Source organism: Centropristis striata, chromosome 14 (genome assembly GCF_030273125.1).
Source record: "Centropristis striata isolate RG_2023a ecotype Rhode Island chromosome 14, C.striata_1.0, whole genome shotgun sequence".
Lineage (NCBI taxonomy): Eukaryota > Metazoa > Chordata > Actinopteri > Perciformes > Serranidae > Centropristis > Centropristis striata.
Window position 1 is genome coordinate 8,054,944 of NC_081530.1, and position 288,358 is coordinate 8,343,301.

At 37.7% G+C, this 288,358-nt stretch overlaps 5 protein-coding genes across 7 annotated transcripts in view; 1 reads left to right on the top strand and 4 right to left on the bottom strand.

Moving 5' to 3' along the window:
• Positions 1-30,784: 30,784 nt before the first annotated feature.
• On the bottom strand, positions 30,785-132,688 carry ctdp1 (CTD (carboxy-terminal domain, RNA polymerase II, polypeptide A) phosphatase, subunit 1). Of its 2 annotated transcripts, none has more exons than XM_059349632.1 (13): positions 132,221-132,688; positions 129,903-129,986; positions 126,976-127,069; positions 124,786-124,914; positions 123,034-123,184; positions 117,949-118,039; positions 115,964-116,130; positions 109,537-110,601; positions 106,110-106,251; positions 105,601-105,831; positions 101,562-101,715; positions 73,910-74,142; positions 30,785-32,065 (listed from the first exon to the last, which is right to left on the bottom strand). In XM_059349632.1, the coding sequence occupies exons 1-13, from the start codon at positions 132,520-132,522 to the stop codon at positions 31,906-31,908; spliced, it is 3,003 nt and encodes a 1,000-aa protein (XP_059205615.1). In that variant the 5' UTR covers positions 132,523-132,688; the 3' UTR covers positions 30,785-31,905. The 2 variants fall into 2 exon arrangements, with proteins under 2 accessions (XP_059205615.1, XP_059205614.1); XM_059349631.1 differs by having other exon boundaries at positions 109,537-110,604.
• Positions 132,689-134,994: 2,306 nt separating this feature from the next.
• Positions 134,995-147,608, top strand: adck5 (aarF domain containing kinase 5). Of its 2 annotated transcripts, none has more exons than XM_059350117.1 (15): positions 134,995-135,150; positions 137,718-137,809; positions 137,890-138,039; positions 139,432-139,507; positions 140,521-140,721; positions 140,805-140,945; positions 142,146-142,259; positions 142,350-142,481; positions 142,602-142,685; positions 142,825-142,906; positions 144,546-144,624; positions 144,699-144,790; positions 144,918-145,170; positions 146,546-146,662; positions 146,745-147,608. In XM_059350117.1, exons 1-15 carry the CDS (start codon positions 135,112-135,114, stop codon positions 146,845-146,847), a joined length of 1,755 nt encoding a protein of 584 aa, XP_059206100.1. In that variant the 5' UTR covers positions 134,995-135,111; the 3' UTR covers positions 146,848-147,608. The 2 variants fall into 2 exon arrangements, with proteins under 2 accessions (XP_059206100.1, XP_059206101.1); XM_059350118.1 differs by having other exon boundaries at positions 140,526-140,721.
• Positions 147,609-148,743: 1,135 nt separating this feature from the next.
• Positions 148,744-176,190, bottom strand: cpsf1 (cleavage and polyadenylation specific factor 1). The gene is made up of 38 exons (XM_059350115.1): positions 176,036-176,190; positions 174,686-174,851; positions 174,274-174,301; positions 174,044-174,177; positions 173,869-173,949; positions 173,628-173,779; positions 172,743-172,889; positions 172,421-172,560; positions 171,011-171,121; positions 170,816-170,909; positions 170,641-170,728; positions 168,557-168,712; positions 168,273-168,324; positions 168,105-168,178; positions 167,942-168,016; positions 166,559-166,639; positions 165,134-165,229; positions 164,835-165,023; positions 163,565-163,706; positions 162,143-162,321; positions 161,827-161,966; positions 161,060-161,234; positions 160,753-160,959; positions 160,576-160,665; positions 160,346-160,489; positions 159,455-159,607; positions 157,491-157,607; positions 157,101-157,191; positions 155,831-155,915; positions 153,359-153,500; positions 153,109-153,261; positions 151,966-152,142; positions 151,011-151,077; positions 150,871-150,918; positions 150,621-150,776; positions 149,287-149,416; positions 149,048-149,186; positions 148,744-148,970 (listed from the first exon to the last, which is right to left on the bottom strand). Exons 2-38 carry the CDS (start codon positions 174,827-174,829, stop codon positions 148,923-148,925), a joined length of 4,425 nt encoding a protein of 1,474 aa, XP_059206098.1. The 5' UTR covers positions 174,830-174,851; positions 176,036-176,190; the 3' UTR covers positions 148,744-148,922.
• Positions 176,191-178,099: 1,909 nt separating this feature from the next.
• Positions 178,100-191,803, bottom strand: parp10 (poly(ADP-ribose) polymerase family member 10). Its single transcript, XM_059350325.1, has 11 exons — positions 191,255-191,803; positions 189,538-189,713; positions 188,737-188,979; positions 188,424-188,654; positions 185,596-186,602; positions 183,287-183,499; positions 182,062-182,188; positions 180,965-181,972; positions 179,833-179,966; positions 179,582-179,756; positions 178,100-178,991 (listed from the first exon to the last, which is right to left on the bottom strand). The coding sequence occupies exons 2-11, from the start codon at positions 189,710-189,712 to the stop codon at positions 178,693-178,695; spliced, it is 3,612 nt and encodes a 1,203-aa protein (XP_059206308.1). The 5' UTR covers position 189,713; positions 191,255-191,803; the 3' UTR covers positions 178,100-178,692.
• An 8,171-nt stretch (positions 191,804-199,974) lies between these two features.
• Positions 199,975-288,358, bottom strand: part of LOC131985441 (CMP-N-acetylneuraminate-beta-galactosamide-alpha-2,3-sialyltransferase 1-like) — an 88,633-nt gene continuing 249 nt past the window's right edge. Inside the window, exons 2-8 of the mRNA XM_059350556.1 lie at positions 280,323-280,420; positions 231,779-232,348; positions 227,009-227,202; positions 206,151-206,330; positions 203,780-203,825; positions 202,010-202,129; positions 199,975-201,262 (exon numbers count right to left, since the gene is read on the bottom strand). Of these exons, the coding sequence (XP_059206539.1) occupies positions 201,089-201,262; positions 202,010-202,129; positions 203,780-203,825; positions 206,151-206,330; positions 227,009-227,202; positions 231,779-232,069 (1,005 nt within the window). The 5' untranslated portion in view covers positions 232,070-232,348; positions 280,323-280,420 and the 3' untranslated portion in view covers positions 199,975-201,088. The remainder of the gene's footprint in view (positions 201,263-202,009; positions 202,130-203,779; positions 203,826-206,150; positions 206,331-227,008; positions 227,203-231,778; positions 232,349-280,322; positions 280,421-288,358) is intronic.

Below are 288,358 nucleotides of genomic sequence, written 5' to 3' on the forward strand. Positions count from 1 at the left end.
GTTTTCACTTGGTGACGTCTTGAAGAAGTCGTTCTCCGGCGCTTTCGTGGACTCCAGAGGGTAATGTTAACCTAATTCATCATTCATGATTATTTGATGCATTAAATATTGCAGGATGGGTCACGAGTTAACAAATGATTAAGTCACTATTAGTTGGCACTTAAAGGGACAATTCACCCCAAAAATCAGAAATACATATTCTTCTTTTTCCCTGTAGTTCTACATAACAAGATACATTCATATGGTGTGAGTTGGCAAATGCTGGACATATAAATTGTCTTCCCTCTCGTGAATATAATGGGACTTTATGGTGAAGCGCCAAAAAAATACATCAGAGAAACTCAACAGCAACGTGTCTTTCCAGAACACATGATCCAGTTACGCAAAATAATCCACACACCTTTTTGCAGTCAGTTTTTTTGTTTCTACCGAACTACACCCACCACCTGTATAGTGCACAGAAGAGCTCATAGATTGAAAGGCCCGTAAACATTAAGATTGTGAACATTAATAGCTTCCTCCTTGGCTGAGCTGTAACACAATGTTACACATGGGCATTAACCCAGGGGACAGTTTTTTGTGTCCTGTGTGAAACCAAAATACATTTTTATTATTTAAGGTTGTATAACTTAACCTCCATGCCTAGCCCATGTGTAGCTACGTCTCATCTCCATCACCTACGTTACTACCTCACTTACGGTAGTTACATTTATCTAGTTTAGTTTCTTAAATATCTTGTTATAAACCCAACCATGTAGCCATTTTTTTCCTGTACCTAAGCAAGAAGTTCTGTTGCCTAATCTAAAGAAACTGCAACCTTTTCACAACTCAAACCATGTGTTTAAAATGTCAAACGTTACGTTTAGGTATAAGAACGTGTTGCTCTCCTATCACAAGTAGGGGGCCCTAATTCGGGTCGTATTTGGGGGTATGAATAAAACAACAAGGTTGTATGGGTTGGAGGATTTCTTTACTCTTCTGCTTTTAGGGAGGCTGAGCAAAAGCATCAAAATAAACATTAAAATTTTATGTAAATGGTATACTGCTAATTTGGCTGCATAAAGTGAATTTAACATTCCTTAATTGGTCATGTAAAAAGTGTGAAATTGTCACATACATTCATTGTGACTTATGCAACATTAATTCAGGATAGATCCTGCATTAATTCATGCATTAAATCATCATGAGTCATGCATTATTTAAGTATATATAATGTCAGCTCAGGGCTACATGGTGGTGTAGTTGTTAGCGCTCTCTCCTCACAGCAAGAGGGTCGTCGATTCTACTCCGGCCTGCGGCTCTTCTGTGTGGAGTTTGCATGTTCTCCCAGTGTCAGCGTGGGTTCTCTCCGGGTACTCCGGCTTCCTCCCACAGTCCAAAAACATGCACTTATGATTGTTCAATTAATTGGTTACTCTAAATTGCCCGTCGGTGTGATCGTCTGTCTCTATGTGTCAGCCCTGTGATAGTCTGGAGACCTGAACTGAAAAAAATTGGAGTGACATTTACTTAAAAAAAGCTAGGCAACTTTTTCCACACAGAAAGTGTTTGTCATCTTTACTCAGGCTGTTTCTAAGTAATAATTATTTAATAGAACCCCTTTCTTTAATGAAAATACACAAGTAAATTACCGATTCACTGATGTCCCTCAATTTCATTTTACTTGGAAATATCAACTAATTAAGCCAATGAACTGGTTTAGTGAATATTACTTGGAATGAATGATTTAATTTACAGACAAAACTGAGGACACATAATAATAACAAACAATCACTAAGTAATGCACTACATGAAAAACTGCTATTTAACCATTTATCAGGCAAAGAACTATATTTGGTAACTTCAGGTAATATTTCGAGAAAAAAGTTGCAAATTTACTAGATTAAAGTGGCAAATCTAGAAGAAAAAAAGTCGCAGATTTACGAGAAAAAAGTGGGGAAAAAGCAACTTTCAAATTTCAACCCTAGAGAATATTGGAGGATATTACATACTGCCAGAATGTGTTAAAAAAAAAAACATACGAAAATATTTTGAGAAAAAAGTTGACGAGATTAAAGTGGCAAATCTACGAGAAAAAAATTTGCAGATTTACAAGATTTAAAGTGGTGAATCTAGGAGAAAAAAGTTACTTTTTTCACACTTTTTTCTCGTAAACCTGCAACTTTTTTCGTGCAGATTTGCCACTTTAAACCTCTGAAATCTGCAACTTTTTTTCTTGTAGATTTGCCAGTTTAATCTAGTAAATTTGCAACTTTTTTCTTGAAATATTACCTGAAGTTACCAAATATAGTTCTTTGCCTGATAAAGGGTTAAAGTAAAAGCACTGAATTGTATTTCTTTGTAGAATTTCTATAGATGATATTTGAAATATATGAAATAATAATTACACGGCCAAAAAAATATTTTTTTTCAGTGTGTCCAGGGTGTACCCGCCTCTCGCCAATGTCAACTGGGATCGGCTCCAGCCCCCCATGACCTGAGTGCGGATAATCGGTTAAGGATAATGAATGAATGTTAGCTCAGCTAAAAGCTCATATCAAGTATTCTCGTGTATTCTGATTTAGATAAAGACTAAACATTCATTTCTGGACAACTTTACTCACCACCTTATTTGCACTTTACAATGTTTTCCCACACAGAGAAGATAACTGAAAGAACTGTATAAGGTTGGGACATGCACAGTATGTTAGTATTTACATTGTGGCTGAAGCATCCAGCACACTGGACACAAAGTCAGAGGCAGACACACCCAGCTGATGCAGTGGGTGTGGCTTTGCAGACCCACTGAAAGCCTGTCTTACAGGCTGGATTTCTCTTTAATTTCAGCCCGGTCTGTCAACACAGCGTCAGCTCGACTGAGTCTATTCAAAATGAGAGACAGCAGAGAGACAATAATTGCTGGAGTCTGATTGATGCCTAAGTAAACAGTGGTGATGGCAGCAGAAGCATCCATGTGCAGGATATCTTCTCTGCTAAATGCCCGCTAACAGCTCAGGGTGAAAGCTGTAAATGTGGTGACATAAAAAACGACTCTGGCCAGATTTTAAATAGGAAGAGTTTTTACTGACTAAAAATAGAATCGAGGACAGGTGGTTGTTTTTATTCTGGGTGCTGCTTGTAGAAACAACCCGTCAACCACATGACATGGTGTTAAATTCCCATTCATCATTCTGAGATGTCCTTGAGAAAAACACTGGATACTCGCCACTTCTAGACTGCTCTACGGTTGGGAGTTTGACCTTTAACCTCCTTGTAAAGAAGCAAGAAAAAAAGAGGATTTCCTTGTGGAGAAAAATAAATAATACTATTATTGACTGGACTTCTTTTGGACAAAAAAATAGCACATCTTCTAAAATCCAATATGAAGTAGGATTCTCAATGATGAGTCAACTGACATGTTTGTGTTCATTTAGTGGAGTTTTTCCTTTAAATCAACAAAACTCCCAGCCAGCACTCCATCCTGAGTACATCTAGTTCAATCAGTCAATTACATTAAGACTTGTGGTTAGCATGATTGCACACAATGATTCATGGGTCATTAAAAAAAAGTCAAGTAAAGCACCTGCAGCAACCTATGGAGACTGTAAATCTGGTATTGGGAATTGGCTTTTCCCATTAGTTTACATTCATCATCCTTGAGAGCCATTGACTTTAAAGTGACCCTCTGTAATCTTTGCCATGGCCATTACAGAATAATGGTAAATGCTCCATTGTAGCCGAATAGTAGCGCAAGTACAAATGAGTCATAGTTATGTGAGTTACTTAGCAATATCTATCTAAAACACTAATGTAGCAAACATTAGACAACATAAGGAGTTAATCAATGGGCCAAACAAACACAGGACTTTAACCCAGGAGACCGCTGTTCATGTCCCATGTGAAACCAAAAGTCAATGTTGACTTAGGAGCAGTATGGTAAAAACATTAGAGTAAAGTAGAGTAAAAAGATTCTAGAGTCTTATTCCAAGTTTGTCAAATTCAGATACTCTGGGTTGATGGTTTAGCCCGACTATTGTGGTATATTTTCTGTTAAGTTCTCTGCTTTACTAAAAGGCCCCAGTATGACCTCTTGATCATGTAACAGCCGGTTTAAACCAGAAATAACGTACTGTAGGATCTGGGATTTGTGAGATTAGAGGCGTTTGGGGGCAGAATATAAACAGTGTAAATTGTATTATTTTAAGGTTAAAAAGTAGACCTAGCAGTGTGCGCGTTCATGAAAAATGTGCTCCATACGTTGGAGGTGTGGGATGTTACAATTGTGGTTTACAGAATTGTTAAATGCCAGGACACAGAAAGAAAGAGCAGAGAGAACTCAGGGCTTTTATTGGAGAGGGACACCTTTTTACAGCAGCCTTTAAGATTGGAAAAAGTTCTCCTCTGCTGTACCTAGGCAGTGTATTCAGAAAACTAAAAGGAACTTCGATGTGATCTTTGATTCATTTTCTCACTCAAGAGCGGTAGTAATTCCACTACGCTATAATCCAAAGTATTGACATTTGATTATCTGAGAATGAGACTCAATAATCGACTTCTTTTTCTTCAGGATTGCATACAGTATCTTTAACTTACACACGGAACTACATGAGAATTTAACTAGGTTGGTAAGTAGCCACATCACATACACTACCACTCAAAAGTTTGGGGTCACTTAGAAATGTTTTTTTTTTTAAAAGAAAAGCACAACTTTTTAAAATTAAAATGACAAACATACTGTGTAGACATTTTTAATGTGGCAAATGATGATGTTAGTCCACATTTATAGTGTTGAAAGGCTCATTGATCATTAAAACACATGTGCATTAACTGCTAGTTGAGTATCTAGAGTTAAAGTTGGAGATTTGTACAAATTATTATTTTTACCCTTGTCAGTGTCTTAACTATATTTCCATTCATTTTGATTCATTTTGTTACTCATTTCATGAATAAAACAGTTTGTTTTTATGTAAAAACAACAAAGACGTTTTCTGAGTGACCCCAAACTTTTGAGCGCTAGTGTACGTATCATATGTCACGTAGCATAACTGTCATGTATATATTTAAATCACAATCACAATCTTTGCTAAACCTAACCAAGTAGTTTTGGGTGCATAAACCTAACCAAACTGCAACCATTTCGTAACACTAAATAGAAAGATATTATATTTAAATCTGCAACTGTGCGACCGTTTCACAACAGTAAATAGAGTATAGTAACATATTGTATGTCTACCTATTCTGTCACCCACCACTTTAAATGTTGTTGTTTAATGTTAAATGCTGCTTAGAAAGTGGCACTTTCAATAAGTTTTCTTTGACATGTCACTTCTGTCAAGGCTGTGGAGAGGAGCTGCAGAAAGTCTGGACCTTGAAGGCATCCAGGAAGAAAGACATTGAATCGGGCACTATCTGAAAAGTAATTCTAAGTGGAAAATGTCCTTACTCGGATCAAAAATAACTCAATAGGATGACCTTGGGGAGAAAGACCATACTGATTTGATAGGAGAAGATCCTTTAAATTTGGGGAAAGTTAATTAGAAGTTTTAATGGAATGGGGAAACTCATATAGTCAGCCAAAAAAATGAACCTTTTAGATGTTCCCCTCCAGGAGTTATGAAGTCTGCAAGTCCATTTCTCTCTTTGTTTGTCTCTCTGACTTTAGTTGGTGTGTTTCCACGGTTAATTCTAGCTCACATCAAGGTAAGAGATCCTCCCGGGCCCCTTTTGTCTGCCGACAGACATTATTAATCTGCCATCCGTTCCCTTGTACCCTCTCACAAGCCAGGCTTTTCCTGTACCAGTGTGAGTTATTCAAGGTGTTTCCAGTTCACGCCACTTGATGAAATGAAAACGGAAGTCTGTTGTTGTGTAAAATCATATTTAATTTAACTATTCTGAGTCAGGCAGCTATTTTAAGTTTTCATCCATTATGTCCAGAGCTTACATACTCAGAGTAGACATTGATGAATTACCATGCTCCAAACATGCTGCATCAGCCATGTGGGTACATAATAAACTTTGACTTCATCATCTCGGCCCAGCCTCCCTCTGCGGGGGGATGAAGTGACTGGGCCATCAGTAACAAGCTGCTAAACCTGTGATTATGGTCACAACATGTTTCTAGCCTTGTGCCAGCTCTCTCTCTCTCTATATATATATATATATACTAGCATATATATGTCATTAAGTGGTCAAAGTTATGAGACCAAACTGCTAAACCTTCTTTTTTTTTATATCTATATATAACATTATATATAACTTTATTGACACGTTGCCGTGGATACGCATTGCTCTGCTTCTCTCCTGATGACAGCTCGCCTTGTTAGTGACCTGTCAATCAAAGGTAGCCACGCCCCAAATCATATGATTCTTTATCTTCTATTTTATCCCTTATTTGAACTACTAACATTATTGTCCAGCCAAACTTAGCACCCCTTACTGGAATTTTCGGTTGAATACAGCTTTAAGGCACTTCCTGGTTTGCCTCCCTGCGCAGACCCGGAGGTTGCCACCTGATTTAAACCACTTATCTCTTGCTTTTATCCAACTGATGTATTTGTTTTTAGCCAATTATATCAAAGTTTCAGACTGGTCTCCCCTCAAAAACGGCAAATATAAGGTGTTTGGACAGGCAGCAAAATACAAATCATATTACACATCTTAGACTGTCCTTCAAGGCCATCTTGCTGACATAGTAACAGTAATTGATGGCGATGTGGAGTTTAAATGGCAGATGGCACACTTGGGGTGGGAGGTGGATGGGTCAAACAAATGGCGGACTTTCACCAAGTAGAACAGGGTTCATGTCCCATGTGAAACCAAAAGTAAAATACTTTTTATGTTATTTACGAAACTTCTGTGGCTCACGTCAACCTCGTAACTTGCGCCATTTACATACATGTACGTCTTTTATAACGCCTAACCAGGAAGTTTTTTGCCCCAAACCTAGGTCTGTGGTTTTGTAGCCTAAATTCACAGAAAAGAAGCCTTTTTTACAACTGCGAACTGTACGTGTATGTATAATGACATGTGTGTTATTTTTAGAATGCTCATATGGGCCATTTGACAAATGTTCATATGTGTCATTATGGGTGGTATTGACAAAAGGTCTATTCTGTCATTTAGGTCGGAGATATGATTTGATTTAGCTTGAGCTAGTTATCACAAACCCAATCACCACACAAGTTCAGATATTACAGATGACTCTGTTGTTCCATTTTAACGGGCTATATTTCAGTATTGTTTTTAGATCAGGTGAGCTACTCTTCACATATCCCCTGGCAACTGCCTCATGAGGGTGAGAATCACTGACTCAATATGCTCATCAAAACTCATGAACTTTATAGTTCATGTTCCCATATGAATTTGTTGAAAGCAGGTCATAGGTTATTGTATTTTAATATTTATGCAATCCTCGCAGGATCTTTCTTTGTAAAGGTTTTCATTTAGTCCTACTGGGGATATTGATCCATTTTCTCTACACAGTATGTTGTTTTTCAAGGGCACTGCAGCTCTACCTGAGCAAACATGTGCAGCCTCCTCGCACAATGTAAATTATGAATCAGCTAATACCAGGTTTGGCCTTGTGGTTATGACCTGCTGTCGTAATGAGATGCACACCTTGTGAAAGATCTCGTCATGATCTGAGGCTTGCAGAGAGGGCTTCAATATTAATGATCCAAGCTGCTGATGAGCTACCTGTCAGTCTGCTGGGGTTCAGCTCACAGCTTGTTGATATCAGGCAGAGCAGAGACCTCGGGTGAAAGAAAAAGAACGAGCTCAATGTCTGAAGAAGGACATGTCCTTGTATATTATCAGTAAAGTTAATGTTGTTGAAGTTCACAGGCAAAGCTTGAGGGTTCCCACCAGGCCGGTTTGGTTTAATCAAACTGGAGTAATTCAGTCCCTTAGTTTGGAGTGTTTGTGTGAAATTGAGTCAACTTCATTTAAACTGCAATGGAGAAGTTTAGAGCCACAAAAGGTGGCAATAGGAACTTTAGTCTTCTTCCAGGAGAACTACTGTGCTGTTTGCAGTGAGTGAGCGGAACGGACATATTTATGGGTGAAGACAACTAATTGTGTTCTGTCTTTAGAAGGTAGACTAGGAGTGGTACTCATCATCAGGTTCCTTCACGTATTTTGGTTGAATGACAGGTTATTGAAATTTTGTCTAGTGAAAAAGGTCCCTATTGATACATCATTGCAATAATAATGTTACACTGAACACAACTTTAAATTCCTTTGCCGTGATCTCCAAAGACATTTTTTCTTCAAATACAAATATTAAATAAATACATACACATCATAAATACAAGTCTAACTGTGAAGCAGTAGGTTCCAATCATTAGGGTTATCTTAGATATGGAATAGTTTACAACTTGTGTTGAATGCAACAAATTTTCACCAACTCATCAGATGCTGACTACTGTGGTCACCCTCAACGAAGATACGAACACACCAGGAACCCTTTAACATGAATTTTGGACATGTCAGGGACCGCATGTATGTTTCTGCTCATCACATGTTTAGAGGCTTTTCAAATTAAATCTCTGTGTTCACATGAAATAGTTAAGTTTAGGCAATACAATCACTTTATTAAGGATAGGAAAAAACAGAACAGGGTTGGGTTTAAAAACAATTTACATCCACAATTCCACAACATGGCAAATAATAACACTGACTTTTCGGGACACAAACAATAGGGCTGTTTCCACTACCACCCAATACCCAGAATGAGGCGGGTCTCACTCACTGAAACGCCCCTAATTTGAATACGAGCAGTCTGGAGCGGGCTTTTGTCTGGACTTTTTTTGTCCCTGTAGAAGAGCAGGGTCTTCTTTCTCCCCTGAAAACAGCCTGGTTACTGAGAACGTTAAGCAGGATGTGGCGTAGTACTCTACACGACAACAACACACGGCATTTGTAAAAGCCGGCAAAACAGTGTTGCCAATTTAGCGTCTTTGTTGCTAAATTTAGTGACTTTTCAGACCCCCTTAGCGACTATTTTTCAAGAAAGCGACTGGAAACAAATCCAGTGACTCCTTCTTACTCTTCTTAACGAGCCGATAATGAGCCGGAGGCCGGCTTGTTGAGAAGAAGCACCGTTAGCTGCAGTTAGCTACAGTTAGCTACAGTTAGATCTGTAGCAGTACAGTGTGTATGTGCTGCTGCTGCAGGAGGTGTTCACTTAGCGATCTCTGTTTGTCTACAACAAGCACCGGACACTCTGTGCACAGATAGTGATGCCGTTAATTCACGATCACTATGTTCATGATAAGCGGAGTGCATAATTAGCCATGCTGCTTTCAGCTGCTGACGTTGTGTACAGTTAGCGACAGCGAAAACCATACGTCACCTCCAGAGTCTCTAAATCCCTCTGGGGGCTAACTTGTAATGAAGACACACAGAGTGAGCGGATTCTACCCAACCTAAACTGACCTTTGCGCTATTTAAATTATGTTAATTTCTTTCGTTTGTCCAAAAAGTTTATGATAAACCATATTTCTGTTTATTGTTGGGCAGTGACCTCTAGTAGCCATAGTATTTATGATGGTAGCACGGATGGACCAAATGAACATGAAAAAAAGTAGCTAATGTTACTATGTTCCTCCCATCTAGATGGTTTTTAGATTACGTATGATTGTTTTCTGTTTTTAGCTGTTTTTTTCCTTTTTTATCCTTTTTATAATTAGAATGTTATGCTTTTAACCTGTAGCACTTTGAGATTCCCTGTAATGTAAAGTGCATTACAAATAAAATGTATTATTATTATTATTATTATAGATAACTTAAGGTGTCAAGCTTTATGTCACATACTTACATATAAACTCCCCTGTTGCAATGACAATAAAGGTGATTCTGATTCTGATATGGCAGTTGAGTACTTAACACCATGATATGAAACCATGATCTTTTCCCAAACTTAACAAGTAGTTTTGTTCCCATACTGGAGGGTAGCAACCAACCAATTTTCAAATCATCATCTTTTGCAGATTGCTTGTACTTGTTTTCACTGGCTCAATGAACACATTTGATCAATACAATACGACACAGCACAGACAAAGAGATCTAAACACAGATAAACATGTCATTTCTATAATCTAACATAATGAAATAGAGCAGTTTCATTACTTTTTCATTCTGAAGACCATGGCGAGAGAAGTGGTCACTGGGGCAACAGCTAATGGGGAACTGAGCCGAAATAAGGCTGGAAAAAATGAATGCTTATACAAAGGGATAAAAAAAGCCAAATGTCACCTCTGAATGGCATTTATTCCCACATCAGCCTCGAAGCCATTTACCTTTCTCACTGCATTTTCCTTTAAGTGAAAAGATATATTCCTCCCACCGCAGAAGCTTGAAAGGTCTAGTTTCCAACATCAAGCAATCATTACGAGATAATGAGTCATAATGGTCAAATCAATTTAGAAAAAAGGCACTTTAGAGTTGAATAAATTACATAAATGCATTTCAATGTGAGCACTTTCCCCCCTTTTATAGACTTTTTCTTAAATGTCATTCGACTCTGAAAAGGAGGTGGGTTCAGGAAGTGTCAATCAAGGCCTGACCTTGTAGCTAAAGGCATCACAGAGACAAAGGTGCTAAATCCTGCTGTATTGTCAAGGTTTGACATGGTGATTAATATGATCTAATTCACTCATTTGCAACATTAAAGCTGCACTAATCTATTTTCTTATATTAACAGTGGATCACATGACTATGTGTAAAGTAATCGCAGTGAATAAGCAACTGTTTGCACCAGTCTAGATTAGCAATTAGCAGTTTTGCCAACTCTCTCAAAACTTTCCTTGCCAACACATTTGTTATAAGGACATACAATGTATAGACATTGTTGTGTTTATAGCTTGTTGTCTCCAAGTGGCCAAAAAGGGATTAATCATTTAATCCCCTGCCTCGAAACAATAAAAAGATTAAAGTGTTGTCTTACTTTCAAGGCCATGAAAGACTTTTAGGAGACAGAAGCTTTCATTACCAGACCTGATGTGAAAGCAGAGGGTCTGTTTGTTCAGCCTGGCTCCGATTTGAAATTTAAGGGCTATTTGCTCAAATGAATACCTTCAAGCTGTATTTTAAAGGGATGAAAAACACAAGAGCCAAAATATTAGGTAACTTTTTCCTGAGCGCAAACAGCACCCACATGAATTAGAGCACTGCAGGTAGCTCGCTATGCTCTCAGCCTTTTTCTTTTTTTTTTTAATAGAAGGATTTCTGAGCTGCTGTTTGTGGGTTTGTTTAGCAAGAGAAATACAGATTTGAAGGGGATAGAAGTGTAGTCGATTCACAGTAATCTCAGTGTCGTAGATGGTTTCATTTGGAGCTGCAGAGATGAGGGTGTAAAGAAAGTAAATAATGTAGAATCTTCTGGTATGGTCTTCACATCCCATAAGAGACCAGGTCTTTCTCTGTCTTTATTGCCCTCATCAGGTTGACAAGTGCTCGGCTGCTGTTGTGCAATATTGAAGACAGGGGAGAGGAACAGAGGGAATGAATTCCCACACTAACATTTCTTTTATATCACTGTCACATCTAAAATCAAATCTTTACAAAGCTTTGAACTGAAGTGACAGAGGATGAAACAATCCCTCCATCCACCACGGACAGAATTGCAGCAATGTAGCTTCTTGAGGCCATCTTAATGATGCCTTCATGTGCATTGGCATACAGTACGTATTGTACACATGTGCATTAGCATGTGTGCAATTTGATTTGCAGACAAGAAGGGAGGAATTTGAATTAGATTTGAGCTTGCTTTGATTTGATTTGGAGAGACAGGCAGGAGAGGAAAATGTCAAAGTGTCCAGCAGGAAACACAACAGCTCCAGCTTCTGAAGAACCAGGAAACACAGCACTTACTGCACAGTTTACATCAGCTGTTCTACCAGCATATCCTAAGCTTGCAACACTCCCACAAGTCAGAGATGAAAAAGGAACTGCGTGCAGAATCTGACATCCCTTGTCATCAGTGTGCACAAAAAGGAGCTCTGCCAGCATCAGAGAGCAGCCTCAGCAACAGCTGAATCTCTGCAGGAACCTCTGACCACTGACAGCCTCCACTGCTTTGTTTCACTCACATGCTGGCACACACAGCAAAGAGAGAGAGAGAAAAAAATCAGCTGCAAAAACATCTGTCTGCTGCTGAACCAGGGATTTTTTATGAATGAGCACCAACACATTGAGACAAGATAAAATAATGCAGAACTGCACTTACTACACAAGCTGATTTGTTGTGTATGTTTACAGTCACTTTAGTGGTGTAGCTTTAGTGGTGGAAAGGTTGGGGGGTCCAGCACTTTCCACAGACTAAATCTCAACAAAAATAGGATGGATTGCCTCAATATCCATGGTGCCCAGAGGATGAGTCCTACTGAGTTTTGTCTTCAGTATGACCCTGAAATTTGTGTTTTTTAAATAAAATATCTTGCCAACAATTGGATGGATTACCATGATATTTGATACAAATGTTCAAGGTCCCCAGAGGATGAATTGTTATCACTTTGGTGCCCACTGAGTCGAGCACCACAATCAGGTCAAATTGCAGGTAATAGTGTTAGTTGGCAAACGTTAGCATGCATGTGGAACTAAACTTACTTTCTAATAGACAAAGATTCACAAAATGTCAATCCTGAATTGAAAAGTCTGTAAATTTATTGAAATGAGCTTTTAATGTATTCAATTAATGAAATCAGAACAATCAGGAGAGCAGGATCAGTGATTTGACCATATGGCCTTACACAGGATTTCAACCCGGGGATGTAGCAGCCGCATAATGGCTGTGCCACGGTTTTGCTCCGTCCTCTGCGCGTAACGGCAGCGTAGTGAGCCAGCCGTATACACGCGACAGCACGAGATCACGAGATCACGAGAACACGCGATAATCCTGAACGCACGGGAGACCGCATGATCCCGTGATAAACTGTGTGTATAAAGGAAACAACAACAACAAACAGCTTTCTTTGCTTCTCCGACTTGGAAGATCTGTTGATCTGACCATCTATCCTTATAAAAAGAAAGTGTGATGTCATAAATGATTGTATGATGTTCCACTTCAACAATCAGTCTCTGGTCGTCCATGTCTCCGACCCTCTGAGACCCTTTGATTGATTGATTGATTGATTGATTGATTGATTGATTGATTGATTGATTGATTGATTGATTGATTGATTGATTGATTGATTGATTGATTGATTGATTGCTTGCTGATCTGGTGCCCCGGTCATAACATAATGTTGATGTGAAGTTGTTTTAGGCTGCATGAACTGCGTATTGTGTTTTATTTTGAAAGGGGGCGGAAGTGTATTACGTTGATTCTGTGTCTTGTGCAATCTGCTCTGTTGACCTTGACGCGTTTTAGCAACGGCTTGCTTCAAAAATAGGATACGGATACAGATTGATCTCGCTGCAGGGACGTTACCCAGCGTGCCCGGTAGGGATGGTCTCAGTGATTAGAGTGGCAGCGATCAGCTCCGGTGACCGCGGTGCAGCCGTTATGCGGCCGGTGGGGCTTTAGGGTAGAACATTCCAGTATGTCAGCTTTATCACACTTAATACCATGGTGTAGCCTATCTTTTCAAAGAATAAAAAAAATGTAAATGGCAGTTGTCAGGGCATAAAACCAATCATCTCTTTAAAAAGACTTGATAGCCTAACAATGGCATTGCCTTCAAAACTCTTGGAAATTGACTGGTTGTCTAGATAGTGAAGTGAGCGCTGATGAATCAATTACATAGCAGGCACAGAAGAATGATTTGAGCGTTAATACACTCTGAGTTGACTCTCTGTACTCTGAACATCATAGTGGACAGGAGCTTGATTTATTGATTATAAGTCAAAGTTCTGGAAATCTCAAAGTCATATGGAGGGACTTGTTATTTTCCTCCCGGCCTGTCACAGCACTTGCGTACGATGCCCTTCATTGTCAGCATGGCTCCGCTGCCACACACAATCAGCACCCTGCCACAGAGAGGCGTGTGGGGCGGATTCATGGGATGGCACTGCCTGCCACATTTGTTACTCCTGTCACCAGCTGCGGAGGACATTTCATAAATGGAGTGGACTGTGGGTGTCAGAGGACGTCTGTCTTGTCACACAACAACATTCAGGTTTGCCGATGCCGACGCCCCCCCCTTCTCACCTTCACCGTGACGACCCCCAACTCCCTCCGCCATCCGTCTCCACATTGTCTCCCTCCCTGCTCATTGTTACTGTGTGACATTGAAAGATGGGCAGAGCTGCACAGAATACAACACGCTGATTTGCAAACTCGGGACAGCATTGAAATTGAGCAAACCAATTCAACTTTCCTGTACTTAGAGAATCCTTCTTACATCTCTATTATATAGAGTGCACTATAATCATCATATAATTGTTGGGCCAGAGTTAGCATATCACCAATTTCCATCTTGGCAGAATGTTAAAATGTTCCTTCCTACAAAGTTGAATATTTGCTCTAATTTCATTGGTGTCTTTACCATTTTAGCTGCAGGGTTCTGTGGCAAAGCTGTTCACTTTGGTCCATTCTAAAATATCTCAACTATTGGATGGATTGCCATTAAATCTACGACTTCTATAGTCCCCAGAAGATGAATCCAACTCAAGCAGCAACTTCTGGGTCTTAAAAATGAAGACAATGTGGAAGTGCCTTAAACCTGCATTTTTTGCAATGACCATCAGGAGTCGACTCCACTGCTTTCAAAAATAAGTCAGGTTGTTTGAAAGTCTAAACGACCCAACTTCTCTCTTAATTTATTACCTCAGTAAACGTTTTCCTAATTGTTTTTAAGGTCTCAGTTGCTAGTATTAAGTCTCTTTCAATACAGCAGGATAATTTTGTAAATTTTGGTTATTTAGAGTAGCCTACAATAGTTAAAGCAGGGTTTCCTCAGGGTGTGGCTGCCTTAGTTTGTGAGACCTGTTCCCCTCTTTGTATGAGACTGGGGAACATAGGACCCTTTTTCCCCGCTTTTCCCAAAAAGGGTCCTATGTTTCCCGGTCTGTCACTTTTTCCACCATTACTGCCAAATTCCATGGCAAATAGGCCTACAGGCTGTTTGACACACATATGCAAATAACCTTACCCTAACCCTGACCACTAAAAGGAAAAAGCTAAGCCTCGATGCGAGACTAGATTAGGGGTGGGAATATAGCCAACAAACATGAGTAATCCTAGATTTAAAAAGCAAAAAAATATATATATAATATAACCTGAAAGTAGCTGCTGTGCAAATTTAAGTTTTGGGCTGCTTGAGCTAAGGTGGGCCATGCGACGATAGGCCTGCTGGCCATGCTGAGAGTCTACATAGTAAAGATTGATAGATTGCGGGGAACATAATGTGTTCCCCGGTATGTGCTGCTACAGGGGAAACATAGAACCCTTTTTGGGAAAAACAAGGAACATAGGGCCTTTTTTAAAAAAAAAAAAAAAAAAAGGGTCCTACCTTCCCCGGGCAGGGACCATAGGGATGACCCCCATCAGGGGCTAGCTCATTTGTCCTGGCTAGCTTGACTTTTAGCTCATCTTTCTTCTCCACAAAGTTTGTTGTAAAACATTTAGTCATAGTAGCTCTCTATGGCATAATGTGTTCAGGCTGAAGGTTACTAAACTAGCATTAGCTATTTGAATCCCTCATCATTTACCTCTGGCACTGACGTTTTAGCATGCTAATTATTTAGCATGCTAAAACTCCAGTGCTGCCAATCAGTGAGAATAGAATGACCTTCAGCCTCCAGCGCTTTCAAGAATATACTGAGCACTAATTGAAAAGGAAAATATGAAGGTATTCTCTTGTGTACAGAAAGCAGATATTCCTGTTCTCATTGTATGTCCATGTCCTTTTAAAATTTCACTTGTATACTGTTGAAAGGCTGGAACTCATAATGAAAGGACGGCCAGTAAAGCTATTAAAAGTAAACCTATTTTCATCAAGGTAATTGATCGAGAACTATGTAAGCCTAATGAACATGAACTCAACCAAACAGTTTGCTGCTGTTGCATTTAAGAGTCATAAAATGTTCTTTTACAGCAAACCAATAACCCCTGCAGACATTAAGACGATCAGGCTGAGCACTGAGCATGACTCAAATTGCTGGAGTAATAATAACCTGGTAAAGTCCTGCTTCTGCTGCAGTAAAGCCGCTTCCTGATTAATTAGTCGTGGTCCGCACGCCTTTCTATCTATGGCTGAGACATGAGAGGGCACACCGTGGCTCCCACTGAAGCCTGGGGCCACTGGCTTTATGAGGACTGTAAATCAAAGTGGCACAGATGTGTAATTTGTTACAAAGTCACAAAGTTTAGTTTTTTATTGGAGATTCGCAGGGATGAATTGTTCTAGTGGTGTACCTGCTGTTCCTTTTGGTGAGAATACAATGAATAAAATATAAACTTCTCTGTTTATCAGTAATGGTGCCGGTGATATAATTCTCCTCGTTCTGAAGGTTGGCATCCCAGCTGCTGTGTGAAATCATAATTAGCTATATCTATTACCCTCAATATGATTATCTCATTAAATATCAACCATCTAATCAAATCATAACGGTGTTCATATGATCAAGGGTGTGGGGTTAACCCATAAACTAGAAAAATTAACTCTCCCCTGGTACCAAGAGGAGCAGGAAACACAGATCTGATGAAAATAAAATTTAAAAAAGAAAATGTTCTGCTCTCTTTATATTCAAACTGCTTTTTAGCAGGATCATAAACAGTATGTTTTTAAGATGAGGGATGGGAATAGGAAAGAACAATGGTATGATACAACCTTGATTACAAAAAAGCTGCTGCTGTATAAAATGTGAACAGAATAGAATATGAAAATGTGCTATTTCTTTTTGGGCATCATTGGAAAACAGTACAAATACAATATATTTAAAAGTTTAACTGCCAGCAACACATTTAAAACAAATTGGGGCAGCTACAAATGCAAGTTAAGACTACCATGCAAAGTTAAACCTATATATCAACAACATCCCAAAACGCTGCCAACTTCTCAGGGCTAGAGCTCAGGCACCACTGGCACAAAGTGGAAAAGTGTGCTGTGGTCTGTCGAGTCCACTTTGCAAACTGTTTTCCAGGCTAAAGAGGAAAAGGACCATCCATACTGTTATCAGTACAAAGTTGAAAAGCAAGCATGAGTGATGGTATGGGGGTGTGTTAGTGCTAATGGCATCATGGGTAACTGCACTGCAAAAAAGGTGTGTCTAAAAACAAGATAAAAACACTAAATCTTTAAGATTCTTCTTTAAGAAATCTTCAAGATTTCTCGAATTAAGATGATTAAATCTAGAAATAAGCATGTTGTATGCTTAAAATAAGAAATTAACTCTTAAAATTAGATAAATTAAAGCTGCTAGCAGCGATGAACTGGCCCGAGCAGATTTGTTTCTTACCAAGATAAAAAAGCCTTTAGATTTAGAAGTGCTAGATTATTTATCATGTTACAAGAGTTAATTTCTCATTTTAAACGTTCAACATGCTTATTTCTAGATTTAATTATCTTAATTTAAGAAATCTTGTCAAGTGAAATTATCTGTCCATGCAGCAAGATCATTTCCCTCAGATTTAGTGTTTTTATCTTGTTTTTAGACGCACCTTTTTTGCAGTGTGTCACATCTGTGAAGGCACCAATAACGCTGAAAGGTACGCTTTAGAGCAACACATGCTGCCATCCAGACAACTTCTTTTCCAGGGACGTCCCTGCTTATTTCAGCAAGACACATTCTGCACATGTTACAGCAGCATGGCTTCAAAGGGAAAGAGTGCAGGAACTAAACTGACTTTCTGCAGTCCAGACCTGTCTCCCACTGAAAATGTGTGGTGCACATTGAAGTGCAAAATATGACAACAGATACCCCGGACTGTTGAGCAAGTCATTTATCAAACATGAATGCACTGCAAAAAAGGTGTGTTTAAAAACAAGATGAAAACACTAAATCTGAGGGAAATGATCTTGCTGCATGGACAGATAATTTCACATGACAAGATTTCTTGAATTAAGATTATTAAATCTAGAAATAAGCATGTTGAACACTTAAAATAAGAAATTAACTCTTAAAACAAGATAAATGATCTAACACTTCTAAATCTCAGTGTTTTAAAAAAAATCTTGGTAAGAAAAAAAATAATCTGTAGTGTGGGAAGTAATTTATTTCAGAACACAGTGGTAAACATGTCCCTTTCCCAACTTTTTTGAACGTGTTGGCATCAAATTCAGAATTAGTATATATTTACAATAAGCAAAAAACTTAATCAGTTTGAATATTAAATATATTTATAGTAGGGCCGGGACTTTAACACGTTAATTAAAATGTATCAATTACACAAAAATTAACACGTTAAAAAAATGACGCACTTAGTTTTGCACCGCGGAATGTTTCTCACTGGATGAGTTTCAGGCGGACCGATTATACTGGAGCACCAACTAGCGTTCATGAGTTCAGACAACAACAAACCACAGTGAACATGAAGGAAGAAGCTGATGAGACGCTTTGGTTGGCCCCGTGGATGATGGGACATTTAGTTACAAAAAACCAACGGATGGAAGCGTCGATAAGAGCATGGTTGTGTTGCTATGCAACAAGGAATTCACATATCACCGCAGCACATCCAGCCTCAAGTATCACCTCAATGCAAAACATATAGCAGCTAGCGGCTAGTGTGGTAGCTAGCGTGGATTGTGTTTTACTTAAAAAACCAAAATATTATAGTTTACAGAAGGTCTACCTACCTATAGGCTACCTGAATTTATGAAATGTACTATATTTCTAAATATGCTATTGCTACACTTAATGGAAAAAATTGCACTGGTCTGTTGGACTTGAACAAAAATAAACAATATTTTTGTCGCTTAAGCTAATGTATTCAGTCATTATTCAATGGTATACTAAAACTCCATGTGAAAAAAATGACTTCTTACTATTCTCAGGTCAAATATTTATATGCGATTAAAATGTGATTAATTTCGATTAATTAATTACAAAGCCTCTAATAAAATTAGATACATTTTTTTAATCGAGTCCCGGCCCTAATTTATAGATTACTTTTCAACTGAATATATGTCAAAAAGGATTAGCAAATTAGTGTGGACATATTATGAATGTGTATGAACCATGATATTACTACAGATCCTGGATCTGTAGGTTCTCTGCAAGTGGCTCGTAAAAACCCACTAAGAAGCCATGAGTCAGTGATTGGGGCTGAGCCTCGTATCCCACCGTCAGAGAGGGACAGAACATACAATTGGCTCATCATAAAGCTGTCAACCCACTCATCCACATCGGTGAGCACAGTCACATTTCACTGCCACAAATAACACACTTGCCATTAATAAATCCAACAGGCTCTAAAGGAAATACAGTAACCAGGGCCCGGCTTCTTTTTGCCTTGAGACGGTAGCAAAAATGTTTCTTTGGAAACAAGTCTGATTGTGTTTTTCAACAGAAGGCTTTCTTTGAATAGTTGATAAGCAGCGTGTACTTGCTGTTGGCATTGTTTTTTGTCTTGCCGCCTACATGCCGTTCCTTCAAATCTGTTTATTTTGTTATTAAACATCATGTTCGGCTCCATCTGTTGCAGAAAATGTCATCTTTTGAGAAATCTTGGAATTTAGTCGAGTCATGAAAAGGAGCTTTGTCAGTTGGATTAAACGATCTCAGCAGTTTTAAAATGCAAATACTGACTTCCTCTTCAGGTGCATGGGAATAAAGGAGAAATTTGCATTGTAAACATTTTAAATAATCCACATAATTATGATTGTTTTTATGTTTTGAGTTTAAGACTCATTACCAGATGAATTAACATGCTAATATGGATATTTCTGCTCTATAGGAAGATCAGTCCAGCTTTGTTCTTTCAAAGCTGTAATGTTATTTTGAAAATCCCTGTTACATAAACAGAGCCATGGCAAAATCTGCCAGTTTGATATATAATATATAAAGGTCTTTGATGTTTTCATAAAAGAAGATGGAAAAATCAACTACAGTACATGGCAATGGACAAAAATACCCAGGGTATTAGGTGAGTGCTGTATTTCTGGAGGAACGGAAATTATCTGAGGTGTGGGATTGTGATTAATATTCTCAGTCACTAATGATTCAGGACCAGAGAGCAACTGGCTGATAAAGCTAGATAACCTTGTGAGAAACAGATGATCAGGATATATTCAGAAACATTCAGTCATTATGATTTGTTGCAATCTAACAGCGTCTTCCCTTTTTATGACACTAATTTATCTAAGAAGGGAAATAATTAATGTATCAGTTGGACATTTTGGGAAAACCCTGATTCGCTTTATTGCACAGAGTTGGGCAAGGAGACTGTAGTGGTTAGCACCTTCTCCTTACAGCAAGAGGGGCGCAGCCTCGAACCCCGGTTCAAGAATAAAGAATACTGTTAAAAATGGCGTCCAGAAAGTGTCTGTTGATACTTGTACTGTTTTTTCATTTTTGTGCTAATAAAAATCTATTGAAGCATTCAAATGTTCGTCGCTTTGGATAAAAGCATCTGCTACATGACATTGTAAAAGTATAGAATTTTACATAAAAATGTATATTATTTACATTTTCCTGTGCATAGTTGCATCTCCAAAGTCAATTTATTTAATTAAATGTTTTTTTATTGTTGTGGCTTCATCTGTGTGTACCTTGTTCATAAGTTATTATTAACTAAAACAATAAGGTATTTATGTAGTTACGTGTAACTGTAATGTTCGAAAGAAGATGCAGAAAATATTTTGTTTTTGTGATTAAAACGCTACAAATATAAAAATAAAAATAAAAATATTTATACCATCACCTCACTAATAAACACTTATTTCTTTGGTTTAAAGCATAGTTGGTAAAAAAAAAAAAAAAAAAAAAATGCGGTCCAGTGGCCAATGGCGACCCTCAGAAACATCATATTTTAATCTCTGCCCATTTCAATACTTTCATGTTAAACAGCTTATATTTAATAAGTCACTTGGCTCCTGCAACAAACTGAGACCACAAATCCATTAAGAAAATGTTTACTGAAATAATAAATCAAGTGAGATTGTCTTCAATACAATCTTTTTGCAACCAGTGGAGTCGCCCCCTGCTGGCCATTAGAAAGAATGCAATTTCAAGGCTCTTCCATATTGGCTTTAGTTTGCAGGCCAGTCTTTCTAATAATCTAAGATAATATTCTACTGGCTTCATATTTAACATACAGACATAATAGCTGTATCTTTCTCCTCATCTATCTGTCACCAAGAAAGAAAGAAAAACGTGTATTTCCCATAATATCACACTACATGTTTAAACTGTCGGTCCATAAAAGGGGTTTAATTTGTGCTCACCACTGAAAGAGTATATCAGACTGTTTCCAGTAGGACAAAGTTAGCAACACAATCAACGGCAGCACACAATGTTAACCTGGCCCAGTTATCAGCTCCACACTTCTCATATATACACAGTTTATTAAAATAGTATCACTCATTTATTTCTGGAACCTATTAAATTCCATTAGTAACTTTATTGACCTGTTTTAAAAGTGGGCTGCCTCTGCCTTGACTGAAAGTTATATGGAAAAGGAACGTATCTGTTATTCTGAACACACCCTCAAGCGGTCAAATCGCATGTCTGACTTGATTTATCATGTTTCATTATGCAGCTTTGAGCTCATGCTGTTATCTATCTTGCTAACTTACACTGGGGATGATTGATTATCACGCTTGTGGACCTTATGCAAGGACTTTCCAGTAAAAGCATATCAAAGATTTTGAAGGATTACGTGGCTGAAAACATACGTACCATGCAGGGTATGTGCAGTGTCAAAGTGCTACTGCTCACAGGCTTCAGTGTGCTTCCTGCAACCAGGAAAAAAAACAGTTTAATGTAGCTTCCGTAATTTACAAGAAAACAAATGATTCTCTAATCCCAAGTGTACAACAAAGTTTCCATCAGTTATGTTCATGATGCATCATGCATGTTTAATCGATTGCACCAATAACTGTGGATGCTGGGTCCTGTAATGGCTTGCTGAAGTCACAGTAATCAGTCCTTTTCATTGACTTATTAATGGAAGCTCTCAGCGATTCACAGCCATCTCCACCTCCCTCTGCTGCCCTACATACTGTACTCCAACAGCTGCTGCATGTCTGCACTCTGGTAATCAAAGTTGTGTAAGGATTGGACAACCTTTGATCAGAGCCCCGTTATTATTCTTCACCTTGTTTCAACTTTGAGATGCACTCATATGACACAAGATGTAGAAATGGTTGCATCCAAATAGTTACACCTAGTGGAAATAGAGAGGAAACAAAATTATGTATTTTTGTAGGCCAACCCAGAAGTTAGTATCTCCATGGAATCTGTTGAGAATTAGCTGATGGGATTTTTGCATTGGATTTTGGAGCATTGCAGAAAATCATCTCTATGGCAAACACAGGTTTCTGATGCTGAACCGTTTTGTTCAGCAGGATAATCTTCATAAATGAACACCACTTTTATCATGTTTGAAGTGTTAATGCAGCCGACAGAAGTGAAAAGCTAACGTTGTGCTAACTACACCATGTCGCATGACTTGAATGTCACTACTGTTAGCTTCAGAAAGTCTCCAACAAGCTAGCCAGCCGTTTTGATAAGCTAGCGAATCCATAGCCTAATAAATTGTTCATTACCATAATCTACAATCTACAAGAGTTGGGAAGAGCTCTGAAAAACACGACTAGAGGCCAAGGTTATTTTAGTTTTTCGTTTTTTTTCATTAGTTTTACTTTTAATTTCGTTGTCAATTTTTGTTTTCAAATTCAGTTTGTTTAAATTAGTTTTAGAGTGTGTTTGCTAGTTTTAATTAGTTTTTATTTTTTTGGAAAATGCTTAGTTTTAGTGTTAGTTTTCGTTTTTTTTGTAATGGAGAATTTGTTGAGTGTGAGATTCAATAAGGTCACAATAAATGTTGCCTTTATTTCTTTTGTCTGATCCATCTCAGCCCCAATACATTTTTTAAGTCATAAAACCAGATAGATGAAATTTCAAATCAACCAAAATGGTTTACGTATGAAAAAACTTGACAAAGATGAAAACTAAGGACATTTTCACTATCATTTTAGTTAGAGTTAGTTAGTTTTGTAACCACAAAATAAAGTTTCAGTTAGTTATCGTTTTTAAAAAAAAGTTTTATTGTTTTTATTTTAGTTAACAAAAATGTTTTTTCAATTCTAGTTTTCGTTATTTTGTTAGTTTTCGTTAACTATAATAACCATGCTAGAGGCTGTAAGGCAGATGAGTGAGAGAGTTCCTGTCCATGTCTGGTGTGATGCCACTTAATGTACATTACAACCACTGTAGTCTCAATTAGCCACTTGTTAGCAACCGTCTTTTGAAGGAGACGTAAAAACTTCAAAATTCACAAGTGGGGTTGGACAGCAAAATGCGAACATCTCTTCAGCTTGTGTTGACCACAAACCTTTTGAGTTTGAGAGGCTAGACACCAGTGCGCTAACATGCTAACATGACAGCAGGCAATGCTTCAAATACAGATGTTACGGCAAAGAAGCTACAAATTGGCCATCTTGGCACAAGGGGCAAAGAGGCGGAGCGTGGGTTAGATTGGGCGAGCCACCTGTTAGGTCACCTACCTGTCACCCGAAGGGGCCATGACCCCCCACAGTTATTGTTTTTGAACCAGGCTGCCTCCAGTGTCCATTTGAAGAACTTTAGCTTTGACCAGTTCTGCATTGGCTTCACTTTATAGCCCCAAAGATTCCACTTCAATCCCACCAATCATCTTTCCTTCTGTTCCCGAGTTATGATATTGAATAAAGGCAAGAGAAGTGTTTTTGTCTTCTGGCTACAGCTGGCACTGGCACGGAGGCCTAAAACAGCACAAAATGTACACAGGAAAGAAAATCAGCTGTCTCCTAACTAAAACAAAGAAAGAGCTTCTTTTATAATGTTCAAGGCTCTGACGGATAACCTGATAACACAATGCTTCTGGCCATGGATGTTCCCAGTGCAGAGGCATGAAAACATTTTTTTTTTTTTTTAAATCTAACAAAAACATTTTATTTTGGGCTGAGGTGCAAAAGTTGGTGTTTTGATAAAAACGTAATATGACAAAGTGCAATGGAAACAGACTCGGCAAATAAATCAATTTGAATACAAAGAATGTGACTTAAAAGACCAAAAGTAGCAGAAGATAAAAAATAAAAATATTATCAAGTTTTGTTAATTTAAGATTGGATAGGCACTCTTTTAATGATGTCATCTTTGCCCTCTTCTTCTGCAGATTGATGCTGTGGAACCACATCGTAGCTCTGTTCAGGTGGGAAGCAGTAGAAGGTCAGGTAAATGGCTAACAGACCCTGAGGGTTCCTTTCTATTTCTTATGTCAAAGAAAGACCATCATTCATCAGAGCTGCTGCTTACCTTTAAATTCCTCTCTTCACTATCAACCCTGAGCAGAAGGACAGACAGAGACACCACAGCTGGGACAGAAACCTGACCTCAAGTGCCAATCAGACCACAGCTCGTCGTTGGTTTCACGGCTAATCAATCGCATCCATGACTCGCCATCTTCTGCTTGAAAGGAAAAGAAGAACTCAGCAGAACATCAAAGATATGAAGGACTAACCTTGGTAGTGGAAGCAGCTTTCACTCACCCCTGATTTATTTTTATTTTTATATTGGTGAAGCTTTGTGATGGGATCTCATCTGCATTCCAAGGCTTTCAGCTAAAATTCCAATTCCCAAAAAAAGGTTCTCTTTTTTGGTGAATTTGCTAATTTAATCTAGTTTTTGGCTGACAGCCGAGGTCAGCCCTACCCATGGATGTGTATGTGACTGAGTGACTCAGGTGATCACACTTGTTCAGAGGGCGGGGCTGCTCAAGGCTGTTCGTCCTCTCCTACATTTACATTGAACCTGTTTTCAAACCTGCTGTCATTGGCCTCATAAGGAGGTATTCCACTGTTATGGCAATTTTGTGGATTGCGCTAAGGTAAAGAGTGAGCTGGCCAAACAAGAAGAACACAATACTCAGTTCTCCAGGTTTTATTAATACATCCATACTGCAATACACTGCTCAGTCCTGGATAGATAGTTAACAAAGCAACGAAGTCCTGTACACCGCTCGACAAGTGGTTGTTGCATTGTACATCACATCAGGACAGCCCTCACTTATCTACACGTTCCCCTCTCACATGGTGTTTCCAGAGTTAAGTTCACAGTTTGAGTTCCCACAAGGCCTTGCGACTTGATTATCAAGGAGGTCGCCGCCTACTTCATGCCCCACCATGACAGGAAACACCAAACTGTGCAGGGTAAGGAAACTTCACACCACTTACCCTGCACAGTTTTCGCAATCAACAACTCTGTAGCTGTAGGCAGCAAAAAAAACCTTGGTCTTGAGTTATATCATCCCCAAACAGCTAGATATCGGTGTGAAATATCTTTGAAATTAGTGAAATAAAAAGCACTGTCCCAAAAGCACAAACATCACTGCTAGCAGCTTTCATTATAATTATGAGAAACACAGTCAAGCCCTTTTGTAACTAATGAAATAATTAGTGCCAAAGCACAAAGTGGTGCAAAAGTGCTATTTTTCCTGAAACATTTATTATAACATTAAGATTAATATTACTTGTTTGTATTACTGGGACAAAAGCATACTAACTGACATGGTTGTGTGTGTGAGACTCATACTACACAATCATAAGACTTTTGATAACAACAAAGTTGAAAAATGAAAAAAATGATTTAGAGATTAGTACCTGACATAAACATACATTTAAATAACACAACATGAATAAGATGTTCACAGTATTGTTGTGATTTGTGAAATTTAGTCTTTAGTCACTGTTTATATATACCAGGGGTAGGCAACCTGAGGCTCTGGAGCCATATGTGGCTCTTCAGGCCATCTGCATTGGCTCCCTGTGGCTGTGAGAAGAAAAAAAATTAAACTGTTTTTGTTTGTTTAATATGATGTTTTTACTTTTTATTTATTCATTATTTATTTGGTGTAGGCCCAAAGCTATTTGTATTCTTCAGTTGTAAAAAGGCATAGCTTAAATATAGCATACATTTTGTCAACTTCGAAGCGAGTTTTGAGTTTTTCATAACTAGGCTAGCTTTCAATTCCAAATTTGCACTTGCGTTCTCACTACATTCTGACAAAATCATATTAATCATGTTCATTATGACCTATTGGTAATGCTGGTGGGCTAATTAAGACTTAGTAGGCTGTTTCATCCTCATTGGAAGGCTCTAAATAAGGTTGCAGCTCCATTACAACATTTTTTGTCTCTTTCTGGCCAATGGTGGTTCTTTTGATAGTAAAGGTTGCTGATCCCTGATATATAAAGTATATCTAGTTCACCTCCTCTCACACCAGGCCAGAAATGTAACATTGTGTTTTGATGAACACATAACACATTGAACACATAAATCTGCTATTAATTCTTTAAAAAATGCTGTAAATGTTGTAAATCAGTTTTGTAAATGGCTTCACATCCTGTTGTTTGCAGCTTTTAGCACTCCTGGTCTACTTTGAATCACCTTTGTGGATAATAAAAAAACAAAACACAGCTGCAAAATCGACATTAATTTACATTCAAATGCGTACTCAAACCACTGCTGACCACTCTGTATATGTGAAACTCGCCCTGGAGAAAAATACCTGCCTTCATCACAGGATAAACAGCTCTCTGTTTATTGCTGTTTGCTTTGGCTTTTAAGGCAGCAGATCGTTCCGGGAAAGAAGCGCACCGAGCTGCACAACAGAGCTGGCAGAGTCACGCTTTTAATAGACTTTATGGCTGTGATTTATCCTGTCGTTTCCTGTGTCATCAGCATCACACCCGAAGACCCATTACTTTGACTGAATGACAAGATGATGGAGTAATATTACAGATGTCTTTCTTAACCAACAATTTAAACCAATCAAACAGGTATATTTGGTTATACCTCATTTTAAATACAGAATTCCATTTTATTTATTTGTGATCTAAAAGACAGCTGAGAATGAAATGCTGTGCTTTTACCCTGCAGATATTATTCTCTGTCGTTTCCCTCCTGCATCTAAAATTACAAAGTGATTGCTTGTGCTGTCTGTACTGTACAGTACAATCCAATAATGAGGCTGCTGTTCTCTGTGTAATAACGAGGAAAAAAACAAAGGTTCTTTGCAGGTTGCTACACATGTATCAAACTGAGCAGCAAGATGGAACAAGGCCTAATGGTTCGGATGTGGTTTTCATGACACAGAGCCCATTAACAGAGTAGTACGTCCTGGTGGGAGTCTCATAGTGCCATACACATTATGATCGGAATGTTTAAAAACCAGCACAGAAGAGGCGGCAAAAGGCTAATGGATTGTATCTGGTGTATGATCTCATGATTATGTTCAGGCAGGGATGGATTACTGAATGGGCTTAAACATGCCCAGGCGTCAAAGTGTTAGGGGACCCTCTAACCTTCACCCAAAAATATCTGTAAATGACACAAAGAGACATGTTCCAACCAGACTGAGTCAAAATGACCCACAAGGACACATAAAACAACAACAAAAAGATAGTAAAGAGAACAAAACAGCTACAAAGCGATTCAAATCAGGTGCAAAGACACACAAAGGAGCTCATAACAAGACACACACAAGACCACAAAGACTTGAAAGACTACAGAGACGCAATATGAGCAGAGACACAAAATGATGACACTCAAAATGACTGTCTCTATCAATAAAGCCCAAAAATGGCCAAAAAAATCTTTAAAAAAGACTACAAAGAGACAAATAAAGGCTACAGAGACTACAAAGAGATACACAATTTCACAAAATTACTATGAAGACACGTGACTACAAAGAGACACGAGGACCACAGAGACACAAAACATGACTAAAAGAGAAACAAAATGACTTCAGACATACAAAATGACTAGAGAAACAAAATTATTTCAAAGGCTACAAAGACACAAACCAAATGAAACAAATTGACTACACAGACTACAAAGAGACAAAAAATGACTACAAAGAGGGAAAAAAGCCACAGAGACTACGAAGAGATACAAAATGACACAAACGGACTATGAAGTCACATGACTACAAAGAGACACAAGAGGACTACAAAGAGATACAAAATGACTAAAGAGAAACAAAATGACTTCAAAGAGACAATTTGACTACAGAGACTACAAAAAGACTACGAAGAGATACAAAATGACAATGAAGACACATAACTACAAAGAGACACAAAATGACAACAAAGAAAAACAAAATGAATACAAAGAGACACAAAACAACAACTTAACTAAACTGGTTAAACAAATATAACGTCTGCAGGGTTGGTGTTAGTAAGAACCCAGAATCCCATTTAGTCCACCCATGTGTTTATGAAATACTGGGCATATTTCATGCATGACATCCCAAAAAGAACAACACTAAATTCAGATGTTTTACTTAGAAACATTTTTATTTGATGAAAGTATCTTTTCTCTCAGGATCAAGTAGGAAATAGACTTTACAAATACTTTACATGTCAGTTGTTTGATTGAAACTCATGATAAAAGCACCACGAACACAAACAAAACAAACCGGGATGACTGTCACTGTAAAGGAAACATCTTGACGTGCGGTTGGGCGCAGTAGGTGAAGGTGAGGGTAAATCATTTATTGGGTGGAGATTCAAACAGACAGCTGTTCTCCTGCCTCAGGACAGTAATTACCTTTAGAGGAGGGAAGAGCTTTCACTGTTAAATGAGACACAAATAAAGTCAGTGCTGTGAGTTTGACTCTACATAGATGCCAAACATTAAGGGTTACCTTGGTACACGGAGGTTCAAATGACAGTGAGATGGAAGCGTTTAATCTTCAACACATAGAAATCCTGTAATGTGTGGTGTTAGTAAAGTGCATGTGGCATGGTTCTATTTACCAACCAGGCTGGTTTAGACCAAAGGACACCAAAGAGATTAGATGCTGGTGAGTCCTGCCACTGATAGTAACTTTGAGGTCAGTTTCATCTGGAGAGAAAAAAAAACATTTGCGTTCCAAAAGTGTTCTTTTGGGATAACCCCATTCATTTTTATACTGTACAAGATCCTTGCCTCATGCAGGTTTCTAGGGGCCATCCACCCAAATGGCCAAAAACACATTTTCTCACTTAGCTCTAGCGAGATCTACTGTAGCATGCAAAAATTGTTGTCTCATTCTTTCCTGCTACCACCCCAGTACAACGGAGATGAATGGAATTTTGTTTCTGGTGTTCCCATCATTAAACGAAGATATTTTAAAAATTCAAGACTCACATCTCTCTCCAGAATCAATGTCCTCGTTACTCTAGTCTGTCCTTGTAACTCGCTGTCAAAGGTTTTCACTGGAACTACTTTGTTATCAAGGACAATATCTTTAAAGAGAGAAGTTTTACTTGAATCTTTTAAATGGGACTTTTCAATGTTGTGAACACCACAAATGGAATTGTACAGAGATCGCAGGAGGTCACATCATAGACTGTATGTAAAGATGGATGACATGACAGCTCTCCACAAGTGAAGCCAAAACATCTTGATCGCCCCCTGGTGGCTGGCTGCAGTACAGGTCATACAACCCACTGTGGAGGGACAAGAGCCAAACTAAAAATTTAGAGTAGAGGTCAAATAATTTTTCCCTAAAGTTTAATTCGTTTTTTGATTTGAGAAAAAAGGGGTGTAACAGCTGTAATTGACTTGCAATTGGTCAGACGGGTGTTTGGGCAGGAACTCGATACCGCAGGCTCCACTTTATGTCACTACTGCACTGACTCTGGCTCCAGTGATGTCACCAGCAACAGATAGCAGCGACCACATCCGGGATATTTTAGCTTCACTGCTGTATAGTGGGAGGTAGTGGAGATGGGTCGTCCATTCTTTATACAGTCTATGGGTCATATGGTTGAAGTAATATCAGCCTGGAAATTAATAGGCCCTAGCTAAAGAGTTAAACCTTGCTGAAGCTTTACAACAACACAACGTGGCATCATCCGCGTAAACAATGACTTGACTGATAAAGTACGTACAGGCGCACAGTACTTAATTTTTGATTTTTTTCCCTACTTTTTTAAACATTTTTGTGTAATCTTGGCACGCTGAACCGCCAACTCTGTTAGATACACAGCAAATCAAAAAACAATTTTTGTGACTGGCTGCAAGCAAAGCTATACAATATTCTTTTTTCCTCCTAGATCTGGGTACAAACAGGATCGAATGCAGGTATTGTTTGACTGGAGAAGTTTTGATACTAATTAGTACTGGGCTATTAACCCTCTGGGATCTATGATCGTGGCGTCCTGATCAGATCATGTGACATTTAACAAAAAAACTAGGTCACATGGAGCGCTGCTATCAACTTCACTCCAAAGTACAGACTTGGAACTTTATCCCAATTTTTCTTTGACATTCCTAGGTCATGTAAAACCAACAATATGATAGTAATATTTGAGCGATGGTGTAGCTCTCTGTGTAATTTTGCACAGTTTGTTTTGAAGAGTTGCAGCTAACAAGGGAAAAAAAGCCCATAAATATATATATATATTATGTTTTTAATGGGACTTTTTTGTAGATAGTTTTATTATATTTACTTTTTTACCTTTTTATATGTTCATATTTGTCTCCTATGTTTACATTATCAAGTTCCAAAACAGTTCATTAAGCATGTTTGTGGTTTTTATTGCAGTAAATAGTATAATTTTTAAAATCGGATTACATGATTTTTGGGCTCAATATGTTGATAAAGTAGGTTAAAATGAGAAAATAATTGTCAGATCATATAGGTGAAGAAAAAATGGATACTAAATATGGGTATAGTAAACATTCTTTATGTGGTAAATGAAGGGCAAAATCAAAAGTATTCAAAAACGGCCAAAATAGGCTCAGACCCCAGAGGGTTAAGGGTATTTAATATGGATAAACAGCCCTACACACAATAGCTGCCAGAAGAAAAAAAAACAGTCATTGTGAAACCTTTTTAAAGCAGTAAAACTCAACACAACCCCAGGGAACGAAGGCAGAAGCCTCAGAGATGTAGACCTCAAAATCCAAACTAGTACACATAGTTATACAACACTAAACTTAAGTGAGAAAATAAGTTTTGTAATTTGGGTGAACTCTGAGGCGACAGGGCTTCATAAGCTACTGCTGCTTCGTAGGCAGGGGCTTAGTGAGAGTCTGTCCCTCTGAACTGGACAACATCAACGGGAGAGGTGGGTTGACTAAAGGAAAGCCAAACACTTACGAAACACGTGAAAATGGACATAAACTGGAAGTCAAACTGGATTCGGTTCATGGTGATAGTGCACCAAGGGGCTGGTTATCACAAAGACTGAGAAGATTACTCTACCATTATGTTATCAAATGTACAAACACCATGAGAAGGAACAAATGACTCAGGAAACACATTCAAACGTCTAGATCCGCTGGTTGCATTTATGACCCAAACAAACTGTTGAGGAGGCCAAAAGAAAAGTAAAAACTGGAAGTCTAGAGTAAAATATTTAGCTGCACGCCGTGGCAAACCTATTCCAAACTCTTTGGCATGTACGACCAGCAAAATTTGCGCTTTATAATTTCATTTATCTTTTTCTCGTCAATATAAAAATTGAAATAGAAAAAAGTAAAACAAAAAAAGTATCAAATTTTATGTCTCCTCTGGTTTGTTATCTTACAATAAAATGTTAACATCAAAGTGTTTTATGCCAAAAAGGCCATATATCAATGCTACAAAAAAATCTAAGCCTTTATTTACACAGCAACACATCATTTCTGTACAGGACATTCATTTTCATTACAGCACACATTCATGGCTCATACATCCTAAGTACACACTGATTACAAAGCAGAAAAATAGGATTTTTAGGGTACCGCTTGAAGGGGTGACCGGGGTTGATATTTTCCTCCTGTGACTAAGTCCGTCCAACTTCCAACTTACATAAAGTCATTGAGCTCCGCATCCAAGGCTGCAGCCATCTCATCTGCCTCCGAGCTGCTGCCTCCTTCTTCCTCGTTGGAGTCTTTTGAAGACTCGTCTGCCGATTCCTCCTTGTTCTCCTCCTCCTTGGCTTCATCGTGCTTACGTTTGTGGCCCCTAGAGAAATAAAGAAAGATAATTAAAAAAAGAGAAGTATAAAGCATTAACCTGTGGGACTCCTCTGCACCACTGCTGCTGCTGCTGGGATTTAAATGGAATTTAAAGCAAAAGCACTTAAAACTGGCTCCGAAAGTGAGTACATCCCCATAGACTGCCATGTTGAAATTTCCAACTTTACAGCAGAAATAAACATTTTTACAGCCTGGTACAAAAAAAAAAAAAAAAAAAGCGGTTTTGGTCTTGATAGCTATTTTCCACTTTCATGACAACTGTATAGGGAGTTTTTTTTTCTTTCATTTTTATAACTCACCTGCTTAAAGTACATTAAGGCTTAAAGTTATGCACATATAATGAAGGGCTGCATTGAGTGACAGATGGGCTGAGCTCTTGGGATGTATAAATCAATAAACTGGAGTTTGGTCATAAATGAAAAATAAATAAAAGACCAATTGCTTCAGTGAAATATAAAGAGAAAGTAACACAGTATATTCTGCATTAATTTTTTTTTTCTAGAAAAATGGGAATAACTTGCTGTACTGCGTGTTCAGCAAAGCATGTCCCCTTGAGAATTGCACAATGCAATTAACAAGGGCTTGTTCTCCATACAAACTGTATCCACTGTGCAGCTGAACTCCCCCCTAGCTCAGGGTATGCTTCTAAAAGATGTAAAGGCCCTCCAATGTTAAAAAACTAAACCGAACTGTGGAGGAGGGATTCAGAACAAATGGGAAACCAGGGATACAGAGAGGAGAAGGGTTGGGATGGTTAGGAAGAGCACTGACGAAAGAGATAAGACGCAAACAAAGAAATTTAATTTTGAAAAAATAAAAAATGTAAGCGTAAAAAAGCCTTGGATGCTTTAAAGATCCAAACCATTCTGGAAATAGTCACATTATAATCAAAGTGAAATGGTGGTGTGTCCAATTAACTGATAGCCAGCATTGTTAATGATCTGTATTGCCCTTTTTTGCATTATGGTTAGTGGCTGTAGAGAGAGTTGTTGCCCCAAACTTCAGCACAGTATTGAAAGTATTGAGTGATTTCTGATCCAAGACCTTTTTTGCTTTGTTTATTATTGCAATGGTTCTTGCGACTTTACTTTGTACATGTTTGATGTGTGATTTCCAATTGATTCTGTCATCTACGGTTACACCAAAAAATATTAATTTCAATAAACTTTCTATTTCAACTCCATCTATTTTTATTATTACCTGAGCATTTAATGTACAATTACCAAACGGCATTATTTTTGTCTTGCTCAAATTTAGTGATATTCTATTTCTGTCAAACCATTTTTTTCAGTTTGTTCATTTCTAATAATCTAGTAATGTCCTTCTGTTGCTTTTGTAAGTTATCCCCGGAACAGAAAATATTTGTGTCATCTGCAAACAACACAAAATGCAATACCTTAGAGATCTTACATATGTCATTAATGTACAAAATGAAAAACTTAGGGCCCAACACTGACCCCTGGGGTACCCCACAAGCAATGTCCAAACGCGGAGAAACACAGTCACCCAATTTCACAAACTGAGGCTGCAGAATGCCGAAACTGAATAATTACAGAGATAAATAAAACATTCCAATAAAGAAACCATTGGAAAACAAGCAAGTTTTCCACATGTGGGGCTGGATAATGTTCCAAACTGGTGGCAGGATGATACACCTATATACACACCAGGACAATACCTTACTTTGACATACATAAACACAAAAAACTATTGGGCAATCTACTTTTCCTACTATCTACTTTTCCTATCTACATGTTTATAAAGTTTTGACAATGTAAATCATCATGAAATGTATATCAATTTTTGTTGTGTATAATGGAGACACACTTAAATACAAGGAGTAAATGGAATGGATCTTATCCTTTGTACTCAATTAGATTCATGATGAAACGCAAGGAAATGAAAAAGAAAGCACACATTCCTAAGTGGCCCAAGAATTCTTTGATATGGCTGTAAACATGCCGTCCCTCTTTCCACTCCACCTCAGCTTCTCCATGACATCCACTGCTGAGTGGCTTATTAGCATGATGCTAATGAGGTGTGTAGGGGCTTTCTATGGTTATTGTGGAGGACAGACAGCGACTCTGCTGAGAGGGCACCTCTCGTTAGACCACACTGCTGTCAGACATCCTCGCTAACCTCCCACAACAACAGTGGGGCTCTGGTTGTGTTTTCATTAAAGGTCAGATGTCGGCTAATATCAGCGGAGAGGCTCGGTGACATGTCGGTTAGAGTGGACCCCTGCAGACTGTGTGGTTTGTGTGGGTGGGAAAGGCTTGTGTTTGTGTTACATCAGCACAGCTATGATCCTCCAAACTGCCAACAAGTTTAATTTTCAAAGCCGCAAGATCGAGGCTCTGGTCAGAGGGTAATGTGAGGCTGGGAGAGGGCTAGATCAATGATTATTTATTAGGTAACAATGTGAGGAGAAAGAGCCAATCCACAACGTACCACCATCACTGATACCGTCCCTGTTACCTGGGCTTGTTGGTGACACTGTATGAGTCACTGCAGATGTGAATATAAATACACATGGATGAGTAAAAAGCCAACCCTCCCTCTCCCATTTCCAAATATTAACAGTGGAGACAGCGGGGGACGGAGGGGATGAGTTCCTCCATTGCTTTCTGCCTCGCATCATTACATCCAATCTAAATCCTTGTCTATTAATCCAACCACCCACAGACCCACATGCTGCAGAATCTCTCAAATCTCTCACCACTTTCAGTCATGTCAGCTCCAAAATGGGCTTCAGTAGTAATCCAACTTTATTAGATCTTTGCTGGTTTCATATGCTGTTAAACTGCACTGCTACGAAGGGAACCTCCTGCAGGCAACAGCTTTATTTACTTTATTATTATTATTATAATAGGGATTTTAACAAAACAGACTGCAGATAGAGTCAACTCGGAGTGGTCTTATCGTTACTTCACTTGGAATGTTCAATTTTAAATAGTAAATGTTCAGGTTTCTTGTAAAGTTATAAATTCTGTGTTTCTGCCATGAGTTAAATTACCTTCACAGTGGGACTCCGAAAAGCAATCTCTGACCTTACCTTATATAAAAATGATCTCAATGTGCAAAAATGCAAATGTTCCACACCTTTTGAAGAAAAGTAGTTCTTTTTTCATATTTAGTTGAACAAGCCTGTGTGGCTTTATATTTCTGAGCAGTGGACGTTTGCAGCTACATGGACTTAAAAGTAGTTTTTTGGCTTCAATAACAATGCAGTTGTCTTTTGGCTTGAATGTCTTTTTGCTAGACTGTAATTCCAATTTTAAAGAAAACCAAAGACTATGAATGTCTACACCAGAGGTCTCAAACTGATCCAGGAAAGGGTCAAGTGGCTGTAGGTTTTCATTCCAACCAAGCAGGAGTACACCTGTGTGAATTCATTCACACACAGATGAAAGCAGCATTGGGAGCAATTTGGGGTTCAGTATCTTGCTCAAGGATACTTCGACATGTAGGCTGCCATGGTCAGGGATCGAACCACCAACCCTCCGATCACTGGACGAACGTGCTACCAACGAGCCACAGTCGCACAATAGCATATTCTCTATATATTAATCTTATTGGCAGGTAAAGTTGAAGATGTGGCTGTCAAGGACCATCTACCACAAATTGAGTGGAAAGTTGCTAACAGTGTACTTTTATAAGTGTTAGGGAGGGACTTTGGACTCAGTTATATTTTTCAGTGAGAGAAGTCATGCAGTATAGAAACACTCACTTGTCCAGCAGTTATAAAATGTTGACAGTTAAATGACTTGAGCCAAGAGCGAGTCTGGCCCTGAGCCCTAAAAGAGCACTTTAAATCAAGCTGCTGTCGATGACACCAGATGCAAGGAGGGCCCGACCTGTCAGGTGCAGTTCTGGTTATTTATGCAACTATTAGGACCTTGATTTGAGTGAAAACAGGAAGCAAATCTACTGGTTTATTGGTGAAATTTCACATTTCTGCAACTCTCTACGGATGTTTTTCTAAATTAAACTAAATGTTGTTTCTCAGAAAATGCCACAAATGTCACTTGTGATGGTGCAAAAAGTAATAATGTGTCCGTTATTATAGACGCAGATGTTAAGCTCATTACTCTGAAATGTTATTATGCCTATGTACTATGGGAGTGTGATTGCATTAGGGGTGTCAGGAGGACGTACTACAGAGTGACTGCTGGTGAGCAAACAGCCTGCAGCTACAGCTGCAGCAACACATCATTAGAGATGCATAAGTGATACAAAATGACTAATATAAGTCAGGAAAACGGCATCTGCCCCAAGTCAAGATGCATTTTTATAAGACTGTGTGTTTAAGTCCAGGCAGCACTAATGCCGCCCAGGGGAGCATTTATAAGGGCTGAGTTGGGGAAAGACTTTACAGATCGGGCAAGACTACAGTTAAATTTTGTGGTGCAGAGTAACGAGCACTGCTGATAAAGTGCTAAGCTCTTATTTAAGTCCAAGGCTGGGAACTCCAGCCATCTTAATCTTGGGCTAGTGAGGAAAGAGGCAGGGAAAAATGAAGTGAGGAGGAAGTCCTGTAAAAAGTGGAGACTTCAAATGCTTCTGACAACTCTGCTCATGGCAAACAGGAAGGAGGGGTGGAGGGAAAGAGGGAGTAATAAGGCAAATGGAGGAAATAAAGTGTGAAAGAGGAGGAAACAGAGCATGGGCGAGGAATGAGGTAATGGACTATATAATGAACTCTACTTTAAGGATTCAAATCCTCGTGATTTCCTGCAAAGTTTTCTCCAGTGTAGGAGGGTCAGCATCCACAGGCCTCATCCCAAGAGAGCTTAGTTAAACATGAAAAGCTGACCATGACTAAAGTCAATGCAGTATCTTTCCCACTCCTCAATCGTTTCAATCCATATGAGTCAGTTAGTCACAATAGAACAGGGGTGGGCAATTCATTTTCCCAAGGGGCCACATGACCAATACCACAAAGGTTGCGGGGGCCGGACCAAAACTCTGAACTAAATTCTGCTCAATATTAATTTAATCGCTTTATAAAATACAGTAAATTATCTGGTTTTGATCTGCTACTGATAAGAATACATATTATGATAAGACTGTTAATGTGGAGTAAATCAAATATAGCTGTAAAAAGAAGTAAATACTCCATGTTGTGATGCTTTTATTTTGAAAAGGTGCCGTCCAGTGTGAAACGGGGGCTTTCATTTTGAAAGGTAGTGACAGGAAATAACAGGTGGAACGGTAAGATGAAAAACGAGTGCGTTGTAATTCATATAAAGTTGATATAAAGTATGAAAAAGGCTTCTATAGTGGCTGGCTGACAGGGACAAGGTTTGTTAAAGTTTATTTTCTTCTTTCATATATATTAGTGGCTATATTTGTTGTCTTAACTATAGCAAAAGTGTTTGTTTGCTCAAGTGCTAATGCTAATGTTTGTTATTGTTTTCCACCTCGTAGCTCTTACGGTGGATTCACAAGGTGACCAAAGAATGTCTTATTTTTATTTTCATGGAGAAACGATTTTAAATAAATCTTGTGAACTATCAGTTAAAGAGTCGACCGTCATTCAGCCAGGAATGCTACTAAACATACATTCAAACCACAGAAACAATATAGAGCATGTATGTTATGCAGTAAACCAGACATTTTTTAACTCTATGCAAAAAACAATTTGTGTTTTTAGATACCTAGGTAACTCAGATATACGTAAATCGCCTTCAAAATAAAAGCACTGTGGTTGTATTGATTTCTAATTTCTGGGTAACCTCACGGCTAATGCCCAGGTCTGCAATAGAAGCTGCTGTCCTGGTCAACTCAAAGTCACTGGTCCGATCTTAACTGGTAGTTATTGCTTTAAAAGAGTAGCCTAACAAGGGCAGAAAGGATCCTAATTAGCAATGCAGGTCACCATTGCCCCATATCATCTCTCTCAATCCCCTATAATCCCATATCATTTACAGCAGATGTGTCAAATACAGATGGGTAGATATATACACTCCCGTCCCTCATGCTTTAGACAGCTCCATATGCAGCGAGCTGATAAGCAGAGCAGTTAAACGATTGTTTTTATACCGACATTATCTTCCCCTGCCCCTTATTATATTATCTTACGATGAAAACTGACAAGCAGGAGGATAAAAGGACAAGCGCTGTTGTGGGGGTTTTGTGAGGGACGTGTCAGTTTTGCTTCGCGATGCTTCAAAAACAAGCCGACTTTCAACAGCGTTGCAAGGAAATAAACAGAAAGGCATGACAGTGCAAGAACAAGCACTCACACAATAAAAACGTCATTTTTTAAGGACACATGCTTTTAGGGCCAACTTGTGAAAAATACATGTTGACAAAGACTTTAGGTAGGCTGCTCACAGAGGAGAGATTCAATGTGCTTGGGAGCAGCTTTCTGCATCTTGGCAGGAAAAGCATAAACAAAGGGATAACAGATTATGACATTTAGTTAACCAATCTTTAGCAGCTCTGGCTATGTGGGAGAGCTGCTTAATTGTTGCTTTGTTTCATCTGGAACCAACACCTGCTCTCAGAGGACAAGTACAGTATAGACCCATTTATGGTTTGTAAACAACGTTTGAGTCCAATAGATCGTCTAGCTATGCAAGGGTACATGCTAGATCCGTAGATCAGTAGTAAATTAACCAATCTTACTCCTCATGCTTCCTTTGGTGGTAAGCATCTGCCATATGCAAGGACATTAATACTCTGGGGTCTGATATACCACATAATAATTAATATACCCATGTTTGTTATTTGGTATTTTCTCAGCACAACTTCAACATGATCTGACAATTATTTTTTTACTTTATTAACATATTTATCCCCAAAATACACAAAAATCACGAAATCTGAAATAAAATTACACTATTAATGACAATAAAAACCCACAAATATGCTCAATGAACTATTTCGGACCTGAAAAATGTAAACATAGGTTACAAATATTAACATATGAAGGTAAAATGGGGTGGTCGGTAGCGTAGTGGGTTACGCAGGCGCCCCATGTGTAGAGGCTACAGTCCTCGCTGCAGCTGGCCCCGGTTCGAGTCCCGCACCGGACGGCCCTTTACTGCATGTCATTCCCCTCTCTCTGCCCCCTGTTTCCTGTCTCTCTTCAACTATCCTGTCCATTAAAGGCATGAAAAAGCCCAAAAAAAAACATTAAAAAAAAAACATATGAAGGTAAAATTCAAATATAATGAAATTTTACACAAAAAATTACCATGAAAACAGTTTAAAAAAAAAAGATAACTGAAACTGTATTGTGTGGTCACAAAACTAACTAAAACTAACTAAAATTATAGTGAAAATGTCCTTAGTTTTCATCTTTCTCAACTTTTTTTATACGTAAACCTTTTTGGTTGATATGAAATCTATTTCGTCTATCTGGTTTTATGACTTAATAAACTTGTTGTAGCTGAGATGGATCAGAAAAAGGAGATAAAGGAAACATTTCTTGTGACTTTTTTGAATCTCGCACACAACAAATACCCCATTACCAAAAAACTAAAATTAACACTAAAACTAATAAAATCTTAACTTAAACTAAGCATTTTCCAAAAAATAAAAACGAATTAAAACTAGCAAACTCACTCTTAAAACGAATTAAAACTAACTGAGTTTGAAAAAAAAAAAATCACAATGAAATTAAAACTAAAACTAATGAAAAATCCCAAACTATTATAACCCTGGTTCACACTGCAGGTGTTGAATGCTGGATTCTGATTTTTTACTCAGTTATGAGCAGATGATATCGAGAGGAAGTATGAGGAGAAAGAGAGCAATGGCTTTTTGTGGAGCAGTGACTGCTCAGTCTGTACGGAAGTGTGTGTGGAGGAGTCGGAGCCAGGAGTGTTGGGATTGTAATAATTGATTGTGTGTAATCACAGCATCAAAGTGACTTCTGCCCCCGCCAGAGCAGAATTATGATGATTGTTGCAGTGGAAAACATCAGGCCTGTATAAGATATAGGACCACATATGAAAGAGACCCAAGTCTGATTTGAAAAAATAAAAATAAAAATCAGATTCCATGTGATTTGTGCTGTTCACACAAAATCAGACATGTGAGTGAAATAATTTAATTTGGGCCAATTTACCTGCAGTCTGAATGAAGTCTATGTAAAAATTCAGCTAAAGGACATATTTATTTTAGCTAAAGTAATAAGCTTAAAAACACTCAGAAGTATGTTTAAGGCATGCTACAGGACACATGAAAATACTTTTGGGCCTCCTACAACACAGCATTATTTTTTTTTTATCCCATTGGCCACAAACTTCTATTTAATGTTGGCTGCATCATGTATCTCATAAAGGAACAATAAGAAAGTCTGTCCCATACAACTTTAATGGCCATGGCTATTTTTCAAACAAGAGACTTTAACCCTTGGCCTTGTATTGAATTTAATGATGGAGACGTTATGGGCTACAAATAGCTTTCTGCTTTTTTGCCCAATATCTGGGTTGTAAAATGGTTGTCATGCACACTAGGTCTACTGTCCTCTGGACTGAAACAAGTCACTGTGTCTATATTAGGGATATATTCGGCCAATATTTGCGTTTTTTACTTGTATCAGCATCGGCCGATATGTGCGTGCGTTCACTGATCAATTAGCCCATTTCACTGAGCCAACAGCAGGCAAGGCTCGGTGCAACATCTGCCATTCTCTGGTGAGCTGCTGCTGATACCGGAAAAAAGAAAAACACATCAAATATGTGGATCATCTGAGGCGCCACCTCCTCCAGGCCTAGAACAACATACACATTGTTTGCTATCCAACTCTTAATATGTTTTATTTGTTTTGTTAATAAATGGTTCTTTTTTTGTTTAAATTGAGACTTGTGTAACATTTGTTATCACTGGGTCATTTTTATCATTTAAATGGAGGGAGAAAAGTCAATATCGGCTTCAAGAATCGGCCCCAAAAAATTGGCAGCACATATCGTTAAGACTGATGTCAAAATAATCGGTATCGGCCTTAAAAAAACCTGTATCGGTCGACAACTAGTCTAGATTACCTAGAGACTTGGTAGTTGCAGACACACAATTGCTGAAAATACTGGAATGTATTTATATATTACACTTGAGGTGGACATTTGCGGTATCACTTGACTTAAAGTAAAGGTAAATTAGGGTTTCTCCACAAAGGTTCACTAGACTGTAGACTACACTTAAAAACAACAGATAAAAAACCCTTGCTAACAGTAACGTCATGGAGCAAAGACTGCCACAAAGGTGTGATGCAGTGTGTCAACTGTGTGATTCACTGTCAGTGTCATTTATATCTCCCCAGCCACCCATGTCTGCATCAAACCGCCCGCATCTCTGGCTCAGCCACAGGCAGCAGAATCAGATTAAAGCCCCCAGGCCTCACACAAAACACTGCTTTTCTCTGACTGCATACCGGCAGTAGCACAAGGCTGTAGGTGTGTTCCCACAGGAGCTTGAAACAAATTTGGACACTACGGCTGGTTCAAAGAGTACAAAGTCTGTGTCCTTACTTTTTATAGGACACAAGTAAAGGACAGTATCCAATAAAGGATGAGATACTTGTGACAATGGGGTCATTGCGCCAATAAACAACCATAAAATGTAAAAACTGTCCTTGAGAAAACTCGTAAAAGACGAAGGTGTTTGGACTCGAATGCAAAGCTGTAACTTCTTTTTAAAGCGAGTTTTGTTTGGGCCAGTTCCAAACAATTTAATTTAAATTATAAACTAAGAGAGTCCCCAGTCATAAAATATTCAGACGGGTTTTTTCTTTGGGGTTTTTCTGTCTCTGCACTTCACCAAAGATATGCATACAACCCTGTTGCCCCTTCTGTCTGCTTTATCTCTCACATCTCACAAACATTAAAGCGTACTCAAGCGAGCTGACAATGACAGGCGACGCAGGCAAGCTCGGCTGAGGAATGATATTCATAATCGTCGCAAAAAATAAAATGCCTCTATCCCAAGCTCGCACAGCGCTGAGAATTTCCTGCATGAGCGCCTTTGATGGCGATACAAACTCTGACCCTGGCAGTGTGAATGTCACACAAAATAATCAATGCGTATCAGCACGCTTCACTTGGTTCATATGTTTGTTCTTTGATTGGGGAATGACTTGGTGTTCCTGTGGTCAGTCCAGTCACTTGGAAAAGTGCAAAGTTAATAGTTAATCTATGTACAGGGGATGTGTCAAGATTTCCAGTCACTAAAACAATGGCGTGTGTGTGGGAGAAGACACATAGATATATTGGAAGGGGTTGGGGAATATATTGGGAAGTTTAAAGGGACACACCCTCAGTTCAGTAGTGCAATGAAAAAATACGGGGACTTAAAAATTATATGCAGGGCTAAAAACAAATGAAAGACACCGACCTCAAATGAAAACATGGTGTATTACATTTGTGAATTTTGAGCGAGTAAATGTATCCACTATATAGCGCCCTCAAAAATGACACAGTGGAAAGAAAAAAAGTGTCCTTGCATGTACAGTATATTCTACTAAAACACCCACAATGCAATGCATTACAGCAATAGGGTGCCACAAGGATGAGTCCTTAAACCAGGAAGTAAGTTAGCATTTTAACGCCATGGGGTCCAACCACTTAAACTCAATGAGGATTTTGAATGGGTTTTTGGTTAGAATCCTGAAATAAGGTTTGGGGTTAAAAAAATACTCCCACTTTTTGTGAGTAGGGTTAGATTTAGGGTTTGACAATTTTGGAGTTTTTACATGTCCTTAAAAAGGCGGTTGCTAACAAGTGGCTAAATGAGACTACAGTGGTTGCCGGGGACATTAACCGTCATCACGCCGGACATGGACGGCAAACCTCTCACTAGTCTGTCTTATAGCCTCTAGTCGTGTTTTTCAGTGCTATTCCAAAAGCTTGTAGATTGTAAATTATGTAAATAAAGTATTTGTTAGGCTATGGATTCGCTAGCTTGTCAAAACCGCTGGTTGTAGTTCACTATAGCACAACGTTAGCTTTTTACTTCTGTCGGCTGCATTAACGCTTCAAACATCATAAAAGTGGTGTACATTTATGAAGATTATCCTGCTGAACAAAAGGTCTATGCATCAGAAACCTGTGTTTGCCACAGAGTTGATTTTCTGCAATGATCCAAAATCCAATGAAAAATCCCATAGGCTAATTCTCAACAGACCCCATGGAAAATACATCAGTTCGTTTTTCTCTCTATTACTTGCGAGGGCTCCATCCAAATGCATCACAAATTGTCGCTACATTGAGCAAAATCGTCGAAAGAAAATGTGAATCATGCTTGTTTCCATTCACAAATGATGCTATTATAAGGTGTTGGTTTGTTCAGATAAGTTGTAGACGGCACCAATTCTTCCAGTTAGAAAACAATTATACCATTGTAGAAGAAAATGACATTGAAAGTGGCAGTAGAAGCTCAACAGTGGAAAAAAAAAGGTAGAAAACTTGATGGAAATACAACATTTCAGCTCGTTTTATCCTCCTTGCCCAGCTCTCTCTCTCTCTGTTTATCAGACCACAAATGGAAAAAAGGATTAGCCAGCTAGCACACCCCATGGTCCCTCCACCTCACTCCACATTGCTAAGAGACTTCCTGCAAGGACAGCACTCCCCTAAATCTTCAGTCAGGGGCACCAGCAACTTGAATTCAGCTAACACAAACTCCAGAGCTGGAGGGTCACAGCAGGTTGCTGGATCCAACAAGCTTCTGATCAGGTGTGGAATTGGGGTAAATCAGACCCCGGGGACTAGGTATAGGTCTGTGCCCTCCCTCCAGTGGTCTAATTCTATGGAAACACTGCACATTCTACATGTACTTTATCAATTTTCACCTAATTAGAGTCAGACATCACAGTCAACATCTGAAATGTTTTTCAATCTTTGTGTTTATTCTGTATAAAACATAATGAGTAGTTTTTGTGGTGTTAGGGAAAGATATGTGCATGAGTAGCACCAAGCTTGTCAAGCAAGCTAATTAGTGTATTTCCCAAATTAATTAAGAACACTATGTTAGCAAACATACTAAAACAGATCATTTTATTCCAGCGCATGAGCCAAAAGTTTAGCTTTGATCCTGAACCATCAAGTCTAAACAGAAAGCTGTTTTCCTTGAGTTCATACAGAGTGTCTGAGGTAATTTTGATGTTGATTTACAGCCTGAATACTAAGATCTGCTCCACTCTGTCTGAAGCAGAATACCTGCTGAGACATAAAGCTTGATGGATGTTCTTTGATTGGACATGAAACAGACTTGTTAACCTAGCGTCTAAGAGCTGAAGTGAGAAAAGCAGAGGTGTTGAGATGCCAAAGGGAAGGACCTTGAAAAAGGTTTACATTATTTGGGCTCATCAAAATGACTTTATACTTCATTATGAACGCTGGCGACTGAGATATCAGTGTTTAAATAAAACCCACAGATGCAATTATGGTTTACATCAAATGGTTTATAAACTTCAATATGAGGATTGTACAACAAAGCTGCAAAACAGCCTTAAAACCATGACTACTTTGATACTCCCACATTCCCAGCACCAATGTTCTCCTCATCAGTCTATGCAGTGGGTGGAGAGCACTGAGCACTGTCTGACGGAGAAATTCCGTGCAATTGCTAATTGCCCCACTATGATGAGGTGCCTCCTAATGAGGTACTCTTCTTTTTACACCTCCGTTGCTGGCAGTCATCTACTGACGAATGTACAGTAACAGTCATTTATTTCATAGTACTGAGCCCTGTGCAGGGAACACACAGTGGTGATCAAAGCATGGGTGCATGTGTTTGGTTGTGATGTATTGGATAAAAAAAGAAAACAGGAATAGGTTTTGGTTTTAACTTCCCTGATGTCCATTCTACATTTTGTTGTTTCATGGTATGAAACAACAAAATGCAGAATGTATATAGGCTGAAACATGTCCCGTAACAGAGGCCATGGTCTTCACATTACTTTTTTTCTAGTTTCACAGGCAGATGACCACCACATTGGGGGGGTGTGTTCCCAAAAATCAGAAAGTGGCACCGGTTGCTCAATTTGTGCGTCTTTGTAGCCTCTTTCATAGTGCGGTCCCGAAAATGCTTTGCCAGAAAGATCTGTGCAGGCTTTTCGCCTTAGGGCGTTCATAGTGACCCGCAAAGGCGTGATATTCATGCCCTTAAATAGTGCACTCCGGCGTTGCGTAACAAGGTGGGAGGAGACGATAGTGATGTTCGACAGAGCAGCAGAGAAGCACAGTGCTAACAGGCTACACAGTTAGCTCTGTAGCAGTAGAGTGTGTATGTGCTCTCAACCTCTGTTTGTTTACAGCAAGCACCAGACGCTCTGTGCATAGTTAGCGATGCCGGTTTGTTTACGATCAGCGGCGGACACCAAGTGTACAGTTAGCAGGCCGGTTTGTTTACAAGTGACGGGCGCAGCAGTGAACAGTGATTCGATGACTGTCGGACCAGGTGGGATGTCACGCCACTGTGACTACCTCCCGGCATCCCGCTTTGGGCGCGTTGATAGTGGAGGCAACACGTTACAGAGACGTAAATGCCTCGGCATGAAACAGCACTATGAAAGGGGCTAGTGACAATAGCTCCAGGAGCTTCTCTCTGGTCCCTCTCTACTGTTTTGTTTACTCCCACTGACATTTTGTTCACCATTGCACACGTGTAGTTCAAAAATAACTGAAATGGAAAAATAAAGCTCTAGTAACTAACAAGCTTGCTAACAGCGAATTAGCAGACTTGTTAGCTTGTTAACTTAGCCAATTATAATGGGAATTTAGTAGACAACAATAAGTTTACAGTTTGTTCAATTCATTGGTCAATGGCGCAAAACCATGGGTTAAAAAATAAAGTTTCCCAAAAAAACAATCAAGAACATGCCATTTCTCTGTCCACATAGCCATACAATGAACCACTGAACAGCTAACAGACTTTCTATGAACCCCAGTCTTTATTCAGGTATAGTGTCAATAATGACGAAAAATGAAAAGTGAAAGTATGTCAGGCAGGTTAATTCAACATTTTTCATGACATAACCTCTCATATGGAAAAAGTGCAAGAGTGGAGTAGTGACTATATCATTTCTGTCAAATCTCCTCATGGCAAAATCTACTTTTCCTTCATCCAAAATAAAATACTGTATAGACTTTTGTGTGAGGAACAATAGTTTATGCCTGTGTGTATTGGTGGTGATAAACAATAGCTATTAACAGGCCAGCCTTCCCCTGAGATACATCTCTTTGCTTCAGAGTGAGATCAATCCGAACCAAGGGCATAAATAGAAAGGTGCCTGCATCATCAGCTTGGAGCCACAAGAAAAAAACAAAAAACTGGGTCAGATTACTTGCCGTTTTAGTTTTTCCTGCTTATGTATTCCTCCTTCCTGGTCTTTTTCATATATGTGAAAAGCCTGAGTAAGCATTCCTATTTCACACAGTGTGCCGCCTCGCTCGCACTGCTGAGCTGTCTTTCCCAGGGACAGAGAGCACAGGGCTCACTGTGCTGTTCCTCCATGCTGCTCCGCTGAGAAACACATACTGTTGGGCTCAGTGTGCTCACAGAGGGGAAGCAGAGCAAGACAGACTGCTGTCAATGTATTTTAAATGCGTGTTACATCCATAATCCTCCTTCCTTTCCTGCATGTGGCATCTTTCAAAGCACCTTTGGGATTCAGGTGTCAGGCTTCATTTTCACACTAACAGGACAGTTGGGTGTCTCCAGACAGCATGTCCCGTGGGCCAGATTGACGGACTGATCGACTCCATGAGGCGAGACGAGGCTTTCCCTCCCAACGCGTCCACAGCTGTGTATACGTATGAATACTTTGATGGCTTTTAGCTTTGGTGCTCCACACCAATGACGAAAACAAGCAAAGATGACAACCATTGTCAAATACTGACAAACTATGAAATGGAGCAGTAATATGGTCCACTGTGTTATGGACTGTCACTAACTGTTGTGTTTTATGTTACTGCCGTCTCCGGGAACTGTCAAAAAAACATAAAGGCAGAGCAGGAAACGACAGCTGAGAAGCAGAAAGAACGGTGTGACAGTTTGAATGGAGATTATTAACGTTGAAGCACAGAACAAATTAACAGAAAGCGATCCCAGAGCTAGTGTCTGGAGTTAAACAAGGACCAGAGGAACCTGTAGTCAATTGTAACTTAATGTAGCATGTTGTTACAATGACATTTTATAGCCGATATGACCAGGCTGCAGTGTGTTGCTATGAGGGTTTACACTGTTGCTGAAAAGCAGTTTGTGGCCATGCTCAGCTTTAATTGAAGCATTAAGGGAAAAGGGTGGGGTTTAGGATCGCTCAGCAATAGCCACCATTAAAATAAGCTATGTATTCTGGGATGTTTTGCTGAAGTCAACTGGTCTTTATTTGCAAGAATTCCATGAACACGCTAACTATATTGCATGCATTTACAGCCTCAAGAAACTTTACAACAACAAACTAAAGACCTAGGGAATTCAGAGGATGTATAGCCTCCAGAGGTATATTGTCAGAACAGAAGTGCTCCACATCCAATAGCTGAAAAATGCAAATCTTATAGAAATATCCAAAATGTCAAAGGTTTTTGACACCAAATCACAGCATGGATTATTTCTATGATGTCCCTAAATGCCTTGGTGTCTTAATGTGATATTTTGGAGGGATTTTTGATGTTTTTTTAATCTATTCTCAAGTGAAAAAAAGATGTGAAATTATATGAAATGTCTCTATTGAACTGTGACGTGGCTGCAAAAACAACATTACATTTGCTTTCTTTTTAAACCACTCACTCTTTTCCAGTCTTGCAAACAGAATTCCATGACTCCACTTTTGCGAGTTAACATATCTTCCATTATCTTATCAAACTCTATATTTTTAAATTAAAGTATCAGTTTACTATTTAGAAAAACTATTGTACCAAATCTGTGTTACAAATGGTATCAACCCCAAAATTGCATATGCAACAACTTCACAAAAGCTGCATCTGAAATGAATCTTCAGGTTCCAGCTTTCAGATGATGTACATAGCTTCTACTACTACCGATCTACTATTGATCTGCTATCTCCCCTGCCCCGCTAAAAAGATAAAAGTGGATCTAAGTGGGTCTCTAAACATGTTTAAATAAAAATAATGATCAGTATTGTTGTTGTCCTATGGCTCTTTTCCAAAGCCATGATATTGACACTATAAAAAAACATTGCTCGGGCTTATACTGATAAAAGCATTTCAAAGTTTAAAAACAATCCAATAACTTTTTCTTTTAAATTAACACATATCAACAGGATACCTTAAATGTATCCATGTAAGAGCACTGAGCCAGACATTATACAGTTTAGAATAGTTGTTAAATAATTTAGAACAAGCAGATGTATTGTCAGGGCATTAATGGGAAAAAGCTGTAGTTACAGTTTCAACCAGTCAGCACCCAGCATTCCTATACAGTCCTTTGACTATAAATGTCTAGGGAAACCACCATGCACAGTCACAAGCCGAAACACTTTACCTCCTCAACTAATCTGACAGCTGACCTTATAGTGACTCCAACAAACTCTAATTCACCTTTCCAGGAGCAGATTGTCTGAATACAAACTCTGGACAGCATGACAGAAGGAAACGCGGGCTTTGTTCACAAAACAAACTGAAACAAAGTGGAGGCTGCGGCTGCTGTAGAGCGTTTGTACCTGGCATATCACATAACCGTAGAAACCGGTCTACCAGAAGCACCTCTGACTGCATGTCACAACAACAGAAACTGTCTATTTTGGTTTAGATACGGATCAGATGATGAGGAAAAACAGTTTTGAGGAAAAACAGTTTTAAAGGCAAATCCGGCGTTGAACTGACCCATGTTAGTGAAGCAGTCAAGAGCAAAATGGTTAGCACAGACTAACGCGTTAGCATTAGCTACTGCAGGAACCTGGCTGTCATAAATAAAAACGAGCCACTGATTCCTTCTATCCTCCTGTGGTGGGGAGAGAAAATAGACTTCTGTGCTCGATTTTGCAGCCAACAACAAAACATTTGCCGTGTCTCAGTCTAAGCTTTGACATCTCTAGCTGAGTTGCAATGGCGGATGCTACTGAAGACGCAATGGCGTCTGAGACGGACTGACAGCAGAGCGGTCAAAGCCTTGATTGACGGCTCTGGGAATAATTATTCACCCATTTATGCTAATGCACACAAATCTACGCACCAATTAGTGGCAAATGCAGGGGTTTCAGCTTTCCACATGCACATGCATGGCTGAAGGATGACTGAAAAACATATGTATAGGCCAGAAAAAAGATTTTTCACAATAGGGGACCTTTAAGCGACGAGCTACATTCAATTAGGCAGTTTGCTTCATTTTCACCCCGGATGCCAGACACCTGCATAAATTCCAGCTGTAATAGTAGACATTTAATTAATCTGCAGCATGCATCCACATGCCCTGTAGCAGAGGACCGATATGGAAACTGTGACTTCACAGAGGAAAAAAGAAAAAAAAGAGCAGCTCCGGTACAACAACAAAGACACGTCTATCCATGAGCTGGAAACAACAGCTTTCATGAATGCAAATAGAATAATTTGAGCACATGCTGGAGAGATACAGTGCTGTTACAGCAGTCTTCAGGGTATTAGCCGATTCTTAAAAACAATTACCCACAACAGGGCCCTCGGGCACACACGTTCTAATTGGAAAGAGTCTAACTTACAATACAGTCATGGAGTCTTATTTTCTCCTTAACTCCCCCATCATCTATTCTATTAGAAAATGAGGAGTGAACTGTTTCCACCACCAGCTACTTAAATGTAATCAACATCATGATGAATCTCTGTGCATAATAGCAATTCCTTTACATTTGATTTAACCACGTTAACAAGGTTTACGTACTGCATGCCATAACAGTAATCAGACAGAATTGACAGTGTTTAATATTACTATATTACACATAAAGAGGTGTGCACTGCAGCGTCCAACATCTAATTTCTGACTTACCTCACATATGACAAATAAATATAAAATATATCTAGACTTTTTATGCAGTATGACAGTCCAAGAGATAAATCCCAAGAAGTGTTTATGCCACAGCAATGTTACCATGGAGAACAATTTGACAAAAACCCCCCACAAAAACTTGATTTATATTTTGGGAAAACCTCAATTCAGTCAAAAACTTGTCACAACATGTTGTAACTGAAATGTGTTAAAACACAGACAATGCCCCATTGTCTTTTTGACATGAATCTCAGCTGCAGTCTGGAATTGAGTCTGAAGATGTGTAGAGAACAACCAAAACCAGGGGCGGAGATTGGGTTTTAGAAGTGGAGACGCAGAGTCAGCAAAAGCACTTCAGAGCTTGTTTTGAAAAGTACTACATAAGAAAAAAAAAAACCTTTGTCCAAAAAGCACTTTCTCCTTGGATCATCAGAAAAGAGACTTCTGTAAAACTGTTAACCTTGAACTGCAATAAAGTTCAATTATTCCTCTTTCTATTATGAATTTTTGTTTCATGGAGGTTTTACATTTGCTAAATTTTCTTCAAGTTGAAAAGAAGTGATTTACAAATCTGTGATATCACAATGTTAAGCCTATGGGCCGAGCAGGAACTCTCGAAGCCAGAAGCTAGAAAACTTTTTCAGCGTGTGCCAGGTATGAAATAGTCATTGGACTGAAGAGGCGTCATCCTTTGGTCCGGTATCCAGTTCTCGTAATACAATGGGTATAATATTTAATATTTCTGCATTAAAATGTCTAAAAACAACTAGACCTATTTTACCTACATTATCCAAAATGTTTCAGCTGGGGTTAATATTACCACACGGTCGTATTCTCTATACATAACATTAGCTACAGTAGTTATCAGGGTTATAATAGTTTGGGATTTTTCATTAATTTTAGTTTTAATGTCGTTGTGATTTTTTTGTTTTCAAATTCAGTTAGTTTGATTTAGTTTTTAGAGAGAGTTTTCTAGTTTTAATTAGTTTTAATTTTTTTGGAAAATGCTTATTTTTTGTTTAGTTTTTATTAGTTTTAGTGTTAGTTTTAGTTTTATGTAATGGGGTATTTGTTGGGTGTGAGATTCAAAAAAGTCACAATAAATATTGCCTTTATTTCCTTTGTCTTGTCCATCTCAGCCCCAATAAGTTTATTAAGTCATAAAACCAGACAGATGAAATAGGTTTCATATCAACCAAAAAGGTTGGACATTTTCACTATAATTTTAGTTAGTTCTAGTTAGTTTTGTAACCACAAAATACAGTTTCAGTTAGATATTGTTTTTTAAAAAGCTCTCGATTTTATTTTTATTTCAGTTAACAAAAATGTTTTTTCAATTCTAGTTTTCGTTATTTCGTTAGTTTTCGTTAACTATAACAACCTTGGTAGTTATATGAGTGGTCCTCATCTAACGGAAAGTTAGCATGTTATGCTAGCTAATGGTTAGTTAACAAGTTGATGTTATGGAAAAAATATTAGCTAACATTAGCTGCACTAGCAGTATGGGTAGTTGACTCATCTAATGGTAAGCTAGCATGCTAATGTTATGTTACCTAAAGTTTGCTACACCATCTTCATGGTAAGCCGACTCATCTAATGGTAATTTAGCAAATTAACGTTCTGTTAGCTAACATTAGATACACTAGCAGTATGGGTAGTTGACTCATCTGACAATGTTACATTGGCGAATGTTATTTGTGGCTATTTTTCTTAGAGTGAAATAATTTAACCTAAATGTTCTAAAAGTCATCAAAAGACATCTCCCATGATCCCACACTCCTTTAAGACATCACCAAAGTCCGTCTTTTGATTGAGAGAATTACATAATGTGCTTTTAAAGATACCTGAGGAGGAATGTTTTCACCCCAAAATATGCAGAGGGTTGTAGTGCTTTTTTAGCCCTAAGTAGTGACAAAATTGTGATACATTAATACATTTTGTCCCTTCGGGCTGACTTATTAACTAATGATTAGTGTATGTTGTGTTAAGGCCAAAACCCATTCAGGCACAGAGGATAGCAGTCACAGAAAGCTGCCAGCTGTGTAGCTCAGCCAACGTCCTTTCAGCTCCCATGTTAACTGGCAGGAGCCATCGCTGTTTATCTGCTGCATGGTTAATTTAAATTGAGCAGTCACTGTTCAGAGAAGGCTTAACTGGCCTTTTGAATTGCATCTATTACTCATATGATTACATGTGTAGGTTGTTGCACATTTTATTTAATTGCTTTGTTAAATAAACTCAGTAGGAAAGAAATAACACCTTACAGAGAAAGCCAACAATTGAAATATTTTGGAATTAGTCTTTTTAGCCGTCTTACTGTTGATAAATAATTGCTCTTACACTGGTTAATTTATAATACCCACAAATAACCTGGGAAGGACAGGAATAATTAAGACTAGCAATAATTACATAACAGGCTCTGTGAAGGAATTGAGCTTTCACACTGAATGATAAAAAGCAGTAGAATAAGGACACATTTCATGAGACCATGTAGTCCATATACAAGGCTTTTTGTTAATCCACAGTATAAGGGCAGGGTGCCAGGCTAGATAGCCAGCTCCACAAAGAACTATAGCCTGGAGTAGAAGAATAAAAAAGGTACTGGGGTGGGAGAAAAGAGCAACACAAGACAGAGAGTGAGAGGAAGAAAGCGAGAGAGCCCAATTCACATAGCGCCAAGATGGGCTATATTTTTATTCTTCGCTTTCATCTCGGTCAAAGCACACACTGAACAAAAGGCGGCAAATGCTGATGAGACAAACCAACCCGACCATGTTGATTCTGCTCTGCTGTTTGGAGAGGAGGAAGATAAGCAGTGGGATTTAAATAATAAGATTTTCAGTGGTTTACAGTATTCTGTGCAAGCACAACTGCAGAACATTTCAAGATCAAGATATTTATTTTCCCTTTACTAGACTTGATTAGATTATCAGAAATGTGCACTCCCTCTGATGCAATTATGAATGTTTACTGACACATGTGGAGGGGAAAAATCTAAATAGTGCACATCATGTTATGTAACCATGCCATTACCAAGCCAGGCTGAGGTGTTTCCACAAGGCAGAGCAGCTGTAAACACCATGAATGCATTACCAGCAATCACTGTGTGTGTTTATGTGTGTGTCATTTGTCTAGCAAACATTCCTTTTTCATAAAAAATCACAAACAATAAATCTTGCACTGAACGTGGGTGGCTCATTTAGACTTATTTTAAGTGCCACTTATGCACAGGCCACAACAAAATCAGCTGAAGTGATATTGGCTGAGCTGCGAGGGGGCAGCTGCATTGCAATTTGATGAGGTGATGAATGTCAAGTATGGTAATTTACTGTAGGCGCACATACTATTTATTGAGAAAAGTTGACACTGGAGAACTTCTATGGTGTGAAAGCAGCTATTATTTAATTAGAGATATTTGAGTTGTGGTGGGTGGTCAGGGTTCACTGCAAACAAACAAGCCATCACTGACAGACAGATATAGTCGGCAAGATGGCAGTGAGATAGAGGTGGTGATTTAGGTTTCCATTGTTTACTCATTTTTAGGTCATCAAAAAGGGATTAAGATAATAATAATAATAATTTTGAAACACCACCTGTCTAAATACAGTTTTGTCAGCTGCAGAGAAACAGGGCTCCACTGATTTAAAGTAAAACATAATCTCAGATGTCCCAAATTGACTTCTAATTAACATCTGGCCCCATTGTTCATAATTCCATGGAACTGAAATAAAAGAACTGCGAAACTGCCCTGAGGAACTGATGGCACTACGGTAATAGCCCTGTGTCATTATTATAGTTTAAAAAGGCTTTGGCACACAGTAGTTGCCATTCTAACACAGCCCATTATACCACTCATTATGCCTAATGAATATATATATATGCCCTGCCTCACTGACAAAAATCTGAAAAGATTCAACTGCCTTTGCAAAGTTGTGTTGTCTGTTCTGTCGGAAAATCACATAAAACAATTTATTATTGCTGTGTAAAATATCTAGAAAACGTTACTTTGGTTATCGTTCACACATGTACTATGGCAGACACTCTCCCAGTGTTTTTCAAAAGCCAACTCAGCCAGCACTAGTTATGTCATGTAGAAGCACAGCCATACCACAAAAGAGTTTAAGGGTTCTTCTCACTTTACTTTAAAAGTATCCTAACCTATCCTTCCTCTCCTAACTGCTAACACAAGTGCATAGTTTAGCAGTCTGAAAGAGCTAGCTATCATCTTCGACACCAAACTCTAGCATAAACAGTTTATCACTCACTTAGCCTAATTCCTAATTCCTGGAAGTGTTCTGGTTCCTGGTCTATTAGTCGTTCAAGTAGTATTGACTAATCATGTCTGAGCAGGCTGTGGAAAAGGAAGAATCTGGTTATAAAGGTCTTCTCACAACCCCAACTTCATTCTCACGTCTCAAGTTGCTAAACAGACTGTAGGCAATGACCAAAACATGGAGGAGGAAGTATATCTGTTATCCGGATATCTACTGGATACACCAGAACCCCAGAAATATTAGCCATTGCCCCAGGAGGCTATACTGTCGTCAACCCGAGAGCTGTTATGTTCAGAGTTTGCCACGAAACTAACACAAAGCTATTAGCTACCAAGGCCATGTAGCTTACCCTTATAACGTTTAGTCAAACTTTCCTGTCCCACCTAGTTATGCTTAATATGCCAAGCTAACATAACTATTGGTTATGTCTCTCTATATGTCTCTTACATATCTCAGGCTGCCACATAACGGCATTATCTACACTGCTTTACCACAGCGGCAGGCTAGCCTGTCAGGTTAGCTTAGCATTCACAGTAACCTCAAGTTGTGTGTAGTATAACTGATGAGGAAGACAGATAAAACAGCCAAACTTTGATGAAAATACAAAAAGTAAAAGTATGAAAGTATTAGCATCAAAATATACAAAAAAAAGTAAAAGTATGCATTGTGCACAATGACCCATTTCAAAAATAATAATGCATATTATCTAATTATAATTACTGATGCATTAATGTGTACATCACTTCAAAGTTAGAAGGTGGACCTAATTTACAATCAGTTTTTAATACTGATGGGTGGCTTAACACATTATAATACATCAGTGTTTTAGTTAATTTGTATTTCTTTATTATTTATCTAAATCTATAAAGTAACTTGTAAATATAGCTCTCAAATAAATGTATAGTATTATGTAAAGTATAGTGGAGTAGAAGCACAAAGTAAAATGGAAATACTTGAATAATGTACAAGTACTTCAAAATTGTGATTCAGTACAGCACTCCAATACATGTACTTATATGGGAATGGCTTGGCCTAAATTATAATTCTAACATGTCTATCCCACCCACCTGAGATCCTGTGGACTTGCCTTATTTGTCCATAAATCACATGAGAATAAAAATCCCAGGAGTGAAATACAAACAGTCTCCTGAACAGAAACAAGAAAGTTCCCTGTCCAGTTAGACTGTTAGATGTTTTGCCTCTCTTCTCCCTGTGGTTCTTTTGCATAAAGCATCACAGACTGGCCTGGTTGGCAGACACGAGCATGCTGCATCCAGCTTACTGACGTCACACTGGATGATTTCAGGAAACGAAGTTAAACTTTTTTCAAAGAGTTCTTGGGTGCCGCTTGGAGTTGTCAGTTTCAAAACTCTGCAAATCGATTTTTTTTGGGTCCTGTACTGAAATGACCAGATAAGACAATGGTGCAATCGACCAGAATAGTTTCATCAGGTCCAAAGCTTCACCAGGGTGGAGGTGGGGAGTCTGAATATCCTGAGCTGTCAAGAGAATATAAAGGTGGAACATTTTCCCCTGGAAAAGCTGCACTTTAGTGAAGAGAGAACAACAGTAGTGCCAAGTGATGTCTGCAGAATGAATTGGCCTTCTTCTGGGAGATGGGACACATGAAAACAGAGCTGAAGTGGGGGGATAGAGTGGATTTGGTTCTAAATTAGTTTCAGTGTGTGGAAGGGGAGGCAATAGGTTTTCTGTTTGTCTAGGAGGCTTTGATTGAACTGCTTTGCTTTTAGCTCATAATCACAGTTGAATTTTTTTTTTAAATGCTGCCCTTACTAGGGTTTGTCATATTTAGTTACTTTGTAATGTTCATTATTCTTTTCTCATATAAATATATTTATTTCAGAAAAAGATTGGCCTATTTTATTTCATAGGTTATTTTTTAGATATTTAAGGTACTTTTTTATTTAAATGTGCACTTTATGGAGCTTTGATTTTGACTGAGCATTTGCTCTCACTTTGCAATAAAAATATTGGGATATACATCGTATATCGATATTCAGCCTAAATATATCGGGATTTGACTTTTGGTCTATATCGCCCAGCCCTAATAACATGCAAGCAAGAATATTGTCTCCGTTTTGAATAACGAAATTCAGGGAGAAGTAGATAGAAGGGTCTAATATGTGTTTGAAACATACAGATTGAAGCTAATATGTCCTACCAATCACAATGTCAAAAAAGTTTAATTGTAAGACAAAACCAGGAATCGATTTGTGAACCAATTAGGTTTGGTACCCACATGATGGTTAATACTTTTAAACATCATACAACTAATACTGCTCTAATACTCTGTAGTCCACCAATACAGGTTTAATTTATATAAATCTTGTCACGTAGTGCTGTATTTCTTTTCTTACATCTTTTAGCTCACAAGAAAGAGAGAGGCCCCAACATCACAAGTCATCCCCCAGAAAAACAAACTATGAACAGTAGTTAGTGCCTCCTTTTTGACAACCGGTATTTCACATAATCCAGCAAACTTTTAGTGGCTGGTGAGAAGGGAGCCGCGCTACGCTGGCAACACGGAGGGAGGCAAGATACCGTTCGCTTGCATGTACTGCCTGCGATGCAGCGACAGAGAGCCAGTTCAAAATTGGCGAAGTTTCCCTTCAAGACAGCAAAAGTAGCTTACATGTAGTAGAAGGGATGAAATTATTTCTGCAGTAATCAGTGAGAGTTTCTTGATGCTCCTGACAAACTGCCCGATATTAGAAGCAATTTTACTCTAATGAATCCCGAGTGCCAAGTACAACAGGCTCTACAGGCTGCTGGAAATGCACCCTTGCTAAGAAATTTAGTAATGATGCCAACATGAGAGAGATGACAAATGAATCCTGGGAAATAGAACTGGTGGGGGGAATAGTTATTCTAGTTCACAGATACAGAATAGAAAAATGACTTTCACACTATGGGCCCTATCTATCAGGGTGCTACATTACATAGAACATCTTATAATAGAACCTCGCCACCCCATGCAGGCACCATAGTACACCAGCTGCAACTACTTGTCCAACTTAGAGAGTTATATTAAGAGAGTTTAAACTTCTTTAGTGGGGGAGAGGGTGGATAGCAAGTCAACAATAAATCACAACTCTCTAATAAACATTGTGTTTATGCATTGGATTATCATAAAGTGGACATGTCTGTAAAGGGGAGACCTGGGGGTACCCATTTTCGATAGATATAGATTAGATATATTAAAATCATGTGACCCCTTGTGAAAATGAGCACAGCTGTTTTCCTTCAATAAAGATTTGCCTGGTCTTCAGTTTAAGCAATGTGTGCACACATTAATGTATAGCCTACTAGAAGTCGACAGATATATCGTGCCAATATTTGCGTTTTTTACTTCCATCAGCATCGGCCGATACGTGCGTGCATTAGCCGATCAGTTAGCCCATCTCACTGAGCCAACACCAGGCAAGGCTCGGTGCAACATTTGCCATTCTCTGGTGAGCTGCTGCTGATACCAGAAAAAAGAAAAACACATCAAATATGTGGATCATCTGAAGCGCCACCAACTCGAGGCCTAGAACAACATACACATTGTTATCCAACTGTTATGTTTTGTTTGTTTTGTTAATAAATGTTTCTTTTTTTTGTTTAAATTGAGACTTGTGTAACTTATAATAACTTTGTTATCATTGTGTCATTTTTATCATGTAAATGGAGGGAGAAAAGGCAATATCGGCTTCAAGAATCGGCCCCAAACAATCGGCAGCATATATCAGGGATCGGTCTGATGATGTCAAAAATAATCGGTACCAGCATCGGCCCTAAAAGACCTGTATCGGTCGACCACTATAGCCTATTGTACTTTTTTCTGTGTTTTTCACTTGTTGGCTGTGTCATAAAAAACTGTACTCTAATTGTGGAATTTTGGGACTTGTAGTTTTTAGACAATTACATTTGTTCTTGATTCTATTTTTAAGGGCTAATGCAAATGAAATACTCTGCATAGTACAACCCTGCACATGAAATCAAAATGCAGAGAATTGCTCTGACTTCCAAGCAGGTCAGTGTACCTTCTCTTGAATGAAAGAACAGCACAGTGCCTTAGAGAGCGTGACAGACCATAAGAAGTCTCGTGACTACTTATAAATGCATAAGGTGCCCCCCATGTAGAAATATTGATGTGAAAGCTTTGATAACTCATCTAATCTAAACCTACTGTATGAGAAATACTGCAAAATCAGCACAAACACTACATAAAGTAGCATGGCTCAAAATCTGCTAATGTGCCTGAGGCAGAATACATCCCATACTGTGCTGTTTACCCTGTGGTTTAACAACAGTGGGCAATTTGGTAGAACCCATTTCTAAAATGTGCCTCAGGTTTATTGCTGTGGCACCAAGAGCATCCAGTGAGAGAGGGGGGACATGCACCATTATGTGAAACATTTCCCAGGGCGCCTTTAACTGGCAGACAACATGTTACTTAATAACAGCCTCCAAGTCTACGTGCAGAGCACAAGCTGACAAAGCCTCTACTGCACAAAGACTTCTACAAGAGTGGCTGGTGCCTACCGGAAGGTCACTCAGAACCGGGGTCTCAGCAGAAAGCTTTACCTTATGAAGCAGAAATCTTGCTTTGAGTCAGATTCATGAGAATTAAATATTAAACAATCAAAGAACAGCCATTCAATTACAACCCAGCAAGGGTAGGAAAAGGGGGGTTGGGTAACATTTAGGGCTGGGCCGTATATTGATATAAAAGATATATTGATATATATTAAACGTGATATGGAATTAGACCATATCGCAGATATCGATGTAGTTCAATTTTTTTTCTTTCTTCATATATAAATGTTGCCCATACTAGGGTTTGTCATATTTAGTTCTTTTGTAATGTTCGTTATTCTTTTCTGATATCAATATATTAATTTGAGAAAAAGATTGGCCTATTTTATTTCATTAGCTATTGTTATTTAAGGTTATTTTTAATTTAAATATGCACTTTATGGAGCTTTGATTTTTTTTTAAAAAGGTACTCCTGTTGTTATACAGTATTTACGTTCACTTGAATAAACGGTTTCAATAAAACTACTTGTGACATGTCATATTTGGCTTTGACTTTGACTGAACATTTGCTCTCACTTTGTGATAAAAATATCAGGATATATATCGTATATCGATATTCAGCCTAAATATATATCGCCCAGCCCTACCCACATATGATGGTTAATAATTTTAAACACCATACAACTAAAACGGCTCTAATACTCTGTAGACCACCAATACAGGTCACAAGTTTAATTTACATAAAAGAATCAAAATTTCACTAAAAACCAAGGACAGCAAAATTGCTCCGAGTCAGCCCTATTTTATGTTGTAACCGTAATTGGACATCTGGGGTGAAATCTTTTGGAGAGCTTATGAGCCTTCTTACATCACCTTTCTCACAACTACTGCAAACAAACAACACATAAGGATTTCTCTTTGTTCAGCAAAAAACAAAGAAAAAAAAAGAAGATTGGGCCAGGTCTAAAAAGACACGATACACTTCTAAATTGTGAGAATATCCGATACCAAATTACTACTAATACTTTATAAATCACTACGGGGCGTCCAGGGCGTTGGAGGAGTAAAAGATGGAGAGATAAGAGATGTCGCATCAGGCAGCAAATTACTCAGTGTCATCTTTCTTCATCATCATACATTTTCTTCAAAAAGGCTTGTCCACCAGCCTGCAGGTCTGTGACTGTGCTGTTAATCCATCCTTCGCCTCAGTCCCACCGGATCTACTGACAGACAGGCCCCCCGAGACTTACCAAAAACTTTAAAAGTTTAGTGCATGAGGAGGGTGGGTAGAAGCCACGGAGATGGAGAGTGCCAATCAGGACTATTCATCTTTAAAATGTAAGAAAAGTAGCTCATCAGCCTTCATCCTGTACTTGAGTCAGAAATCTGTTCAACTGTTTCAAGTACAGTCCAGCTGGCTGCAGGAAAAAATGCACGATAAGTGACTAACGGGCAGTGAAGGAACAGTCTGAAAGAAAAAAAAAAAAGGTAGAGCAGCAAAATGCCCCAGGTCTACCAAGAAGCCCACTGTTTCATTCATGTTGAATCGGCTCTCAGAGTGTAGCACCTCTTTGATATCGCACAGTGGGTGCAGTCAAAAAGAAGACGTGGCTTCATGCTCTGCTGCCCCACCATTCAGCCCTCCTGTCATTAATGAGAGGACACCATTTAAAGTACTGGCTCCTTTTCAGGAACTTTCAAAAGCTCACTTGCCACAGTTAGTTAGGACTCCTGCCTGTGGAATATCTCTGTCCTGTATTAGCTACCTGAATTGTGGAGTTTGGATATTTTCGACCAGAGTAGAAGTTTCAGGAACATGTGCTGTGTGAGGCTTCTTTTTCAAACCTGAATGCATGTATTAGGGCTCCTACTGTTACACTACCTGCACAGTGCAGAAAAGAACAGCAGACAGACTCCGTTAAAGAGGAGCTGCTGGATTTAGCAGCTAAAGAGTTGGTGGAAACTAGAGGTCGACCGATATATTGGCCGGCTGATATATCGGGCGCGTGTTGTTGTGGCGTCAGGTACTACGTCACAGCCCGCTTAGTGTTGTATCCAATCAGCAACCAGGCTTTTCTTAGGGGTGCTCTTCCACATTCAAATTAGGGGCGTTTGGTGAGGGAATTTCTCCTCATTCCGGGTATTCGACTATAGTGGAAACTAGAGGTCGACTGATATATCGGTCGGCTGATATATCAGGCCAATATTTGCACTTTTTACTTCTATATGGGATAAATTAGCCTATTTCCCTGAGCCAACACCAGTCAAGGCTCGGTGCAACATCTGCCATTCTCTGGTGAGCTGCTGCTGATACCGGAAAAAAGAAAAACACATCAAATATGTGGATCATCTGAGGCGCCACCACCTCGAGGCCTAGAACAACATACACACTGTTTGCTATCCAACTGTTAGTATGTTTTGTTAATAAATGTCTCTTTTTTTGTTTAAATTGAGACTTGTAAATTGTAACATTTGTTATCATTGTGTCATATTTATCATTTAAATGGAGGGAGAAAGGGCAATATCGGCTTCAAGAATCGGCCCGAAAAAATCGGCAGCACACATCAGGGATCGGTTAAGACTGATGTCAAAATAATCGGCATCGGCCTTAAAAAACCTGTATCGGTCGACCACTAGTGGGAACCAAAAAAAACTAAGCTAAAAGAGAGAAAAATTGGACTTAGATCTATCAAGTGGGAAAAAACACAATTCTGTATCAGGGATGGGCGCTATGGCCACAAGTCTCTATCATGTAATGAATAATTTTATATCAAGATAACAGTATATAACACAATTCAATGAAGTAACTGTTTAAAATAAGCCTACTGTATTTACTAGTTTGCATTTTCAAAACACAGGATTCAAAACAATACAAGTAAAATTCTTACAATATGGGGGCGAGAATAGCTATCCTAGTAGAAACTGTATTAAAGATGATAATTTCCAGGAGTTTTTCCAACAAATTAAATTATTAAATCTAGAAGCTCTTAAATTGTATAATATGAAAATTTGATTTATGTGCAAAAATCATTCTTTTGGCTAAAAAATTCAGTTTTATACTGTGAATAATTAAAGAAGCATTTATCTGAAGACAATGTGCTCGTGTAAACATATACAAAGAAAGGCTCCACTGTAAAGTCATTCTTCTCAGACTAAAGCTTGGAACACATATATGTGTGTCTTTGATGTTGTAGTAGCAGTGTAACAGCCTTTCATCTTGTATGTTGTAGCAGCTGAACATATAAGAAATACATGTGAGACGAGGCATGAAGTGCAGAAAACCAGAAAACAGGCAACCCCGGGTTCCAAACACATCAAACAAAAAAAGAGGGTCGAAGAAGATTAAACACATTTTGAATTTCACACTTTGCTGTCTGACGACCTGAATGGAAAACTTTACAACCCATTTGCCTCCTTCATCACCTCCGCTGTGGCGATGTTATAATAACGTGCTCGCTCAAGCTGACAAGTTTCACACTTTCATTTTCACTTGGAAATAAATACACTTCAGAGGTACACAGCGCGGGAAAGAGGAGCGATGGAGCATCTGAATGAATGCCTGTCTCCTCGAGAGACAGGAAATTAAAAGTGAAGAGAGCTGATAACGGTTGGTGTGTTTGAACAGCGAGTGGCTCAAATTGGTGTAAAAGTCACAAGAGAAAACGTGTGGCAGTGAAAGTATTGGATGGATAAAGTTAATGGTCAGTGATGGAAAAACAATCACTAATAAAAGCTTTACAAAAAGAAACTTTCCAGCTCCGAGCATATTGTCATGGACTAAATGATCCATATAACTATCTCTGGCTACCAAGTTCAGTAACATTTATTTTACTGACCATGGCAGCAAATTGTTTCCAACTGAAACTGGAAAAAAAAATCTGTATTTCATGTTCTTGTTAAAGCCGAATCTCAAACAGTGACAAAAGAAAAAGCTAAATCACTCACTCATCAGCTGAATCAGTCGACGATGACACTGGCAGCAGCTACAAACAGAACAAGGGTGCATCCGCAGAAATGATTCATGGACACATTGTGATAGTCTCGGTAGTAGAAGTGAAGCAGTATTTAGGAGTAAATCCCTGAACCATGCATCACTTGGCACTCAAAGTTCCACTCACTAATCCTCAAACTGGAAGCCTCCTTTTGTTGTTTGGCTTCAGTTCCAAAATCAGTCTGCAGTGTGGACTCTCAAAACTTCCTTTATTGAACTGAATAGGATCCTATACAAGCCTGCATACTAAAGCTTTTTTTTTGAGAATCACTGGCCTACCCTGAATGTGGAGGTGAAAAAAAAAAATCCTTTCCTTTTTATTTTAACTTTTTAACTTTAACTGTCTGCATCGCCTTGCCTGTTTATGTGCTTGAGTATACATCCTGGGTATGAGACTTAATGGGTTTGACCAGCATCACGTTCATCTTCACATATAATCATGTTAAAACTTGTTACTAACTAGTTTGCAAATTACCTCATTAGGGATGTCACCATTTCCTGTTTTCACGATTAATCGACGTATTAAATATTACTTTTAGTTACTTTTTTATTTGTTAATCGTCACATACACACCCATGAAATCATATAAAATGTCATTATGATTCTAATTGTTTTTAATTACACAACAGAAATGATAATTTTGAGGAAATTAGAAAAAATGGATAGAAAAAAAGGGTGATCAATATCTTCAAAACCAAAGGTTACAGGCAAAAATTGGATCCAGCCTTTATTACAAACCCTACATATGCCTTGTTAGAAGTACCATTCAGTGTTGCAGTTCGTACCAGAGTGTAATATAACATGTTCATACTGTTCATATTACTTTAAGAATAACTTAATTTAAAGGCTAAAATTGTATGGCCCAGGACTTCCGCTGACTGAGATCTGATGTATAACTGACACATGATGAAACACAGGCAAAGAAATGGGAAAAACTTTTAGGAAAGGCACTTTTCTCAGTCTGAATAAAAAAATTGAACCAATTTAGCCTGACAAGTGCACTACAGCAGTAGCCTGGAACTGTGACTGCACTGCCCAAACCATGATGTGACAAGAGTGTCTGTGAGCTGGTGGGAGATGAAGGTTCATCCACCTTTTATATCCATCCTGTTAAATCTTAAATCTATTGGAGCCCTGAGTGCCACTGCTCATCATAAATCATTCACATCAATCCAGACTAATAGCTAATCACCTCCACAAGTTGGCTGGGATACTAGCATGCTGGAAACTTTCCTCATTTCTGAATTATAGAGATGCATCTAACTTGCATTAAAGCAATTAAATGTCAATGAGCACAGACTGGAGCACAATAAAGGGAAGTTAAGACGGCTGGGGTTAAATCAGTTCAAGAGTACTTGTTTCTCCAACATCCTGGTTGTCTTTGTTTGCCAGTCATGAAGGGAGCTTTGTGGGGTATGACAAACTACCCTAATGTATCTACTTTGCTCTCTTTTGTGTTTATTCAATTATCAGTCACACCAAATACGGTGCGGAAGAAGGCTTCCAGATAGGCTCGGGGAGAAACAAGCTTTTGATACATGTTAATTAGCACAAATGCTTGCAGACTACAAGATGAAAAGAGTGTTTTATTTATTTATTTATTTATTTATTTTTCCAAAACAAGCAGATAAGTAGGGACGTTGATTAAGATTTTACCAGATTTTTGGTTAAAAACATTTAAAAAACAAAACAAATGAGTGTGAAGAAGTGTCGATTTTATGTCAAAGACGATTATGTATTGTGTTGCAGAGATATCTACTGAAATGAGCACGCTAACCAGCTAGCCCTGGCACTGTCCAGTAATACCACTTGTGCATCAAGAGGTGATGTGAGTCACTAGTGTCCAGTCTGCCCTTAGACAGCATGAAGAAGTAGACACAGCTACACTGTTAGCTGTGCAGCAGTTAGCATCTTTAGTTTACACTTGATTCTGCACTGAGATTCTGCATTTAGGAGACTGTTGCAATGGTCCCCGAAGTATTTAACTCTATCCCAGCACAGGCTACTTGCTCAACAAAGCATACTGCGAATAACAGCCGGCAGAGACGAGTCAGGTAGTGACGCAAGAAGAAGAAGAAGCGGAAGTGAGGCAGATGATCCAGGATCCAGCCTACGCCAAGAGCAGCTCAACATATGGGCTGTTTCCACTACCGGGCAAAACCCGGAATGAGGCGGGTCTCACTCTCCGAAACGCCCCTTATTTGAATACGAGCTGCCTGGAGCGGACTTTTGTCAGGACTTTTTTTCGTCCCTGATTGGATAGATCGCTAAGCAGGATGTGACGTAGTACTCGACGCCACAACAACACGCGCCATTTGTAAAAGCCAGCGAAGCAATGTTGCCAACTTAGCGACTTAGTTGCTATAATTAGCAACTTTTCGGCTCTTCCTAATGAGCTGCGGGGGCCGGCAGCTCCTTAAGAGGAGTAAGAACGAGTCGAAGGAGCACATTCCTCCTGCAGCAGTCTCTCCCAGCTGAGGTCACAGAGCCGGCTAACAGTTAGCTCTGTAGCAGTACAGTGTGTATGTGTGATCTCTGTTTGTTTACAACAAGCACCAGGCACACAGTTAGCGATGCCGGTTAATTCACGATCACTATGTTTATGATCAGTGGATATGCTGTGCATAATTAGCCATGCTGCTTTGTTTATGATCAGCTGCTGACTTTGTGCACAGTTAGCGACGGCGGCCACAGTTGCGTCTCCCGTGTTTCATTTGTCGCGGAGATCTAAAACCTCCAGAGTCTTTAAATCCCTCTGGGGGCCTTTTTGTAGTGGAGACACGCAGAGTGAGCAGACTTTTGTGAGGGCGTGGGCTGAGACTTTCACGGTGGCCACTCTTCCCCCTAAAGGAAACACGGCTATAAACATGCTTTAGAGTGCCTTTCTAGCCAACCTCTGCTCTCTCATCAAAACGCTGGACAACATGAGACTGCGGATTACTAAGCACCACACAGACGATTATGACTTTACTTAGTCATGGAGGCAACAGCCCACATCGCCCTACACCCAACTCCACATGGCATCCCCCTGTGACTCCTCTCTGCTGGGCTGTTGCTTTCTGTGCACTCCGCTGTGTGAGAAGTCTCTCCTGGGATGGAGATATGACTCTCAAGGGACCCATCCATTGCAATAGTCTCTTGACACAAAATCTCAGTTTGGGTGAAGGTCTTAATTTTCGTTTGGATATACATTTTTCAGAACATTGCCAGCTTTTTTTCCCAGTGTGATAAGCTGCACTCAGTAAGTCATGCATGTATGTGCACAAGGTGAAATAATGCCCCCTATTTTTGGAGCATGTGACCGTGATAACAAATTGCACCTATAAAGCAGCATGCTTTAATCATCGTAGAATATTATCTGTGAGATTGGGAATATGGACTGAATGAAAAACATTCTTTGATCATGAAGTTACTGTGCAATTCTGCATTGGCAGTTCAGAGGTACATATGTCATATGATATGTCTGTGACTGTGTAATTACAAGATAATGGAAACCCTGGACTGAGCATGCAATTATCCAACTGAAAGGATCTGTAGAACATATAGTACGGTGCAATGGCATTAAAGGAACTGTATGTGAATGTGACTGATCCTTTTTTATAATGTTTAGGGACACAAATCATGTTTAGACCACCTTTTAGAAATTAATTACTTTGATTTGTCTCAAACAGTGATTGCAAATAGTGGACCCATGGTACCGTTTAATTGTCACTTTGGGTGTAAATCCCTCTGTGCTTAGCGGGATGGATCTCAACTGGGAGGAAATTAAGATAATGAAAAATAAACAAGACATTATTATTTGCAAGTAATTTTTTTGCCTTACAGAACAGGAAAAGAATCAAGAGCAACGTTGTTCAGACAAGAAAGAAAGGCAGGAGCAGATTCTGAATGATGGTGAGAACAAAACAGACATTCACATCACTACGGTATCTTAGCAACAGATGTATGTCTATTTTGTGCCAAATATAAGAAAGTGGTGAAGCCAGGGATGAAGACTGACAGAGTGGCAACTATTAAGCCAGCTCCTGAAGGAGTGGAGGTCCCACAGAGTTGTGTCTAAATCAGGAAACCTTCTTCTATAAAATCGTAAATTGCCTTTAATGGCCTACTGGGCAACAATAGAGTCACATTCTTTTGTCTGTCAGACAGGAGAATAACACTAATGCAGTTTGGCCGACATTAGACGGAGATGTCAGCCTCTTTTAAAAAAAAAATTATTATTATACCTCTACAGAAAGGGGGCCTATATAACCTTTGTTAATCCTAGAATATACCGTAGATAAGAACTCATGGTATTTTCTCACTACAGTTATATATACAGTACTAAACTTATCATTTATATACAGTATGAAAACTTATCATCTATGACATTTAATTTATGTTTAAATGTGTTTTATCTGATATTGTTGTAGTAAAAATAGATTCATTTGGATATCTACTCAATATTCAAATGATATCCAACATATTTCGACTTCTTCTTTTTACTGACATTTTAATATTATTTTGCTGTTGTTAAAGGGAAACCATAAATTTTATTAAATAAATTTGCCATTGGCAACACTACTTTAAGGAGGGGTGCATGATATCAGGCCAATACCTTATTGGTAATTGGTAACATTATTATGTATAATACCAATAGAGAGGTGCAGGGTTTCAAAAAGAAGTTGGCATTTGGGAGACAAGTGGAGGGATGTAAAGAAAGACACTATACATTTTTTTTTTTTTTTTTTAAATGGCAGAAATAAGTTTAATTACTTTAAATGTAAGCTAAATTATCTACGTATTCAAATCAAAGTGTTATGTTTATACGCAGAGGAGGAGATTGTGATTTTGCTACATAATTACAGACAGGTATGTATATGAAAGACTGAATTGGTACTGGGATCTCTGGGGCCCGACATAAATCTTGATGGAGAAGGCAGTTTAAACTTTTCGGGGGCGCTGTTGCATAATTCTACCATTAAAGCCAGGAATGCGGATACGTCGTTTTGTAGTATTTTCCACCTATTTTCGGTCTCTTGGCCAATGAAATGCAACAGAATACACATGGGAGTGTCGCAATGCAACATGGGACTTTTCCAGCTTTGAAATTTGAAATCACCAAAAAAAGACACAAAATGACAAAAAAAAGACACAAAAAGACACAAAATGACTAAAAAAAAGACACAAAAAAAAGACACAAAAGACACAAAATGACTAAAAAAAACAAAACAAAATGACTAAAAAAAGGACACAAAATGACTTAAAAAAGACATAAAAAGACAAAATAACCAAAAAAAGAAACAAAATTACTAAAAAAAAAAGACACAACATGACCAAAGAAGACACAAAATGACAAAAAAAGACACAAAATGAGAATACATGTGGGAGTGGAACTTTAAAATCATGGTAGAAGACGACTATAGCGGAGGGAGCTCAGATATAACAGCTTTAAGCTCTCAAATACTTTTTTAATTTCATTTCTATCTGCTACAGAGGCTGAAAAATCCATTATTTAGTAGGAAGCGTTGACACTTCTGTTGAATTTCCAGAAAAACTTCAAGTTTTAGGGGGTTATTTTAAAATCGCCCAGAGGTTTTACAGGCAATTTTTCCAGCTGTTTTAGGCCTAAATGGGTTAAGAAAACAGTCCTGTGCAGGGCTCTTCTACAGGAAATGTGTAATTGATGAGGACATGCCACGACATATGCGCCTCAGCAAACCACGGCTCAAAATAGATTTTATAATTGTACAACATACCTTACAAGCATGTCTTTCCTGCTTGTAAATTCTTAATTTTTATGTTGCTCCTGTAGCATGTAAATACTTCAGTTCTTTGGGGGTTTATAAAGAGGTCCTACAGTAACATGTGAGTACCAGCGGAGCCAAGGTAGAGAATAGAACGGGCCAGTTGTGAATTAAACAATGTATTACCAAATGAATGCATGTTACTAATGTTTCAGCATTGATTTCTGGCTTTACAATATCAAAAGCAATTTCTTGGTTTCATAAGACCTATCAGAAAGAAAAGAAAGTCAATCCCATACGGTGGAAGCAGAAGAGTGCTTTCAAAATTTTTAAATATACGATTATAAAGCATTTTCCTGTGGGTTACTCCTCTAGAACATACAACCAGAAAGAGTTGTCAGTACTTCATAGTGGTTACAAATATAGAAAAGAAAAACAGAGTTCATAGAGGAGAACTGTGATATTATTGGACTGTCACTGGTATCTTTCTGTTGAAGGACTCCAAGACCTATCTGCCAATTTCCACAGTGCCTTAAGAATCAAACTTACCCTCTTCCACTTGTGTGTCATAGTGTCTAATCATGTCTAGCTCCTCTGCACCACTGCACTGACTGCCGCTGGACTTCCAGTGGTTTTCAACAGCAATTAAGCAACACAGCGAACAGTGTATCTCAGACTTGACTCATTAGCAGCAACCAAAGGTGTCAGGCCACGACTGACATGTCCAAAGGGGGTGAAAAAAGAAAAGTTCACCCTGCAGCTGCCTGCTGAGACCTGGGCAGCCATGGATACTGAGCCAAATCAACAGCAAGCAGGAAAAAGGAGAGGTTCCTGAGAAGGAAGAAATACACTTCCTACTTCAGAGCAGTGTGGCTCAACGTGGGCTTACAGAAAGTGTAGCAGTCAAATATGAGGGCTATTATCTGAGGAGAATAGGAAGTGAAATTTTATTTGCTCAACCAAAATGCGGTGGCTTCTATTCCCCAGCCACCCAGTGAAAGGCTAAGTTGGACAGAACGTTTTCACAGCAGAGACTTGGACTTGTCAAATAAAGGTGTAACATATACACTGCAAGGCAACAAACTTCGATAACATTTTAAGTTGGACAATTAAAATAAATATTTCAAGTTTTGTTTTTGAGTTTGCTCAAAATTCAGATTTTTGTCAACTTAACTGTAAATTGTACTAACTTATAATTTTACATTGTAATAACTTTTAATCCTTACTTCTGCTAACTTCTGCAATGTGCTGAATTGGCATGATTGTAACGTTGCTATGAAATGTCAGCTAATGTTGCGACCACAATGTTGAGTTATCATTGATACGCTAATGGCTACTCTTGTAGCTGTAACAAGCAGCGCCGCTAGCATCAGTTAGCCGCTAGCTTTCGCTAATGACCGAATTTCACCGCTTAACTCTTAAAACAAGATAAATTAAAGCTGCAAGCAGCGATGAACTGGCAGAGTGCACGGCAAATTATATTATATATATATATATATATATTAACATACTTATTTCCAGATTTAATCATCTTAATTCAAGAAATCTATCTGTCCATGCAGCAAGATCATTTCCCTCAGATTTAGTGTTTTTATCTTGTTTTTAGACACACCTTTTTTGCAGTGTGTGCATTTTTTCATATCGCCCTACAATATTATAGATAATTTCACCAGGATATACGCTATATGACTGCATATGCTGTACATCACACTACAAAAGAGCAGCATGACTACCAGTTTAAATAGACTGAAAAAGCCTTGTATTTCCTTTTGATGTTATCAAAAATCATACTGTTAGGATTTATAAATACCCAGATATACCATAATACAGATCAAGCGTATTAGGCGCTGTGAAAAAAACGCTTAGTATTATAATAGTTTGGGAAAAATCTGTTTTAATGGCATCATGTTGGAGACATTTTTATTAACACAATAAGGCATTTAACTGCAACAACATTGTACGATGTAAGTATTGTGACAGAGCTAACTGTAATAGTTGCTGGAATGGAGCCATTATTAATGCTTAATAATGAGAGTTTTACTCTCCCTGCTATGACAAGTTCATGACATGTCAAGTGTGAAATATGATATTTGCACTAGAGTAGTCAAATTAAAAAATGTGGTGGCCCTGCATGTACTCTATTTTTGTTAACAAGCCAACACTTGACATGATTCCCTGACAGTGATGGTCCAAAATTATGATGATTCATACGTCTGGAATCTCAATGGAATGCTCACTTTAGAGTAAAATACTGAGAGCCTGTTGCATTGGGACATGTGAATGAGTGTATGAGTCATTTTGAACACATGATTCATTCAGGAACACTAAAGAAACAAAATTACTCTGACGCAAGCAAGCCTTCACCATTCAGGTAAGATACTTTTAGCACAAGGGCGACAGAGTACTGAAGAACAGGTAATGCTCATTAAGCACATGTAGGTCACAGAGGTTGCATTAGGCTTTTCTGTTGTCAGTCATAATCTATTATGTCATTTTCTATTTTAACTATAAGACATTTAGTAGAAATGTATTTGTTTTTGAATAACAAATATAAAGAAAAATCTCAAAGGCCTAGATCATGCAGTTTTAAGGTCATGGAGAAAAGTTGAACAGATAGCAGACTTCTTTTAATCTCAACATAATGCCTAGAAATAATAAACAGAAAAGAGGTGAAACAAACTCGTCCTCCATTGTCCACCAATCCCTCTTTTTCACCTCGTTTTGATAAACAAGGTGGAAAAAATGGCTCTTTAAAGACACTTCTGACACTTAGCTGCCATGACATTTTGCTATCGTATGCTACTAGCTAATGGTAGTAAGCTGCAATTTCAGCTAACTCGGCTTCGGGTGCTTGTTGTAAACAAACAGAGATCGCTAAGTGAACATTTCCTGCTGCAGCAGCACATACACACTGTACTGATACAGAGCTAACTGTTAGCCTATTAGCAATTTGCAGACTGGACGCTAAGGGGTTAACATCCCCTCCGGCTCTGCAGCTGGGAGAGACTGCTGCAGGAGGACTGTGCCGCTTCAACTCGTTCTTACTCTTCTCAACGAGCCAAGAACGAGTCTTCAATAACACCAGAAAAAGTCGCTGGATTTGTCTCCAGTCGTTTTTTTTTTTTGTTTTTTTTTAAATAGTCGCTAAGGGGGTCTGAAAAGCTACCAGGCCTTTTTCAGGGGAGAAAAACAGCCCCGCCCCCTGGTGGTTGGTGGACTACTGGTGTAGAAAGTGCTTGATTAGATATGCAGGAGTTGTATTTTAAAATGGAAATATCGGCGACGATCAGGTTAATTTAATCGTGGCGGCCAAAATCGTGATCACGATTAAAATGTTATTTATTGTGCATCCCTAGATACCACTATCTTCTGTGTAGCTTAACTGGAAATCTACATACCTGAGCATAAAGCAAACATAATTATCCACTCCCATGTTGATAAGAGTATTCAATACTCCCTTTAAGGTAGATGCTGGACAGATTAAAATGTGTGATTATTGGCGATTAACAATAGAAACTCATTTTTAATTGAATGACAGCCCTATGTAAAATGCTTGGTAGTTTCAGTAAAGTTAATATAGGCTACTTACTTACATTAGTCATTTACACAATATTCCTGACAATGACCAACCCTCTCTGTATTCAGCTTCTCTTCAGAATGCAACACAACGCCTTTAACTTGTCTTCCCAGATAAAACTACACACAGAGCACTGACAAAGATCGACCACAGGTATCAGGTGAGTCAAATGTTGTAAACATGAAATCCTGACCAAGGAGGATTACAAACATGGCAAAGATGCAAGTATGAAACTTCAAGATCATACAGTATTATGCAATGTTGTACACCAAAGCTATAACTGTAGAAATGCATGTGTATCAGAGGATGAGTTGATGTCGGCACAATTCTGCTGTAGTGCTGCAACATTTGTCAATTAACTTTGAAGTAGACTGCACAAGGTTATATGTCTGGAAAATTTGAAATAAATGCACAGACAATATGATGCTAACAAAAGACAGCAAAATAAGCCATCAGGAGCGGCTGAATCCTGGCAGTCTAACAGCTCGGCAATAGGAGACTCTGATGTGTTCAGAACTCTCCGACTGCCTGCTGTCTGTTTGGAATTTGTCTCCATAGCAACCGACCAGACCGTCTGGCTTCGGCATAGCCGTGCTGATGAAGTGCTGCGTTATGATAATAGTCATCGGAGAAATAGGGCCTGAGAATATAGGGGACATTTGCAAGAAATCTCAATGGGTTTCCGTTGTTGCCAATTTAAACAGAGTGTCCTCCTCATTTAGACCCGTTTATGCAAGATGTAGAGGATCAGCTGTGAGAGGGGAGAGTGACACTGAGGAACCGATATGAGAAACATGTGACAGTGAATATTTGGGCTGAAGCGAGACAGAGACTTATGTAATAAACAGAGCTGCTGAAGGAGTAACAGTCAGGAAATAAAAAAGGAGTGAGTGTAGATCAGGGGTGGGCAATTCATTTTCGCAAGGGGCCACATGACCAATACCACGAAGGTTACGGGGGCCGGACTGTTAATGTGGAATAAATCAAATATAGTAGTAAAAAGTAGCAAGGTTCCTATTGGTGTTTTTGTATTGTATAGCTTGTTTTTTATGTTCGTAAATTTTCTAGGTGTTTTACAATGTTGTGATGCTTTTTATTTTGAAAAGGTGCCGTCCAGTGTGAAACGGGTGCTTTAATTTTGGAAGGTAGTGACAGGAAATTACAGGTGGAACGGTAAAATGAAAAACATACGGTAAATAATGAGTGCGTCGTAATTCATATAAAGTTGATATAAAGTATGAAAAAGGCTTCTATAGTGGCTGACAGGGGCACAAGGTTTGTTAAAGTTTATTTTCTTCTTTCATATACATTAGTGGCTATATTTGGTGTCTTAACTATAGTAAAAGTGCTTGTTTGCTCAGGTGCTTATGTTTGTTATTGTTTTCCACCTCGTAGCTCTTACGGTGGATTCACAAGGTGACCAAAGAATGTCTTATTTTATTTTCATGGAGCTACGATTTTAAATAAATCTTGTGAACTATCAGTTAAAGAGTCGACCGTCATTCAGCCAGGAATGCTACTAAACATACATTCAAACCACAAAAACAATATAGAGCATGTATGTTATGCAGTAAACCAGTAATTAATTTATTTTATGCAAAAAGCAATACGAGGTACCTCGGTAGCTCAGTGTGTTTTGTGAAACACGTTTCTTTGCAGGTTGGTATGCATGCAGGCAGATATACGTAAACCGCCTTCAAAATAAAAGCACCGCGGTTGTATTGATTTCTAATTTCTGGGTAATTTGCCCAGGTGTGGTGTAGATGGAAAGGTGGATTTTGTGTCTCACCTTGGCACACTGCCCGGCACGCTGGCCTCGCTGGACGCCGTCTGGATCCTCTCCTCTAAGCTCATGGCCTGAGGACCGAGCCCTCTTCCTGCTGCTGTCCGTTCAGCTCCTGGCTGCTGCTGCTCCTGCTGCTGCTGCTGCTCCTCTTCATCTTCCACCTCCTCGTTTCCTGGCTTCTCCTTCCCTCGGCCTTCACTTTCGTTGTCGCTCTCCTCACCTAGCATGTCGTCCACCTGTTTTTTCAAAAAAGGAGTTTTTGTGAAATATTGAAAATAGCTCTGGACAGGGACTGGTTATGATGATTTATAAAGGATTTATGTGTCACCCCTAGGGTTGTCAAAAGTATCGATACTCAAAAAAGTATCCATACTAAAACGTTGTATCCGGATACGATACTCATTTTCAAAAGTAATGATACCCACAGTATACTAGGGTTGTCACGATACTAAAATTTTCGACTCGATACCGATACTTAGGAAAATATTCGATACTCGACACCATTTTCAATACCACAAGGATAAAAACAAAGACCCCAAAATTTAACAGAAATATTTTCATTAACAAGAAAAATGCAACATTTAAATATTAACAGAACCACAGGTTTAATATTTATAATAAAAGAGGTAATGCAAATACCGATACTCGATACTTTTGAAAATGAGTATTGTGTCCGGATACAACGTTTTAGTTTCGATACTTTTTTGAGTATTGATACTTTTGACAACCCTACAGTATACACAGTGTCAGTATACATAAGCATAGAGTTAATAAGTTTACATAAATGTTGGTGACTGAAAAGTGTTATTTTTCCCAGAATGAAGCAGAGAAAAGTCGAACAGCAACACACACAGCCGAAAATATTGTTCTAATTGTATTTATTTATTTTTTGCACTACCTCAGCTTGTTATCATAGTTGCACTTTTTTGCACAACTGTTTTTTATGATAAGTATATAAGTTGCATTTTTCTTGTTAATAAAAATATTTCTGTAAAATTTTGGGGTGGTCTTTGTTTTTATCCTGGTGGTATCGAAAATGTATTGAATATTTTCCTGAGTATCGGTATCAAGTTGAAAATTTTAGTATCGTGACAACCCTACAGCATAGTACGCACCAAAACAGACAGTTTACCTGTCTACTTTTAGTTTTGTTAGTAGTTAGATAGACATTTTCAATGTGCATTCATTTTTGTGTTGTTATCATAAAAAATGAGGACTTCATTACAACAACCTGCCTTAATATCTTTATAGATAGATCTAGATACTAGATACTGATACTACAACACATCAGGAAAGCAATGAAATAACAGGTGACAGAGCATGAAACTTGAATGTACATGTGTTCAGTATTATGCCCCCTATACTTGACTTAATGTGATTTGATTGTTAATTTTATCTTTAAAACTACATGTCACTTTTTAAACAGTGTTTAGTTTTTTCGGTGGGAAAACCACACCCCAACCACAGCATTAGTGACACTTCAGACATAGAGTGGAACTGCAGCATAGAAAAACCCCCCCCAAAAAACCCCAAATGATAATTAATTCAGATGCTGTTATGTGAGAAGTTTATTCGGGAAAAGCTGTTAAAATCCAGGAAGACACCACAGTAGCTGTAGAAAGAGCTGTGTTGTGTTGAAGTGGTGTTTGTGAAAAGAGTCACACTCGCTGGACTGCTTTTCCTCTCCGTCTATTTCATATTAATAGAAAACACAGACGAACAACACTTCAACACGTATCTTTGGCGGATTACGTGTTTGCTGTGTTACAGGAGATGTTTGGACAGATTCAGAAGGTCTAATTATATTGGTACATCTGGTGGGTAATTAGAGCCACATTGTGTTTTCTTTTGGATGGAGTTCAGCTAAAAAAGAAGCTCGCTCAGAGTGGGACTGTGTCACAGCATTGGAAGCCTCTGCTCTTAGCTTAAATTACTGGTATTAAAAAATGTGATAATGTTTCATTTTTAAAAGCATAGTATAGCTCAGGGGTAGGCAACCTGCAGCTCCAGAGCCACATGTGGCTCTCCAGGCCATCTGCAGTGGCTCCCTGTTACTGTGGAAAAAAGTTATATATATTTACATTTTAATTTTCATTTACCATTGGTGTAGGCCCAAAGCAGTTAGTATTGTTCAATTGTAAAAATGTGAAGCTTACATACGGCAATAAAGCATTATTCTTAAACATACTAGTCAACTAAAATGTGCATCATAGCTTACGAAAATCTTAAGAAGCCTTAACCTTTACATTTTGCCAACTTCAGCGAGTTTTGCCGCGTCCGGGCTTATTATATTGACTGACGTATCCAACAGTGTATCTATCAAAGTTCCAGACTCGAGACAATAGACAATAGTCAGACTCCACTTAGATAGCTAACGCTGACATTTTTAGCAGTGGTTCAGAAAAAAACCCTATGTTGACACTAGGGATGTCATAATTAACTTACAAGTTACAATTAACCGCGAGTTAAAAAATCATGAGAGGCTTACATTTATCATTTTTTTACGGTATCTCCGGACTGCCTGAGATGTGTTGTGTGAGGCGTTTGCTCACAATCCTGTGGGAAACACTTGCATGAACAGGGGTTGATTTATTTTGTTAATCACCAGCAAATGAAATAATATTTGAAGTGGGATAATAAACTCATCACATGAAAGTTCTACCATGAGGAAACAATCCAGAGCCAAATACTACAAAGTTAATGTGTCCTGTGGGATACTCTGGCAGCTCCTGAAGACAAACTCCACCAGCTCATCAAACTGGTATCGTCTTGAGCAGCTCATAATGATAGCCGTGTTTCCTTTAGGGGGAAGAGTGGCCACCGGGAAAGTCTCAGGCCACGCCCTCTCAACAGTCCACTCACTCTGCGTGTCTCCACTACAAAAAGGCCCCAGAGGGATTTAGAGACTCCGGAGGTGACGTATGGTTTTCCATCGTCGCAACGGATTAAACACGGGAGACGCAACTGTGGCCGCCATCGCTAATTGTGCACAAAGTCAGCAGCTGATCATAAACAAAGCAGCATGGCTAATTATGCAGAGCTTCTCTGCTGATCATAAACATAGTGATTGTGAATTAACCGGCATCGCTAACTGTGCACAGAGTGTCTGGTGCTTGTTGTAAACAAACAGAGATCACTAAGTGAACACCTCCTGCAGCAGCAGCACATACACACTGTACTGCTACAGAGCTAACTGTTAGCCGACTCTGTGACTGCAGCTGGGAGAGACTGCTGCAGGAGGAATGTGCCACTTTGACTCGTTCTTACTCCTCTTAACGAGCCGCCGGCCCCAAAGCTCATTATGAAGAGCCGAAAAGTTGCTAATTATAGCAACAAAGTCCCTAAGTTGGCAACACTGCTTCGCGTGTTGTTGTGGCGTTGAGTAATATGTCACATCCTGCTTAGTGATCTATCCAATCAGTAACCAGGCTTTTTTTTTTTTAGGGGAAAAAAAAGACCCTGCTCTTCAACAACAATGAAAAAAGTCCAGACAAAAGCCCGCTCCGGGCTAGTCATATTCAAATTAGGGGCGTTTCGGCGAGTGAGACCCGCCTTATTCCGGGTATTGCCCAGTAGTGGAAACAGCCCTGATAATGCTATTGCCCCAAGGTTACTGAGCATTTAGAGCAGGTTAGCCAATCGACAACCATCAGATCAATGGAAATCTGAGGTGAACATTGCCACAGATATTGTGCAGCCTCTCGGCCAATGACTCATTAGTTGCATGTAGCCAAGGGAAAGCTGGGATTAATACAGGGGGACATTCTCTCGGGGCTAGAACCAGGATCATTACGGGCATTAAGCCAGGCTCATTACAACCTTGTTGTTTGGTTATTTGGACAGCCAAGGAGTGTCCTGATAATGGTAGAAGGTAACAGTGCCTGAGGCAAGGCTGGTCTGTAAATAAAAAAAGGAAAAGCTCTGTAGATGTTGGGTCAATGTTGGCTGTCCTCCAATTCCATTTGCTGAATCAAATTTAAATGAGAATGACCCAGCAGGGCACCAACAAATTACAGGGTAGGATAAAAATAAGACAGTGGTTTTGCTTGTTTTCTAAGTGTCAGCAACACACAATGGAAGATTTAATCTCAAAACAAATTGCTTTTGCTTTCCACTTAAATATTTCTCTTCTCATGGCAGTTTCCTCATCACTATCTCCCATGAGCACCAACAGTGACCATTTACTGGGCCTCGCCTTTGTGACAGGCGCTAAGGATTTAAAAGAGGGGCTATTTTTCATGCCAGTACAAGGAAAATATAGAGTGCTAAACATAGTCAAAGCAAAGACGCACGTAGGTTGGCTTTCACACCGCAGATTGGCCTTCAGAAAAAGTGCACATTATAAAGCCCATTTGAGAGTGCTCAACAGATATTTGTAAAGAAAAAAAGGAAAAGAAATGTTGCTTCAAAAGTGCATTTTGGGTACAACCTCAAACAAGGGATATTCCACAAAACTACAGAAAATAAAATAAAATAAAGCATAAATACAACATGATGCTAAAAAATGCTTTTCTTTATTCGCTCCTTATTAAAAAAAACAGATATTTAATTGAAATCTGTACAAAGACAGTATATTCTAATTGATAAGCTTTTAGTAAAGATACACTTTGGATTCTGCATTTGATACAGATGCATTAATTAAAAAATAATTAAATTAGCAACAGTTTTGAAATAAAGGTTGCAAGTCAAATCAATATTAGAATATTTACATCAACGACAATTGGACATATGAGCAGTTAGGCAGTACGATTCAAACATGTAGCCATGAAAATGTCCTTTTGGTTCTGAATGACACGGACAATATTAGTGGTCGACCGATACAAGTTTTTTAATGCCGATGCAGACTATTTTGACAACAGTCTTAACCGATCCCAGATATCTGCTGATATCTGCCGATTCTTGAAGCCGATATTGCCTTTTCTCCCTCCATTTACATGATAAAAATGACACAATGATAAATGTTACACAAGTCTCAATTTAAAAAAAGAGAAAACATTTATTAACAAAACAGACAAAACATTTTAACAGTTGGATAGCAAACAATGTGTATGTTGTTCTAGGCCTCGAGGTGGTGGCGCCTCAGATGAGTCCACATATTTGATGTGTTTTTCTTTTTTCCGGTATCAGCAGCAGCTCACCAGAGAATGGCAGATGTTGTACCGAGCCTTGCCTGGGGCTAAGACAGGTCTTTGTCATGTGTTTTTCCCAGGCAGTGGGAATTTATGAGCATAAAAAATGCAAATATAACAGCAAAACCCTTCCATGTTCTGTGTATGCATCAGAGAATTTCTTGTCTTGTACTGACAACAACCACTGAGGCTCTGTAGCATTTGGCCAGCAGAGCCATGTCTGCTTCTGATCACGACCCTTTAAAAAACAATCTATAGTTCATTATGTCAGGAGGGGCCTTTCAACCTTAGTAGAAATGGAAGCATTAAAAACTCCCCACAGCAACCTTTTCCTGGGTGTAATCAAAGGCCAAGCAAAGAGGCCACCATTAAACTTAGAAAGGCACAGCATGACACCACCTCAAAGCTAGCTCACAGGTTATTGGTCACACAGTACGAGTGTGATTCCTGGGCAAAAACCATAATTTTGGCAGTATTGTGTGAGGCACCGTTTATGTGTTCTACTGTGATCATTTATCTGTTTTGAGAAGGATGCACCACATTCAGAGGACAGAAGAGCAAATGTGAAAAAGAGGAAAAAAAAAAATCTGCACTCCAAAAGATACTAAATATCATTTGATACTGAATACAAATAGGGTGACATGAACACATCAAACTGTACGTATCAATCTCAGTAAAAGCAGAAAAGATGTTTCCTGTCAGGCAAAGCTATTAAGATTTCACAGCTAAACTCTGGACAGAAATTCTTTAACTTCAGACCAAAACCTGGCCTGAGGTGTTTCTCTTGCTGAAAGATTCATGTGCAGCAGAAAGCAGCCAACAGTCATTCATTTTAAATGAAAGCCACCAATTAGGAGTAGCTGTTACTGTGGGAGCAGTGAACTACTGCCCAGAGCAACGAGTTTCAACTTGAGCTGAAGCCAACTTAGCGATCATTTGCAGCCATTACACAGGGTTTTAAATCAGTGACTGCTGTATCATACTAAATATCTGTTACACCTCGACAGGCTGGAGCCTATTGATGTCTGTAATTTCCTGGTTTATTGCCATTGAAAAAAACTGTCTTAGTTTACATACAAGAGTACAGGTTAGGCTTGTATCTGAAGATTATTTACTATATTGGTTAAATATTCTGGTATTTTCTCAATTCATTGATGAGTATATTTGAACATTGAATAAAAGAATGGGGAAATGCCCGACTAGGGTTGCACAATTGATCGAATTTTAATCGTGATCACGATTTTGGCGGCCACGATTAAATTAACCTGATCGTCGGCGATATTTCCATTTTAAAATGCAGCTCTCCTGCAGATCTAATCAAGCACTTTCTACACCAGTAGTCCACCAACCACCAGGGGGCGGGGCCGTTTTTCTCAAAGGAAAAAAGCCTGGTTGCTGATTGGATAAAACGCTAAGCAGGATGTGACGTAGTACTCGACAACACGTTCCATTTGTAAAAGCCGGCGAAGCAGTGTTGCCTTAGCTTAGCGACTTTGTTGCTATATTTAGAGACTTTTCAGATCCCCTTAGCGACTATTTTTCAAAAAAGCGACCGGCAACAATTCCAGCAACTTTTTCTGGTGTTATTGGAGACTCCTTCTTACACTTCTTAATGAGCCACGGGGGCAGACGGCTAGTTAAGAAACTGGTGATTTCCACTGGGTGCGGAATGGCCGTGGAACTGCTACGTCGCGGTTTTGCTCCGTCCTCTACCCAACGTAGAGGAACATTGGAAATCCCCAGTAAGAACAAGTCAAAGCGACCAGTCCTCCTGCAGCAGTCTTTCCCAGCTGCAGAGCTGGAGGGGAAGTTAACCCCTTAGCGTCCAGTCTGCAAATTGCTAACAGGCTAACAGCTAGCTCTGTAGCAGTACAGTGTGTATGTGCTGCTGCTGCAGGAAGTGTTCACTTAGCGATGTCTGTTTGTTTACAACAAGCACCGGACACTCTGTGCACACACTAAAAACTGTTCCTATTGTTGTTTAAATGTAGTGCAATAAAAATAAAGATGCTTTTCCTAACATGATGAATAATTGTGATTGAAAATCATGATTACAATACTGATGAAAATAATTGTGATTATCGCTTTGGCCATAATCGTGCAGCCCTATGCCTGACACATATTTTGGGCAAAAGAATGCCACTTTTATGCTGCATGGTACCACATGGTTCCAAGCGAGCTGAGCTGATACAGTACAGAATGTGGAGTTAAAACACTGCAGAGCACTGTTCAGTCAGAGTGAGCCATCACATGCGCAACATGAAGCATCCTGCACAAACCAATTTTTTTTAATGTACTGGCCCCAGATTTTTTAAAAATTGGCAGCCATTGCAATAATGATCGGCAGGGAATATGCAATATTCACATCTTTGGATATACAAAGCTGAAAATGTTCAACTCAAGCTGGGATTGATGCTGTGTTGCCAAAGCTCATCAGCATTGAAAATTGCCTGCACAGCATAGTTCTGATTGATCTAAGGTCCATTCAGAAAGCAAGCAAGTTGTTGTCGTGTAAACAGACCTGGCAAAGCCTGAATTCAGACGATATACAAATCAACATCATGTTGTAGTTATTTCTGCATACTTGTTATGTTACTGTTCACCTCCCCACAATATAACCGTATAACAGTTATGGCAATGGGTACCTGGGTGTGGTTTCACACAAGTCACAGAAACAAAAAAGAAAGTTTGCAGCCTCACTATATAATAAACAACACAGGCTAAATTAGGGCTGGGTGATATGGACCAAAAGTCATATCCAGATATATTTAGGCTGAATATAGATATATATCCCGATATTTTTTATCACAAAGTGAGAGCAAATGTTCAGTCAAAGTCAAATATGACATGTCACGTGTCAAGTAGTTTCATTGAAATTTATTGAAGTAGACATACATACTGTATAACAATAGGAGCTCCTTTTAAAAAAACCCAAAGCTTCATAAAGTGCACATTTAAATAAAAACAATCTTGGATAAAAAAACCTATGAAATAAAATAGGCCAATCTTTTTCTGAAATAAATATATTTATATGAGAAAATAATAAACATTACAAAATAACTAAATATGACAAACCCTCGTAAGGGCAGCACTTATATAAAAAGAAAAAAAAATGGAACTATATCGATATATGCGATATGGCCTAATTCCATATCACATTTAAAAACATATCAATATATTTTTTCTATCGATCTATCACCCAGCCCTAGGCTAAATACACATTTTGGCTCCTACACGGTATATTTTGGGGACATCTTGCCCCAGAATCAACTGTCTTATGGATGAAAACACCGTGGCAACACGTGGACATATTGTAATTGATGAAAATTACAACTAATTAATGGAAAACAAACAGGACTAAAGGGCTAGTAAAGCTTTTACTAGTTTTAACGCATCATTCAGGGGGCGTTCCAATTCCACTGACTTCCCAGTTCTAACTGAACGCACCATAAATAAAAAAAACAGTACCTTAATGAATACTGTTGTGTACAGCACGAATCAAGCATACATTATTGCCAGCTGGCATAGCAATCAGCCGCATACAGTAAACACTGCAGAGCTTCACCTGAAATGAAGTTAGCCAAGTAAAAAACTTTTAGACAAGCAAAGGATGAAGTTATTCAAGACCAGAGGCTCACCTCAGTTCTGACTCAAAAGAAAATAATATCAACGTGTCAGAACATTAACGTAACTGGGAAAAGACACAGTAGTATACCTACGGGTAAAAATCAGCAGCAGAGAAGGTGAGACAGAAACCCACAGTGAGAGCTGGACACATTTCCACGCAGCGAGTCAATCAGAGCTCATTGTCCCGACCAATTTCCCTTTTCGCTGTGTTATTGTACATGGAGCTCATGTCTTCATCAGAATGACGACTTCACAGGGAGAAATTTACATAGCAAATTCCCACTGAAGGGGTTTTGTACAAGCTTTATTCCCTGTCAAAATTACTTACATCTATGAAAGGCAGTCAGATGTGGTAACAGGGCAGTTGAATGCTGAATGAAGTACGCACGTTGACGGGTCATTTAATGTGGGCTCAGAGGAAGATAAAGAGTTGGCATTGATAGAGGACAGCTCACCTGAGGCCCAGGGGAAATGGAAATGAATGCAAACGCAAGGAGAGGTAGACATGGTGGATTATAAGTTAATCAGCCCACAAAGGAAAAGTTAAGTAAAAAGTGGTGAGGCAGGTGAAACAGCAGCACAAAGACCTCCAATGCCACTCCGCTCATACCTGAATTCACCTGAGTTTTTCACCTCAGGGTTGAATCAAAATGCCTTACAGCCATTGAGTCAAGGCCCATTCTACGGTGGCCCTGAGAGCTCATAGCGCTGCAACTTAAGAAAACACATGCAAATACACAAAACACAAGCAAATTGAGAAAACATCTTCATCAATTTGACAACACAAGCTGTGCTGCAAAGAACACAACACAACAGAAGTGTTTCCAGACGACACTTAAAGTGATGCACACGTCTGAACATGCATGTGATATTATCATGTTATTTCGAGATAATGATAATTTCACGTTATAACGATATAATGTGAAATTATCATGTTATTTCATGAAAATGATATTTTCATATTATAACGTGATATATAGCGTTAGCCTGCTAGCCTGTATCAAACACAATGCAGTTAAACAAATCAATTAAATGAATGATACACAGTGTAGTTGGTCTCTCTCAACGGCACTAAATTTGTCTTGGTGTAGCTAGCCCGCGAATGCTAGCACATTATTGATCAGCTGCTACCGTTAGCATGCTTTGATCAGCGGCTACCATTAGCATGCTATGATCAGCCGCTACCGTTAGCACTTTATGATCGGCTGCTAACGTTAGCACTCTATGATCAGCGGCTAATGTTAGCACACTGTGATCTTTATAGCGTTATAACGTGAAATTATCATTATCTTGAAATAATGTGAAAATATCACAAGCGTGTCGAGACGTGTGCATCACTTTTAAGTGTCCTCTGGAAACACTTCTGTTGTGTTGGTCTTTGCAGCGCATTTTCTAAATGCTACGCTTGTGTTGTCAAATTGGTGAAGACGTATCTCAATTTGCTTGTGTTTTGTGTATTTGCATGCGTTTTCTGAAGTTGCAGCGCTGTGAGCCCTTAGGGCCACCGTACTATTCTGACAGGAAACAATCGCAACAAGAATTAACATCTTCACTCCACCTCTGCTTACTCCTTACATGAGGGAAGTACTTAAATGAAGAGAAGGCAATGCAATCTTTAGAGAACAAGAATTCTTAAGCTGCCCTGCAAACAGGAAGATATTGGTTTCTTTTCACTATCATGAGGTTAGTCGAGGGTAGTTACATAAGGCTCAAGTGAAAACATTTCTTTGGAAAGAGTTCATTCAGTGACTTCAGAGAGTTTTTATATCAAATATGTACCTTTATGAATCTGGCTTAAAAAAAATCCCAACCAAATTACTCCTGACAGGATGCTCATTTTTGAATGAGGACCAAAAGTGGACATCTTGCCACAGTGAGATGACTGTAGATATTTCTGTCAGGCTGCCAAGGACTGTGTGCAAATGGAAACCAGAGCGGAGGGAATATTCATAACGCTCCAGCTTTCGGGACAGAAGATGGGGTCTGGTTTGGATGATTAAGTGGCTTGTCTCGGTGAAGTAATTTTCTGGTTGTGCCGGCGTGATGGTTGACTGCACCTGACCCTGTGGTGCTGGTCTGATGTCAAGTAAGTCACTGCGTTATAAACTGTGGCTGTGAAATTGAGTGAATTGCCTAAACATTTTTAGGACCACGGACAGCTCCAAACACTTACAGTGACAGACTGATGTTGAGCTGTTGCATTCTGGACTATTCATTGTTATCATCATACTCTTAAGCAAAAATACAAAAAAGTATTGAATTCAGAGTCTCTCGTGTAAACATTTGCAGGCAGCTTTTGCCAAATGTAATTTTAAATGTAAAATTACTAAAATGTTAGTGAGCAATCTGAGCATATCACCATGAACTATGGGAAATTGTGATGGAAATTTTGTACTGTATGCTGACATTTTTTGACCATATGATTAATGAAGAAAATAATCCTCTTTTAATAATAAAAAATTATTATTGGTTGTAGCCCTACTCCAGTAGTTGCCAAACTATCAGGCCAGAGAAACAGTGATCAAAATTGCTTTCAGTCCAGTCGAAATCCACTGTTGCAAGTGTTCTGGATTGAAACATACAGATGGAAGATATTGATTTAACACCATTCTGTCAAGCAAAGAGCAGTGCATACTCACATCATAACCTTTACAGTCTATCTGATCTGAAAGGCCTAAATGAAAACATGTTCCTCTCCATAGACGTCATTTTTCAATAGTTGTCAGATCTGATCGGAGTTTGGGCCTTTTTGCTGACACTGCCTAAGGAAAAATGACAAGCAGTCGCACTGCCTGCTATTGCAAAGACACTAATTAAATGTATCTTTTAAAAAGGAGTAGTGTACGTCTCATGGCGAGGCTGCAGACTGTAACCAACTGAATACCCCACCACTCACCCCTCCCTTTCCAAGTATGTTAAAGAACTACAGTGACCTTCAGGTAATGCAACATGAAAGAAACTCTATAGAGCTGGTTCCATCCATCCATTTTACATCGCTTATCTGGGGCCGGGTCGCGGGGGTAGCAGGCTAAACAGTGCATTCCAGGCGTCCCTCTCTCCAGCAACAACGTCCAGCTCCTCCTGGGGGACCCCGAGGTGTTCCCAGGCCAGGAGAGAGCTATAATCCCTCCACCGTGTTCTGGGTCTTCCCCGGGGCCTCCTATCAGTTGGACGTGCGCGGAACACCTCTAACGGGAGGCGCCCGGGAGGATCCTTACCAGATGCCCAAACCACCTCAACTGGCTCCTTTCGACGCGTAGGAGCAGCGGCTCTACTCCGAGCTCCCTCCCGATGTCTGAGCTCCTCACCCTATCTCTAAGGCTGAGCCCAGCCACCCTACGGAGGAAACTCATTTCAGCCGCTTGTATCTGCAATCTCGTTCTTTCGGTCACTACCCAAAGCTCATGACCATAGGTGAGGGTTGGAACATAGATGGACCGGTAAATCGAGAGCTTTGCCTTCTGGCTAAGCTCCTTCTTCTCCACAATGGTCCGGTACAACGGCCGCATCACTGCCGACTCCGTTCTACCCTCACTCGTGAACAAGACCCCGAGATACTTAAACTCCTTCGATTGAGGCAGAACCGCTCCTCTCTCAAATAAATGTCAACATCCTTTATTTTCTACACATTCAGAGCATTTTTTTTTCACTGTATGTGCATTTATGGCCATAAATACCCCTCTGTCCTTAACAACTGAAACTGCCCTGTAGTTGCAATTCATTTAACGACTGAATTGGTTAATCAGTCAGAGGCAGACTTACTTACTCACTCAATTTGTGTCTGAGCACCTGTTTGAGTGTTGCTTGCTGGGACTGGACGCTTATGGTAGCATTAGGAGGGCTGTGCTAGGTCTGAGCTAGCTGCTAAGTGCTTTGCATTGAGTATTCTGAATTGGTTATTACCAAAATTGCACAGAACAATGCTTTTACTATCGGTTCCATCTGGGGTTTTTTAAATGTGGGCCCAACATTTTGTCATCTGCTTTGATCTTGTGTGATGTATGGGGTTTAATATTAATCAAAATCAACATGTTGTTTTGCCAGCCTTAGTGATTATATCTCTGTTCCACCGGTTTTCTGTGGAAGCCCATTTGGTACTGCTGTGATTTTTTACACTAATGCTATAATAACACTTCTGTTGCCACAGAGCAATAAAGGCTTTTATATACCAAATGGTTCCAGTGGCAGGGAATGAGGCTAAAACACTGTCCTGGGACAGCATCCGGTTGGACAAAAAACAAGAACATTAATATTTCTGTTTGTAGAGGCACAGTTTTGTTTTTCAAAAAAAAAAAAATCTAGTCTGTAATCCTATAGGCCAGGGGTCGGCAACCTTTACCATTGTTGGCCAAATAAGAGAAAAATCGTCGGAATTGAGCCGCAAACCTTATTATGAATGAAAATAAAATAGCCTACTAAGTCTAAATTAGGCTACAAACATGATGTATTGGTCAAAAGGAGCATTTATTAATTGATTTTGGACTCAAAAGTTAGCCTAGCTAGGGAAACTCAAAACTAGACTTGAAGTTGGCAAAATGTAAAGGTTAAGGCTTTTTAAGATTTTTTGTTACCTATGATGCACATTTTAGTTGACTAGTATGTTTAAAAATAATGCTCTATTGCTGTATATAAGCTTCACATTTTTACAATTGAAGAATGATAACTGCTTTGGACCTACACCAATGGTAAATGAAAATTAAAATGTAAATATATATAATTTTTTCACAGGGAGAAACAGGGAGCCACTGCAGATGGCCTAGAGAGCCACATGTGGCTCTGGTGCCGCAGGTGTCCTACTCCTGCCTTAGGCCTATCTATCCTAATAATATGGAAAATATTCCATAATAACCCTCCATTCTGCAGATCCATGCAGAAGCTTGCCCATCCCTGTAACTCCCAAGGATTATATCTCACTAAGGATGTGGGAGATCAATACCTGCAGGCGGAGGGAGAGCTGAGATCACCGTGACTGATGACTGGGCTAGATCTCCTATGATCCCAGGCTTAATGAGCCATGTCTCTGAGGGGACCTATGGCGTCACACATGTCACAGCAACACTGACCTGTGTCTAAATCTTCACCTTAGTCTGTATAATAATCATTCACAACTAATTCACCCATGAGCCATCCACATTTAATTTTCATTCTGTGAGCCAGAGGATTTGTGAAGTGTTGATGAACCCACTGTCGTACAGAAATGAAGGCAGCTGAAATGTTAATCCAAATCAAGCAGATTATACAACCACATTCGGCTCCATAGTCAGAGTGAAACGCATGATTAACTTCATTATTTTAAAACTGAAATGGTGCAAAAAGTCAAGATTGGATTACTGTGTGCAAAACTACTTTTTTTAATTGTAGTTGTTCACAGGCAGGGAACACAGATTTAACGAATGGAGAGCCAATAAAAGTCAGATCCCTGGTTTAGGTCACTGAGACACTGATATGACACGTGGAATAGGTCCATTAAGAAGGTTTCTTGGGTGTGATATGTGCTATTTTAACTTTTTATTAACAGTAGATACTTCATAGATGGAGTTATGACAACCCTAGAGAGAGAGAGGGAGCAGACAGTCCTGTCTGACCTCCTCAGGCTACACACAGTTCAGCCATACAGTGAGCTCTACACAATACACCTGACCATAGAGCAACTGAATTCTTTATCTTGCTTTTGTATAGTTGGAAGCCCCTAATGTAAAAATGCTGCCCTTAAACAACTTTTTTGTCTGAACTAGGGAGCAGTGGGCAGTACGGCCAAAATTTTCTATCGCAACATTTATAAAGTTATATCCCTATTATAGTATACATCATGATTAGGGCTGCAACTAACGATTATTTTCATCATCGATTAATCTGTCGATTATTTAAACGATTAATCGATTAGTTGTTTGGTCAATAAAATGTTGAAAAATATCAGTGTTTCCAAAACCACAAGATGGTTGTTTCTCTTGTTTTGTCCACAAACCAAAGAGATATTCAGTTTATTGTCATAAAGGAACAAAGAAACCAGAAATATTCACATTGAAGAAGCTGAAATCAGAGAATTTGGACTTATTGTCTTTAAAACCCACTCAAACCAATTATTCAATTATCAAATAGTTGACGATTAATTTAATAATCGATTATTGTTTGATTAATCGAATAATACAGTAAAATATTAATAATATAATATAAAATATATAATATAACAATATAAATTATAATACAGTAATTATTTTAATTCAGATTTCCACAGACTAAGAGCAAACAATTGCCTCACAATAATGCTTGAGCTAAAAAATAAAGACACATTTACAATGATATCAGACTGGGTATAGACAAACTCAGAATTTCACTTTTATTGACTTCTAAATTTCTGGTAACGTAACATCCCTAGTATGTACAATGGGTACATAGTTATAACGTGAAATGGGTTGCATGAGTGAATATTGGGCTTTTTTAAAATGTATTGTTGGAAAAGCAGATTCTCTAAAATATAAACATCACATTAAAGATTTGAAATGAACACACTAACTCTACCCTCCAGACTATGACTGACATTGCAGCCTTTTGCAGGAATCTGCAGAATTACCGGTGAATCTACTTATATACTGGATTTACCACAAATCTTGTTTGATGCTTTAGTTTTCTTATCTTTTATGATTTCCATTTTAGAGTTTGCTAGGTTTATCATCCATCTTGAAGACTATTAAAAGTTTTAGTTTCTTCTACACGTCCCTTGGTGCTCGAGTTAAAAGCAAGTACAAAGAGAGAGAAATCCATCATTGACGAAGCCCATAATGCAATACACCCACAAGGCAATGCCATCTCCAAGTAAAGGATGAGACTCATCATAGATCATCTGAGGTCAAACTGTACTTGGACTTGTTGAACTGGAAATAGAGCTACAGCCGTTGATCTTACATGGTTCACTTCTAAAAGAAGCAAAGATTTCATATAAAGCTTCATTTGGCAGTTCTTGTGTGAAAATCAGTACAATGCTAATACCACTAGCTATAATGGTCACACTCTGCGACATCAGGTATTTTTTTGTAGTTCACTGTATGAGTTTAACAGAACAATACTCAGTGGGTTCCGAGATGGTCTCATACCCCTTTCCAACCAATGCAAACCTAGTTGTTTCGCTGGGCTGGTGCTCGCAGCTGGTTCAACTTACACCTGCCACCATTGGGAATTCATTCTCACACTGATGAACGCAGCATCAGGATCAATTTGGGGTTCAGTATCTTGCTCAAGGATACTTCGACATGTAGCTGCCATGGTCGGGGATTGAACCACCAACCTTCCGGTTACTGGGCGAACGATCTACCAAGTGACCCACAGCCGCCCTCTTAGAAACTGTTTGCTTTTCCAAAGGCTCGAGAGCCACGTCATTACGTCACTGTATAAGTCTCCTCTCTTCGTGACTATAATAACAACTGCAGACTCCATCGTCTCTTTACAAATGTTGCTCCTGGCGTTGCGAGCCTATATTGGCATCAATCACGACATGTACAACACATTTGTGCTGCTCATCTTGACCAATATGGACGGCAATTATGTTCTTATTAACACTGAAAACACTGTAAGTTGTTGGTGTTAGCCTTTGTTGTAAACCAATGATAGACTGCTAACGCTAGCCTGTATCAATCACATTGCAGTAAAGCTAATAAAATGAAATAAATGATAAACGTTTCAGTTGGTTTTGTTGGTCACGATAATCCCTCCCCCAGCCACTGACGTAAGTGGTTCATGTTTCTGCCAGTAAAGAGTGGGTGGTGCTCTGGAACCAGTTTTCCTGGCTGAGAGCCGGTTCTCTGATTGTTGAAAAGCGAAAAAACTGGTTCAAGATTAGGCACTGGCTCTGATCCAGCCCTGGAACTGCCTTAGTCGAAAATAGAGGTAGACCAAGACATGGGCCGGCCGATATATCGGGCCGATATTTGAGTTTTTTTACTTGTATCGGCATCGGCCGATACGTGCATGCGTTCGCCGATCAATCAGCCCATTTCACTGAGCCAACACCAGGCAAGGCTCGGTGAGCTGGGTGCTGATAACGGGAAAAAAGAAAAACATCAAATATGTGGACTCATCTGAGGCGCCACCACCTCGAGGCCTAGAACAACATACAAAAAGGAAAGGAAGATTGAGCAGAAGAATGTTTGTTTTATTAATAAATGTTTCTTTTTTTGTTTAAATTGAGACTTTTCATAAATTGAGACAATTTGTTATCATTGTGTCATTTGTATCATGTAAATGGAGGGAGAAAAGGCAATATCGGCTTCAAGAATCGGCCCAAAAAAAATAATCAGCAGCACATGTCGGGGATCGGTTAAGACTGATGTCAAAATAATCGGTATCGGCCTTAAAAAAAACCTGAATCGGTCGACCACTTTAAAATAATGGATGGGAAAATTGTTGATGAAGTTAAGTCTCTTTGCCGAATTTGCAATCGACAGCAGACTATTACATAGAGCAAGCTCCGAACTAATAACATCTAACAGAGAACTGAGAGTCCATGTGTTGTGTCATGGTGCAACTGAAAGCAGTAGATGAAAGAGAATGCAGCCAGTCCCAGCCATCACACAGCAAACAAGGCAACAGTAATTTTAAAGAAAGGTCACTCAGTTGCTACATAGGCGTGACTCTTTGCTGAGCATCTCTGTGCATGTTGCTCCAGGTAAACTGACACATAGCAGCATGTAACCACTGGTGACATTTAAATGCAAGGCTGTCTACCTGACTCAGATGTGTACTTTGCTCCAGCCAATTAAGACTGGATGTTACCCTTTGACCTTAAGATCAAGGAATGTTTAAGAACGTCACAGAATGCCCTTTAGCTATGGCAGTCAGTGGAGGGTGACATTTGAAATACTATGTATCTACAAAGGACCCTTTTTTTGAGTCAGTTTCTTTAATATACGAAAAGGTTTTGGCCAAGGGTTTATTTATGCTTCCAGGAAGTAAATCGCCCTAGTATCAATTTACGACAGAAATTCCTGAGCCTTGGTGGTGTTCACAAATGTATGAACCAAGTTCAATAACATAGACCTTGCCCTATAATAGGCCCCTAAAGGTTTAGCCAATTATTTTTGAAGTAGTTTCACATTGTTCTGTCAGGTAAACTGTGATGTCGAGTTCTGTAAAGCACTTTTAAAAAAGTGTTTCATCACTGCTCGGTCCTTTGAGTGCCTTTAAAATTGGATTTCTTGTTTGATAGAAATGTGTGTTCTGCACTTCCTACCACTGTTAATGAGTAGGTTTTAATGTATCACCTGTCCTTTGATTAGTATCTGGTCCCTTATTTGTCAGTACCAGTTGGTTTAATTCGGATCTGATCTTGAAGATGCAGTTATGGGTCTTTGTTTGGATTTGTCATCACCCAAAGTTGTTTTTTTACATTAAGTTGTGCCCTGTACTGTGATTTGCTGGTTGTACTTTTGATTGGGACTGGGCGGATCAGATCACTGATCTCTCAGTGCTTTGTTACTAGTGGTTGACCGATACGGGTTTTTTAAGGCCGAAACAAAAAATGAACTTTGATGTTTTGAATTAGGGTGGAATCATGGGAGTTGTTGTCTTCATTGTTAAACAACCGCCATTGCCAATGAAAAAATCTTATACGACTCAATGTTCACAAACGAGGTAATGCATTACAGTTTTATTCACATTACTGTTGATTACATCATGTCATTTTTATTGTAATGAAATAGCTGCAAGTTATGTTGGCTAACGTAACAATTATTTTATTTAAGTTTTATTCACATTACTATTGGACTGGATGTTTATTTACATTAGATCATTACATGCTAATTCAACAGCAGCAAGTAATGTTAGCAAACATAACGCTAACTTGCTAACTTAACAGTAGATTAGTCAACTACCCATAGAGCTTCTGTAGCTATCATGAGGTAGTCCAGCGCTGTTATCTTTGGTCAAAACAGACATACTAAAGACTAATAAATAGTGGTCAACCGATACAGATTTTTTAAGACCGACACCGATTATTTTGACATCAGTCTTAACCGATCCCCGATATTTGCTGCCGATTTTTTTGGGGCCGATTTTTTTTTTGGGCCAATTCTTGAAGCCGATATTGCCTTTTCTCCCTCCACTTACATGATAAAAATGACACAATGACAACAAATGTTACACAAATCATATCAAAAGTTGGATAGCAAACAATGTGTATGTTGTTCTAGGCCTTGAGGTGGTGGCGCCTCATATGATGATCCACATATTTGATGTGTTTTTCTTTTTTCTGGTATCAGCAGCAGCTCACCAGAGAATGGCAGATTATGCACCGAGCCTTGCCTGCTGTTGGCTCAGTGAAATGGGCTAATTTACCCCCGAACGCACCCACGCATTGGCCGATGCCGATACAAGTAAAAAACGCAAATATCAGCCGGCCAATCTATCTCTATTTGTTACATATTGATAATGCCCCTAAATGAACTGAGAGGTTCAAGATAAAAATAAATGATACATTTAAAATTAATTCCTGCATTTTCTTACCTTGCTCGGCAGCTGAAGTTTAGCAATAACACAAGACCATGTGAGATTAGCGGGATCACATATCACAGAAAAAACATCTACTCATGCTTCAAGTAAGTGTCCAAACAACCAATCAACCTCGTGTGAAGAGCTACTGGCAGCTACATGTGTCTGTGAAGAAACGGAGAATAGGCTCCTTAAGATTTAACATAGATACAGCAATAGCATTGGTTATTTGACAACTACAAAGTATTTCTTCTTTGAAGAAGAGCAAAGAACAGCAGGCTTTTGCTCCTTTCCCAACTGCCTTTGGCACAAGTGTCACAGTGTGTGACAGTGATAGATAGATGATTCATCCAATCACTTGCCAGGTATTATTTGAAAGGTGTCTGCCCTTTTCCTAAAGGTTTCCAATGACTGCTTATCAGATGATTCTGTATAACTAACCATCTGCAGTGTCACCTTGCAATATATTCAAACTGAAAATGTCTGAGCTTTGAACATGAAAGAAATAAGCTCTGTCTGAACAAATAGAAGGGGTCAATGCCTTTTTGTACAACAAAAACAACCAGATGGGACAAAACATGGTCAAATCTTCTCCACTCACCGGTGAACTTCACTCAGCTTTAGGCTCAAGCATTCTAAATGTCACATTTGCACAATAAGTGCTGTTGGTGTTTGGGAAACAATGGCCGGTGTGAGCACTGAACACCTCATTAACCAACTCCATCTTCAGCTATCATACTGCTACATTAGCAAGAGGTTGGCCTTTAATTAAGACTGAAAATAATGTCAAGTCCATGCTACCATGGTAATGTTTAAATGGAGAACAGCACGGATTAACAAAAACATAAAAGCACAGGGCTTTGGTAGGAAGGTAGACCTTTGTGGTTTCTGAGAAGAGATGAATTAAAATGCAGTAGTTCTGACAACTTCTATACTGAGGGAAGACCGATGGCGAATAAATGTCTTCTTTGTAGTGTCAAAAGTATCGATATTAAAACGTTGTATCCAGATACGATACTCATTTTCAAAAATATCTATACCCTTTGTTACCTTTACCTATACCTTTGTTTTTATCCTTGTGGTACCGAAATTGGTATCGAGTATCGAATATTTTCCTGAGTATCGGTATAGAGTTGAAAATTTTAGTATCAACCCTAGTCTGTAAGAGTTCTCATACAGTTAAGAGACTTACAGAATTTCAACATAAAAACACTAGGGTTGCAACAAATGAATAATCTGTCGATTATTTAAACGATTAATCTATTAGTTGTTTGGTCAATAAAATGTTGAAAAATACCAATCAGTGTTTCCAAAATCACAAGATGACGTCCTCAAATCTCTTGTTTTGTCCACAAACCAAAGAGATATTCAGTTTATTGTTATAAAGGAACAAAGAAACCAGAAATATTCACATTGAAGAAGCTGAAATCAGAGAGTTTGGACTTACTGTATTTAAAACCAACTCAAAACCAATTATTTGATTATCAAAATAGTTGACGAGTATTGTGATTATTGTTCGATTAATCGAATAATTGTTGCAGCTCTAAAAAACACATATTATGTGAAGGGATGGATCCATTTTAGACGCATTAATAACCCCAACGCCTCCCATGTCTCTCTGTTTGGTCCTAGAACCACATGGATTTCTTTCAGCTAATCAGCAAAGATCAGGCTACGTCACAGACGGTGACACCATGACATCTGACCAATCAGTATGATAATAATACAATAACATTTAGAGAAAAAAGTTGCAAATTTACTAGATTAAAGTGGCAAATCTACAAGAAAAAAAAGTAGCAGATTTAAGAGATTTAAAGTGGCAAATCTGTGTGAAAAAAAGTCGCAGATTTATGAGAAAAAAGTGGGGAAAAAGCCTTTTTTTTCTCGCAGATTCACCACTTTAAATCTCATAAATCTGCATATTTTTTTCCTCGTAGATTTGCCACTTTAATCTTGTAAACTTTTTTCTCAAAATATTACCCCCCTGCCCCGGGTCTGTATGTTTTTTTTTTTTTTTAACACATTCTGGCAGTTTATAATATCCTCCAATATTCTCAAGGGTTAAAATTTGGAATTTGCAAGTATTTCAATGAGTGCCCTATTAAGGGTTAAGTCAACACTAGTTGCCACCTAGAAGTGGTGCACACCATCTGAAAGCTGGGAATCCGCAGATTAATTTGAGATGGAGCTCAGCACTGTATACAGATTTGGCGCAAGATTTAACTTTTTTTCCCACTTGAGACTTGATAAAAATGGTCAAGAATCCCTCAAAAAGTATCTGACATTTTGGAGATTGCTGCAACTGGAGAAATTGATTGGCGATTGGTGGGTTAGCACTTCCGCCCCGGAAACTGCTGAGTAACCCCCTTATTGTCAATATATATCGGAAAGCTATACATCTTCTGAATGCTCTAGGACTCTGTGGTTGTAATGTTTCATTAGAATGTGATTATCCCAGAGGACACAGTAGGTCATTTTATAGTGAGGTCAAGTTTGAAAAGAATACTCTCACTACAATGAAGTGGCTACTATGGGGTCTTGGAACAAGGAAAAAAAAAAAAGGTTGTAGGAATGAGGTCAACTTCTGTTCAAAACTTATTGAAAATATTTGCAGTGATTCAAATAATCATAAAAACATGCTTTTCAAATAACAGATTCTCTCATTTTCAAATGCCCAATATCAAAGAAAGGGGACAGGGAGAACCTCTTTCACTCTAACCATCCCAGCTCAGGCACAGCCATACAAAAGGCCTACCCCAACCACTGACTTAATGTACCATTCCAGATTAATAATAGAAACACAATTTCCTGTTTCCTTCCTGCTGCAGTGGCAGTGATGTCTAATGGGCACGAACACAGACGTGATCTTTGACAATATGTTCTGCTTATAGTATGGCTGCTGTGAATGAAAGGCAAATTGACATGTATTGGGAACAATTGCCTTTAAGATGGCTTTTTCATCTCCCATGGAGAAAGGGAGGATCAATGGGTTCCAATAGCATGGCACTCTTTCTTGTCATTTCTAAGAAAGAACTACTTACTACTAAAAAAGATCAAATTCTGGTTTTTGAAAGTTACTTTTTTAAAGACATTTTCCTTAAGGCAGCTATTGACTGCTAACTAAACTTCTCTCCATATGAGGATTTAAAAGCAACTCATGCCATTCAAAGAGTTTGGAGGGTGGTGTCTTTTTTGAGCTTTTCGTTAACCAAAAACAAAACTGTCAGAAAGGGATTAAAAAGTGTTTTTTCTCTTACATAAGATGTTCAAGCCTGGATGAATTTCATTCTCTAATTTATAAGGCAACATGTATGCCAAGTAAATAGAATATGTCTAAGCTTCACCAAAAAAGAGATTTATCAGCAGCATCTTCAAAGCTTGGAGATATGGATATATAAAAATAAGAAAAGAGAAAAGTTAAATAGCTGTTGGCTTTCGGAATATTCCAGGTCAGTAATTTTTAGAGGATATGGGATGCAGCCATGCATCTCCTTCAAACATACAAGTGTGGGAGAAAAAAAAAGAGAAGAAAGTCTATTTACAGAAAGGCATGGCACAGCAGTTCTCAGACTGAGCCGCTGCCTGCAGCTACAAAGTTACTTAACTTCAGAGTTAAAAACCGGGTCGGCTGTTTTGTATCCCAGTAACGAGAGTCGCTTCGTCATTTAAAGCTTGACCAATCACACTGACATCCAGATCATTCAATTACATTTTACTCAACAAAGTACTGGTTCATTCCAGGGTCTTTAACCTGTGTTCCATCTTAAGTTTAAGAAGACACACACAAACTTCATAAAGAATCCTTAATATGAATCCCACCTACCTCAAAAAACTACTACAAAGACCCTTTTAGCGAAACCTTTTCTCCTTCTGCTTCACTGGCACATTGATAGACTTAACAGTATGCAGCTCCATTAGCAGTCAATAGGAATTATTCCTCTCTGCAGGAAATGTTTTTATCCTGAACCACTGGGTACAGAAAAAATATAAGCAAATTAAATGGAGAGCTGTGAGAGTGAACCGAAAGAAAAAAAGTTATGAGCTGTGAAACCAAAATAACATGAAAAAAGATGCTAGAAATTTCTTAAGGGCTAAGCTAAACCATTGAGCAGGATGATTATTCTCTGTTTGGTATGACAAGCGATGGTATAGCATATAGTTAGCCTTATAGCATAATTGCCTTAGTCATATTTGGCCAAGTTGAGATATCTGCCTAGCTCTACTGTCTACACTGCTGATTCACCATGAATTACTGACTATTAGACTAATGGCAGAATTGCCAAAGTCATATTTAGGCTAATAATGGTAAAGTTATACCATTACAACAAGGTTTAACACATTTATGGGTAGTTGACTAATCTACTGTTTAGGGCTGGGCAATATATCAATATATAAGATATATAGACATATTTTTAAATGTGATATGGAATTAGACCATATCACATAAATCGATATAGTTCAACTTTTTTCTTTCTTTCTATATAAATGCTGCCCTTACTAGGGTTTGTCATATTTAGTTCTCTTGTAATGTTCGTTATTCTTTTCTTATATAAATATATTTACTCCAGAAAAAGATTTGCCTATTTCATTTTATAGGCTATTTATATTTAAGATATGTATTATTTAAATGTGCACTTTTGGGAGCTTTGATTTAAAAAAAAAGGTACTCCTGTTTCTACACAGTATTTATGTTTACTTAAATAAAGTGTTTCAATAAAACTAATTGTGACATGTCATATTTGGCTTTGACGGAACATTTGCTCTCACTTTGCGATAAAAATATTGGGATATATATTGTATATCAATATTGAGCCTAAATATATCGGAATATGACTTTTGGTCCATATCGCCCAGCCCTACTACTGTTAAGTTAGCAAGTTAGCGTTACGTTTACTTGCTGCTATTGAATTAGCATGTAATGATATAATGTAAATAAACGTGACCAATAGTAATGTGAATAAAACTTAAATAAAATAATTGTTACGTTAGCCAACATTACTTGCAGCTATTTCATTACAGTAAAAATTACATTATGTAATCAACAGTAATGTGAATAAAATTGGAATACATTAACTCGTTTGTGAACATTATTGACTCATATCAGATTTGATCAGATCAGTTGTTTAACTATGAAGACAACAACTCCCATGATTCCGCCCTACTTCACAACATCAAAGTTCATCTTTAGATTTTGTTTTAATTGATGCCCCCTATCAGCAAATACAGTGGCAAGAAAAAGTATGTGGACCCTTTGAACTCCTGACTCCAATTAGCTCTTGATGAAGTCATTAGCCTAAGGAGTCACTTATCTTTTCCACCAGCTCTCTGAATATTTCATGGATGTGTTCAATAAAGACATGAAATATTACAATTGTTTGTGTGGTATTAGGTTAAGCACGTTGCGTGACATGCGGATCAGATCACATTTTAGGACAAATTAATGCAGAAAATTAGGTCATTTCAAGGGGTTCACATACTTTTTCTTGCCATTGTGTTTCATACCATGCTTTTAACTTTTTGGGTAATTTTTATGGAAATAGAAATCCAGCTCTCCAAAGACATACTCCTGTTTCATAAAAAAAAGGGAAAAAATAATTACCACTAGCCAACACGTGAAATCACTTGAAACATGGCCTGTCACACGTCATGTCCCATGTGAACAAGCCATAAAGCTCTTTCTCAGAATAATCACCCGCTGAGAGGCCCTTGACAGATCTCAAGGACCCGCTTTGCACATTTTCCCCTGGTGAAGCATTAGCAGAATCCAGACTCCATTAAAGAGCATTATCCAAGCAGGAGGTGCAGAACTCAGACATTAGTAATCACTTCACCTGATTTGCAAGGATGGCAAAAAATATAAAATGCAGAGTAGACGGATGTAAGGAATACCAGAATAGATGGCAAGCCAGTAAAGAAAGAAAACTATAAAAGAGAAGGTGTAGAAACACATGACAAGACTATCTCATGTAACAAAAGGCACACAGGCACAGGACGGTAGTAAACCCAAAACAGCAGGGCCAAAAAGACCTGAAGAGAAAGTCCTTGCAGCAAGTATTCAAGCCAATAATCCTATCAAGAAGATTAACCACAAACCTTAGTCACGACAACATGCAACTGCTTACCAATAATAGCCAGCAATAATAGTGCTGAATTGCTAAATAAATACTTAATTACAGCTCCATCAGCACTGCAGAAGTGAACTAATCAGAAGGATCTTATCAGGTTAACTTAACAGGAAGGAAAGCTGTTTTCTCATTTAAACTCTACAGAATTTAGGTCTGAACATTGTCTGGAGTGCAGCTTGGTATAATTAATCAATACCAGTTACAGTTCCCTTAAAGTGATATCACCACCAATGAAGTACACGGTTTGATGCCTTTTGTATCAGGTATTGTTGATCAAAGTTTTAATACTACTTGGTACTGGCTTATTTTCTTCAATACAGGAAGTTAAAGGTATTAAATGCCAATACCCAGCATTAGTCTGGAGTAGGGCTGAACGATATATCGTTATCGTATCTTTATCGAGATATGAACATTCAAGATATTAATATCGGAAAAGCAGCGATATAAACGATATATTTCCCCCGCGCTCGCCCTGCATGTAAAGCTCTGGCAGTCACCATAAACATTACTTTTAAGATTGCCCTTGAACGCACCACTACGGCCAGCCAACCACAAAGCTTATTTCATGCTTGCTGTGGATCGACAGCTGAAGCCAACCAATGACAAACATAGGAGGGTGGGAGTGAGGGAGACGTAGACTGAGACGCACACAGCCACACACACAGGACATTCACAGCGGGGAAATCAAAACGAAAGAAACGAAAGAAAAGTGATATGAGTGCGGAAGATAATGCGGCCGGTGGCAGTGCAGAATCTAATTTTGTGCCAAAACATAAATCATCCTCCATTATTTGGAGGTATTTTGGATTTAGAAAGGATGATGTCGACCAGAGCAAGGTGTTGTGCAGGTCGTGCTTGGCGAAAATTGCGACGAAGCAAGGGAACACAACCAACTTGTTTCACCACTTGAAACAACACCACCGTGTGCTGCACTATGCACCGTATGTTGCACTTCAATGCACTTTCAATGTTTCACCTTCCACCAGCTGCTGCATTGGTTATTTATTGTCAAAGCGGAGCTGCAGTAAAATGTTAATTTTTTTAGATTTATTTATTATTGAGTGACTTTATGTTAATGTTGATGACTGGCAGTGAGTTCTAATCAATAAAACTGCACTCTTTTGTATTATGATGTTTTTATTTTTCTGAAAAATGCTTGGTTTTCACCGAAAGCCGTAGTCATATTGTATCGTATCTATATCGAGATATCTGGCATGAATATTGAGATATGAAATTTTGTCCATATCGTTCAGCCCTAGTCTGGAGTTGCACTTTCAAACATGTAGCACATCCATGTCTCATAGTGGATATGAGCTGATGTAGCTTGTTTGTAATTTGGTCATTAACAACAGAATTTCTTGCCATTCCTTGAATTTGTCTGACAACATTGGCATCGGCCCTTAGTGGCAGAAGTTCTCAAATCCTGTTGTCTGCAGTAAGACGTTTTCGTTGAGGTCTTTGTGCGAATGGTCCCTCTGATGTTTGTAATGTTCCCGTTTTGTGCTTACCACATGATAGAAATGTCATCAAATCTCCTATTTGTAATGAGCGGCTCTACTCACAGATGGGCGCAACTGGACACCACACAGACTTGCTGTCCGACTCCATTTAATATGTGGTGTAACTGATTGGGATATTCATACTATCCCATAAAGCTTCTCCAGCTGTTGTCTAGATAAATTCAGAGTTACAGTGCATGTGTGTGTCCACACACTAAAAGAAGAGGATTTCTTTATGCGGGAGCTTTTCTCAAAGTGAAACACAGCAATTCATCTTAAAGGTTTATGGTGACATAGACAAAGCTTGTTTGATTGTGGGGATTGGCACAGTTTGGCCCTCGAATGCAGAGCGATAACGGTGCAAGTGTGGACAGTATTTGAATGCTTTGGTAACTGTATATACAGTTTTTGCCTGTCTTTTGCAGTATTTCTTACAGAACACCATATACAACCCCAATTCCCAAAAAGTTGTGATGCCATCTGAAACTATATCAACAAATTGAACAGAAAGCAAACATTTGCTAGTCCTTTTTGATATAATTTTAATTGAAAATGTACAAAGACACTATATTTAAATTATAAAATTTTGTTTCCTGTAAATATACGCTCTGAATTTTGAATTTGATGGATTCTGTTTAAATTTACATTTCACACAGTGTCTGAATTTTCTTTGAAATCAGGGTTGTAGTCACCGTCACTGTGATTAATGGCATCATAGAATACCTAGTCTTTCTGGACATTCCTACTTCTACTTATTTTCTTTTTGTGAGGGTTAAACAACAGCAGCTTGACCTACCTCTTTGTCCATGCTCTCTAGATCCTCCTTGCAGAGTGTGTATAGAGGCATAGTTTCTGACATGCTCGGCTGTCGTTTCCGGCGAGACGGTCCGGGCTGCTCATCGTCTTGGCTGGAGCCCGCCGCGTCATCTTGTGGACTCTTTGAAGTTCCCCTGTGGGAAAATTAACATATCACCCTATGAATGTAAACTGCCTCTGAGGACATAAACATGCAAGTTAGCTACGTAGTAGGGCTGGGCGATATATCCATATAAAAGATATATTGACCATATATAGACCATATTGCATATATCGATATATTTTAAAAATATATACATTTCTTTATATATAAATGCTGCCCTTACTAGGATTTGTCATATTTAGTTATTTTGTAATGTTCGTTATTGTTTTCTCATATAAATATATTTATTTCAGAAAAAATATCATTTCATAGCTATTTTTATTTAAGATTTTTTTTATGTCTGAGGACATTAACATGCAAGTTAGCTACATCGTAGGGCTGGGCAATATATTGATATAAAAGATATATCGATATATTTTTAAATGTGATATGGAATTAGACCATATTGCATATATTGATATATTTAAAAAATATATACATTTCTTTATATATAAATGCTGCCCTTACTAGGATTTGTCATATTTAGTTATTTTGTAATGTTCGTTATTCTTTTCTCATATAAATATATTTATTTCAGAAAAAATATCATTTCATAGCTATTTTTATTTAAGATTTTTTTTTATGTCTGAGGACATTAACATGCAAGTTAGCTACATCGTAGGGCTGGGCAATATATTGATATAAAAGATATATCAATATATTTTTAAATGTGATATGGAATTAGACCATATCGCATATATTGATATATTTAAAAAAACAACTTTTATATATAAATGCTGCCCTTACTATGGTTTGTCATATTTAGTTCTTTTGTGATGTTTGTTATTCTTTTCTCATATAAAAATATTCAATTCAGAAAAATGGCCTATTTTATTTCATAGCTATTTTTATTTAAGATTTTTTATTTAATTAAAATGTGCACTTTATGGACCTTTGATTATACAAAAATACTGTTGTTATACAGTAATTATGTTCACTTAAATAAACAATAAAACTACTTGTGACATATTTGACTTTGACTGAACATTTGCTCTCACTTTGGGATAAAAATATCAGGATATATATCATATATCGATATTCAGCCTAAATATATCGGGATATGACTTTTGGTCCATATCGCCCAGCCCTACTACATAGAGATGAAAATGAAGACATCATTTTTTATGTGACCTTCTTTGGTCTCTATCTGCATTTTTTAAATCATGTCAAAATGTTGAACCCCTCATGGTTCCATTTCCGGTGTTGAGAATTCATTCATCCAACTTTGGTGTGTTCATGAGATTTAAGTTGCAATGTAGAAACATGGACACTACAATGAAGATGAGTGGTATTTTATTGCTTGAGTGTTGACAGCAGTTTCCAGTATTTGTGTGACAAGGACAGTGTTTTTCCATTTCAAACTTCCAAACTTTTCTATAAGTTGGTACTTCCGAGTAATGATTCACTTCAAATCAATCTGCACCTAATTTAGGCACCTGAAAGAGCGTCTGGTAGAGAGTAATTGGGAAAGAGAAAGGGCTTTATACAGCATGTTTGCTGGATGATTGGGAAAAAAATCTATGCTTAAAGTTATCTACCACATTTGCTGACTTTCCAATTTGTTGTTCTGAGGTCGAGTTCCCGTTTATTTTCCCAGTCAGTAATTCATTTTTCCCTTAATTTCCACAACTCCTGTTACTGAGCGGTTACTGAAAAGATACCTGAATTGAAAATTAATTAATGCCTCATCCGCGTCAAACGTTAATGTGTTCTTCCTTGGCCGACCCTTGACCCTTTCACCGAATTCCATGAAAAAGGGGCCAGTAGTTTTTGAGCAATCCTGCTGACAAACAAACCAAAAACATGACCTCCTTGGAAGAGCTTATTAACAAATTCAATTGAATGATCTGACAAAACTGCCAAATAAGTAAAACCAGAAATTTGCTTTTATCTCTAAAAATGAATATATATTTACATTATCCGAAGAGGAGGGAAGAGAATTTCTATTTTTAATCTTGTTTGCATGTTCTACTTTTAAATGCTTTCTTACATTACAGTAAACTTCACAGGAATCAAAAAGGAACAGCATTCATTTGCAAGTGCTGTACAAAATCAGCATACACAGACAATTTGCACATGTAGCGTGCAGGGTGAATGAGTGAAAGTTGATGCTGGGAAACTAACAATGGAAGTGCGAAGGCTTTCTCTCTATAATGAGGGCCCATTAGATGTAAATCGTATGCAAGTCGGAAGGGGAAGCTTCCTCTTGGCAGTGCTTAATTGAACACGTCTTCTTTGATGCTGAAATCCGAGTTTATGCAACTCCCCCTAAAAACTTCACACTGCCTCTAATCCATGAATTATGTGGGCCAATTTTATGCTAGTGATTATTAATTACAGACACATTCAATTCAAATCATTTAAGACATCGTGCCTGATTAGTAAGAGATGGCTGAAGTTAGCTTTTATTGCTCCACAGCCTCCTCTCTGTGGCGACAAACAAAGACACATACAGACACTCTTCATTAGCATCTGTGAATGACAAATGAGTGAAAGATCACAGAGGTGATATTGAGCCTTCGTGCACATGCCACATCATTCTTGTCAAACCGTTGGCGGATATTAAATGAAGACATGACTGGAGATTGAATATTTTTGCAACTGCATGACTATAAAAGATTTTTAACGATTAGTATTTTTCACTGTTCAAGAGTTTTTTTCCCCCCTCGTAGTATAAAGCAGCCTGGATGTTGTTATGGCCTTATTTACAACCCAAATTGCAGATACAAATAAAAACACAAGTTTGGAGGCTCACTTGGGAGCTACACTACACACTCCGTGCCACCCAGTGCTATAAACCATCCATACAATAAAAGCTTTGTGGTTGGATGGGGAGTTATTGTATCTCAGTGAAGATGCTGCATGTCTCCGGTGGGGTAATTCACAAAGTAGAATAGCACTACATCAACAGCTGTTTTAGCTCGCAGAGAAGGGAGGGATAGAAATGAGGCCCAGAGGACAAATCAATACATTTAAGATCTATTAGAAGCCATTCTGCATAACTCCTGGGAGCTTTTTTTAGTATGCTATAGTTCTGCACTCCAAGGGTTGTTCTGGATGCAGTGTAAGAGGACGTCTACCGTTTCTGTTAACATGTCAATTCAGTCATGGGCTGGATAATAGAGAGGTCCCTCCCCTTCTGGTGGACCACCAGAGACAAATCATTATTGGATCCGTTTGAACTGTGCCATGACTTTTGACTTATGATGTTGATTAATTTAAAAGATCATTTTGCCAGTCAAGAAAGTTACACTCTAAGAAGTGGGATGTAGAAAAACAATATGGCGATGGCCAAGAACCAAGATGGTGACTGCCAAAATACCAATGGGTGTCGTCATGGTGACTAGGGATGGGCATCGATTTTCGAATAAATCATTAAATCATCATCATCAATCATTGTATTACTGGTGCCTTCCACACGGGGCGTGTTTTCCACGGCGAGACCTATGGGCGGGACATATGGGCGGGACAAGTTAGCCCCAAGTTAGATTTACGAGATTCCGGAGGTGACATATGGTTTTCGCCATTGTTACCTGTGCACAACATCAGCAGCTGAAAGCAGCATGGCTAATTATGCACAGAGTCTCCGCTGATCATAAACATAGTGATTGTGAATAAACCAGCATTGCTAACTGTGCACAGAGTGTCCGGTGCTTGTTGTAAACAAACAGAGATCGCTAAGTGAACACCTCCTGCAGCAGCAGCACATACACACTGTACTGCTACAGAGCTAACTGTAGCTAACTGCCGCTAGCGGCTCCTCTTAACAAGCCAGCCTCCGGCTCGTTGTAACACTCAAAGGACATGATCATTTTTTTGTGTATAAATGGACTAACCAAAATCAGCTCTTACAGGTATTAAGGAATTCTGTTCTTACCTGAGACAAGACTGCTCTCTGTGATCAGAGAGCAACATAGACCCTGACGCCTGGAGGTAGGATGGTGTCCGTTGCAACTGAGGGCCCCTTCGGATCAGCTTCCCTGTGACGGGGTCGTAGGTCCGAACCTCAGGGGCTGGAGGTGAAGGTCTCTGGTGGATGGGAGCTGGGTGGAAAATATGCTTCTGCAGAGAACTCTGAAAGTCAGGGAACGCTGCGGGACTGTTGCTCCTTCAACACAGAAGAAGAAGTCTCAGATTTAGATGTATTGCATTTTACATGATAGCAATATCTGCAGTCTAGCCTGACCGATAGATCGGTTGGCCATATTGTCTTATCAACGGAATATTGGTATCCTTGGGTACCAACGTATATTTTGTCTGAAATGTGCATATATGAAAACTTGCTGAGGCTCTTATCAGCTTAATTTAGTATTCCCTAAATGATCAGATTACATCTACTAGGACTGGGATGGCCTATAAAACCACAGCAGTCAACAGCTCCTTTACCTTGGCGTCTTGGAATAGTCTTCCTTTAGTGGGTACAGCTGTTCCTCCACCCTCTCCCAGCGCTCCAGACAGCTCCACAGCCAGTCGGGGTTGACAACATGGAGGTGCTTGCAGCCTTGACCCTGACGAACCTTCTCTGTGCCTGGATGTCAGGAATGAAAGAGGAACATGGGAACAGGTTTTGACTTTACAATCAAAAGCTATTAACAAAACACTCTGGGTCTGCTGAATAATTCAGATCAATGATCAGACTTTGTTTCCTGGGAGAGAAAATAAGTGCCTGAACATTATTATTAGAAAGGGAACAAGAAGCATTTCTGTCTTTTACTTTCCTGCTAACTCAATGGTTTTCTTAGAAATTCAGAGAGCCTTGTTTTGTCTGGGTAAATCCACAGAGAGTAGTGCTTCTGCTTCAATGGGTCTCATTGAAGATCGACACAAAGACACCAAATTGAATCTTTGAGCGTACAAACTCACTAACCCGAGGTTGTTTTAAACATTCATGGCTAACAATCCCACATTGTTACATATTGACGACCACTGTTCTGGCACACTTCCTTGTGTACGGTATCCAGTATATTTGTCATCTTGTTCTGCTTATGACTTTATCATGTTCTCCATCAACTTGGATGACAAAGTAAATACCTGCACTGCTATAAATTCATCTCAATTTTCCATTAGGATTTAAATGTGCTAAAGGAAAACAAACATTATCAACATTATGCTAAATGGCAGCATGGCAACACTTTCATAATGAATGCATCCGATGATTAGAAGGTCATATTTGCTATGTTCACCTTAGTATAAAACCTCGATTCCACAGAAGTTGGGCAAAAATGTAAATTAAAAAACAGAATGTATCAATTTCAGTGCAGTTTTGGTGGTCAGGTGGGTTTTGAGAGGTGAAATGTATTGTTTTTGGAAAAGATTTCAATTAAAAATATGTCACATTCTGTTTTAATTAATAATTTAATTTTAATCTTATGCCAACTGGCTGAATTGGCATTTTTCATCATGACAAGTAGGGCTGGGCGATATATCGATATAAAAGATATATCGATATATTTATAAATGTGATATGGAATTAGACCATATCGCATATATCAATATAGTTTTTGAAAAATCCTTCTTTATATATAAATGCTGCCCTTACAAGGGTTTGTCATATTTAGTTATTTTTTAATATTTGTTATTCTTTTCTTATATAAATATATTTATTTCAGAAAAAGATTGGCCTATTTTAAAGGTTTTTTTTATTTAAGCCTTATTTTTTTTATTTAAATGTGCACTTAATGGAGCTTTGATTTTTCTAAGAAAAAAAAAAAAAGGCATTCCTGTTGTTATACAGTATTTATGTTCACTTAAATAAATGGTTTCATAAAACTACTTGTGACATGTCATATTTGACTTTGACTGAAAATTTGCTCTCACTTTGTGATAAAAATATTGGGATATATATGGTATATCGATATTCATCCTAAATATATTGGGATATGACTTTTGGTCCATATCGCCCAGCCCTAATGACAAGTTCTGTATGGTGAATACTGCCACCAATTGGACTGGAGTTGTGGCTCTAATTCAAACGGCTGCTGAAAAAAGTGCAACACCTTGTGGTAAAATCCAGTATACCAGAACAACCCAGTGTTTGGCTTCATACAACTGGTTTGAAAATGTTTACACCTGCCCAACCCTAGTAAACTCAACTGTAACTGATTGGCTGTCCTCTAATAATATTACTACTCTGCACTTGTTAAAATTTGTGCTTGAAGTTAAAATGTATCCACAAGAAAAGGAACAGATGAAAAGTGTGGTTCTCTTTAAAAACCCACATTATATCTGTAACCAATCATTGAAGGAACACCGTATGAAAAATAACAGGAAAGAAAACATAATATGAAGCTTCGTGAAATGGACATAGTGAACAAAGATTAAATGTGATGTTCCATTAACACAATAGGGATTTTCACCAGCTCTTTCCAGATTAAGTGACCTACTGCTCATATTGCCCTCGTTCAATCTTTGGTTGATTTTTCTGTCCTTCTGATGTACAAACATGAGTGATTGCCAAGTGTTGCTCACAGCGGGGCTGGCTCCCAAGGCAACGGAGCCACTTGGTGTGCTTGTTTTTAGAAGGCAAACTGGATTGGACGCAATGGAGGCGTGATTTCAGATAGAATAGCATTTTCTCAGCAGGGTAGAAGCTGCTTTGATATTTTCCGTGTCACGGAGAAGAGTCCTTGTCCTATATTGTTCATATCTTGGGAACTACCAGAACATGTCTGAATGCAGCCAGCATTAACAATTGATGATAAGGGTTTAGTGCTTAAGAACAACTGGTGTGATCAATGTTCAGAGCAAACATTGCAAGTCTTGCCTCCATCGAATACATTTGATTTGAAGTCCTAACCCATTTGTAGAAAAAAAATGTCAGAATGCAGTGAACTGTGTTTCTGTAAATCAAGTGGGCCGAATTACAGAGAAGTAGCAGTCTCAAGGAACCTTTCAACCTCCATATTACATTTTTGGCCACCAGTGTGCAGGAGAGCCTTGAAACAAAATGTCAGGAAAGAAATTGAGAGATCCAGATCCACAACTGGTTGCTCTAGCAATATCTGACAACAAGACTATGATCCTGGTTTTACACATCTGCTTAATCTACTGTTTAATTATAAACAAAAAAAGAGTTATAATATTCTTAGATTTTCATGATAGTTACTACTGATGCAAACTATTGGTTCTTTCACAAAATATTTACACAATAAGATTTTTGATGGATAATCAGCAGTATTGTGGATATAATGGCTACACAGGCTGGCAAGTTCAGAAATTTACATAATGTAACTGTAATGCAGCCTTTCAAAAAACGTTCAAAATATAAGACATTTCCTAGTCACATAACACAATATCGAAATATTATTAATATTCTGCCCTGCCTCTCACACACCCTTGTTGAGCTCTGCTCGGGGCTCAGACACAAATCTGCCAATGTGTCAGTTAGCTTGACATTTAAATAAGCCTTGCATGACCTTCTTGAATTCTGGCCTCATTGGGAAACCATTACTTGCATCAATTACAAAACCTTCTGGCACAATGCTACTCAAACATACCTCAACTATATTCAGCATTAGGAACAAAATGCAGTAAAAGCACCAAGGTACTGCTAAATATCACTTTTAAAACCCCAAGTAAATGTTCTAAAAATGATTCGTCTTTAACCTTCTGAGACCCCTTACAGAGGCTGTAAAACCAGAAGACCTAAGGAATACATTGTTACCAACCATCAGGAAGTGGGCTAAAAAAAGCTAAATTTTAGCAAGGGAACCAAGTGTCCTTAAGACATCTGAAAATATGGGTTCTATGAAGGCTGTTTCCACTACAGCCCAATACCTGGAATGTTCAACAGCATACATAGTTTTTTATATACCTGCTCTTGCTGCGATGAGATGCGTTGTCCGACTAGGATCTTGGGAGCTCAGAATCAGATTCTTGCCAATCTTGGCCCCCAGTGCTTTGGCATGGTAGAACTCACGGGTTCTCTCCATGGGGTAGTTGGTTGGATATAGGCCACTGAACACTATCATCGTCCCTTCCAGTGTTTTGCTTTTCAGCTCCGGGGCAATCTTGCGGATGTCCGGCATTTCAGAGGCCTCCTTCCTCAGGTAGGCCTCGTAACGTGCGTAGTACTCTGCGTGGATCCTTTCTAGCACTTCCTCCAGGTAGATCAAGTGATCGTCCTGATCAATATCGACCTCTTCTTCCTCCTCCTCCTCATCTTCCATACTCTGATCCAGCATCTCCTCCCCCATGGTGACCCCAGATTGTTCACTATTCTGGGATTCTGTTTCTGGTTCTCTCCTATCTGAGCAACCATTTCCTAACTCAGGGTCTGGAAGAAGGACTCCTGAAGGTTCTACTGTGTCAGAGGTGGTTTCTCCTTCACTTCGGCCTTTACTATCCCCTTGGATCGGCCCTTCCCCATCCCGAGGCTCTTGCATGACTACTTCCTGTCCAGATTTATTTATCTGGCAGGATTTGCCTTCACCATCACCACCATCACTCTCTGATGAAGGAGGCTTTTCTGTTATGGAGTCATTGTCACTGTCGCTGGAAAGTTCAAAGTCCAAGTTATTGGATTCATGGCTCGGTACTGATGAGTTTGCGCCATCCTGTGCCTCTCGTGTCAACAGTGTCCTGTTGCTATCATCTTCCTCAGCATTTGTTCTGTCACCAACCTGAGTTTCCCTTGACCCTGCTCCAGACTCCACCACAGTCTCTGGTGCTTTACCCTCTCCCGATTCATCCTCCACAACCCCTGTGGGATTAGTCCGTTCATTTGTTGGTTCTCCCTGAGAAGACTGAGATGCTGTTGACTCTTCTTTTCCAGAAATGTTGTGGTCTTTCGCCCGTTTCCTAGGGCCGTTATTTTGCTCATCGGCAACAACTGTCCCTCCTGCTTCTGTGCTCTCTGTCGGTCGACTTGACGAGCCTCCTGCTGGAACAAGACAAAGCAATCACACAGTATTCAAGGACACATGCATCAGAATCAATAGGTGAAGGAATAGTGACAACCTTTACAGATTAGGGATTGTGGTGTCAAGCAAGCCAATTTACATCAGATTTCTGCATCCTGACAACTGTCTAGTTCCTAAGTGTCTAATATTAGATAAACTAATGTAGTACTCGTTCAAATCATGCCTGTTCATTGTTAGGCCTCCAGTAGTGCTGCTTGCAGCCTTCGAGAAACGCGCTTCCAGACAACTTCACAATTGACATTGTGTTTCCTTGGGGCCTGTCATGATATGGTTGTATCCCCTAGCAATGCTTAAGAATAACACTTAATTTACTAACAACTAGCTATTTGAAACCAGAGTAATTCTGGAAAAACAAAAATGTTACATCGCAGATGCTTGAAAAGTTTGCGTTTGCTACAATGTAACATCTCTGATCTCTCTTTATGCATCTTTTCTTTACATCCAACACCAATGCTATGAAATGGCAAACACTTCCTGACTCCTAAGCGGGCGTGTCGGAAATCGTCACGAGCGTGTCGGACGATGTCATCTTCAAATTATGACAGACTTTGGCTAATGCTAACACCATTGCTGTTGCTATATCTCGCAAGAGTTTGGCTATACAAACGCCTTTGTTTTGCCAGATCTTGGTGGAGGTCGTTGCTGAGACCGAGGCAGGTAAAAGTTAATTTTCTCGTGATTTGGTCCGTCCGAAAAATGCCATTTCAGTGTCAGAATTATCAGAAGACATGTTGCTTGTGAAAAACTGGGTCCAATATTTACTTTTGGACAAAAGAATAATCTGTGCTCACTTTCATGTCCATGTCCAATTTAAATAGGAAGTGACTTGACAGTGAACTTGCTTCTAAATCTTCTCTGTCGGAGTTCAAGTGGTACCCAGCATGCTGTTCAGCAGTGTACTAGTGAATAGGGGTCCCCTCTCAATACATTACATGGTGTGTACATAACACGTCCTGTGGATCTCAAGAGCTAGCACTCGACACTACAAGGTATTATCAAATGATGTTAAAAATCAAGCATTTTTCAAAGAGCGTAATCAAATTCAACCTTTGTAACCTTGAAAACACAACAGTTAAAATCAAACATTTTTAGCATTTTGTACAAACGTTTGTACATTGTGGAAAATAAATGCATACAAACAATATATTGTTAAATAATTAAAAATATTAGAACACAACACTTTAATATTAATTATAATTTCATCCTTCTGAGAGTTCCAAAGGACTTCATTTGTATGTAACCTTGGATGAACTATCCATTTTCTGCTGTGGATAAACAGTACACAGACACAGAAATAGATATATTTTTTACTTTGATAAAAACCTTTAACTACATTTTGTCAATTTCAGGGCTTGAACTCACACACTTAATCGCCACCACATCTGACTCATAGTGATAATAGAAAATTATATATTCAAGAAAGTTTCAGGACCTGAAATTTCCACTGAGAAAACCTAAGAAAAAAAATAGGTTATTTTAAAGGATCCATCGCGATGTGTTTAATGCAGTTTAGATCATATTTCATGCACTGTTTGACACCATATAACCATTAAGCTGCATTAATGCATCATGGAAGCCTGTGATTATGAACCTCTTAATAATAACCTTCGTAACACTTCAATCTAGTGCATTCCAGCCGGGGATAACTCCGATTTAAGTTTAGTAAGAGCTGCCCTGTCTGCCAGCGTTGGCGTACAACTCTTGATGTAGAATCTTCCTCTAAGGCGAATCCGAGTCCTCTGGGTACACTGAGTCACTCCAGTCCAAGTGACTCTATTTGAGCATGAAATACAATTCTCTAGTGGTAACCTGTCAACAACAAAGTATCAGTACCACTGTCTTGTGGATTGCTCTGAGACAGTCAAACTTGACAGATAAAAATGTTGTTTTTTGGTATTGTATAATTTCTGAATGTCATAGAAAGATGTACTGTAAACTCTACATAACATAAACTCCCATCAGTGATAATAAGTGAAATGTACCGTATCACTTGGAGCCACAGAGCAGGATGTACAGGAAAGGACAGTTAAATAATCTGAGGAGGCATAGCATGCAAGAGCAGGCGCGGGCCAGTGCGCAGCAAATTAACTGTGGGCAAAGCTTTTCAATAGTGTTTATTACATCCTCTACTCTATTTAACCCATTTAAGCCGGGAAAGCATTATCGCATTTCTACCATTAAAACTGGGGGCGCTGTTGCGTAATTCTACCATTAAAGCCGGGAAAGCGGATACGTCATTTTGTAGTATTTGGAGTTTTTGTACCTATTTTCGGTCTCTTGGCCAATGAAATGCATCAGAATACATGTGGGAGTGTCGCAATGCAACATGGGACTTTTCCAGAACTTTGAAATCATCACCAAAAAAAGATACGAAATGACCAAAAAAAAGACACAAAAAGAGAAAAAAAAAGACACAAAATGACCAAAAAAAAAAGACACAAAATGACAAAAAAAAGACTAAATGACTAAAAAAAAGACACAAAAAGACATAAAATGACTTAAAAAAAAGACAAGAATTCACAAAATGAGAATACATGTGGGAGTGTCGCAATGCAACATGGGACTTTTCCAGAACTTTGGAATCATGGCGGAAGACGATTATAGCGGAGGGAGCTCAGATATAACAGCTATAAGCTCTCAAATACTTTTTGAATTTAATTTCTATCTGCTACAGAGGCTGAAAAATCTATTATTTAGTAGGCGTTGACACTTCTGTTGAATTTCCAGAAAAACTTCAGGTTTTAGGGGGTTATTTTAAAATCGGCCAGAGGTTTTACAGGCATTTTTTATAGCCGTTTTAGGCCTGAGGTTAAAAGTATACCAACACATCAATCAATCAAAAATCAAAATTACTTTAATCATCCCTGAGGGGAAATTCAGTTAGTCTGGTAGAATCTCTTGAAGACTGAGACAGGCTGAAGGCTGTAGGAGCGAAGGATCTTTTGGTTTGTAAGTGTACTTTAAAAGGGGCACTAATCAATAGGTATATATTTACAATGGGTCAAATGACAGTTTGTTATGTGACAGGGGTCATGCCCACAGAACTACACCTGACTCAGTAGTTCCTCAGCTCTACAACCCATTTTAGTGCCTTTTAGCTTATTGCTTTGGTTTTTACAGCCGCCAACTCAATAGTTTTGAGCTCACAATATTGTGTTTACAGTCTCTTGTGCTGCCCCAATGTGGCCACAAAATAAATAATAAATAAATAGAAACAAAACTTTTTTTATTTATTTAAAAGGTACTATGCGGAATCCCCCCACAATAACATTTTAATTGTGGATAAAATTCCAAGTGTAAATAGTAATCATAGTATTAGTAATATAAAAATTGAAAATACAGTAGCTGTCAACACAACAATTGCTGATTTGGATCCTGTATCAAAACCTACATCATGCATCAGGCATGTGATTAAAATGACTACTAATACTAATATCCACTTAAACTATTTGACTGGCAAAGCTTAAAGAGAGTGCTTGAGGGGTAAAAAGGAATTTTCAAAGAGCTTGTTTTGGCATTGGACCAAAACTGCTTTGGGCAAATTAAAAACCACACAACAAACCCTCATCCTTTTTCCCAATGCATCACCAATATAAGGGCCGTCTCCGAGCCTGGCAGCTGTTGTAACATGGGATCAGTACACCCACCAGTTATCACTAATTGATGTGACAGCCTGAGAGTGGGTGTAAATGAGGGGGAGTCCTATACAAGTCTCAGGAGACACACTGGCTGGCTCCAAGCAGCTTGTTTCCCGTTGCAATAATACAGAGAAGAACGCTGTGGGTCCAATGCAGAGAGACATATAGAGGTGAAAGTGTTGGAGCCCTTTCAGACGATCTGTCCCCGTTTAGTGACGGGTACCTTTGAATCATGACGAGGTTGGTGGATAGAGGAGTGTAGGCTCGTCATGGAAACTCAGGCTGCTGGCTGCACATGAAGGCAGTGCTAATGACTATTTATTTTCTGGGCCCAGCCTGAATGACTTTCTATATCAAATGATGTGACCAAGCAACTCATAGAGTTATCATATAATATATTATTATTAGGGCCGGGACGCGTTAATTAAGATTAATTAATTACACAAAAATTAACGCATTAAAAAAATGTACGCATTTTAATCGCACTTATTTTTTGTAGCGCGGAACGTTTTTCACTGGATGAGTTTCAGGCGGACCGATTATACTGGAGCACCAACTAGCATTGATGAGTTCAGACAACAACAAACCACAGTGAACATGAAGGAAGAAGCTGATGAGACGCTTTGGTTGGCCCCGTGGATGATGGGACATTTTGTTACAAAAAACCAACGGATGGAAGCGTCGATAAGAGCATGGTTGTGTTGCTATGCAACAAGGAATTCACATATCACCGCAACACATCCAGCCTCAAGTATCACCTCAATGCTAAACATATAGCAGCTAGTGGCTAGTGTGGTGGCTAGCGTGGATTATGTTTTACTTAAAAAACCAAAGTATTATAGTTTACAGAAGGTCTACGTACCTTTAGGCTACCTGAATTTATGAAATGTACTATATTTCTAAATATGCTATTGCTACACTTAATGGCAAAACTTGCACTGGTCTGTTGGACTTGAACAAAAATAAACAATATTTTTGTTGCTTAAGCTTATGTATTCAGTCATTAGTTATTCAATGGTATACTAAATCATATCAATCATCAATAAATAAAAAATCCATGAGAAAAAATTACTTCTCACTGTTCTCAGGTCAAATATTTATATGCGATTAATTTCGATTAATTAATTACACAAACCAGGTATTATTACGTCCATGTGCCACTAAGCGACTTTCATAGGAATGAAAAGAGCCCTGCCTCCAACGCTGTATCTTTTTTTACATCCATGACGAAAGCACAACGATCCTTGCCAATAGAAAAATATATATCATTTTTAACAGTGCCTTTAGAAATAAATTGTCAAAACAGCACTGAGACAAAAAGACCGACCTACTGTATCACCAATTGGTCATCCTGTTGCAATTAATTGGTGTCCGGTCTAAGTGTCTTGAGTGTGAGATACAGTACAGTAATCTCTGTGCCTCTATTTCAAACTATGTACTGGACTGTGTAACAGTCAGCATTAGCACTATGAACTTAAAAGATCAGTGATTCCTCTGGACTGACTTGCTTGTTAACTTCAGCTAAAAGAGCCTCTCCCAGGGCAATGTGCACAGTTCTGGAAATGACTTTACTCACTGGACAGAGCATTCTGGGTTGTCTATTTGACCCTCACTGTTGCATAAACTGTCAGCAACGTTTCGCAAACGCATCATGATATTCACTGTTTTTTGAGCACCGTACCTTTTTTTGCCATCTGAGCTTCCCGTGATCCGGGGGGAGCGTTGATGTCCCCCGTGCCCTGGAAGTAGATGTATTTCTTCACAGTGATGAGGTTAGGTGCAAACTTCCACACGTCCTCTCTGTCGTCAATTATGGAGACCATGGAGTCCCCGCAAGGGAAAAGATTCCTGTCAGGAAAATAACAGGGCACTAGTGAAACTGCTGACCTGTTTGACACGTGTCAAATTCCCACATGAACACTTTGAGGTTGGTATTATCTCTCTTTGGCAGGAGTAATGTTGCACTGACAGATTTCACAATTTCTTACACCATCAGCCACATTTTTTTTGTTTGCAAGGATATGTCACAAACAACCATTCGTAAGTGACACTGAGAGAATAATGGATCTCTCCTGTTGGTGCCCATCCACAGTCACTGACAGTATAGGCAGATACAATACAAACAGTTACAGATGAGAAATGATTTGGATGAATTTTGGATGAATTCTCTGCTGCCAACATAACCAGAGTGGATCATGCATTCACAGCTACCAACTGTACAATCATTACTTTTTAAAAAAGGCCCAATTTTTATCAACACCCCCGATTCCAAAAAAGTTGGGACAACTGTGTAAAACATAAATAAAACTAATATTTTTTACAACAAAAAACAAGTTATCAGTTTGATAATCAAATATTATTTTCATTGCACAGTTTTGAATGAAATATATATCACAAAGGAAATGAGCATTAATTCTGTTTTACTTAGACATTGCACAACGTTTTTGGAATCAGGGTTCTATAGCAAAAACAAATGATCTACTTTTACCCTCTAAACACCCGAACAGCAAGTTTGAAAAGCAAATTGTCCTTATTTAAAAAAAAAAAAAAAAGCAAACTAACAGTCATTCTTGTCAGAGTCCTTGAACAGATCATGTGTGGCAAATGCTTCAATGTGGAAAATAATGACCAAATAGAAGCTTAAAATAGTGTAAAGTATTTCATCACTTTCCAGGTCCTTTAAAAACATTAAATTGCACTCCTCAGTGCACCAGCAGTTCCATGACAAATATTCAGTGAAATCAGACAGAACTTCAGGCTGTTTACAACGAGCAGTAAAGGAACATTGAAAGTCAACGTTATTAACCCTTTATCAGGCAAAGAACTATATTTGGTAACTTCAGGTAATATTTCGAGAAAAAAGTTGCAAATTTACTAGATTAAAGTGGAAAATCTACAAGAAAAAAAGTCTTGTAGATTCTTGTAGATTTGCCACTTTAATCTCGTAAACTTTTTTCTCAAAATATTATTTTTGTATGTTTTTTTTTACACATTCTGGCAGTATGTAATATCATCCAATATTCTCTAGGGTTAAAATTTGGAATTTGCAAGTATTTCAATGAGTGTCCTATTAAGGGTTAAAGTGGTGAATCTGGAGAAAAAAGTAGCTTTTTTCCACTTTTTTCTCGTAAATCTGCAACTTTTTTGGCGCAGATTTGCCACTTTAAATCTCTTAAATCTGCAACTTTTTTTCTTGTAGATTTGCCACTTTAATCTAGTAAATTTGCAACTTTTTTCTCGAAATATTACCTGAAGTTACCAAATATAGTTCTTTGCCTGATAAAGGGTTAAATTGTAAATAGTCAATATATATGGCATGTAGAGCCCTCATGCGGTCTAATGAGTACATGCATTCATAGGTTGCGTTTTTCTCCCAATTTTTGTCAAAGAAATTACTGAAAAATATTCCTCTTACAGGTTTTTTTTTAAATGATTTATGGCATTATATATACTACAAAAAGACATTTGAGTTCTACTGATTGTGCTGTTTCCATAGAGGTGCCAGACAGTGAAAAATAAGAGCCACAGTGATTAAAGTGTGACTAGAGCACACTGTGTGGGGTTCAGAGGGTTTAAACCAAAGGAGTGTTCAGTAACAGGTGCAGGGTCACCACCTGTTAAACTAAAGATTCATATTTGTTGTGTGTAGCAGAAGGCAGCTCCTACCTAAGATTCCCCGTCTTGGAGAAAGGGTCGATGCATTCGTCTCTGGAAAGGATCCGATGAGAGAAAAGCTTCTTTTCAGGATCCAGAAAGCCTAAAAAAAAGAGAAGATTAAAGTGTTATATGAAGGAAAATTGATGCATATTTGAATGCCAAGTCAACAATATCTGAAATCATAAACATCTTCTCCAAGGTCACAGTAGGGCTTTACTTGTATTGAAAAGATACACTACTAAATTCATTATTTAATATCCCAGAACTGGGACTGAATGGAAATGACAAAAAGAGACTCTCTACTGTTTTTTTATTTTTTTACTTGAATAGTATCCATAATAAATCTGAACGGGGGAAGTAACAGATCATGAAAGGAAAAAAAAGCTTCTAGAACGATTTTTCTTTACATAATTATAAATGTAGAAAGATGTTTGTGGTCTTTTTGATGTTCAGACCAACAATAAAACAGATTTTTAACTCCATGGCGAATCAGAAGATAAATAAAATATTAACCCTCTGGAGTCCATGAAGGCAGCTGCACATGACTTCTTCATGATGTGAAGACATAAAAATGAAGCAACGTCGAGTCTTACCATCAGCTTCCTTCTAAAGTTCTGGCTTGAAACTCAATGCCAGATTTTTTTTTTTTAATGATATAAGGCCAAGTAAAAAGTAAGATAATGTCAAATATATTTAGTATAAAAATATAGAACTAGATATTATCCACATTGTACCGGTTATATGTTATATTTGCAACCTGTGTTCATATTTGCAACATGTACATTTCTGTGTGTGAAACATCATTTTCAAGGTCAGATTTTATGTTTTCATTTGTTTCTTTTGGGTTAAAAATTTTGATCAAGTAAGTCAAAGTTAAAAAATTAATTGTCATGACATATAGGTGAGGTTGAGGTGAAAAAACTAATACCAACATGGCATTGTGAAGATTTTTTTAACCGATTTTTTACGGACATAATAGTTCATAATAGATTTCAGAGGGTTAACCATAGAATCAAATAAAATTCTTACACTGTATCGATTCAATAATAAAAGTATATTGTTTTTTAATGGAATCGTAACCTGTGTATCTAGATGCGAATCAAATCGTTTATCACGGAGAGATGTGCGACCCTAGAATCTATTTATAGTAATGGAGTCCACCCTTTTCCCCCTCTTATTCTAACTTTCTCTTTCTTCATTTTGTCTCTTTGTATTTAGTCTCATTTTTCTCCCACAGGAGTCACTGCCTGGGGCCGATCCCAGACCTTTAGCAGGGATGTGGCTGCCTGGCTGCAGGTCAGCCCTCCTCATCCTGGGCTGCCCCCAGACAGCCTCTGAGAGGGAGCCAGCCCATCCCGACCACGTCATTATGTTGTTATTATACCCACGTCACCCCCATGACATTCTGGTGGAAAAAATTTTCAACTCCTTTTATTCCATCTTGAAGAGGTTCATTAGGCCTACTGATACACTTTTTTACACTCTTTCTCTATACAAGGCCAATATAGCAAAATAGTTTCTTGTACCTGACTAGTTTCAGCTACCTTGCCTCTGTAGCTTTCATCAGAGGTGTCACGTGATGTTGGTGTGACGACATCTGTGATGTGTTATATGGAGTTTTCCATCCCACCTGATGTGGTTTATTCCACTTTATTATTATTTATTTATTTTTCTATTTTTTATTTTATTTATTATTTTCTCATATATGGTTATCTCCATTCATTTATTTGTTGTTTTTTTCTCTTTTTTTTTTGTATATTTTGACTATATAATTTTGGTGTTTACATTTATTTTGTACTTGCCTAGTCTATGGATGTATTGGATAAACTGATGTGTGCTCTGACAGCTGATATAATTATGCATCCAAGGAAAATCCAATAAAAATAATTTTGAAAGAAAAAATACAATACTCTCAAATACTTTTTGAATGTCATTTCTATCTGCTACAGAGGCTGAAAAATCTTCTGTTGAATTTCCAGAAAAACTTCAGGTTTTTTTCAGGGTTCTTTCAAAATCGCCCAGAGGTTTTCCAGGCATTTTTTCCAGGCGTTTTTTCCAGGCGTTTTAGGCCTTAATGGGTTAAACAATATTTTTGTCTGAACTAGGTAGGGGTAGGCAGTACGGCCAAAATCTTCTATCACAACATTTATACAGTTATATCCCTATTACAGTATATATCATGATTAGGGCTGCAACTAACATTTATTTTCATTATCAATTAATCTGTCGATTATTTAAACAATTAATCGATTAGTTGTTTGATGGATATTTTTCAACATTTTATTGACCAGTGTTTCCCAAACCACACGATGACGTCCTCAAATCTCTTGTTTTGTCTACAAACCAAAAGAGATATTCCGTTTATTGTCTTAATAAAAATTGTTCAAAGCAATTATTCGATGATCAAAATAGTTGACGATTAATTTAATAATCGATTATTGTTCGAATAATTGAATAATTGTTGCAGCTCTAATAAAAAAAACTAGATATATTACATTGTATTAGTTCCATGGGGATGAAATGAGTGGAGGTGGAAGGCTGGATGGATTCCTCCGATCTTAACACCTTTTCACCACTTTTTACCATTAAATCAACTGTTGGAAACTTTCTTAGGCTTTACTGTCTAAGAAGAAATACATAGATTGATTAAACCTTGGCTGGGGATGGAGAACCACCCTGGCTGAACAACACAGACAGAGGCTGCCAATAGCTGGAGCAACAAGCCGAGCCCCCTGCATCAGGACCAGCAGTAAAATCCAATCGAAAATGCATTAAACATTCATCATATGAAGGTAGAACAGTACGGGACAGAGGCCGCTTCTATTAAATACAGTAAGATGAAAGATTGCGGCCTGAATACCAAAAGGACAGCATATAAGCACACTTCAATATAATTCAGCCTTACATCATAAACTGAATTCATGTCTAAGGAAGCCAACAGCAGCTCAGCTACCAGCCAAACACTGCTAAAACTACACTGGGTTGTCTAATGCTACCTATACATCAGAAGATTTTCAAAAGATTTGGAAAAGATTCCCGGAAATTTTAGACAGACTGTGACTCTTGCAGGGTCACTATTTACAAGACTACAAGTAGATTCTTTTAGCAGTTTTTTCCTACCATGCAATATTTTCCCATCATGCTTTTAGTAAAAACTCACTAATGGAAGAGAAGCAGCTTTTGGCTCCAGCTGCTCTCGTGTGTTCAGTGGTTTGTGTTGAAAAAAACAACAAATAAAGAAGAGAAGACGCCACAAAATGCCCCTCACAAAGCTGAAAAAGGGTTTCTGTTTTTGAAAAGTTGATTATTTTACAGTAAAAATAGATCTAAGGAAGAATAAAAGAAAGGATTATTTAGAAATGAATTCATGATATACATTTATGTCCTATTTAATTATGTGTTTAACTGAATAATTATATGTATCAGCTCTATCAAATTTGATTTAGTTAATCATACATTAATCTTCGATTATTACTTATTTATGTATACATTTATTTATACATTTTAACTAGGTCTCCTTACTCAGGGTTCGTACACTTTAGCAGTGGTCAAATTCAAGCATTTTCAACAACTTTCAAGGTAAATTTTCAAGCTTTTCCAGTATCTTACACCTGTTGTAAATTGCATGTTTTAGATGAGTACTTACATACTAAAAGGGGGAGATTTCACTGAACCATACCAACAGCGATGGTATTACACTTTTAGGAGGAACGGTCTTCATTTCAGATAGGCTACTCATTATTTTTCACATTGAACATGTGATTATCTATAGTCTATAGATGGATATAGTCAGATTGCAAGAGAAATACAGTAAGAATTTCAAGCAATTACAAGCACTTTATCCAAAATCCAAGCACTTTTTAAACCTTGAAAATACAACATTTAAATTCAAGAATTTTCAAGGATTTCAAGCATCCGTATGAACCCATACTGTTCTCTTTATTAAGAAACAGCGCCTCCAAAAATCAAAATATATGACATCACTATATTTTTTATTTATGACTGAGCTTACTAGCATTATTGTGATGTTCCTTTTTCCTGTGGAAGTGGTTTTACTGGCCGGTCTGGAACCGGGGACCTTTCCACCGCTCATCTATTGGTTGGTGATTGTGTTACGTCACTGAGACTTGAGATAATATCAAACACGTTTGATTTGATCCAAACCCAAGACTAGGAAAAGACTGATATGAAACAGAGCAGATTACTACCTTAACCCATAAGAACCCAGACCTATTTATCCTTGAAGGAAAATTATGGGGGATATACCACAGACCAGGTGGACCACATAGAACACATTTATGATGTGTTTTTTTTTTTTTAAATACTACACCTAAATGTCAAAGATCTGTGATGTGAGACATACGTTACATTGTCCGTTTATGGAATTTATGTTTATGAGATTTCTTATTTTAAAATAAATAAACTAGACACCTTTTTTTGTCTTTTTCTTTGCATCTCCACAACATTTATCAAATTTGTGACAGGATAGGAAAGGATTATTTTTTGTTTATACTTGGTCAAATGTACTTTAAATTGAACAGCAGAGCATATATTAAATTAAAACTATTTAAACGGAGAAAATAATTGAGTGGCCTATTACCATTTTTGCTATTGTGACAAATACGTCACATCAATATTCTTGTTTAATATTCATTTGTTCAGGAAATATGGTCAAAACAGGTTAAAGTCAAGCATAAAGCTGAATATGGGAGAATTTAGAACATTTAAAGTGTTTGTTACACTCGTGTCACCATGGGTTCTTATGGGTTAAACTCAACGATGGAGATGAGATCACTAAAGTCTTTCAGTTTTTAGTCTGGGCCTGTGAAAATCTTTTGGTGTAAGCCCAGCATTAGTGTACCTGCTAATTTAAAGTGATAAAGCAAAGCATGAAATAGCTCAACATGCATTTTAAAATGTAACACCCCTGCTGTTTGCATATAACACATGGAGACTGTGGATGGCCTAACATCAGCTGGAAGACTGAACATGAGCAGACGCCTCCCTCTTATGGACGCAGACAGGCAGTACAAGAAGGAGCAGACTGTTTTCATATCATTAAAACTGGGAGGATTCATGTCAAAGGTGCATTACCAGCGATGGTGTGTGCATAAAGACGGCTCCCGAATGTGAAGACATGTAACTCATAGAGTTTGGCGATCTTCTCCAGGAAAGCCTTGCAGTGTGGGCGCAGCCGTGTGTGCAGCATGGGCTCTCCTCGGCCCAGCTGGAAGTGGAAGATGCCCTGGAGGAGAAATAGACGGTGTTAAGCAAGATTGATTGATTGATTGATTGTCTTTATTTCGAACATGCAAGCAATAAAAAAAAAACAAGTTTAAATATTAATAGATGAATAAATAAAAAAACAAAACAAAAAAGCAAAAAAAAATGAAAAAAACAGACACTTTCTGCAAGCTCGAAAGGGGTAGGAAGAAGAAAAAAAACGTATCTACCAGTAGTCCTACCCCTTAACGGGTCAGTATATACATACATATGTGAATAATCAATATAGTAACATACAAATATTATAAATAATTATATATATACATATACTATAAACAATTTATATTACATATAAGACACAACCAGTTAAATGCAAACACCTAGGTTTAACAATCTGTGACCCAAAAGTCAGGAGGCTGTCTTTCAATGGTTGTAAATGGCATGTTTTAGATGAGTACTTCGATACTAAATGCAGAATTTCAAACGTGTTTTTTAAAAGCAGGGTTTAGAAATGTTTAAAGAGTAGGAAATGCCTTCAACATGTCTGTAAGGCCTTGGTGAGAGGAACTGAACCCAACTCTCACTTAAAAGGCCAAACTGGATCCATCCAGTTGTTTCTTTTAACCCATTTAATGTTTATATGTGTATGAAATATATATGAAACTACAGAGAATTTAAAGTTCTCCTAACATTTTTTATTTATCTTTAGGTTTGCTACTTTATTTTGAAGCTAACTGTTGCACGTTGATCCTATTTATTTTGATCTAATTTATTTGTATTTATTTTTCCATTATTCATCTAAATGTATTTATTTCTAATCTAAATTATTATTATTTTTTTTTAACTTGTTTTTCAGTTGAATTATATTTGCAGAAAATCAAGAAAATCCAGTAAGACACATCTATTTTTATGTTCACTAAAAGCATGACGTTTGCCGAGTCAGTGAATAATCGTGTAAAACAACTGCAATATCATATTAACCCTTGTGTACTCCTAAAAAAAGTATAACACCCATGGTCCTCATGGGTCAAAAAGGACCCCATGACATTAGACTGGTTATAAGACATGTGGGAAAAAAATATTACCAACTTTTTTTTTAACCTTTTAAGGCAACTCATGACCAAACACGACCATAAGTTTCACTAAAAGTTGACATGACCTACCCATTCTCATCAAGAAATTATTATTTCACCATAACTATTATTTTTTTTAAAAATCAGGTTTTATTACTTTTTTTCCCTCTTTAAGTGGGGCATAATTTTGTATATTTGACTAAAATTTACCAATAATAATGAAAAAAATACGAAAATGATATATCAATGTGTTGGTCATCATGAGTTGCCTTAAAAGCTGAAAAAAAAAAGTTGGTATTAATTTTTTCTACATGTCCTAAAACCAGTCTAATGTCATGGGGTCCTTTTTAACCCCTGAGGAGCACAGGTACTACAAAAATGAATAAAACGTGTAAAAATGTATGAAGAAAGTTGAAATTTATATTATCTATAAAGAAGCGAAAGCAGAGGGGCACATATGCTGAAAATTTCAAGCAAACAAAATAATGTTGACTATGTTTTTTCCCATAACCAAGCAGCCCTGGTCCAGAGTAGTGACAGGGAGTAATACCTTATTGGACATACGCTGGCAGTGCTGTTCAGTGGTGTGGATCAGCGTCTGGTCCAGATCAACCATCAGGACCAGCTTTCTGTTCCGGTGGAGTCTCTGCTGGTCTTCTCTGCCCAGCTGCTCCGCTTGCTGTTGGAGTGAATGCAGATAATGAATACAACAGCCTCAGCAACCAACATGTGTTGTTGAATGATCTCAGTTTTAATAGAATATGTATCAATAAAGTGTACATTGGCAGAAATTCAGCTTATATCTTCTGATTTTTTTTAAAAGTTTGTTGATAACAGTTCGCCCCTTTTGTGTGTGTGTGTGTGTGTCCTGGCTAGTGAGCTGCTTGTAACTGCCCAACAAAAATATATAGAAATTTGATTCTAATTATTAGATTGATTTATCATAACAAAAGTTTCCTTCTGAAAAAAAATCTCTCCTGTTTTGATAAGAATGTTGCTTTTTGTGTGTGTGTGTGTGTGTGTGTGTGTGTGTGTGTGTGTCCTGGCCAGTGAGCTGCTTGTAGTTGCCCTAACAGGGTAATACAAGTGTGTTTAATTGGATTGAATTAAACTAATCCTGGGGGGGTTGGGATGATGCACTGGTCTTGATTTTGGAGGGAAAGAAAGATACTGACTATTCTGCCCTACAAAGTCTAACTGCAGTAACTATGCAAAAGGTAAAAACTGAGAAAAACTGCTTTGGTAACGCTTTATATTAAGGTCCTTGTAATAACCATTAATTAACAAGTAATAAGGCCCTTGTAAGTCTTACAAGATGCTTATTAACATTACTGTGTGTTTATAAGCCTATATAAGTGTTAATAATGGCATTATAATACAGCTAATAGCAGGCTATAAGAGATTTATAATAAGAACCTTAATAAAAACCTCATGAGTATCTTATAATTCTTCATAATAGCATTACAAACACCCATAACCCACCCATTATGTCTTTGCCATGCCTTTATTAAGCTTTTGTTTGCTTATTGATATTAAAATATACTTTATTGCTCAGTTAACTATGCTTTTTGCAGCAAAAGGGATCTAAAGCGAGAACAATGCCTTATTACTTGTTAATTAATGGTTATTACAAGGACCTTAATATAAAGCGTTACCACTGCTTTAAAGTTTTTTAACGTGTTTTAACTGGCCAGCCAAATTTGTTATATGTAGATAAGTGATATGACACTTATTTCTACATGCATTGATGATGTCATTTTTATGCTCAAAAATCATGATGATTTATTTGACCTTTGATTCCAAAACATAGTTACTGCACTCTGGTTTGACTGTAAAAGGTTCTAATAGTAATGCATAAACAGAGTGCAGTAACTACAGTGTTGTCGTCTTCTTTCAGCTTTTATATTTTGCTTTCAGTGAATAAACATTTTCAAATTGATTTTGTTATCAGTGTGTTTAAAAGTGTTAAACAACTCTATTCAAATATGTGCAAATTTTAGACTTAATATTATAAAGAAATGTTATATTTTAATCTTAATATAATTTTATCTTACTTTTTTACTTCATAACTATCTAGACAATAATTTCCATTTCAAATAAACTTAAAATTTCTATTATTTTTATGTTTAAATTAGTATATATATCCATAGCAGACCGTGGTAACTGCAATTACTGTTTGGTTTTGAGTTGGATTTTGTGGTTTTTATATAATTATTTCTCTGTCATAAAGGGGTTCATTTTTAGTTATAACTCAATTTTGACCAAAAATATAGTTACTGCAGTCAGGCTTTGTAGGGCAGTATACTTCCACATCAAACTTTGATACTGTAAAAATATTTAAGCGTTTCATTAGGTATTAAATGTGCAATTTAAACATCTATGGATAACTAAACAGTTATTATTTTCATATGTTTCACCAGAGAGTGTTCTAAATCCCTTGAGATTAAAAATACTTATAACATATATATATAAACATATTCCATCTTGAAATTCTTGATAATCCACATGAAATTTGGACCATTCATTTTTTTTCCTACATAGAGATTTATTACGTCTGAATGTATGAAATATAAACACAATTCAAACACCTATAATATCTTGGAGAAATATTCCAAGGCTTCCTGGAGGAACCACGCTTCCACTAACAACACACACACACTGAGATCATATAATGGCATGAATATGAAGTACATGTGGCCTACTAGCCCACTTTCCCATGCTTCTCCATCATATGACTCACCTCTGAGCTGACCATCAGCTCAGGGACACTGTGCACCATGGAGACGGTTGCTGTGGAGATGGGAGTTTGCTGGTTCCCGTTCGTGCTCTGCAGCCTGAGAAGGAAAAAAAAGGAGAAGTGTGGGAGTCGTGCATTTTGTGGTTTGTACATCTTTTAGGTCCTTCAGCATAGTGTGACTGAGAAGAATAGCAGCTTTGACAAACAACTCAGCAGCACAGACAATACAACAGGTAGCAAGTCACTGAGCTGATTATTTGCAGTCTATTAATACTGCCCCTATAAAAGCCTAACAGCAGTAACTACATTTTAGGTTGAAACTGAGTTATAACTAAAAATTAACTCCTTGATTTATGTTCTGACAAAGTTTTAGATTTCAATTTAGCTTTATCTTAGAGAAAAAATGACATAAAAATTGCAGTAACTACAAAATCCAACTCAAAATCAAAGCAGTAAGTTCACTTACCGCGCTCTGCTTTGGATATATTTACGCATTTAAACATAAAACAAAAGCAGTGTAGCCTTGTATTTCTTCATTGTGTTGAACGCGAATATTAGAAATTATAATTTTATTTGATAGGGAAATTATTATCTACATAGTGATTGATTAAGTAAAAAGGTGAGATAAAATTATATTAAGACTAAAATATAACATTTCTTTATAATATAACACTTAATTATATTGAGTATGAAATAGACAATTATTTGAATAGAGTTGATAAACACTTTTAAATACACTTATAACAAAATCAATTTGGAAATGTTTATTCACCGAGAGCAAAATATAATAGCTGAAAGAAGACAACAACATTGTAGTTAGTGCACTCTGCTTTTGCATTGCTGTAAAAGGTTCTAACAGTAATGCAAAACCGGGAGTGCAGTAACTACATTTTTTGGGTCAAAGGTCAAATAAATCGTCATGATTTTTAAGCATAAAAATTACATCATTGATACATGTAGAAATAAGTGTTATATCACTTAGCTACCTATAACCCATTTGGCTGGCCAGTTAAAACACTTTAAAGAAGTTTTTCTCAGTTTTACCCCTTGCGTAGTTACGGCAGTTAGGCTTTGTAGGGCAGAATACATAAATCATCTTTTCTGCTGTTTAATAATTCAGTGCCATTCTCAACATGTATATTCGTCAAATACAACTTTTATATTTACATTTCAAGCAACTTTTATCTCGCAGTAATGACACACCGGCACTCTTTTTTTTTATTACCAATACAATCTGCAGTAGCTTGTGTTGAATTCTAACTGAGAGCTGAACGTTTGACATCTTTATCTAACTGACATCAGGGAGAGTGAAGAGTGAGAAAACTTGATTCATGACCTGAGTTGCACTCAGCTCTCTCTCATTCTGATCTCTGGTGCCACCTGATGGTCTCAAATAAAACCAAATCCACCACAAATGCATTCGACTCTCAATTGTCTTTTTCACTTAATGCGAGCAGTAACTTTAGATTCATTCTGTAGGGATGTTTTGAGATCAGTGAAGCCCAGTGTGTGGGTCACACAAACATATATATCCATAATAACATGCAACCCTAATTCCAAAGAAGTTAGGCTGCTGTGTAAAACCTAAATAATAACGGAGTACATCAAATTCAAAAAAATATTTTCAAAAAGTTTATCTGTTTGAAAATTAACCTCATAAAACCAACCTGCCTGGGAAGGTTTAGGGTCGACATGTACTGATGTCATTTTTATTCTCAAAAATCATGATTTATTTGACCTTTGACCCCAAAAATGTAGTTACTGCACTGTGGTTTTGCTGTAAAAGGTTCTAATAGTAATGCACAAACAGTATAAACAATAATAAAATGCAGTAACTACAATGTTGTCGTCTTCTTTCAGCTTTTATATTTTGTTTTCAGTGAATAAACATTTTCGAATTGGTTTTGTTATCAGTGTGTTTAAAAGTGTTTAACACTTAATATCATAAAGTAATGTTATGTTTTAGTCTTTACAACATTTTATCTCACTTTTTTACTTAATCACTATCTAGATAATAATTTCCTAATCAAATAAACTTATAATTTATATTATTTTTATGTTTAAATTAGTATAAATATATCGAAAGCAGAGCAGTGGTAAGTGCAATTACTGCTTTGTTTTTTTCCTAAATTGAAATCTAAAACTTTGTCACAAGATAAAACAGACACCAAGGAGTTCATTTTTAGTTATAACTTATAGCTTTGACCAAAAATGTAGTTACTGCAATTAGACTTTGTAGGGCAGAATAGATAACAGAACATTTTTTTGTGTGCGTTTTAAAAAGCGAATTATTATGCACTCCTGAGGGCAAGTTCACACTCTTCAAATGTTCATTTAATGTTCTAGTAAAGTGCATCAAATTTCACAAATAGTACTTTGGCTTTTTTAGTGATTTGCAAAATAATTCAAATATAGTGCTTTGACATAATCTGTCAAATCCGACATGTCATTTATTGGCTGATCACAAACCAAGTTTACAGGTGCATACCGCCATGCACTTGTTAAGTCAATGAGTGAGTTAATTTGGCTTTGCATTATCAATTAATAATTTACATGCTAATTTATAATCAGAATAATACAGTATATATCAATATCCCTTTATCTGCCTCCCCTTTATATATATATATATATATATATATATATATATATATAAATATGTCATATGGGCAGTCTGGGGCCTAGAGTTTAGGAATCTGGCTTGTAACCAGGGGGTTGTCGGTTTGAATCCCAGGACTAACAGGTCAGGACTGAAGTGCCATTGAGCCAGGCACCTAACTGCCCCACTGCTCCTAAGCATGGTGTGTTCACTGGTGTGTAAAGGATGAGTTGAATGCAGAGGACACATTCACTGCTTGCTGTTTCAGTGTATGTGTGCAAACTAAATATTAATATTAATATACTGTGCATCCATAAAAAAGTGTTTTCCTTACTGAGTCAGGTCCTGGCCACATTCAGCACATAAACCCTTCATCACTATTGGATGGCTGCATTCTTCTATTCTGACGATGACACCGCTGTAGAAAAAGAAAACAAAGGAAACACATATTAGTGTCAATAATATGTACTTTCCGGTGAACCAGTAATAGTGCAACAGTTGCATAAATTGGCAGGATCTCTTTAAACGAACAATTACTTTTTTTTGCATGCAAGGCCTCGGTATAAATAAAGTTTATCAGACATGTTTTATTACTTGCACCTCACTGATTAGCGGTGAGCCTCAAACTATATGTTAGCAATTTGCTTTGAGTGACTGACAAGGGTTTGGTTTTTACCTTGAATTAGGGCTGGGCGATATGGACCAAAAGTCATATCTTGATATATTTAGGCTGAATATCGATATATGATATATATCCCGATATTTTTATCACAGAGTGAGAGCAAATGTTCAGTCAAAGTCAAAGCCAAATATGACATGTCACAAGTAGTTTTATTAAAACCGTTTATTTAAGTGAACATAAACACTGTTTAACAGGAGAACCTTTTTACTAAAATCAAGGCTTCATAAAGTGTACATTTAAAATAAAAATAGCCTATGAAATAAAATAAAAAATTCTGAAATAAATACATTTGTAAGAGAAAGGAAGAACAAGCATTACAAAAGAACTAAATATGACAAACCCTAGTAAGGGCAGCATTTATATATAAAGAAAGAAAAAAATATTGATATATGCGATATGGTCTAAATCAATATCACTTTTAAAAATATATCGATATTTTTTATATTGATAATATATTGCACAGCCCTACCTTGATTCAAACTAAGTCCAGTCATTTAAAGGTGTCAGTCACAATAATTAATAGCTTGGCATACAGTTGTTTTGCTTTGTATTAGGACTAATGATTTTATGTTCTGAATCATAAATGTTTATTTATATCAGAGGGATGTTTTTAAACATGTGCAGCTGCTTCATAAAAGTGCATCTGTTATTTGAAGATAATGGGCGAAAAAGCAGAAGCAAGCACTAAAACAGGCGGTGAAAACTGAGTGGAACATGAGCAGCCTGGGGCCAGTCCTCTACCTGTCAACCTACACAGCTTGTACACACTGCACGCACACGAGGAGCGGCTGCGTCAAGCTACAAAAAACGACACAACACTTCAAGTGGTTACGCCTTCAAAATAAAAGCGTCAAAATGTTTTGCCTGTAAGCATGCTTGCAAGTATACTAAAAAAGCCATTATGAATTCAGGTAACGTTCGTTAAAATTATGCTTATAATAGGGGTTTTATCTCCACTATGACTGAAAAGGCTGCAATGTTCAAGAGCAAACTATCTTAACCCTCTGGAGTCCATCTGCTTATTGAAAATACACGTTTTATTTACAGTAATACATTAATTATATATGTTATGTAGACAAGATGAGAAAGCCAGTTGAAAGTGCAATCATAGGAGCTTTCAGTGTGTCATTTATGTTTCTAGACCATTTTTACAATGTGAATTTTCTTTCTACAATGAAAACTGTTACTATTTTTAATTTACATGCAAAGAGACTGTTTTGTAGTTTTTATTATTTATTCTGCTGTTTTTGTGTGTATAAATGGTTAAAAAATGGTACATTTCCATAGACACCTTTGTCTTTTGTTTGTATTTTCGGTTCCTGGCAGCTTTAAACTTTGTGAATTAAAATAAAATGAAAAATCTGACTGATAGCCAAGTTTGTGTGGAGAAAAAGGAGCCATGCATGTGATGTAAGGACAGACTGAAAGATGCTAAAGTTTGTGTGGAGAAAAAGGAGCCATGCATGTGATGTAAGGACAGACTGAAAGAAGCTAAACAGAGACTGAAATGAATGCATAGGGAGTTGACAAATTTGAACCAAAATCTCCTGGACTTCAGAGGTTTAAAAAAGACAGATAAACAAGATAAATTCAAGTAACATTCGTTAAAATTCTGCTTATAATTGGGTTTTATCCCTACTATGAATGAAAAGGCTGCAATGTTCAAAAACAAACTCTCCTAAACAATGCATTTTATTTTGAAAGTCATGGCAAGGGTCTGCTTGTTTATTTTGACGGACTTGACGCCAGAACGAGCAAACGCTGCCTGTGAGTGGTGGTTCGAGTACAGCTAGCAAACAAGCTAACGTTACCTAGCACTTGTGTATAGCAATGTTAGCTCGTTAGCTAGCTAACGTTACACTGCGGGTAAAGTCAGCAGCTGTAAAAGCGGTACCAGAACTACTGCTGACATGTTGCCCGTGTCCTGTCAGGACAGGGGGCAGGTCGGTGAACATCAGCTAGTGACTCACCCGGGAGGTATGACTTGTCCAAGTTGACAGCAAAGCTCCTTCACTACTCCAGCACGGTCCGATTTCACCTTTCTCTCCGGTAGCCTGGCAGCCTCTGTGTTCTCCTGGGCTATGGGAGCACACAGTGCTAACACGGAGTCCACATTGACAAGACACCCAGGTTTGACTTTCCACTCTAAAAGCCGTAGAGGGAGAGCCCCGGCCGGCCAGCAGATATCTGCCACCTGCACCACGGGGCCCTCCGCTGCTGCACCGCCGCCGCCACCACCACCACCGCCTGAATCTGCAGGAGGATCCTCCATCTGCCTTGTATACTCTCCAAAAATCCCTTTAACTGTCAGCAACGGTCCACTTAAAACGTATCCGCTAGACTTCGCAACGTCCCGTGGATCATTAAAACTTGCAACCCATGAGCATTGGGAGATTTAAAACAAATGTGCTGCCGATTTGAACACAGTAGCTTCCAGTTCGCTCTTCCCGCCCGTAAACAGGAAAGCGCAACACTGCAGCGACACGGGGAGCTACAGCTTCCGGTCCACCATGCAGCCAGATACATGAAAAACACATCTGCCACAAGTTTCAAAATAAAATACCCCATTAAATGCTAGCCACATGGTTCTTTGGAACACAGAACCACAGTTTCACCATATATCTTATGATGTTATCTAATTTATTATTACGAGTGAGTTTTATGATGGATATGACCCGCATATCGCTCTTTTTGAATTTAGTAACCATTTTTACGACCTTTCTTTTGAAGCCCAGTCCTCGTTTCCGGTTTTGTTGTGGCTAAATGTAACTTGCTGAATGTGTCTTCTTCTGTGCACTGACAGCAACGCACATAGGCGCAAAATATACTGGGTTTAATATGTGACATATTCAAAACATAAATCCCAACAAATCTAGTTATAATGACAAGATCCATTCAAGCCACGCAACCCTTTACTTGTTTTCTGTTTTTGTTTACTTTCCATATAGCTTGAGATGAGGACCCTGGGGGCCGCAGAGACCTACCTGATGTAAGATGATGTAATAAATAACACTTCACTAATGTCTCATGTGGCACTGTCTGCGGTGGTGCCTCTTTTCTTTCTCTTGTTTTAACCGTAGCTGCAGCATTCACTGCTGTACATAACTGTTATTAAAGTGCATTTAGGAAGTGCAGACTCAGGTGTAGTGAGGAGCGTAAATATTTTACTGTTGCATTAACAATTCTCAAGGTATAATAATAATAATAATAATAATAATAATAATAATAATAAATTCCCTAAATAATAGGCTGCCTCCAATAATTAACTTCTAAAGTTAGCGTTGCAAGGTAAAGTAGACGGAGAATAAATGACTAATAAGTCAATAAAACAATAGGACAAGGGCATGCCGCCTCGAACCACTTGGTATAATAAATGACGTATCATTGGGTACCTCCTATCAGAGAGTGCACTGTCAAGATAAATCTCTGCAGTCTGCATGTCCACTCACTTAATCAGACTTCAACTGGTGTTCAACTGGTGTGGAACAAAGAAACCATAAATATTCACTTTGAAGAAGCTGAAATCAGAGAATTTGGACTTATTGTCTTTAAAAAAAACTGCTCAAACCAATTATTCGATTATCAAAATAGTTGACCATTAATTTAATAATCGATTATTGTTCGATTAATCGAATAATTGTTGCAGCTCTAGTGCAAGGCTAAGGAAAATTATATTAAACCTATACAATTGTGTTGCCAGTGCAAATACACTGAAAATTGACAACAGTATCAACAGTATCAAAAAACAGTAATTGACAAACAGTATCAAAGGTTGATGTGGAAGTATTGTCAGTATCTTTCTTTCCCTCTAAAATCAATGCCAGTGCATCATCCCAACCCCTCCAGCATTAGTTTAATTCAATCCAAATAAATACAATTGTATTAGGGCATTTACAAGCAGCTCACTAGCCAGGACACACACACAAACACACACACACACACATACACACGTGTGGTGTGTGGTGCCCCCCACCTCAAAAAAAAAAAAAGAGAAAGAAAGAAACATTCCTATCAAAGCAGGAGAGATTTTTTAAGAAGGAAACTTTTGTTATGATAAATAAATCTAACAATTAGAATCAAATATCGATATATTTTTGTCGTTGCTAAATTGCAATGGCAACACCTTGCTTAACCCTATAAAGCCTGAACCGTCAAATAATTGCCAGAAAATTATATTTTTTTAAAACTTGAGTATTTATTGAACCTGCTGACAAAAATAAATAAATAAATTTGCATATATGAATTCTAATTTGTATCATATTTGATACATCAGGTCCTTTTTATACAATTTGTTGCTCACAGTTTGTTTTTCTTGAACTAACAAAAACATAAAACCTAACATTTTTATCCTATTAAGACTTTCCTTTTAACATTTAATTCAAATATGCAAGAAAAAAATTATTTATCTGCTGATATGAAGTTTTCACCCAGCAATGAACCTGTATCATTTTTGCTACATCTGGTATTTTTGTGCAATTTGTTGCTCAGTTTGTTTTTAATCTCCAACACATGTATACATCAGGTTTTTCAGGAAAAAAAAAAATCAGACTGATGATGTAGAGGTCTCAACATGTGTATCAAATGTGATACACTTGGCTTTATAGGGTTAAAAACCTTCAAATGTACTGATAGAGAAAATAGATCTATGTCAATAGACTTATGAATGAACAGTGCAAAGTAACCGGAAGTGGGTTGCTGGGAGACGGGCATGCTCTTGCTCTCGTCTTCACTCTTCGGCTGAACCAATAGCTAGTAGACATGCTAGTAACGTCAGATAGCTGGAGATTGATTAAGGAGGCGCTCCCAGTGGTCGGCTACATTTCACAGGACATTAATTCATCATTGTGAGCAGAGCGTTTTTATGAACCCAGCAAAGATGACAGGGGAGACAACTCGAGGGGTAAATAAACAATATCTTTAACTCGTTTTATGCCTGGTTAGCTTTAGCTAAAGTTAGCTACTTGACCTACAGCCACGTTAACTGTAACTAGCTGGTCGTGTGGGCAACATATACCAGCAGACTGTTGCAGGGTGTTGAGGAGCTGAAGCTGTATTTTGTGAATATAGAATATAAACTGGACATATGCGTAGTGCTATTCAACATTCAGTGGATAGAGTTGTCATGTTTGCTTAGATTCATTTGCAGCTGTAATGTAGTTTAACAGGTAACAGCAAGTATGGCTGGGTGATATGGACCAAAAGTCATATCCCGATATATTTTGGCTGAATATCGATATATGATATATATCCCCATATTTTTATCGCAAAGTGAGAGTAAATGTTCAGTCAAAGTCTAAGCCAAATGTGACATGTCACAAGTAGTTTTATTGAAACCGTTTATTTAAGTGAACATAAAAACTGTATGAGAGGAGTACCTTTTATAAAAAAAAATCAAAGCTCCATAAAGTGCACAATTAGATTAAAAAATATCTTAAATAAAAGCTGCAGCTTGCCTGGAGCAAGGATCACAGTGCAAATGTGAACTATATCAATATATGCGATATGGTCTAATTCTATATCACATTTAAAAATATATCGATATATCGCCCAGCCATAGGTAACAGCAAGGCATGCCTCCTTATAAAACTTCACAATAATTAATGACGCACTGTTACAGTATTAGCCCAGACAACAGCTAACTAGTCATCATCACTCACTGTTGTGTCATTCATTGTGTTGTGGGTGATGGGAAACATCACTCAGGGTGTGACAGAGTTTGTTTGATATTTCAGTGCTCAGGTCCCTGACATCACTGCTATCTGTACATCAATTTGTCAACTCTGGAAACATTTTGTCCCTCAGATGCAGACAGCAAACAAAAACAACTAAGTACCCCGGCTGGTCACATTGGCCTTGATGTAGACCCCCTCCCTCTTCTTCCTTCCCGGCATACACACACTATTGCTGTTACTCAACACACTATTTTGTGTCTTGTGTATAGAGCTTGATATAAGTCAGGTCTTTAGTGGCATTTGCTTGGCTTGTAGGCCACCTAGGTAGTCACCAAATCTAGCAAGACAAGCATTAACTGAACTAGCATGATCTGGGGCTGGGCGATATATCAATATAAAAGATATATCAATATATTTTTAAATGTGATATGGAATTAGACCATATCGCTTATCGATATAGTTTAAAAAAGTCTTTCTTTATCTATAAATGCTGCTCTTACTAGGAATTGTCATATTTAGTTCTTTTGTAATGTTCGTTATTATTTTCTCATGTAAATATTTTTATTTCAGAACAAGATTGATTGACATTTTCTTATTTAAATGTGTACTTTATGGAGCTTTGATTTTAAAAAAAAAGTCACTCCTGTTGTTATACAGTATTTATGTTCACTTAAATTAACGGTTTCAAAAAAAATACTTGTGACATGTCATATTTGACTTTGACTTAACTTTTGCTCTCACTTTGCATAAAACTATCTGGATATATATCGTATATAGATATTCATCCTAAATATATCAGGATATGACTTTTGGTCCATATCGCCCAGCCCTACCATGATCCAACATCCCACTGAAGGGGCAGGGTTTAAAAAAGGGGTGCTCCAAGTTTTAACAACAGAGGGCCAAACTAGAGAACCAGCATATAATTGAGGGCCACAAAGAAAAAATGCAGTTGTGAATTTTTCAAATGAAAAGGCTGCAATGTTCAAGCCCGATGAAGTGTCTACTATGAGGTAGAGAGTGACCGATATGGGATATCTGAGACTAATGCTGGTACTGATTTAACTGGGGAGAATTCTTCGAAAAACCGATAAGGTGGCCAATACAGTATTTCTTTTTAGCTGGAATGAAACATTTTTTTATGTGGATTGTGCACTGATTTTTCACCACTCTGCACATGTACCCAGAGAGCTACTTCCTCAAACATTATTAAACATTGCTATACACTACACAAACAATGTATTACAATGTCAGCCAATATTATAAATGATAACTGAGAAAATAAAGATAAATAGGAATAAAATAAATACCCAAATAAACATCATTACCGTTCAGTCAATTGCTGACTATAAAATAAAAAAAAATGGCTAATACAATTTCTTAATCACACCAGGCAACATTTTCTGCATTATATATTGTGCAAAAAAAGTTCTCATTACGGCACATTTAGTACAGTATATATACTTATACAGATATGCCTTTGATATGCCAATATTGGCCGATAATATCTGTCAACCGATATCTGTCTGGCTCTTTTATCGGGTATTTTTGACAACTGAGAGGCGAGAACTGTCCATGCCAATGTTTTTGTGTTTTTCTTTCATTTAATTTTTCACACTACATTGGCAAAGTATCCTCATACAGTCAGAGCAACCTGTCCCATGGTATGTTAATAGCGTCTAACACAGTCATCACAGGTTTGATGAAACATTAAATGTAATCTGGTAAATAATGATTTGGTTTCAGATGTGTTGTTGGGAGGGTTTCTCATGCAGTGGCCTTTTCCTCTGTTTAGTTAAGGTTGTGTCTGCATCACATGGCTCTGCTCCGGAGATGCACACATCCCAGCTCATCACTCCAAACAACCAGATCCTTCAGTTCGCTCAGGTAGTGGCTATCATGACACATTAACCTCTATCCATGATGACGTGGCTGTCTTAATGAATTGGATTGTTTCCTGCTTTAAGGGAAGGTAAGCGTGGAGGGCTTATATGGAAGACCGTTGTTGGCATCTTTGTTGCTGTACCTGTGGCAGTGGGTGTCAAGTATGCTGTGGCCGAACCCAGAGACAGGAGGAGGATGAAGATTGTGATAGAAGGATTTGGTCGCTTCTTCAGGTTTGCCTTTATTTTTGTCAACTAATAAAAATAAAGTCTTAATAGGCGACATGCCAGCATACCTCAGCACTCTATAAAACTGGTCACATAGTAATTATCCAACACGCTCTAGTGATCGCGTAATGCTCAGTGTTGCCCGAACATGGTTGTTCTACCTGGAACATCTTACAACATTCACTCAAACTCAACACAATTATAACTCTGGGCCAGTTAAAAACAGTTACAGTATAAGGCAGAGTTATTGGTTATCATAGTTTTAAATGTTTTTTCATGTGTTTCCTCTTTGCTGTTTTGTGTTTTCTCTGTTTTGTGTTTTCTCTGTACTCTGTTTTGTGTTTTCTCTGTTCTTTGTTTTGTGTTTTCTCTGTACTCTTATTTTGTGTTTCCTCTGTGCAGTTTTGTGTTTTCTCTGTACTCTGTTTTGTGCTTTCTCTGTACTCTGTTTTGTGTTTTCTCTGTACTCTATTTTGTGTTTTCTCTTTACTCTGTTTTGTTTTCTCTATACTCTGTTTTGTGTTTTCTCTGTTCTTTGTTTTGTGTTTTCTCTATACTCTGTTTTGTGTTTTCTCTGTTCTTTGTTTTGTGTTTTCTCTGTACTCTGTTTTGTGTTTTCTCTATACTCTGTTTTGTGTTTTCTCTGAACTCTGTTTTGTGTTTTCTCTGTACTCTGTTTTGTGTTTTCTCTGAACTCTGTTTTGTGTTTTCTCTGTACTCTGTTTTGTGTTTTCTCTGTACTCTGTTTTGTGTTTTCTCTGTTCTTTGTTTTGTGTTTTCTCTGTTCTTTGTTTTGTGTTTTCTCTGTACTCTGTTTTGTGTTTTCTCTGTACTCTCGACATCATTGTAAATGAGGGGTTGCCCTCAATGATTCCTCGAAAAAATAAATAAAGGATAAATGAAAAATGTACCATATCAGTTCCAATGCTGATGTCAGCTTAATAGTTTCAGTATCAGAATCTGATCGTTATATTTGTCCAAACAAATGTACCTTTAGTTGTACCAGCCATTAAAATGACCAATGCATTAAAGAAAACAATGATCTAATAATTTTTTCCATGACTGAACATAGCAGTTAAGTGTTCACTGCAAGAAAATACATCCATATATGACACTGTCAAGTATACTTAAAAATACAAGGAATTTGTCTCTTACCAAAAAATCATCTACTAAATAAATAATTCATGAGGGGGACAGGAATAAAAGAGGAGAAAGAATAAGCTGTTAAACAACAGGCAGTCTGTATATAGGTGCATAGCTTTCCAGATAAGGTTGGAACAGTAGCGTTGCACAATAAGAGCTGACTATTAGAGCCAACCTATTTTTTTTAGGTTGATACCGGCCAGTACCATGCAGATGTTTAAAGTTCCAGCATGCCTCTTATCTGTGTGTCCTCAGATCTCTCTCTGTGGGATTCTTCATCTCGGTAGATTACTGGTGGACCACCAATGTGGCTCTTCGTGGCCAAGATGAGGTAAGTTCTCAATGGAGTTTAAAGGTTAATAAATAAAAAGTTACGGATGGAATTTTTTTTAACTCCAACTCCTAAAACCAATGATTGTTGATCCACATATTGTATTAATTATGTATAGTGAAAAAGTCCAGACATGTCCTTCATTGCTTTTTACATTAGCTACTAAAATGCATGAGTATTATGATGCCATTTTTAGGCTGAATGTCATCATATGTAACACATTACACAAATAAAAGCTTAGAGAAAAAGTAGTAAACAACAACACCCTTCAATGATTAACACAAATACTGACCGCATGCCTCTGGGTCTAAGGTACTTAACACATTCCTAGTCAACAGTTAATAGCCGTCCAGGGGCCTTTGTTCCCTTTGCCCCACATTTACTTTTGCACACCAAGAAATTAAGTAATATATGCCACAAAAAGCACAATACATTTTTTTAAATGGTTGCAGCATGAGTTGGTCATTATACTTTTGGATTAGGGCTGGGCGATATGGACCAAAAGTCATATCCCGATATATTTAGGCTGAATATCGATATTCGATATAGATCCCAATATGTTCAGTCAAAGCCAAATATGACATGTCACAAGTATTTTATTGAAAGTGTTTATTTAAGTGAACATAAATACTGTATAGCAACAGGAGAACCTTTTTTAAAAAAAATCAAAGCTCCATAAAGTGCACATTTAAATAAAAAAATATCTTAAATACAAATAGCCAATGAAACAAAATAGGCCAATCTTTTCCTGAAATAAATATATTTATATTAGAAAAGAATAACGAACATTACAAAATAACTAAATATGACAAACTCTAGTAAGGGCAGCATTTATATATAAAGAAAGAAAACAACTTGAACTAAATAGTTACATGCGATTTGGTCTTATTCCATATCACATTTAAAAACATATCAATATATCTTTTATATCGATATGTCGCCCAGCCGTACTTTGGATTTCTGATTCAATATCGTATGGACAGTCATGTCTTACTGCCGTTGTCCCCTGCTAGAGCAGCCCATACTACGTGGCTGAGATGTCAGCCTGCCACCAGAGGGCAGCAGAGAGCATGGTGGAAGGAGCCGTAAGCAACGGTGGAATATACATCAAACTCGGCCAAGGTCTGTGTTCCTTCAACCACCTGCTGCCCCCTGAGTACATCCACACACTGCAAATCCTGGAAGATAAGGCCTTGAACAGGAGGTGCAAAGAGGTGAGAACTGCAACACAAACATGGCTCATGGCTCAGTAAAAAAAAAGTGAAATTTCTCAGGATGGTGTTTGTGTGTGCAACAGGTCGATGCTCTCTTTGAGGAAGACTTCAACAAAACCCCAGAGCAGCTTTTTAAAAAGTTTGACTATGAACCCATAGCTGCCGCCAGCTTGGCCCAGGTTCATAAGGCAGAACTGTTTGATGGGACTCCTGTTGCTGTGAAGGTGAGCACTGATTCTGAGAACAAAGTCAATGTTTTTTTTCCAGGCACGGTTACTTTCAAGCACAGAACTGCCGGAGAGTAAATATTGAATCAGTCGTACAAAGTACACTGTAGAATCAGACCGTTAATCCAGGTTTAAAGTTAGAAAGTTCACTACCATCATAAATACAGACGATGGTACAAATTTTACCATAATTTACTAAATGAACAACACACTGTAGAGCAGACGACTTGGAATTCAAAGCATAAACTCTGAAAATGAGGAAACTATTTACTGAGGTAATAAATCAAGTGAGAAATAGGGTCATTTTCTCATAGACTTTTATCCAAACACACTTCTTTTTGTAACCAGTGGAGTTTCCCCCTGCTGGTCATTAGAGAGAATGCAGGTTTAAGGCACTTCCGCATTGGCTTCATTTTTCAGACCAGGAGGTTGTCCCTTGAATGAAACAGACTATTGCGTTGAGAAGTATCAGATTTCTCTGGTTGTGAGGATTGTTTGAACCACCTACACCTAAAACTTCTATTTTTCATTTTTTTTAACATTTATTTTTATTGAGCGCTGATAGTACAGGACATGTACATAAATACAACATTCACAAAAGAAAACTTTGGACCAATGCTCACATCATTTTTTGTTTTTTGTATGAATTACCCCCCCCCCCCCCCCAAAAAAAACAACAACAACAAACAAAAAAACAAAACAAAACAAAAACATGTAGGACACTTATCCAGAAGATATGAAGGAAAATGAATTGCAATAACAATACTTATACTTGTAGTAAGGAAAAACAATACAAAAAAACGATTTACTATATACTTTACTAAACACTACAGTTCACATGGATGAATATCACAAGTGTAAATGCAAATGCTAAAGGGCTGCTAAGTGGTCTTAAGTCGGCACAACCTTAAGTTTACCCAAGTATGTCAGCACTGGATCCCAAACCGAAAAGAATTTATCCCTAGATCCCCTGAGAGTGTATTTTATTTTCTCTAACTGTATGAACTGCATTAGGTCGTTAAAACCAAAGAGACACACTAGGTGGATTTTTAGATTTCCAATGTAATAAAATTCTTCTGCGTGCAAGCAGTGTTGTGAAAGCAAACAACTTCTAATTTTTATCTTTTTTGGGGGATGGACTGTCCAAACTGTTGAGCAGAAGCCCTCAAACACCTGTTGTGGTTGCTGTGCCCACAGGTTCAGTACATCGACCTCAGGGATCGCTTCGATGGTGATATCAGAACATTGGAGTTGCTGCTGGATGTCGTTAAATTTATGCACCCCAGCTTTGGATTCCGATGGGTTCTTAAGGTATAAAACCATTTGTATTCCTTGGTTAACCTACAGTATATGTCTGATAAGACGTTTGGCCTTTTATTGATTTTATTCTACTCTCATTAGGACTTGAAGGGGACATTGGCTCAGGAGCTGGATTTTGAGAACGAGGGCAGGAATTCAGAGAGGTGTGCCGAAGAGCTGAAACATTTGGGTTTTGTGGTTGTACCCAAAGTGTTCTGGGAGCAAACAAGTAAGGTGAGGTTATTATTATTATTATTATTATTATTATTATTATTATCAATGGTACAAAATAACTGGGCTTCCATCCCTTCTTTGACTAAAGCTTTTTCACTGTTTTCTCTCTCCAATTCAAAGAGAGTGTTGACGGCAGAGTTTTGCAATGGCTGCAAAGTCAACAATGTGGAAGAAATTAAAAGACAAGGATTGAGTTTGAAAGATGTGAGTTGATGCAATCTACACAACAAACGGTACACAGAATAGAGTAAATAATATATATATATATAAATAATATATATAATATAATAGAGTATTATCATGAGAACACTGTCTAAAATACCTCATCAAATATTGTTTTTAGACTGCAGATAAACTGATCCGAACATTTGCTGAGCAAATATTCTACACTGGTTTCATCCACGCTGACCCTCATCCTGGAAATGGTGAGTACATCAATGTACATAGACAATACAATAGTGCATTCAAAAAAACACTCCCTGTCCTTCAATACCTCTTTGTCTTTGAACTACAGAGCTATAGAGACACAGCTGTAACGTGCGCAAATGTAATAATGCCTACAAACGTAATAAACCACAAACGTAAAAAAATCTGCAGCTTTTAATGCAATAATCCCACAAACGTAATACATTTTCCACAAACGTAATAGCCGCTGCCTACTACAAACGTAACACGCAATTTCCCACAAATGTAATAACTATTACGTTTGCAGGGACTTATTACGTTTGTGGGGAAGTGGAAATCTTCAACTTTCGATACTGTAATAACTTCCCACAAATGTAATAACACAATTAATAACAACAGTCGCTAACCGCCGATTCCTAACTTTCACATCTTCACATTTAACAAGTAGAAACATCAATGAACGGAACCACGAGGAAACAGAAAATATCTCTACATATTGATGCTTGTGTAGACATAATAAACTCACCTGGGGGTTTGTTGTGTGATAGCGACGTGCAGAGCCAGCAGCTGGATTTTGCACCCACGGTCAGTAGCCTATTTGGAGTGTGTGTATAGGCAAACAAACAACAACAACAACAACCACAATGACCATTATTTATTGCGTTATTACATTTGTGGGAAGTTATTACAATATTGAAAGTTGAAGTTTTCCACTCCCCACAAACGTAATAACTCCCTGCAAACGTAATAGTTATTACATTTGCGGGAAATCACATGTTACATTCTCATTATGACATTTGTGGGCGTTACACACAGCCATGCTTTTATTTTAGAAGTGAGTAAGCTAGAGGAGCCCAACCAATATTACCAGTTTATTGTACATCAGTACCGGAATATGACGGTCCATTACTAATAACAAATCGCAGTACAGAAATACTTTTCAAAAATTTGGAACTGCAGCACTGTTCTAAATTATCGTTAAACAAAGTTTTTTTTAAGCATGCTGGACGATGCGTGGCACACCCAGCTGAGTACATATTACGAAGGAAGGAAAAATCATCCTTAAAGCCATCTGAAAGTAGCGAAAGGAAATCAGTGGAACTTAAAGGGATAGTCCGGAATTTTGGACATACTTGGTAAGAAATACTCGACAGTAGTGTAGTGGATCCAAAGCTATTAGTTTACGTTCCGAGCTCCGGTGTCGGAGTTCTGGCTGGTTCTGATCGTAGAATAGACAGTTCCTGCAAGCTTGCAGGGTGACCAAACTACAAAACAATGTGTACACTAAAAGGTCAGACGTTCATTCATCCTCGTGCATTTCAGAAACCAACTTCACTTGGCACTATTTTTTTAAGTTTTCCGGAACTATCTATTCTATGCTTTGCATCCACTACATTACTGGCAAGTATTTGATACAACTTAATGTCCAAAATCCTGAACTATCCCTTTAAGGTTGGATGGTGGAAAGCTGACTTTTGGCTACACAGTATATTATATATCATGGGAAAATAAAATGTACAGCACATACACAACCAAAATGTCACCAAAGAGTTAAAAACAAGTTTTGAAAAGCGATTTAACTGTTGTTGCAAGTCTGAGTTCATCAGGCAGGTCATTCTATATTATTGATATATTTATATATATTGTTTGTGTTTGCAGTTCTAGTGCGACGAGGTCCTGATAACAAGGCAGAGTTGGTACTATTGGACCACGGCTTGTATGAATTCCTAAGTCAACGGTAAGATTTGTCTGCTTAATCACAACCTCAGAGAATGTTTATCTATCTGTTCTAACTATGACCTTTGACCTCAGTGACAGAGTGTCCCTTTGTAAACTGTGGAGGTCCATAGTCCTGAGGGACCAAGCAGCAATGGAGAAGTACTCCAAAAAACTTGGTGTCACACGTAAGCACACTTAGCCTTGTTTTTAACTTTGGTATGACATTAAACTCTTGACCATATATTTGTTCAGGAATTAAATCCAACATCAGAGAATGCTGCTGCACAATCAATCATTTCTTCTCCTGTGCAGAGTACTTCCTGTTCTGCGAGATGCTGCTGCAGCGACCGATCAACATGCAGGAGTTCGGTCTGTCCAACATCCTGAGTCGAGAGGAGACCACATACATGCGCCAGATGGCCACCAATCGCTTCGACAGCATCATGCAGGTGCTGAAGGCCATGCCTCGGCCCATGCTGCTCGTGTTCAGGAACATCAACACGGTCCGAAGCATCAACATCACCCTGGGAGCGCCGGTGGACCGCTACTTTGTCATGGCCAAGAGGTCAGTGCAGCCGCTGGTTACACTGCAGAGGAAGTGTGTTTTAGGTGGCAACACACCTGAGCTGTTTGGTTTGCTTGAAACAAACTCTGGTGTGTTTTGTTGGATAGTTAGTTTGGTTTTTGCTGCTGTGAATGCTCAGATAAACTCTGGTGCTTCCAAGTGGGCAGGAGTTTGGTTTGCTGCTGTTGAGAATGCAACCTGAACCAATGGAAGTGCATTCTGGGTTGGATTTGGGTGGAAATTTGAGAATCAACATCAGACATGAAAACTCACATATTCTGTCCAATACATGAAGGACAGCGTCAACAGTGTGGCATTTGTTTACAATGCTTGGTCCTCTGATAAAGCACAGTGTGAAAGCATAGCACATTGAAAATGCAGCAATCCATGCGTTTACATGCACAGTTTAATCGAGTTACGCTTAAAAATCGATTATAGCGTCTAATCAGTTGTCCTAGCTAATGTGCCACCGGCTAATGCAACCGGTGGAGCGACCACCCAAATCGCTTTACACTACAGACTGCGCTCATTCACCCTTTCACACACACATTCATACTGGTGGCAGAGGCTACCCTAAACGGTGCCACCTGCCACCATTGGGAATTCATTCACACACCGATGAACGCAGCATCAGGAGCAATCTGGGGTTCAGTATCTTGCTCAAGGATACTTCGACATGTAGGCTGCGAAGGTCAGGGATCGAACCACCAACCCTCCGGTCGGGGGACTGAGCCACAGCCACCGCCGTTTATTCCATGTCGATATGCGTTCTCCCAGACATAAAAGTGAAAGGAACTTTATCCCCGATCCTAACCGGGGATAGGGCGCTACGGAGAAACACCCTTTTAGAAGAGGGAACACGATTCTATAAGGCACCACACTGGCATACCAGGGTTAAAGTTCATTAGTTACAAATTGATGCATACAGTTCACCGTTCGCCTTAAACATGACTACTTTATGGACAACACTGCTGATTGGTCAGCAACCTGCATGTAACCTACCATGTGCAGAAAACAATCCCACAGCACAAAATGATTGAATGAAGATTTTATATATATTCTAATATGTAACTCCAGACTCCAGTATGCTTAATAGCAGTGACTATAACTCTGTGGCAATGTTCTGACATTTTAAAGTTCAAGTTTGTAAAGTGTGGTCAAATGCTCTGAAAAAATTAGAGGGAAGCTTTCCAACCTCACTTAACTTACTAAATACGGCGATAGCTGTGTTCAAGATAATTTTACAGTTAGACACACGATGAACCTGTCATGTCCTCCAAAATGTACAGCAAATGGTCCACACTAAAATGAGCTACAGAGCAGTCAATGTAAGCACCCTGTTGGTAAAAGTGTTGCATCTTAAAATGTTTTCCAGCGCGGTTCGAGGCTGGGGGAAGATCCAGGCAGAGAAGACGGGGATACTGCCCCGGCTCTGGCTCTTCCGCTGGGTGAGGACAACTTGGGAGGGCCTTAAATTTGAACTGGCTTTAAGGTAAAGACTAATTTAGTGTATGCAACAATGCAAATATTTCACCATCGAGCCACCAAATCTGAATGTTGTGACTGGTTTACAGATGGGAGATAGCAGCGATGAGCCTGACGCGCTCCTTCCTGAGTGTCCTGTCCTACTTTGGTCTCGTATCTCTGGACGCAGACATGTACGAGTACCTGAGGTAGTGAACGGATGTCACACTACGAAGGAACAGAGGATGAGGACCTATTCCACGCACAAGCTAATCCAATGCAATGCAACAAGGAGCCTGTTTAACCTCTGCAGCAGCTCTCTCAGCTGCGAGTCGTATAATGTAGTTTTCACACCAAATCATCCTGGCCTCTGGTGTCACTTCCTCAAAGTGTCTGAAAACGTACTGAACCACAGGACTGTTACGCACCAAAACCACTTGAATATACGCTACCAGAGTTTGAGTTTAGCAGCCTGTTGTAAGGTTTTTAATTAAATTATTATGTATATTTCAATTATTTTTAGTGCAATTTTAGTTCAGCAAATTGTTGATTGTTGTATCCATTTTAAGCTACAGGTTTTTTTTGTGTTTTTTTTTAAGAAACGTGTAACACTTATTCTATCTTTTTGAAGGATCTGCAGCACTGTCAGGAAGCAATGCATCAAAATAAATCAGTGTATTCCTTGAGTAATGTTTAATACTATGAAAAATAATCGAAAAAACAAGCTACACATGACTATGTTAAGCTGCATCCTCACTGGAGCGAGAAGAAATGTAAAATGTTTTTAGTCTCTTCATAGGTTGCAAAGAAATTTTTAAATATTTTTAATAAGAGCAATACAGTGCACTGATGTTTTTTTCCAATTTCTCTTGAGTTTAGCAGCAACTCCATATCATCAGTCCAGTGCCATCTAGCTAACATAATTTTAACTTTGTTAATAAAATGTTCTACCTCTTTAAGGTATCCCCGTATTCATCATTTACAGCTGGACAACACGATGGAACTTTCATTTTGTTGACTTTGGCGACCCCTGTGGACAAAAGTGGTAGTGCTCTACTGCGGTCAGTGCTAATCTGTGGTATGTTGTTATATTTAGCAGAACAGACATGCATTTATTTAAAAGGGCAGTACACGACAGTCAGAATAACACTGAACTGTGCAGGCAATCGGTACGTGCAGCATATGCATTAGCTTGAAAGCGACTTAAAGAAAGAAGCAACTTATTTTTAATACTATTTTTCCTTCTGTAGACAAAGCTGTTTGCAGGATGCATAGCGATGATGGAGTGTTTCTATTTGTGGCTATGTAAGATTCATAACTGTAATAGGGCACCACAGGAAGTAAATTAGCATGTTAGCACCATGGGATCTAACCTCTCAAACTCAATGAGGATTTTAAATGGGTTTTTGATTAGATGCCTGAAATAAGATCTGTGGTCTGTGAATTTGGGAGTTTTTACAAGTCCTTAAAAAGACGGTTGTTAACAAGTGGCTGAATGAGACTTCAGTGGTTGTCGAGGACATAAAGCGTCATCACGCCGGACAAAGATGGCAACCCTCTCACTAGTCTGTCATACAGCCTCTAGTTGTGTGTTTTAGTGCTCTTGCAAACTATTGCAGATTGTGAATTATGTTAAAGAATTTATAAGGCTACAGATTCGCTAGTTTATAAGAATGGCTGGTTAGCTTGTAGGAGAGCGTCTGAAGCTAACGGTAATGACGTTCAAGTCATGTGACCGTGGTGTAGTTCACTATAGCACAACGTTAGCTATTTACTTCTGTCGGCTGCATTAACGCTTAAAACATCATAAAAGTGGTGTTCATTTATGAAGATTATCCTGTTGAACAAATCGTGTAAGCATCAGAAACCTGTGTTTGCTACAGAAGATTTTCTGCAGTTATGCAAAAATCTTATAGGCTAATTCTCAACAGACCCCATGGTGATGCTACTACTGGGTTGGTCTACAAAAATACATAATTTTATTTTCTCTCTATATGATGATGGTGAAATAAAGTAAACTTTGTTTTAGCCTCCAACATAAATTCAAAAAAAGCTGCAAATCCACATCCACAATGTATTTTATAAATGAAATAGACATACAAATCTGTGTAAATTACTTTTACTGATTTTTTTTTTTTATACAAAAAATCCTAAGAAAACATGTCTGCCTTCTTTTTTTTGTCTAAGTAAGAAAAACAAATGAGTTTACACAAAGATGGTCATAACAAAACATTTTCTCAATTCAGTAAAAAACAGTGTTGAGCGGATGAGACGTGGGAATGTGGCTCTCAGAAATGAGCTGTTACTCTGTCGATCTCCAGGAGGTCATCGAGGATCTGGTGGTGGGATGAGAGGATAGGTTAGAAGAAGAAAAGGGACTTGACTGCATCGTCTCTTCTGTTGGAGGACTTACTATGTCTTGAGTGGTACCGATCTTCTTGGCCAGCTCGCTGCGCTCCATCGTACTGAGGTATAAGTATTTGTTGAGGAGTTCTCCGTCCAGGATGTTTCGCACGGCGTTCTGCAGGCTTCGTCTGTCGCAGTGCAGCATTCTGGACACGAGATACAAAAGGTTTGTACATGTTAAATCTCAGATTGCAAGAAAGTATCTCATCTTTGACTTAATGTGACGAACTGCAGGCAGATGCGAACCTGAAAGCTTTTGGGTTTAGACCAGCGTGATGAGGCAGCATGGTGTTCAGAGCGTTCTGCAACATCAGCAGACGGCGGTAAGTCTTCTCCTGCATGGGGAGCAGCAGCCCCACGCCTCCGTCCAGGGTTGCTGTGGGCACACATTTAAAAAAACAAAAAAAAAAACAGGTTTAGTCCACATTTGACTGTCAATAGTGTTGTTGCTTTGAAGAGAGGATAGATGTATAAAATGCCTTCAGTTCTCTGCTGGAAAGGGATCTCTGATTAGCAAGTTACAACCAATATTTAAAAAAAGTTAAGTTAAAAATTAAACATAAATAAAACAAAATGTGACACCTTTCTAATCCCTTGTGACATACAAGAAACACAACTAATTATTGTTGAATTAAAACTGCAAATACAGTACTTTTTCTGTTCAAACTTTTGTATTTGTAAAAATAAACACTGGATGTATTTGATGTATTCTGTTTTTTATTTAGGATGTATATAGTGTCCCAACATTTTTTAATCAAGGTTTTAAATCCTTGAAAATATTATAAATATGCTGCGTTCACACCAAACGCAAACACATTTTCTCCTGGCTTAGGTCTATTTAACTTCTTGTCTGTAAATGTCATTCACATAGACTGCAACAGGAAACGAACTGGAACATATTTAGAATTGTGAAATGATGCTGACATGACAGAATATTTACTTTCCCAATCAATTGTAGACAAGTCTCTAGTTTTCTCTGCATCCCATTCAGGTCTGCTTATTGTCTGCAGCCCAGCCAATGTTATAATAGTTTTTTCATTAGTTTTAGTTTTAATTTCGTTGTGATTTTTTGTTTTCAAATTCAGTTAGTTTTAATTTGTTTTAAGAGTGAGTTTAATAGTTTTAATTTGTTTTTATTCTTTGGAAAATGCTTAGTTTTGGTTTAGTTTCAGTGTCAGTTTAAGTTTTTGTAATGGGGTATTTGTTTGGTGCCAGATTCAAAAAAGTCACAATAAATGTTGCCTTTATTTCCTTTGTCTGATCCATCTCAGCTCCAATAAGTTTATTAAGTCATAAAACCAGATAGATGTAATAGATTTAATATTGACCAAAAAGGTTTACGTATGAAAAAAGTTCAAAAAGACGAAAATGAAGGAAATTCTCACTTTAATTTGAGTTAGTTTTAGTTAGTTTTGTAACCACAAAATACTCTCGTTTTTATTTTTATTTCAGTTAACGAAAATGTTTTTTCAATTCTAGTTTTTGTTTTTTCCTTAGTTTTCATTAACTATAATAACCCTGAGCCCAGCTGGCTCACCAGGTGACAGAAAAGAGTGCAAACAGGAGTCTTGGTCACCTACCGAACCATGTGATGTGCTTGTTGTCGTAGGTCAGAGACTTCTTGCTGCCGCTGTCCAAGGCTCCTCTGCACGGCATGCGCCAGAAAGTGTTGATGTTCGCTCCGGCGTTGAAGTCCGCTCGCCTCAGCAGACGCATTCCCCCAAAGCTCTCTTTAGCTGCAACCACAGAAACCACAATAAATGACCGGATTTGCATTTTATACTCACATGCATTCAGTTTGCATTCAGTTTTCAGAAAAATATCACATACCTTCAGGTAAATACATATACACGTAGAGGTTCTTGTCTCGATCGGACACTAAAAGAAAAGAAAGGTTAATAAGAACAGAAGGTCTTTTTTTTTTTGATAATTTAATTGAATGTGCTTCCTCTGGGTATTACAATCATTACCCAGTAATCCCAGCTGGTTGTTATCCACCATGAATTCGATGCTGTAAACCTCCAGGGGCTTTGCATCCTGTTGCCAAAACAATAACAAGACAGTTAAATCCCTACAAAGACAGCTACAGTCCCTGAATTATCTCCAGCTGCCAGAGCTGTGCTCTCTCTACAAGATTAACTTGACAGAATCCAAAAACCCACAGGAGACACAGCATCAATACTGCCTTGTACCTCTTAATCAATAAACACTGCACTACTTTTAAACAAACGATAGGAACAGTTTTTAGTGTGTAAACAGAGTGTCCGGTGCTTGTTGTAAACAAACAGAGATCGCTAAGTGAACACCTCCTGCAGCAACAGCACATACACACTGTACTGCTACAGAGCTAACTGTTAGCCTATTAGCAATTTGCAGACTGGACCCTAAGGGGTTAACATCCCCTCCGGCTCTGCAGCTGGGAAAAGACTGCTGCAGGAGGACTGTGCCGCTTCAACTCGTTCTTACTCTTCTAACACCAGAAAAAGTCGCTGGATTTTTCGCTTAAAATTTTTTTAAAAAAAGCAACAAATTTTGGTAAGTCTCTAAATATAGCAACAAAGTCGATACGTTGGCAACAGTGCTTCGCCGGCTTTTACAAATGGGCGTCGAGTACTATGTCACATCCTGCTAAGCGCTCTATCCAATCAGCAACCAGGTTTTTTCAGGGGACAAAAACGGCCCCGCCCCCTGGTGGTTGGTGGACTACTGGTGTAGAAAGTGCTTGATTAGATATGCAGGAGAGTCGCATTTTAAAATGGAAATATCACAGACGATCAGGTTAATTTAATCGTGGCGGCCAAAATCGTGATCACGATTAAAATTCAATTAATTGTGCAGCCCGTCTTTGGTACCAAGACCTAACAACAACAACTTTTATTATTATTTTAAGGTCATAAAAAATAGGATCCTAATCACCCTGCTCACCCTGCTGACTAGTGACAGCGTCTTGCTCTCCTCCTGGTAGCGCAGCAGTGAGATGCTCTTCATCAGATCAGCAGCCAGGATGAAGTTCTTGATGCTGAACATCTGGTGGATGTAGAGCTGGGTGTCTATGAAGGCCATGCCCGTCAGGTCGTTGTCCTTCAGGACCCACAGGAAGATCTGCAGAGACATGGAGGAGCTTACAACCTGCAGTTTGGCATATTTACAGCCATATTAAGACTGTCAAAATTGTTACATTTTGACTGACTTTAATTTGTTTACATAATGCCACTGTTGTTTTTTTATACAAACCCCTCCGTAAAAATGTAATACATTTATGTAAACTAAATGCTAGTTTTTATTCCACAGTCTGGGATATGTCAATGATCATAGAGAAACAACATTATTGTTTTGATGCATGATGATTTTTTGTGCAGTGACAGATTAAAAATAAACCAAAATTATACGTTATATGTTAAAATTACTTTTTACTTTAAACATTTTTAGCAACATCAGCCAAATATTAATAAATTAACCAAATATTAAATCCTTAAATGACACTTTCTTTACATAAAGCTACTTTTGTTGTAAAACACTGATATACTTTGGTTGACTGAAAAGAAAATAATAATAATAATAATATATATTTATTAGACATTAAGTGGCTATATATAGAGAGAAAATCCCTTATTTGAAGTGTGGAGTATCAGGGGAGAGGCCTAGAGAAGTGTTTTGTACTTCAGCCTACTCCCTTTTTTTTCGGACCAAAATGATATAAGGAAATGCGTAGTGAATACTAAGTTAACCATACCAACAGCGATGGTATTATTACACAGGAACGGTCTTCATTTCAGATAGGCTACTCATTATTTTTTACATTGAACATGTGATTATCTATAGTCTATAGATGGATATAGTCAAAATGCAAGATAAATACAGTTAGAATTTCAAGCATTTACAAGCACTTTATCCAAAATCCAAGCACTTTTTAAACCTTGAAAATACAACATTTAAATTCAAGCATTTTCAAGGATTTCAAGCATCCGTATGAACCCTGAAACTAGCAGTGTGCAGTAACTAGGCATCATTAATATCCAATGTGAGACAGCAGCTATGTGAGTTGTGATGTGAGAGTGTGGCTGAGACCTTCTGTCCGATGGCCGACACCAGGTAACCATGGCAATGACACAGAGCCGTCACCGGTCCCTTCTGTTCCTTCTCATACAGCACTTTGAACTTGTTCTTGGTAAGGGGCTGGCCCGGCTCCGGCACCACTTCGATCACGTCCATGATCACGATCTGCACGAACCAGTCACACGAACAAACTATCAGCACATGTTTTTCATCCTTGTGTGGAGAGCGAGGAGACACACAGAAACATAGTGTTGGTGCTCACCCGGCCCCTGCAGGTCACCTCCTCCCCCTGCATCAGGCACGTCCCTGCTGCGATGTAGCCCTTCAGTCCCGACACCGTCTCCTGACTCCTCAGGGACACCGTCTTCATACAGGTCACATGCTCCCACTCCTCCAGGTCGATCCTTAGGGAGACACGTTCACACACCTTATAATACTATACTGCTTCTGTCTTATGATTAAGATTAGTGTGGATGCTCCCACAGGTTGTTTTTTTCCTCATCTGGATCCTCGGTGCCTTGCCATGTCTCTACACTGTCAATCAATATGTGCTGTGTGTGAGTCTGAGTGTGTGCTTGTGTGTGTGTGTACATACAGATGTGTATGTGGGGATGGGAGGGGTGGGTTTTGTCATTTTTATTGTCTGTTTTTACTCTTATTTTTTGTAAAACACTTTGTGTTAGATTTCTATGTATGAAAAGCGCTATATAAATAAAAAAATAAAGTTCGATTATACAGTCATGGAAAAAATATTAGACCACCCTTTTTTTCTTCAATTTTTTGTTCATTTTAACGCCTGGTACAACTAAAGGTACATTTGTTTGGATAAATATATTGATAACAACAAAAATAGCTAATAGGAGTTTAATTTAAGAGTTTATACTTGTCCATTTTCCATGGTTTTCTTGATTATGATTTTGGTAATTATCAAGAAATCCATGGAAAATTACTAATGTCAGCTCAACTGAAATAAAAAATTTTAAAAAAGAGTTTTTAAAAAAACGATAACTAACTGAAACTGTATTTTGTTGTTACAAGACTAACTAAAATTATAGTGAAAATGTCCTTCGTTTTTGTCTTTGTCAACTTTTTTGGTTGATCTGAAATCTATTTAATCTATCTGGTTTTATGATTTAATAAACTTATTGGGGCTGAGATGGATAAGACAAAGGAAATAGAGGCAACATTTATTATGACCTTAATAACAAATACCCCATTACAAAAAAACTAAAACTAAGCATTTAAAGAAAGAAAAAAAACTAATTAAAACTAGCAAACTCACTCTAAAAACTCATGAGAACTAACTGAATTTGGAGAAAAAAAAATCCAAAACTATTATAATCTTGGTTGGTACCAATGGATTCGATCTTCGAGTATCATATGATATCAGTAAATTCTCTTCAGCCTCAAAATTGAACCTGCTACAACCTCTAAAAGAAAATAAACTGCAAGAAAGAGCCAAGAGGTTAGCCTTGTACTAAACGCTCCACATTATAGTTACCAATCTAGATGTGCTTTGACAGAAAAGACAGTGATACATATCCTCACACAATGAGCCAGACTTACTGATGTGCAGAGCCACTAAATGACCAGGGACTTTAATAAATGACCTGACATTTCCAACTGACCCTCACTGAAATGAGGGAAAGCAGCCATGTGAGACCACATTAATTATCTACAGCTTGGATAAATGACCCAAGATTTTCAATTAAACCCCATAATTCTGTAAAAGCAGATCAAAGCCTGCAATGGAAAGAGCTGCTGCAGAGAGAAAGGGAAGACTAAATTGCCACAGGCTTGTGCAGACCCCTTAATTTATAGGTGCCTGATGTAGATTAAAACAAGGCTTTCTTATTGATTTTTTTAAGACTGCAATCCTGTTTTCCAAAAGGGGTTGGATGTATTCTGCCCTACAGAGTCTAACTATTGTAACTATGCAAGGGGTAAAACTGAGAAAAACTGCTTTAAAGTTATTTAACCTTTTTTAACTGGCCAGCCAAATGGGTTATAGGTAGGCAAGTGATACGATTATTTCTATGTATTGATGATGTAATTTTTATGCTCAAAAATCATGACGATTTATTTGACCGTTAAGCCCAAAAATGTAGTTACTGCACTCTGGTTTTGCATTACTGTTAGAACCTTTTACAACTGTGCAGAGTGCAGTAATTACAATGTTGTTGTCTTCTTTCAGCTTTTATATTTTGTTTTCAGTGAATAAACATTTTCAAATTGATTTTGTTATATGTGTATTTAAAAGTGTTTAACAAAACTATTCAAAGATTTGTGTATTTTAGACTTAATATTATAAAGTAATGTGATATTTTAGTCTTAATATCATTTTATCTCACTTTTTTACTTAATCACTATCTAGATAATAATTTCCCTATCAAATAAAATTATAATTCTAATATTCTTGTCTTCACTATTCAACATAATGAAGAAATACAAGGCTACACTTCTTTTGTTTCATGTTTAAATTTGTATATATGTCCAAATCAGACCGTGGTAAATTAACTTCCTGCGGTCTGCTTTGGTTTTGAGTCGGATTTTGTAGTCACCGCAATTTTTACATCAATATTTCTCTGAAATAAAGCAAAATTGAAATCTAAAACTTTGTCACAACATAAAACAGACATCAAGGAGTTCATTTTTAGTTATAACTCAATTTTGACCAAAAATGTAGTTACTGCAGTTAGACTTTGTAGGGCAGTATAATGAGAGGAGTTTTTACCGTGTGTTGGGAATGGTCTCCCAGCTGACTGGAGAGATGAGCTGGATGGAGAACTTCTCTTGCTGAGGATTAATGTAACGTTCATCTGCAGAGTGACACAGGGGAAACAACAGGGACGATCTACATTAGTTAAACAAAAACTGAGGAATTGCTATCATAAAAATCTCATCAATTTTCAGCGAGTAAGTAAGTCAGTCAGTCTATGTACTTTTCTTGTTGCTTGATACAAAAGATTACTGCAGTGTTCCCATTAATTACCTACAGTTTAGGTAGACCCACCACAGGTCCATAAAGAATAGAAAAATATGTTTACAGGTCTCAATGGGTGGAATCTGCACAATCTGCTTAGTGTCTTGTGGGACCTCTTCGTGGCCCTGGCTGGCCCTTGATGGTTCCTTTTTATCAGTGGTGGTTGGGTTTTAGCCGTCGGCTTGGAAAGGCCCCGAGTAAAGGTGGCTTGAGGCTCTGGCCATGAACTTTAAGTAGACTTAGTGTTCGCTGAGTCCTCTCTTGGACTTTTTGGCTGTGTCATCACCCTTTATATCTTTACAACCAGTGTGTTTATAATTAACTTCTTCACTAAAGCACAAAATTGTACAATGGTCTTTAAAGCTTTAGCCTCTTAATTTGCCCTCAAAATGCACCAGAAACATTTAACTTTAAAAAGTTTTCTGGCAGGGAAGCGTTGCCCTGAACCCCCACAGAGGGCGAAAGTTCCTATAGGCTATTTTTCATATTGCACTATATATTGCAGAATAAAAATTGCAACATGAGTTTTCTCCAATGCAGTGCAGCCCCTAAATGAAATGCCCTTCATCTGCTAATCAAGTAGAAACTAGACATGGAGGATCCGGTTGTGTAAATAAAGTAATCTTAATAAATTAATAAAGATTAATAAAGTAATCTTAATCTGGTCCCATCAACTAAAGAAAGGCTTAGTCAACTAACTTGTGATTTTGTCGACTCGTTGAGTAGTTGATTGATTGACAAATCTATAAAACTGAGATCCTCCAAAAGAATCATGCCTTTTGCATAACTTTTGTACAACTTTAGGTCTTGTAAAGTTTCTAGGAAATAAATCATTCAGCAGGAGAAACATGTTAACTGAAACCAAAACCAGTTAGTCAGCTAATAAAACAAGGACAATACACTCCTACATCTGTAAGATGGGAGGTGGCGTTGATGAGGAGGAATTCATGAAATAGGCCTCTGTGGCGCCAGCAATGTAAACAACAGGTAGGTGTGTGTGTGTGTGTGTGTGTTGTCTGACCTCGATCTATGGTTTCAAACTCCTTCTCCTCTCCAGTCATCCTGGGGATGCGTGTGCAGGGCTCTTTCACACTGGTGCAAATGGCATACACCTAAAAGGGGAAGAAAAAGCTAAAATCAGAACAGAACAGAAAAAGTTCACATCAAAGACTAATCCCTTCAAAGTCACCCTCATTGATTTTTTTCCTCTTGCACAAAGAAAACTTTAAGGCCAGAGGGCTTTCATCTCAAACTTTTCAAAGCGGCTCGATCGATACGCTTTTTTTTATTTTGCATCGCGTTATGCAAGTGGAGGTGTGTGAGTCCGGGGAATGTGATTCAGCCTGAGTTTGTGTCACGTCGCTGCTCTGGTGCCTGTGGTGCTGTGTGGGCAGAGCGAGAGGAGCCTTGCCTTGGATTCCACGTGGTAGGAGACGTAGTGGACGGTGCATCTCAGTGGGATTTTTCGTACTGGCCAGGGGGCGTCGTAGGACAGATAGGTGGGCAGGACGCTGATCCTCAGCTCGCCCTGTGGGAGAACACACACACAGACACACACACTGAAGATTCAAGAAACTAGATAAAAGAAAAAGTGGATAAAAAGCAGAAGACTTAAGACATAATTAAAGGAACATTTTGACATGCGAGCCCAACCAACGAATCCTCCTACAACTTGATTTGATATTTTCTTACCAGCTAGAGTTCAATTTACACTAGACGGGTTTTCTTTTGAACTAACGCTGATGCTGGTATGTAATTTCATGCTTATAATTATCACCTGCAAAACTGAACTTTGTTCTGCTGAGTTAAAGTGTTCAAAGCTTCCCGATTCTGAAAGCTGCCAAGGATCAGGACCTTTGAAAGTTTCCGACACCTGCATTAAAGAGAGCTCACAGCTTTTAGATGATCAAACAGAAGCTGCTGCTTTGGCGCAGCAACAGGGACATTTTCAACAGCTTAATTAAAAATACACATACTAAAATACCCAGTAATTATCAGTTTGTCAGTGATTTATAGCCAAATATTGTGCCATGCCCATGCACCTCATTGGAAACAATCTATGAAGGGATTTCAAAATAATTTTGCACGTGTGGCTCAACTTTGTTATGAAATCTATCCGGTGAGTTTTGCAATGATTGGTAGGGTTGGGTCTGATATGAAGACAAACACTGGACCGGACCCGACCAGTATACAAACTTTTACCACTAGGTGTCGACATCCATAGCCGTGTTTCCTTTAGGGGGAAGAGTGGCCACCGGGTTACCATCGTTGCAACGGATTAAACAAGGGAGAAGCAACTGTGGCCGCCGTCACTAACTTTGCACAAAGTCAGCAGCTGATCATAAACAAAGCAGCATGGCTAATTATGCACAGCTTCTCCGCTGATCATAAACATAGTGATTGTGAATTAACCGGCATCGCCAACTGTGCACAGAGTGTCCGGTGCTTGTTGTAAACAAACAGAGATCGCTAAGTGAACACCTCCTGCAGCAGCAGCACATACACACTGTACTGCTACCGAGCTAACTGTTAGCCGGCTCTGTGACTGCAGCTGGGAGAGACTGCTGCAGGAGGAATGTGCCACTTCGACTCGTTCTTACTCCTCTTAGCGAGACGCCAGCCCCCGCAGCTCATTAAGAAGAGCCAAAAAGTTGCTAATTATGGCAACAAGTCGCTAAATTGGCAACACTGCAAATGGCGCAGTGGCATGTCATAAGTCATAAGTCTGTTCATGTTGTGAAGTGTATTGTGCTTTTGTATAGTTTTTTTCATTCGTTTGTGCTGTATTTTCTTCCAACGCTGTCTCCCAGTCCTGTCCACCTCTGTCATATTGTATGTGTGTCTAAGTATAGGTTTTGGACAGGTTGATGGCTAATTTCGTTGTCCCAGAACTTGTTACTCTGTGCAACACAATAAAGGAAATCTGAATCTGAATATCTGTGTGTCTTTTCTGTACTGGCTGTGAAAACAAATCTCCTTCCTGGACAATAAAGTCTAAAGTCTAAAAGTCTAAAGTCTAACTTCCGGGTCTGTCATGTGAAGCCAATAGGCCCAAAGACACTATTCACCATATATTTACATTGTGAAATAGATATGTATACAGTGAATACTTTTTTTTCATACGCATCAAGCAATTAAAGTTGAAACAATCACTATAGCAGAGTCTAGAGTTATTTTACTTCCACCCTTATAATAAACCGGCACAGAAACAATAAGGAACAATAAGGTTTCAGCCCTTATAATATCACTACTACTTAAAACATTACTAATAACATTGTGTTTTTGCTTTCCCTTTCATAGCGGAGTTAACAGAAAAGAGAATAACACTAATAAGTCCACTATCACTACCAAAGTGAGCGTGTGTCCTCTGTGTACCTGTTTGTTGAAGTAGAGGAAACCTTTGGGGCAGTTGATGTTATGGAAGGGTGAGAAAGACTCGATGGAGCCATCGATGGTCATGGGATGAAGCCTCAAGGCTCCACGAGAGGTGACCAGCATCCAGTGAGGAGACGGCCCGCAGATAAACACCTGGGACATAAAGGAAATGTGGAGGGTAATTTGGTTAATTAAAAGACTATGTGACGGAATGTAGCTGCTTGTCACAAACACTGGTTAACCCTTTGATGCACAACATGGGTCCACATGGTGACCCGACAGAGTTTTTATGTTCTATATCTTTGTAATAAATTATTTTCATCATTCAGTATTCCAGGTTTTCCTCAATTAGTTTGTTTTTGATCATCATACATCCTAATTTTATGTTTTCCTTTATTCATTTTTTAATAAAATCCCTTTTTGTGTCACTGCTCTTCTAATGCGCCAACATGGGTCAGAAATGACCCATATCCATTTTTTAGCTAAGTAGCTTGCTAAGCTAACTACTTAGGTAACTTCTTGGCTAAGTATTTAGCTAAGTAGCTTGCTAAACTAACTACTTTGCTAACTTCTTGGCTAAGTAGTTAGCTTAGCGAGCTACTTAGCCAAGTATTTAACTATGTAATAATACAAAACCTTTTATCTGCATAAAGCATGAGAGGCAAAATGGAAATAATGATCTGTTGTTATCAAAAAACAAGATATTTAAAGCATACTTGGAATACTCAATCATAAAATAAGTTGATATCAAAAGATTGAGCACAGAAACACACAGCTGACACATTAAATAACATGGGAAATGAATGAGGGAAGGTTTTTTTTGGACCATGTTGTGCATTAGAAGGGGGGTCAATATGTTGTGCATCAAAGGGTTAAATATGACTTCCTTACCCCTGCATATCCAGAGATGTCCTCAAAGTATCTAAATCTTGCAATCCGACTTTTGGCAGCCAAACTGTCCTCAGCGCTGCTCTCTGCCTTCTTATCTTTCTTCAGCTTTGATTTCTTTTCTCGGAAGTTAATGTTGTGGGGCACCTGTGTAGAGCAAAGCAGCTGAGTAAAGATCCACTTCATTCATATTTCATCTGATTTAGTCCGTATTTATCAGTCTTAGCTCTTACTTTTTTGAAGCGCACTTTCAGGTTGTTTTGTGGCTGCTGTTGATCATACGGGAACGCCTCATAGATCAGAAGCTCCTGTTCCACATGAACCTGGACAACATGGAAACATTATACTCTCTTTTTTTTCATATACAGTTTTTATTATATTTCCATGAAGCTCTTTGATGAAGCACTCACCAGTAAATATGGTCTACTGTGATTATAACCAAGTGAAACCAAAGAGACTTCTTTGACTAGTGGGATCTCTCCTTGACGTGTCACTTCTTCTTTTTTACCCTCCCCCTGCGCTGCTGATTGGCCAGACGAACTGTCCACCAGCACTCTCTGACCAACGGGGAAGTTCTTCACCAGGAACACCAAACGCCAGTCTGGAAGCTGGTAAATCTGTCAAAACAAAAACAAACACAGTGAAGCAAAGAAGTATACAAACATTATATATTTATTTCACATACAGATACATATATTTTCTTATGATGTTACATACCTCCATGACGCCATTCTCCCTGGTGATGATGCACCAGTGGCTGGGTTCTGCTTTGCTCCAGCTTCCCTCGATCCCAAAAGTCGTCCCGGTGCCGCGGCTCATTTCATCCTTTCCGTGTGATGTGCTGGCGTTTGAGTCGCCGTACAGCATTTCCTCCTCATCGTCCACCGCGTTACTGCACACATAAATCAGCCGTCAATAGATAAATAGGAAATGTGGTCACTGGTTGTATGTATTAGTGTGGAGCAAGGTTATTATAGTTAATGAAAACTAACGAAAAAACGAAAACTAGAATTGAAAAAACATTTTCGTTAACTGAAATAAAAATAAAAACGAGAGTTTTTAACTGAAACTGTATTGTTTGGTTACAAAACTAACTAAAACTAACTAAAATTATAGTGAAAATGTCCTTCGTTTTCGCCTTTGTCAACTTTTTTCATACGTCAACCTTTTTGGTTGATATGAAACCTATTTAATCTATCTGGTTTTATGACTTAATAAACTAATTGGGGCTGAGATGGATCAGACAAAGGAAATAAAGGAAACATTTATTGTGACTTTTTAAAATTTCGCACCCAACAAATACCCCATCCAAAAAAATAAAACTAATAAAAACTAAACTAAAACTAAGCATTTGCAAATTTAAAAAAAACTAATTAAAACTAGCAAACACACTCTAAAAACTCATTAAATCTAACTGAATTTGAAAACAAAAAATCACAACGAAAATTAAAACGAAAACCTTGGTGTGGAGGTGAAGCTGTTACCTGAGGTCCTGGATGATGGTCTCTTCTTCAGCCTGACTCCTGATGATAGTGTCCTCTTTGACGGAGCAGCTCACTTTGTTTTCTGTGGTGAACATTCCACTGACGTCTCGGTAAGCACACAGAGTGATCACACGTGATTGCTGTTGAATGAGAGGAGCTTTTAAACAAGTTTCTTGCCGTTACATTAATCTACTTTCTCTGCATAAAGAAGCTGCTGACACGGCAACACAAGACAGACTGTAGCTGGAGAGATGGAGTTTGGTCAGCAGGGGGCGTATTTGTCACATAAAAGAACTGATGAGGATGTTTAACTCACAGTGGGCATCTGAGGTTTCTGCAGGGCCAGCCGGTGAGTCTTCCCCATGTACGAGTCGGTCTTCAGCACAAACATGGTGACCACTCCCTCTGCAGTCATGATGACCACGTAGGGGTCCGCCACGGAGCAATGCACTATGGGAGAGCCCAAGTCCACGGGGATGAAGTGGAGCTGAGTCACTGAAAAAAGCATTGAAGGAGAAAATGTCAGTAAACAGGTTGAAATTATTAATACTTTCAGTCTACTTTAATATTGTACATGTGTCCTTTTCTACTCCTATTATGGTTTGTTACTACAACAGATTTAGATAAATATTCTATTTATCTTTGCACTACATGTTGCGCTGTGTATTTTTATTTTGCCTGGATTATGCAAAAGGTAATTTTGCTTCTTTGTAGGGCTGGGCGATATATCAATATAAAAGATATATCAATATAAAAGATATATCAATATATTTTTAAATGTGATATGGAATTAGACCATATCACATTTATCCATATAGTTTAAAAAAAAATCTTGTATATATAAATGCTGCCGTTATTAGCATTTGTTTAGTTCTTTTTTAATGTTCATTATTCTTTTCTCATATAAATATGTTTATTTCAGAAAAAAAGATTGGCCTATTTTATATGCTGATGTTACTTTGACTGAACATTTGCTCTTGATGTGCGATAAATATATCAGGATATATATTGTATATTGATATTCTGCCTAAATATATCGGGATATGACTTTTAGTCCATATCGCCCAGCCCTTCTTCAATGCTGCGCGCAAAAATGACAGAAGATCTCAATGTTTAATCTGAAAAAGATGAATGTACAATGTAAAACTTTGTTTAACCCTTTAAACCCAACAATCCTCTGCTAGGGTTTATAAGGTTTGTTTAAGCTAAAATGACAAACACAAATAATAGAAGCTTAAAATAGTGATATTTCATTTAAATCACTTTCTTCTATTTATTTAATATGTCTGAATTAATATGATCTCATTGATTTCTTTTCTTTTCTAATTTTTTACCAATATTGGTAACAATAGAGGGCATCCAAATGTTGGGTATATACATTCCATTATATTCCAAAATCAAATTATCAGAGAAAATTCAACCTGTGTTTTTTTTTCTGATTTTTTTTCAGATTTTTATCATAATAACTGCACAAAAGGTATTTCTGACTTTACCCTGCTTCTAGTCATGACTGTGCTGTTTCCATAGAGATGCAGGATTTAGATTTTGCAGTGAAAGTGAGTAAAATCAAGTGTGTTACAGGAGCAAAAAACACCCTGAAACTGCTTGGGGTTCAATGGCATATACATGTATTCTAGGTAACTCCTACACAGTTTCTTATAAAAACAACTGAATGTAAAAAAAAATGTAATCATCACTCATGTTTCACTTTATAAAAATACAATTGTTCATATTTTACCTCCTTCCAGCAGCCGAATACCCATGGGGGAGACTTGGATGATGTACTTGTTGTCGCCGATGTTTCCAGCAAACACGGTGGGACCCTGAGTAGCGAAACCACTGGTGTCCAGCTCCATGATCTCCTGACCTGTCTGAAGGATCTGCACAAAAACACACGTTTAGTTTATACAAAAAAAACAGACAAGTTCAACTAGATAACATCCACATTATTCTGCCATACAAAGCCTAACTGCAGTAACTATGCAAAAGGTAAAACTGAGAAAAACCGCTTTAAAGTTTTTTAACGTTTTTTAACTGGCCAGCCAAATGTGTTATATGTAGCTAAGTGATATGACACTTATTTCTACAAGTACTGATGTCATTTTTATGCTAAAAAATCATGATGATTTATTTGACCTTTGACCTCAAAAACGCAGTTACTGCATTGTTGTAAAAGGTTCTAATAGTAATGCAAAACCAGAGTGCAGTAACTACAATGTTGTTGTCTTCTTTCAGCTTTTATATTTTGTTTTCAGTGAATAAACATTTTCAAATTGATTTTTATATAAGTGTATTTAAGTGTTTAACAGCTCTATTCAAAGATGTGTGTATTTAAGACTTAATAGTATAAAGAAATGTTATATTTTAGTCTTAATATAATTTCATCTGACTTTTTTACTTAATCACTATCTATATTTTGTTTTCTATTTGTTTTGTGATGTCAACCATGTTTTATGTGAAATGTAATTACGAATTGTCTGTGTGTTATTTTTGTTTCATGTTATATATTCATATAATTATGTCATGTTTGTTATCATTCTGTGTATTTCTACATTGTATTTGTCACAGTGAAATATGATAGACTCCAGGAAGAATAGCTGCTGCTTTGCAAAAGCTAATGGGGATCTAAATAAAAACAAACAAACAAACAAACAATAATAATTTCCCTTTCAAATAAACTTATAATTTTTTATTATTTTTATGTTTAAATTAAATGTCCAAAACAGACCGTGGTAAGTGCAATTCCTGCTTGGTTTTTGGTTGGATTTTGTGTTTTTTTATATAATTATTTATCTGAAATAAAGCAAAATTGAAATCTTAAACTTCGTCTTAAGATAAAACAGACATCAAGGAGTTCATTTTTAGTTATAACTCAATTTTCACCAAAAATGTAGTTACTGCAGTTAGACTTGGTAGGGCAGTATACAATAGACAGGTATAGTTTTCCCTTGGATTAACAGAGTTCTATCCAAAGCTTTAAAGCTCATAAAATGTGTATTGATCTCTACCATAGTTGAATCCTCTCTGCTCAGAATGAGAAAGCCGTGCGTCTTTTTATCATCCTCTACGGAAGGCTCTGTCTTCTTCTCCTCCTCCTCCTCCTCTTTCTCCTTCTCTTCCTTGTCCTTTTCTCCTTCCTCACCATCCTCAGTGGTCTCTGTGTCTGCCCCGTCCTCTGAATCATCACTTTTTGCAGCCTGAGAAAGGAGCGAGAAACATCTTACTGTAAACAAATAAAGCGGTGCCACTATTGATGTGTGATCATTCGAGTGGAAAACTGAAGCTATACAGCAGAAATACACAGTACTTTTTTGTCTTCCTTGACTTCATTAGAGATGACGGTCCACATGTCGTGGCAACCTGGCAACTCAAATGTGGTGACTACTTGAGGTCGGATACTTCTCTGAGAACACAAAGGAAACAAATTAGCAATAAGCAAGCAAAAGTCAGAGGCAGTACACTGTATAATTCTAGGCTTTATATGGTGCAACATAGGGCTGGGCGATATATCAATATAAAAAATATATCAATATATTTTTAAATGTGATATGGAATTAGACCATATTGAATATATCGGTATAGTTCAATTTTTTTTCTCTCTTTATATATAAATGCTGTCCTTACTAGGATTTGTCATATTTAGTTCTATAATATAATATAAGTTGTTCTATAATGTTCCTTATTCTTTTCTCATAGAAATATATGGTAACACTTTACAATAACCATCATTTATAAATGGTAAGCAGATAGTTTATTAATGTTTAATCATCATTTATAAACCTATTATAAAATTATTTTTATAAATGGTAAATACATAATTTGTTAATGTTTCACTATCTAAAATGTATAAATGGCTGATAGATGGTATATTAATGTAAGTTTATAGTTACTTTATCATTAACAAACAATTACAACAATTACATGCACAATAATGAGTGCAACTAAAACCATTAATAAACTATTAATTATAAATTAATAGTTTATTAATGGTTTTAGTTGCACTCGTTATAACATTTGTTTCACCATATTAAGTATGTTAATGATTTTGAAATGATTCATATACCTTTAAGAAATTGGTTTAAAACATTTAAAGATTAAATATGTATATAGCACTTTGTAAATGGTTAATAATTCGTTTATAAACCATCTATAAACATAACTTAGAGGTTATTGTAAAGTGTTAGCAAATATATTTATTTCAGAAAAAGATTGGCCTATTTTATTTCATAGGCTATTTTTATTTAAGATATTTTTTATTTAATTGTGCACTTTATGGAGCTTTGATTTAAAAAAAAAAAAGATACTCCTGTTGTTATACAGTATTTATGTTCACATAAATAAACAGTTTCAATAAAACTACTTGTGACGTCATATTTGGCTTTAACTTGACTGAACATTTGCTCTCACTTTGCGATAAAAATATCGGTATATATATCGTATATCGATATTCAGCCTAAATATTTTGGGATATGACTTTTGGTCCATATCGCCCAGCCCTAATGCAACATGCTGTTAAAAACTATGCATGTGTCTGGGGTGTTTACAGGCTACTCCGTCGATCTCTGAGGCAGCCCTGGTAGACCCAGACTTCACTCTAGCACCATCACTGGACCTGTGGCAGACGGCCCTCACGACCACAGGTTTTAGGATGGTGCGGTAACATTTATCATGCATATATCCAACCAGGTAGACATGCTTTAAAACAACAGATCGCATCAGTGGACGGACTTACCTGGAGTACAGACAGTGCACCGTTCTTTCCAAAGCCGGAGCACAGCACAACCTCCAAGTCAGGCTCAGGGTTGCTCTGGAACTGTTGGTAACATGAACATCTGAGTCAGAAACCTCGAAATACAAGTCTTACAAATGAAGTGATGGGCAACTTTTACAGCAGGGGGTCCTTCTACAGCTGCTCGTACAAAGAAGTGGAAAGATTGTAGTCTAGCTCAACTAATTTGAGAAAAAAAGAGAAGAAATTAGAATGTGATTACCCACATATTACCATCAAGTCAACTGTAACATCTGAACACTACATGTGTAGTTATACAAGTGTGTAAGAACAAGCACAGGCGTTTATCACGTTTATTGTTAAAAGTAATGAATAATGGGTTTAAATTATAGGTAAAAGTACTGATGTAACAGTTTAAACTATTGGCTAAAAGAAACAGATAAACAGCTAGTCAAAAATAATGGATAACTTTATAGTAGTATAAGTAATATTAAAAGCTATAAATAAATGGCAGAAATGGTCAGCTTAAAGTAACTCATAACACCTGAAATAGTTAGCTGAAAAGTAATGAATAAACAGTTAGCTGAAATGGAAAACAGTTAAAATAGTTAGAGGTAATTAATGAATAATTAAAATCATTAACCAAAATTCAAAAATGGTTAAAAAAGTTTCCAAAAATGAATAAAAAAACAGTTCAGAGTAATCTATAAATGGTTGGAATACTTAACTAAAAGTAACGGATAACACTTACAGTATTTAGGTAAAAGGGTAATAGTTAAACCAGTGCGCTTGATGTAATGGATAGCATGAATTTGTGTGGTTTACTGTTTAATTTTAATTTTTTTGATGCTGCCTATTTGTTTATCTTTATCTGCTTTTAATATCTGGCCAGGGACTACGGATGGAAATTAGACTATAGCTAACTCTGATACATTTACAGCAATGTTTATCAATGCACATTGTCCCTGGACATATTTACATATTGAATATATGTTTTGTTCAAACTTATAACGTTTTGTTATTCTGAATATACATCCTGAATTCTGAATTCCATGCATTTTGATTTTATTTACGTTTAACACAACATCGAAACTTATTTGGGATTGTAGCTAAAAAAAAATAATTAATCTATCTATTAATAAACTGTTGAAATATTTTTGCTAAAAGTTATGGATCAAGGTTAAAATAGTGAGCTTGCTTACCAAACCAACCTAAATATTAACAAATTAATTGTAAGAAAAAAAAAAAAAAAAAAACAATATCCGTTTTTATATCATGAATAGTGTTTACACTTGGAACATAAATTTTAGAATTGATAAGGTGTTACGTGAGTTGGATCTCAGACCAAAAAAGTTTGGGAACCATAAAGTGTATTAATGTGTTTACCTCCTCAGATAAGAAGGCAGGTTCCCCCATGGAGGCATTAGCACAAGGTCCGATGTTGAGTATGCTGTCACACACCTGTATGAGAACACAGACAGTCACCTTCCCCAAAGATCTGCATTTACGGTACATACAAAGAAATTAAACTTTTTGTTTGTTTTCTTACCTCAAAGGAGTAGGTGGCCAGCTGAGTGCCTGACTGAGCCTCGCTTCCATACACTTCTATCTCATCCACCTCATCTAACAGAATAAAAAAAAGCACAGAGTGAAGCACAGATTGACAGATCACACACACACATTTCTGGCACGCGTCAAGAAGGAAATCTGAACGTACCCGTCCAGTTGGTGGAAGATTCGACTCGCTTCTTTTTGCTTGGTGGTTCTTCCTGGAATTCATAAGTGATGATTTAGTTTGTTGGCTATGTTGAAGAAAAGCTGTCAAATAAAACAAGAACCCTTCCAAGTTTTTCTGGTCCTGTGCACATTTCATTTGGTCGACTGAAATGCACCTTATCTAATTACTGAAACTGCACAGGCAGCAATCCAGGGAAAATAAAGACGGTCTTCACAACAAACACGGATATTAAAATTCGCATTTTACACAATCCCAAAAGGTACCTGTTTATCCTTATCCTTCTCTTTCTCTTTTTCTTTGTCCTGCTTTTCTTTGCCCTCCTCTGGTGGCGTCTCCTGAAGTTTCTCGGTGTACTTCAGGAGCAGGGAGTTTCCGAGGCGAGAACCAAGGAAAAGGTAGCCAGGCTCCATGGTCACCATCTGAAGGAGGGAAGCCCAGAGTGTGAGGCAACAGTTTCTGGTAACGCTTTATAATGAGGTCCTTAATAACCATTAATTAACAAGTAATAAGGCATTGTTCTCGCTTTAGTTGCAAAAAGCATAGTTAACTTATAGTTAACTTATAATAGATGAGCAATAAAGTATATTTTAATATCAATAAGCAAGCAAAATAAGATTAATAAAGGCATGGCAAAGACATAATGGGTGGGTCATGGGTGTTTGTAATGCCATTATTAACACTTATATAAGCTTATAAACACACAATAATGTTAATAAGCATCTTGTAAGGACTTACAAGGGCCTTATTACTTGTTAATTAATGGTTATTACAAGGACACTAATATAAAGCGTTACCCAGTTTCGACTGAAAATCCCCAAAAGCTGACAGACTAAGTGGATATTCAGTATTTACTTGACAGCCAAAAAGGTCAGCCAGATATAAAATACTACCTGTGGGGTTTGGGGTGCTTTTTTCCAGAGATTTTATCTTTCTGCCAATATATTTTTTTAAGAAATCTGTAGCATTCAGCAGCTTTTATATGAAACAACTGGCATTAGTTTATTAAACCCCGTGAGTCAAACCCCCAATCCCTCCAGTATTTTGTGTTCTACTGTGTTGTATTTGTTTACAGAACCATGACAGAAAGGCTGTTTGAAAAATAAATAACTATAAACTGTTCATTTGTTAATTTGTGCATGGTGCTTTGTACTTAATGTGTCTGAGTTTACTACTTATAAGATGACGAAGTATTTTGTTTGCAGCATTAAGTTTTTGAATTTAAGTTGTTCAACCCATTTTATTTGTATTTTTGTATTTGTGTTATAATTGTTATTACTGTCATTAACATTTGTATTAGAGCTGCAACAATTATTCGATTAATTGAACAATAATCGATTATTAAATGAATGGCCAACTATTTTGATAATTGCATAATTGGTTTGAAAGTTCACTTTTTTTAAAGACAATAAGTCCAAATTCTCTGATTTCAGCTTCTTCAATGTGAATATTTCTGGTTTCTTTGTTCCTATATGACAATAAACTGAATATCTCTTTGGTTTGTGGACAAAACAAGAGATTTGAGGACGTCATCTTGTGGTTTGGGAAAGACTGATTGATATTTTTCAACATTTTATTGACCAAACAACTAATCGATTAATCATTGAAATAATCAACAGATTAATCGATAATGTAAATAATCATTAGTTGCAGCCCTAATTTGTATTTATTATTGGTTTGTTTTTAATATATTTATTTTATATATATTTTAAATTCTCTTTAAAATTGACTTCAAGAGACATAAGGAAGAGAACTACTTTAACAAAATTGACCCCACATGAACAAGAACACCTTTCAAGCATTAAAAACATAATAATATTCCAAAAACAAAGTTAATTAATTATAAATCATTATAAAAAATGTATTTGTATCATTATATACAGGCATGCATAGACAGTTGGGGAGTAGTAGTTACACTGCAGTGTGTTTCTGGTGCTTCGTTTGAGATGTATGCTCCACTTTGTCCAGCTCTCAATAAATATTTCTTTCTGGGTTCTCAATGGGAAATCATTTTCTCCTTTGCATAAATTTGATATACCAAGTCAATTAATTCATTGAGAGTAGGTAATTCTTTTTTTTTCTGCCATTTCTTGGCTATATGTCTTACAGGCTACCAATATTATTCTATTTATTTACATTTAATTCAATTAATTAATTTGATTTCTTTAAGCATTGGCGATGGTTCAGGGTTTGCTGGGACAAAGTATACCAAAATATGGAGGGGAAATTATTTATATTTGCATTCTATTTTTGTTGTGTGTTTCTGTACACTTACTGTTCCTTCAAATAAAATATTACAGAGAAAAAAAAGAAATAAAGAGTATTTGTTTGAACTTTAGGCAGGACTTACGCAGGTTGTGAGGACGCTGGCAGCAGCTTTGTCAAAGTGGAAAGCCCGAACACTTCTCATGCCGTCAGTAATGAGGGTCAACACGTAGCTGCAATACAACAACAGGCAGTGAAGAATCATAAACTGCAAACATTGTTTATGTTTGTATATTCTGGTGGTGACAACAATGACTCACATTTCTCCTCCTTTCAGAGAGATCACCATCTTGTCATAGGCGATGAAGTCAGACTGGGAGCAGTCTAGTGTGATTCTCACTTCCTCCTGTATACCTACGGTGAACATTACAGAATATCAAGTGACGTCTATAGAAATAAGGCAAAATATCAAAGGTACAGTGATAGGTGTGAGTTTTTTCAATGATGATGCTTACGGAGAGGGAACGCTGTGGTCCCGACCGTCTGAGAGTTGAGAGAAACTCCGTATGGTGGAACACTCTGGTTCAGATATAGCAGAGAATTCACAGCAAACACCACCACGCCACCTAAAAAGATTTCATATGTGAGCAAAGAAGCTACAACACATAAAACTTTGAGGAAGGGTTTGGATTTTTTGAAGTGGGGCTGTATGAGGTACTAGTCAGTGTATGACCTATAGTGGATGGCAGTCTGTAGGCTCCAATTTGCCAGATGGCCCTCTCTGATGGGGAAGGGAATGTGTTATAGCCATCTATAAGGGTGTTTCCACTACAGCCCAATACCCGGAATGAGGTGGGTCTCACTCGCCGAAACGCCCCTAATTTGAATATGAGCTGTCCGAAGCGTTCTTTTGAAGGGACTTTATTTTGTCCCTGTTGAAAAGCAGGACCTTTTTTCTCCCATGAAAAAAGCCTGGTTACTGATTGGATAGATCGCTATCTGATGTGACGTAGCACTCGACGCCACAACAACACACGCCATTTGTAAAAGCCTGCGAAGCAGTGTTGCCAACTTAGCGACTTTGTTGCTATAATTAGCGACTTTTTAGACCCCCTCAGTGCCTATTTTTCAAAAAAGCGACTGGCGACAAATCCAGCGACTTTTTCTGGTGTTATTGGAGACTTCTGGAGACTTGTTCTCGACCGGGGGCGGCGGAAAAAGAAAAGTTAGAACAAGTCGGATCGGCACAGTCCTCCTGCAGCAGTCTCTCCCAGCTGCAGAGCTGGAAGGGATGTTAACCCCTTAGCGTCCAGTCTGCAAATTGCTAACAGGCTAACAGTTAGCTCTGTAGCAGTACAGTGTGTATGTGCTGCTGCTGCAGGAGGTGTTCACTTAGCGATCTCTGTTTGTTTACAACAAGCACCGGACACTCTGTGCACAGTTAGCGAAGCCGGTTAATTCACGATCACTATGTTTATGATCAGTGGAGATACTGTGTATAAATAGCCATGCTGCTTTCTTTATAATCAGCTGCTGACGTTGTGCACAGTCAGCGATATAGTTCAAATGTGCTCCTGTTGTTATACAGTATTGTTGTATGTTCACTTCAATAAACGGTTTCAATAAAACTACTTGTGACATGTCATATTTGGCTTTGACTGAACATTTGCTCTCACTTTGCGTTAAAAAAAACGGGATTTATACCGTATATCGATATTCAGCCTAAATATATCGGAACTTTTTGTCCATATTGCCCAGCCGTAGGTTATACACCGACTATGGATAAGTACCTCATACAAACCCACCTAACTCCATACTTTCCCTTTAGCAACTCTGTATATTGTGTAAATGTATAGCTGTTATTCCATTTATTTTAATGGTGGTCTGGGAACTTTGTGACCAAAGACAGAAATGACTGCGCTCACCGATTGGCTTGGGAACAGCCATGACCTGCGTACAGTCAAAAGGCAGATTACTGAGAGACCAGATGACAGGATGAACCTTCTGCATTATGTTGAGGGAGATGGCCACGATGCTACAGGTGTCCTGACGCACAGCTACTCGCCTGGCAGGATGATCAGAAAACAGAAGGTAAACATGCTAAGAAACAATAAGTGTGAAAAGTCTATTGTCATATTTGTAGTAAACAGAAGCACTAGTTGCAAACATTTAATTTGGCCTTCAATTTATCTACTGGCTGAATGAAAAAACAACAAGTTGTTCGAGGTAACAGTGTGTTGGACTGACCCAGGCCATGTCTGGTTGGGCTCAAACAGGATGAGCAACGTGGGCTCATAGTAGCCATGGAGGAACTTCATGTCGATGATGTTTAGCAGCTTCTCGTCCAGCTCACGGACATCAATGATGTAACTGGGTAGGAAGCTGGATTTAGGTCTGTAGAGGAAATAAAAGTGCACACAGTTAAACAATAAACGTTTTTAGAAAAATATCGTATGTCAGCGTAAACTCAAACAGCAGCAGGATAAAAGTGGACATTTTTAACTCCCGTGTCTCACTTTTTAATAACTTTTGGCAATGACTTCCTCCTCGAATCCTAAAATAAGTCAATAATAAACCATGTATCCAAAATACAGACACCCAGACCCTTAAAGACAAAATTGTTCCAATAAAGCTACAATTGTGGATTTCATTTTTTAAATATAAAACACTTGTGGCATTATGTAAACAAACTGACATTTTTAAAGGGTTCAAATTCTGCAAATAATGTTTTATGGTAGTTATGATCAGGACTGAAGACTTTTAAAGATTTAACTCAGTGAAAGTGGAAAATTATATTAAAAAATAATTTAATGGATTTTGTTTGTCCCCTAAAGACATCAGACCAACGACATTACAGTGATGCCAGAGGGTTAACCAAATGATTTGCTCATGGTTTTCCATCTTTTTCCTTGTTCTTCTAACTGCGTATGCTCATTTAACTTTTACATATATACAGTTACATTGAAAAAAGTTAGAGGGGTGTCAAATTCCTGCATTCGGTACAAAGAAAACACTCACTGGGAATCAGCTTGTAAACATTTATGGTGCTGTGAGGGATTTGGGACACAAAGGCCCATCAGACTTTAGACAGCATTTAAAAACAGAATAATGTATAGTGGACTACAGACGTACCCTTCTCCAACTCCACCCTCCTGTTCGTCCGTTAGAGTGTCCTTCCTGAATGGAAGCACCACGAGCTGGGTACCGTATACGAGCATTACAGCACATCGATTCTCTGGATCTACACGGACAATGGGAATATGTACATTCTGTACAAAACCATCCTGAAAGTGTAAAAACAGTACAAATAAGTTCAATGTCAACATTTACTTGAATTGAGACAAATCATGCTACTAAACGTGTTTCTACATACTCTGAGCTCTGGCTCCTCGAAGTAATGGAGAGACAGAGTCTTGAGGTCATGTGTCCCGGGGTCATACTCCACTACAGACAACTGGTGAAACAACAAACACACTAGGGTGTCAGTCAAAAAACATTTTAGTTAGCTTGAAATTCAGCTAAGCAGTGCACAATTTAGAAGAAGATACCTTGGCATCTTTGAAACTGAGAAGGAGTGCATCTCTGTTGGCTCCCACAAGCTGCACACTGGCCATGGACATCACATTGCCAAAGAGAGAAAAGGACGCCACCTGCTCCAGCTTCTCTTTACGAGATTTGGAATCTGTAGGAGGAGGAAAGAGTGAAGTCGGACCACAAATGCATCATTTAACTTTGTATCATTCATTAGTGGTAAAGTATGTATGACATCTAGACATACCTGAAGATTTTTCGGTCTTTGATGTACTCTGAAATGATGACATATAAATATTAGACGTATCAGAAAAGCTGTTAATGCTTGTAATAATAATAATAATAATAATAATAAATGTTATTTGTAAAGCACTTTTCATAAAGAAATCTCAAAGTGCTACAGAAACCAGAAACAAAATAAACAAAAGACTAGGAGAAAACTCAGACACATCAGCAGTAGATTAAAAAAAGACACAGGTAATAAAATACATTATTAAGAGATTAAGGTGCAGAGACAATAATAAAAACATCTAGGGACAACCTAAAAAGGCCTCCCTGAACAAAAAAGTTTTAAGCCCTTTTTTAAAAGTGTCCACAGTATTGTATTGTATTTCAAAATCTAACACAATGAAACAACACAAGGAGGGACTTAAAGTTACCTCGACATCATGGATAATCCTGTAGACAAACAGTTGAGATGTTCCAGCAACGACCAAATTCTTCTCCTTGCTGGATATGAAGTTGCAGTAGACCGAAAACTCCACCGCAGTGGGAGTGTGTGCTTGTCTGTACACAGCATACATCCTGGAAGGGTCCACACAGCATCTACAAGTAACAACATGCATGTCAGGATCCGGAAATAAAACAAACATTAAATATAAAAGTAGGGGTGAATGATACATTGATACAAAATCAATGTGTAAAAAACTGACAAAGAAAACACAAATATTAACTATCCTATTTTGTTAAATTGGTGTTTTTCCAAAGGAAATTATTATTTGGTGGCTCTAATAAGTCTCAAATGTTAAAATATGTGATTTTCCAATGTAATCTGGTGGTTCTAACAACTCTATTAAAGTTAAACCTTAAAAATAAGACAAACATAGTTATACATTTACTCAAATTGTTAATTTAGTGTATCACTTTTTGTATCACTACGCTTTTAATGCACAAGGTCATTTTTGACCCATGTGTGTAAAGTTGATGTAATAATACAAAATTATTTTTCTTCATAAAGTATGAAAGGAAAAATGGATATAATGATGTGTTGTAAAAAAGAAAGATATTCAAACACACAGCAGCACGAAATAACATGAGAAATTAATGCAGGTAATTTTTTGACCCATGTTGTGCATTAGAAGGTGTTTATATGTTGTACATCAAAGGGTTAAGGGAGTACTGTAATCATACTGCTATAAGGGTTCAATTGAACATTTATGAAGTTCTCTAAAGGAGATTTCAAAAGATAGATAGATAGATAGACTAATACGTATGTTCCCAAGCAGAACAATGTGAACAACCTCCATTGAAAATCATATGTATCACTCTACTCTAAAAGAAATTGGGTTAATCTGTTCTTTAGCCGTTGCAAATATATAGTTTTGCTTGCCTGTTGTCATTCTAGTAAATATCTCAATGTCTGCATATACTACATTGCCCTGCTTTAGCTGTGATCAATGAATGCAGCCAGTTAAATCAGTGCTTTATGAATCTATTACCTCCACGTTAGCTATAATTTACCAAAGCTGATGCTTACTGCGGCTACTGGGTTACCATTAGCTATATAATTAGCTTTCCCCTGGATAGTAAAGTTGACTTAATGAGAGATGGAAGCAGCACTAGCAGTCGGTCATGTTGTTATGTGCAGTGCTCGCCTCTTCCCCTCACACACAGAATGTATGAAAAGCTAATGTTAGCTGCTAATGTTCCTATTTGTAGCTAGCGCGGCACAGCGTGTGCACCTGACTATAGTTTGTTGTCATGGTTTTGAATTAAGCTTGTCAACGTACCTATATCAAACACGTTATCAGGGTCTGAAGCTTTATTGTTCCTTCTTCTTTTAACATTTAGGGAGTCATTTTACCGCTTACTAACTTAAAATCCAATAAGTCAGGTAAGCTAGCAGTTAGCTGTGTTGTCGCTGCACCCGTCTTCTTCGTCTTTTAATTTCCGGCAGACCAGCTGCTCTGAGGTGTGCTGCTGCCCCCTGCAGTTAAAATACATAAACTGACAGGGAAATATAGGCTACGGACAGTCAGAGTCTTGGGCTATTTTGTCCATTTTTGAATCCTTTTCATCCTGCCTGTAGACACTTTAAAACATGTTTAAATGCCATGTTGGGTTTTTGTTTTCCAGCACAACCTCACCTATATGACCTAATAATAATTGATTTTTTATTCTGACTTACTGGATCAACAGTTTGAACCAAAAAGAAACAAAGAAAAACCAACATAAATGTGATCTTGTAATTGTGTGTGATCCTGTCATCCAACTCTGGTTTTTATTCTAGTGGGACTGTATTTTATTTATGTCTTGTGTGTTTAGAGTAACAGCTTTGGTCATTTTGTGTATTTTTTAGTTATTTTGTGTCTTTTGTTGGTAATTTAGTGTCTTTTTTAGTCATTTTGTGTCTTCCGTGTTTGTTTGTTTTTGTCATTTAGTGTCTTTTTTTGTCCTTTTGTGTCTTCTTCTGGGGTTTTTTTTGGTCATTTTGTGTGTTTTGTTGTATCTCTTTTAGTTATTTTTCATCTTTTTTTTGAAATTTTCAAGAAATTTTGTGAAAGTTAACCTATATTAATTGTATGTTGAAAATGATTTGGGGTCAAAAAAGACCCCAGGAGCACAGGAAGGTTAAACCTGACTGAGCTTTATTCTATTATAGTGTTCTTAGTAATAAAACAGAAAATGTACCAAAATACAGATTTGGATTTTGGCACTCAAATGTTAGGATTTGGAAAAGCTGTTTTTTGTTTTTTTTTTCATATTTTGGATTGTCTTAGAACACAGGAGGAATAACATAATGAATTGTGAAAATGTCCGTAGATCCTTTTGAAAGGCTAATTGCAATTCTACATAATACAAAAATGACTTCTTGTGATGTAATTTATTAAAAGTTACCTGTTGTAGCAACATTTTTAAACACCTTAACAATGTTCATGTGCTTGTTTTAGTTTGGAAAAATGTCACGGAAGTTAAGTCATAACAGTAGTGAAGCAACAGGCCCAATACAACTTTATAGTTACAATTATACTTCTACAAAGCGGGTTGGCAGTGGACTACTACATGTTACATGTCTTACAGTCTTCTGTACAGTAGTCTATTTATAGAAACTATAACTGAAAGCATAATAGCCATGAGCCCTGAATTTTCAGAATCCAAGCCCACCAATGGTTGGACCCAAAGAAAATTCCCAAGAAGCTTCTAATTTGAATAAGCTTTATTTTTTCTTTAAAATAATAATGATCTTAAGACTGCAATGCCTTCATGTTTTCTAAACAATAAAACATTATTTGTGATAAAATGAAAATAACAATTAAAAAACATCTTTGGTAAGGCTAAACACATTCCAGGGCAGAAGACATAAGAAACCCAAAGATTTGTGATCAAAGCACTTTATAAAATAAAACTTGTCTCCTGAAAAGGCACCATCATCATTCAATCATGATGTCTAGAAATGCAGCCTCTGTCCACAATTACTAAGAATTAGGGAATCAAGACCTGTCACGTTTTGCACACAGCAAGGCTTAACTCACACACATTCCTTTTAAATGCACAGTCAATTCAACAGATGTGCATGGTTTTAACATTTGCAATATCTTATAAGTGGATTTAAACTTTAATCATAATTAAAGGAAAATTCTAGTTATTTTTCTTCTTTTTGAAATCATGGTGATTATTTGTCCAAGGGCATTTTCTTTAATTTTCTAGCATACCAGGGTATTATAGTTAAAGTTACCATAACTACATTCAGCAACTATTCTCAGTTATCTTAACTAATCTCATATTGCCAAGAAGAACATTGATACAACACAGTAATTTCAGGGAAACTTAAACAACTGAACCCAAAAGGAAACATATCTATACAGATTATATTCAAGGGAAAAGTAGTGTGAGTTAAACTCTTCAGTTTAAAATTAGACTGTGTGTCTAGAAGTGTCCGCAGGATAAAGAACTACAAATCATAACACTATAACATTAATACTATTATCTGTATTATGGAAAATCAAGAAGAATGTGCAGCAGATTATATATGGTTATTTTCAAAACCATAAATACACGCTGGCGAGTTAAAGGAGGAGAATAATGACAGGGGCGTGTGGTACCGAATTCACTATTACAAGTGAAATGTCATGCAATAAGTGCTGAGTCACACCTATTTAAAGAGTACAATGAGTCTTATTGTTCTAAAAGGGCATGCTACTCCATGAAAAATGAGCTTTCTGGGTTCAGCTGTTTGAGTTTCTCTTGATCAGACTTGATTAAAGAACGAAAACTGAGCAAACACGAAAGTAATCATGGAAAGAACTGTACACTTTAACTAAAATAAAAATTAGCCCTTTATAAAAAAAATCAAATGCAGTTTTTAAACCAAAGTAGAAACACGAAAACAAAAAGGAGTCTTTTTCTCCACATTTATGATTGTTGTGTGACGACTAATGCATTTTCTTCAGCGTGTGATTCTCTGGCATGTAATGAGATACTCGGGAAAAGCCTGCGTATCGTTGAAGATGACAAACATCGTCGGCTTGGTGATGTCATCAGTCACGCTGTCGTATCTGAGGGGAATATCGCCCGTCTCTTTCAGCGGGGCCGTCTTCATCCCGTGGTCGCCTTTTGTGTAGTCTCCTGTTAGAACCTTTGACACAAAAATATATTTGTATCCGTCTGGGTTTGGGGGTGAATACTGATCCTGGACAGACAGCGCAGAGTTGACGGCGAAATACACCCCCTGACCGTAGACGGTGGCTGTGTGGGGAAAAAAACAACATGTCAACGTTTAATACCCCAAATGAGACAAACTGAGTTGAAAAGAGAACAGCGTCATCACACCAAGGTTATTGTAGTTAAGGAAAACTAACAAAATAACGAAAACTAGAATTGAAAAAATATTTTCGTTAACTGAAATGAAAATAAAAACGAGTTTTAAAAAAAACGATAACTGTATTTTGTGGTTACAAAACTAACTAAAACTAACTATAATTATAGTGAAAATGTCCTTCGTTTTTTATCTTTGTCAACTTTTTTCATACATAAACCTTTTTGGTTGATTTGAAATCATCTATCTGATTTTATGACTTATTGAGGCTGAGATGGATAAGACAAAGGAAATAAAGGCAACATTTATTGTGACTTTTTTGAATCTGGCACCCAACAAATACCCCATTACTAAAACTAAACTAAAAACAACCATTTTTCAAAAAATAAAAACTAATTAAAACTAGCAAACACACTCTAAAAACTCATAAAAACTATCTGAATTTAAAAACAAAAAATCACAACGAAATTAAAACTAATGAAAAATCCAAAACTATTATAACCTTGCATCACACACTTACCATTCTTTCCACAGAAGCTTCTGTTGAATCCATGAACGCAGATCTCCTTCACGCTTGTCTCACTTGTGCCGTGATAGAGAGTGCGTTCAATCTCAGGATATGTGGCGCGCTGCAGCACGCTCCCCTTCTTCAACTTGTACTGATTGTACAGCAGTCGGTTCATGAGCTTCTCCACCTGTTGGAATATGTTAGTGTTACTATACAGATACGCCAAAAAATTTGTTGCAAGATTCAGGCTCGTTTTATTTCACCTGTATGATTCGGATTTTGCTGTGGTATTCCTGTATGGTCTCGTAGAAACTCTTGACCACTTTCTGAAATTCATCAGATTCCTCGTCCACTTTGCTTGCTTCGGGCAGGTTTGACAGCAAAGAATATTCCTCCTCTGTTGACAAAGGATTCCGTTTTTTTTATTACATTTTGTTACATTTATGATTCCTATCACTTATCCACATAAATAAGGAACCCCTAAGTCTTAAAGCCTTATCTCACAATGTTGATGAAAGTGAAAAATAATGTGTAGCCACCACTTGATTCATATCACTCTAACATTTAATGGGTTCATCCTTGGCTAATTTTATACTCTTCTACATTATATGTAATATAAAGATTCATAATTTTCCATCAATCCTAAATATACTGTGCCACATACTGCTGAAAAATAATTGTAGAAACCCGAGTAAAAGTAGCTAAAACCTTTTAGCCAACAAGCTAACACTAATTTAGCTAGCTAATGGAACTCAGACGTTTAGTTGGACATTATGACAAACAAAACATTTAATAACACAAAGGTTCAAAATTGAATTGGCAAACCAGAGATTTGAACTTGAAGATATTGGTATGAAGTTACTGCATGGTGTCTGCGTTAGCTAGCCAACTTTTGTACTGTTAGCTTGCAGGCTAAAATGGTGCATAGAATTATATTTTCGACTTTTTTGTGTGTTCGTTTTTATATTGTTCTTAACTAGTGGAGTGTCTGTTCAAAAGGTGCTGTCCGGAATGGTCCAATCGACACGCCTACATACACACTCAACACGGAGCTTCCTTGAATCGTGAGCAATACATTGCTGATGCTCAAAATGTTTGACTTTGCTACAAACATCTCACATTTTCCACACTAAAACAAGCACATTCTTTTTTCTTCTTTCCTCGATTGCGCTGTAGCAAGCAAAGGACTGCTAGCTGTACCTAGTATGCCATTTGGCAGTGTGACAATTAATAGGCCCCTCCTCAATACACTACAGTGTACATAACGTGGGAAGTGGATCTGATGGATGGTTGTCGGGAAATGAATATCAGTCAAATGACATACAAACATAAACAAAAAAGCATACTTTTGCAGAAGACATAATAATCAATAAAACACTTTAAAGTTCATGTTACCTGGTACATCCTGATCTGAATCCCCTAAATCAGGCAACTTCCTGGAGATTTTCACAGATTTCCCTGAAGCTTTGTTGACCTCTTGCATCTTCTCAAAGTCGATGACGTGGGGCTGATTGTCCAACATGATATCAACCTTCTCCAGCTTCAACCTCATAGCGTTCTCAATGTACACGCTAGCTTCGGGTGAATAAGGAGTTGTGGCTGAAGACGCAGGGTCATGATACACCCACCGGACAGTTCTCAGGATTTCCTGGTCGGATGCTGACTCTGAGATTTTCTCCAGCAGCAGCTTTGTATCATGCAATCCTCCGTACACATATTTCTTGAAACCAGAAACAGTGATTATGGTGCCCTGGACTGTAATCTCCACCCCGTGCTTCCTCTTGATCACCTCCAGACACTTCCTGTGGATGTCTGAAAAGTTCCTTACACATCTGCTCTCCACTTTTTCCTCCACCTGTCTTTGGGCGACCTTCTTGCCGAAGGCTATGTCAACCCGGATCAGGTCACAGCTATAACCTGCAAACACAACTAACTGTAGGGTGCTGGCTGCCTTGATGGCGTCCTCCAAAACCTCCACCTTCTTCAGCTGGGCTACCTGGGGGCTCTTCTCGGGAACACTCGAAGAGGCTTCATGTTGGATCATATTCTTAGACAGCTCCAAGGCTTTCTGCAGCTGTTCCTCTTCATCTTCCAGGGACCAATGGCTTGATTCCATAGAGTACTGGATGGCTAGTGATAGCTGGGCTTCTTCTTCAAGGTTGCTAGAAAGGCCAGAGGCTCCATCACTCAGCCCAAGTAAGTCACTTGTGGCATTCCCTTTAGCTGCTGGCTGTGAAGCCTCTACAACTGTTCCAGAGGAGTCCTGGTCTGTCAGGCTGGTCGGTTCCTGTGCTGTATATAGGTCCAAATCATCCATGTCATCAAGTTGGTCTGAATTGGACCCACCTGACTCTTGTCCTCCATCGACAACTGAGACGATTCTCTTTGCTTCCTCTAAAAGACCTACACAAAGGTGAACAGATCACAAACTGCACAGAAATCTGAGAATGAAATGATTGACGAGGTATACAGGTTATACAGGGATATATTACCATTGCCTGGTTGAGCTCCATTATGATTAGTTTGCCCTGAATCACATTTTAGCTCCTGTGGTGACTCTTCCAACGTTCTCCTCAAGTTTCTGCTGGACATCATCGAGAATCCAATCTTAAAAATGTCCTGAAATAAAAACACAATGTTTATTTTAATGTTTCTACCACTTTTATCTCACTATAGCTGTAATATATATATATTTTTTAAATTTAAAAAAGAAAACTTAAAAACAACTTAGCCCATGAGCTACTAATCTCTATGATAAGATAAGATCTGCTGGCAGTGGCACAAGAGTTTGGTGTCAGAAGCATTTTGGTTTCCATTTCAAAAAAGGAGGAACTCATTGAGCGAAAAACCATCTTGGAACCCATAAGCTGTCGTCTTACAAGTATTTTATCGTTTCATTCACTTTTTAAAAATGTATCAGAATTCATATGCAGATATCAGTTTGGTGTTATCTCTGTGTTATCTCAATTTGTCAATTTTTGGCCAGCAAAATGTTGTATTATGTGTGGCCACTGAGCTGAGCCCGACAACAAAGCTGCAGTGAGATAAGAAAGTGCAATAAAACATTCAGAAGGCCAGACTGTGTTCAGAAACACAATAAACATCAGCCTTTCACTTCTGCCTTGTGTATGCTCGTAAACTCAGCCTCAGGCTATTCAGTATAAGGCCTCAATACTGCTCATCAACATGGATGACAACTGATATATACAGGGTTCGTACACTTTAGCAGTGGTCAAATTCAAGCATTTTTTAAGGACTTACAAGGTAAATTTTCAAGCTTTTCCAGTATCTTACACCTGTTGTAAATTGCATGTTTTAGATGAGTACTTACATACTTAAAGGGGGAGATTTCACTTAACCATACCAACAGCGATGGTTTTACACTTTTAGGAGGAACGGTCTTCATTTCAGATAGGCTACTCATTATTTTTACATTGAACATGTGATTATCTATAGTCTATAGATGGATATAGTCAGATTGCAAGAGAAATACAGTAAGAATTTCAAGCATTTACAAGCACTTTATCCAAAATCCAAGCACTTTTTAAACCCTGAAAATACAACATTGAAATTCAAGCATTTTCAAGGATTTCAAGCACCCGTACGAACCCTGCATACAGGCCAAATGAGAGAAAGTGGGGACAAATTAAGCTGTATATAAGAGCCTCAAAAACAAAGAACAACATAAAAAGTTTGTGTCTTTGATCATTCAGTTACCGCGTAATCCACGTAGACCCAGGGCTCGTGCTTTGTGCTGATGTAGACCTGAAACTTTTTCTCCATCTCCTTCAGGATGCCCGGACACTCGTCGTCTGCTAAAAAGCGGGTCACTCCCGGAGCGTTTACTGTGATGGTTCTGGTGCAGATAGATGACACCACACCCTGCAACACCTCCTCAGCCATTTGACAGGCAGTAGCGTGGCCATGGATCTGTCGGGTTCATTCACAAAAATGACAAACGATGAAACAATCTGCTGACTACAGGAATTTCAAAAACAATGTTCAAGGGATAGTGTTTTAAAGTGGGGCTGTATGAGTGTCTTATCCATAGTCACAGTAGATTTTAGTTTGGAAAAGCAAGCAGGTGTACCAACAGCTGTGGGTTTGGGGTTTGTATAAAGTCTTGACTGTTTGAAAATGCTTAATCTTAACCTTTATATTTTTCCAGATAAGGAATTTGCTTTAATTTGAATCATCAGTGCAAGTGGACACCATGTTTTGAATATTTCCACCACTTTACCTTGCCGTGTGACAGCCCTGTTTAAGTTTATGTGGGGGGAACTAAAGCCAATATTTATGTTCTCTTCAATGCCTCCAGGGTCCTTCGACAAAAACAGTAATTTTACCTCGCAGAATGGGAGTTGCTAGTCACTCTAAAATAACTGTTTTTGTCAAAGTAATGTGAAGAGAGCATAGATAAATAGAACAGCTTTAGTTCCCAGTTGGAAAGGGAAAGGTCAAGCGTTGAAAATCTTCTAAATATAGCATACACTTTTGATTTTCAAACAGCCTTTTGAAAATAAAATTCCAGCATATTTCCAGCATTTTGAAGGAACCTCAACCAAAAACATTTCCACGCTAAAAGCATTAATCACCATAACTAAATTGTTGCAAATGTCATTGCAAAATAAAGTTTACAGAATTCCCTCATACTCACAGCAATCTATACACAATTTATTGCCATATATTGTTATATTGTCTTTGTTTTCCCCGCTGTTCATATGAACTTTGTAAGTTTATCTACTTCCTACATCAGTCAATCTAGTTCCAGTCCACTCCATATCTGGGATTGTTTCATTTCAAATATTAAGATTCTGATTTGATAAACACCAAATTATGCTATAAAAAAATCAAGCATTTTTTTTACGGAGTATATCCAAATCTGGCAGTTTTCATAACCTTTAATACATGAGGTTTAAATTAAGCATTTTCCAATCCTTGAAGACATTTTACAGACCCTGTTTTAGGCGTCTATAATAGCTGTGGCCCCCGTCAGCAGCATACATTGCTTAGCTGTAACCCTAACCCTGCTCCTTCCCCATACTGAGGGTGTGCCAACCGCCATCTACTGTAATACACCGACCAAGTACCTCATATAACCCTGCTTCAAAAACTCTGAACCATCCCTTTAACCCTATTTAAGCCGGGAAAGCTTTACCGCATTTCTACCATTAAAACTGGGGGCGCTGTTGCGTTATTCTACCATTAAAGCCGGGAAAGCGGATACGTCGTTTTGTAGTATTTGTAGTTTTTTCCACCTATTTTCGTTCTCTTGGCCAATGAAATGCATCAGAATACATGAGGGAGTGTCGCAATGCACCATGGGACTTTTCCAGAACTTTGAAATCATGGCGGAAGACGACTACAGTGGAGGGAGCTCAGATATAACAGCTATAAGCTCTCAAAAATTGAATTTCTATCTGCTACAGAGGCTGAAAAACCGATTATTTAGTAGGCATTGACACTTCTGTAGAATTTCCAGAAAAACTTCAGGTTTTAGGGGGTTATTGTCGATGTTTTATTTTCTAAATGCATTATTACTATTTTTCTTATTTTTGTGTGTTGTTGTTTTGTTTGTTTGTTCAATGTTGTCTCATTGTGAGTACATGGGTGTATGTGTACTTATGTATGTGTAAGTTAATAACATATGTATGTTAATAATGGTAATAATAAGTTTATATACTACATTACTATGTTTTATACATACATATATATAAATATTATTGTTGTTATATAACTGAATATAGTAAATTAACATAGGGAGAAGGGGTGGGATTTAATAAGCTTTGACTTCTTCCCACTCCTTTTAAAAAAATAATTTCCAGAAAAACTTCAGGTTTTAGGGGGTTATTTTAAAATCGCCTAGATGTTTTACAGGCATTTTTTACAGGCGTTTTAGGCCTAAATGGGTTAAAACAGCACCAGGAATAGGAATAGGACAATAGCTTAAGAACCCAACATTCAATCACTAGTGACATTTACAACACTGCAGCCTTTTCTTCATGTGGTACTGATGCAACACATACCTTTAGCCCACAAACGTCCCCTGCTTCTAGTGGGAAAATAGACACTTGGTCCATGTCAGCCAACAGCTGATGACTATAGATCTGGATGTATTTCAGCATGCCTGGCTCCATCTTGATCACCGTCTCCCTTTCAATGGGTGTTGTAAGAAACTCCATGATTGCAGTCTGCTTCTCCTCCTCCATCCCATTCAGAGTGAACACATCGATATTCCCTCCTCGTTCTGACACCTTTACAGAAGAGAAACCCAGGGCCTGCAGGAACTCTGACCACTCTCTGCAATATAACATGCTCTCATACTCCGTGTCCACCGGCATGCTGAATTGACATATCTGGGATTTCAAAAAGCTAGAAGCCTGGTTAGCACAGTTATGGGATAGGGAGGTAACCACAACTTTACAGTCTGACACAGTGTACACTGCAGGTGACCCAGTTTGACTCATGGTTTGCACCAGCTGCGCATTCACTTCTCTTCTAGCAAGGAGCTGAGCCTTTTCTGGCTCCAGGTAGAAATGAATCTCAGCCATTTTGCCGAAATAGTCCAAGGTGGCGTGTTTTATCTGCTCAACTCTTCGTGCGTCGGTCCCTGCAATGTGAACGCCATCGTCTTTGATTTGGATGGTCAAATTTGGATGAGCCTTTTCATTGTCTTTTTTAAAGGTGCTAAGCTGGAACAAAGAAAGTTTTACTGGGTCATCGATAGCAACGTGACTCGATAGCGTCACTTCCTCCTCCGTATGATCCATGGCTTCCTCTGCCGCGGGCTCTGCCGCTAGAGGGGCAGCAGGAGGTTTTGAGGCTGTCGGAGAGGACAACTGGTTGTTTGCATTGACCACCGTGGGAGAACTGGTCTGCATCACAACATCCTCAGAATTTCTCTCCGTTATAGCTTGGCTTCCAGCTCCAGAGTCTTGTGGTGTTACTGCGGGTTGAAGGAAGTCGAAGTACGGCGTCACAACAAGATCAGTCCCGTCCAGTTTGTGCGGCTGAGCCAGGACGATGTCCACAGCTGTTAGAAGAAAACAGAGGCTTTGTTTATTCAAAATGTGACACCTTTTTTATGTGGATGTCCACAGATGACCTCAGTGTGCACTATAATGATCAAGAAAGTTCAAGAGAGTTTGCAGCTGCAAAATCTTTTGTTCTTCCTGCATCCAGCACAGTCATTTGACCTGACACAAAATATGAGTGAAGATGTTGTAGAAGAGGATATATTTTACAGTGTTTTGGTTGACTCAGATATTTTTTCGAGCCAGAGAAAACGGCTGAAAGAATACAGTGGAGGATATGGCAGTCAGGGATCTGCCAGAACCTGAGCTTCTTATTGCCCTCTGATGCCAACAGAAACCAGTTATTCTGCTCAATCAATGTCAGTTTGAGCACAGGCTCTACACTACTTATTATTATTATTATTATTGACCATCCCATGTTTGATTTAGTTATTTCATTGTTAATGGAGGACTGCAGCTGCTGCTCTTCTGTGTGTGGTACTCCAGCTTCCTCCAACAGCCCAAAAACATGCTCTTAGGTTTAATTGGTGACTCTAAATTGCCCGTAGGAGTGAATGAGAGTGTGATTGTCTTTCTCTATATGTCAGCCCTGTAATAGTCTGGAGACCTGTCCAGGGATTTCATATTAAAATGTTAATGTTTTCTATTTTCTATCTTTGACTTTTTGAATATTCCTCTGTGTTTTGCTGCTCTGTTTCTTTGTGCAGTGTTTCTGTGTATGTTCTTTATAAGCCATCTCTTAGAGAATCTGCACTTCACTTTGAAGCAGAGCTTTGAAGTCAGTGGATTAATCATATTTTTTTTAAAAGTGAAAGGCCACACGCTGTGCACATATAGGTACCAAAACTCGGTAGTTAATAGGCCCCAGGGCTAAATTAATAAAGTGCTAAGGTCTGGTGTTACTGGTTCTTTTATCAGTGCTTTTTTGCATTATGGTTTACTTTAGTTCTTCTTTCATGTCAGGGCTGAGCTCCTCCATACACACATAACACAGAGCCACACGGAGTAAAGTCAGTGAGCAGCAGAGCAAAGAGGCGGTGAAGACAGTGAGTCAAATCCCAGCGAAATTAGCAAAATGCTAAGTGGGCTTTTTTTGTGCGGATGGAAAAAGCTAAGCTGTAATGCGCTGCTATTGACGTTGTGGAAAATAATAAAGACTTGCTGTATTGGTTTTTTGTTTTTATTCTATCAGCTACTACACTTTTGGCTTTGTGTCAGTAACTCTTGTGCAATGCATCCTGGTACATGTAGGCACTGCCACCACAGCTCCAAGGGCAGAACTCAACTTTCTTGATTAATATAGCACACACTGAGCAAAATTATTTCATTAAGTGACTATATTTAATAGATTTTAGAAATAATAATAATAGAAATGGAATTTCAAGGTCCATTTTCAAGCTTTTCCAGTATCTTACACCTGTAGTAAATTGCATGTTTTAGATGAGTACTTACATACTAAAAGGGGAGATTTCACTTAACCATACCAACAGTGATGGTATTACACTTTGAGGAGGAACGGTCTTCATTTCAGATACATTCACATACATTCACATTATTTTTACATTGATTATCTACAGTCTATATATGGATATAATCAGATTGCAAGAGAAATACTGTAAGAATTTCAAGCATTTACAAGCACTTTATCCAAAATCCAAGCACTTTTTAAACCTTGAAAATTAACATTTAACAAACATTTGAATTCAAGCATTTTCAAGGATTTCAAGCACCCGTACGAACCCTAGATTGGACACATACAAAATGTTCCCTTGAAAACTGTAGTACAACCGTTTTTAAAAGTTGTAGAATAAGAAACTTACATTCAAAATTGACAAAGGACACCTTGGCGGTACCCTCTGAAAGCACCGTGACCTCCTTCACCTTCTGATTCCCACCTCGCTTGCACTCAAAGTGCAAAGTGAGCTGGTCTGGAGTGGTGCCAGGGTGCAGGTTCTCCACTAAGATGGACTCAGTTTGCTCAGCCTGTTCAAGAGTTACCTGGGCCCTGTCAAGTTTCCTCTTGGAGACTTTAGCGCTGAGGTTTTGGAAATCTACAAAACGAAAAATAGATATTTAACAACGTGAAAGAAAATGACAATCTGAACATTATGCTTATAAGAAAAAAGCAGGGACCTTTGGAGAGGGGTTGGCCGAGCTGAATGAGGATGAGATCTTTACTCGGTGAGGGATAAAGAGTGTAGTCAGGATCGTTGAGCCCCATCATGTTCTCCACGTAGAGCTCTATCATCTCTGAGCTGGTGTTGGGGTTGATCCCCCGCAGCAGCAGCCTACATGGGTCCTTTGAGGCAGGCTTTCTCACACTCAGCTCCACATTATGCAGAACGTGGTGCCCCTTAGACAGCACTTGGGCTGCAGCTGTCAAATGATAGCAACAGAAATTAGCATACAGTACTTCCAAGACAAATTAAGTCTTTTTTTTTCAGGCAAGCCATTAGGGAAATATAGACAGAGGGACACAATTTTACAAATTGGGCCCCTAAGCAAGCTCTTATAGGACCACCACCTCAGTCTGCAGAAAGAATAAAATACATCATTTTGAAAAAAGGCATACTGCTTTTTCCCCTTACTTTTTTTTTATAGTTTAATTTTTTTTTTCTTTTCACAACACAAACATGAGGTCATATACAAACTTTCTGTCACATTGAATAATACACATAAGCTTTCACCACAGGGTTATAAACTTTTGTTCACAATCTAAAACAATTTCAACCGCCACACACTGCATCAGCTAGGCATGTAATCCATTTAGCCCAGTAATCTTTCCCCTTTTCCTTCTGTAATCTCAAAGTGAAAGTTATATGTTCCATACTGTATATGTCATTTATTATATTTTTCCATAGGTTCAGGGTGGGAGGTTCTCTAAGAAGCCAGCATCTGGTTATTGCTTTTTTACTTGCTGCCATGAGGACTTGCCTTCTGCCTCTTCAAAGACCAGTATGGCGCGGTCCCCCTTCTTCTCCACAGAGACGAGTGGACCTCCACCAGAGCGCCGCCTATTCTCAAAGTACAGAAAGAGCAGCTCTTCATCCACTTCTGCAGGCAGCGCCAGCACCTCCAACGTCCTCTCCTCTGGGCTTTCGACAGGCATCCTGAAACAGGTCATAGAAGCATAAATCATGTGCTTCCTGACTCTATGTGAAAGCACAAGTTTTGGAAAAAAAAAATCACCTTCCCATCTTCTGGGGTCAGTGCCTGTGCCTAATCTCTTCATGTAGAAGCAGAAAAAATGCTCAGTACAGTTTTAAAATGCATAGGGTTGTCCTCTGCTAAAGAAATTCTTAGTGGAATTACACTTACAAGATTTTGTTGACCAATCGATTAGTTGATTTAATCAACAAATCTGTAAAACTGTTTCTCCATGACTGCCATGAAAAGAATCATGCAAAGCACCACTTTAAATCTTGTGTCTTACCAGATAAATGCAAAAGTTTTCTTGGAAATAAGTCATTGAGCATGAAAAAGGTGTGAAAAGAATGACTTACTGACTAAGACCAAAACGACTTATTTACTAAGAGGGAGAAACCTACAACAGTGATGATTTGCTTCTCATTTTCTGTTTCACATCACTGTAAATTGAACGTCTCGGTTTTGGAATGTTGATCAGACAAAATCAGATGTAGCAGGCAATGGAAATTAAAACTTCTGAAAAATGTAGACGGGCATTGTTGGTTTTCTTCAATCAACTTGTTTTTGATCATCATACATCCTCATTTTTTGTTTTCATTTCTGAATTTTTGAATAAAAACCCTTTTTGTAACACTACGCTTCTAACACACAACATGTGTCAAAAATGACCCATATTAATTTTCAATGTTATTTCATGTATGGCTGAGCGTTTCTATTATACATCTTTGAAATAAATGTATTTTATCATTTATTAAACCAAGTATTCAGAATAAGTACAGTACAAATTATTATTATTATAATTTTTATTATTATTATTATAGTATTGGGTCATTTAATTTTAAATCAAACCTGGATGAATGAGTCATTTTTGACCCATGTGTGTAAACTTGATGTAGTAATAAAAAATAAAAAAAAATCATAAAAAAGAAGCAAACAAAGCCAGCATGAAATAACAAGATGTATAACACAATGTGGGTCATATTTGACCCATGTTGTGGATTAGAAGGGGGATCCATATGTTGTGCATCAAAGGGTTAAGCTACATTTGTACAGAAGCCATATTTCTACTCAAGAAAATTTTATATTAAATATCTATTTGAAAATGAGTTCCAATAGCTAATTTAAGGAAGTGGGCAGCGATGAAAATGAGCCTGTCATGATAGTTATTATGGCCTACACAACACTGTATGCCAAGCTTCCTGTCAGGTAGACATTTCAGCGCTGAGTAGGCCGTATTTACTATAATAGCAGTAATGGTGCTGTATTTGCGACAAGAAACATTATTTGCAACAGTTTACCGCGAGTGTTGTTTTTCTACTGCGTAGTTTACCTGAAGTTATGGACGTGTCTCTGTCACTGTTCCAGCTAGAAAGTGAAACCAGCGGCTAACTTACAGCTGCTATATTTAGACATTGGAAACTGGGCTACTTGCAAATGCTTTTTATTCTGGCGATAGATCAAGAAAAAATAAATGTTTACGTAGGATTTTTGGCGCATTTCTTACCTGTGCTACAAGGAAAACATTTGCTCAGAAAGTCGTTCCGTCCAAACGGGTTCAACGAGAGACTAGCGACTTCCTGCTTGTTGAACAGGGAGTGGCGTCATCGTCTGCACGTGTTAAAGGGGAACACACACTTTATCAAGTCAACATGGAGGACAGATCTGTGCTCTGTAACTTGATAACACACCAATAACCGAAAAATACGTTCACTGTTTCAGAAAGAAGTTGTATCAACCCCCTACATCATTGCTTATTGGAATAATTTTATTGATAACCTTAATTGGGAGAAGATTTGGAATTTGCCAGCAAAATATATAGTCAACAATAAGATCAAAGAAATTTCTTTTAAAATAATTCACAGAATCTACCCCACTAAAATTTTTCTTCAACGTTTTAAAAAAGATTTAGATTTGAATTGCTTTTTTTGTGAAGGGCACCCTGAAAGTATTTTTCATTTATTTTGGTCTTGCCCTTTTTCGTCTAAGTTCTGGAAAGATATTTGTAACTTCCTTTTTTTTTCAATTGAACCTAATTTGTCCCTTTGTTTTTGAAAATATACTGTTTGGTTTCACTGACTTCCCATACACAAAAAAAAATCAATATTACATTATAAATCTAATTATACTATTGGCAAAATATCACATACATAAATCTCGATACACAAAAAAAATCCCCTCTTTTCTATATTTATAAGTGAAACCAAGCAGTATATTAATTCTATTAAAGACTCTACTAATTTGAAAGCTGCTAAAACTCTGAATATTTGTAATTTTTATAATATTTTTGTATGACAACTTTATGATTTATTGAAACCCCCTGGCGACGTTCTGATGTATTTTTTTGTATTACACCCCACCCAACTGCCTTAATAAAGTTTATTTTAAAAAATAAAAAATAAAAAAATAAAAAACACACTGCTTAACCCTTTATCAGGCAAAGAACTATATTTGGTAACTTCAGGTAATATTTAGAGAAAAAAAGTTGCAAATTTACTAGATTAAAGTGGCAAATCTACAAGAAAAAAAGTCACAGATTTAAGAGATTTAAAGTGGCGAATCTGCGGAAAAAAAGTCGCCGATTTACGTGAAAAAAGTGGGGAAAAAACAACTTTTTTCTCCCAGATTCACCACTTTAACCCTTAGGGCACTCATTGAAATACTTGCAAATTCCAAACTTCAACCCTAGAGAATATTGGAGGGTATTATATACAGCCAGAATGTGTAAAAAAACATATTAAAATAATATTTTGAGAAAAAAGCTTACGAGATTAAAGTGACAAATCTATGAGAAAAAAAATTAGATTTATGAGATTTTAAAAAAAGATTTATGAGATTTATAGTGGTGAATCTGGGGGGGGAAAAGCAGCTTTTTTCTTGTAAATCCGCAACTTTTTTTGCACAAATTTGCCACTTTAATCTAGTAAATTTGCAACTTTTTTCTCTAAATGTTACCTGGAGTTACCAAATATAGTTATTTGCCTGATAAAGTGTTAAAGAGAGACAGAGACAGACAGACAGACAGTTTTCATGAATTCTTAAGAAAATCATTGACTTAGTCTTTTAGATTTCCATACTTGAAATAAAGCCTACATTTAAAAAAAAATGTATTTCATTCTTCTTCTTACTTTTAGAATAAAACCCCTTTTTGTAATAAAAGTATATTAAAAAAAAAGTCTCCCCCCATGTCGCCATATTCGGGCTCCCAGAAGACCGACCACATCCGGTTTACCTCTAATCAATTAGATATTTTAGCTTTTACTTCCTTACTGGCAAGACACCATCTTCTTCTTCACTGGAAGTCAACTAAAGCTCCTTCTAGCACTCAGTGGCTCAATGATACCATGTCTTTTCTAAAGCTGGAGAAGATCAGATATCAGTGAAAAGTAACTCTGATAGATTTTATAACAAGTGGCTTCCCTTTTTAACATTCTTTCATTATTATTATTATTATTATTATTATTATTTATTCATTTATTCATTTATTTGTTTATTTTCTGTCTTCTCCTGTCTTTTGGGTTCCCTTGTATTATTGTTTGCACCCTGTAGCTAAAACACTTATTCATTTATTACATACAACAATCCTCAGTTACTTATTTATTTATTGTTTTTTTCTATTTTAACCCTCTGGAGTCCACGAAAGCGCCGGAGCACGACTTCTTCATGACGTCACCACGTAATTTCTGTGTTTTTATCTGTGTTCTTTGTAAAAAAAAATGTTTGGGTGTTTTTTGTGTAAACAATGTTTGATGATTTAGTGTGTTTATGTGTGTGTTTTATGTGTGTTTTTGTATTTTTCATTGTGTGTTTTTTGTGTTCAAAATGTTGATCCAGTAAGTCAAAATGAAAATAATAAATAGGTGAGGTTGTGCTTAAAACAATGATACTAACACGTCATCATAAATATTTTTAAGTGGTTTATACAGGCAGAATGGAAAGGAGTCCAAAACCAACAAAATAGCCCCAAACTCTAAAGGGTTAAGTAGGATTAACTTAATAAATAAATAAATGGCCCACCAAGTCTCCATATCCAACTGCCCAGCTCTGTTTACTCCAGCCAAAAACGTATGTCTTTTGGAGGAATTCAACAGTCCTGTAAAACTTTTCATCACCAGGCTTTCTTGTCATGGCCTCTCATCATTTTATACCTATTAACATCTTTATAGGGATGGTCTTCTCTTTTCTGAAAAATAGTTTCTGTCAGAAAACAATATCCCTGTGAACTTGGGGATTATGCTTTGGTGTAATACTGTCTGGAGTCTGTTTACTGTCTCAGCCGAGGGTTAATGTCCAACAACTGCCCTTGTTATCTCCAACATACACTCCCAAAGGCAAAATTTGTTTTCCCATCTATAAAATCTATGAGAGATCCATTTCAAAGAGATATTACTAAATTTCCATATCTGATTTCATAATGGAATCAATTTGTACTTATTAAAGAAAGTTTCTCGATACAATAATGTTCTGTTTTGTTTTGTGTAAAACAAAAACAAAAACAAAAAAAAAACACATAAAAACTCTCATGTACATGATTCCCTATTAAACCCTATTATTATAATGGGCAAATATGAATAAACATATTTATATTTGTATCTGAATTTAAATCCACAGTTAAGACACTATAATTTATGCCTATGGCAATGTATTAAACAATACAATCATAGCCTCAGAAATAAATTCTTCATTATAAGAAAACATAAATAAAAGGAATAAGGAAGGAAGATATTATGTTGTACTGCTGTTTCCAGGGGTCAAAATAATTAGTTATAATAAAATATAGATCAGAAGATAAGACACAGATGTCATGCCTTGCCTTTAACTACTTAACAATCCCAACCTGTTACACCATCAAAATTACGTTAATGTATTAATAATAATGCAACAATGTCATATATAATGATGTATCACTCTTAAAGGGGATTATTTTACACACTCAGCACTTTTACTTTTTATTATATTAAAGTTTGATATACCTTTGTACTTTTCCTCAAATAAAATTCAGAATGCAAGCAGGACCTTTACTTGTAATGGATTAAATAGTCCGGTATGATTATGGGGCTTGTGAAATCTTTGAACAGTCAGTGCTGTCTAATGTACTAAGTTATAGGCAGAATATAATTAGGCTCTTAAGCACTTGCATGCATTTTATGACTCACATTAAAGTCATTATTATATCAGAGGGCCACACTGAGTATTTTAAAAGGTATAATGTTTAATCAGTGATTTATAGTGTGAATATAATGATAGCAGAATGGACTGTGTGAACCAACTTATGTAGATCAGTATGCAGTACTGAGCTTTCAGTGATTCGGATGGAGTTTGTAGGCTATATAATATATGCATATGGCTACATGTCCAATAGACTACATGCACGATATCATCCAGCCTTTAATTATGAGCTTATATGTGCTTGATGAGTTTTCCATAATGAATGCTTACTTCAGTAGAGTTTGCATTGTGAATATAATGAGTGAGGTTTCAGACTGAATGAGAGCCTGCAGGCTGTAATGCAATGCATAACTTAATATTACTCAAATGGCATTACATTATTGGTGTGAAATGGAATATAATGAAACTCTTGATTTATTTTATATCTCATGAACTTCAAATATTTTCATTTTAATTAACGTTTATATGATTGCCATGCTGTGTGTGACTTTTAAGAATTATTTCACACCATGAAAAAAATCACAAATATAAATGAATAAATAATAAATAAATACATAAATAGATAGAAATTGGAGTACTGACATGGATGGATTACTTACCGTACGGGGCACACTGTACTGCACTGTAAAAAAGAAACTGTTTTTTTATGGTAAAAAAAAATGGCAGCTGTGGTTGCCAGAACTTTACCGTAATAAATACGGTGCAACTTTTTGTAATATTACGGTAAAATTATATTAGCACTGTTGATTTCCTGTTTAAGAATGCCATTTTAGTCCATATTTTACCGTAACAAATAAAACATTTTTCCATCAAAAGAATCGCTGTTCTGCCATATAATTGACAAGAAAATACTTTATAAATGCCACATAAATTAAAGATTTTACCATTAAATATTATAGTATATTTCTGTTGGAGATATGTTGTTTAGTACATTTAACAGTGAGAAAAAGTATTTTTTACAAAAAAATAAATGCAAAAATGATGGCTTGTATATATATTACAGTATATGTCCAACAGTTATTGTAAAGTGTTACCAATAACTGTAAAGTCTGTATGTCCTGCTCTGTAATAGAGGTGGTTTATGTGTCTTTGCCCAGTGGCCCATTGTCTCATAATGGTACACAGTATTTTAAATTTTCATCAGTGTGTTCTTATACACTGGCTGCAATATAAATAAAGTAGTGGCTGAGCAGATTGCATAATTCAGTGCTTTATGTACCTCATTACCTTTCCATGACATTATGTAGGTGCTTCGAATCAGTAGGCCAAGCCGAACATATTTAAATTTTAATGCAACATATACAGTGCATAAGGGCTGAGCTAAAATACAGTATGAGTTAATAGAACGACATAGCCTTTATTGCATTCTATATTACTGCCATAAGTTGTGAGCTGTCAGTGTCATCATATGAGTTTTGATGTTTGAATTAAGTTTGAAGTGGTTAAAAAAAACAACCCCCCCAAAAAAACACCCCCTAAAGAATTAATAAGAAGTGTGATTGCTGATTCAGCAGCCTCACTAATTATACTAATTTGTGAAAATGAACACCACAGCAGCCACAAAACAGCTGTACTGTGAAGTCAAGCTGTGAGACTCTGAGCTGCTTCATAATGAACAAAAGGAGAACAGAAATGTGTTGCAGCACTCCGGGCCAAGTCTTCAGGGATAACAACTGTAGCTTAGCTTTTTTAATCTCATTTAAGCATACCATTTAAAAACCAAACATCCTGCAGAAGCGCAGTTTACCCTTCATTATTTATACTACGCGTTATTCTGATGGTATCGCGTCATGTGCTTTATATACATAGACTAATTTAGCAAAATGGTTTTCTTGAATATTAAATGGAAAGAAGAGATAATAATCACAGGAACCTGCTGGCATTCACACATTTTTATTATAAGTCTATTAGCTGTAGTAATGGTGGATTAAACATCACCCGCTTACTAATTAAAGCTGACAAATGAGCATGTTTCTGATTTTATCCTTTAAATGAAAAATATTTCAACGATAGAGATGAATATCTATGAGGGAAAACACAATTTTACCAACAGCAAAGAGAAATACGTTTAAAGTTGTTGCCCGAAGGCAAAAGATCTTAAGATCTTTTTAGAAACAATTATTATGCTGTCTAGAGCCAAGAAATATATTTCTATTCAAATTACGGGCATATTTAATTTAATCATCTAATTGAATTATTTGTATGGAATGCCATTTAAATAAATAAATACATAGATAAATAAATGACAAATAAATTAATTATTAAATAAACAAAGCCATTAATATATACAGAAATAAATCAATGTACATACAAATATAATAAGAGTCAATATAGTTAAAGAAATTAATAAATATGTTTTTTTTTTCAAAGACTACATATATATTTAATTTTTCTATTTCAGGGGACATTTATTGTATAATTCCATGTTCATTCATTTCAGGGGACTTTTATTTAATAATTATAGATTTATTTATTTTAGTAGTCCATATCTATTATAACTATGCTTACATTTATTTATATATGTGCCACCTTATTTATTAATTTCAGGATTATTTCAAATGATTTATATATTTGTTTGTTTATTAATGTATTTTTTTAATATTGACTTAAATGGCATTCCATTACATACACTATCCTCATCCTGCAAAAAGTAAAATGTATTGTACAAGCTACAAGCCATCTATGTTACAGCTCTCCACAAAACATCTGCATACAGCTGTGAAATGTATTGTTTATAATAAGTCACTCTCATTGTCCTTCTGAAACTTTTCAGTTAAAAAAAAGTTCCAATTGTGAGTTCCTGTGCCGTGGGAGTCCACTCCTAACTGAATAACTGAATAATAACAAGTTTTTTCCTGTATCCGTCTCTCCCACACAAGTCAGTAGTAATGACCTAAAACTGAAAAAAATACACATGAATATGAATATGATTTTTCTGAAGTTTCTGCTTTAATGGGTTTTATTTAACTATTCAACAATTAATACCTCAACTGAATGGAAAAAAGATCAGATACAGGCGAGTGACAGATTTGGTAATTATGTTTGAACACAGTTTTAAAAGTGTCAGATAATAAAGACATCACTTCGGTCTGAAAATAGAGAACTCAAGTGACGTTAATGCTGATGTCCACTAGGGGACAGTGTCCCCTGCAGAACAGAATACAACACCATTGTCTTCCAAGGTGGGTGACACATTTGAATTGAACAAATTTTGTGGTTTCTCTTCCTATCAACATGCTCTCACACGGAGAAGAAAAACATCCTGAAGACATTGACCGGGCAAATGTCCCTTTATGTCTCAAGGCACATGGCAGCAAATCAAAGCCTATTACATTAGCATTTCCTGACCAATCTGAAACAACACGTACAGCATTTCAGACCACAGATTTGTTGATGAAAATGATAACATAAGGTCAAAAAGCATTCACACATCTACAACAAGTTCAGCAAATGCAGCTAATTATTTCAAGCCTGCACAAAATATAGCAATGTTTCATCAGAACTGCATGGTTATACTGTATGTATCATGCATATGATTCTTTGACACTGTACACACAACAATAACATAAAGGTTAGTGTTGAATTTATAATACGGATGATAATTACAATACAGTACAATTCAATGGTTAAAATTAAGTCTTGAAAACTCCCATTAAAGGCACTTAACACATACTTAAGAAAAGTTACAATGTACATCAGAAATGTACTGTATATAATTGATTTTAATGATAAGGCACCCCTGTATAGGCTGTAATGTATGTCATATTTCCATGATTAATGATGAACAACTTCAACAACACCTTAATGAACCTGGTGCTCGTGTAACACCTCACACATTCCTATCATTTTTTAATGACATGATCATCGATGGCTTCACTATAGCACAACCCTTTAGTCACATTACTGCATGTCTCTAACAGCACCCTTTAGGGCTAGTGGATATTTTAACTACCAAACTAAATCAATATATTTTTTTATATTTTGTGTGAGCCATGTAGTGAAAAGATATGATTAAAAAAATAAGTAGTGATCCTTGATTTACTGAACACTGCTTCAACACTGTGCTGATAGCTACAGCTTCAGTTTACATATTTGGCTTTAATACCAACACGTTCTCACTTCCAACTCAAATATGACAGCTTGGTCAGTGGCCCTACACTTTAAACTATGATGCTCTGTGTACCCCTCTCAATTTTACACATCAGTTTCTGTTCGTTACATGCATACTAATTCGCTAATTTGTATTTGCCTGGAACCTCTCAGTTGATTTTTTAATTCCAAGGGGGGTATCAACGGGTGCAGACAGAAAAGCCTCTGAACAGACCTACAACCAATCAGAGCAATGAGGCCCCTGGTCCATTTTCAAGGACAAACATTTCAGACAAACTTTCTTAAATAGCAATTGTCAGATCCTCTTGTTGAAACATGTTTAAAACAGTGATCATTGGGTTTCATAATTTGCACAATATCAATTTCACTGATTTTGTGGCGGCGTGTAAGGGGGGGGCTTCTACTCAAACTGACGCGAGTACTTCTAAAAGCCTAGCTACGGCCCTGTGTGTCACCTATAATTGTCATATGATAGCGAAAGATGATTTTTTTTTTTACTTGATTGGTTATGATGATTAACAGCTTCAATCAGACAAGCAAGATGCAAGTAGCTCAGTTGTGCAGGTAATTTCTGAAAATTTGGTCAAAATTGGTTTGTGTGATGGAAAAAGAGCTGATTCTCATACCTGCCATGGTAGAAAGTTATAAAGTGATATTTACAGCACAGTCAAAAAGATCACTGAAGTGCTTTTACATTAGTTTTTTTTAGCCCATTTGACAGACACCAGCTTCCAATATATGTCCTTGCTATGTCTATACATCAACAGAATAATTATGGCACTTTGTCTGCTGCTGTCAACAGAGCTTATTTAGTGTCAGTGACCATAGAGACAGCACATTTAAGCCCCCACCGGAGGGGAAAACAATCTATCGTTCTCCACTGACTTTGTATTGAATGAAGGAGCCTCTTTGTTAATTCCCTCTGCTAGCAAACAACAGAAAAAAGCCTTTAAGCTGCCGTGTGGTGAAAAACAGCAGGGTAAAGAACTCATAACTAAGGTTTCATAAGCTGATGAATCGATTAAAAAAAACAAGTTTTTAAAAGGACAAAAGTGTCCTGGATAGAGATGTACACAGACGTGAGACATTAGCATTGACAATGGGAAGTCAGATATCCAAACAACGTTTTAGGCTAACTTCATTTGACAAGCTATTACTTCCGTTATTGTGGAATATGGATAGCCTACATTGGAAAGCTATGCAGTATTATGTTTGCAAGATCTAGCTTGCTAGCTTGTTAACACATAGCTAACATTAGCGTGCTAAGACTAAAACTAACATTAGCTTGCTATCATATAGCTAACAACAGCTAGCATGTCCTCTCTGGCAGATAGCCTACAGAGTGCTAAAATTTGACATGTTTATATGTCTATAAACATACAAAGCTTCATATTGTCTTCCTGTCGACCTTGCAACTTTTGTTGACCTGGTGCGTTGGATTGTTTGAATGTTTAATAAGGATAAAGTATAAATATTTATTCTGCGTTACACCGTCTTAGCTAACTTCATTCAAACTCATTATTTTACACTCCTTTTGTGGCAATTAAAACAAAGCATTATTTATGACATAAATATATTTGAAAACTGGTCAAATTTGACTCGAGAACAGGAAGCGTAAGGTGGCAACAATGCTAGTAATTTATATCTTTAAAAAAAGGACATAAAGAGCATACATGTACTATACAATAGAACTAACGCTGTTTCTGTATAGCATGCTTGTTGACAAGACGTCTTCTCTTGTCTGTTGACTGTTCCCGGACACATTTCAGTGGGGATTACACGAACAAATGGCAGTGTTGCTTTTGTGTTGTTGATGGTCTGTCGTTGCCTGTATCTAGGCACACAGAGACAGAAGCTCTGTTGGTTTGTCAATGGGATTGGCATGTCTTCAACATTGTCTTAAGCAAAGAAAAGAGAAACTGGACGGACCAGAAGGGTTCATGTGTCTTTGGAAATCATGACAAAAGCGGTCTTCCAGCGTAAAGAGACGAAGGAAAAACAAACATTGAAAGGCTGCTGAGGTTCGTTTGGTGGTTATCCCGCTGCACATATGGGCTCGGTATCATCTGCCTCGAAACATTCGGATTTTGTGTTTGTCTGCCAGCAGTAGGGTGACATTATATTCATAATCTCCATCATGGACTCCTGTGTGTCGGAAAGCTCCAGCCAAATGGTTCTCCTCCCAGTAGTGGTGCCAGTTTCCGTACTGGTCTGCACCGAATCCAAATACACTGACCTGGAACAGACGAAGAACAAGACCACTGTGTCACAGGCATAGTAAAACATAATCCACACACACTACACTACATGTTGCTCTTAGGCAAAATGTTCACATCAGTTAACATCTCTTATTTTTTAATAAATCAATATTTAATACTGAAATTACAATGTGGAAAGTTAAACCACTTTGCTGCGGAGTGTCAGCTCTTGATTGTAAGGCCATGTCAATAATACAGTGGTTTAACCCTCTGGAGTCCATCTGTTTATTGAAAATACACTGAAAATGTTTTATTTACAGTAATAACTTTATTTATATATGATATGTAGACAAGCTGAGAAAGCCAGTTGAAAGTGCAATCATAGGAGCTTTCACAGTGTGCCATTTATGTTTCTAGACCATTTTTAAAATGTGAATTTTCTTTCTACAATGAAATCTATTACTATTTTTTAATTTACATGCAAATAGACTGTCTTGTAGTTTATTATTTATTATTTTTTCTGCTGTGTATAAATAGTAAAAAAAAGGGTAAATTTCCAAAGACACCTGTGTCTTCCGTTGGTATTTTCGGTTCCTGGCAACTTTATAATTTGTTAATTAAAATAGAATGAAAAATATGACTGATAGCCAAGTTTGTGTGGAGAAAAAGGAGCCATGCATGTGATGTAAGGACAGACTGAAAGATGCTGAACAGAGACAGAAATGAATGCATAGGAAGTTGACAAATTTGAACCAAAATCTCCTGGACTTGAGAGGTTTACTTACTTCATCACATATGTGGATAGCGAGCAGTAGGCTGAGGAAGCCAGTGGAAGGATATCTTCCATGACCTTCAAGCCAAGACTCATAGACGTATTTGAAAAATGTTGGATTGTAAATCAACACCTGTAAAAAAAAAAAAAGTCAGAGGAATATTTTACTCCTTTGTAATTTACTGAAACAGGAAAAAAAGAACATGAATAAATACATGAATAAATAACTATACGGGAAATAGACACATCAGGTTTGGAGACCTTGGTCTCGGGCTGTTTCTTTAATGGTTTGGATGACTCGTTAGGGACATAAGATTTAAGATTGAGATTTATCCTTCATTAATCCCACAATGGGGTAATCCAACCCTAACCTTTTTTTTTTACACACAGGTGAACACACCATACAAGGAGCAGCTGCATATTACTGAGCCTGGGGAGCTGCATTGGGGGTTAGGTGCCTTGCTCAAGGGTATGTCAGTCCTTGAACTGTCAGTCCTGGGATTCGAACCGGCAACCCTCCAGTTACAGTCTGATTCCTAACCTCTATTTTCTAATATCTAATACAATTTTGACATAAATGTATACTGCCCTACAGAGCCTAACTGCAGTAACTACGCAAGGGGTAAAACTGAGAAAAACTGCTTTAAAGTTTTATAACCGGCCAGCCAAATGGGTTATAGGTAGGTAGTTGATTTGACACTTATTTCAACAAGTACTGATGATGTAATTTTTATGCTAAAAAATCCTGACGATTTATTGGACAGTTAACCCCAAAAATGTCGTTACTGCACTCACATTACAATTAGAACCTTTTACAGCAATGCAAAACCAGAGTGCAGTAACTACAATGTTGTTGTCTTCTTTCAGCTTTTATATTTTGTTTTCAGTGAATAAACATTCTCAAATTGATTTTGTTAGAAGTGTAGTTAAAAGTGTTTAACAACTCTATTCAAAGATTTGTGTATTTTAGACTTAATATTGTAAAGTAATGTTATATTTTAGTCTTAATATAATTTTATCTCACTTTTTTACTTAATCACTATCTAGATAATAATTCCCCTATCAAATAAACCGATTAATTTATATAATTCTTGTCTTCACTATTCAACACAATGAAGAAATACGAGGCTACACTGCTTTTTTTAAATGTTTAAATTAGTGTATATATGCAAAGCAATTACTGAAGTCTGCTTTGGTTTTGAGTTGGATTTTGTAGCTACTGCAATTTTATATCATTATTTCTCTGAAATAAAGCAAAATTGAAATCTAAAACTTTGTCACAAGATACAAGAGACATAAAGGAGTTCATTTTTAATTAAAACTCAATTTCGACCAAAAATGTAGTTATTGCAGTTAGGCTTTGTAGGACAGTATACTGTATAAATTTTGTTTTTATTTTTTTCAGATTTTGAAAGTTCAACCTCAGTTCCTATAATAAGTCTATAATAAACTGTGTAGCCAAAATACATACATTTAGACGCTTAAGGACAAAGATGTGCCCACTGAAACCCTTTCAACTGAAAATCATGCATTCTATTTCATCTTTCAATCTAGGGATGAAAACTGGCCCACTGGCATCAGTTTACATTGACTAATTCTTTTAAATGAGATATTCAGTCACATGTGTACAAGTCTAAGGTTACGAGTATCTGTGCACGTTTGGCCATATAGAGTGTCTATAGGATATATTAGGGTTTTTTTCTACAAGATGGAATAGAATATAGCATACCCAAAGAAAAGGATAACCATTTTAATTAAAAACAAAGACTTCTGTGTGACTCACCTTGTCTCTGTTTGCCTTTATCCTGGAAGTTACAGGTGTGTATGTGCTGTAACACAAGAAAATACCAGGAGCTTAAGATCTGGGCTTTGATTGCCTTGAAAATCTCTATAATTGTCTATAATCACTGCTATCACACCCACAATCACAGTGTGAAAATCCATGAATTTAATCTCATTTAACTGAGGACATGTCTAAAAATAAATGCTCAGTGTTTTTCCTTATTAAAACTGAGGAAAGCTGATTAAATATCGTGAGCATATTGCAGAGTACAGTAGGCTCACTGTCAAATTTTTGCATTTTGGATCATTTATCACATGAGAGCATGGGGAGTTGTTAGTCATTCCGGTTCTCTATAAAAACAAACTGCAAAGTTACAGGGTAAAAATGGGAGAGGCTCTTTGAATAAAGGTGTCCGGAGGTGTTTGCATATGAAAATGTTGCAGTTTGCATAGGAAAAACTTGCCTTAAAGGAGATAAAAAAACGATCATATTAGGGTGATAAAGTGCTAAATTTAAATTAAATGTAAATAAAAAAAAAACACATGCATGGGCAGGCTGTTTAAAATGTAAAGGGAAGGCATACTAATTACTGAAATGAAAAGTAATGATTTCACTGTAAGATACAATCCAGACAAATGCTTCCAATTAAAGTAAGGTTTATCAAGGCTACTGCCTCCACAGCAATGTGTCTCATTAAAATTCAAACATTATACCGACTGGTTTAATGCCATTTGGAAATGTGTGCTGTACAATACAATGATCCAACCAGTTCTTCTAGGTTTTGTGGTGAATACATATGAAAATTGCCTGGCATCTAATAGACTACATTATACACCCCGCATTTAAAAGTACATCCTTCAACACACACAGGCTTTACACGTTTGCATAGAGACGTGCTTACATTTTTTAGGTGTCAATTCCTGTGTTACCTTCACGTAGCTCTGTCCTTTCATAGAGTCTGTTCTATTTAACAAGACTAGAAAATGTAACAAAATAATTCACAACACTAAGTTAAGATCTAATGGCTGTCGGGCTAATGCTGACATTACTGCCAGTGAAGTGAAATTTAATGATGCAGAATGATTGCTTTGGCAGAATTGGAAGACAACTGCACATTTATAGGAAACATTTGTTTGGATTTACTCGTCCTTCCACCGTCTAACATGTTGGCATGTTCGAGTTTTGGCAGTGGCTTCATTTTTTTGGACGTCCAGTAATGAAGCTAATGATTACGGGTCAGTGAGAATAAAGCAGCTGAAGGTGAAATTTGCTGGAAGATTAACACTGAGTGATTGTCCTAGTTATGGCAATCTGACAACTATGAATACTGAGTGAGTGTTGTTATGACAATCTGGTATTTGGAAAGTGTAAATGGATTTTGGAGTGAAACACATGCATGATGCATCATAATGCTGTCAAGGCTTTTATATTTCTCAAGTTTTTGAACTTTTTCATCGAAAAAGATGTCTAAATGTGGAGAATAAAGTTGAAATGGCAATTACAAAGTGGAAAAGTTAATAAAAAAGTGGAAATGTCAATAATAAAGTAATAAAGTAAATGTAATGAATAAGGTGCAAATGTTGACATTGAAATGTAAATACTGGGGATTTAATAGAACTCTAGAATAAAGCAGAAATGATGAGAATAAACTTGAAATGTTGAGAATAAAGTCAACTCTCAAAAATTTGACATCTCAAAATGTCAGCATTATTCTCAAAATTTTCTTTTGTTTTTATTGCACTTATAGTGATTCAGATATTGCATTAGTAGACTGAGATTTTGATAAAATTCTGATTAATTTTTTCAGCCCTACACTGTATTTCCTGTCCGTGTGTTTGTTAACTTGTATCACACACTGCTTTTTAAAAAAATTTTTTTTTACCTTTAACTTCACAATTTCGTTTTTTTTCAGGTGACAATTCAAAAATATATATTATTAAATCAATTAAAGGCCTTTATTATACACCAACATTTCATTTTTTGTGGTCACCTGGCTAATGCAAGTCCAATTTTAATATTATTAAAATTTAAAAATAAAGTTTTGTTTTAAATCCTTACAGCTGGTAAATTTTCTACAACAGTATGTTCAGCAGTAAGTTGCCAACTTTATTTGTCAGTATTGTGGTGCTGGGAAGCTAGTGTACAGGGAGTTTTTCATTTCTGCTGTGGCTGGAAATGAGGTTGATGAATTGCAAGCTGTAAAACCAAAATAATGAGCTGAAATATGCTTAAAAGTTCTGTAGGGCTGAGAGAAAGTGTCGGGTCGGGTGATAATTCTTAGCGAGCGAGCAGAACCTTTAACATCAAACAGTCCATTCTTTACATAAAAATATTGATTAGTGCAGGTTTAATATTCAATAAGAACACTTACTGTTTAATGGTGCCCGTGGTCAGAGCACTAATGATCCACTGCAGGTCCAGAGTCTTGAAAGGGATCAGCACTAGGCTGGTGGTATTGTCCAGGTCTATGGCACTTTCTGGATACATGACGTGATGTGTTGTTCTGCCGCCCACATCCTCCTCAAACCCGGTGGTGGGCGCCTGGTTCATTCTGCAGGGACAAAGAAGGAAATTTTTTTGTTTCTGGGGTATTCTTTTGTCATCTTTATCCTTTCCAGGACAGCCCAAATTGAGGTTTATTTCACCCACATGTTAGAAAGATTGGAAACATTTGGCTTTCTGTTGCACAAATCCCCACAATGTACAAAGGGGCAAGTTGTCACGAATCCCCCAAGTCAGCCAAGCCGTATCGCACAGAGACATGCAAAATTAGCCACTATTTTAAGAAGAAATATGTAAATATGAAGACTAAAAAAGACAAAAAGCACAATTTGTCACCATGTTTTGGTCATCCGAACAGCAATTCTGAACAATCCAGTGTCCATTTAGAGCTCGACAATTACTGTTTGGCAAGCAAGGCAAGGCAAGGCGTCCCTATTATTATGTCCAACAATACACACTCAAGCTGGAGCAGTAATTGGTGGGAAGATAGTTTGACAGTGGCAGTCAGTGTCGGTCAGTGGAGGGAAGTGACACAGAAAGCAGAAATCATAAAGCTGACCCCCCATGTGCCTAGCATCACCTGTTTAGGCGCTCCAGTCTGTGCAATATCACCTTCCTCATTACTGACTGTGAGATGACAGCTTTATAACAACTTGACATTTTCAGCCTCAGCCTGTCAGGACTCAAAACACCCTCCTGCAAGAAGCACTTTGAGTCCAGTCTATCTTACAGTTGATGAGAGATTTATTTTTATTTCATGTTGCAACATGTAAGATATAAAAAGACACAAGGTGGAGCCTCTTGGGTTAACAAATCACCATGACCTAACTCTGTATCTAAAAGGAAGTCCTTGGCAAATAAAATGAAATGAAATATAAATGGATACAGGTTTGAGAAAATGGGACAAATAATTAATCACCACAAAAGCATTGACAGGACCATGATCTTTGCTCATAGATAGCTGCCTTTTGTGCTCCATGCTAATGCTATAATAAGACAGACCACTTAGTAACATCAGCAAGAAGAATGGAGTGGTTGTATTTTATCAACTGGGTCAAGTCAAATCAATTTTATTTAAACCAATAGCATATTTTCAATTCATTCAGATTTCCTTCATGTATCCTCTGTCCTTGACTGGGGTTGGATAAGAAAACACTCCACATATCACTCATATTTCGTCCCTAAAGTGGTTATTAAACCTGTGTTTGCTTCTATTCTCATTTTTCGGTGTGTGTTTGATCTCCACCAACTCCTGAGGGACATACTTTTAGGTCTCGAACATTGTTGAGAGCAGTGAGATCAAATCAGAACAGTAAAGTTGTGTGCCACAAAAACAAAAACAATGTGGGGAATTCTTGTTGCCCATTGGTGGTGTACAAGTATTGATTATAGCAGCTTTAAACTGTATATTATGCATATTTACACTATGGAGTCTTGGGCTATTTTGTCCATTTTTGAATCCTTTTCATCCTTCCTGTATACACCACTTAAAAAATGTTTAAATGCTATGTTGGTATTTTTTTCAGCACAACCTCACCTATATGACCTGATCTTTTTTTTTTTCATCCTGACTTACTGGATCAACATTTTGAACCCAAATGAAACAAAGAAAAACCAACATAAATGGGATTTTGTGCGGGGGGATTTAACTTCCAAAACACGATCACGCTCAATGAAGAATTTTAAATGTTGCAAATCTGAAGAAAGGTTGCAAATATAACATACAAGAGGGTTAGATCCAGTTCTATATTTTTTATACAAAATACATGTGACCTTATCTCCACTTAGTATATCATCATCAAACTAAAACTGGTATGGAGTTTCAAGCCAGTTCTTTAGAGGTAAATTTACTTTTTTTTAGTTAATGAAGAAGTAATGCGCTGGTGCTTTTGGTGACTACAGAGGGTTAAAATGCTTAATTCATTGTCAGTTGTTCATTTGGAATGTATAGTCAAGTCAAAAATATGTAATCCAGTACCAGCTAATTAATATTATACCTTACAGAAACTTGTGCACAACAGCTCATATGATAACTTACAAAATGTGACCATTTTTCGTTGTGAAATTATCACACAGTTCCTGTTAAACATTGGTAATGCTTGGACACAAGACTACTTGGTTAAGCTTAGGCAGCAAAATTACTTTGTTAAGGTTAGAAAAAACAATCTGGTTTTGGTCAAAATAAGTACTTTGTAACGTAAATTCTGGATGCAGTAGGTCACTTATGTGATGTATTGAAGTTTATTTGCAACAAAAAACAGATTTAATTTTAAAGAGAACACAAACATTTATTGGTATTTATATCTAATGTATTGCCTCAATTCCTGTTGTGCTCTCAGAACCACTAGCGGTCATTGCCAAACAACAAATGACCAGCATTTCTTGGCTCATAATTACGTGGATTTCCTTCAAGTTTCAGTGCATTATTTTAAGTATACAAACAGTAGATGAGAACAGACTGTGCCTCTAACACTAGCCGTGTTTCCATTACAGTCTAATTGAAATTTTGATGCAAAATTTTTAAATGTTGCATTAAAGAAAATTCGAATAAGTGACGTTTCCATGAACTTGTTAGTCGAATTAACAAACCTGAAAAATGTTCTTTGGTCAGAAGATAGCAGTGTAATGTGTTGCTGTAGGCTAATTTGTCAGCAAACAATAGAAGAAGAGATTTTGCGAGAAAGAAAACAGCAGAAGAAGAAGAGATCGAGCAAGAGAGAAAAAAAATATAAAAAATAGGTTGCTAATTGGACAACTTCAGGAATTAGATTTATTTGTCCAACTTATACTTGTTCTTTCATGTCAGCTCGTCTTAAGTTAAATGTTCGCTACGTCAGAACTTATTCACAAAAAGCAATTCCATCTCCTGTTTAGCACATTAAATATTTTTTGAAAAAGACAAAAACCACCTATATCTAGTGTAAAAACTTTGATGCGCATTTTTGAATGTTTTTCACAAATTTTGGTGTTTCGATCAAGTTTTTCTCATGCAAATCTTCAAAGTATGCATCAAAATTCATTGAAACACGACTATTTGGAGAGCAAAGACCTCAACCAAGGCCAATAGTGCGTTCTCATGCTCTTCAGTCCCATTTGCTGAGTTGGAAAATCGTTCTTTGGTTTGTTTGAGAGCTTTAAGTTCATTTGCATGAATTTTCCAGTTGAACATTTTTTTTTCAGATTATGCCAACACCACATGAATGCCCCCCCCGACACTCACACACAATAAAAATCAGCCCAGTAGTCTTTTGTAATCCCGCTGACAGACAAACAGGCAAACAAAGCTACCGAAAGCATGTGGAGGTAATAAAAAAGAAGTCCAAACTTGATATTTTAACTAACTTAATAAACCAAATAAAAAACATATCATCAGCTCAGCTCATAAAAACAGGAGGAACATCAAGACAGCTAACTAAAGCAATGCTACAGCTGTGAAATGGTAGGAAGGCCAGTCAGTCCCAGGGGAGAGCAGCGTGTCACCAGTAATAAAGCTGCCGCACCAGATGTGTCTGAGGTTATTATCGACACAGCACTGATTATTATGATACTGCATCATCACTTGCATCATTCTGGGGCGAAAGGAGCTGTATTTTACAGAATAATGATGTGTCATTTTGCATGAACACATCTACAAAACTCTCAGCACAGACTGTTCAGTCCATTTTACATCAGAAATGAAGAGATGGCGGAAAAAGAGCTTTTTTTTTTACTCTCCATTAACAAGTAATGTGTAATGTTTCCTCTGTCAGCTGTTGGAGGAGTAAAGCCAGGGTTTTCTGCACGTTGCTTGTTGCTTTATATAGACTTAAACTGCAATGTATGGAAGAAGAGAGGTATTGGCAAGAGGTTTTATGGTGCAATATCTCAGTAGAAGAGAACCGCTTTTGACAGGACTACATTGGTGGATTTCTCTCTTAATGGTAACTACAGCTTCTGGGAATTTAAGAATTGCTCACCAAATGGATCCCTGCTGTCTAGAGCAGATGAAAAAGGACGACAGTGAGGGCAGAGGAACACCATGCCACATATCAAATAGTATATAGTGAAGCTTTCATCATTTCTGCAGCACATTCAGAGATATTCTACTGTACCTTACTGTATGCTAGGCATTGCAGGTAACATTAGTTTGCCTTGGACCGGGCTTTAATGGAAATTTACATAATGTTATTGTCTCACACAACAGGAAAACAACAAGAGAGCTATTTTCTTCTTCTGCTGTCTTTGTCCAAAAATGACCAAACAAATTGTATTTTAAATTTTACACTAAGGCTTAAAAAGGCAAGGTAGTTTTTGTTGTTGAAAAGCACAAAACTATCATTAGTGGCAGTTTTAGACCATTTAAAGTGAGGGTTGGGGTGGATGTAAAACACAAGGGACAGCCCCAACCAACCCAGGACCTTAAACCTGGAGACCGGTATTTGTTCTCTGTTCAAAGTTATGTGCAGGATTATTGTTTTAAAGCCTAACCTTGTTCTTTTTACCTAACCTTAACCAAGTGGTTTTGGTGCCTAACCCTAACTCTGGGTGAAACTTCTCTATCTCTTAGGTGCAACCCTGGATCAAATAAAAAAAACTGTGAAGCTGTGAAAAGAGTAGGAAAAACCCAACATTTTTCTCCCTTAATTAATTTCAATGGAAGTAAAAAGACACGCTATTTAATATGTGGTAAATTGACTGCATTTGTATTGCCCTTTTCTAGTCATAGTGACTAATCAAAGCAGGTCAGCTTCACCAAATCACACACATATTCATACACTGGTGGCTACAATGCAATGTGCCACCTGCTCATTATCATCATGGTCTCTCACACACAAACAGTGACACACTCACACACTGATGGGACAGCCATCAGGAACACTTTGGGGTTCAGTATCTTGCCTGAGAATACTTTGACACGTTGACTGCCATGGCTAGGGATCTAACCACCTACGTTCCTCTACCATCTGAGCCACAGCTGCCTGAAGCTTACAGCACCTGGCAGTCTCCCATCCAAGTACTGACCAAGTACTTGACCCTGCTTTGCTTCCGAGATCAGACAAGATTGGGGGTGCTCAGGGTGGTATTAAACCATTAATTCAATCGGCCTCATTGAATCCACAAGTTACAGTTTTCCAGTCCAGTTATGCAATCACAAGACTATTTAGGGACCCAAGTAAAAATATTAAAATACACCATTTTAAATAAGGCGTATAACACACTTTACACTGCACAAAATATAATGCATGAATTCTGCCCCATACTAAATCGGATGAGCATAAAGTGGGCATGTCTGAAAAGGGGGTAGAACCAATTATAATGTACATATCTTGACATGAGAGGTCAAGGGAACCCATTGAAAATGGCTAACTTTGGATTGCATTTAGCCCCCTTACTGACCAGTTAGCAAAACATTGGTTGGTAACAATGGTTTCTGTAGGTATTTTAGCTTTATATGAGACCAGAATCGTCACTAAACTTCAAAACAGAGCAAGCTACAGTCAGACAGTTGCGCCAGCTGTGATCTAGTTAGGGGGCTAGAGGGGGGTCCAGTTTTAATATTACAGGAACACTGCCCCCCGTAGAACCGCCATTGGTTGTCATGCATTCACATGTCTCCCCCCCCTCCCCCCTATTTTTTTTGTTATACAAAAGCTCCTATTGAGATCTGTACACTGCATGGCTCTTTCAATTATTCACTGCAGGGGTCAATGCTACAATTATGCAAGTCTGAAAAGGGCACTCAAGAAGTTAACTCAAGTTGTTAAATGGATTCAGTGGGCTGCTCCTTCACTTAATCTTGTGGGGGCGTGCGGTGTCAACTGTTCTATGGAGGCGAATATTTCAGATTGGTCTAATCAATATTCAACTTCTGCTCTAACTCCCCCCTGGCACTGGGAATTTGTACCAGATGGTATCAGAACAAACTGGGGCAGATGTATTGAGCATTTGAAAAGCCCATCTCGCCAACAAGATGGTTTGCTCACACACAGGATACCAAGGCTTTTTACCTGGAATACATAAATAGCCAGGAATCACACTGAAGAATGGTTTAAAACATTTACATGTAATGACTAGGCTCAATATGTATCAATTTGTATATCAAACACTAGCTAATGAATAGGTTTTGATGTGGCTCTCTGTAATAGTAGATCTGGAGAATCATAAAGCTGTAGTCAGTAACACCCTTTCAGGGAAAGCATGAAACCAGAGCAGATGGCTCATTCTCACTGGAGGAGTGAAATTCAGAGTGGAGGTCTTTTTACTGATGACAGATATCTTGACAAGTGATTTGTAGCAAGGCTAGATGAAGGCTACAAGTATAAAATGCCAGTACTTTGAGCATCAATCAACTTCAATCAACGTAAGTGACTGTAAAAATCTCAAATATACAAGTCAGGTTGAAATGTGCAAAAGTCTACAGCATTGATGGATTGATGATTTTTCCCTCCAGTTGAAGCTTTTCAAACAGGAGCTCTGTTGTGTCTGGATTTTATTAGACGCGGCTTGAACAGACAGAAATATACTTTCTTCATCAGTGGGTGAACAACACTTTACACCAGATCAGATAGGCCGCGCTAAAAAACGTCGATGGCTTTACTTCAGATAAAAAAAGGACATGCATTATTGAGGCAAGTATTTTAATAGTTTATTAGATTCCGTATCGATGTATCATTGCTCAGTTGAACATCATTCTTTTGTAACTGGCAGGTGTGCTGCAATATTACGCCAGCCTGAGTGGATTATGGGCTTCTGTTGTATTGTTTGTGCAAGCCTTGGTCGATTGCTCTGACATCAAGCCTCACTGCTTGGTTATTGACGTATAATGTAAAACAGAGCCCCTAAGAAACTCCTGGGCTACCTGTGACAACAAAAAGATTGTGTTCGGGGGTGTCTTGAAAAAGTTACCACATTATCTCAGTATTTCTTTTCATTAGACAGGATGGATGGGTGGATACGTCTAAAGCTGTCGTGAGTGTTTAAGAACATTTTTAAATCAAATTAAACTCCAATGACCCGTTATATGTAGTTTTAAATGCATGCTGCCACTGCGAGCACTAACTCATAGCCTTACTGCTCCCGACCATACAGCTCTGGTCAGCCGCAAAAAACATATTTATGAAGAGAAATACCCTCCAGTAACATTTATTAAACACTATAAGAGATTAGTTAAATGATTAATGGCATCTTTAATGTCAAGGATTTTTGCCTGCCAGCAGGCAACACTATGACAGATTAGCTGATAAGAAACAGGTTCAAATTTCTCATAAAGTATAAAGTTTTTAAATTAATATTTCAGACTGGTCTTCCCTCAAAAACTTCAATATGAGGGGTTGGTACATGGAGCAAAATACAACTCACATTAATGTTTTTGACTGTCCTCCGCAACCATCTTGTGGACCAATTACTTTTTATGTAACTTGCATTGTTTGCGTAACTTACATTACTTTTGTGACTCACACTTTGTGAATTGTGTTTAAAAGGTGGTTTTCAAGCAGGGACCGGTGCCCGGGCAGGTTCGGACCTGTTTTCTTTTTCCAGTCTGTATGTCTCCGCCCTCTCGGCAAGTATAATAACAATGGCAGACAAAGATGTGTCGCTACAACATCTGTGCTGCTAATCTTGATCTTTATGGATGCCGAATACATTCTAATTAACACTGAATGTAAGATGTTAATGTTGGACTTTGATGTAAGCTAATGCTAGCGGGCTAGTGCTGGCCTGAAAACCCACCAGCATTAGCCCGCTAGCCCGTATCAATCACAATACAGTTAAACAAATCAAATAAATGAATGATGCACGTTTGAGTTGGTCTCTTTCAACGGCATTGAGTTGGTCTTGGTCTAGCTAGCCCGCTAAGGCTAGCACGATATCGATTGCCGGCTAACATTAGCACGCTACCTATCAAACCGTATGCATATGTATAATGACGTGTGTGCTATTTTTACAACACTCTGCAATACAATGAACCGTGAAACGCTCATTTTGACAAAAGCTCATATGTGTCGTTACGGATGGTATTGACAAACGGTTCATTCCGAGATCTTGTTGAGTTATCCATGTTTTTATTACTGATGCAAGAAAAAAAAAGGTAAATGGAGTGCACTTATATAACGCTTTTATCCAAAGCGATTTACACTACACACTATACTCATTCACCTGTTCACACACACACATTCATACTGGTCAGTGAGGCTACCAGGGCACACTGGTGCCACCTGCCACCATTGGGAATTCATTCACACACTGATAAACGCAGCAACGGGAGCAATTTGGGCTTCAGTATCTTGCTCAAGGATACTTCGCCATGTTGGCTGCCATGGTGTGGGATCGAACCACCAACCATCCGATCAGTAGGTGACCGATCTACCAACGGAGCCCGAGCCGCCCCCAAAACCTTAAAAAAAACCAAAGGCTCTGCAAAAAACTGTTTTTGTTCTGGCTATAAACAAGTTAATTTACTTAAACAACAACTGTTAAACACATACTTTCGAAAAGAATATTTGAAATTGTAGACCTGTGCAGTTTTCTCTCAGGGGAGTCTTTTTTCTTCCTCTTAAAAAGTGAGAGAAGTGAGAGTGTGCTAAATGATTAATGATTAATGGCGTCTTTAATGTCAAGGCTGTTTGCCTCCCAGCAGGCTGTTGAACATTATTTGTCTAATTATTATTCATTTGTCCTCAAAATGCTCAAAGCCAAGCAGCGCGGCATTCCATAACACGGCCCTGTGCTTCAAGGTGCAGCCCGATCACGCAGCATGTAATAGCCACCTAACACTTTAAAGGTCAGTGGTATTTCAGTACCGTCTCATTTCTTCACATTCTCACTATAGTTCGCTGCTCTCCTTTCCAAGAGTGTGTGTAAATTTTCAAAATGCCAGTTCCAGCTGACTAATAATCTTGATGAGGAATGAACACTGTAGATAGATTTTTATCAGGAAGGTGAAGCAGCGAGGCCAGAATGAAGCAACAGCAGTTTCAGGTGTGGTTTCAAAGCCTCAACAGGGTGAATGCTTAACTTCCAATGTGGCTCAAGGTTGTTGTGAGAGCAGTGTGGTTCTCTGCCTGTTGGTTATATGTATTAGTCCTTGAACCACAGCTGACATTATCTACCCTGTTTCTAAGTGTGGACTGATGAAATACCAGCAGCACAGCTCTGTAGACCAAGAGACCTATGCCTTGTAGCCAAACAGCAGGATGTTGCAATCAATTCTTGATCTAATAGTGAAGAGTTGGGAGTGCAAACCCCAAGCTGTTTCATCAAAAGTTGAATGTATGGCTCCTACCAGACTGCCGAGTAAAATAGCCAACAACAATGAGTGTCCTTTACTGACTGACTGATGTAATACCCTCACCACGGCTTATATCGCACAGCTTGTTAAAGGAGCCCTCAACGCGCACAATGTGGGAACACATAACGAGTGCTACAGGCTTATTATCTTTTGTATCACACTCGTTAAGCATTCACCTAATGAGGAGGTCAGTAATTGGGTGCTTACACCGTTTTTGCTGGGTGTGGGTGCTTTGGTTTAGTGGGGGGGTGGGGATAGTATCACAAGCTAATGATGAGGCGTAGATTTCAACATCAAGTTTTTTGGAGCCAGAAGTGTCCGTATTTGTTCTGTTTGGTTAGCAATGTGGAACACTTAACAGCCGAATCCTTCAAGCAGTGGTTTCCAAACTTTTACTGCAGGCCCCCGTTGTTGCAGAATACTGAAAATTGAAGTATTTTTAATAGCCAGGACACACCTTAAACTCCTGTCCCAAATTTCACCCATTCTCATCTGGTCATCCTAGCCTTTCCCTAAAGCACACACTGCTTTGCCTGATGTTACTCTAAATAGGGCCATCATTTAGAAAAATAAACTTTGTGCTGTATTGAAGCAGACTTGAACTAACAATTGAGACCATAAACGCATTAGGAAAAAGTTTACTGGGGTAAAAAATCAAGTGAGAAGGACGTTTATCCCTTAATAGGGCACTTTTTGAAATACTTGCAAATTCCAAATTTCAACCCTAGAGAATATTGGAGGATATTACATACAGCCAGAATGCGTAAAAAAACATAGAAAATAATATTTTAAGAAAAAAGTTTACGAGATTAAAGTGGCAAATCTACGAGAAAAAAATGCGTAGATTTATGAGATTTAAAGTGGTGAATCTGGCTTTCTTCCCACTTTTTCTCATAAATCTGTGACTTTTTTCGCGCAGATTTGCCACTTTAAATCTCTTAAATCTGCAACTTTTTTCTTGTAGATTTGCCACTTTAATCTAGCAAATTTGCTTTTTTTCCTCAAAATATTGGCTGAAGTGACCAAATATAGTTCTTTGCCTGATAAAGGGTAATTTTCTCCTAGACTTCCATACGATAGGATTCTTTTTGCCACTAATAGAGCCTGCCGGACAGAAAGGATGAAGATTTAAGCCACTTCTGCATTGGTTTCACTATTCATGAATAGTGAAACCAATGCAGAAGTGCCTTACAGACGAACTATACTTAAACCCAAGGTATAAGATTGTTTAACTTCATACACAAGCTCAGTGATACAATCAGATAACCTACTTTAAGATAATTGTTAATGTACTTTTGTGTGCTCATGAATTGTTCTGTATCCTGTCAACCTTTGACCATTGATTAAATGGCTAGCAATTTTACATCTGTCTGTCCCTTTAATATTTAAAAATGCAAATGCCTCATGGTTAACACATTAAGTTGCAATATTAACACTACTACAAGTAGTAGTTTTTGGTAATTTTCAGTCACACAATAAACATGTAATGTGTTGAAATGACACATTTTGTGTGTTAAATCACCTGACACAATTTGTGTGTGATAATGGCTCACACATTTACTGTGTTGAATTTGACATGTGTTAAAATCCTGCACAACATGTGTCATTTTCAACACCTCTCTTGTTGCAGTGCAGGCTGAAGAGACACCATTATGGAGAGGAGATTATGAAGGGCTACTTGGGTTTTCTCCAACAACTTTCAAATGCTGTTGCAGATTTATTGCTGATAGTAAAAACAACATTAAGCAGGTTGAATAAAGCCTCAGTTATCTTCTCGTCTTCAGTAACACACATCTAACAAAACCATTTCCACTGCAAACCTTCTGCTCGCAGTGACTGTCACTCTCTATCACTGCGAATTAATCAATGTAAACATGGCAATTGCACGACAGCAGTCTCCCAGTTAGTAATGAGACAAGGCGAACATTCCCATCATCGCTCTATATTTCAAAGTAAACAAAAGAATGACCCCACAGTTACTGCGGGGGAATAAATATTACAGCACAGTGTGGCCTGATCACGTACTATACATGCGTCTGGTGAACTATAAATCGAAACTTACGGCATAGGTATATGACTAGACCCCTATTAACCCATGGCACCAAGTATAAATCCAGCGTGTCTGTCTGCAGGCTCTTCTTTTTCACAATACAGGAGCCACCACCACACATTCTAAACACCTAAAAGTTACTTACATTCCCTGCAGAAAGAATCATTCACTGAAATTCATATTCAGATATATTCTTGTTTAACATTAACCTATAAACCAGGAATAATGCTTATTCATGCCTCCATACAGGTAGCAAAGTTAGGTTTGACCAGATTAACTATATAAATAATATACAGTTAAAAATTATATGTATGAAGAGTTGGAGCTTAACCCTCTGGAGTCCATCTATTTATTGAAAATACACGTTTTATTTACAGTAATAACCTTATATATGATTTGTAGACAAGCTGAGAAAGCCAGTTAAAGTGCAATCATCTTTCACAGTGTGCCATTTATGTTTCTAGACCATTTTTAAAATGTGAATTTTCTTTCTACAATGAAAACTACTACTATTTTTAATTTACATGCAAATAGACTATTTTGTAGTTTTATTATTTATTATTGTTTCCTGCTGTTTTTGTGTGTATAAATAGTAGAAAACAATGGTACATTTCCATAGACACCTGTGTCTTTTGTTTGTATTTTCTGTATTTTCGGCAGCTTTATACTTTTATTAAAATAAAATGAAAAATCTGACTGATAGCCAAGCTTGTCTGGAGAAAAAGGAGCCATGCATGTGATGTAAGGACAGACTGAAAGATGCTAAACAGAGACAGAAATGAATGCATAGGAAGTTGACAAATTTGAACCAAAATCTCCTGGACTTCAGAGGTTTAAATTCAAATTGGCTGAACTGCCATTTGTCATTATGAAACGTTCTGGCAATTTAAAAGCAGTCAACATCAGCAATATAATGGCTTCACAGTGCTAAATCCAACTTTAATTGCATTTGTCATAAACAATATGATGCGATTAACATATTATGTTTGTTTATGAACAGACTAACGAACAGGTCCTACACAATTTACTACTGAGCTGACACCGGCAACATCAAGGAGGTCAATTTCCAGAGGTGGGAGGAGGGAGGATGTGCGTGAGGAACATTGTTTGTTTACTATAAAGTTTTATTGGGATTATTTTGGGGGGTTACGAGACAAGACATGGTGAAGTTAGTCTCAAAGAAAACTGTACCGATGTGGCAACATTTCTGATTGAAACATGGATTTATAAAGGGAACTGGACACAGCGCTGGAGCCCCATTCATTCCTATGAAAGTTTCTCAGTGGCACACAAAGCCAAAAAGTTTGACTCCTGTGTATAAAATGAACTAGAATTCTATTCCTCTTGGGCATCTATGGGTCCAAAGAGCAAGCACACAGTAGACTGTAAACGTCTGCCAAATAAGTCGTCGACTCACAGTTCATTGCTCTGCTAACTTCAATGGAGATAAAATTGTTAAATTGTATACCTCTTTCCAAACGTAACTGGACCAAATAGATCAAACTCTGATAATGAAATTAATCATTTCAAATAAAATCGTATCCGCTGATTTACAGACATCACTTTCCCAATGTTAGTCTATAGGAAAACGTATTTTTGTGACCCATGGCATCACATGACGGACCCAGAAATTGTAATTCTACTATTTGGCCACTATGAATATTGGCTTGAAAGAATTGAGTCAAAAAACATAGACAAGGCACAAAAAGTGCTAGCAAAAGTCACGGCGACAGGTGCATTACCGCTACTAGGGCTGGGCGATATGGACCAAAAGTCATATCCCGATATATTTAGGCTGAATATATGATAAATATCCCGATATTTTTATCGCAAAGTGAGAGCAAATGTTCAGTCAAACTCAAAATCAAATATGACTTGTCACAAGTAGTTTTATCAAAACTGTTTATTTAAGTCAACATAAATACTGTATAACAACAGGAGTACCTTCTTTTAAAATCAAAGCTCCATAAAATGCACATTTAAATAAACAAATATCTTAAATAAAAATAGCCTATGAAATAAAATAGGCCAATCTTTTCCCCAAATAAATATATTTATATGAGAAAAGAATAACGAACATTACAAAAGAACTAAAAATGACAAACCCTAGTAAGAGCAGCACTTATATAAAAAAAGAAAAAAATTGAACTATATCTATATATATATATGCGATATGGTCTAATTCCATATCACATTTAAAAATACATCGATATATCTTTTATATATCGATATATCGCCCAGCCCTAACTGCTACCATGTGGACTGGAGTTGCAACACTTCATTCATGGACTCTCTCAGTCCTATAATGTTGGAGCAGCTGCTGAGTGCTATACTTAGTAGTAAAGTTTAGTATAGTGGTCCAGGCTGTATATAATTAACATAAAACGAACTGCAGTGTAAATTGCCAGTCATTTAAATTCATGTCACAAGATGGACATTTGATGGATGCTCTTGAGTTTATACGGTGCCCTGGCAACACTCATTTGTAGCGTGGGTAGCCCAAGTGGCAATCAAGTCCCTGAACTCCATTATTCTTTGTGTCACAATAACAAATAGGTTCACTGAGCAAAAGGACAGGATTGCAGAGTGGACTGAACACACATGAAAAAATAATGTTAAATGGAAATTTTAGTAATGATGGATTTTTAAAAGCAGTATTCTCAATGTGGTATAATGATATTATAATAATAAGAAAGAATGAGGCAAAAACAAGCTTTCAATACACAAGGGCTTGTTAAGCTTCAGGGTGCTAAACACAGTGCAGCTCATCTGTCCTTAGTCAGAGGTGGTTGATGGGTAAGAGGCACTTGTAAGGAGCGTTCTGGTCGTTGGTGGGCCCTGAGGAGCATATCATTATGCTAATAACACTCTCACAAAGAGAGGAAAAAGTTCATTCTCAGGATCTTGTCAACAGGTTTAAAGAACATCATTAGCAGCTATGAGGCAGACAGCTAAAGCTAGAAATCTCCTGCATTAGTTGTGTGAAAATCCGGGTTTTGAAGCTCATTTCAGACTGGGATTTTAGAGTCACAAATGTGACGTGCCTACCTATTACATCTGCTGGCTTTAAGATCCATCTTAATGAAGTTATTTGCAAGGGCTTACATCATAGTATAGAATATAAGCTTGACTGATCCTCAATTCAGCAGAGTAAATATGAATGATGAGACAATCACACATCGGAGACAGCCTACTTCGTTTCAAATAAAATATGCTGGTGTGCCACAGAGAACACACAAGTCCTGAGAGAATGTGATTGGATATGATCAGATACTTGGGGTTCAAGAGGGATTTTACAATATGAATCCGTATTTGTCTGGATTTGCAGGGACCAACATTTCATAAAAATGTATTCTGGGCAGATTGTTGCCCTCAAGCAATGTTATACACAAGTTTTGTGAAATATATATTCTACACCTTAGTGTGTTCCACTGCTCGTTTCGGCGTAGCTACCGTGACCTTTTGCCTCAGCACTATAACTTGCGACCAAGCATGACTCCAAATGTGATACTCAGACTAGAATAAATAAAAAGAAAAAGGCATATTTCCATAGCATGCTCCTGCAGGAAACCATTCTGCTAATGGCAAAGAATAACTCTTGTCTCCTGCCATCTGATAATTGAATTTGGAGACAATGCCATGCTGCTGTCGCAGCGGGGGCTGGCAAAGAAGATAAGTGCAGTAATGTGGTTTTATACACAGCAGGTTGACAAAGCCATGCTGTGATAAATTAAGAGCCATGCATGAATACTGCGTGAAATTTGCTTTTGGATATTTAAGTAGCGCTCGGGTTACTCTCTTGATAAGATCTTGGTGTCAGCCACATCATCATGAAGCCCATTTGCCATCAATCTTAACAGAGTCCTCTTTCACCCAGAAAATAATTTACGCTAGTGACAGTCTCAGTATCCACACCTTTATTCCACAGACCCAAACTACTGTCTATTTCGAGGTTAACTTGGCACCTGATTTTAATGTAGTTTGATGTAATGCACTTCATTTTCCCTCCAACATGGTATTCAAGTGTGAAATGAATGCAATATGCTCTTGAACTTATGCCCCTTCTTTTCTTAAAATTCCCACAGCGGAACAAAAAAGGTAGTATTCATGGCACAAACAAAACTTTCTGCTAACAGTCCCATTAACAATTACGGCTATGTGGAAAACACACAGTTTGCAAGTTTATGAAAACCTAAACGACAGCATAGATTATTAGTCAGTCACCTTCAAAATGACAAATATGACTATACACTCACCGGTCACTTTCTTAACTAGCGAGGTGTACCTAATAAAGTGGCGGGCTGGTCTTCATCTTCTGCAGACCATGGTTGTAACAAGTGGTTATTTGAGTTACTGTTGGCATCAAGCAAGGTTATTATAGTTAACGAAAACTAACGAAATAACGAAAACTAGAATTGAAAAAACATTTTTGTTAACTGAAATTAAAATAAAAACGAGAGTTTTCAAAAAAATTATAACTAACTCAAACTGTATTTTGTGGTTACAAAACTAACTAAAACTAACTTTTAAAAATCAAAGTGAAAATGTCCGTGGTTTTCGTCTTTGTCAACTTTTTTCATACGTCAACCCATTTGGTTGATATGAAACCTTTTTCATCTATTTGGTTTTATGAGTTAGTAGACTTATTGGAGCTGACATGCATGGCGAAGGAAATAAAGGTAACATTCATTTTCTTGCACCCAACAAATAGCCTATTACAAAAAAATTAAAAGTAACGCTAAAACTAATAAAAACTAAACTAAAACTAAGCATTTTCCAGAAAATAAAAACTAATTAAAACTTGCAAACCCACTCTATAAACTAATTAAAACTAACTGAATTTGAAAACAAAAATTGACAACGAAATTAAAACTAAAACTAATGAAAAATCCAAAACTATTATAACCTTGGCATCAAGAAGGCATCAAGGCTCACTGGATATTTGCTCCTTCTTGGACCATTCTCTGTAAACCCTAGAGATAGTTATGTTTAAAAATCCCAGTAGATCAGCAGTTTGTGAAATTATCAGACCAACAACATGCCACGTTCAAAGTCCCCATTCTGATGCTCCCTTTGAACTTCAGCAGCTCAGGTATACACAATAGTTGCAAAGGTGTACACAATAAAGTGGTCGGTGAGTGTATATGACGTTTAGAAAACGGCTGTCCTTCCGCTTAGCAGGCTAGCTAGCTAGCGCGGGTGTTAGCTGATGACATAGCATCATTCCAGCTCCCGATCTGTTCTTTGAACCAAAACGCTGAATTTAAGTACCTGAACAAACATCAGCATGATAGGAACTACATAAAATTACATTAGGAAATTTTTATTTGATGTGCACTTTGAGTTTTTAATTTGGCCCATACACTACAGGGGTTTATGATCTATACTGCAGCCAGCCACCAGGGGGCGATGGAGATGTTTTGGCCTTACTTTTGGGGAGCTGTCAATCAAAGCTTAGCTAAGCTGCTTGCACAGAGGAACTGTATGGCTGTTTTTGTTTTGGGTGAAGACATTCAGAGGGAAATAATGAGCGTCTGTTATATAGGCAATAATATGAGTAGTTTTTGCCAGTTTTAGTCTCAACAACTCAAACTAAAGGTATTTTATTCTGGTTTCCATCAGTGAAATATCAGTTACCATGGTTACATGTGTTGTTATATATCGCAAGGTTATCGGAAAAGCCTCTGGGTACCTGTTCACACTAGACTGGGATGCTTTGGTCGATGTGGACAAGATGTTTACTAGTGCAACAGGTCAATAAATAAACTTCAGAAGAAGAGAGTGTTTTCACTAATCAGGAGGATACAATGTGTGATTTATCAAGCAGCTCTTTGAGTAAGACTGTGAAAAATGTAAGTAAATAAATATGTTTCATTAGTTTTTATCCAACACAACAACCAACACTGACTACTTACATCATCAAAATATGGTTGAATAGAGATACAGGCAGGGATGGAAATATTGCAACACAAGTAAAATCATGTCTTATTCTCCTTTTGTCTTTTCTATTAAGTTGCATTAAGTAACTGAGGCCTATTTGTTTCTGCTGTATATTTAATGGCACATTAACACACACTTACAGTCTTGTTATGCCCTTCGCCTTTAAGTTGCACTTTCTATTACACTTAATAGATCAGGATGCTAGACAAGCACCCAGCAGGCCAGTTCTGTTTGTTGTTTGGTCCAAATTGTTCTTCCTTATCTCCAGCATGTGTCCGAGCTACAGGAGAGATGAAGTGCGATTCCACTATCTCTGTGTCTTCAACTCCATAAAGTTAGCTGTATTTCCACATTTACCAGATAAAAGAATTGACTTTGTGTCCAAAATGCACTTTTTATCTGCAATCAAATACAAACTGGAAACAGGTTATGGTGTGTACTTTAAAGTTTCCCAAATGATAAGATGCCTAAAAAAAAAAAAAAAAAAGACCACGGTATGCATCGGTCTATCAATTAGTTTCTCTTAGAAGAACAAAAACCCAATTTAAATGTAATTTTCTATAACTACGATGACTTATTAGTGCTTCAAACAACATAAAAATCATTATTCATGAGCATATTTTTTCGTCTGTCAGATGCAAAGGCTCTTTTTATGACTCAAATCTATTTTACTGCAGCAATCTGCTGAGCAAACAAGAGGCTTTAGCTGATAGTCTGACGCGTTTAATATTCATAATGGTCTAAAAAGGAGGCTTTAGAGGATCTGGGCGAATTGCATTGTGGATATCTGAAAGGCGTTGCTTTTCAGCCTCTGTTCACACTTATTCCTCATCCCATTCCCTATCAGTGTCATTGTTGATTCCATTTAGTTTAAAAATAAGTGTAATCTGCTGATGCTGATGATGATGAGTATCTTCTGCAGCCAATTGCGTCATCTTTTCTCTGCAGAAACAATCTTCAGAGTTTTATTTCTTACAGTATATAATAGGAGATTATTCAAAATTGTTATATAATATTCTAATTCTGACAATTCAAAGCAATTTCACTCTTTAGAAATTTGCATATGCCGCCCCTGCAGATCGGTTTTTATTCAGACAAAATCTATTAAAATACAGCCAAGACTCCAATCTATGACTTGTCCATTGAACTGAAATCTAAGACAGAATTTTTTGTTTACCCTTTGACGTCCAAATTAGCTTAATTTTATCACAAAGCCAGCAGTCCTGCAGCACAGAGTGCGCCCCTCCAGAAAACCTCCTTGTCGTATTTTCCATCTTTTCCAATTCATTCTGCACAGCTGCAATTGGTGTGACAGATTACAGGCAGCGACAAACTCCTCTCTTGTTCCCCGCCGCCCCCGAGGCACCGGATGAACATTTGAATACTCAAACTTGATTGTTTTTCATCCGCTGCTTTGTTAAGATAATTTTTTTTTTGCGGGCCCAGAACAAGGACGTGTGAAGTGAAAATTTGAGTGCGGGCCGGGAGGTGGCAGGAATAAATAAGAGAGAGAGACGCCTACCTTACACGCTGATTTAAATAAAACTGTTTGTCTGCCACTCCATTAACTGAGGAAACAAACTGAACCCATAATATGATGGAAACGCTGCAGCTGATTGGATCACATATTGTTTTAAAACTGATCAGGGCAGCAGTAAATTAACAAAGTCTAAAACTTTTCAAGCTAAAACTTTTATATGGCCTTGAGGCTAAGATCAGTGGTGGAATGTAACTAAGTACATTTACTCAAGTACTGTACTTTGAGGTACTTTCTATTTATGTAACTTTATACTTCTACTTCATTACATTTTAGAGGCAAATATTTTACTTTTTACTACTAGCTGACATCTTGAGTTACTTTTTACGTCAAGTTCTAACATAAAAAATATGATTAATTTAAAATGACTAAGCATTTTTATAAATTAAACCACATAACAGTTTACAGTTGCATCTCAATAAATTAGAATATCATGTAAAAGTCCATTTCCAGTATAATTCAAGTCAAATAGCCCCAACCAAGTATTGAGTCATATAAATGCACTTTTCAGAGGCCAACATTTCCATATTACATTATAATTATTATTATATATTACATTAACATACTTTTTAAAATTGGTCTTTTGTAATATTCAAAATTTTTGAGACACTGAATTTTAGTTCTTCATTAAATATAAGCCAATATCATTATAATTATAAGAAATTAAATAAATGAAGACATTCTGTGTTTTCATTCTGTGTGTAATGTGTTATTTCCACTTTTTGAATTGAATTATTGACATAAATAAACTTTTCTATGATCTATCTTCTGATTTTTGAGATGCGCCTGTATTAGTAGATAAAATGAGCCCTACTGAACAGTAAAATGTTGCTTCCATGAATGCATTAACAATAAGAATTCAACAATATATTTGAAACATACACAGTTGCTCATAAAGTTGGAATACATATTTTTCACCTCTCTCCATGAAAAGATTGTGACAATGTGATTTATTCTTGACAGATAAAATGTATATCTTCTCAAAACTTTATTAATCAATCTCTTGATTATGATTGCATCTGAAAACCAAACTATCCAACTTTATGGGTGACAGTGTATTTGTATAACAGTCAGCTTGGGGACATTCTGAATATAAGGACTTTTACTTTTGATACTTTATGCATATTTTGATGCTGATACGTTTGTGCCCATACCTAAATTGGTTTTGAATGCAGTTACGGAGGAGGATTAGATTAGCCAGGCAGGAGAAAAAAACAATGAGAGGAGGATATTTTTTTTCATTTTACACTTGACGAGAAATATGTTGAGAATAAAGTCAACTTTTTGAGTTCTGCAATGTTGGAAAGATATTCACAGATTAGCTATTCCTGCATCAGTGAGTCATCAGAGAAACATTGCTTTTAAATCTGCTTTTATATAATTTATGTGAATATTTTTATTCATAAAATGAGCAATAGCTACACCATCTAAGGCTGTAGTCGTACTAAAATCCCCCTACACATAAATTAGTTATTCCTTGTAGTAGTACAGCTATTGTTTTGGGAAAACCTGCTTTTATGTAATTTATGTGAATTGTTTTATTCATAAAAACTGATAAAACAATTCACATTATGCACTTTTTCTCCTCTCCTCTCCTCTCCTCTCCTCTCCTCTCCTCTCCTCCTAATTCTCTCCTCCTGCCTGCACCCAATCCTTTTTCTTCTGTATGCAGGACTTTTCATGTAGTGAAGTCATTTCACAGTGTGATATTAGTACTTTTACATAAATAAGGGATCTGAATACGTATTCCACCACTGGTTGAGATGCATATACTGTGATCTCAGGGACATTGTTGCACGTCTCTGTCCCCTCATTTCCTTTCACATCTATGCTGTCCACCTTTGAATAAAAGCAAAAATGTCTGCCTGCCAGGTCGGCTTTTCATTTACAAATGAAAGAACCCTGCCACCGCAGACTGAAGTGCTCACTGACCTTATGATGAAATCACAGGAGTCGATCAGGGCTCCGTACTGGGCCCCCTTCAGGTTCCCAGAGTTCCCCACCACGGCACAGGTCCTGCAGCGCTCGGGGCTGGTGTCCATGTAGAGTACCTCATCGGGGATGACTTGGAACAGCTCCTCCACCACTTCACTGAAGTTGGCCGGCTGCCTCTCTGACTGCAACCACTGGTGACACAGCAGAGACAGACCTCAGAGAGAGCCACGGCTCCGGGGCCACTTTAAGTTGAAGTGATTGAACAAGGGCAGCGGAGCTCGAGACACCGAGCACATTTCTGAAATAACCTCGGGGGCGGCTTAGCTCCGTCTGCGGGGGCTCTTTTGGCCTGGCCTTCTTCTGGTGGCTTTGAACTCGGAGAGACAGCAAATAAATGCAGCAATGTGTGCTGGTATATACTGTAGTGCTGCAGCTGAAAACACTATGTTCTGCAATCTCTCATCAGTTTCAATGTTTCAGTGACTCAGGCTTCAAATATTACTGTGGAGACTGTACCCTGCCAAAGGATTCTGGGAAAACAGTTTAACATTTTGTCATTTCATTTGGCATTGAATATGGGCAACAAGATATTATTTATTCAAATTTAGACTTTAATCATGAGCGAACCCTTGTGTACCTATTCCTCTTTGCCAGACAAAAATGTCTGCACCAAAAACTGTCAAATATTATTTTCCACTTTCACTGAGTTAAATCTTTTAACCAAGTTCAATCAAGATCATTACTACCAAACATACTAATTCACTTCCAGAATTGTAATCCTTAAAATGCCAGTTAGTTTACATAATGCCCCTGTTGGTGCACAAAAGTTGAATTATTTTCTGTATAGTTGATGTTGAGGCAAATTTCTTTTTTAAATTTTTTCTCAGAATGGGATATGTCAATGATAAGCAACATTTGTTATTTGTGCTATTAAAAAATACTGTATATTAATATTATTTTCCACTTTCAATGTGAATTTGAACCCTTTGTTTGCATAATATCACTGTAACCTTAAACAAGTTGCATTAAACACTGCAGTGCTCCATAATACAGCAGGAACAACCCTGTAAAAAAAACAAACAGAACAAGTCACAGGAAAGTGGGTCAATCTACACTGTAAAAAAACCCTGTGTTTTTACGGTAAAAAAACGCCAGCTGCGGTTGCCAGAAATTTACTGTAATAAATACGGTCAAACTTTTTTTAATATTACGGTAAAAAGATATTAGCACTGTTGATTTCACGTTTAAGACTGCCATTTTTTCCCATTTTTTACTGTATAAATAAAAGTTTTTTTCATCAAAAGAAACACTGTTTTTGACTAGAAAGTACTTTATAAATGCCGCATAAATTAAAGATTTTACCATTAAATATTAAAGTATATTTTTGTTAGAGATAAGACATTTAACAGTGAGAAAAAGTATTTTTTTTTAACAAAAGATAAATGCAAATAATCCTGTTTTGGCTGTTATATACATTGACAGTGTTTTATCGTCACTGAAACTGAATTAACTCATTTATCATTTTACAGTCTTTTACTGTCGTGGTTTAGCAGTTTTTCACCGTAAAATCTACAGACATTTTTTATACAGTGTAGTGGAAAATAATAAGAACTACAGTCTTGAATCCAGAGCTCTGATTGAAAGCCAGATACAATAGGATGCTTGATTTTATGCTGGAATGGCTGTGGGATAAAAATTGCCATTTTAATGGGTTTCAATGGGAGCAGGTTACACAAGATATCCTGGTCATATCTTCCCACCTAATTCCAACTTGTCCTTTATGGATATTGCATTTGGCTGTGTAACATGTAAGCTCTGACCTCCCATGGGAGGACGGCACCCGGGTACACCTGGAGGTCACGCCTTTGCCTTGCAGCGGCGCAGCCCGGACCATCTGGCCCTGGCTACCGTTGATATGTGACACTTGCCTCATCAAGCTCCCTGTGAGAAGCACTTCCTGAAATGAGTAGTGACAGGAGGCAACCTTGCAGTAATTTTTCTATTCTTGCCTCTAATTGGACATGGTGTGAGGTGAATGTGGGAATGCCTAAGGCCCTGGATGCCTTCCAGACAAAGGTAGGATAATTATGTGACATAAATTTTGTGAATAGACTTTTTTTAATTTAGAGAGCTGTACTCTAATAATGGGATGTACAGAAGGTACAGTATATATTGGTTGGGTAAAATTAAATTAAGGCTGATATGTTATTAGTTATATAGCTGGCATGAATTAGAAGAGAGTGGATTTAAAGAAGAAATCCTCCATAAAACACTTTAACAGCCATTGTATCTCATCATTCTGGCTTCATTTTTATGTTTGCTGTGTTTTATGATCCCTGTGGATGACTGGCCAAATGTAAGAGGCATTATATCCATTAAAATATTTCCAGTGGAGCGAGTTTGATATGAAGGAATGTTTAAGCTACACAAACAGTAAATACCAGGTTTTGGTGTCAGTCACTTCGAATCTGATGGCTTTTCTCTTGAGCAGCCATTTAACAGTGACACTCAGCAATCATACAGGTGACAAAATCCATCATGAAAAAGGCAGAGATAACAGTTCCTCCACTGACTGCAGTTTGAGGTGGCAGTGCAGAAGTAAAAACTAGATTAGAGTTTATAGATAGAATGGAAATCAGTCTAGAACTTGATCTTTTCTAGATATACATTCTTATTTAATAACTTAAAAAGCAATGCTTTATCGCCTCACCAGACTGTGATAGTCTGGAGACATCCTGGACAGGTCAGCTGGGATTGGTCCAGACCTCCATCACCCGAGTTTAGATAAGCGGTTAAGGATAATAGAGGAATGAATGAATGTTTAAGCGTCTCTTAGAGGCTTTATGTTTAAGAGTCTTTTTGTCACCATGAGGTTACAAGGCAGCCAGCAGAGACTCCAGGAAGTCACTGCGCCTGGCCCAGCTGTTCTCACTCCCAACTCGTCAAATACCAACGCTTAGTCAGCGCCCCTTGGCATCACATCTGAATGCACAAGGTTATTTTTAACGTCTATATGAGACAAACTGGGCCTCAACAACAAGTTCACAGCTATTTGAATGTTGCTGTTCCAGGTTTCAGCATTGCTACGTGTTTGTATCTGAGGTAATAAATCATGAGAGAAGTAGGGTATTTTCTCATAGACTTCTATGCAATTGGGCACCTTTTTTCTTTTATTGGAGTCTCCCCCTGCTGGCAATTGGAAAGACCCTTTCATAGTGCAGTCCGCAAATGTCCCGCTATATTGCCGGAAAGATCTGTGCCGGCTTTTCGCCTATGGGTGTTCATAGTGATCATATGAAGGCGTGATATTTGTGCCCTTTCATAGTGCAGTCCGGCGTCGTGGAACGAGGTGGGAGGATAGTAGGAGGAGACGATAGTCAGAGCAGCAGCAGTGCTGTGCATTAGCACAGTGCTAATAGGCTACACAGTTAGCTCTGTAGTAGTACAGTGTATATGTGCTGCAACACGATGTGTTCAGTTAGCAACCTCTGTTTGTTTACAACAAGCACCAGACACTCTGTGCACAGTTAGTGATGCCGGTTTGTTTACGATCAGCAGCGGACACCACGTGTACAGTAAGCATGCCGGTTTGTTTACAATAAGCGACGGACGCTGTGTACAGTTAGCAATGGCAGCCGCAGTGGACAGTGATTCGATGACTGTCGGACCAAGTGGGAGGTGTATGTTAGCGCAACATCAAATATTTCGCCTTGCCGGGATGTCCCGTTTACAGTGGTCCCGCTTCCAACAGTCCCACCAATTTTCTGCTTCTGTAACCTCCTCTGCAGGCGGAAAATTGGTGGGATCAATTGATCCCGGCATGCCGCTTTGGGCGCATTGATAGTGAAGTCGAGACGTTACAGAGACGTAAATGTCCCGGCATGAAACGCCACTATGAAAGGGGCTTATGTCCACCTCTTGTATACAATTATAGTTTGTGCTTATTCATTATTATTGAAGATTATGCAGGCTTTTTGTGTCTGGGTATCAGCTTTGGGCTCAAAGCGGCGAAAATAGCCAAAACTGCGGTGAGAAAACGCAAATTTAGCATTTAAACGGCAAGTGGACAAAGCTCTTCCAAATCTGGGCTTTGCTTTCTGTTTTGTTAAACCAAGGAGGAGGGGCCAAGTTTGAATGCAGTGTTTACAAACAGAAAGAGACCTTAGGAATTCCTGCAAAGCATGTCTTTAATAATTAGATAACTTTTTGAAAGGCATTGAAGGATTTTTTTGTCTTAATAGTCATACAGTTGGGAATAACTGTCACCAAGGCACAAATTCACGAACAGAAGTGGCATATTTGAATAATTTTTGCAGCATCATTTTAAGAGGAACATTGCAGATTAAAGAGTAAATGGCTGTAAATGGTTATGGTATCACTTAAAGATCACTTTCTTGTAGACACCTATACTTAGTTGTGATGGAAAATATCTGTCTCTGAGATGTGGGAAAGATGTTGAGAGTAAACAACAATTTCCATACCCACTATCTCACTTGTTAAATGTGAACAAATTGTGCGTGGGAGTTTGCTTCACAACTTGATCCTGGTGAAGATCCCTTGGATTTGAAACAATCAATGTGGCAAAAACAAACATTCCTTGGGAGCATTACAGCAGCGTCTGATCTCTGTTCTTTATTCATGATCTTTCTTTTCAGCACCTTGTCTGCTCTCAGGAGCTGAATGTGCATGTTTTTTTCATTTTTTCCCCTTCAATCCTCTCTCGGATAGAAACACAAATCCCCTGAACACATCCCCTCGAAATCTTACCTGCCACCATTTAAAGGTTTCGTCGGAGAGGACGCTGTTCTCCCTGGTCATCAGAGGGTGGACGGACTGATTGAAGCGCTCAGCAAACCAGGGGTCATCCTCCAGCTCTGTCATGCACTGTTGGCAGGCACATAGCCCTTTGGAGAAAAAGTTATCCGACAGGCGAAAAGCGTACTTGAAGAAGTACAGCGAGGGGTCCCGGAAAGTGTAACTGAACAGGAATGTTGTAAATGTAATGATGCAAAACAGCAGAGCAAAAGTCCTGATTTTCCTCCGCTTGGGTAGAGACATGTCGTCACAGTCAGTTGGCTCAGCTCTAATATATTACTGCTGTCCAATGAGCATACCCTGTTATTCTTATTCTTCAGACAACGCAGGGTTGTGTTCATGAATGTCCTTAATAAAATTCATTGACGTAGTATCTTTGTTGATTCGTCCAGACCAAAGCTAGATAAATCCACTGATCCCAGCAGCTCCTGGTTAATCAGATTCAGCCGGTTTTACCGACTGCTCAGATGTTGACTCTGTGAGGTGAATGACTGACGTGTCATCCATTCTTTAATGATCCACCTAGGAGACAAAAACAAGACATTCTGTGACATGCATCCAGGGAAACTGGTGGAAAAAATACAGCCTGTGGGGCTCAAATACTGTTAAATACAAAAGGGTGTGCTCTCTATTGTAATTTAAAGTATAGCCGTTAAAGTTTATGTAACATCACACTACTATTTTTTATACATGGCTGTGGGAAGTGTTTCATTTACAGTGTTTGTTTAGTGCTCAGACTGTGCCAATTTACACAGGATGTGTCTCCAACTCTCAGCTCTTAACCCTTTAATGGGCAATGAAGCATATTTAGTAACTGGCCACCAAAAATGGGCTCCCATGTCTCTCTATGTCTCTCTCACCACATGGATTTCTCCCAGCTAATCCGCGAAGATCAGGCTACGTCACAGATAGTGACACCATGACATCTGACCAATCAGTATAATAATAACAATTACAATAAAAAAAAAAAAAAAAAATATATATAATATAATAAAATAATAATAATATAAAATAATTTTAAAAATAGATATAATACAAGAAACATAATGATAACAAAACAAAAACAACAATAATAATAATAACAAAATAAATAAATAAATAACATTTATAATAACTCAATTGACCTTGATTTGCAACTTAAAAATTAAAAAATTTCAAAAAAGTCACAAAAGTTAAAGTCCCTGGTAAAGTTCCCGGTGGCACACCTGATAAAGCGTAAACCACAGAGGCCCAGTCCTCGTAAGCAGCTCGGAGCCCTTTCTCGCATGTCTTCCCCTCTATCTAACCCTTTCACTCCAAATATCTCTACTGTCAATAAAGCTACTAAATGCCTAAAAAAACAACAACAAAAAAAACAAAAAAGTTAAAGTCTTGGTTGGGTTGACATCTTTAATTTCCAAGTATTTCAATGAGTGCCCTATGAGGACCTAAAAAGACCATCAAAAATTTCTTGACTGATTGAAAAATTACAATTCTCCTGGAAGAATCAGGAAGCTACTTTAATCTCCCATTCCAGTGTTTCCAATAATTGGAAAAAGCTTTCTTAAGGGCGAAAAAATGCAAAACTGAGATAACACTAGAATGAGCCACTGATCCAGTGTCACGATCACACATTCAAATTCATTCAAAGTATACATTAGGGAAACTGTTTGCTCTGTATCTGTTACTCAGTCCACCACTTTGAATGCTTCTAATCTCCAAAGTGGGAGCCCTTTTTAAAATGTATTTAATGTTTTCAACACCCGTGAGTTATATATGAAATTTAAACCTGTGATGCTCTTGGGTGTGGAGCAGCTCCACTAACTCAACTAATGTGAATAAATAGATACAATTTCACACACGCATAATACATTAATGCTAGTTAGAAGTCAGCAGGGAAAAGGTGAAATGGCTGAAGTAGCTGGCTAAAACAGGCAAAGACTCCAAAAAGCAGGAAAATCAATCCGTATCCCTGATCATATTCCACCCTCATAAATGATATTGCTTTTTGTTTGTTTAACTGGTGGAACTCGCAAGAAGCAATAATTCTACCTCTCTCCCACTGCACATAGGGCTTAATATTAAGCTTTTCATGTTTGTGGAGGGTACTCTACTCTGACCTCTCGATGGAGGTATGCTCAGCAGGGTGATTTTTTGACTATTTTAATGATTAGATGCAGCAATCAGGTGTACTCCAAAATGAAAATTGGAGGAAAAAATGATTTTAATCAAATATTCATTGTTTACCCATTCACTTTAACAGGCTGAGTAAAATGACCTTGCAAAGTAATATGAAATATGAGTGTTTGTTTTCTTAGAAGTCCTTTCTACAATGAAAAGGGTGATGTGTAATAACTAAAAACACATAATTCAAAAGATTTGTCGACCCTATTAGTCAAAGGAAACATTGATGTCATTTGCCAACAATGGCAACTTTGCAAAGGTTTTTTGGAGCATTGATCAGTGATGGGTTTCACTATGAGAAAAAAATGTTGTGATTAAAGTCACTATGACCTTATACATGTTTGTAATGGATAAATAATGGAAGTAATGGCTGAATTAAGAGATAAAAGGAGTCCTAATGGATAAATGGTTGAACAAGTTTCTAATAGTAATGGATAAACGGCTGAAGTAGTTAGCTAACACGAAAATGAAATTAAAACAGGCAAGTCATTTGAGTCATCGTGTCTCAGGTCAAGTCAAGTCAAGTCTCAAATCTTTAACTTTCACATCCAAGCCGACTAAAGTCCAAGTCACAATGGCTCATGGTTGTAATAGTAAGCAAAACTGTATGTGGTGGATACGCATTGCTCTGCTTCTTCTTCTTCTAAGCCCTTTGAGGCAAATCTGTGATTTGTGATTTTGGGCTATATAAATAAAATTGATTTGATCTCCTGATGATGGCTCGCCCTGTTAGCAACCTGTCAATCAAAGGTAGCCACGCCCCAAATCATACGATTCTTTATCTTCTAAATGGGGCCATTATTAGAACTATTGACATCAAATTGTCTTGAAGAAGATTTTTTACTAGCGATTGAGGCCATAGTGTTGTCCTGAAAATTTTCTCTGAGGTAATAAATCAAGTTTTCAAATTTTGCACTGAAATGAATGGGCAGATTTTTTTTGCAGCCAAACTTAGCGCCCCCTTCTGGAATTTTCAGTAGAATGCAGCTTTAGGCACTTCCTGGTTTGCCTCCATGCTCAGACTTGATATGAATATGAATTAATACAGCAACACCCACTTTGAAATCAGTTGACATGAACACATTTGGAAGACAGAGAGAACTATGTAGTCTACTTGAGTTTATCTGACCGAACCGTGGGAGTACACCAGCCAGACAGGGTTGGTTTCACTGGTTTAAACCATTCAAGCTCCTGCAGAGCAAATAGTTAGTCAGAAACCTGCTGTTAATACGATTCACAGAATAAAATAGGGGTAAGTAGGGGAATGACTTTTCAGACAGAGGCTTTTCATGACTGACAAAGCAGGTAGCCCTCCTGGGGTTCCATTTCCAACATGAAAAGGCCACCTCTGCCTTTAAACAGGGCCTGATGTGCAGCTGTGTTTAGGAATCCACAAATACTTCTATATTTAGCTAAGAGCAGATCCACACTGGAGATAAAGTGCTATCATCACCGCACATGTGGAGAAATATATCTGAAAAATGAACACGCTACCTGCCCTTTGCTCTTAACAATTTCTGAGTGAGCTCTCCATATAAAAGATTTGTGGAAAAGTCTATTACGACGAGAGAAAGGCTGTGGGTCTTTCCTGATTAGAAATTGATCAGGTCATTCAAATTCCACCCTGGAGGGAAGCAAAGCGGATTGGGTTTAAGACTGAGAAAAGGCTACGCGGCGACACAGCTTGCCTGTTGATTTCATTCTCCCTATCGGAGCAGAAAAACAAACTGTACAGCCGTTTATCAGCAGCACTGACACAGGCCAATGCACAGGAAGGCTTAGAAGTGATCCCGTCTGCTGTTTGGAGCTCCGTAACTCACGGCGGACTGCGGATTTGCATACAGCCCAAGGTTGGTTATTGTCTAAGGCAGCGAGTTTGACAAGGATACCTTGGGACACTTATAATGGACACTTCAATGAATAGGCCTACTTCTATAAAGCAGGCTGTTGACTCCACTCAGTTTGAAGCCTCTTGGCATTAAGGGTTCAGGTAGATGTGAGAGCCAGAGGAATATATTCTCAAACAGGTGGCAACTCCACACTTTTGACAACACACCGGCCATCATTTCGCTCCCCTGACCTTGTTCGACTGAAGGCTGGCAACCCTGCGCTGATCAAAGTTCGCTAAGCTGAGACAGCAAAGCGTCTGTTCACACTTCAGAGGGAGGGAGAGAGCGAGGGGGTGGCAGGCAGGCAGGCAGGCAGGCAGGCAGGCAGCAGTGTGTGAGCTGTGATTTTCACCCTAATCTTCAGTTTTGAGACGTCATCAACTTTGCAGGGTGTAGTTACAGTAAAGTGTTTTCATTTTGTGTTGTGTGGAAATTGTTTTTCTCCCCGGCTTACCTCGGGTTACTTGTGAGCAATTTCAGAAATCAAAATTCTGCAGTTTTGAAGCCTCCTATGTATTATATACTTGAGAAAGGTATCTGTGCTGAGCTGGGAGAGAATGCTTGCCAAGTTAAAGCAAGCCTCCCAGTGGGAGTTAATCATAACAAGTAGAGGTATCGGCCTATCACAGATCAGTATACTACATTTTGTCAAATAAGTGCAGACATAATGTAGAGGTTAGGGTTGGCTAATATAGACAAAATCAATCTTCTATCATGATGTGTATCATTTTATATCACAATAATGGTATATATCTAGATACAGTACTCGATCTATAAATTAAATTATTATTATTATTATTTTTCTTCCGATGGCGTATAAGGGCCAAGTATACAAAAAAAAATGGGGGAGGGGGGTAATATTTTGTGACAAAGACAAAACACTATTTTTCCGACTTTTTTTCCTCATAAATCTGCAACTATTGTCTTGTAGATTCGTCACCTGTTCTCATAAATCTGCAACTTTTTTTCTCGCAAATTTGCCACTTTTAATCTCATAAATTTGCGACTTTTTTCTTGAAATATTACCCCCATTCCCTGGGTCTGTATTTTATTTTATTTTTTTAATACTTGGCCCTAATTGGCCGTCGTATCTTCTACTTCACATTTAATGATATTTTCTTCTTTTAGGCTACAGACCAAAAAAATGAAAACCCCACAAGACAATTCAGTTAAAATAAAAGTCTCAAAATAGTAAAATTATAATTATTTCACAATGGAAGCTTATGGGTTCGATCAAAATGTGGTGCCTATTTGTAATGGTTTTCAATGAGAAAGCGTTTTGCTTGGTGCTTTTAAATTGTTGAGCACATCAACAACAAACATTTTACTGCTCTTAGCGCCTCATGTTTATGCACAGGAGAGCCCTGAATGCCTCAGGTTGAAAAAACTTAAACTCTGAGCTTTTCACATGGTCCAATATAAATTTTGAGGCAAACTGTTCCCAACTCATCCTAAAGTAAACCATGAACCAACTATCTAGTGCCCTCCACCTGTAAACATATTAAAAAGTACAGATCTGTTTGCTTTGCTGTGTTAAAATAACAGACAGGTGATTCGGTTTTGCGCCTGCTCTGTCTGATCGAGGCCGAGAGGTTCCTGAGAACAATAATTTTAATATTCTACAACTCTGGATTTACAACTTAACTCTCTTCCTCCGTGTCTGCACAAATTACCATGAGGCAGCTGGATTTGTGAGATCACAGGGCAGCGTAACTATAGCTACCATGGACTGACTGGTATTGCCAAATCTATACCGGTTGACACATTTATACACTGTAACAGATTGCTGTAAGAAAACAGCCAAACTGGACAGTAACATACTGTTTTTCATTAAAATTGTATTATACTGTAGAAAACAATGCATTCTGGGCAATATTTGTAGGTAGCTTGCCGTTTCCCATAAAATATATGATATGTATATATATATATATATATATATATGATATTTTCTAAGTCTCTTTTTGTCCACATTTTAATGGCTGTATTTTACTTCACTAACTCTTTCAGTAAATGGAATATTAAAATTACTGAGGTTACAGTGTAGACAGCGCTTAATTCATAGTAATTGTCTTTCAGACAGTAATATGCTCTATTTACAAAAAGATGACTGCATTGTATACTGCAACACTATTGCAACTAGCTTCAGCACTATACTGTGTTTTAGTCTACTGTAAAAATCAATGAAATGCAGGATTTTACTGTAATTCAGTATGTGGTTTTATCACAGTAACATACTGTAAAGTAGATAACAGTAGATGAACTGTAAGATTAACAGTTTAATGCATACCATTGCACAGTATATACTGCCACATCCCCAACCCTACTCATTATTTATTGTTGCAAAATTGGTGCACAATCCACAGTGAAAGGTCTGTTTTCATTCCAGCTCCAAAATGTACTCTATTTTACTGCATCAGTCTCAAAAATCCCAAAGAAGAAACCTTGACACCTTGTTATATAAATGCGACGGTAATTCAACTTCAGCGTCATGTCTGAATAAGTCAGCACAAGGTAAAACATGCACAAAAAGACAATAAATGCATAATCAGGAACACTATTAACTTGTATCCCAATTATCATCTATGAACTAAAATCATGAATAATCTCCACAGATGCAATCTTCTCATCAGTCTGTAAAAGAAGAGTTTGTTTTTGAGCAAAAGGGATGAAAAAAACAATGAAAAGAAAACTTGCACGAATTATAATCAGACCAGCTGTCTCCAACCTGTTATTTAAATGGTCATTCATGGGTGAATTTATGAATATCAAGCACAATACTTTACATACAGCATGTCGGCAAATGAGAGTCACAGTTTAAAGTCTTGTCAGTCAAAGCTTGTGCACTTTGTACATTATAAAATAGGCTGTTAGATAATAAAAAGGCATTCCTTTAACAGACAGATGGAACCAGCAATGCTTCATATTCCATGTCAGAAAAGAAACTATTAATGTAAAAATTAAGCACGCAAACAGCCCAGTTACTTAATATGAACAATATTATTCCATATCTCTCTGCTATCATCAACATTCAATATCTGAAACTGCACCAGACGGGATGAATAAGGAGAGATGTTAAAGGCAACTCAGACGAAATCCAGAGGGATTTTCTGTGAAATTTCCGCTCCATAACTAATAATATCATTCAGGGAATAAAAAATGAAAAAGCTCCAGATTTTACATTTGATGGCATCACATCTATGAGTCTTTATGCGCTCGTCTCCGAGTATTTCATTTTCACAGATATTGACTTTGAGTCAGTGGTATATTTTGATATTAAAAGAAAAGAGAAGCATGGTTGTGTTTCCTGCTCAAGCACATAAAGAGAATTCTAGGAGCATTGAGAGATTGAACGGTGGGGGCAAGGTCTTTTCACAAGATTTAAATAATAAAAATACCACAGTGTTGAGCAGAATACTGGGTCAGATGTCAGATGTAGTTAATTAAATTGAAGCTGGACCGTGTATGAAAAACATATGCTGTAACCATCAGTACTTTCTTTACTCAGAAAACCACTTAGAACCGTGGTAAAACATGTATAATGTGTAAATACATTCAAAAGCTTTAGGTTTATGCTTCTTTATATAGTTCTCAGAGGGCAAGAAACAGCATGTGAACTCTGTTTTTTTATGAAACCCTTTTTCAAATCCAGAGGACAAAACTGGAGATGCAGAGTGGTCAGATTTAAAATGCTGCTGTTTATCCGTGTCCTGACATTTTGAAGGTGAGAGGGTTTATTTTTGCCCAGCAGCAATGTGTTATTTATACATTTTAAACTGGCATAGTGTGCTTTTCTAGCTATTGATGTTTACACATCCTGATTTGTGTATGTGACCAGAATCTTCACACAAGTCATCAGAGAGAACAAACTGCACTTTATCCTCATTAAAAACAATGATGCTCCAAAGTGAACATTTGCTCTTGTTGGTATCTTGAGTTTTTTTGGTAAATAATAAGGCTGATTATTATTTAAAAGAATATAGCCCCCCCGTCCCCCATAAAAAAGTAAAAATATTTCTTATTTATTTAATTGATTTGAATTTTATATTTATCATTATTTAGTGTTTATTGGCCAAATACCAATAAATTGAGCCTACTAACAAGTATAGTTTCAGTAATTTTACAGTGGGGATTTGAGCTAAATGCTAAATGAACGACAGCGCTAACATGCTGCAGTAAAACTGGTTGCACTGACACGTTCTTTCATAATGATGAACATGGACATTGCAGTTTATTTTCTTTCACATTTACTACAAACTCAAAAACAGCTCTTTTTTCACCTGTTTGAGTCACTCACGATAAAAACTGTTGTGCCTAGCTGTTTTAAAAATAAAATATATATATAATTATATAAATATATAATATAATATAGTTTCTGAGCCATCTTAATGATGATAATGAAAAAGTAGAAGGAGAAGCAACTCTGAGATCCACTTGAGTGTGTTTAGTAGGTAATTGCAGCTGTAATTTATACTCTGGTGGGGGTGAAAAACACACATGTGCGGGATAAGATTAAAAATCACAAATTAGGGGTAATGAACACAGGGGTGGGTTGCAAAGATTTTGATGAAATGATGCATCTCACTGATGCACGGCTGCATATTTTGCAAAGGAAACGCTCTCGGTGTCTTTTTGGCTGACCTCTGGAGGGCAGCCCTACACATGGGTCTGTGTGTGACTGACTGAGTGGACCTATTTGTTTTCAAACACGTTGTCAGGGAGATATGAGCGTTCCGTGGTGCAATTCACACTGACTCCATCTACCGTCACCTTAGTGAAGCGTAACCTGCATAGACAGCTGTTTAAATCACACAAATATCCAGCTGTATATGTGTTTTGAACTTCTTAATACATGTTAATTGATAAATCAACTGCAGTGGCAGCAAACAATGATGAGGAGCTGACAGTTCTCAAAATGTACATGACACCTACTCTAAGGATATGGCTACTTATTATGCAGAATGACATCATTCTGCATTATAAGTAGCCATGTGCTTTCTTGTTACCACAGTAATAGTGAGGAGAAGCTCACAGACAAACAGACCGGGAGCCTTGATTAATCAACTAACATGCGTTTAATAAGATCAAACCCATAGAGTATCCAAAGTATTCACATCATAGACACTACACTGTAAATAATCGCTGTCAAATCCACAGTTATTTACTGTATTATTCACAGTTCATCACTGTGTTTGATTTTTACAGTATAGCGCTGCATAATTTACAATAAAAATTGTGATAAAATAATAGTAGTTAAAACATTACTGTAGAAAAAACCCAGTAGAAAGAGTAGTACTATGAAAAGTAAAGTAGAATACTGTATTTTTCCATTGTTATGAAAATTTAATTCAGAATCAGTCCTATACAAATGCTGTTTTTCCGCACAAAACATAGTATGGAAATCAATTGTAAAACAGTAAATGTATTAATATTATTTTCTATAGAGTAATTACTTGCAATTACTAGTTATTTCTATAAAAAGTAATGATGAAATTATTATCAAATTAACATCATTGTTTACTGTACCATATTGCCATATACAGTACCATTAAAAATCACAATGTTTACCAGTTTTTGTATTCTTACAGTAAACAAATCAGTACTGTTAACACAACTAAAAAAAATCACTGTTTATTTTTTTTTAATTGTACAGTAAAGAAACCAGTATTGTAAATAAACTAAAATCACAGTGTTTTTTTATTATTTTGTTTTATAGTATAAAAACAGTACTGTAAATAAAAATACAATAGTTCTACTGTAAATATGAATTACAGTAAGTTACTTGCTAATTGCTGCCAATAAGTTACTGTAGAAATCACAGTAAATTATTTACAGTGTACCATTAACTATCCCTGTAATACATTACCTAGAAAAATGCAAATCAGCTACACAGGTTTTCACCTCGAGCTGTTATCCTTTGATTTGTGTAAATTATTACAATGATCACAACCCTCCCATAAGCAGCAGATATTCAACCCTGATCTTTCCATTTACATTATCCTCTGCTTCGTTTATGTACTTGTTGCTTTACTGTTATTAACATAGCTCTAATTGACCTTTACTTACTGGCTCAGCAGCTGATTACAGCACTAATATTATCATTGCAAAATTGTATTATCCACCCGCTTAGACATCCTCTCATTTTATTCCCAGTGATTACTGCAGACACTTATTCATCACGTCCTTCACAGCCATCCATGTACCTGTAGTTGCTGGGAGCAATAAAGTTTCCCTGGTGAGTTAACTCCCTGTGAGGCTGCTTATTCACTTCAGGCTGGTGTCACTGAATACGAGCACAGAGCACTGCAGTATGAGATGAACCTTCACACTATGCTTCTGAACAATTCCCACAGCTCTCACTTACTATTTTAAACCCCCCAACATACAGTTTCCCACTGAAGTAGCTTTGATTTCGCAAAAAAAAAATCACCTCATCCTTGCTGTAAGACAATTTCTTATATATTTTCTATCGCCTTGTTCCATCTTTTCACTGGAGCTATATGATGTTTACACCGATAAATATATTCAAACCCAAGACTCAAGGTTTTTTTATTTTTTTATTTTATGGCTGCACCTTTCGATCAAGTAGAAATATTAAAAATCAAAAAATTCAGTCTGACATGTTTGGTATCTTTGGATATTTTGACATCTCCACTGGAATTCAAAATGAAATTCTGTCAGTTAAAAAACAATGTTTTCATGCACAGCATAAATTTGTGATGACCCACTGGTGGGCCAGTGAGGTTTACAATTATTTATAAAGACGACAATTCCAGTCCTTGATTATGATTGGCTGAGCTGTGTTCGGAGCTAAAATACTGACTGCAGCACATCAGTATCAATGCACCAAACAAAAAGAGGAGGAGAATGGTCAGGAGGACACAACTCCATTATTCAAGGAATGCACAAAACCCCAGATGAGATGCTGTTTGTTGCCCAATCCACCAGCCTTGGACCAAGGTTATAATATTTTGGATTTTTTAAAATTAGTTTTAGTTTTAATTTCATTGTGAATTTTTGTTTTCAAATTCAGTAAGTTTTAATTAGTTTTTAGAGTGAGTTTGCTACTTTTTATTTTTTTGAAAATGCTTAGTTTTAATTTAGTTTTTATTAGTTTGAGTGTTAGTTTTAGTTTTTTTGTAATGTAAGACTAAAACTAACACTCAAACTTTAATACTTTAATACTATCCAAAAGTAAAGTATTAAAGTATTAAAGTTTGAGTGTTAGTTTTTTTTTTTTTTTTTTGGGGGGGATCACAATATATATTATATATTATATATATATATAATATATTTTGGTTGGAGTGAAGTGCTGAACTTTTTGAGATCAATCAACTCATATAGTCGTGTAACATCCCAGTCTCAATAAACATGTTTACCAATGCTTCCTCCCGCTTACGTGTTCATTAACCAGCAGCTGTTTGCTAGGAGCTAAATAAATAGATGTCATATCAAACAAACCAAATCAATCAACCAAAAAGGCTTACATATGAAAAAAGTTGACAAAGACAAAAACGAAAGACATTTTTACTTTAATTTTAGTTTGTTTTAGTTAGTTTTGTAACCACACCATCAAGTTTCAGTAATTATCTTGGTTTTAAAAACTTGTTTTAATTTTTATTTCAGTAAGCAAAGTCAACAAACTTCACCAACGATCCACAGTAAGCTACCTATGTAACTTTAGCTAGCTTGTTATGTAGCATGTTTGGTGAGTTGTCACTCGTCAGCAATATCATATTTGTCGCTGTGTAGCTTCGTTACTTAATTAATCCTGTTCAACTTTCCTTTAACACAAATATCTAATCAGCCAATCACATGGCAGCAACTCAATGCACTTAGGCATGTAGACATGGCGAAGACAAGCTGCAGAAGTTCAAAGGGAGCATCAGAATGGAGAAAAAAGGTGATTTAAGTGACTTTGAACATGGAATGGTTGTTTGTCTGAGTATTTCACAAACTGCTACTGCTACTGGTATTTTCTCTAGGGTTTACAGAGAATAGTCTGAAAAAGAGAAAATATCCAGTGAGCCAAAATGCCTTGTTGATGCCAGAGGTCAGAGGAGAACGGCCAGACTGGTCGTTATAACCAATTTCACCATTTCTGAACACACAACAAGTCCAACCTTGGACCAGATGAAGACGACACTGGCTTTATTGGGTACACAATTCACCTAATAACATGGCCAGTGCTACAATGAAACCAGCTGAAATAAACCTGAAAAGTAATAAGAACTTTTTTCCTTTCTCCTAACTTAAGGTAGAGAGAGCCCATGGGAGAAAAACCCACGGATTTGTAAATCATCCAGCACCAAGACAATCCATAACAATTTGTATCTTCAACATAAGCTTAATGGGTAAGTAAAAAATGAAAGGCAGATCTGCCTGTTGTCTCTCTGACAACACATTTCATCTGATTCTGTAGAAATGACGAGTCAGTGATAATCATATCTTTCTAAATACAACACCCAGACTTCCATCTTCAATCATAAATATGGTAATGAAACCAACAAATGTATTTAACACACATGATTCCAGATACAGAACCACAGTTTGTACAATCGAATTGCTTACCCCGGCCCGGTATCAGATTGTGCGATAGGAGAATGATGTAATAAAACCACAGTCAGGTACAGGTAGCTGCAGCTCCAGCCTCCCCAGGAAATTGGATTTGATGTTTACTTTCGAATGGAAAATCTCCAACCATTTTGCATGCAGTCAAATGTTTTTTTTTTCCTGCACTTCCACTGATAACAAGGTGGACAGAATGTAAAGCAGCTCTGATTATTGATGTGTGTTGTCAAGCACGTTCCCTGTCCAAAATGAGACGTCTGTCCCATTAATCATTAACAAAGCGGAATACGTGGGAAGCCTCCGATGGAATGAAATGGCTAGTCCATTTGCACATTTGTCAACACAGAATATGTGTTCCCATGATGATGGTGTCCCCCCACCCCCCCACACTTTTCTATGTTTTTATCTCTATTTTTTGATGAGACCATTTTGCATGCAGACAAATGTTCTTCCTGCACTTCCACTGATAGCTAGACGTAGCCAGGAAGAGAATGTAAAACAGGCCTCAGTATTAATGTGTTTTGTCAGGGAAGTTCTCCATCCAACAGACAGTGTCTGTCCCATTAATCATGAGCGGTGGGGAAGGTGTAGGGAGCCTCAAATGAAATAAACTAGTCCATTTGCATTTTGTCGACATAAATATGTCTACCATGCTGCTGCTGATTCTTTATGTTCAGTGTTTTTGATCGCACAAGGTTCTTTATTGCAGTTTTACACCAGAGAGATACATTTTCTTCTTTATGTTGAAAATATGAGCCACGAAAGGAGATCAGAGGGCAAGATGATGTATTTACTGAAGGCTAACTACTTATGGCAACAAAATAGCTTGCAGTGTGGAAGAATCCACTGAGGAATTCAGAGATTTGGCACATGACTGAGAGACAGAACAGTCTTAGTACAGGGGGTTCTATTAAACCTTTCAAGTCCAAGAGATTTTGGTTCAAATTTGTCAATTTCCTATGCATTAATTTCTGTCTCTGTTTAGCATCTTACATCACATGCATGGTTCCTTTTTATCCGCACAAACTTGGCAGATTTTTCATTTTATTTTAATTAACAAAGTATAAAGCTGCCAGGAACCGAAAATACAAACAAAAGACACAGATATCTATTGAAATGTTCCATTTTTTAAAACCATTTATACACACAAAAACAGCAGAAAAAATAATAAAAAATGAAACTACAAAACAGTCTATTTGCATGTAAATTAAAATTAGCAATAGTTTTCATTGTATAAAGAAAATTCACAATTTAGAAATGGTCTACAAACAAAAATGGCATACTGTGAAAGCTCCTATTATTGCACTTTCACCTGGCTTTCTCAGCTTGTCTACATATATGTAAATAAAGTTATTACTGTAAATAAAACGTGTATTTTCAATAAATAGATGGACTCCAGAGGGTTAAACTGCATTGCATAAGGACTATAATTTCTGTCCATCTTTATTACAACATCAGCAGTCATGGATCTGGGATCAGTCACCACAGTACATCAACAGTGCTGATTTTTCTTTTTTGCCGTACTGAATGATTTCTCTACCAGTGTCAGTCGGATCCACCGAGGAGTTCAGTCCCTCTCTGATCTTGTTCCAGATCCACTTCTGCATTTGGAAAAACTCCACTTCTGTCAAGAAGAACATGAAAAGCGCACTGTCCTCTCAAGAGATCAACAGCTTCGGCTGTTTGTTCCAACTTAAAATAACCTATGTTTATGTTCTGTACTATGCAGCAGGAAGCGGTGTGATGTCCTTATAGACAGATGGAAATGCAGCGTGTCTGGGCTGGTGGTACAAAGTGTCTGGCTCCGGCTCAGAACTCTGGATATACATCATGTATTCTCCCAACACCCATTTACATTCTGCCCCCTTTTAGAGAGAATTGTGGTGTACACCATCTGAAAGCTGGGAACCTGAAGATTAATTTGAGATCCAGCCTAAGTTATATCAAGTTGTTTTAGTCATTAATCTGTAATATTAATTAATTGTATTTAATTAATTATATATAATGTGTATAAGAGTTTAGAACACTATTATATTAGTATATGAAGGCAATTTCCATGCTCAATTATGTCTCATAAGTTAAGGTAGCAATTTTTTGGTTGATACCATTTGTTACACAGATGTAATATTGCTAAATTTAACCATTTGTGAACTCCACAACCAATGAAAATAATCAAAATATTAACCCATTTAGGCCTAAAATGCCTGGATAAAATGCCTGGAAAACATCTGGGCGATTTTAAAATAACCCCCTAAAACCTGAAGTTTTTCTGTAAATTCAACAGAATTGTCAATGCCTACTAAATAATAGATTTTTCAGCCTCTGTAGCAGATAGAAATGAAATTCAAGAAGTATTTGAGAGCTTATAGCTGTGGCTTTCAAGGGCCTCAATGAGTGACTAGGGCTGGGCGATATGGACCAAAAGTCATATCCTGATATATTTAGGCTGAATATCGATATACGATATATATCCCGATATTTTTATATATTTGTCACAAGTAGTTCTATTTAAACCATTTATTTAAGTGAACATAAATACTGTATCAACAGGAGTACCATTTTTTAAAATCAAAGCTCCATAAAGTGCACATCTAAAAAAAAAATATCTTAAATAAATATAGCCTATGAAATAAAATAGGCCAATCTTTTTTCTGAAATAAATACATGAGAAAAGAATAACGAACATTACTAAAGAAATAAATATGACAAATAAATAAATATGACAAACCCTAGTAAGGGCAGCATTTATATATAAAGCAGCTTGTCTGGAGCAAGGATCACAATGCATTTTTGAACTATATCGATATATGCGATATGGTCTAATTCCATATTACATTTAAAATTAATTACAATTACAATTACAATTAATCGATATATCACCCAGCCCTATGACTGACTAGAGTCCAGAAAGCCTGGTACTGATCAGTGACAAATATTTTATACTGATATAAATGTACCTGTTTATACATTTATACATGTATCAACTTGAAGAGAACTGATTTTGTGACAAGACTCGCTCCGACCAGCACTAGGGAGAAGCTCATAGTCTGTTTTATTGTTCAGGTCTACATACTTCAGAAAGCTGACTCTAACCCTTAACCTGACCGTGACAGAGTCAATCACCTCGGTGAACACAATACTGTATATCTGCAGGGTATTGATATCGTTGTTGATCAATACCAGTGGCTCAGCAATGATGATATTTCTGGCTTTCACAGCTCTCTTTGTAGCTTGTGCTCTGTTCTGGAACAAAGACTCCTGACCCCAGTGATCCCAATCTTCTCTCCCAACTATACGCAGCTCCACAGAGGACTGCTGTGCCATTAGTGAGCAACACATCAAAGCTCTAATGGTTAAAGCTAAAAGATACACCTTTTATATTAATATTGAATCCCGTAATGTGACAGGGTAGCTAATAGTACTGAACCCACGGACCCGGCCACGTTTGATCCTGACTGAGATATTGACTATTATGTGTTGGAACAAATACAGACTGGGCAGATTTTAAGGAGACAAAGAAACTTCCGGGGCTTAAAAGTGAAGCCAGTGCCAAATAAACTGCAGTTTGTCAATAACCACTTAAGGCTGCTCCAAAGTGAGTCAATCTCCATAGACCCCTATGTAAAAAAAGCCCAACTTTACAGCAGAAATAAACATGTTTTCAGACTGGTACAAAAAACTGTTTCGGCCTCTATAGCAAGTTTACCTTCATTACAACTGTGCAGGGGGTATAAATATATAGATTATCATATATTATATAAACAATGCATTTAAATAAAATTTAAAGATTTGCATAACCAAGGGCATGCCCCCCTTGAGTGAAAGGCAGGAGCCATCGTAAGATGTTAAGCTATGGTTTTACACTACACTGTAAAAAAAACCCTGTTGTTTTTACGGTAAAAAACGGCAGCTGTGGTTGCCAGAACTTAGATAACTACAAGATAAATTAAAGATGCAAGCAACAATGAACTGGCCCGAGCAGAGTGCACTGCAAATTATTTGTTTCTTACCAAGATAAAAAAAACGTTAGATTTAGAAGTGTTAGGTAATTTATCTTGTTTTAAGAGTTAATTTCTTATGTTTATAAGAAAGAAGAGCATATGTTTGTTTCTAGATCTTAATAATCTTAATTTAAGAAATCTTGTCAAGTGAAATTATCTGTCCATGCAGCAAGATAATTTCCCTCAGATTTAGTGTTTTTATCTAGTTTTTAGACACACCTTTTTGCAGTGCAGCTATTTGACACAGCAAATTGGAGCACAGAAAAAAACAACAACAAAAAAATACAGTTAGTAATACAAATACTTTAGTAGAAGCCTGTCTCAATAAAAGGCCATTTCTTCAATTTGAGAATTTATGATTTTGGAAGAACTTACTAACGCTCAGTGGACTTCACATGTAGCGAGCTGCTACTGAAAATGATTTGTAGCCCTAGGTGTGCACACCCAAGAAAGTTTTTTTTGCCAAAAATGCAAATGGCACAATGGAAGCCAGACTTTGCATGCTGTTCGCTGGAACCTTCGGTCAGGTCTCTGCTGTTAACTAGCTTCCTCATCTCTGTTATGAAAATGTGACATGAGAGTGTTCCAGTAGCAGCGGAGGGAGGGGTGGGAGAGGCAGTGTAGAGGCTTGTGTAGGAGGATATTTTTTCCATCAGTGCTGCTACAAATTCTACTGGTTCCCAAGAGAATTGATGACAAAACATACAATGGCTAATAAGCCTATTAATATATACCACATCTTAAGAAATCAACTTCAAATGATTGTAACTTCACTGCGTTAATCTCAAAAGAAGCTCAGAAAATCATTTAAAAAGCTTCTTCATGCTCTCTTTTCTCCCCTTCAAAATCAACGACATCAAAGGACCTCAGAAACTTTTTCAAACAAAGTTTCAAAATTTTATACATTAAAGAAGCCAATGTGGCATCTCAGTCTGACACTATGGAAGCCCTTAGGGGACATAATTAAAATGAAACAAGATCTCCAATGTAAACGACAGAATAGACCGTTTGTTAATACCATCCATAACGACACATTGTCAAAAGCAGCTTGTGGTAAAAAAAAGCTGCTGTTTCAGTGAATTTAAGGTACAAAACCACTGACCTAGGTTTAGGACAAAAAATTTCCTGGTTAGGCGTTATAAAAGACAAGTGAAAAAGTAAATGAATGTATGTAAATGCCTGAAGTGAAGTTGTTAAGAGGGTGATATGAGCCACGTAAGTTATGTAAGTTACATTAAACGCAACGTATGTGAAAAAAAAAAAAACACGCAAAAAAAATCCCACGCAAAAAAACCCACAAGATACGTAAAAAACTTAAGTTACTTCAAAATGCAAGTTATGTCAAAAACGTAAATTCTACTGGTCCCCAAGAGAATTGATGACAAAACATACAATGCCTAATAAGCCGATTAATATAAACCACATCTTAAGAAATCAACTTCAAATGATTGTAACTTCACTGTGTTAATCTCAAAAGAAGCTCAGAAAATCATTTAAAAAGCTCTTTTCTCCCCTTCAAAATCAACGACATCAAAGGACCTCAGAAACTTTTTTTTAAAAAAGTTTCAAAACTTTATACATTGAAGAAGCCAATGTGCAGCGAACAGATGGACTTTTTGGCAGACTTTTCACTTACAGTCTGTGGGATTAAGACAGGCTGCATTAAATAACCTGAACCTCCTCAGTAAGAACAGCCAGCTCTTGCCCTGTCTAATCTATTGCCACAGTGTTATCGGACCACTGCAGGTTGTTAATAATGTGAACCCCCCCAAGTGGTCGGGACCGGGCCTCCATGTGGACTGTTGGATGGACTCGGAGCCTTCTGGCTGTGTCAGAAATGCACCAGCAGCTAGTTTGTTTCAGTCCCAGCATGGTGGCAGTGCTGGGGTCAGTAAGTGGTGAGATCTGTCTGTGTCAGAACATAATTCAATCAGTTAGTTTGGGTCTAATAAACTGTGCATTAACATCCAATGTGACTTTTTTATCAACCAGTTCAAATCACATCAAACAATATCACATATTATTCCCCTCTATAGAATAGAATAGCCTTTATTGTCATTGCACATAGCACAACGAAATTACAGTGCAGCTCCCATAGTGCATAAAACAAATTAAGAACAACAACACAAAAACACTTAAAGACAATATGGTATGGAGGTAAAAAAGGTACAAAATATCACAAAATGAATAAATAATTGAATGGCAAAAAATATTCAATATAGAATAAATAGCTATGTATGTAAAGGAGGCGAATGAGGATGAGTGGTAGCATGTAGAGGTAGTTATTAGATCATATGAATATTAATATATTGCACTATAATATTATTGCACTTATACGGTAAAGAACAGGATACAGATACAGAAAATGGATAAAGGTTGTGTGTGGATCTAATTTTTTGAGTATTTATGGTGGTGATAGCTCGAGGAATAGACCAGTCTAGTGTGGATTGAGGAGGAAGTAAACAAGCTGGTATAATTACTGTGGTATCTCACTCTGACACTATGGAAGCCCTTAGGGGACATAATTAAAATGCAACAAGATCTTCAACCTAAACGACAGAATAGACCGTTTGTTACCATCCATAACGACACATTGTCAAAAGCAGCTTGCGGTAAAAATGCAGCTGTTTCAGTGACTTTAAGGTACAAAACCACTGACCTGGGAAAAACTTCCTGGTTAGGCGTTATAAAAGACAAGGGAAAAAGTAAATGAATGTATGTAAATGCCTGTATGTAATGTAAAAGTGAAGTAGTTAAGAGGGTGACGTGAGCCATGTAAGTTATATAAGTTATGTAAAAAACGCAAACCCCCCCCCAAAAGACATGTAAAAAACTTAAGTTACATAATAATGCAAGTTATGTAAAAAAACGTGGTTGGGATAAAATAAGTGCATTTGTAACTTATCTTATAATAAAGTTATAATAAGTTAACTTTTGTTCGTTTCATGAATCAAATTGTGTCATTTCATGTATGGAAAAAAAGGAAATAGTTTTCATAATTACACTGCTGAAATTGTTGGAGCAAAAAGCAGAATATCACTAGAAGATCTACAAAAAGTCTTTTTAGTTCAGTGGATGAAGATCATAGAATGAAACTGTATTTTAAGCATCAGTATGCACAGACTACTTTAAAGCAATATCTACTTCAGTGGTTGGCTTCATACTGTGGAATTCTCTACAGCATGATCTAAAGGGTTCTACGAATATCATTGAGTTCAAGAAATGTATAATTAGACATCAAGCTGCCAGGTAATCTGTCTCCTGAATGGATAATTATTACACATGGCTCTTGATTCTTTCTCCCTCTTGTTAATGTATTTGTCAAGTGTCGGTTTATATAACTTTATATAATAAATAAAGTAATACCTGCTTATTATTTCCTGTAATAACTCCACAACACTTTCACATCCATACAGTTATTTTTGTTAGTTCCCTCCAAAGGCCTGTGTGATAACTAATTTCACACCGATGTGAGTCTGAATAACTTTCACATTCACACATCTGTAGGAGGGTGCGACCCAAACATCTCTCACACAGCGGAAAATTGTGGCATCAGTGAGCACAACACATGCATCATCCAGCAGATTAGTCTATACACGTCTGGAAAATACCCTGTTGGTATGAACAAATATATTTAACAATGCACCACAATTGTACAAAGAAGTACGAGTTTCCTAGAAAAATACTTCCTGTGATTTACTTCTTAAAGTCAGTAGTTTAGCTATAAACTGGATGATGAATGAGAAGAAGGATTTATCAACAGAGGCTTATGCTGTGAGCAATTTAATGTAAATGCCAATACAATTTTCTTTGCACAGTTTCATTTCCTGCACAAGCATTGATATAGACAGAAACAAATCACTCCACTGCTACATGCAGATGTACTGGAATAGTCTCCACTGATGCAAAAAAATGCAAAACTCAAGATGTTTCTCCAACCTACACAAACCCACACCTCTTCGCTACAGCCTCAAACCATTTTGTGCTTACACATATGAAATTCCTAAAGCCTCCCAAGGTATTTGGTAATCAAACTCAAACCCCTGACACATCAAAAATGACCCTAAAATAGACACAATAACAGAGATTCTGCCTGGAGTGCTCCGGCCTCTCTGAAAATCCACAAAGTTACAGTGTAAGTAGAAAATTCATTGTTAGGGCAAGACCTATTGAAACATGTGTAATTAGTGCTTTGATCATTACCCAGCTGCAAGTGCACAACCAAAAGATTACGGCTGATAATGAGCATGATTAGGAGCCTCTGTGGGTTTACATGGCTTTGGTACGTGCTGAAGAAAAATCCTCTAACTACTGGCTCTCAGCTCAGACCATAGCCGCTGGTTTGTAGTTGTGTTCTGTCTCTTTGTGGTTGTGTTGAGTATCTTTGTAGTCGTTTTGCACATATGTGCATAACTTGGGGGTCATTTTGTGTCTTATTTTGTCTTTAAAAATGCAGCATGACTGATATATATATAACTGACTGTTATTATCGGACAAGGCAAATCGGGATCTATTGGCATTGGTGTACCTTTTCATAATCTATCCATCCATTCACGTCGCTTATGAAGAAGAAGAAGAAGATTACTTTATCAATCCCACAATGGGGAAATTTAACCTCTGCATTTAACCCATCCTTTTTTACACACAAGTGAACACACCATGCTAGGAGCAGTGGGCAGCACATTACTGCGCCCGGGGCGGGTCGCGGGGGCAGCAGGCTAAGCAGTGCATTCCAGGCGCCCCTCTCCCCAGCCACAACGTCCAGCTCCTCCATGGGGGACCCCGAGGTGTTCCCAGGCCAGGAGAGAGATATAATCCCTCCACCGTGTTCTGGGTCTTACCCGGGGCCTCCTACCAGTTGGACGAACCACATCAACTGGCTCCTTTCAAAGCGAAGGAGCAGCGGCTCTACTCCGAGCTCCCTCCGGATGTCTGAGCTCCTCACCCTATCTCTAAGGCTGAGCCCAGCCACCCTACGGAGGAAACTAATTTCAGTCGCTTGTATCCACAATCTCGTTCTTTCGGTCACTACCCAAAGCTCATAACCATAGGTGAGGGTTGGAACATTGATGGACCGGTAAATAGAGAGCTTTGCCTTCCGGCTCAAGCAAAGCTCTCTCTAATAAATAATAATTTATGAATTGCCTTTCAAGAAACCCAAGGACGCTTTACAATACAGTAGGCATGACTAAAAAAAAGGGCACTGATGAAGAGTGTGAAGTGAGTCCAAAAGCCTTTGTGAAGAGATAGTGTAGGTATATTTTATCCAGTCTATGCCAGTATAAAAAGTTTTCCACACAATATATAATGCAGGAAGGCGGTGGTGTAGTGGATAGCACTCTCGCCTCACATCGAGAGGGTCACTGGCTTGCAGCTCCTCTGTTTGGAGTTTGCATGTTCTCCCAGTCAGCGTGGGTTCTCTTTGGTTCCCTCCCACAGTCCAAAAACATGCAGCTTAGGTTTAACTGGTGACTCTAAATTGCCCGTAGGAGTGAATGAGAGCATGATTGTCTGTCTCTATGTGTCAGCCCTGTGATAGTCTGGAGACCTGTCCAGGGTGTACCCTCACCCAATGTCAGCTGGGATTGGCTCCGGCCCCCCACGACACGTGTTCAGATAATCAGTTAAAGATAATGGATGGATAATGCAGGAAACTATGCTACAAGTACAGATGTTTATTTTGCTATCTATTTGTAAGCTTTACAGAGCTTTGGTTGATACACGGTAAGTCAGTCAGAAAGGCAAAGGTCTACAAAGGGTACAAGCACAAAAAGGCAAAAAACAGAGTATGATCAGGTGGCAACCTCCGGGTTTGAACAAGGAGGCAAACCAGGAAGTGCCTTCAGCTGCATTCTACCCAAAATTCCAGCACGGGGCGCTGACAAAGGTTGCAGAAGTATTTGGCTCCATTCATTTCAATACAAAATGAGAAATCCTCTCACTTGATTTATTACCTCAGAAATTCGATGTTAATAGTTTAAATAATGGCACCATTTAGAAGAAAATAGAAGATAAAGAATCGTATGATTTGGGGCGTGGCTACCTTAGATTGACAGGTCACTAACAAGGCGAGCTGTCATCATGAGAGAAGCAGAACTGTGCGTATCCATGGCAACGTGTCAATAAAGTTATATACCAATAAACATCCTTTATATATATATATATATATATATATATATATATATATATATATATTTATCTTGTTTGGTTGAACTAACAGACTGTCTCAAATGGGAAGTCCACAAACCAATGGGTGACATCACGGTGACTATGTCCATTATTTATACAGTCTATGGGTATGATACATACAGAGACTGGTAACAATAACAATGCTGAGCCGCTTCTGAGAACGAAGCCAAACTGGGATCAAGGAGAAGAACACACAGGGTATATAAATACAAGATAACAAGACACAGTTGGAACTGATCAGAGGTGGGGCATGTAATCACAGAGGCGGGAAAACACAGGATGCAGAGCTAAAGACAATTGCATTACATTTATTTTATTTTAATGTATTTATTCTTTATAGTCTTAGTCATTATTTCTAGAGTTGGTTGACAATGTAATACATTGTATGTACAATGTATAAAACATTTAGATATTCTTTAATAGTTATTTGGTTAAGAAAGCAGGCTCCTGGTTATCTTTACATAGTCATATTGGTGCGAAAAGGTTTTTTTTTAATTTTTTTTTTTAACTCAGCTGCCATATCAGTTATCAGTGATTTTTTTGGTAACTGTCTCTCCTTGTAAATGAGCTCTGAATACAAGAAGACATGTTAACAGTCTGGCATAGTGACCACCTGACCCCTCCAGTCCCTAAACATGTGCCCAGTTGGCACATTCACTAATCCATCCTGGTCCAGGGGCTGCAGTTGTTTTGTTGACACAGAGCTCAGTTAAAAGAGACAAAAATAAGTCCACTGAGATATGCAAAAGTATATATAAAGATGCAACTTGATGACACAGATAGACAAAACAAACAATCACAGAAAAAAACACAAAGAGACAAAAAACAACCTCAACGTAATGCACATTAACTACAAAGATACGAAAAACAACCCTAAAGAGACAGAAAGCAACTTCAAAGAGATCCAACATGATTACTCAAATACCCAAAATCACCACAAAGAGACAAAACACCCACAAAGATGCCCAAAACAACTACAAAAAGACACAAAACAACTACCATGAGACACAAAATGTCCAGCCACATTGCAAAGAAAGGTGTGTCTTAAAACAAGATAAAAATACTAAATCTGAGGGAAATTATCTTGCTGCATGGACAGATAATTTCTGCAAAAAGAAAGCTGCAAGCAAAGATGAACTGGCCCGAGCAGAGTGCACTGCAAATTTTTTGTTTCTTACCAAAATAAAAAAAACCTTTAGATTTCGAGGTGTTACATAATTCATCTTGTTTAAGGAGTTACTTTCTTATTTTAAGCATTCAACAATTTCTAGATTTAACAATCTTAATTTAAGAAATCTTGTCAAGTGAAATTATCTGTCCATGCAGCAAGATCATTTCCCTCAGATTTAGTGTTTTTATCTTGTTTTTAGACACCTCTTTGTTGCAGTGCATGGTTAAAGAAAAGACCTTTTTTGGACCGCAACCTTGTATCTCTAATGCAAGATGAAGGCTGTACTATATGTGATGAAATATAAGTCAGAAAAATTACATATTCAAACACAAGGTCACTGGCGGAAAGAGAAAGGTAATATCAAATAAAAATAACAGGGATTGCTGCCCTTTTGTCTTGTACAGTATAATGCATTTTTCAATTTGCTAAAATGTTCTGTCACTTAAGTATTTTCACTGTCAAACATTTGATGGATTGTCACAATTTGTGTGTGTGTGTGTGTGTGTGTGTCTCTCTATTCTCACACTATTTGAAAGTGTTATTTTAACTCTCCATGTGTATCCGACAAAACAGCAGATTTTTCACTTGCTTGTTCAGTTTGCGTGATACATATGGTGTCGTGGCTGGATGCACTTGGGTACATTTCCAAACCCACCTTTTTATATTTGGTGCCTCTGAACAAGAACCTAAAACACATATTACATGAGCCTAAACACACACAGTTTTCAGTGGTGCTTTTCTTTCACTTCACGGATGCAAAACCCATTTGCGGTCCTTAAATAAACAAGGACATATGCAATCTTTCAATGCCTTGAAAGGGCATAAAATGCTGAGTAAATATCCCCTATATATGTACATTAAGGTAGTGCTGTGACATCAGCTCTCTACTGCTTACAATGCTGCCCTAACATCACAATGAGATGATTTTCTACCCTCCCAACTCTAATATTTGCAAAAGAAAGTCACTTGATCTCTATAAAGTGACTCCTTCCTCAAACATGCCCTCATTTATCAGGAGGCGTGGTGCCCCCGCAGAGACAAATGAAGAGGAATCCCACCTGACAGGAGACTTTAAGAAGCCATTCAGGCGTTTAATTACCGCTCCACTGGATTGGTTAAAACTGTTTTTGACATCTTGCTACCTGAATGACTAATATGACTTTACAGACTTCTCCTAAAGCCATCCTTGTCCTAATCAACGGTAAACCCTGTAACGGAGGCAACATCAGAATCTGTCTTTGAGGTGGGACAGAGGTGAAGCTGAAATCGGAGATAAGAAGACAAATGAAAGATAAGAGGACAGCAGCGCCTTGAGGTGGCCCCTGGAAGGATCCCAACTGCGGCCCCGTTGGCAAGATAGTCTGTAATTCGGGACACCACGGGGGCATCCACCTGCATCGCCTGCGGCTTATCCCCCATACACAGAAGCAGTATGCTGCTGAGAGAAAGAAATGATCCTCGCAGTGCTATCACAGTTATCTAAATGGGAGGAAGAACAGTGCAGCAGCTGGGTGATGGCATCAGCCACCAGGGGACCAGCCTGGAAGGCAAACTGAAGGGGGTCCTGAGAGAATCTCAGGAGGGGTCCAGGATGATCTGAGAGAAATGCACCACTATTCTACAGTCACTGGGTGGACTTGCACACACTCAAAGAATCAATGTTAACCTGATAAAGGAAAGACTGCAGAATCACCATTTAGATTCCTTTATTTGATTAGCTTAATTAGAGTAAGCATTCCATTATAATCACAACTAGATCCCTCTCAGGTTTTGAATATATTAGAGCATCAATGCACCTTATAACATATCCTGTGCATTTCTCAACAAAAAAAAATCACTATACCTATTTTAAAAATACCGTGGCATCATCTGCGAACAGTGTGTGGCAGCAGCAGCAATTAAAGAACAAAGGAGAGAAAGTCTTGGGAAAGCAGTTTTTAGCTGCTTTCTCCTTTCAGACCTTTACATCAATTACACAAAGCCATTAGAGAAGCACATCAATGGATTAGAAATCACATTGATCCCACTGATTCCCACTAATCCAATGCTGTGTTTGTATAAATCTGCCGAAGGACTCCATACAGCTGGCTGGCCCACTGGAAAAACTCGATATCTCTCTTTGCAAAGCAATGGAAATCAATCATGGTGTTGAGCCCTTTTTCATGTGTTCTGGGTTTGTTTTTAGGGTAATCCACCCACTTTGGGGATTCCTTGAATAAGTACTGGTGTAGTAAATTAAATTCCAGGTATTTTCATTGGTGAAACATTGTGGTGAACAATTTTGTTGATGTTTATATAGTTTGTTCTGTATGTATACATGTAAGCTGGATCTCAATCACTATATTTATTTTTTGCACCTTTGAGCACATTCACATTCACATCCCATCCTCACCTTCTCCCCAGGTCTTTGCTTTGGCTACTTCTCCTCCCTATTATTGCTGTGTGGGTAAATGTCTTTTATGCATCTACCTGACCTGGTATGAGAGCCACTACTCAAAAATATGCATTACTTAACCACCAGATGCAAACCAAAAACCATGAACAAGACTAAGGAGCGAGACATGGGGCTTTTAAATCAGGATATTGGGCTCAGTTGTTAACTGTCAGCCGTCGGGAATGGACAATAACCTAACCCTAACCCAGGGGTAGGCAAAATTAAAATTGAATGCATCCGAACCGAATATATCATCTCTCTCATTTCAAGCATTTGTTCTATCTTGTCAGAAGTTGGCTCTTCTGACCATCTGCAGTGGCTCCTTGTGGCTGTGACAACACCATTATACCAAATGAAATGGTTATTTCTTTACATTTTATTTTTAATTTTATTTATCATTGCTGTGGGGCCCAAAGCAATTTGTATTCTTCAATTTTAAAAATGTGTAGCTTATATACAACAATAAAAAATGCTTTAATGTTTTAGTCAACTGAAATGATAAAAAGTCTATTGCGCCTAAATCTTTCACTTTTGCCAGTTTCAAGTCTTTGAACTTTGGTCCTTGCTGCATTCATACAAATCATATAAATAAATGCTCATTATGACTTTTAAGTAATGTTGGTAGGCTAATTTAGACTTAGTCGGCTGTTTTATCTTCATTATAAGGCTCCAATTAAGTTCTGCAGCTCCATTCAGAATTTTTTCCTCTTTTTTTTTTGCCAACAATGGCTCTTTTGTTAGTAAAGGTTAGTAAAGGTTGCCGACTCCTGCCCTTATCACCGGTGCTGATAAATTAAGCCAACGCGAAAAGGCCAAAAACTGAAGTTCCACCTCTTTGCTCGTGTTTGGACGGCCAGCTGAGGGGGCCAAGTGGAGTCAACCACACACACACCAACCTGTTCTCCCATCAAAAACTTCAATATAGGTTGTGTGTACAAGCAGAAAAAAACGAGCGATATAGATGTATTTCACCGACCGCTGCAATGCGTCCGCTGCCATCTTGCTAATGTTGTTTCGATTAATGGTGGAGCGAATTTAAAATGGCGGATTTCCACTTTCGGTTGGAGGCTGAGTTGGTGGACGGGTTGACCAAGCAGCAGATTTTCACCCAGAAGAGCAGGTTTCGTGTCCCATGTGAAAACAAAAGTAATCCATTTTTAACCTAAGTTACATCATAAGTTACGTGAATCAGGTTTTTGAGCATGTTTTTTTGAGCACGTTTTTTACTTCACTTCCAATAGTAACTTGACCCTTGTAACTACTTCACTTATGGTATTTATGTACATTTATTCACTGTTTAAACTGTCTTTTATAACGCCTTACCAGAAAGTTTTTTGCCCTAAACCTAGGTCAGTGGTTTTACAACATAAATCCACAGAAAATGCAGCTTTTTTTACAACCACGAGCCGCGCCACATACCTACGTGCCGTGCCGTAAATTGTGGTACTGACACACAACCTCCTGTGCAGTTTATGTTGGAGAACTTGTTGCGCACACACACACACACACACACACACACACAAACACACTTCTTGGTTGAGGCTGCAACTTTGCCAACCAAAGATCACCAAATTTCATCTCGATGCAATTGCCTTGCCACCGGAAGAAAATTTGCATTTGCCCGTTCGATCGCATTGAATAAAAGTGAACAGGAGGCGAATATTCACGAATGTTTTTTTTTCCATGAGTTAGTCGGAGTCGGGGACTGAGAGATGGTGAACCATCCATCCAGCTTCCTTTTTGCTCTTTAATAAACCTATGGGAGATGTTGTCCATGTTTTATACAGTCTATAGTTGACAGCGGAACCCAAGTGGATTGGATAACAGATTCAAAAGGATTCAAAATTTATGTGCAGACTCAACACTGGATTCATATTTGATAAAAGCCTATGAAACCCCAACCCTATTAATGGAAGCTTTGTCATCAATAAGTGACACGGATATTTCACACTTTTAATTAAAACCAAACATTTAAAATTCTCAATCTAAAAGGAGCTGGTGTGACACTTCATATCATGACGAAAGTGGGAGCGATTCTGCTACTCAGAACATCTTATCATTAACTACAGATGAAGAATAACCAGCAAGTGCCACAAAGTGATTTGCCAGCGAGCCACTTCAGTCCATGTAGAGTGGATGAATATTTCTGCCTACACTTTCCTCCTAAATTTCCTGTAACCCCCAGTCAGCTCAGACGGACTACTTTGCATAAATGTCAAACCAAATGTCAAATAAATGTATTTCATTCTGTAGCACAAGAAAATGTGCAAACAGAACACTTTTTATGGCTGAGCTATGGGACTGTATAAGCAGAGGTTACAGGATACATTTTCACTCTTTTGATTTCTCTAGAGCTCTTTTTTTTTTGCCAGACACATCTCTCATAAAATGTGGGATCAGGACTGGGCCGATACCTAAAAAGGGGCAGACGTCTAAATGTTTCATGTGTTGAAGACCAGTGTGCTCTTTACACATTTCTTTCTCTTCTGTCTTATTACACAAATGTCCCATTACTTTGGCTAACAAAAAAAATAATTCATGATGAACAGCTAGTACGTTCGTGTTACTTGGTTTTGACTTAGTAATATTTAAAAGTCTCCTTTTTTAGATAAATGCCCTGAATTCTCTCTTCTCATCCTTTTTAAAAATTTCAAAGTACTCAGTACAAGTGGCAGGGCTTTCTGGTGACACTGTGTTCTTTTGACTCAAAGACATTTCCCAAAGAGTTTAAATACTCTGTCAATTTTTGCATTAAAATGCTCCGTTTAGCCGTCAGCCTGATCTGTATTGTATGCTGATTAAAGCTGACAAGGCTGAAGTTAATTATTACAAAATATTATAAATCAACTGAATATTCAAACTCTGTTAATAATAAATGAGGACTGAGTAGTTAGTAATTATAGTGATGAACTCTCTGTGACTGGCTTTAAATGATGAATAAATCCATTAATCAATCAAACTACCATCTGCAAACAGACACAGTCATATTTCTGATATCCTAACATGAACGTTAAAGTCAATAAACAAGTACAATAAATCACCTATGACTGTGACTTATAACAACTATAATACTGCTCTTTCAATGTCTTATCAAACAGACAAATAAGCACATTTCCAGGGTATTAGCGCTGCTCTAATCCCTCTGGATAATTACCTTCTTGTGCACCAAATTCTGTGGACATGTCGTCCTCATCACACACCTTGGATGAGCTGTAATTTAGCTGCAGCAGAAGCATGAAAACGGTCTGAGGAAGATCCAGAATGTGGCCACAGCTCTATATGTACTATAGGCTCATAGTTGTGATGTAAAAATAGATTTGTTGGCATACATATGAAAAGGTCATTTGCATAAAACAGATGAAAGCTGTTCTTACAATGAGGAAACCAACATCAGATTGATTTATTTTCCTTCTAGTGCTCTATAACATTACATGATTTAGGAAAAAAAATATGTATGAATGATTTACCAAAAAAAAGTACCAAAATAAAGGAAAAATAAATTTTAAAAAAGCAAATGAGCTCTTCATATATAATCTGAACACAAAAGATATACTGTGCAAAAGTCTTAGGCAGGTGTGAAAAATGGCTATAAGAATTGATGCTGGTTTGAAGGCAAATAGTGATTACACCAAATATTGACTGAGATTTTTCTTCTTCTGTTCACTCACTTTGCATTTTGTTGATTGATAAAAAATAAAATATTAACATTTCTATTTTACAGCATTTTTTCACATCTGCCTAAAACCTTTTTACAGTACTGTTTATAATGACATTATAATAATATGATAATAACTTAATTTATATAGCACCTTTTAAAAACAGCAGTTGACAAAGAGAGAGAGAGCAGTTAATCACAAGGAGAATGATGCCATAAGGCTAAAAACTATTCTTACATGAAAACAAAAACAATAAGAGACAGAGCAGGAACAATAACAAGTAAAAGGAAGAAAAAAGGAAAAAGGGAAGAAGTAAAAAGGAGTGGTGAGAGAAAGCATTACATAAAAGCAAGTCTATAAATGAGGGTTTAAAGAAGTGACCTAAAAGAAGTTACTGACTCTGAGCACCTTATCTCCTCGGGCAGCCTGTTGCAAAGTCAGGGTGCTCTGGTGGAGAAAGCCCGCTCACCTATGGTTTTCAGTTTTGACTTTGGAACGGTCAGAAAGACCCGAGGATCTAAGGTCACGAGTCGGCTTATATGTCGTTAATAATTCTGTTAAATAGCTGGGAGCCATACCTAAAAGAGCTTTAAAAGTGATTGGTAAAATCTTAAAATCAATCCTAAAACCAGTGCAAAGAAGCTAAAATCAAAGTAAATAAAATAAATAAAACAAATAAAATAGAAGTAATATAATTTGTTATGTATACCAGCAACACTCAAGACAACATTTACGTAATAATAAAAATACAAAAAAATAGAAAATGTAAAATTAATACTTGTACTGTAAATAGCAAATTGGGATAATTAATAAAACTCTCAATCTACGCCTGTAGCCTGAATATTTGTGCATACCTACATATATATAAATGGCCTTTTAATATATATACAACAAATGTGGCTTTGCATGATAATTTGCCTCTAACAGAATTTAAAAAAAAAATACGGATGTTGAAAATTATTTCAAATCAGACCATGGCACTGAATACAACTAGAACAGTTCCTGCTTGGGAAACATAAAATAAGACGTCTTTGGTAAATCAGATTTCACAAGGTGGTTACGTAGATTCGGCCGCCTTTTATAGAAAAATCTTGGTGGCTTTACTGATTTCAGGGTCTTTTAAAACTAATCACCATATTTATGACATATTTAACTGCAGCAGATAAAGAGCTTAATGTGGACACCCACTGAGTTACGAGAAGAATCTTTCTCATTTTATATTCTTTAATAATTATTTTTCGGGTTGTCCCTGCAGCCCTCTATTGATTCACTGACATGGATGTTGACCTTTGACAGACAGAGTTTTTATGTTCTATATCTTTGCAATAAATTATTTTCATCATTCAGTATTCCAGGTTTTCCTCTATTAGTTGGTTTTTGATCATCATACATCCTAATTTTTATGTTTTCCTTTATTAATTTTTAATTAATTTTGTGTCACTACTCCTCTAATGCACAACATGGGTAAAAAATTACCCATATCCATTTTTTTTACTTAGTAGCTTGTTAAGCTAAATACTTAGCTAACTTCTTGGCTAAGTAGTTAGCTTGTTACGCTAAATACTTAGCTAACTTCTTGGCTAAGTAGTTAGCTTGTTACGCTAAATACTTAGCTAACTTCTTGGCTAAGTAGTTAGCTTGGCAAGCTATTAGCCAAGTAGTTAGCTACGTAATAATACAAAAAAAAAATGTCTTCATAAAATATGAGAAGCAAAATGGAAATACTGATATGTTGTTATCAAAAACAAGATATTTAAATAATACTTGGAATAGTCAAACATAAAATGAGTTGATATCAAAAGATGGAGCACAGAAACACACAGCCAGCATTCAATAACATGGAAATTAATGAGGGTCATTTTTTACCCATGTTGTGCATTAGAAGGGGTGTCAATATGTTGTGCATCAAAGGGTTAATATGATGTTCATACTTTCTAGTAGCTATGAAAAGTTAGTCTCCCCGGCTACACTTCCTGTCTCTATGTTTAGCAGGCTAACTTGTTCTGAGCTGAGGTATATTTACTTTGCCTCCTGCATCCTGTCCTCTAGATAAATGTAGAGCTCAGAGTGGGAGGCCGTCTTTGTTTTGATTTTGATTCGTCACTCTTTGCCGTGCCTGCAGGGGGGGCTATTTTACATAAATCTTACATAATCTACCTTTGAGCTGAAAAGTGGAATTTCTGGGGATTTCTTTCAGCGACAAAATATCAGCTCCGAGCGCAGGTCTTATCCTCTGGAGAAGACAGTTTTAATATTTAGCAGGAAATGTATTTTCCATTTTCTGTCAGCAATCTCTGCTTGGCATGCCGTACCTTCCTGGAGCTCACATATTGTGAGTCAACGAACCCCTCAGTGTACTCTCAATAAGTAGGGTGCTTTAAGGGCGCTTCAAAGGGTTTTTTGCGTGGCTCTGAAGGTTCCAACAGGAACCCTCTGAGGCTGCTCTCCAGTTTTTTGAAGAACCGTTTGCCTCTCAGCTTACCTTTCCACTAACATTAACTTTTAATACAGCTCCAAAGGCATAGAAAAAGCTTCTTAAATGTAAGTCGGCTGTTTGTTTGTAGCCTCAGCTTCATAGATACAGGTGTAGAAGTCTCACATAAAATATGCACATCGTTTGTGTTTTAGGCGCTTGTCAGAAATCATGTCCGCCTAAAATATTAACCACAATGTTTACTGTGATCTTAGATTCATCCCGGAAAGGTGAGAAACCTGGATCCTGCACATGAAACACAAGGTTAATTTAAGTTTACAGCACATTTCTGCCACCAGCATGCACAACACTTCAAACCACTCCAGTGTGCAGCCATGCACATACCATACCACTGATCAATACGTAGTCACGGCGACAGGGAGCCTTTCACAGGCTTTGATCACAGTTCAAATTTGTGATCATGCCTCATGTGTGTGAGGATCAAAACAGTATGTGTCTCTGTGTTTTGTTCGCCTTGTGGCCATCCAGATTGTGATGGATGTGTGTGCTGTTCATTAGTTATGCAGTCTGTATTAATGAGAAAACGTAGAAGCAATTTATTTTTTGGCTGAGTAAATAAATCAATTAGATTTTAGTTTCTCTTTGTCTGACATCAAAGATGAAGAGGTTGGATCTTGATGAATGTTTCTTGCTCTTGCCTCAACATCTGACCTCTCTGTTGATTGGGATGGTAAGCTGCACTTGATATGTATGTTTTTAATTTAAAGCGTTACTGCATTTATTTTATTTATTTTTGATGAACGTGGCTACTCATGAGGTCAGCAGGCACTGGATGATTTTAGTCATCTACATTTGGCAGGTTTGGTGATATTCCATATTTTTCCTAGCATCACCAAATCCTCGAAAATGACATAAAACAACAATTAATTTATCCTACAAACAAGTACATGTGTATCCAAGACTGTTCATCGTCCGAAAACTATTCAACTGAGCCACACTGTTAAACATGAACTCTAATACCATGAGCACCGTTTATTTTAAATCAGTCCTACAGGGTTTCCCCTAAACTATCAGAAATTATGTGCTTTAGTGGTTGTCACTGAGGGAGTACCCTCTAAGGTACAGCTATTATACCCTTAACATTGGCGGGTGAACATATGTCCCTTTTTGGCCCTGAAAAAAACACAAAAGGTGTGTTTCCACTGAGTACTTTTTGGAAAGCGGCTGAGTGTTTTGGCTCCGTCCACTAGTTAGTTCCCCTAGGCCTCTCTTCCCATGCAGGTACTTTTTGTAGCGGCTAACTAAAGGAGTTTGAATATGACAACAGACCGATGCGGCAAGCAGCATTGCCAACTTAGCAACTTTATTGCTATATTTAGCGACTAGCGACTCTTTTTCAAAAAAGCGACTAGCGACAAATCTAGTGACTTTTGTCCGGTGTTATTGGAGACTCGTTCCTACTCTTCTGAACAAGTAGCAGGCACCGTCCCAAAGCACTCACAAGCGGCCCAGTCCTCCCGCAGCAGTCTCTCCCAGCTGCAGTCAGCAGAACAGGAGCTGTTAACCCCCCAGGTACTTTCTGAGCTGTTGCTTGAGCTGCTAACCGGTGAAGTTGGGTGGATCTTGGGCGGATCCTCTCTCCCAAGTCACACCCATAGCGGCTCACTAGAGGGAAAAGTACCTAATGGAAACGCACCTATAGTAAGTTGAGGTCCAATTATGAACCCTTTGGGGGACAGAAATGGACTCCTACTGTACCCCAACTTCTGATAGGGCTAATTATTGGAACTCAATGTATATCTGTACTGGCCAATAAGTTCTTCCTAAGCCAATGTCTAGGGTGTCTGAGATCACAGGGGGAGCACAAAATTTGATTACTGAGGTTATGAGGTTATCAAAATATTTGTGCATGTTAAATAAAAAAGTCTGTATACAACCTGCATTTTAAAATATCCGGCTATTTTGCAGTCCACACGTCTGTGACCTCTGAATCTTTGTAAGGAGGTCAGATATGTGTGTATAGGCCAGCACTTATGTTGAGTTTTAGTTTACTTCTTGATAAGAGCCTTTTTTTTTGGAAATAGTTATTCATGCCCTTGAATAGTTTCTGTGTGTATTTTGTGCACTGGTGACACACAGAGGAAAATATTTCATATTCATTTATATCAGTGCAGATGTATAATTACCCTGACAATGAGTCAGTATCATTCTTTTGTAAGGAGGTAATTATTATTTTTGTGTGTATATTAAACACTTGTGGTGACAGCAAAAGAAGGTGAGAAATGTCTCCTGTATACAGGGTAAACAGATGAGAAATGGAAGAGCTGGGGGGCCGCACGTACTTAACACAAGGAAAAAACTGCTTTAGAGGGTACTGGCCAATGACAAGCTGCTGTGACACTAAAGGTAAAGGTAGCATGGCAAAGTAAATATAATAATAATAATATAAACAGTAAATATAATCACAGCTGCCCATAAAGTTGTATTAGAATATCTTTTTTTAACTCTTTCCATGAAATTATTGTGACAATGTGATTCATACTTGACAGATAAAGTGTATATCTATAACATTTTTTATTAATCAATCTCTTCCAAACATATCACAATGAAAATGAAACCACAATTAATAGAGGATTTTATCTGAAAACAAAATTATTCCACTGTGTGTGTGTGTGTGTGTGTGTGTGTGTGTGTATATATATATATATATATATATATATATATATATATATATATATATACAGTCATGGAAAAAATTATTAGACCACCCTTGTTTTCTTCTTGCTTTCTTGTTCATTTTATGCCTGGTACAACTAAAGGTACATATGTTTCGACAAATATAATGATAACAACAAAAATAGCTGATAAGAGTTTAATTTAAGAGCTGATATCTAGACATTTTCCATGGTTTTCTTGATAATAACCAAAATCATTATCAAAAATGTGTCCAATCTAATGTACCTTTAGTTGTAGCAGGCATTAAAATGAACAAGACATTAAGGAAAACAATGGTCAACAACAATTTCCATGACTGTATGATACACTTTTATTTTGTAAATATACAAAATATACACTGTGGAAAATCCCATTGTGGAACATTCCATCGGAAGTTTCTGAGTTAGAATTTTTGAGAGAATGTTTTTAATTTTTATCAAACTACTTTTAATTTCGAAAATTAACTTTGATGCTTATGTGACAGCCCACTTTATAAATGCTTAAAAAAAAAAAGACCAATTCTCTAGTTTTTCTGACGGGGACAGCTTTACTTTGTATTTACTGTTGTGTTTAGATTGTTAAGATCACAATCAGCAAAGGGATTAATCAAATGTGGGGATTTGAAGATTTAAAAAAGGGGGACCTGATGTGAGCAGAAGGCGCTGATAGATAAGCACACGTGTATTGGAGGCTTTTATTTATCCACAATCACTTTCATGAAAAACATGTTGCCTTTTCTCAGGGATCTACTCTCATTATACTGCAATCAAATAAATGAATGGCCTTCCTCGGCCCCATAGATCCTCTGCATGTCAATGCAGGACTCATTCCATCAAGGTCAATACATTAATAGTCATGGTTACTATTATATATCATGAAAAAGCAGCTAACCCTCGGGTCATGTTTCAATGGGAGAACATCTCTCATGAGGGGGAGGTGAGAATAGCAGCGCTGTATGCACACTCAGGAAAAGCTTGACTGACTGGTGATTTCCATTCTGCTACTTTCATCACATCTGCTTGTGGATGCATACAAATATTTCATCTCGACGGGGTCTTTTCATGCAGTCAGGAGGCAATGGGAGCAATAAAATAAGTTCATTCAAATCGTCAGGGTGGATACAGGAGATCACTTGCCACTGCAGATAAGGAAGGACTCAATAATGGTTATATTATCCTTTAAGCTGATTACTAGCCCCTATGAGATGGCAAGGCCTAATCTGACAAAGAGATTCGGTGTGTTTACTCAGATGATGAGAAAGTTAAAGGCGTGAGTCACATCTTTACTGCATCCAACAGTGAAGAAACATTTTTCTTTTCCAAAGGGCTCGGGTCAACTGATTACCTGGAGGTGAGGATCTGTCTGTTTCATTCCCTTCACTCTGTGTTCGGCTGTGCAGCTCAGCTTTGATAGCAACATCTGTGACACGAGCTTCACACACAAATTTAGCCATTTGATCAAGCAAAATGAAAACTACACAGTTTGAAAGGCACTAGTTTGGGCTTCCATTTGTAAGAAATGAGATGAGGTCCGTCACGCTGTGAAGCTCAGTGGGTGAGTCCAGCAACAACAGTGAATCAAAGGTGGAGGAACACCGCAAGCTGCAAATTGAACTCTTCTCTCACTGGATGCAGGTTTTTAGAGTGAAAAAAACAAATCTTACAACCACATTGTCCAATCTAGCTTGTATACCACCTGCATTTCATGGGAACATAAAAAGAAATGTGGTTTCACAAACCTTTCTGTCAACATGGTCAAGCAAATAACATTTCATAAGATAAACGCTAAAATTCATTTAAAACCTGATTTTGATTCAGGTGCATTGCAAAAAAGGTGTGTCTAAAAACAAGATAAAAACACTAAATCTGAGGGACATTATCTTGCTGCATACACAGATAATTTCACTTAAAATGAGAAATTAACTCTTAAAATTATCTAACACTTCTAAATATAGTTCTTTTTTTATCTTGGTAAGAAACAAATCACTTGCAGTGCACTCTGCTCGGGCCAGTTCATCGCTGCTAGCAGCTTTAATTTATCTTGTTTTAAGAGTTAATTTCTCATTTTAAGCGTACAACATGCCTATTTCTAGATTTAACAATCTTAATTCAAGAAACCTTGTCAAGTGAAATTATCTGTCCATGCAGCAGGATTATTTCCCTCAGATTTAGTGTTTTTATCTTGTTTTTAGACACACCTTTTTTGCAGTGTGTAACCATAGAAAACCTTAATGCTCAGTAGGCTGAAAATGGCCTTTACTTCTTTGTGGGCAGCACAAACACATTTCAATTGTTCTTGACTAATTGCAATTTTGTTCATGAATTTGCACCACTACAGTATAATATCAACTAAGGTTGTTATCGAATATAACTGCCACCAAGGAGGGAATGTTTGGTAGAATAATGGATGGGATAAAAAACCCATGGGTGGACTCATGTTAGAAGGGCCCATAAAGACACTTGAAGCTGTGAATGCAGCTGTAAAAAAAAAATCTGGGGTAAAGGATCGAGAATTTTGTGCCACAGCCTTGGGATAACACATTACATTTTGGGAGTGGATCTGAATCAAGAACTGGATACACATACTCATTTTGTCTTTTGTTAACATTTAACATTTCTGCTGCATTCATGTGGTGTCGGAATAATCCGAAAAATTCCAGGCAGTTCCCGGAGAGTCCAAATTGGAAAGTTGGCAAAAAATTTTCATGGGTCACATGTCACACAAATACTGAAAACTGAGCAATAATCTTTTTTGAGGGCCCATGTTGTTTATATATCATGACTTAAATCTTAAGAACACACCAAAAACGATGTCCGAACTGAGAAAATGGGATCATCCAAGGAGCATATGAATGCACCATTGGTTCTACACCTGTAGTTCAGTTAATTTAGTCCGAAACAAAAGAAGAAATCCTTAGATTGTTGATATTTAGTTTTTTGTGTAAAACAAAAGGAGTACATGAACATTAAGACTGACATGTTACTCTTGATTGGACAGTTTTGGCGATTGTCATATCATCATCAAGACCCACATTGGGGATTTTTTTTCTTTTTTTCTTTTTTTCCCCAAATGCTCCTAACGAGGCAGCTGCCGAGGGAAAGTATTTTTCAGAGCTTTCTGACTGTCAGTCGACTGTCTGTTATGAATAATGACTGACAGGTAGAGATAGGATGTAATGAGGCGTCATGCATATTCCTCAATTAAGAAAAAAATAACAGGAAATACTGGACTTGCAACAAGTGCTATGCTGGACTAATGGAGTTATTAATTGTAACTTGTAATACACATTGCACTGTGTCAGGTGGGGGTCCAATGGCACATTTTTGGCCTCCTGTGAAGACGCAGACAGAGCACTGAAGCTGCTGCTGCTGTTTTACTGATGTGCTGGTTTCACTATGCAGCCTGTGTAGACACTGTGTGACAGGTTGATCCGATAGTCTGCTGCTCTGAGGTTCTGTTTTTATTAGAAACGCAGTTTTTCCTCACTTATTCCCTGTTGCTTTTACTTCTAATGATGAAATTAGTGCTGTGGAGACGTACATTATCCTGAACTGATCAAAATAACAGGTAAACAAATAGCAGGGATTGAGTTTGCATTGAAGGCAACAGGAAAACAACAGGAAATTAAAACAGCAGCAGGTCAGACATCAGGGAGGTCTCTAACTAAAATACGATGAGATCTAATAAAAGCCTGTTTCAAATCAAGGTCTGGTTCTCTCTGAAGGTAGGTGAGGTGAGACAGTAATTGTACTTTGCAATCATCTACCCTTAAACTTCTCTGTCCTAACTAAAATACCTATTAAATATAATTTTCCAATATCCCTTCTGGTCAAGTTCTGTCCTAATATTACTCCAGTCATTTAGCAGGCACCCTGTATTTATAAAGCATGTTACGTTGTACAATTAAAGGCACAATATGTAATTTTCTGCAGCTAAGGGTCTCTCAATCAAAACAATAACAAATGACGGAGAGTCAATGCGGTCCAGCTGAGCCTTTAGTGTTCAGGAGGTTTTTAACACGAGCCGAATCATCCACAAAGGCCTCCTCCTCTCCAAAACAAACCGACCAACTGATTAAAACCAGTTAACACTAATAACAAAGCAGTGTTACTCCAATGCTGTCTGGCAGACAACAAATGTCCTGGAAAGACTGTGATCCGAGCTATTTCCATATTAACTTAAGATCAATAGGTCCGATAACTAAATTGCTTCATCCGGTCAAAATACATAGTTGAAATCAACCAGAATCGAAAAAAGTGTGCTGTAAAAATTATGTTTAAAACTGGATAAAAAGTCAATATATGACCCAATAGAGTTATCAGATTTCTCTGGTTTTGAACATTGTTGGAAACATTTGGGATAAAGTTTGTACATAACTCAACAAAATATATAACATAGTATTCATTCAATCTTTTTTAGACGTTTTAATGCTTCTATCTTTAAAAAAATCACCACAAGTTCCTCAAAGTATTTTTATCAACCATATTTTTAACAATGACTATATTATTGCCCCACATGATTACACAGTACAATAGGTAACCGTTAATAAGAAACATTTTTTACAGGTTCATCTTCCTTATCCCATAGTGCCCCATACTGATAGTGTAATTAACCTCTATATCCTTCATCATCTCTTCCTATTTTTTTTAACCGGTGCTCATTAGTATTTTACGGTATATCTTTGAAGTACACCAAAAGGACACTGTAATTTGCGGCTCTTAATATAAACCATTGGTCCTAAATATTTTAATTAAAACTGGGGCTTCATACATCTTGAATATGCTAATATTTAAAAGGCTGAGATTAAAAGAAGGAAATAAGAAGATTTCCAAGCAAGTTAACACAGCCTGTAACACAATGAAAACTGAAAATCACAGACTGGAGGTGATACAGCAGCAGGATCTCACCAAGATCAGGAAGTTCCTCTGAGATGAACGACTGTGCAGAGAGAAGCTCATCGGCAGGTGAAGCAAAGAGGCCAGCAGCAATATAACAACCACAGTACATGCTGTGTGCTCGAGCCTGCCCGCTCCATGCATAGAAAAGCTCATTTGCATATTGCAAGGTTTCTGGGCTGTGCGGTCAGGTGGCAAGACAGACACCACTTTCCCCCTAAAAATAAAATCCAGTTCATCTTAATTATGCAAGAAGGTGCACTCTGTGTCTCGAAATGACACGGGAAGGCGTCTTTGGGTTGGATGAAACCTGAGTTTGAACTTTTTGGTCTCAATCCCAAAAGATTTGATGACGAGCCAATAATGCAATTTTAATTGTACATTCTATGTTGTACTATATTATTCTATTACTTTTATTCTATTAAACTCATGGCCTTCATGTGTAGTCTACATAGTAGGGCTGTACAGAATACTTCATGTTCATTAAGATTAAATGGGATCAAATGCTTTTTATTTTTTTTGCATATTATTCTGTTGACATCGTCAAGTATGTTGACTGAAATTTGAAGCTTTTAAAACCTCAATAGAAGCTATAAATTTAAAATAATAACAATAAAAGACATTTGGTGCGGCCTTGCAATGAAGTATTAAATTGTCAAGCACTGACAAGATATAACATTCCATAAATCAACAATATTTAAATCTAGCAAGAATATTTACAGTGCTGTATTTATTGATGACAACTGCAGAGTTGGTCAGCTATGTTAATAAAAACAGCTAGGTTGTTGCTTAAGCTAACATTAGTGTTAGCGCCGAGTGACAAATCCAGCGACTTTTTTTGGTGTTACTGGAGACTTTTGGAGACTCGTTCTTACTCTTCTTAACGAGCAGCAGGGGGTGGTGTCCCAAAGCACTCACAAGCGGCCCAGTCCTCCCGCAGCAGTCTCCCCCAGCTGCAGTTGAAGAGCAGGGGATGTTAACCCCCTAGCGTCCAGTCTGCAAATTGCACATGCGCAAAGTCGTTGCTGGCTGGTTTACAGTCAGTGTCTCTTTTAGGTCACTTTTGCCGGTCCGAGGCCGGATAAAGGAGGAGGGTTGGAATTGTGACAGACGACGCATTTGCAGTTGTAAACATATTTAGGGTGTTTTTTTACTGACTTTTTGTGTTATTCCGCTCTCCTACAGCGTCCATTACAAGTACATGCACATGGTAAATTATGCAAATAAGGTGATGACATCATTTAGCGACTTCTAGTGACTTTTAGGACAGCCAAAAGTTACTTTCCTTACTGAGGAGTTGGCAACACTGCTAGAGGCAACCAAGGCTACCAGTTTAGCAAGCTAGCAAGCGGGTAACGTAATGCAGTAGAAGCAAGAGAGAGATGAGGCAGTTGGGAACATCAACATTTACAACTTTCTATTATAAACTAACAATTTTCTAAAATTACAATACATTAACATCCACCAAACTTTCTATGTCTTTGTCATAACTAGATTAATGACGCCACTCTTATAACTGTGCAGTAAATATGAAGCTATAACCAGCAGTTGGCTAGTTTAGCTTAGCACAAAGACTGGATACAGGGGGAAGCAGCTAGCCCGGCTCTGTCCAAAGGTAAACAAAATCTGCCTATACGTCGACAGCTGACTAATGAACATGTTTAAAAGGAAACATTGGGGTTTGATGGTAGGTTATGTGGTCCTCTTTTATTTTTTTCAAACAATATTCAGGCGACCATTTTTTGTTGTTCTGCCAACTCAGATAATTATTGTTATTGACTACAGCTGAGTACATCCACAGGGGACCGTTGCCACTGCAGGCAGTGGAGAAAAAAAACTGCCGATGATTAAAACTTATTACGCTATTAGTATGTTGAGATGCCATTAGCTTGTAGGGGTGCTATTAGCTTGATAATTATGTTTAGTAAAAAAATTAAAAAGCGGATTTTTGAAAATTGCACTCTTTCAAATCAAATTTTTCATATGACTACAGCTTATTGTCCAGCCCTAGAGCTTGTATTTTTCCATGACGCGTCTGTTAAACAACATGAAAAATGAAGAAATGTTAAACAAGGACACAGAATGCCATACACACCCATCACCCTACACAGTTCAGCAGTGTTGCAAAGAGAAGCGGAGTGAACGACCCTGGTCAGTGTGTCATGTAGACATTTCAATGTCTCTTAATGACCCCTAAGGACACAGTCAGGGAAAAGGGACTGAATATATGGATGGGCAAACAAACGAATGATTACATGCAGAGCTACTTAAAAAAAAATGAATCACTAAAGGGGATAAGTAAACTGCAGTCACCCGTAATGGATCAATAACTGTAAATGACAGTGGTGCTGGTGCTGTATCATGCTTCAGGGCTGGACAGGGGCTCTGGTCAGGATAGAGAGGGGGACAAATGCTTCCAAATACCGAGATACTTTAGAGGGAAAAGCTGCTGCCCTCTGGAACAAAAACACAAGTCAAAGAGGAATTCCATCTTTCAACTTGACAGCAAACCATAGCGCGTGGCAAAATCAGCCACCAGCTGAGATAAAAGGAGGATATTTTTCCTGGACTTTTTACATTTGCACAAACTCCAAAAAGAAGTGTGCATGGTTACGTGTGAAGAGAGGAATAAGGACAAATCCTAGATTCAGATGTGCTCTGATGGTAGAAACCTATCCAAAAAGGTCACGCTTGTTATCAAAGCACAGTGCAGGGAGTTTTCATTTCACATTTCCAATACATTGTCAGAAATTAGCGGCTTCTCTCTCTCTCTCTTTTTTTTTTTTACCTTTAATTCGTTACTTCGGCATGTCCAAATGAAAATGAAAAAAAGAAAGAAAAAAGTTTGATTTAATAGGTTTTCATTTCAGCCTTCAAGGCAATAAAAAGTAGAAAATTAGACAGAGCCTGTAGACTTGTGATATCCATGGTGTATCCACACGGACGCCAGCCAGATGTACTTCCAATGCTGATTACAGAATTACTGAAGACAGTAATTATTCATAACCATTAGAGAAGCCAACTAGCACGTGTGTGGCGCTCTGATGAAGACACACATTCTGATGTGTTTCAAGGACTTCAGGCAGAGACTGTGCACGGAAACATTGTTCACTTAATTAAAATGTATAGAGTTAGTAGTTAAAACATTGACTCAGTCTGAATGTATATAAGATATATGGGGAAGTGCAGCTTTTTGGAACAGTTCAACACTTTGGAAAATGTGTTATATCCTTCATTTCTGAGAGTGATATAAGAAAATCAATTTTTATCTAATTTATGTGCATTAAACACTTATCCTACTGACTAAGGTACTGGCAGACCCCAGAGTTATACTTCCTGCCATATCTCATTGTAATTCTCCATGAATACGACAACAAATGTCTTCATATTGACTGGATATCACTGTTTTCTGTTCCTGTTTTAATAAATGCATTTAAAAAAATACCCATGTATTGTTCTCCCCGGGGGTTCCGGTCAAAAACACCCACTTCCGCCTGTGCAGTTTGAGTAGATGATTTATTGAGATGATGTTTTACTTGAAATTGCTGAAAACTAAATGATACCAGAATCAAAGGATGGTAAATAAGCTTTTAAGTACTAATGTGGATTGCACTTGGGATAAAAGCTGCAATTTTCATTAAAGAGAAGTTTATGTTTTGGCTTTAGACAATATGCAAATTTACTGCAGCTTTTCTAAAATAATAATAATCTGATTTTGTTTTTCCGATGAAATAAATTACATAGCTAACTAAAAGTAGAATGGCACTCGGGGAGTGCAGACCTCACCAAGGAAGCATTCACATTCACTTGGATGGTGCAATTTCCGGGAAGTTGTGTTTTATCTCTCATGTCATCGTATTTGCACTGTATGAGAGTTCAAACAACACGTTTCCAGTTGATTGAGGATCAGGAGAGTCATTTAAAATGCTCGGGGAACTCATTTTCTGGATTATTCCGACAGCATAAAATGGAACACAAGTGGCCTATCTTGCTATTTTAACAAAAGTGAAAATTAATTTGGGTATTCACCTTGTGATTTGGATCTGATTCAAAATATAATGGGTTCTTCCTCACCCAACATAAGATAAGATAAGATAAGATAAGATAAGATAAGATAAGATAAGATAAGATAAGATAAAATAATTTATTCTGCAGTGGGAAAATTCAGTCATCACAGCAGCTTAAGATACAGACAGGGAAATTAATAAAGCTATAAAAATAATAAAAGATAAAAGATAAGACATATACACAAATATAATATTAAACATTATACCCACAGTATATACATAAATATTTAAAATACTTACATAGCTTCTACTGGACATTTGCTATTAATATTGCACATGGCGTTTTTTTCCCCCTTTCTTTTTTTCCATAGAATATTTTGTATTTCACAGACATTGCACATTAGAGAAAATATACTATGGCATGTTTAATAGATTGTTGTATGTCATATGTTGAAATATGAATAATAAATAAAAAATACATAAGGATGTGTGTATATATATGCAGAGGATATACTATAGTATAAATGATATAAAAACAGATATATAATATAGAAAATATATAGAAGATATTTATATGAGCAGTGTGTTTCTGCTTTCTTGTGTTCTACTGTTTGTATCATATTAAAGTTGGTGGTCTACACATCTTGTGGTTCTCTGTCATGTATGATAGCTAATAAATATTGAATTAGAATCAACTTAATAAAAAAAGTTACAATTTAAAAAATGTAATTGATTTGAAAGAGTACAATATATTAAAAAAAACATACACAATGTATTTAAGTTCATTTAAAGTGGGTTTAATTGGATTTACTAAGGACATTTGAGTAAAATGAACTCAAAATAATTGAGAAAGAATTACATAATATTATTTTTTAAAATGTATTTAAAATGTATAAGTCCAGTCAACATAATAAAAATATCTAGATTCAGATAAAATTATTTCGTGCAACCACTTGTCATAATAAAATTATGTTCATTCAACAAAACATTTTTTTGAGTGGAATCTTTGATCATTTTTTTTGACTACAGCTACAGACTAGCTTTGGGGTCTAGAGGATTAAGACTAGAAATATCTCCGGTTGCCAAGCGGTATGTAAGGTTCGTCCTATTTACCAGAATATTGTACAATGTTTCCATTCAATAAGAATCTTCTCGGTTAGAAATGGTTGCTCCAGACATCAGACAAACCCTTAGGTTACCAGGGAAAAGATGATAATCTTCTTCTTTTTTTCCCTTTGGCAAGTGACCAAGAGGGTCAATGTTCAACGAGGTGTCCGTTATCAGGAATTAATGAACAGCGAGAGGCCAGAACATAAGACGTGCAGCTAGGCTAAGCTAAACACGTTCTGACTCCAGCTTTGTATTTAATGCACTAACACGACTGATTGATGTTTTTCATCTCACGTAAAGCAAAAAGGAAGTTTAGAAAATTGTCTACGAACTGGCAGGTGGATTTAGATATTGAGACCCATTTCCACCATTACCTCAATCGGAAAACAAATTGACAAAGCAATAACAGCCTCTTTTTCCACTCCACTCCTGCTTGTGTAGAAATAAGCAGCTCATTATGTGGCTGAATCTCAAATTTGGCTTGTCTCAGGTATTCTAAGTGCCCGGCAGTTAAGCTAAGAGGAGTATTTACATTTCTCCCACTCATTATTCCTGAAATGACCTCCAGAGCAAAATTAAGCTACACTCTGTAACTCTGTGGGTCCAGTCAAGGAGAAGTCCTTTTCACAGAGCTGAGCTGCTGTTTTCCATAGTATGTTTAATTAATGAACTGTTATTAACGATGGTAGCAGTGGAGCATTAGGGAAAGTAATGATTCTGCTGTCAGTAATTATAGCAGTGATATGCCTGTTTATTATGATTAGTTTGAATGAGGCGGTAATTTTGTTATTCTTCGTGGCCCGTCTATTGTTCTATACTTCTTAATTGTCATTTGCAACTTGGTTATGGCTTATTTTTACTGCCTTCCTATTAAACATTTGCTGTATATGCTGAAAATGACTCATGTTCTCATGGGTACTGTATAGTATACATGTACTGTATATACTGTTCATGTAGGATGAAATCTGACAGCACATGCTGCCAAAGCTCTGGGGCTAAACGCCGCAGTTCCTGGAAAAATAAACGGCAACAACAACAAATCACACAAACCCAGATGATCGTCTGCTCTGCGGTACAACGTTCACACATTCTGCCCAAGGCTACGAACACAACACAGTTACAAAGCATTTTACAGCACTTGTATCTGCTCTACCCATCATGCTATAGCACGTTGTCTAAAATCCGATTTACATTTCAAATTCCCATTGTGATCGGAAAACAAAGGGACGACACATTTGGGAATCAGTGTGAACTTTAGATGCCAGAACGGCAAAACAAAACAACCCTATTGACTTTGTGGTGTGAAAAGACAAAGGTCTTTTGTCCTCCAGAGCACAGCGATGCAAGGCACATTTTAAAAGAGGTTTGTTTGTGCCATGCGCACACCTGTCTGGCCTTTTAAAAAGAACAAAACATTTTGATTCCCATGCTTCTGGACAAGTTGGTAAAGATTTATGAGGGTCAGGGGTGAGTTTTCTCCCACCGTGGACATGACAATCAATCATGTACTTTATGTGTAGAACAAAATTACTCTGTTCAGGTTACTCTGTGAGTTCCTGGCATGAGTTTCCAATTTTATTGTATACAGCAGTTCAACCCTATTTCATAAGAATATTTTCTCCTGGATTATGGTCAGTGTTTGGTTATGCTTAGGCAACAAAACTACTTGGATAGGTTTAGGAAAATAAAGTCAAGGCTACAAAACAGCCTGGTCAGCAGAAAAATGTTGAACTTGTACATTTCAGAACCACAGGTACGTTGATACAAAATGTTTTTAGCATCTGTTGATATCTGCTTGAGACTCTGCTTAAAACTATGATTACTCTAAATACATTTATTCCATCTGATTAAACTTTCTCTGTCCTATTTAGAGTAAGATTCTATAATCCCAAAAAGATACATTTTATGTTTTATTGTTTTGTTGCAAAATCTGTGTCTCCAATAATATCTCTGCAAGTCATATCAAGACAGGAGTTTGTCATTTGTAAGTTTTGTTAACAGGTCAGGTCACGGACATGATGTGCTAAGCAGAGAAATAACTGTTTTCTCTGCTTGGTGACATGACGTGTCCACATATTGAATAAACTGACAAATCAACACATCGAGAGGCGGCACCTTCTGGAAAGATATCTACCTACATTCTTGGTTAACATTGTTAGGCGTTAAAACTGTGTTTTAGGGAAATTATACTTGGTCCAGCCTCCATGATCTGACCAGCCTATGTGATGTCAGGGACGTGTGGATTGAACCCAGAGACTCTGTAAACTGCACATTTCTTGACGTATTGTAATAAAGTGAAGTTAAACTGAGAACTGGGATGTCTCCTGCTCATCATTCCCCATCAAACGATCGGCGCAAAGAAATAGGTGAGGATTTTGTGTTGGAGTCAGATCATTTAATTTTAAAGGTTTCCTCAATGCATTTCTCAACATTCTTTAACAAAATGATGTTTTCTGATGAAGATGAATTCTGATCAAGCTGAGGTGGATGGGCCTATCGAACCCAGGAAAATCAGTGTTTGTTCCCGTTGTTGGTATGTCTAGATGGACGATACCACTATCCACTGCTGATGGCTGACAGCTGAACACTGTGATTTAATTAAAAACAAGGATAACATTGTCCATTGCAATCTTTCACCATGGACACGGTCAATTAGCTAGACTGAGCATAACCCTAGCAATTGGCACATGCTAACATGTTGAAAACTGAAATTGGGAGCGTGTCTATGTTCCTCTCTTTGTATGAGACTGGGGAACATAGAACCCTTTTCCCCCGCTTTTCCCAAAAAGGGTCCTATGTTCCCCGGTCTGCTACTTTTTCCACCATTACTGCCAAATTCCATGGCAAATAGACTTAACCCTAACCCTACCCTAACCCTAACCCTATTTAAAAAGCCAAAAAAATTACTGCAAAGAAACCAGAAAGTAGCTGCTGTGCAAATTTAAGTTTTGGGCTGCTTTAGCTAAGGTGGGCCATGTGACGTAGGCCTGCTGGCCATGCTGAGAGTCTACCGTAAAGATTGATAGATTGTGGGGAACATAGGACCCTTTTTTCAGAAAAAGGGTCCTATGCTCCCCAGTATGTATTGCTACAGGGGAACATAGGGCCCTTTTTGGGAAAAACGGGGAACATAGGACCTTTTTTCTAAAAGGTCATAGGACATAGGTCCCGGGGAACATAGGGATGACCCCCTGCAATCATGCCTAATTATGTAGGGTATCATGCCAATCCCACTGCAAAGTTTCATTAAGAAATCGTACGAACCTGTTCATGAGAGTATGTTCAATAACGAGCATCACAGTCCGTGGAGGGAGGACGTCTGGGACCAGACTTTCACCCGGGGTTCATGTTCTGTTTGTACCCTGTTTGAAACCAAAAGTCAAGATTGTTAATTTAAGTTCTGTACATAAATACTTCACTGATGTGACTGCATCCAGTACCAGTGCATCACAATTAGGGTATGAGAACAGCTTACTTGGGTTCATAAATGTTGAGGTTTAACATAACGGGGTTTGGTTTCAGGTTTCCATCAACAAATTTCTATGTGCATTTTGAACATTCAAATGAAAAATGCTTAATGGAAAAATTGTTTATGTGTTAAACAGGAGATGAAAAAGCTTTTTCCGCATAAGTATTGATATAGCGAACATTAAACTCATTACTGATTAACTGTTTCTGCTCTGCTGGACAAAACAAGCTATCATGAAAGAAGAATTATAAGTTGCCCAATTGAGTCTAATTCCTGAAGGCATAGTTTCTCTCATGGGTGGCCAAAGTTTTTCGAGCAACCTCTTTTTTATTATTTTTTCTCTCTTGCTCAATCTCTTCTTCTTCTACTCTTTACTGATGTATTAGCCTACAGCAACACATTACACTGCCATCTTCTGACCAAAGTACATTAATGCAGCTTCTTTTATTTGCTCTAAACCAGTTGATGGAAGCATCCCTAATTCACATTTTTTCAATGCGTCTGTAACGCCCGTGAATGTAATAAAAATCTGCAGCTTTTAATGCAATAATCCCACAAACGTAACACATTTTCCAGAAACGTAATAGCAGCTGCCTACTACAAACGTAACACGAGATTTAAATATTTGTTTGGAGGGACTTATGACGTTTGTGGGGAAGTGAAAATCTTCAACTTTCAATATTGTAATAAGGTCCCACAAATGTAGTAACCCAAAGAATAATGGTTGTTGTTTGTTTGTTTGTCTATACACACACTACAAGATAATCGAACTTTTTGGGTGTGAAAACTATACGAGTCACATTAGCCTATTATTCAAATAAAGCCAGCAGCTGGATTTTGCGCCCTCAGTCAGTATTAGCAGTTTGTATAGGCAAACAAACAAACATCAACAACCACAACAACCATTATTCTTCGCATTATTACATTTGTGGAATCCATGTGTTACTTTTGTAGTAGGCAGCGGCTATTACTTTTGTGGAAAATGTATTACGTTTGTGGGATTATTGCATTAAAAGCTGCAGATTTTCATTACGATTGTGATTTATTACGTTTGTGGGTGTTATTACATTTGTGGGCGTTACAGCGTCATTTCAAAATTTTGCTTCGATGGAAACACTCTTCAGTCTAAACCACGTGATATTTTGAACCATCCTTGCACCCTAACATCCTGCCTATGCAGACTTTGATTAGGAACACATGTCACAAAAACAAATGTAATCTAGGAGAAAATATGTTTCCCATAAAACATAATTGACGATGCAGTTATTCTTTTATGCAAACATCATTTTTAGATGTCCAGACAGAGCAGCTGCACTATCTCTTCATTAAATCGCTGCCTTTTCTCCAGCTCTGTTTCAACTGCACTGAATAAAAGGCTTAATTTGGATTCTGTTTTACGCAGAAAATCTTCTGCTCGAATCAATTGTAACATCCATATCTCTCCATGAAAGGCAAAAAAAGACTTGACATGATTGTGCCATCATCCTAAATTTACCTTGCCGAGAGTAGACAGACGCTGAAACAAACAATAAAAGCCTTTCTGGTACTGATATTCGCAAGCTAAACTTATTTTTCTCCCACAAAACACAGGTAAACAAACCTGCCAGGCTGTGCGAGTGAGTGTTGATGTGCTGCCACCTCACATCCCCTGTGGTATTAAAAATCGGAAACAAAGAGGTGTGATGTATGATGGTGTGTGTATCAAAAGATTACACTAATTTCTCTGAAACCTTTTATATGCCGGCTTCAAAAGACCTCTTTGGCTATGTAGCATGAAATAACCTTTAACTGCTGTTTTGCAGCCATTTTAGCAAAGTTGGCCAGCACACTCCTGTCTCTTTTCTTCTCTTTCCCTCCCTCCCCCGGCCTCTCGCTGTCTGTCTTCTTTTAAGAGGCCATACCAACATAATGCCAAGGCCGACGGTTTTGCTGGGAGCACCTGGTGAGTTAAAGGCTAGGCCAGGTGGTACACAGCTTTGACTGCCAATTAGAGCGGTGACCATGTGAGAGCTGCCCAAGATAACTTCTAATTAACAATGGACCTCCGAGGCATAACAATTAGCCTTTCCTTCAAATAAACCCACATGTCAAACCCACTGACCAAATCATTTTTTCTCCTTTTCAGTTGCAAAATAAAACCCTACTGAGGACACGCAAAGCAACAAAAAAACATGCAGGAAGTAACACTAATCCTCAGCAAAGCCTTGCAGAGTGACAGCGCATGAATACATACATATGGTACAGATGAGTCCCTATATAGAATGAAGACATTCTTCCTGACAAGGTCGTAATGCTGCAAGCCTGTCAACATGGCTATGAGCAGAATAAGAGATACAGAAGACGCTTTACATTGATGATGACTAAGGGAGTGATGCACACACTCTAGCCTAACTGATTGTACTGGAAAATGATGAGGACAGCGAGGGGACTGTTTGTGGGAAACGGCTCAGTTTGACAACAAAATGATGAAAGTCAAGGACAGCACATGTGTCCATCAAAATGGAAACAAAAATAGGGAAACTCCCGAGCAGAGCCTGACTGATGTATATCAAAATGCAATAAACACATGAAAAAAAAAAGGTAACGCTTTATAATAAAGTCCTTAATAACCATTTACTAACAAGTAATAAGGCATTGTTCTCGCTTATGATCCGGTAGTTGCAAAAAGCATAGTTAACTTATAGTTAATTTATAATAGATGAGCAATAAAGTATATTTTAATATCAATAAGCAAACAAAATAAGATTAATAAAGGCATGGCAAAGACATAATGGGTGGGTCATGGGTGTTTGTAATGCTATTATGAACAATTATAAGATACTCATAAGGCTTTTATTAATGTTCTTAAGCATTTGCAAACTATTAACAAGTTTCTTATTAGTGCTTATAAATCTCTTATAGCCTGCTATTAGCTGTATTATAATGCCATTATTAACACTTATATAAGCTTATAAACACACAATAATGTTAATAAGCATCTTGTAAGGACTTACAAGGGCCTTATTACTTGTTAATCAATGGTTATTACAAGGACCTTAATATAAAGCGTTACCGTTCTAGTTGGTTCTCATACATTCTAACGTTTCTCTAGATAACCTCATAGCGTCTTTCTCAGTTCTCTAATCTATAGTCAGCAGAAAAACCTCTAACCCGTCTCTGACACTCATGCTGTTATGAACTTCTTCTATCTATTCATACAGTTGACCCTTATCTAACCCTGCCAGTCTCAGCAAGAAGTATCTACGACATGCAACTGACAGGAACACATTCACTTAGTATGATTAAAACATTTGAAATCCCCAGTTTAATACTTATTTTTATAACACGTTTTCTGATTATTTAATAAATTAATAGTCTCTATGAAATAACCACATGGTAAAGACTATTTTGTGTACTCTATACTTCATGTTAGCAAATGTGTACATTTATAGGCCACTCCTGCTTTGCTTGTACATGCAACAATCAGACTGTAAAATGTTCTCTGACTTATGTACATATTAGCATAAGGCAATTTGGCCACTGGTTTTCCAACATTGCATTGGAAAAAATATAGAAATATATATACATATATATAAGCAACATACATTTTTACATTGTTTTGATAGATATATCATCACATAGCCTAGTCGTAGAGCTTGGTATTATCAACAAGAGGACAAGGCAATTCCATTGAAAGACAATAAGTTATTTTTAATTATTACCAAGAGTAACATACAGTAATGAGGTTAGTTAGTATTAAGCTATTTGTATTATTTTGATAATAATAATAATATACATTTTATTTGGAAGGCGCCTTTCTTGGCACTCAAGGACACAGTACAAAAAGATAGAAAAAGAAACAACAATATAAAATACACAGGATAAAGAACAAAAAAATACAATAGATGGGACAGGGCAATTGTCATCAGAGAGAATAGGCAGTTTTGTAGAATTATTTATTATGATAAATTATTATTGTTAATAATCTTTACTTAAAAAAAAGATTTAACCATTTTTTAAGTAAGTTCTCTCGTCGTCTGCTGTTTTAATTTGCTCTTGATGCTGATAAATTCTTGTAAATTTTATTTTACATCCAATGTTTTACATTGGTTGACAATGTAATACATTGTATGTATAAGAATGCTAAATACCTAAATTTATATTATTATTATTATTATTATTTATTTATTTATTTTAAGAAAACGGCCACAATCCACACAGAAAAGCTTCTTTTTTTTTTCTAGCTCAACACTTCCCTCGTATCGATAATTTGGGAATATTTCTTAAATTGGTATCAGTCTCAAAACTCCCATATCTGTCGGCCCTACTCCTCAGGATGTTGTGATATGGAGATGTATGGTTATGTAGCCGAGCTAGCCATCAGAAGGAAGAGGCATCTGCTGCACAGTACAGTATGGTTTTACATAATGCATCTCTTGAAAAGCACCAGCTGTGGATTCCCTTCTTCTGCTCCTCCAAAGGCACCTGCCAATAAGCATTATCAAGCAAGCAGTCGCAGATAAAAGCCACGCAGTAATTTGACATGCCTAATTGCGGGAGTGATGTGTCGTCTCGAAGTCGCTGATTGCGCTGGGGAAAGACAGCAATCACAGGACGGCTCTCTTTTGTTTGCGGAGGCTGTCGTGTTTAAATTGTCATTTTGCAATCATCTCTGATAACCTCACAAGTGCAGTAAAATGCAGCCAAGACACAGTGTGAAATGCTCACAGAAAGTAAAAGCCATGTATTCTCCACGTGTGCCCCAGAGTATAAGAAGTCTGGTCATGCTTGAGAAAAAAAAAAAAGAATGGTGCTGAGGTGTTTCTTGGAAAATAGCCAAGACTGTTAAGTGGAAACAGAGGGCAAATCAAAAAGCCAGGGAGAAGTCCAAGGGGAATAGTGTGAAGGAAAAAGACAGTCTGTGACTGAGCTGAGGAGGCCTGAACGACAGACACTAACTATTAGTGAAATATACTTGTACATGCAGCAGACACATGCAGACCACCACCCGAGGGACTGGAAACATTTCTGCCGTTACCGCAGCAGTCTTGGTCCCAGACCTTGTTGTAAAGCCGTGTACTTAAAGGGGTCTGATTGGGTCTGTGGTGAGCCACAGGGATTCCTCTGTCTGGGAGTGTGAATGCCAGAGCTGAATAACTGATTACAGTAAAGCCTGCGCTGACTTAACTCAGCCTCGACGCCACGGCAGCTAAAGACTAGAGGAAGTACCTCGCAGGGAAGATCTTAAAAAACGAAAGTTGGATCGTTAGAGAAACTTGCACAAACTTTGAATGAGATCTTTTGCGCCCTCGTGGAACACCATGCGTTTCTGTTTCGCCGTGGTGTGCTTTGAAGTGGAAACAGCAGCGCGGCTGCGACTGCAGTTTCATCAGACTTTTTTCCTTGCAGCATGTCTTCATCTGGCTGGCAGCTGGTGAGAGTTGCCATGATTCATGGTGACTCATTGCTTCTTCCATGCTCTATTGTTAAAAGGAGCCCACAGAGGACTTCCTTTCACAGGAATCACACAGATCTTTTAAATAACAATGTATATACAGATGCGGAAAGCATGAGCTCAAGTGCATATTACGAGCATTTCTCTCAAAATAGCTCGTCTCGTTTTTACACATTAACATATAGCAATTGCTTATGGCAACTACAATTTCCAGATGTAATTGGGTTGCTTGATAATGGATGCCACCAGAGCAGCCCATCTCCATCTCTGCCACCCTTCCTCTCTAAATGCTGCAGCGCGGTCCCCCAAGGTCACGCCATCCAATCTGATTGTAGACATGATGAGGAAGTGGCTGAGCTAATGTATTCTACTTGCTTATTATTTATAATGGCGAGGAGAGGTTTCAGTGGAAAATTAACCAGCGCGCCGCAGACACCTTCATTAGTAAATGAGGTGACATCTCATGCAAAATACACAACAGAGAGGATCATTTCAGAACTCATAACCCATAAACCTGGAGTTTACTCACTCTGGGATATTACACCAACAATGAAACACAGAGTGATTAATGTTCTCAGCAAATTAAAAGGACTTCTGTCACAGGGAAGTGTTGTTTTACTTAATGAGGCTGCTTCCAGGAAGCAAGATGAACACAAAATGTGAACAGCGGATTTAGCTCTCCTCTGCACATCTGCTGTATGTTCAACAGTTGCTTAATCCTGGTCCACAGCTGAACATGCTATACAGTCTTTTTGATGTCAGAGAGCTGAGCAGTGCAAGAGTTAGCCAGCAGCACAGAATCTTAAGCAAAGGAATCCAAACCAGCCCTCAAAAAGAAGTTGTTTTTTTCCTCAATGTGACCCTACAGTATGGGCATTATAACAGGGCTGAAACACTATTACTTTCATTGTTGATTAATCTGTCCAATATTTTCTCGATTAATAGTTGTTTGGTACATAAGGTGTCAGAAAATGGTTTAAATGTAAATCAGACTTTCCTAAAACTAAAGATTGTCCTCAAATGTCTTGTAACAGTTAGGGAACTAGAGTCAGACTGATATTATTGGTCGACATTGTCCTATAACAGACGTATCAGTATGTTTGGTATGGCCGTATATTTTATTCCCAAATGAAAACCTTTGATACAGAACATATATTGTGGAAAACAATGCTTGGGGTGATTTAATTAGATTTAGATTCAGATTTAATTGGCTCAACAACTGACTGAACACACAGTATTGATGCATAATTTGCTATTCATTCTATTTTTATTTGTCTTAATTTTCTCTGTTTTCTCATTTCTGCAAGTTGTCGGCTGCCATATTGGTAATAAGGTCATTTTTTCAAAAATCCGTCTCAAAATCATATATCGGTCAGTCTCTGAAAGAAACCAGAAAAAATTCACATTAAAGAAGCTAGAATGAGAGAATTTGTTCAGTTGTGTAAGTAAAATCACTCAATTATCCAAACCAAATAGTTGTTGATTCATTTAATAGTAGAAACCTAATTGATTTAAAACAATCAAGAGGGGAAAATTCAATATAAAAACAAGCACATACGGACTCAAATGAAAATGTGATGAGAAACATTTTCAGTGAATGCCATTTGGATTTGGTTTTGCATCACACTTCACATTGCCACTTGGTTCATTGCGATTCAAAAACCTCATTCCACTAGAAACTGCTAAGTTCATTTTTGCACTAAAGTTCTTCCTTAAATGAGAAAATACTGAGTACTTTTCATCTTTTAAGTATAAAATATGCTTTGCCATGAGCTTATTTCATATAGACTGTTTATTTATTACTGAATTACCAGAAAGCATGCTATGACATATAGTTATATCCCAGTCAAATGCTTGTTTAAATGAAAAACGTAATACCAGTCCAACCGGTTATCAAGACTTTGTACTGTATGTCTCATTTTTGACAATTCTTTGGTGTTAATTAACAACCAAGCTTTTGTCTGTGTGCCAAATATAAAATACTCTTCACTCTTTCAAGATGTGACATATTCTCTTATAAGTTATTGTTTGTATGAAAGCCTACTTGTTATTCTTCAAATGCATTATGTGTTATGGAGAGATAAAAGGAGAGAAGATTTTGGCCATATCGCCCAGCCTTTGTGCAAACATGCTCATATGAGCCAGAACAGCAGGGTATGAATTGTGGAATTAATTATGAGCACATCTAACTGTCTAACTCTAAATGTGCATGTGTACCAAAAACACTTTCTAAGCCAACAAAAGCGCGCTGTTGCTCTCTATTTGAAATGTAAGTATTAATATTTGTGCACATTTTTGCAGCAGAAAGTTCAACACCTGGTCAGCAGCACTTTAAGACTTTAAGCCTTCATGTGCGCTGCTCTGTTAAAGGCACTCAGATTAAAAAGCTATAATTAG

Coding starts and splice junctions, on each gene's coding strand:
- ctdp1 (XM_059349631.1), bottom strand. CDS start 132,522: ATGGAGGATCCTCCTGCAGATTCAGGCGGTGGTGGTGGTGGCGGCGGC. Junction 74,143..101,561: donor TAGAGAGCATGGACAAAGAG/GTAGGTCAAGCT, acceptor TTGAAAAAACAG/GTGGACGACATGCTAGGTGA. Junction 32,066..73,909: donor GTGCCGGGCAGTGTGCCAAG/GTGAGACACAAA, acceptor TTATTTCTCTAG/GGGCCACAAACGTAAGCACG.
- adck5 (XM_059350117.1), top strand. CDS start 135,112: ATGAACCCAGCAAAGATGACAGGGGAGACAACTCGAGGG. Junction 142,260..142,349: donor GATTCCGATGGGTTCTTAAG/GTATAAAACCAT, acceptor TACTCTCATTAG/GACTTGAAGGGGACATTGGC. Junction 145,171..146,545: donor TACTTTGTCATGGCCAAGAG/GTCAGTGCAGCC, acceptor AATGTTTTCCAG/CGCGGTTCGAGGCTGGGGGA.
- cpsf1 (XM_059350115.1), bottom strand. CDS start 174,829: ATGTATGCTGTGTACAGACAAGCACACACTCCCACTGCGGTGGAGTTT. Junction 161,967..162,142: donor AGAAACCTCAGATGCCCACT/GTGAGTTAAACA, acceptor CTCATTCAACAG/CAATCACGTGTGATCACTCT. Junction 157,608..159,454: donor TCCTCTACTTCAACAAACAG/GTACACAGAGGA, acceptor GTTCTCCCACAG/GGCGAGCTGAGGATCAGCGT.
- parp10 (XM_059350325.1), bottom strand. CDS start 189,712: ATGCCTGTCGAAAGCCCAGAGGAGAGGACGTTGGAGGTGCTGGCGCTG. Junction 188,980..189,537: donor GGTCTTTGAAGAGGCAGAAG/GCAAGTCCTCAT, acceptor ATCATTTGACAG/CTGCAGCCCAAGTGCTGTCT. Junction 182,189..183,286: donor GGGTCTACGTGGATTACGCG/GTAACTGAATGA, acceptor TTTTTATTTCAG/GACATTTTTAAGATTGGATT.